The sequence below is a fragment of the Mytilus californianus genome, unplaced genomic scaffold (genome assembly GCF_021869535.1).
Source record: "Mytilus californianus isolate M0D057914Y unplaced genomic scaffold, xbMytCali1.0.p SCAF_10, whole genome shotgun sequence".
Taxonomy (NCBI): Eukaryota; Metazoa; Mollusca; class Bivalvia; order Mytilida; family Mytilidae; genus Mytilus; species Mytilus californianus.
The window spans coordinates 77,310,320-77,555,140 of NW_026262582.1; the positions used below are offsets into that span (position 1 = coordinate 77,310,320).

At 32.5% G+C, this 244,821-nt stretch overlaps 3 protein-coding genes and 2 long non-coding RNA genes across 6 annotated transcripts; 3 read left to right on the plus strand and 2 right to left on the minus strand.

Annotated features, from left to right (window-relative positions):
• Positions 1-10,072: 10,072 nt before the first annotated feature.
• Positions 10,073-118,321, plus strand: LOC127718602 (tubulin delta chain-like). Its single transcript, XM_052224676.1, has 4 exons — positions 10,073-10,087; positions 115,858-116,002; positions 116,922-117,082; positions 118,227-118,321. Exons 2-4 carry the CDS (start codon positions 115,921-115,923, stop codon positions 118,293-118,295), a joined length of 312 nt encoding a protein of 103 aa, XP_052080636.1. The 5' UTR covers positions 10,073-10,087; positions 115,858-115,920; the 3' UTR covers positions 118,296-118,321.
• Positions 27,537-32,701, minus strand: LOC127718613 (uncharacterized). Its single transcript, XR_007989929.1, has 3 exons — positions 32,616-32,701; positions 31,035-31,162; positions 27,537-27,867 (listed from the first exon to the last, which is right to left on the minus strand). It is a non-coding gene; the product is annotated as an uncharacterized LOC127718613 (long non-coding RNA).
• Positions 118,322-136,051: 17,730 nt separating the features above from the next.
• Positions 136,052-148,483, plus strand: LOC127718621 (uncharacterized). The gene is made up of 3 exons (XR_007989938.1): positions 136,052-136,193; positions 144,636-144,809; positions 148,151-148,483. It is a non-coding gene; the product is annotated as an uncharacterized LOC127718621 (long non-coding RNA).
• Positions 148,484-148,871: 388 nt separating this feature from the next.
• Positions 148,872-158,235, plus strand: LOC127718587 (GTPase IMAP family member 9-like). The gene is made up of 5 exons (XM_052224653.1): positions 148,872-149,121; positions 150,028-150,218; positions 150,600-150,627; positions 153,181-153,243; positions 157,121-158,235. The coding sequence occupies exons 1-5, from the start codon at positions 149,037-149,039 to the stop codon at positions 158,131-158,133; spliced, it is 1,380 nt and encodes a 459-aa protein (XP_052080613.1). The 5' UTR covers positions 148,872-149,036; the 3' UTR covers positions 158,134-158,235.
• A 19,329-nt stretch (positions 158,236-177,564) lies between these two features.
• LOC127718585 (uncharacterized) lies at positions 177,565-200,370 on the minus strand. 2 transcript variants are annotated; one of them, XM_052224651.1, is made up of 8 exons: positions 200,352-200,370; positions 191,950-192,135; positions 190,424-190,845; positions 189,953-190,121; positions 187,932-188,116; positions 186,205-186,232; positions 185,273-185,335; positions 177,565-180,004 (listed from the first exon to the last, which is right to left on the minus strand). In XM_052224651.1, the coding sequence occupies exons 2-8, from the start codon at positions 192,041-192,043 to the stop codon at positions 178,950-178,952; spliced, it is 2,016 nt and encodes a 671-aa protein (XP_052080611.1). In that variant the 5' UTR covers positions 192,044-192,135; positions 200,352-200,370; the 3' UTR covers positions 177,565-178,949. The 2 variants fall into 2 exon arrangements, with proteins under 2 accessions (XP_052080611.1, XP_052080610.1); XM_052224650.1 differs by lacking the exon at positions 200,352-200,370 and adding an exon at positions 199,792-199,941.
• Between the last annotated feature and the right edge of the window lie 44,451 nt (positions 200,371-244,821).

Genomic DNA, 244,821 nt, shown 5'->3' on the forward strand with positions numbered 1-244,821 from the left:
GAAATCATCTTTTTTGTCGTAAAGTTTTGATTTCAACCGACCCTCATTGTCAATGTCTAGATGTAAGTCAAGATATGAGGCAGACTTAACTGTATCTGTTGCATCCTTTATCTAAAGTTCGATGGGATAAATGCGTTAAACATATTCACCAAATTTTCAATTATTTAATGAGATAACATCATCTATATAGCAACAAATAATGTTAAAGGATATTACTAAATTCGTATCTTTCATCCTAAGAAGGTCCAGCATGAAGTCAGCCTCATAATAATAAAGAAACAAGTCGGCAAGAAGAGGAACACAATTGGTTCCCATTGGAATTCCGACAGTCTGTTGAAAAAACACGTCCTCCAAACGTAACAAAAATGTTGGCAATCAAGAAATCCAACATCTTGATAATGTCAGTTTCAGAAAATATTTTTTGTTTGAATCAGAGTGATTATTTATAAAGTAGGATTTATCCCTCCCTAAGTCAAGATACTTGTATCTACGTTGGCCATTCTTTTTTTATGAAACAAAGCAATATCAACCCTTTCAATTTGCCTTTTAGTTTGGAGTGGGGAATACTTGTGTAAAATGTAGAAGCCAAATGTTTAAGTATTATTGCAAGATGAAAGAGTCTTAGATTGTATGTACTGTAAAATACTTTGGAATTTGTAAGTATCCACTTTTCATTCACGCATTTTCTAGAAAAGGCAGTTAAACAATAACTGTGAAGCCCGGTTTTGATTGCTGATAAAATAGATGTTAATAATTTAGAAAGAGGTTTCGTGGAGCACTTGGAAGAACAAGCAATATACCGTTCTTTGTAGGGACACTTATGTAGTTTAGGTATCCAATACAGTGATGGAAGATCAAATTCTTCATCTTTGGTGGAAATTCCAAAGGAACATTGAACAGACCTTTGATTTTCCAGGATTTCCTCTTTGATAAGTGTCTTGGGTATATGTTGAGTTCCCAAGTGAAATGTCAATACCTAATTCATTTATCAAGCTGTTTATGTAGTGAGATTTACACATACAAACGCTGTTGTTTGGGGTTTTATCTGCGGGGGCAACAACATATTTGTCATGGAGGTAGGATAAGTGTTTTGCAACATTTGGGTCTTGAAAGATTGACGTAGCATGGGTATTGATATAGACCCTTTCAGTTTTTTAATTCACATTTGTATCAAATATATGTTGGTGAAACATGTAAGTGTTTTGGTATACATATGTTATTGGAGAAAAGAAAGCTGCAATGACAAATAAAAAATGTGACCTTTTAAAAGTAGGTCACCTTCACCTAACGAATAGCTAATGAAATAACTGTAATTATATTGCACTTTTCTAGACTAAGCCATAATCATTAAATTATACAGCATGCTCTATCTGGTTTAATGAATTTGACCTATACTTATATCACTGATGTCCTAAAGGTTGAACATACGTTAATACGTATGACCCAAAACAATTCCTTCTCCGGGTTAGCTCGTATACCAATTAACAGTTTATTATCACATACATTTCATTTTTTTTTTTCAAAAAGCTTCAAACAATAATGCATCATAAATGTCCAGAAACCTGATAATTGTACCGATTATCTTGTTTCTAGCCATTTATGATGCGATAATGTTATCTACTCAACATGGGTATATATATAGCACACTAGACAAGTACATATAATTTGTACTGTTGTTTTTGCTATCAAGCTTAAATCTCAATCGATTAAACCAGAACAATTTATGTCCCAAAACATTTTGTTGTCATATCTTTTTTATATAAAAAAAATAAAATTACCAACCTCCGAGGATAATTCAAATTAAAAAGTCCCTTGTCAAACATCGCAAATACCAAAGCTGAAACATATTAAACTAACGGCAAATAACTGTCATAATCCTGAAACATTCCCTTGTGTGTAAATTGGTGGATTATGCGTATGCATATTTGACTGTCAACAGATTCAAACTGCATAGAGGTTCTACTCGTTAATATTTAGTCATTTATCTTACCAGATATAAAGTTAAAAACAGAAATTTCCTTGAAGCCGTGCATTAATATTACTGAGCATGCATGGCATTTATTTTGATTGTTGTAAGATTTTAATGATCTAATTTGCAGTTATTCTCAGTGATTATTACTTTTTTCGAAAATGGAATACTAGTAACTAAATAAAGCGCACCAGTTCAGTTTATAATTTAAATGCTATCTACATAATGTTTGCTCTACAGGAACGATTTAAAATATAGACCAAGGATATACATTGTTAGTAAGATTGGATAACTGTCAAAACCAAATATATATTCTTTATAGTTTTAAATTTGTGTTTTACAATTTCATTGATGAACATGATTATCTTATTCAAATGGATCATATTTAGTTTTTGTCAACGTTATAATGATATCTTAGAGTACACATGTTTATTTTACATGTTATATTAGCGCTGCTCTGTTAACCGTTAAACAACCTTTAACAAAAAGAATTATCAACTTCAGTTTAAAACGGTTAAAACTCAACTTGACACGGATTCTATACAGTAAACATTCAGAAAAATGGACAAAGGATATGTAGTGTATAAACGATTTCTTTTAAAATAAAACTACTCTTATTCGCCATGTCACAGTTGGACATAATTATTATTATATTAATGTTGTAATCACTCCAGACCAGTAACATTACAACATATATTCTGTTTAACATATCAAAAAGATAAAGCCCCCCTATCGCGGTTGAAAGTCAATTTGATACACTACACAGCAGAAAAAGTCTGAAATGTCCTATTGCTGTACTAAATTTTACTTGTTTTTGTTCGACTCATATATTTAACTGGTTACACAGCAGTGCCTGTGAAATCAACTTACTAATTCCGATTGCCTACATTTCCACGACTAAGCATCAACATATTATTAATTGGACCCTGTTTACGACATCTATGAGATCGCTATTAGACCATACACGACCCTAACACGACCATTTACGACTTCACAACAACTTCTTCACTTCAATCTGACCATTTATGGAACACATATTCGATGATCCTGACCTATTCGCTATCTCTACACAATGTTTACTCGACTAGTTAGACTAAATCAAATATACTCGATCTCAATTCAAGCTCGACGAGACCAGATCGACCTGATCGTATAGAGGTCTTATGGACAGTAGGTAATTGGTTGGCTATGTACAATTTCAGTATATACACGTCTGATATTTATGTAACATTCAAAGCGGAGGGGACAGTAATTCTTACCCTTATGCGTCTGCACGTTTCCAAATTGGATTCCTTTCTTTTTCTTAATTCGCTTAAACCAACAATTGTAAAACATATTTTTAGATGTTTATTACCACAAAACATAGATCAAGTTGGGGGCAGCTCTGTTACAGTTCCAAGGTTATGGTCCTTTACAAATGGACAAACTACTAAATCTTTTGATTTCGTTATCTAACATAAGTTGACCGTAACTAGATGTTATGAAACTTATACTCAATGATTGTTATCACAAACCTAAGATCAAGTTTGAATCTGGATGTCGTCACTTTTACCATTCTTGAGTTATGTCCCTTTATAACACTATATACAAGCAGGAGTATCAGCTGTGAATCATGGACGGACACATTGTCCATTTATTTTGGTTATCATTCTGTAGACGATAGAAGTCATTCATTTACAATATCTGCATGGCGATAGAGCAGTTGCATTTGTGAACAAGGTGGTTAGAGCCTAAAAAGACAAAACATTGACAAACAACATCAACAAATGATAACTAATGAACATCAGGTTCCTGACTTAGGACAGGTGCAAACAAATGCAGCGGGTTTAGACGTTTTAATAGGTACCAACCTTTATCCTTTCCTGAAACAATAGTGTCACATCACAACATAGAAATACACACCATGAAACCGCCGTTGTACATATTTTAGTATGACATGTTGTTTTCATTTGTTATGAAAACTAAAAGTTTGACTTTAGCTTTGGTATATGTTTGCCTTTTTCTGTGTTTTAAAGAAGATCTCTAATCTTAAGAATAATAATACTAATAATAAATTTATATTTCATATCTTTAAATGATAACACCAAATAAGCTACTCAAGTGCAGTGTGTAGTGCAATATCTGTTTATCCTTTTTTTAGCACCTGATATCAACCAGTAAGTTATGAGAGTTAATCAGATTTGCCTTTTATACAATCACGAAGCAGTCATGTGAACGTATGTATAACCGAGTAGAGATTGAAAAGTGGTCGAATGCATCTGTGTGGTCGAATTGGTCTGTGAGGAAAAATAAAATTGGTCTCAGTGATCACGAAGCAATCGGGCATTGGTCGAATTAATCTGAACAACAAATAAAACAGGATGCGATCGGATCAAGTACTGATCGGTTAAAACTCAGTCCGATCTCTACATAATCTTCTCCCGATCAATTATATCGTTACTCAAATAATTCCCGATCTCTACTCGAGTAATTGCCTTCTCAATCCCTACTCAACCTTTTTTGACATGTCACAAAATGCCGGGTAAAAACGCAGAGAGATGACGAGCAAGTTCGACCACCCCGAACATTCTTGTCAAACGAGACAGTCCAGTCTCAAGATTCGTAATCCAACTTAATCGGGCTCGATTGAGTTGATCTGATCGGCAGTTTGAACCTAGCTTTCACCATACTCGGATGTACTGATTTGTACTTGAACCTTATTCTTGTCACTGAAAAAAGTCTGAACTATTATTCGACACGTCTGAAATCTTCTTAACCCATTTAGTCAAGAATATCGGTGACCAAATTGTGGGTTTGATTATAAAAGCACCAAACTGGGCATATTAGTAGTTCTAGGTGTTTCAACCTACATAAGCTATGGACCAACATTGCAAATTAAATATCGCGGCTATTTCCAAGATACCCGTCATAGAATATCAAAGTCAACATATATCACTCATAAAAGGTCTCATTTAAGGTTACATTCGGCAAGGTAGCAGTGCTGCGGGTTTCAATACTATTAGTTATGAATAAACTCATCATAGATACCAGGATTGAAATTTTGTATTTGCACCAGACGCGCGTTTAGTCTACAAACGACTGATTCCTGACGCTTGAATCAAGAAAAGTTAAAAAGGCCAAATAAATACGAAGTTGAAGTGTATTGACAAAATTCCTAAAATGTTTGCCAAATACAGTTAAGGTCATCTATTCCTGAGGAAGAAAAGCCTTAGTATTTCAAAAACTCAAAGTTTTGTAAATAGTTAATTTAAAATTATGACCATATCAACGAAAGTTAACAACGTGATTATACAGATTGCTTGAAGCAGATGATATTCAAAACATTAGAAATGACCTGTTAGCATTCCACGCATGTTGAGCCAAGACAATTGATCAGCAGCCTGTACATATCATCTGCATTGACCTATAGTCCAGGAAGAGATAAACTATGTCACAACAATTCGACATTCCAAGAATATATTCCAACAATGTTATTTTTTTCCCAGACCTGCATAAAATATGACTTGTGGTCAATCGTTGCTTGCATTTCAAAAATCGGAACCGTGAAACTGGGCAAAAATGTTTCTAGCAGAATAAAGAATGTTTGGGTTTTTTTGTCCTTATATAGAAATGGTACCGCTGAGAACCGTGTGTGATTCGTTAGAAAACAGTAGTTTAATAAGTGATCAGTCAAGGAAACATAATATTTCATGAAAGTATATTGTTTTTAGGGGCTTTCGTTCATCAGAAACTAGACATTTTAATGAAATAACAGTAGGAGCACTTCTCATTCGTATGCAAAGATCCTGATGTAATTTTTACTGAGGAACAGGACCCTTGTGGGAACTATGTATCATAAAAGGGAAATTGAGAGTCCGGATAATCACAACTACTACAGTAGGCAATTGAAAGTCCGCTTAACCACAACTAGTCTGTACAATTGAACTAACCCTGTTGATGTGGGATCTGAAAGAAAATGTGTGTTAAGGGTGTACGAAGATTCCATTCTACTGATTATGAAATGGTCCTTTGTATTTTTCTATCAAAGTATGGTTGTCTGTACCCGTGCACGATATTGTAATACAGCTGAAGTTTTGCAAACTTAATTTGAAAATGGTCATTATAGATCAACCCCATGAATTAAATTACACACTTGTAAAATGAGAAGACGGGACAATCATATTGACGATCAATATCACACAATTTCAGTATGTTAAGTTTTAATGATATTTTGTGTAGAAAAACTGTAGTAATTAACAAGTCTAAGGTTTTGAAATGATACATTTGCTTGTCGTTTAACCAATAATCTTTAACCTATGTTTGGATAAAATGCGTTGTTATAAAAAAGAATAATATGTGATATGATTGCCAATGAGACAACTCTCCACAAGAGACCAAACTGACCCAGAAATTAACAACTAAAGGTTACCGAACGGCCTTAAACAATGAGCAAAGTCCATACCGCAAAGTCCCCGAAATGATGATGTAAAACAATTCAAAAGAGAAAACTAACGGCCTAATTTATGTACAAAAAATGAACGGAAACAAATATGTAAACACATAAGCAAACGACAACCACTGAATTACAGGCTCCGGAGAGGCATATACAAAAAGAATTTGGCAGGGTTAAACATGTTAGCGGGATGCCAATCCTCTCCCGAACCTGTGACAGTGATGTAACAGTACAACATAAGAACGAACTATAAAAATCAATTGAAAAAGGCTTTACTCATCAGATGGATAAAAATACAAATACTACAAATACAAGTGGACATGGCCGGGTACTTGTACATCCCAACAACAATAAGACACTAAGTACAGATCTGAGAGTACTCGCAGTTACTGACAGCTAGTTGAACGCCACTAACAACTAATAAAAAAATCATGCATCTAAGACTAAATTATCATTGAGTACACATTAAACATTCAATGAATTTGGTGTAAAGACGTCATAAACAGTCAGAGAAAAACATGACCTTGTGCAATGCAAAGATATAGGTATCGACAGATTGTAGATCCATAAATATGAACATGTATATAACAATAATTTTGAGTTTGCTTTTAATCTACTGATAACAAAAATCAATATTAATACCAATAAAAACAATATTCAGTGATCTAATTACAGTGTTGAATTGGTAACCTTTTAGGATAAGTTTAATTAAAGGATAGATAATTTTACCAGGATCGTTGTTAAATTTCTGGGCAACATTTTCACTAAAATAGTACACTTTCTTGTTTTGGGCCAGCTGAGGCCTACCTCAAGTTGCGGGATTTTCTCATTGAGTTGAAGACACATTGGTGTGTGTTATCTGCTCTTTTGGTCGGGTAGTTTTCTCTTTTATTTACTCCCAATTTCCTTTCTCAAATGTATGTCTTAAATTTTTATATTAGGCAATTGAAATAGAAGTTTTCTTTGTCAATATATTGTTCATACAAATTTATCTAACTTTGATACACCTTGCTTTTCGTATACCATTGGTAGATTAATGTTGATCTTTCCTTTGTTTCATAAACTCTGATCTGTTCTTCATAATTATACGTTTTTTAACGAGTTTATTTGAAACCAATTCCCATTAACTTATTTGATTCAATATGATAATTACATCAAGCGATATCACGTTCTTATGATTTTAGACCTACTACCATTACAGTGTCTAGGTAAAATGTTTTTTTTTTTTGCAAGCTTCACTTCAAAATATAAGTCTTCTATATATATATACAAGTGAGAGGTTCAGCTAGCTTAAAAACCAGGTTCACTCCAACATTTCCTACATAAGAAAATGCCTGTACCAAGTCAGGAATATGACAGTTGTTTATCCATTCGTTTGATGTGTTTGAGCTTTTGATTTTGCAATTTGATTAGGAACTTTCCGTTTTGAATTTTCCTCAGAAATCAGTATTTTTGTGATTTTACTTTTCTTTCCATAAACTTGTGTTAATATGAGATGAGAAGGCTATGTACGCTTTTAGAGTGAATTCAAATGGACAAAAACACTATGTGTTGGTAACAGATTCAGTGCAAAAAGGAAATGCTAAACATTGTTAAATCTAATCAACTCTGCAACTTCCGGCTATGTATGCTGTTGTTTAGATATCAAGCTCAAATTTCAATCGATTAAACCAGAATAATTTGCTGTCCCTGAATATTGCGTTGTCATCATTTTTTCGTGACCCTTTTCACTTTATGCATATTCATATTTGTCCGTAAACAGATCCAAACAGTTAAAAAAGTTATACTGTTAAATAGTTAATAATTTATCCTAACATATATAGTTTTTCATATTAAATTTCATTGACACATCGTATTATTATTAATGTTTACTAAGCATGTCGTCCATTTTGAATGTTGTAGTTTTAATTATCCCAATACAAAGAATTTATGATCAAACTTGCAAATTTTCTTAGTGAATTATGAATTTTTCGAACATTGAAAACAAAGCGCTCAAGTTTAGTTTATGATTTAAAATGTATCAATATAATATTAAGTATACAGTAACGATTAATACAATAGACCAATAACGCAATGTAAATACGATTTGATAGCTTTAAAGATATGTGTTTTACAATTCATTTGTCGAACTTGTTGACATCAGAATGATCATATTTAGTTTCTTTCAAGGTTGGAATTATATAAAGTATATAGTCACGTTATTATTGTAGCAATGTTCTGTAAAATAGACCTTTAACAAGAAATCATTAACTTCAAATTAAAACGTTTAAAGTCAATTTAATTCGAATTCTGTAAAATAAACATCAGTAAAGTAGGCAGATGATATGCATTGCTTGTATAAGCCATTTTTTTTAAATTTAAAAGCATTTCTGTTCTAAACAACATATCATTGTCGAGCTTGTTGAAAGGGCTGACATGTATCATTTAAATGCAATATTAGAAAAGTATATGAGGGTGTAATAGTATGTTACTTGGTTTAAATCTTAGTTAGTGTTATATTGCATTAGAACATGTTTTATGTTAGGGGGTACTTTTAATGTTTGCATTTTGTGAAATCTTTAATTGATTTTATTTCTATTTTTCTCCTTTAAGGTTGTATTTTTATGACGTTTCAGTCTCGTTGAAATCTCTTTCTTCAATTATTTCCAAAACATGTGATACAAGTGAAATATATCAATGAATTGAAAATATAATATAATCAAACTTATTTCTGTGAAAAAATTGTGCATTTACAATAAAACGTTTTTGAGAAATAACATTTTCAAATCTAATTTCCAATCAAGGCAGTCTTATTAGCCTAAATGTTGAGAAAATTTGGTAGGGGTACACGAATTGATTTTACAATAAGCATCCCCTATCAAACATTTTGTTTTAAATGTCTTAGATGTGTATTTTTTTAAATCATTAATAACAAAGAAGTTGAAATAATATGCTTTTTTTCTTAAAAATAAAAACATGTTAAATGTAAAAAATTGACACCGTAGTAAAAATTAAAATCACAAAAATACTGAATTCCGAGGAAAATTTACAACACAAATTTTACACAAAAAAGCAACAACATTTTATAAGACTTTCTTATAATAAAACCTACCTATAGTTTTTTAAGTTAGATTTATTCAGATTTGTCAATAAACTCATCATAAAAACCAGGATTGAAATTTTTATATTTACGCCAGACGCGCTGTATCTTTATTGAAAGTATGATAAAGTGGAATTTTGGAATTTGAGATTTTTCAAATATTATAATGGCTAAAAATTTAGGACACATGGGAAAATCATTAAAATGGTCGTACCAAAAAGAAGTGCAACATCATATGATTTTTTTATCACCAAATATTTGTTATGGTCATATGGTTTTTGTTTCTGTTTTTAATTTCATTCATTTAATTTCTTATTTCTCAAAAAATGACGAAATGGTGAAGCTGATTGAATGACAATTAAAAATTTTGGAAATGAAAATTATTGTTACTCAAGAATTGTACAGAGAGGAAATCGAGGGGCAATCAGTTAATGTCTAAATTAGTTGGTAAAAGGATCTTCATTTGGTACTTTTAGCTTCAAATGATAGGAGGTGATTGCTAATAAAACAAATGTTATAGATTTGCTATTACAATAAGCTATTTTCGACGTGATTACAGGCACAGATGAGTCAAGGCATTAGGAGACATGATAGCAAAGGAAATGTAGTATCCTTATATATAATTAGTATGTAAAAATAGGCAAAAAAACTAAAACAAAGATGAACTATTGGGTCTGAAATTTAAAGAATAGAGAACAATGAGTAAAATATAAAGTGCAAAAAGATTAGTCTGAAAAATAAAACATCACAAAAATGAAGAATACATCTCTCCTCTCTATTCCCCCTGATGTAAATGGAAATGATATTGTAATTATTAAACAGGAAAAAAAATAGTAATCAAGAATATGCACTATGTATTTTAAGGAAAACATAGGTGTGTATTTAACAAAATATTTTGATAGAAAATTATCTTTCAGTATAAAAATTAAAAGATGTTGTATGATTGCCAATGAAAAACTATACACAAAATATGTGATGAATGTAAGCAACTATATGTCACCTTACTCCCTTCAACAAAAAGGACAGACGTATGACATATGCTGCTGTTGATAGTACAACCCTGGAATATAGATAAGTTTTGATAAACACAATCATAGCAAGAGTAATATCTCCTTTGTCCATAAATTGGGAATTTAAGTGTATTTGTCCTTCGTTAATCAGCCAAATGTGTTTGAGTTTTTTATTTTGCCATTTGGTTAAGGACTTTCCTTTTTTGTGTTTCCTCGGAGTTCAGTATTGAGATTTTACTTTATTCTATACTGACCGGTTGAGAAAAAATCCTTTTTTTGATAGTTCGGCAGATGGGTGAACAAATTGTGGGTTTGACGATACACCAAAATTGTCATTGTAGTAGAACTTGGTGTTTCAAATAAAATTAGCTATGAACCCAACTTTAAATTTTAAAATGGCTGCCTTTTCAAAGATGGCCAGCAAAATGATAAAAATCCACAAATATTTTGTATACAAGACATGGCAGTAGTGCTGGTTGTTTCGAAAAATATTGGATATGAACTAACAATAAAAATTTAAGATGGTCAGTAACGAAATATCAATACCAACAAATATCCTTTCTATTAGTAAAAATTTGGCATGTATGTATATGTACTTACTGGGCGCTTTGAACAAAATAAGCTATGGACACAATTTGAAATTTTAATATAGCGGAATTTTTCATTAAGGCCGCGATAAGATATCAATATCGACATATTAACACAAGTGATCATACACTGAACAAATAAATTGGATCTATGATACAATAAATATACAAAATCAATAAAATAAGGTGTGAATAAATATAGGCAATAGTAGTATACCGCTGAGATATGTTACACAATTTCAGAAAAAAAACCAATAACCTTGAACAAAAAGCCGCCAAATAATAATAGTTACAGGTAAATGAAAATAATTTTCAACTGGTATAGTACATCGTAATTTGTTACTGATTTAACTCATACAATGATGTTAGGATTTTCATGTATTTAACACGGCATGTGCTTGTTTCTTCTGTGTAGTGAATATTTCGGTTTAGCAATTCAACAAGCAAACACTGCAATATGTTGCATGACTACGATACTTAAAAACACTGCACATGCAGTTAGTGCAGGAAGACATAATGTGAGCGAAAGTCTTTTCAACATTTAAAAAAACATAATTTGATAATCGTTTGGCCAAATATTCAGATTCAGTGGATGTATTCCATTGTGGCAAATATGACATTATCTATTTCAAAGTTACTTCTGTTTGATTACTCTATTATTTTTTAACAGTGCACTTAATGGAATTAAAACCATCTCATTATGTATATAGGCCTTCTACTGGATAATAGGACCAGGAAAGGATGAGGTACTTTGGTTTTTGGTTTATGAATGATCCAATTATCAATTTATATCAAGTATATCAAGTAATAAGGCATATACCATATAAAAGTGGATTATATATAAAAATCTCTTTTCTTATCCTTAGAGTTACAACATTTAAAACATACAAAAAACATTGATCCATGTAAATTATATTAATCTTGACCAAATGAGAACGTTTGAAATGAGGTGAGACGTTCAATATCAACACGATAAATAAACAATAATTTCGTTGGTTGACAACATTGTCATGACGTCCTGAAAACGTTCGAATGTTCCAATTTATGGGACCTTTTTTTAAATTGAACATGTGTTATGCAAACAGCGCCAATGTATCATTACCCATTCCCCTATAATTTTGAATTTACTGCAAAGTGCAATTCGAAAGAAGAAATAAATTGTCTGTAGCCTTGTCTCATTTTTGTTAATTTTTACTTATTGCCAACCATTTTGACATTTTCCGCCCCTTTCTGAAAAGAAACCCTTTAAGATATCGTCAAGACTGACTAGAAACGTTGGATTGTAAAATTTGGACTGATTAGCACACATCTGGAAATGGCCGCCGTTTTGGATTTTCCAGATTGCGTTTATAGCTTTACTTGACTACCAAATATATATTTACAATGTACAAATGATCATGCTATTATCATCAAACCAACAATTCTTCTACTTTTCTAAAAGAAATAACGACATAAAGAAATATAAGCATAAAACACGATAAAAGCCAAATAAGCGCGAGATAGAATCTAAAAGACGATCAAATGAAGAAGATGAACATATAGCAGTAACAACCAAGAAACAAACAATCTAAAAAGCAAAACATGAAAATGCAAAGACTTATATATACAGATAAAGACAATAATTTTCGGATTAATTATGCAAGCAATCCAATCGAAATAAGAAAAACTGTCCAACGAATAAAACAAAATAATGTGTAACCATTGACAATCATTAACATACTAACAAACCTGAAAACATTTTGCAAAACTAAAATTGCCGAAATATAAGCACAGCAAATAAACCATCCAAGTTTTGTCAAAAATGTGTGTGTTCTTGATATTCGGAACCCTTCACCTGATTATTCTAGTCATATCTGACAAGATGTATGAATAACGTTCTCGTTCCATAGATAAAAGAAAATGTGGTATGAGACAACTCTCCATCCAAGTCACAATTTGAAAAAGTTAACCATCATAGGTCAACGTACGGTCTTCAAGACGAAGCCTTGGCTCACAACGAACAGTATGTTATAAAGGGCCCCACAAAAGACTAGTGTAAAGCCATTCGAACGGGAAAACCAACTATCTAATCTATATAAAAAAAGAGAAACGAGAAACACTTATGAACCACATCAACAAACGACAACTACTGGAATCAGATTCCTGACTTAAGGCCGATAAAAACAAATGCAGCGAGATTAAACGTTTTAAGAGGTACCTACCTTCACCTTTATCTGAAACAATAGTGTAACATCACAACATAGAAAGACACACTATTAAATATCAATTGAAATAGCTTAACTCAATCAAAAGATATATTAACACAAGTGAACATACACATAACGAATAAATTGGATCTATGATACAATGTAAATACAAAATCAATAGAATAAGGTGTGAATAATTATAGGCAACAGTAGTACTAGTATACCGCTGAGAGATGTTACACATTTTCAGAAGAAAAAAAATAACCCTAAACAAAAAGTCGCCAAACAATACTATACACAGGTAAATGAAATTAATTTATAACAACGTATATCATTGTATATCTTAACTTGAGCATTTGTAAGAAAGTCGACGAGTGGAGCGAACCAAATATATTCATGGAAAGAAACCTGATATGTTTTATTATTCTTTTGATATATTTTGACAATTTACAGACTATAAATAAAGGAGATAGGAACTACGATTCCGCAGCTTATTTTGGTTGGTAAAGAAGGCATATAGGTTTATTCGCTTTAATTCGCCGCTAACCAAGATACGTTCATGTATTCTATTTAAAAAAAAATGGTTTATTATATATTATGGACGTATACCTTTATCCGAACAACTTTGAATTTTTTTTTTTTATTTTGTGTTGTCCGATTTTTTTTTTTAATCATGTCGAATTGACATCTTCGAATTCATCTTATAGACAATTTTAACATAATATTTTTTACAGGGTTGGTATTCATCGCAATATAATTACATTAAACAGGTCAAACTTTGACATATCGAATACACCTCAATGCAGAAAAAAAACATATTTTAGATGTTTATAAAAATATATATAATGCATGGCCTTGGTCTATTTTTCTAAATTTTTACTGTATAGAATCCGTGTCAAAATTGACCATAGACGCTTTCTTATTGTGGACAAGTTTTAATTTAAAGTTTGGCTTTTTTGTTAAAGGTATTTTCTACATTGCAATGTTAAATAATAAACACGTGTTAAAAACATATCTTTAAAGTTATTTTCAATGCATATTCTTGGTCTATTTATTCAAAAGTTAGTATACACAAAACATTATGAAAATAACATTATAATTTGGAACCAGACTGGTGCACTTTCTTAAGAAACTACATTTTTGAAAAATTTGCTTTTCACTATGAAAAATTGCAAACTAAGCCATAAAATTGGTTTAAAATACAATTTAAATGCCACAAAAAACATATCGAACGACAAGCTAAGTAAGCACTAAAAGTAGTACTTTGCGTCAAGGACATACTTCTTATTTTCACTGAATATCTGGTAAAAAAATTACTAAATATTTTATGAATATACATTTTTTGCAATTTAAATTCTACATAAGAAAATGTCTGTACCAAGTCAGGAATAAGACAGTTGTTACCCATGCGTTTTATGTCTTTGAGCTTTTGATTTTGCCATTTGACTAGGGACTTTCCTTTTTGAAATTTCCTCGGAGTTCAGTATTTTTGTGATTTACTTGTTTTGTTGACGGTGAAAATTGAATATACGTCAATTAAGTAAGAGCAAAAAAGGACGAGAACGCAATGTTAGAAGAGTGAAAATTGTTTCGGTTTTATCAATACAAATGTTAGCTTCATACCAAGAACAACAACATACATGCTATGTAGTTACTTAGTTGAACTCATACTTTAATCACGTTAATCGAATAATAACAGTGTATCATATGTCTGCATATTCTTTATATTTGTTTGATTCCATTTTGAAGTATACATGTGTAATAAAATCATTAATACTTGTTTTTGCAGATTATAAATGATCATTGTGGTTTTACATTTGACAGCTCAATTGTCCAGCATTGTCGATTGTATTTTTTAACACTGAAACTATAAAATCTTACAAAATTAATAAGCACGAGTACAACTCGTTTATCAGCCCGTGTCAAGACATAACGTTAACATAATTAGCATACATTTATTTTGAAAAGTTATAAGTTGATTACATTTAAGATTTACCTTAACTTTTATATTGTATCTGATCATTTAATTTTGCATACAGATGGGAGCAGTCCCAACCTGTACACAAGTTAACTTCAATTAGTCCTTTCGACTGCTCTATAGGTTAACTTGGGAACATTTTAGCAGACCTGAAAGTTAACTGTATCCCTAGCAGACCAGACCTCATGTCTGTTTGACCAGACCAGACCTGTGGACAGGTCTGCTTGACCAGACCAGACCTGTGGACAGGTCTGCTTGCCCAGACCATACCTGTAGACTGTTCTGCTTTACGGGACCAGACCAGACTTATGGACAGGTCTGTTTGACCTGACAAGACCTGTGGACAAGTTTTGCATTGAACAGATTTTACTGGTGGCTTAGTTGATATTTATTTTTCCATAAAAAAGACAAAGATCGTATGATTTTCACTGATCGGAAGTCGATACTCATATGACATTCTTCAATCAAAGCAGTCCTGTTTACAAGTTAACTTTGCATCATGTAAACTTTATCTTGGAGGAGCAGACCAGAACAAAGTTAACTTGGGATCAAGTTAACTTTATCTTAGAGGAGCAGACCAGACAAAAGTTAACTTTGGATCATGTTAACTTTATCATGGACCAAACCAAAGTTAACTTTTTGAAGAACAGGTCTGGTTTGACTTTTGATAGCAGACCTGGTCATAAGTTAACTTGTGTGTAGGACTGCTTGTGGCAAAGTTAACTTCGTCCATAGTTAACTTAATACTGGCCATGGACCTGTCCTGAAGTTAACTTTTCGAGCAATCATTAAACAGTTCTAGGACCAAATCTGCTTTAAAAGTTAACACACATTCTGTCCAAGGACCGGTCACAGCAGTCATAAAACCTGTCCTAAGTTAACTTTAACCAGTCATAAAGTCTGCATATTAAATTAACTAGCTGTACAGGTTAGGACTGCACCCATCTGTAGTCCAACAAGTAATTATGCTACCTACATCTTCCAAGGCTTTGTTATACTTTAACACAAAATTCCGACTCAAAATGGCAAGAGAAAATGAAACAATCAACGGTGTCAATTTGATGAAACCAGACAGACTTGATGTGATTATCCTCTAAATCTGCAGTTATGACAAATCCATAGTGCATTTAGCAGTATTGCAATTTAAAAATAAAACTTTACTAGAAATGTTCAACTTTTTGCAGAATAATGCCAAATATTAGGCGTGCTGTAGAAATGACATTTAAACATCAACTTTAGAGTTAGAGGAGGGGATAAGACGTTTGTGCATTGCTAGGCGTTGTTGTCGTAGAAATAAAAAGAGCAGGTTCCAGCCCAGCTCGTGGAGGAGATCTACTCTAACATTGTTAGGTTGATTTTCTAGACACTTTATACATATTTTAACGCCTGGTATTTCTTAAGTATTGGAAATCTGGTTGACAAGGTATAATATGCAGTTGTCACTACACATAAACATACATATATATCTGTAAAAATAGTTAAGTAGAATCCATATGCTGGTTACATTTAAGAAAATTAATAAAGGTTTATACCGGTTTAAATTGATCACTTTTACTTGCGCTTTCATTGCTTTCACAGATCTTCAAGAAACGTGACTTGTATACATAAGACTTAGTGTTATATTAAACAATCGATTGACGTTTACAATAGTATGACGTTAATTACTACAAGCAAGACTACTAAATTAAATGTAATTTTGAATTTGGAGTAAAGTCTTTAAACTGTTACGTAAAACAATAAAATATTATATACCATTTAATCCCGCATAATTATTGAATTTTCATGGTTGGCTTGCTGTCAATGTGCAGTCATTCTAGACTCTAGACCTCCTAAATATAAATGGATATATATTTTTTTAAAATTGCGAAAAAAAATAATAATGTTTGGTGTGATGAATTGCCTTTTACATACTCTAGGACAATTCATTACGACCAAAAAGATTGAACTTCGATAAACCCGTCAAGCAACTTTTTATTAAAGGTCATCTGCACTTTTACAAATACGCTGTTTCGATACCTTTAAATCATATTCCTACTGTCACGTGTACTGTTTAAATTTGACCTTCATCAAGTCATTGTGTAATATGGCAAGACGTACGTTATCTGTGACTGATCGTTGGCAACCAATTGACATGTCAAATGCCGGTAGGAGTACTAGGAGCATAGGTAACCATTTCAACGTTTATCACACGTCATCGTCAGACTTTTACAAAAGCATGTTGACACAGGAACTGTAAATGATAGACCAAGGTCCGGATGACCCTGTTTAACTACCCGTCACGATGACAGACTGCTAATTTGTCATGCTAAATCCAGCTCATTTACTCCTTCCCCGCAGCATATACACCACTGGCATCCAGGTTGTCGTGTTAGTGTTCGCACATTGATCCGTCGATTTCAAAGAGGCAATCTTAGAGCACGTCGTGTTGTAAAGTGACCTGCCATAACAGCCAGGCACCGTATATTCAGGCTTTAATGGGCTAATGACCATCGTCGCTGGAACATGAGAAGCTGGCAAAAAATGCATTTGTCAGATGAGAGTCGGTTTCTGTTACGACCAGTAGACGGCAGAATACGAGTTTGACGGGGAAATAAAACTGCCTATGACCAAAAGAAACATTTGCCCAACGACTACATCCAGTGCTGGTGGTGTTACAGTATGGAGTTTCTTCTCATACAGTTGTAAGCTGGATATGCATATTTTGCAGGGTAACAAACACAGACAGACGTACAGATATTTGGTGCTTTGAAACATTGAAGTCCCTCATTTTGATGATCACCCACTTGCGTCAAGACCCTTGTACACGAACGACAACGCTTGACAATACAGGTCAAGGATTGTAACCGAGTACAAAGAGCAAGAAGCCAGTGACACTATCCGTTGGCCTTCCATATCTCCAGACATGAACCCTATCGGACATTTCTGGGCATTTGCAGAAATATCAATCGCAGAGATCCACCAATGCAAATCTTGGTGATTTAAGAGTGGTAATTGTTGATGAATGGAATATATTTCCTCAACTAAAGTTCCAAAGGCTTGTACAGAGCATTATACGTCGTGTTATGGAACTGTACCGGAATATACAAATTATTGACTCAAATGTTGACATGTAATTTGCCGAACATACCAAAGATTATTTGCAGAGAATCTTAATGATATTGGGTGATAAATTGTTGTACAAAATTAAATTCACAGTGAAAATTAAATTCCGTTTCTGATTTGTGTAATGTGCACTTTTTCTATGAACGCAAAATATAAATGCTTAGAACCTACTTAAGTGACAAGGTATACCTTATCAAAATTGCTATATGAATGTATTCTCTTTTTCGAGGAAATAGTGTTTTTTTTATAAATGAATATTTTTTCGGGGCAATAGAAAAAGGTTGTTCTTAACTTTTGGCGGACTGTATAGGAAGGAATAAATAACGTTCGAACTTTTACGTGACACTTTTTGTTTAACTGTGAAGTGCTATCAGTTTTTGAAACACAAAGATCTTCCTTATACTAAATCTGATCATACGTCGTTTATCGGTACATTTTCTAACAATAGGCAAAGATTCATTTGTGTCAAATGTGGAAGATGTTAAATATCGTTCTAGATTTTTTGACTGTCTTTTACTGTTGATAATTTTCTTTTATTTTTATAACACTTAGTCCATTTGTGCACTTATGTGTAAATTATTTCCAATTTCAAATTTTTATATATCATAATCTCGTGGATTGTACATACACAGGCAGACGTACAGATATTTCATAATCTCGTGGATTGTACATACACAGACAGACGTACAGATATTTGGTGCTTTGAAACATTGAAGCCCTTCATTTTGATGATCATCCACTTGCGTCAAGAACCTTGTACACGAACGACAACGCTTGACAATACAGGACAAGCATTGTAACCGATTACAAAGAGCAAGAAGCCAGTGACACTATCTGTTGGCCTTCCATATCTCCAGACATGAACCCTATCATGACATGATCACCCACTTGCGTCTTAGGAAGAAAGATAAGAAGCTAGCAATATCCTTTAACTTTACGTTCCGCTATATAGATGATGTTCTCTCACTAAATAATACAAAATTTGGTGACTATGTTGAACGAATCTATCCCATCGAACTAGAGATAAAGGATACTACAGATACGGTTAAGTCTGCCTCATATCTTGACTTATATCTAGAAATTGACAAAGAGGGTCGGTTGAAAACAAAACTCTACGACAAAAGAGATGATTTCAGCTTCTCAATTGTGAACTTTCCATTTCTGTGCAGCAACATTCCAGCAGCGCCTGCATACGAAGTACTGTATATATCTCCCAATTGATACGATATTCCCGGGCTTGTGTTTCCTATCATGATTTCCTTGATAGAGGATTGCTGCTCACAAGGAAGCTATTAAACCAAGAGTTCCAAATGGTGAAGTTGAAATCATCCCTTCGTAAATTTTACGGACGCCATCACGAATTACCGTTTCATAGATGATATCGGTTATGTTCCTTATGTCGTAACTACAATACCCTTCCCTTTTCACATATTTGACCTACCGAATTAGACTATTTACCGGATTTGTAATAACATAAGCCTCTGGACGGGTGCCACATGTGGAGCAAGATCTGCTTACCCTTCCGGAGTACCTGAGATCACCCCCAGTTTTTGGTGGGGTTCGTGTTGCTTAGTCTTTAGTTTTCTATGTTGTGTCTTCTGTACTATTATGTGTCTGTATGTCTTTTTATTTTTAGCCATGGCGTTGTCAGTTTGTTTTCGATCTATGAGTTTGACTGTCCCTCTGGTATCTTTTGTCCCTATTTTGTATGTTGTGACAAACGGGATATTTTTTTCTAAATTGTTTGATGATTTTTCGGTTGTTTCGGATCGTCGTGATTCTGTTAAGATTGGTCATTTTATCAGTGCATTTTGAAATCCGTAATCTTTCACTTGTTCCGGTTATTGCTGCTTTTTGAAATACACTTGTAACTCTTTCAAATTTTAATTGTGTAATATTTCTGTACTTGGAATTGTATTTATTCTTTAAGTTTGATTAAAAGGTATATTTCATTACACATGTTTTGGATGGTTTTGGTAAAAATCTAAATACATATGTGTATCGGTGTCTTTAGAGACGATACCTGTGACAATTGTATTGTCTTCCGTTATAAGTACTAAAATATCCAAAAACCGCACTTTCTTGACATTTCTGTTAATTGTAAAACTAATATGTACATTTATAGAATTAAAAACATATATCGTTTCCAGTTTTGACGCATGTAAATGGCAAATTAATTTTATATATATAGAATATATATATATACATAACAAACAGTAATAATTATTTGAACATTAACTTAGATCATGCTGTCGACCTGCAGTATACACAAGATTGTCTTTCTCATTTTATCAGGTAAGATTATATATATATATATATGCCATTTACATGTGAAACGGTAGTATCTACTTTTCGGGATCATTTTTTGTAGTAAACCCTACAAAGGCCAATATATACGAACGCTGTCATCTACTGAACATATGTTTTCCGAGCTAAGGGACGAATCAGATATAGAAAAATACAGAAAAAATTACAGATTAACATTATTTTTTTTATGTTTTCCTCTTTTCACTGCATGATAGAATGCCACAAAACACTCTGTTTTTTAAAGATAGCAGAATATAAAGCCTGACCTCATTCATAATTGCAGCTATTTCTAAATATGTCTTTTTCTTGTTTTGCCATGGGGTCGTCAGTTTATTTTCGGTTTATGAGTTTAAATATTCTTCTGGTATCTTTCCCCCCTCTTTTATGACAGTACCTAAGTAACTAGTGGGTATTTGTTCATAATTCCTATGACAGGAGAAATGCTACCGTTCCAACAAAAACATCATCCGAAGGGTAACTGATTTTCAGCATGCTTTTCTCTGTGAAATCATTTCAAAGATCAATTTCAAATAAAAAAAAAACAATTGCCAGTATATTCAGCTATACATGACTCCGTCATGACCAAATGTGTAACACTTCAAGGCGCTTGTTTCATAACAAAAAAAAAAACGGCAAAACAAATGACGAACAACAAGTAATGACAGCCACTGAATTACAGACTCCTGACTTGCAGGTAAATTCAGAATGCGACTTCTTCATTTGTTAGCAAATATGTTTTTAAACACTTAATCCTTTACATAACCTCATACAGTGGTATTCCTTCATGCACTATTTGTTGTTCATATAGGAATCGAGTATCATGAAAAAATCACAGTCATGTTATACTGCGCAATCCCCAATCAGGGAACGTAAACAGTTTTTTGTGGTTTGTCATAGTTTTGTGATTTTCATTATTGCAAGTAAGAGAATTAGGGCATGCAATAATTTAAAGACATATTTCCATTTTTGGAGGTTTGGCTAGTTATAAAACCAGGTTTAATCCACTATTTTCTACATAGAGACTGAACCAAATCAGTTGTTATCCATTTCTTTAATGTGTAAGAGCTTTTAACTTTGCCATTTGATCATGTTGATTAAGGACTTTCCTTTTTGGATTTAGCTCGGAGTTCAATATTTTTGTTATTTTACTTTTTGTTGCATACAGCACGGAATATTCATTCTGGTTAGTGTTGTCACTGACACATTCCTTACATCTCTATACATTTTATTCAATGAATTTGTACATGTGTGATATAACCAAAGCAGAGGAAACCAACGTAAATAAAAAAAGTACAAGAAACATTTAAATTTATCGATTTATTGTTTTTTTCCCCATAAGTGTTAAGTAACTTTCATGATGCAATGTGAAACCTATTTTTTTAATTCTTGATTTAAGACAATCGAATAATCCCGTAACTGTATTAACTTAGCATAGCCACGTGCAGGTTATAAATAAAGGCAACAGTAGTATACCGCTGTTCGAAATTCATAAATCGATCGAGAAAAAAACAATTCCGGGTTACAAACTAAAACTGAGGGAAACACATCAAATATAAGAGGAGAACTACGACACAACAGAAACACAACATTAAAATGTAACACACACAGACACGAACTATAATATGACAATGGTAATTTTCCTGACTTAGTACAGGACATTTTAAGAAAAAAATGGTGGGTTGAACATATAAACATTCTCATATTTCTTTCAAATTGTGGTAATGTAGATACTTTACTGTCTATCCTTTGGGGTAAGTTTTTCGACAGACTTTATGAAACAGTCGATTTGTTATTACACATTGGTAAATTTACGTTTACAAATTACACAACCAAAGATAACCGAAAGTTCATTCTAATGTATCAAACGAAGACTTATGTTTAAGATCCCACTTAAAATATCTCAATAATATCCAGAAATAAAATAATTAATTTGATAAATAAGGAATATTGACAACAAGAAATTTTATACTTAAACATGTATTACAACAAAAACTCAATTCAGAACTAATTTAATCCTAAATAAAAATCCAGCAGAAATAGCAGAATAACATTTGAAACAACTTTCTATGTAGTTCAAACCGCTATACCGAAGTTTCTGCAAATATAAGAAGTAAGATTGCCAATAGGACAACTATTCATTATGATTGGCGTAAATGTAAGAAAGTATGGATCTGATTGTAAAGTTCATTTAAAGATGAATGTCCAGTGCTAGTTGTGTATACACCATCCGTTTTTACCAAAATGACCTTCAGCTTGGCAAAAATTAAACAGTGTATTAACCATATTGACTTTAACAGTAAATTAATCCTTGCTCGTCCGTTTGTCCTTATCAGCCATTAGTGGTTCCGTCTTTCCGATCGTCATTGAGTCCGAAACATACAATGCTTTGATTGTAGCTGGCAGTTTTCTCTTTTGATTGACGTACAATTGCCGACGATAACAACAATAGGACAAAGAGCCTGATGATTTTAGGGTCAATGGTTCAAATGTAAAAGTCGCTCTTATTACAATATATTTTTATATTATAAAACAAAGGTTTCCGAATTATAAGTAAAGGTTCCCTTACTACTAAACATATTTTCAAATGTGTGAGCTTTCTAAAGCTATGTAAAGCTTCGCTCTATCCTGATGTAAGATGATATGTGTACATGTTGATTTTGTATTGGAAATGTGGTACTTTTAGATATTAATTGATATACAAAGGATATCAATTTGTGTACTAGTATATATACATTTGTATTAAGATAAACTTTATTGAAATTTTAAACTGGCTATGCAGTGTTTTAGTTGTAAATGTGTTGTTCTGGAGTGTTGTTTTCTAGTTCTTTCTGCTGGTCATTTCCTCGCAATATATATGTGATAAATAATTATTTTAAGATGGCGTGTATAGCTACTGAAACTAATAGCTCCGCACCGTGATGTGAAGCAATTAACGTGTTTTCCTTCATTCACTGGAAATGAAACATAAAGATGGAAGACATAGAAGATATTGAAGTCAGTAAGTCAAAATGCAAGGTCACTGCTACTGAAAATGTGATATTTCGGAAAGGTTTAATTCCCTTGCAAATTGTACTTAAAAAAGGCAGTAATAGTATTTAATATGGAAATGACAAAAATATAAAAAAAAAATCAATTTATGGTACCATTCATAGTTAACATCTACTATTATTTCATCAATGTAAATAGGTTTTAACGTCTCCCTATGATTTGTTTTAAATAATCGATCTCAAATGGATATCTATATTACTTAAAACAAAAGTTGGGTAATGCATTATAATGTAACTGCTATATTCTACATAGGAAAACGCCTGTATCAAGTCAGGAATATGACAGTTGTTATCAATTCCTTTGATGTGTTTGAGCTTTTGATTTTTCCTGTTTAATTAGGATTGATATATAGATATTAACTATAAAGGTCGGTTGAAAATAATTAGACAAAAGAGATGATTTCAGCTTCCCAATTGTGACCTTTTCATTTTTAAACAAAGAGTTCAAAATGGTGAAGTTGATATCATCACTTCGAAAATTTTACGTACGCCATCACGAGTTGGTTGACCGTTATAAAATATTCGTTAACAGATGATATCGAATATGTTCCTTATGTCGTAACTACAATCCCGTTCCATTTTCACGAATGTGATCTACCGAATTAGACTATTCTTCGGCTTTTTTATAATATAAGCAACACGATGGGTGCCATATGTGAAGCAGGATCTGTTTACTCTTCAAGAGCACCTGAAATCACCCCCAGTTTTTGGTGGGGTTCGTGTTGTTGTTGTACCCTTAATTGTGACATTTTTACCTATTATGTCTGTTTGTTTTGTTCACGTATCGTTGTACCTAATTATAATTAAATTTGATGCAACTGTCGTACAAGTGAGAGGTTTGGCGCTATAAAACATGTTTAATCCACCATTTTCTACACAAGAAAATGCCTGTACCATGTCAGGAATATGACAGTTGTTATCCATTCGTGTTTGAGTTTTAGATTTTGCCATTTGATTAGGTACTTTCTGTTTTGAATTTTCCTCGGAGTTCAGTATTCTTGTTGTTTTACTTTTTAGACGTGTTTCTGCTGTTTATCAAAAAAATAATTTGAATTTTATTTACAATTAGGTGTTCCGTCGGTGAATATTGAACTAGGCCCTTATAGTGTTGAAAACGGTCAGGACATCACTTTGATTTGAAATATATCATCCCACCCACCTCACTACAACGTCTACTGGTCATGGAAACTTAATGGTGTAACACAGACCTCACACTTTGGAAGAAACATTACTTGTTCTCCAGTTTTAATCGCCTTATTAGATGTGACATTTGACGAATCTGGACAATACAGATGTCATGCTCAAAATGCTATTACAACTGGTGAAAGCAACCCTGTGAATGTAACAGTTTATGGAGGTTCGTATGACTTAAATAATGACTGTATCATGTATATCTGTCAACTTAATAAACATAAGAGTTTTCATAAATTTACAAGTTTACGAATCGTATTGATATGACTGCATAATAAATATAATTATTCTCTGCCACTGACACATCTAGTTTCCAATAAATAGCCACACTTACTGTGTTATGACTCTAAAAAAAACCACGACGAAGAACACTACAAATCAAATAACGTATGATATATAGTTAAATAGACTATGCCAATATCAGTGTAAACGTGAAAACAGTCCATAAAGAACAATCTGATTATTTTCTGCACTCTGGGGATGGACGATTATGTATAAAGTTGAGAATAGAAACGAAAAATGTGTCAAAGAGACAACAACAAGACAAATGGGTAGACACCAGTCCAATGCCACCAATGGGTCTTCAATGCAGCGTACAATACCTGCACCCAGAGACATATATAAGGATGTCTGACGATTTAGTAAAGTATTTATATATAGTTTGGCGGAAAATCTCAGAAAATATGATGGGTTTAGCTGACAGAAGATGACAAAACCACTACTGTTTTAAACTCTCGGGAATTTTAGTTGGTTTTTCGTTTATATTGTTTTATATTTGCAATTTTGACGCCACTTGATATGTTACTTTGTAGGAAGTGTTTTGGTCACTGTAGGTGACCGTACGATAAACAACAGTTGTTAACTTATATGTCATTTGGTTTCTGGTGGACATATTAAAAAGAAGATGTGGTATGAATGCCAATGATACAACTCTCCACAAGAGACCAAATGACACTGAAATTAACAACTTTAGGTCACCGTACGGTCTCCAACAATGAGCAAAGCCCATACCGCATAGTCAGCTATAACAGGCCCCGAAATCACAAATGTAAATCAATTCAAACGAGAATACTAACGGCCTAATTTATGTAAAAATCTTATATGTAATCATACCACGTCTTATTATTTATATACTTATGGTAGATTTGTTGTTATATCAGCATATTGATGTCAACATTACATTATACTCTTACAAATGTATCATACCTGTGGGACAAACTATCATATCCTGGCATTCTAATTTTTGTATACAATTTGTATCGAATTTTAATGAAACTAACCACTTCGCTTATGTAGAAATAAAAACAACATGTGGTTCATATTTTACAGACATAGTTTTTTTTCTTCAAACAATTGGTATGACAACATCATCAGTGATATTCAAAAGAAAATAGATTGGTAAATTAACAATCTTGTTTTTGTTGTTGTAACAAATATCAACATCATCAGTGATACACAGGCAAATTTTGTTCACGTAAATTTCACGTGAAAATCACGTGAGATTCACCTCAAACGAGCTTATACATGAAACTCACGTGAAATTTTTCACGTGAAACTCACGTTAAATTTACGTGAATTTCACGTGAATCGAGCTTTCAAGTGATATTCACGTGAAATTTTTCACATGAAAATAACGTGAATCGAGCTTTCACGTGAAATTCACGTTAAATTTTTCACGTGAAATTAATGTGAATCGAGTTTTCACATTATTTTTTTTAAATGAAATTAAGGTGAATTTTCACAGTATTTGAGCATATTTTAGATAAGTAAATGCTAATCTAGTACACATTCTATTTTGATATATAAATATTCTTCTTGGTCTTGAGGATGTATTCATACTTCCATTCTATTTTACTTTCTCTTTGTATCTTAAATTTCTTGGTCCTAAACAATACAAATAATATTTATTCATCCACTCCAACTCACAATATCTTCAATGCAGCAGATAAGATGCAATAAAACCAAGAAGGCAAGCAAATATCCAGGGCACCATAGTTCACTCCTAGAACATTTTTTGTTGTATTCAAGTCTCAATATTTTTTTTAATTTGATGTATGGAAGGTGATTCATTTATAGAAGATGTATGCACTGATGTATATTTCATTTTTAATATGTATGTATAAGTCTTTTTGTGTTCATCAGTTTTGAGACATTCCAATCACATTATGGAAAAGTCTTACTTGCAAAAGATGCAAATTCTTCTTATGAGAGTTTTGAATAAAAAGGTAGTTCACCCTGCCACATACTCATGTACTCTGGTCAATTAAACAGATCATGACATATTGTTCAGACACTTGTCTATTGTTGAGGACTGTATGTTAGCACCTTAATGCCTTTCAGGTGTTTTTGTTGTTGTGTTACTGTCTGATTGATTTATACCTCATATCTCATTGTAATAATAAACTGAAATAGAAAGTTCTGTGAAATATATTTGATATACCATATTGAAAGTCTTGCTGTTATTTACAACCATTTCCTTCTTATTTCATATATGGTTTTCAGTTTTTCGTTTTAACACTGATCTTAAGGCTAAGTCAAAAAGAAAATAAATGTTGACAAACAACAGGCATATACCATTAACAGATCTCAAAGTTTGGCTGCACAATAAGCTAAAAATTCTTGTTATTTAAAATATTTACATAAAATTCATTTTAAAACAAGCATTTTCCATTTTTAGACAGTAACTGTCATGTTGACACAATAATTTGAATTTGAATTGTATTATATTCTGAAAGTACTTGTGGTTGAAAAAAAATATACACAATATTTAATTCCAGGTGTTTAGATTTCTAGAATGCACCACTCCAATATCATGACTACATGTTAGTAATGTTTAAGTGTTCTCTCCTGCATGTAATTGCTACATGTATTTGTACACAAGGCTTCCTTCATACATTTGCACTTATCCTTCTAAGATGTTGCTTTAATGATAAAATCCTGTAGTTGCATAATCAGCCATAAACTCTTGGAATACATTTGCTATTATAAAAAAAAAAAAAACCAGCATATATTATTTTGTAAAATATACATCAAATTAAATATTGCCTTACCATTCAAGCAAAAATGATAACATCAATTTAATATCCAAACTTACCGGGTACATATATATATATACTTTTATAAATTGTGACTTGGATGGAGAGTTGTCTCATTGGCACTCATACCACATCTTCTCATATCTATGTGTATAATCATACATGTATATTGTGTGTCAGATTAACTGGAGTGGAATATTAATAGTTGTTGTTTGTTGCTGCACTTCTTTTTGATTACCTCTGCTATGGAGGTTGTGGAGGTTTATAATGGTTGAAATTTGCCATGAAACTTGGAATTTGTAAACATTACAGATGAAAATCAAAATGCTCTGATCATTCTGATGATATAAACCTATTTAATATTAATTTCATAAAATTCTGGCAAGAATTGTACACAAGAGCCCTAACAATGCAATTTTCCAAATAATTAATGTTTCCAAGGGGCATAACTCTTTTAAAAATGATTGATTGGCACTGATTTTAAAACTTGTCAGACATTGTTGATATAACCTATCAAAATAAGTTTCCTAAAAATTTGACAAGAATTGTACAAGACATGCAAGTGAGAGCGCTTATAAGGCCAAAGGGATAGACAGACTCCAGGTATTTTTATGTCCCCACTGTTTTATGGTGCTTGTCCTAAAGATATAAGAATAATTATAAGTTTATGATAAGTATCAAATAAACTTAACATTACCAATGATTCATGAAAATATACTGTCAAGCAAATATTAAGGTCAAGTTCAGATAAACTAAGCCAGACAGACATGTGCACCTTACAACATGTACCATTATTGCATACACCAAACTAGAGGCTCCAAGGAGCCTGTGTCTTTCACCTGATATTTGTATTTACAATTGATGCATGAAATAATGCAATCGTTATACTTTTACTTTAGTTTCAGAGATATAAGTCAAAAACTGCATTTTCCCTCTATGTTCTATTTTTAGCCATATCTGCCATGTTTTTAAAAACTAGATACCCTAGGCAGCAACCCAACAACAGACAGATAGATCATAATCTGATGAACATATTTTACCCCATGTCAAATTGTCTCTAAATGCTTTACTTTCAGAGATATAGGCCAAAAACTGCATTTTACCCCTATGTTCCATTTTAAGCCATGTCAGCCATTTTGGTGGGAGGTGGGGTCATCAGACACACTTTTTACACCAGATACCCTAATGATGATTGTGGCAAAGTTTCGTTAAATTTGGCCAAGTAGTTTCAGAGGAAAAGATTTTTGTAAAGTTAACGGACGACGACGGACGGTGACGACAACGCCAAGTGATGAGAAAAGCTCACTTGGCCCATTGGGCAAGGTGAGCTAAAAAAGCTGATCTTTTAATTGATCATACATGTAGCATGTATAGTATACACCAAACAGACTAAATTATTAAATCTTAATATTGACCAATGAGCCATCAAAATCAGATCATGAATGGTCAGATGAACTCTGTCCAGACAGACATGTACAACTTACAATCATTCCATACATCATATATACTTGACATATTGCCTACAAGAAATAAAAGTTAACATTGACCAATGAATCATGGAAATGAGGTCATTGTTCATTCTAAACACCAAATACAGTTGATCTACTCAAGTTCTGCTTACTATATCTGAGAAAAAGACCGACATGTGTTAATCATGTAACTTTTACCTTGACAGCTCCATGAAGTAAGGTCAGGTGAACCCTGTCTCACAGACATGTACATGTACATATAAACATTGCAAGGAACCAATATTCCAAATACAGATATCCTAATTTACTCATAATATAAAAAAAAGAAATTCACAAAGCAAAATAAATTGCTTCGCTGAGCGCAGCTGGATATGACCGCAGATGTCCATCCTGAAAAGTTGGGGCCAAAATGGACACAATATTGACGCTTGATACAGGTTTGAATTTGGATTGTAATTAAATATTTGACACATCATAGGTTTTGCCACAGAATAACTGTAGTCAAAGAACTTAAAAATTGGTTATATGATTTGAATATATATTCAATGTTTTGCTTTTGTGCAATACACTATGCTGTTGCAAATTGTCCCCCCCCCCCCAAAAAATATTTTTTTCACCTCCCCCTTTCCCTTATTCCAAAAAAAAAATCTTCCCCTCAAGATATAGTCATTATCTCATTTCAAATTTCTAATAAAGTTTGAAACCATAATTACCCATTTAAATACATCATGAATGTCTTAAAATATAAAATGACATACATAGTCATGGCAAAAATTAATATTAATTAATAGTAACTTCTAACAAAAAAATTGACAGCTAATCACCTCAAGACAATCATCGTTTCTTAATAAATAATTTACAAGCAGTGTAAGGGAGGTAATCAAACATTGTTGTTTTTAAATGGGGATTGGATTACCTCCCTTTGACTGCTTTAAAATTGTCTTAATTGTCCTTTAACTAGAAAAAACCTTGTTTTCCCCCTTTTTTGCCCCTAATTCCTAAATGGTTTGAGCCATAACCCCCAAACTCAATCCTAACCATCCCTTTGTCGTATGGAAAATTATGGTATAATTTCAGAGAGTTTCATACACTTAAACACAAGTTATTGACTGGAAACTACAAAAATGCTTATTTGGGCCCCTTATTCCTAAACAGTTGGGACCATAACCCCCAAAATCAATCCCAACCTTCTTTTAGTAGTTATAAACCTTGTGTTGAAATTTTATTGGTTTCTATTTACTTATACTAAAGTTATTATCCGGAAACCATCTGTCTTCGGACGACGACAACAACATGATACATTGTACCAATATACGACCAAAAAATTTTTAATGTTTGCGGTCGTATGAAAACCTTTACTTTTTTCAAGCGGTCGCTGTACCATTAAAATGTGATCTAACATGGCCACACAACATATGATGGACAGAAACATTGTAACAAAAGTCATCTGTATACAATTTATGAAACATCCAAGTCTACTACCCTATGAAATATACATTGTAAAGCTTAATAATACAAATAGTAAAACCCAGCAGCCACTACCATATGCATGGACTTCCCTTTTTTGAAATTGCCTTGGAATTCAGTATTTTCGTTATTGTTATACCATTTGGACTATTAATACTGTAACAAAGATACATACCAGTTAAATGTACATGTACTGTAGCTATAGGATCTCCTCTACGTCTTATCCCATCATTAATCATGTTAATTTCATTGAAACATATGATGTGTATTACTTCCATTCCACTGACATTTGAGGAGCTAGTTCTGAAAATTTAAATTCCTGTGATTATCATGTAAAACACCTGAACCTGATGCACTGCTTTCCGATAAAAAAAAATTGGCAATACAGTTCTCTCTTGGTCATGTTGGTGAATATTTCAAAAAAAATATTTAACAAGAGAGAAAATAAGTGTCAGATTTTTTTAAAATTTATATTACCAATACTGGTAATTAGAACGTCACTAGTTTTCTGATTTGAATTGACATTTATTGTTGCTCATTTTTACAGGATCTTTTACATCTGACACTACAGTATGGTTTTGTTTATTGTTGAAGATACAGTGACCTAAAATTTCTTACATCCCCTTCATTTCGACTGGCAGAAAGTTTTCTCATTGGCATTCCTACCCATCTCCTTATTTTTAAAATACTAAATATTTTCAATCTGTGACAATAAAATTTTATTGATTTAATATAAAGGTATTCTGATCAACACTATGAGGCAATGTTCAAAACACTCTGTCATTGTCAGCGATCAAATTTATTTTAACTCCAATGGCATGTGTTTGTGCAAGACTCAAAACTAAGTACTGTGCATGTACATGCATGATGTACCACAATTTGAATTCATACTTATACAATGTACTTAATAAATCAGTGAGACATAAAATTCGTAAGGGTTCCGTGGAACCCAGTGTCTCGCCTACTTTTGCTGTTAATCGCAGGCTCAACGAAAATGAGATGAGGAAAAAATGTAATAAAAATATTCCTCTGGATACATTTTTTTTATTGTAAGAAGCTTCTGTCCAAGTTTGGTAAAAATCCAGGATAGTTTATGAATCTAATAAGTGTTTTAAAAAATTTAACTGCAGACTGTATGTAATGTGAACTGGAAGAAAAACTAAGTCCATTTATAAGTAAAATATGAATAAACAAGTACAAAATTTTAATAAAAATTTCCTTCTAGATACTAGCTTTTGATCATAAACAAACTTCTGTCCATGTTTGGTACAAATCCAGGATAGTTTAAGAAAGTTATTTGAATTTTAAAAACTTTAACCACAGAGTCAATGTAATGTTTCCTGGCAGAAAAACTAAGTCCATTTATAAGTAAAATACGGAAAAACAGAATTTTTTTTTTTCAAAATTTACTTCTGGATATTATCTTATGATCATAAACAAGCTTCTGTCCAAGTTTGGTAGAAATCCAGGATAGTTTGAGGAAGTTATTAAAATTTCGAAAACTTTAACCACAGAGTGAATATTTGTGGACGCCGCCACCGCCGACCGAATGTAGGATCTCTATGTCTCGCTTTTTCGACAAAAATGTAGGTCAAAAAGATATCATGCTGCATCATAATTTATACAATGCAAGTCATAATCATGTACATGATATTTTAACTTTATAATAGTAAAGGATAGATAGTCTGACCAGTAATAAAGCCACAAAACACTGTGTGACAACAGTGAAATATAAGTCCCCCATAGATGCACATACCATTGTTGTAGGTCTTTTGTATATACAATGTATACGTTTAAGGTTACTTAGAATTGGCTGTCGACATACATGTACACATGCCAGTACTGTCAAGCGGTAATGTGGATATTTCTTTTTGCGTACCAGTTCATTTTGGGGTCCTATTCACGGTCCGCGTTATAACTATGTCGATTTCTTTGAATAATTAGAGACAATGATTTAGATTTTTACAACTAAAGTTTCAAGTTTTGGTTGTAAATTTCAGGATAAAAACAATATATGTACATTGTCGGAAAATATAAAATTTATTTGTACTCACTACGAAACAGGAAATAAGCTCGGCGAGCCTCGCTTTTCGTCCTGTTTCTAAAGCTTATACAAATTTATTATATTTTTTCCGACAATGTACAATGTACATATATTGTATATATATTTATGTTTATAACAGCTGAGCAATAATAATTCATGGAACAAGAACTTAAGCGATGACAAGATAGCAAACCAAACATTTTGTTAGTAAGGTGAAATATATTTTTTCTGTCTTGAAAGATATTTTTTTTCTTTTTATTCTCGACCGACCCACTCGAATTTTTCATGTGTAAAATGTGCAAACCAACAAATTAAAAAACGGACCTTACCATGCTAACTCCTGAATGGTTAAGGCCATAACCCTCCAAAATCAATCCCAACCTTCTTTTTTTTTTTTTGGTATGAACCTTGAGGTTCAATTTCATAGAGATCCATAGAAATGTATGGGATTTGCTCATAATTGAAGGCCGTACCGTGACCTGTAGTTATTTACTTCTATATCATTTGATCTCGGATGGAGAGTTGTCTAATTGGCAATTATACCACATCTTCTTATTTTTATATTATATTCAAATTAATGTATGGAAACCAGAAAATCCTTGTTTTTGGGCCCTAAATTCATTATTGTATATGCAACTTGTCATGGTAAAACTATACAACAATCATGATTCATGACAATTACCAAATCAATATCTCCAAGTATAACAACCAATATTTTCCCACAAAAGGAGGGGGGGGGGTGGTGGGGTGGGTGGCAGAGCCCCCTGGATTCGCCTATGATATATGTGTGGTTCCACTCACCGTTACCCTAACTACCCTACTTTTTAGTCTTAATAATAGCACTGTTAAGTCAGAATGTTACTTCCATAGACTCAATGTAAAAAAAACAAAACATAAAATTAAAATAAATCCCTACCTAGTTACTACTGAAATTATAAAATTAATATTTAGTTTAAAATTTTTCCCATTGATTGACAAACCCTGACAACTCATTAACTCAAAAGGAAAAATTGAGAAATCTTTATCATTATAAAAAGGTTTATAAAATATTTTGAAGTGTACCAACACATAAATTGCAATCCAGTTGATACACATGCAATCCCTGAGAGGAGATATTTTCTTTTTTCTTCCTTTTTTTTAGATGAGGGAGTAGTTAGCATTTACCGCTTTTGTAATACTCATTAGATCAAACATTTTTCATATTTCTGAAAGCAAAGCAGTTTTAAAAATATACTGCACTTCCAATATATATACTTTGATAAACATTCAATTTTACATTTATTGACAACATTTGGCCCAATAAAATTCTTTTCAGCACACTTACTTATTTTTATTCATATGTCCTATTGTTAAACTTATGTGTGGTTCAAGCTCAAAATTGTACTTAACTTATAAGTTTGAGGAAAAGCTTAATACACAGCAAAAAAGGGAGATAACTCAGGTTTTGAAGTAACTGATATTCATTTTCATTTTTTTTCTTTGCAATTATGGAAAGTAAAGGATCTTAATTACAGTAACAGGAATCTATTTCATAAGCTGGAGTTACCTCCCATATTTTATAAGAGGACAAAAATAAAGAAAACTTTCAATGTGTGAAAGAAATTAAGTTTACTGATAAATAATAATAGAAATTTTACTGATAAATCAATATTAGCCCATCAATATAATCTAGGTATCTAGGAATTTGAAATCAAAGATACAAATTCTACCCTTATTGCTCTACTAGAGATAAATATAAACAGTGATAGAAAATACAACTCAAAACTAACACTGATCTTTTTGTAGTTGCATCTAATCCACTATCAAGGGAGATAATTCATGCGAAATAAAAAGATAAATATTAATCATTTGATGGTTATATGTCCCCCTTTTATGTAAATTATATTAAAGTGCTAGTAAAAATGTTCTCCTGAGTATGTTTTTAAAATGTTTATTGTGAAATTTTGTTAGAATTTGTTAAATTTTGTAAAACTGTTCACGTGAAATTCACATGAAAAATTTACGTGATATTCACGTGAACAAAAATTCACGTGAAATTCATGTGAAACTCACATGAATTTTACGTGACTTTCACGTGAAATGAGACTCACGTGAAATTCACGTGAACAAAATTTGCCTGTGTATTCAAAAGAAAATAGATTGGTAACTTAACAATCTTGTTTTTGTTGTTGTAACAAATATCAACATCCTCAGTGATATTAAAAGAAAATAGATTGGTAACTTAACAATCTTGTTTTGTTGTTGTAACAAATATAAACATCATCAGTGATATTCAAAAAGAAGATAGATTGGTAACTTAACAAAATTTTTTTTGTTTTTGGATCAACATAAACATTTTACGTATACAGTCAATCATGTTATTCTGAACTTTATAACAATCTATTAAATATAAAATAAGGAAATTAAGTACAATTGTCAATGAATCAATTATCCAAATAGCGTATTTAGAAGCATTATAATGTCTCCGTAAGGTCTTCAATGTACAAATATAGTCAGATATAAAAAGGTGAAACAATTCAAATATGAAACCAAACAAAGATCTTACAAAATCCAAGAAGCAATTTAATGTAACTGTAAATATAAGTTATCCCTGTCTTAAAGTTGATCCTTTTGAAATACTGTCTTTCGTGTTTGCTTTTGTATCTTGTCTACAGTGGATTCATTCATTTTCGTGGGTAGCAATTTTGGTTGATTAAGAAAAAATTACATGTTCGTTTATATGTCATTTCGTGGTTTTGACGAAGACTGCATACAAACCTTAGGAAAACTTGGTATTCGACGAATATTTTATTTCGTGGTTGACCTGTTCCCACGAAATTTGCGAAAATTCGTATCCAACGAATAATCAGGAATCCTTAGTATATCCAATTTCGTTTTTCTTTGTTGACATATTTGTTTGATTTTATAGTGATTAAGGTTTTAACACAATGTTGACTGTACTACATCTTTTTTTGAAATGCATTTTACAGATGTTCCAAATGTTACAATTCCAAATTTGAACTATAGCATAGGAAGTGGTAGTTATTTGGTACTTGAATGCATTATCGTTTCTACTCCAAACCATACCGATGTATACTGGCAAAAAATGTCTAATGGAACAGTAAAAAATGTAACATCGCCTAGATCTGGTGTCTATGGCGCAACGGTAACGTCTGCGTCATTGACCATCAATCAAGTATTTACAGATGATGCAGGACAATACACATGCTTTGCTGTTAACATTGTTGGAACTGGGAAAAGCCAACCAACCACTCTCACAGTATTAGGAGGTATGCTTATATTTTTTTCTTCATATTGACAGAAATGGACGACACCAACGTTACTTTAACAAACTTGGTGATTTCAACTTTCCAAATTTAAATTGTCTATTTCTTTGCAGCGGTTTGTCGTCTGTTCCATCGCATGACGTTGATATTTCTCAACTTAGATCTTTCGATCACAGAATACTAGTCCATACTATTCACTGATTGTGAAATGTTAAACGAGTATTGATTCCCATTACCGGTGATGCTTGGACAGCAGTGTCGCTTTCCCTGCTGACACGTTCAGTCTCGATCCTTTTAGTTCATGATATTCAATAAAAAAAAAAAATACCTTGATTTATATATTTTTATGGGTATATGCATCTTTATTATTATTTATTTATTAATGAAATGCACATTTATACCCCTAGGGTTTGAAGGCAGTAATTTACTACTGTTGGTTGCCTCTAATTTTCTTCATACTTAACGTTCAGCTAAAACAATGCTATCATTGTCACTATTGAGTTAATCAGTTATTTAATGTTGATATAACTTAAGTATGTATCAGGCACAGTATATTGGAAGAAATGAAATTGTACTTTAAGATCTTTTTTTGTCATGATCAATAATTATTTGACCTGTCCAAATTAGTTGTCATGTGAACCCATATTTATATTTTAAATTATGTATTCCATAAATACTCTTTACTATAATGTGGTCGAAATAAGTATAAATAAAATGGGAAAAATCGTTCCCATAAATAAAAAGGCAGCTGTCCAATGATGTTATCTTGCTGTTTCGTATTGATATGCCTACAAATTGTTTAGATTGTCTTATGGTATAGAAAATAAGCCATTGACCGAATGTTTTTGTTCTTTTCTAGCTATAATTTAATAACTATCAAATATGCATTAATTTCTAATACCCAAGGGTCTGTTGTTTAACTTGTCGTTTGTTTAATGCAAATATTAGTGCTAATCAGTGATTAAAGAATTGAACACAATATTAGTTAACACATCGTTTGAAATTTTGAACAATTTTTAATTATTGCAATGGCTAATCACTGTAAACAAAATTAATCATGTAGCAAATATTTAGTCAATTGAATTACCAATGATACCTTATTCGAAGCACATGTAAACATCAAGTGTAGCAGACAATGGCAGAAAAGCAACAATCACAAATATTGCCAATACTAAGAAAACCAAACGTTTCCATAGCACAAAAAAATATCGTGCATGATGAGGTGGAAAATTGTTTAGCAAATCCTGGTGGAGAAACAGCAACACTGTTTCAAACGAACGGAAAGCTAAATTTTGGTTGCAGATTTCAGAGAATAATAAATACTCGTGGTGAAACACGTCAAACTGTTAAAGAAATAAGAAACACATGGCGCCAATCAACATCAAAAGCAAAAGCAAAGTTTACAGAAGACACAGTTGAAATGAAAAAAAAAACCAAAAAAACTGTGAGGTCAAGCACCAACTGTACCAAATGCACACCAGAAACAGGTTATAAAACAACGGCAGACATTATCTGTTAACAAAGCTCTGTTCATTACCGGTTAATAAGTTAAATAAAATTTTAGAGGATTGCAACACAATTTCATATAGCATTCCTAAGTATGAAATCGTTCAAATTATAATGGCATATTGTTATTCTAAACTGTTTCCCAAAATTGATCGCCCTGAAGATCATAAAAAACAGTTTATTAAAATACAGTATGTTAATAAAGGTTTTGATTTTGTATTTTTAATATTGCCGGTATTTTTAACGACCATTCTGTTAAAGAACAAATTCCGGGATATTTTGATAGTACTGAGCTCCCTCTTATTTGTTATATTTACAAGAAATCTACCCGGAAATTTGTGTTTAATTATAGCCAATTGTGTAAAGATGTTAATATCAGTGAAAATACACCTACTTCATGTAATTGCAGTAATTCCGAATACATTTATGGACCCATTTCCCATGTTATAACAGGAGATCTTAACATCGTTCAAGACCGAGAGTTAAAATCATTCCTCAGTAAAGGACCTAAATATCGTCCCCCGTCAATTATTAATTGGAATGAGTGTCGTAATATCATCCACGACTCACTCCATACTTACTGTTTGAAATGGATAAAACAGGAAAAAGCTGACAAAAAATCTTTGGACTCTTTTTTTTAATTCAGTAATGAACATAGTTGATATACGTATTCAACATTTTAAAGAACATTTTACTCTTAACAATAACCACAATAAACCTATTTCTCGTATCAAACATAAACTAAAAGAACTAGCCAAGGAATTTGTTTTTGTTCCGGCCGATAAAGCTGCTAATAATATTATTATTGTTTGACGTAAACTTTACATTGAGGTTCTGCAAAAAGAAATCACCAATTCACCAACATTCCAACTGACTCCATTTTCAGAAACGACATCTGTAACAAACATAAACTTTTAGCTACCGCTTTACAAGCAGAACCAAATACAATGAAAGTCCCAACTATGTATTGGCTTCCGAAGCTACACAAAACACCTTACAAATATAGATTTATTTCGTCTTCAAGCCATTGTTCCACTACTAAATTGTCTATTCTTCTTACCAGTACACTTGGTACAATCAAAAACCTGATACTAAATTGTTCAAATAAGGCCTTTGAAAATAGTGGAATTAATTACTTTTGAAGTGTCAAGAACTCGTTGGAAGTACTTGATAAATTACATGCATATATTGGTGATTTTGAATCTGTTCAACGTTTTGATTTTTCTACCCTATATACCACATTGCCTCACATTCTCATTAAGAAAAAATTCACACACCTAATTAAATGGGCATTTAAAAAGTCAGAATGTGAATATATATGTTCAAACTCTTTTAGGTCATTTTTTAGTAGCAATAAACAAAAAAACTATGTCAATTGGACATGCTTTGATACTATATATGCCCTTGAATTTTTACTAGATAACATTTTTGTTCGCTTTGGAGATTCCGTATATCGTCAGGTTATCGGAATTCCAATGGGGACTAACTGTGCACCACTTATTGCGGACCTTTTTTTGTATTGCTATGAGTTACAATTTATGACAAAAATCAGCAAAGACCCATCGAAACAACATCTGATACACAAATTTAATAATACTTTTAGATATTTGGATGATATTTTGGCTCTCAATAATGACGACTTCAGTATGTATACTAAAGAAATTTATCCTGTTGAACTTACTTTAAATAAAGCTAATACTAACAATGACCACTGCCCTTTCCTCGATCTTGATATCTATATCATTAATGGAAAGCTTAATACTAAAATATATGATAAAAGAGATGATTTTTCATTTCCTATCGTTAATTATCCATTTTTAGATGGTGACGTTCCCTTGTCACCATCTTACGGTGTTTATATATCTCAACTTGTACGATTCGCTCGTGTATGTAACAATGTTTTAGATTTTAACGAGAGAAATTTATGTATTACTGAAAAATTATTACACCAGGGTTTTCGATATCACAAACTAGTCAAAACATTTACTAAATTTTATAATCGGTATAAGGACATCATTCGTAAATATAGCTCAACATGCAGACTTCTTATACGTTCAGGTATTTCACATCCAATTTTTTATGGAAATATTCTTTATAAAGCACAAAAATGTCAGTATTCACCTCTGAAGCTAACAAAACCTTTAAATAGACTTATTAAGAAGGGATATAGTTACGATACTGTTGTCAGGTCATTAAAGATTGCATATTTTGGCGTTAATATTGATTCACTTATAGGGTCTTTCCATCGGCACTAAAAACATTTATTTAAAAACCAGTTGTTGGCATGACACGGATTATGTTCTTCTCATATATGTTATGATGGTATGATACTAAACCCCTAACGGGAAGGATTGTGCCTGATATTCATATGATGAAGACATAATCTTTCAATCAGTTTAATTGAAGTCTGGAGCTGGCATGTCAGTTAACTGCTAGTAGTCTGTTGTTATTTGTGTATTATTGTCATTTTGTTTATTTTCTTTGGTTACATCTTCTGACATCAGACTCGGACTTCTCTTGAACTGAATTTTAACGTGCGTATTGTTATGCGTTTACTTTTCTACATTGGCTAGAGGTATAGGGGGAGGGTTGAGATCTCATAAACATGTTTAACCCCGCCGCATTTTTGCGCCTGTCCCAAGTCAGGAGCCTCTAGCCTTTGTTAGTCTTTTATTATTTTTAATTTTAGTTTCTTGTGTACAAATTTGGAGTTTAGTATGGCGTTCATTATCACAGAACCAGTATATATTTTTGTTTAGGGGCCAGCTGAAGGACGCCTCCGGGTGCGGGAATTTCTCGCTGCATTGAAGACCTGTTGGTGACCTTCTGCTGTTGTCTGTTCTATGGTCGGGTTGTTGTCTCTTTGACACATTCCCCATTTCCATTCTCAATTTTATTCACTTGTTTCAAGACAGCACATGTTTAAATGTAAAGATTGTGGTCTAGAGTCTGATGATGACAAGACTTCATGGTTCCAGGTAATTGAAAATCAGTGTATTAATGTATCTTGTGATCGGTCACTAAAACATTCCTTAAACTAATCCCCCTGCTCGAAACTGCAAAATTACAAACTACGAGAAAAATTTGAAAAGTGTTCTTTTTTATCCTGATTTTAGCAACAAACACGATTTGTTTTATTACGCTTTCTTTTTAAGACATGTTTTTTTTTTAATTTTCTATTACAATTATTATATTTAATTAAATATTTTGTTTTCTGTTACCCAGTGTTCGAAAGGTTAAAATCGGTTAATCTGCAAGCACCAGATAGTTTCTATAGTTTTTCTTTAAACTCTCCAGGAGTACACTGCAGGAGATTTATAAATGGTATTAAGAATTGGGTATCATCATACCAATTAAAGAAAAATGTTGATTGAAATTGCTTAATGATGAAAATGTATTTACTTCCTATGTAAAGCAAGTAGTAATTATGGTGTTAAACCAAATTCGTAAATATCAATCGGAACATAAAACATTTAGGCATGAATTTCTACAATTACATGATAAACATATTTTTTTTTTTTGGGTGATTGCTTTAGTAGTATGTATTCATTTTTTTGTTGGGGGCGGAGATCAAATACAATTTCTTGTGTGTAAGGTGTACCTTTTCTGTTTCAGAAACTGCATACGACGAAGAAAAGAATGAGAGAAGACCCTGAATAAGCTGCAAGAATTCCATTACCATTTTCACCAATAATAGTCTTTTCGTATCACTGTTGCAGGAAATTTCACCGTTGATCAAACGCCTTCGATGTGTTCAACCACCAACTCTTGACTGCAACACAAGTGTTTTCGACTATTTCCGCAACTCATGTTGCTCATTCCAAAAATCGTAGAGTTACAAAAAAATTGTGAAATCACAAAAATACTGAACTCTAAGGAAAATTCAAAAATGAAAGTCTCTAACCAAATGGTAAAATGAAAAGCTCAAACACATCAACCGAATGGATAAGACTGCCATATTCCTGACTTGGTACATGCATTTTCTTACTTTTATGACAGTAGCATTAAATTCCCTTATATTGACAAAAATGTGTAATTAAAACTAACAGACAGGTAAAAATGTCAAACATAGGGGTGCAGCAATCAACATTGTGGTATAATCTTAATCATTATGACAAAAAAATATATGTAATAAAGAAGCACAAAAAGGCATATAGACAAAGCACATTAGCAACAATTAAAGTCAAGAATACATTAATTGACCATAGCACAATACCACAATGACGGGCTGTATAAGTACATAGTCACGTCATATGTATCAAAGAAACACAAAAGGGCATATAGACAAAGCACACTAGCAAAAATGAAAGAGGGATTTACAAAAAAGAGAAACAAAATCACGCAAAAAGAAGTATATTTTATGCAGTACGATGTTTTGAAAGAGCAGTATGAGTTAACACAGAAGAAAAGAAAAGCACTAGAAGTTAATTGGAACACGAAGAAACAAGTTTAAAACAGAGTTAGAGATATCAATTATGCAAAAGTCAAATTTCATTATTAGAGTTTGTGTTATTATCAGCTTGTATAAATCCCGTCATTTGTTGTTTTTATTGGAGATATTTGTAAAATTTCTTGTATTTGAAAAAAAATATATATTTTTCTATATCATGTATATAAAGTTTCTATTTTATTGTTGTCCTAGGTGTTTCACAGATTTATCATTATAACACTTCAAAGAATTGAGTCCCACACTACTTGTTTCTCCAGCCTATTATTATGAACTGTATTCATAAATGCTTTGAGTTACACCTAGTTAATCCTAACTTTAAAAAATACCGAGTTTATTGGGATTGCTAACTTGAATTACCCTTGTCTACCCTAGTTTCAGACATTATTACAATCACAGGTACCTTTATCGAGACTGGATACTGAGCAAATTTGTACAAAAGTCTGGCAGTATATATATGATCTCGTTGTACGATTTAATTGATACGCATTGCTCCTCGGCTGATTCTTCAATGCACAGCAAGGGCAAGGTCGTCATTGTGTCTAAACTAAATCTACAAACTTTAAAAGATCGAACTGTCTCATTTGTCCAAGTGTGAACAACATACATGTGGTAATGACTTTGTAAGATATCAATTAACAGTACTTTGCATTATCACTGAACTAGTATATATATTTGTTTAGGGGCCAGCTGAAGGACGCCTCCGGGTGCGGGAATTTCTCGCTGCATTGAAGACCTGTTGGTGGCCTTCTGCTGTTGTCTGTTCTGTGGTCGGGTTGTTGTCTCTTTGACACATTCCCCATTTCCATTCTCAATTTTATTTGGTTAATATATTTAAGAAACACCACGGTTTACAGAATGACAACACGATTTGCACAATGACGTGTTGATTAGGTTGGGTAATTGGATGTCCACTTTTCAACTTTACTCCTCGGTGTATACGCAGTCATTGGCTTTGTCATTATGCATCACCTACTCTCCAAGATGTCTCTATTAATAACCTACTGCCATTTATACAAAAACTGGTTTTCATCACATTCCCACGAAGCTTCATTCATTATCCCTTTCAAAACTTTATTCATTATCCCTTTCAAAACTTCATTCTTTGTACAACTTTGGTTTCAAACCTCCTTCAAACCAATACAAACTCAAAGCTATCATATTGTATATATTGCAAGCCACAGACTTTTCAAACCTGTTCGCATAAGAACAGAGAAAAACACCACCTTTCTATAACTTTCATTTAAAAAAGTTTTCGATGCCATCCACTTGGGCAATATCCTTCATAGTAAATCAGTTCACTCCAAAATTCCTACCTATTTTACAGATCCCTATTCAAATAAAATCCAGGTGGCCACCTAAACATGTTCCATTACACTTTTTTTTGCGAAATGTGTTGTCCAACGACCCAAATATCATGAGCCGACATCCATCCGCTGTAAAAACAACTTCAAAATAGTGATGGATTCAATCAAGCATTATGTCAGGCTTTAAACGCAAGAAATCTATTTTCAACTATGACCTAACTTAAAATTTCTATAAATTGTGCAATACATGAATTTATATTTTGATTAAATATTTCATATAGCATAGTTAACAGTATAAATGTGGTCTACGTACTTGAATAATTTAGAATTGGACATTTTATTAATTATGGTCCAATATCAAAATTGTAAATACATTTGGAATCAGCATGTTAAAGTATTTAAACCCCAAGTATTCAATGTTTGAAGATATCAAACACTGTTTAATTCTGGACCCTTTGGACCTCAATGTGACCAATTTGAAAACAGGACCCAGAAATCAAATATATCTAAATACACACTTGAATTCACAATATCAAAGAATCCAACATTTTGAATTTTATTCAAAATCAAACAAAGTTTCATTCTGGGCCCAAATTTAAACAAATAATTCAATTTTTGATCAAATCACTGAAAGTTGAACCCTAGATTAAAACTGACGAGGAAAGGTAACACTCGGCCACCGAAAGATCTTGTCTTGGGGAGGGATAAATCCTACTTTGTACATGTAAAGAATCACTCTGATTCAAACAAAAAATTCACTTAAACTGACATTATCAAGATGCTTGATTTCTTGATTGACAACATGTTTGTTACGTTTGGAGGACGTGTTTTTCAACAGATTGCGAAATTTCAATGGGAACCAATTGTGCCCTTCTTCTTGCCGACTTCTTTCTTTATTATTATGAGGCTGACTTCATAAAGGAACTTCTTAGGAAGAAAGATAAGAAGTAATCAATATCCTTTAATTTTACGTTCCGCTGTATAGATGATGTTCTCTCACTAAAGAATACAAAATTTGGTGACTATGTTGAAGAATCTATCACATCGAACTAGAGATAAAGGATACTACAGATACAGTTAAGTCTGCCTCATATCTTGACTTACAACTAGAAATTGACAATGAGGGTCGGTTGAAAACAAAACTTTACGACAAAAGAGATGATTTCAGCTTCCCAATTGTGAACTTTCCATTTCTATGTAGCAACATACCAGCAGCGCCTGCATACGGAGTATATATCTCCCAATTCATATGATATTCCCGGGCTTGTATTTCCTATCATGATGTCCTTGATAGAGGATTGCTGCTCACAAGGAAGCTATTAAACCAAGAGTTCCAAATGGTGAAGTTGAAATCATCTCTTCGTAAATCTTACGGACGCCATCACGAGTTGGTTGACCTTTATGGAATAACCGTTTCACAGATGATATCGGATAATGTCCTTATGAACTACCGAATTAGACTATTTACCGGATTTGTAATAACATAAGCAACACGACGGGTGCCACATGTGGAGCAGGATCTGCTTACCCTTCCGGAGCACCTGAGATCACCCGCAATTTTTGGTGGGGTTCGTGTTGCTTAGACTTTAGTTTTCTATGTTGTGTCATCTGTACTATTATTTGTCTGTCTGTTTGTCTTTTTATTTTGGCCATGGCGTTGTCAGTTTGTTTTCGATCTATGAGTTTGAATGTCCCTATGGTATCTCTGGGCCCTCTTTTTTGTTAAGAGCATAGGTGGTCGAGTGGTCTAGCGCGTCGGTTACAGTGCAATGCGATTTGGTGCCACGATATCTCAGTAGCATGAGTTCAAATCCCGACGAGGGAAGAACAAAAACGCAAATTTACATATCTTACATTGTTTGGCTGATGGTCAGACGAATTACATATATATACCCGGTAGACTTGTATATATACAGTGCAGGCGATTTGTTATCACGATATCTCAGTAGCACGAGTTTGAATCCCGGCGACGGAAGAACAAAAAATTTGCGAAAGCAAATTTTACAGATCTAACATTGTTTGGCTGATGTTTAGACGAGTTGTATCTACAGAATGTAGACAGCCATGTATCACCATCACTGCTGGTGATCCGACGGATAAATCTCTTGTAGAGTTGTCACTGGTTCAGACGTACTTATAAATATAATTATTTCTGTGACTGTTTCTTGCATTTATTTGAAGGATCCTTTACAATATATAATTCAGCTGATCTGTAACAATACCATCTTTATGCCTTATATATCATGTACTGTATTACGGCGCTAGATTAAAACTGACGAGGAAAGGTAACACCCGGCCACCGAAAGCTTTATTATTGTGAAGCCTAGGTGGTCGTGTGGTCTAGCGCGTCGGAAACAGTGCAGGCGATTTGGTGTCACGATATCTCAGTAGCATGAGTTCGAATGCCGGCGAGGGAAGAACAAAAAATTTGCGAAAGCAAATTTCACAGATCTAACATTGTTGGGCTGATGTTTAGACGAGTTGTATATATATATTTCTTTTGCATGCACACGTATAAAAATTGCGGTTTTTATCCAACGCAATCATAGGTTTGAACGTTGTTTTCAATTTAGACTTGTTTATTTTTTTTTTCGTTTGGGCTTGTATTATATTTGCCTTCGGGTTTATATGATCCGTTCATCCTATTTCGACTCTTCAAAATTCAAGAGTCAATCCCAAATTGAGGTAAATTATATGGCCTTCCAAATACCGTTTCGATTCCTAACATCACTGAAGAGACATTAATTGTCGAAATCCGGATATGGTGTACAAATTTTTGCACCTCATGTTTGCGATATACCATCATTTCCGCAAGTTTATTGTTTTCTGTTTGGTATTAAATTAATATAATTAAGATCCATTGTGTTACATCTGTGATCCGTTTATTTGGCAATTGCCATGGCAGTCAGCAGGGTTTAAGAACATCCGTTGTTCGACCTGCTACATGTAGTCAAATGCGTTTTGTTAAAATATACTTTTTCACTTTTTTGGTCTTTTGGAAAATGTTGTTTGTGCTGTATTTAGACCCCTCTACAAAGAAATTTGTTTTGCATGCACACGTATAAAAATTGCGGTTTTTATCCAACGCAATCATAGGTTTGAACGTTGTTTTCAATTTAGACTTGTTTATATTTGCCTTCGGGTTTATATGATCCGTTCATCCTATTTCGACTCTTCAAAATTCAAGAGTCAATCCCAAATTGAGGTAAATTATATGGCCTTCCAAATACCGTTTCGATTCCTAACATCACTGAAGAGACATTAATTGTCGAAATCCGGATATGGTGTACAAATTTTTGCACCTCATGTTTGCGATATACCATCTTTTCCGCAAGTTTATTGTTTTCTGTTTGGTATTAAATTAATATAATTAAGATCCATTGTGTTACATCTGTGATCCGTTTATTTGGCAATCGCCATGGCAGTCAGCAGGGTTTAAGAACATCCGTTGTTCGACCTGCTAGTCAAATGCGTTTTGTTAATATATACTCTTTCACTTTTTTGGTCTTTTGGAAAATGTTGTTTGTGCTGTATTTAGACCCCTCTACAAAGACATTTGTTTTGCATGCACACGTATAAAAATTGCGGTTTTTATCCAACGTAATCATATGTTTGAACGTTGTTTTCAATTTAGACTTGTTTATATTTTTTTCGTTTGGGCTTGTATTATATTTGCCTTCGGGTTTATATGATCCGTTCATCCTATTTCGACTCTTCAAAATTCAAGAGTCAATCCCAAATTGAGGTAAATTATATGGCCTTCCAAATACCGTTTCGATTCCTAACATCACTGAAGAGACATTAATTGTCGAAATCCGGATATGGTGTACAAATGTTTGCACCTCATGTTTGCGATATACGATCTTTTCCGCAAGTTTATTGTTTTCTGTTTGGTATTAAATTAATATAAATAAGATCCATTGTATTACATCTGTGATCCGTTTATTTGGCAATCGCCATGGCAGTCAGCAGGGTTTAAGAACATCCGTTGTTCGACCTGCTAGTCAAATGCGTTTTGTTAAAATATACTTTTTCACTTTTTTGGTCTTTTGGAAAATGTTGTTTGTGCTGTATTTAGACCCCTCTACAAAGACATTTGTTTTGCATGCACACGCATAAAAATTGCGGTTTTTATCCAACGCAATCATAGGTTTGAACGTTGTTTTCAATTTAGACTTGTTTATATTTTTTCGTTTGGGCTTGTATTATATTTGCCTTCGGGTTTATATGATCCGTTCATCCTATTTCGACTCTTTCAAAATTCAAGAGTCAATCCCAAATTGAGGTAAGTTATATGGCCTTCCAAATACCGTTTCGATTCCTAACATTACTGAAGAGACATTAATTGTCGAAATCCGGATATGGTGTACAAATTTTTGCACCTCATGTTTGGGATATACCATCTTTTCCGCAAGTTTATTGTTTTCTGTTTGGTATTAAATTAATATAATTAGGATCCATTGTGTTACATCTGTGATCCGTTTATTTGGCAATCGTCATGGCAGTCAGCAGGGTTTAAGAACATCCGTTGTTCGACCTGCTAGTCAAATGCGTTTTGTTAAATTATACTTTTTCACTTTTTTGGTCTTTTGGAAAATGTTGTTTGTGCTGTATTTAGACCCCTCTACAAAGAAATTTGTTTTGCATGCACACGTATAAAAATTGCGGTTTTTATCCAACGCAATCATAGGTTTGAACGTTGTTTTCAATTTAGACTTGTATATATATATATATATATATATAGGACAAACAACATTTTCCAAGAGATCACATGAGTGAAAAGGTATATTTTAACAAAACGCATTTGACTAGCCGGTCGAACACCTGGTGTTCTTAAACCCTGCTGACTGCCATTGGCGATTGCCAAATAAACGGATTGCAAGATGTAACAAAATAGATCTTATTATTAAATTATTACCAAACAGAAAGCAATAAACTTGCGGAAAAGATGGTATACCACAAACATGAGGTGCAAAAATTTGAACACCATATCTGGATTTCGACAATAAATGTCTCTTCAGTGATGTTAGGAATCGAAACGGTAATTGGAAGGCCATATAATTTACCACAATTTAGGATAGACTCTTGAATTTTGAAGAGTCGAAATAGGATGATATATATATATATATATATATATATGTACAAGTTTAAATTGAAAAAAAAAACCGGATGTTTTTAAACCCTGCTGACTGCCAAATAAACGGATCACCAGATGTAACAAAATGGATCTTAACTATTAATTTAATACCAAACATAAAACAATAAACTTGCAGAAAAGATGGTATACCGCAAACAAAAGGTGCAAATATTTCTACACTATATCCGGATTTCGACAATTAATGTCTCTTCAGTGATGTTAGGAATTGAAACAGTATTTGGAAGGCCATATAATTTGCCTCAATTTAGGATAGACTCTTGAATTTTGAAGAGTCGAAATAGGATGATATATATATATATGTACAAGTTTAAATTGAAAAAAACGTTCAAACCTATGATTGCGTTGGATAAAAACCGCAATTGTATACGTGTGCATGCAAAACAATATTCTTGGTAGAGGTTTCTAAATACAGCACACACAACATTTCCCAAAAGACAAAAACGTGAAGAAGTATATTTTAACAAAACGCATTTGACTTAGATATATATTTGTACTATAAATGTTTCCAGATGCAGATCCAGGATTTTGGAAAAAAAGGAAAAAAAGGGGCGGGCCCTCAACGTAAAGAACGTTTGGAATGGGACATGTACAAAATATTTGAAATTTCGTATTAACGTCAGAAGCGTGTTTCGACTACAAAAGACTCATCAGTGACGCTCGAATCAAAAATGTTAACGGCAAAATAAAGTACGAAGTGACAGAGCACCGAAGACCAGAATTTCCTAAAAGTTTGCTAAATACAGCTAACGTAATCTATTCCTGAGGTAGCAAAGCCTTTGCATTTCAAAAATGTAAAGTTTTGAAAACAGTTAATTTATATTTTAACCATGTCAATGATAATGCATGTCAACACAGAAGTGCTGACTACTGGGCTAAAGATAAAGATAAAGTTATATTTTTTATTACTATGTTACAAGATTTTCCATCATAAACGTTGTCGTTGCGTTACTATAGTCATAGGTAACACAAGAGAATCATGTGGGAGGCATAAAAGGTAAATATAAAAAAGATTGTACGTTGACACACATTTTCAATATTATGGGATGTTACTGTCACAACGGATGTTCATGAATATTCTGGCAGAAACAACATTTTAAAAAAGATGATAGATGGAATGTGCTATGATAGAAAATAAATATTTTAGCATTATATATGAGTTTGACTGTCCCTCTGGTATCTTTCACACCTCTTTTACTATCATGGTCACGTTAATGCTATGGAAGTTCCTTTCCTGTATACAACACTTGGTTCGTCTTTAACACTGACCTGAATTCTAATATGGGGACAGTCCACACATCCTATGATTTTAAGATAAAATCCTGTTTTATTTGTTCTTTGTTTTCCTTTCGAAAATGTTCGGCCAATTAATAAAATCATCTGTTTAAGCCACCATTGCATTGGTAACATTTTTTAGTACTCTCGACACAGTCGACTTATCGAATTCCAAAGTGTCGCCAATCAACTGCAAGTGAGACCCACTAGCATAAAATTGAAAACCTATCATCACTTGTTGTTCGACACATATACCTGTTTTCTTCGGAGTCTCCCTTCGAAAGACTTCTCTTAGCATGTCAAATATGAAATGAATGCTTTATCTTCCAAATTCTAAATCGTTAGTTTAACTGTTCAGCACCGAAGAGTACCCCTTTGGAAAACTTCTCTTAGCATGTTACATATATACAATTACTCGATGTTAAGTCAATGTTTAGGATCTAAATACAGGTTTAAGGATGTTTGCTTGTCATGTTTTTGATTTTTTTGTCAGATTTTCGGAATCTTCTGGATTTATCCATTTGAATGCCTTAAAATATTTTGTCCATTGACCCCTATTTATTTTTTTATAAATCTTGTACATATATAATTATAGGCCATCTTTAAAAGTCTTATAAAACTTTGTAATTTTTTAAATAGTTTTTGAGAACTGAAACTTGTCAATGATAAAGCAATGAAAAATCAAAAGAGAATATTTTCCGCCAAAATTTCAATGGCGTATATCTCGAAAACAAGCACATTGACCTATATATTTTCATACATTTTTTGTTCCGTTATTAATCCCCTATCAATATATACTTGTGTTATGAAAAGCTTGTTATTTTGAAACTGAGTAGCGAGCTTCCTTAAGGGCTGCATTACTTTAATCATATTTATGAAGTAATCAAATATAACGACATGATGAACAACAATTAATTGAATGATTAACATGTAATATTGTGTTGATGATTCTCAATTATTGTAGTACGTTTAACGACAAGTTAAACAACAGACCCAATAGATATTGCATATTGTACATGTGCATAGTGTAGAATTGTGAAATGCTTGATTGGTTGATTGATTAGTATTTAACGTAACTTTCAGCACTATTTTACTATATCATTAATACAGACTCGATCCAACAACCTCAATTATATATTATGGCGACTACTTAGATCATGTTGCAAGCGAGACTCCTCAATGTTTCGAAATAGTTAACATAATCGTTGTGAAATCATTAAAAAAGAACAGAAAAGTACTCGTACTTCGACTTGCACTGCAATTTTTGTTGATACTTTTTGGACTTTTATTCCTAAACAAGAGACTGGAAAAAAAACTTCAATATATCAGACTTGTAATTGTGTACGCCGGACGCGCCTTCCGTCTACACAAGTTGCATTAGTTACACAGGAAAAACCTGACATGCGAAGACGTGAATTTTCAAATATAATAGGTATTTTAATTTGCAATAATTATATCGAAATATTTGATATTTATTTTAAATACAGCACACACAACATTTCCCAAAAGACAAAAACGTGAAGAAGTATATTTTAACAAAACGCATTTGACTTAGATATATATTTGTACTATAAATGTTTCCAGATGCAGATCCAGGATTTTGGAAAAAAAGGAAAAAAAGGGGCGGGCCCTCAACGTAAAGAACGTTTGGAATGGGACATGTACAAAATATTTGAAATTTCGTATTAACGTCAGAAGCGCGTTTCGACTACAAAAGACTCATCAGTGACGCTCGAATCAAAAATGTTAACGGCAAAATAAAGTACGAAGTGACAGAGCACCGAAGACCAGAATTTCCTAAAAGTTTGCTAAATACAGCTAACGTAATCTATTCCTGAGGTAGCAAAGCCTTTGCATTTCAAAAATGTAAAGTTTTGAAAACAGTTAATTTATATTTTAACCATGTCAATGATAATGCATGTCAACACAGAAGTGCTGACTACTGGGCTAAAGATAAAGGTAAAGTTATATTTTTTATTACTATGTTACAAGATTTTCCATCATAAACGTTGTCGTTGCGTTACTATAGTCATAGGTAACACAAGAGAATCATGTGGGAGGCATAAAAGGTAAATATAAAAAAGATTGTACGTTGACACACATTTTCAATATTATGGGATGTTACTGTCACAACGGATGTTCATGAATATTCTGGCAGAAACAACATTTTAAAAAAGATGATAGATGGAATGTGCTATGATAGAAAATAAATATTTTAGCATTATATATGAGTTTGACTGTCCCTCTGGTATCTTTCACACCTCTTTTACTATCATGGTCACGTTAATGCTATGGAAGTTCCTTTCCTGTATACAACACTTGGTTCGTCTTTAACACTGACCTGAATTCTAATATGGGGACAGTCCACACATCCTATGATTTTAAGATAAAATCCTGTTTTATTTGTTCTTTGTTTTCCTTTCGAAAATGTTCGGCCAATTAATAAAATCATCTGTTTAAGCCACCATTGCATTGGTAACATTTTTTAGTACTCTCGACACAGTCGACTTATCGAATTCCAAAGTGTCGCCAATCAACTGCAAGTGAGACCCACTAGCATAAAATTGAAAACCTATCATCACTTGTTGTTCGACACATATACCTGTTTTCTTCGGAGTCTCCCTTCGAAAGACTTCTCTTAGCATGTCAAATATGAAATGAATGCTTTATCTTCCAAATTCTAAATCGTTAGTTTAACTGTTCAGCACCGAAGAGTACCCCTTTGGAAAACTTCTCTTAGCATGTTACATATATACAATTACTCGATGTTAAGTCAATGTTTAGGATCTAAATACAGGTTTAAGGATGTTTGCTTGTCATGTTTTTGATTTTTTTGTCAGATTTTCGGAATCTTCTGGATTTATCCATTTGAATGCCTTAAAATATTTTGTCCATTGACCCCTATTTATTTTTTTATAAATCTTGTACATATATAATTATAGGCCATCTTTAAAAGTCTTATAAAACTTTGTAATTTTTTAAATAGTTTTTGAGAACTGAAACTTGTCAATGATAAAGCAATGAAAAATCAAAAGAGAATATTTTCCGCCAAAATTTCAATGGCGTATATCTCGAAAACAAGCACATTGACCTATATATTTTCATACATTTTTTGTTCCGTTATTAATCCCCTATCAATATATACTTGTGTTATGAAAAGCTTGTTATTTTGAAACTGAGTAGCGAGCTTCCTTAAGGGCTGCATTACTTTAATCATATTTATGAAGTAATCAAATATAACGACATGATGAACAACAATTAATTGAATGATTAACATGTAATATTGTGTTGATGATTCTCAATTATTGTAGTACGTTTAACGACAAGTTAAACAACAGACCCAATAGATATTGCATATTGTACATGTGCATAGTGTAGAATTGTGAAATGCTTGATTGGTTGATTGATTAGTATTTAACGTAACTTTCAGCACTATTTTACTATATCATTAATACAGACTCGATCCAACAACCTCAATTATATATTATGGCGACTACTTAGATCATGTTGCAAGCGAGACTCCTCAATGTTTCGAAATAGTTAACATAATCGTTGTGAAATCATTAAAAAAGAACAGAAAAGTACTCGTACTTCGACTTGCACTGCAATTTTTGTTGATACTTTTTGGACTTTTATTCCTAAACAAGAGACTGGAAAAAAAACTTCAATATATCAGACTTGTAATTGTGTACGCCGGACGCGCCTTCCGTCTACACAAGTTGCATTAGTTACACAGGAAAAACCTGACATGCGAAGACGTGAATTTTCAAATATAATAGGTATTTTAATTTGCAATAATTATATCGAAATATTTGATATTTATTTTAAATACAGCACACACAACATTTCCCAAAAGACAAAAACGTGAAGAAGTATATTTTAACAAAACGCATTTGACTTAGATATATATTTGTACTATAAATGTTTCCAGATGCAGATCCAGGATTTTGGAAAAAAAGGAAAAAAAGGGGCGGGCCCTCAACGTAAAGAACGTTTGGAATGGGACATGTACAAAATATTTGAAATTTCGTATTAACGTCAGAAGCGCGTTTCGACTACAAAAGACTCATCAGTGACGCTCGAATCAAAAATGTTAACGGCAAAATAAAGTACGAAGTGACAGAGCACCGAAGACCAGAATTTCCTAAAAGTTTGCTAAATACAGCTAACGTAATCTATTCCTGAGGTAGCAAAGCCTTTGCATTTCAAAAATGTAAAGTTTTGAAAACAGTTAATTTATATTTTAACCATGTCAATGATAATGCATGTCAACACAGAAGTGCTGACTACTGGGCTAAAGATAAAGGTAAAGTTATATTTTTTATTACTATGTTACAAGATTTTCCATCATAAACGTTGTCGTTGCGTTACTATAGTCATAGGTAACACAAGAGAATCATGTGGGAGGCATAAAAGGTAAATATAAAAAAGATTGTACGTTGACACACATTTTCAATATTATGGGATGTTACTGTCACAACGGATGTTCATGAATATTCTGGCAGAAACAACATTTTAAAAAAGATGATAGATGGAATGTGCTATGATAGAAAATAAATATTTTAGCATTATATATGAGTTTGACTGTCCCTCTGGTATCTTTCACACCTCTTTTACTATCATGGTCACGTTAATGCTATGGAAGTTCCTTTCCTGTATACAACACTTGGTTCGTCTTTAACACTGACCTGAATTCTAATATGGGGACAGTCCACACATCCTATGATTTTAAGATAAAATCCTGTTTTATTTGTTCTTTGTTTTCCTTTCGAAAATGTTCGGCCAATTAATAAAATCATCTGTTTAAGCCACCATTGCATTGGTAACATTTTTTAGTACTCTCGACACAGTCGACTTATCGAATTCCAAAGTGTCGCCAATCAACTGCAAGTGAGACCCACTAGCATAAAATTGAAAACCTATCATCACTTGTTGTTCGACACATATACCTGTTTTCTTCGGAGTCTCCCTTCGAAAGACTTCTCTTAGCATGTCAAATATGAAATGAATGCTTTATCTTCCAAATTCTAAATCGTTAGTTTAACTGTTCAGCACCGAAGAGTACCCCTTTGGAAAACTTCTCTTAGCATGTTACATATATACAATTACTCGATGTTAAGTCAATGTTTAGGATCTAAATACAGGTTTAAGGATGTTTGCTTGTCATGTTTTTGATTTTTTTGTCAGATTTTCGGAATCTTCTGGATTTATCCATTTGAATGCCTTAAAATATTTTGTCCATTGACCCCTATTTATTTTTTTATAAATCTTGTACATATATAATTATCATGATTATAGGCCATCTTTAAAAGTCTTATAAAACTTTGTAATTTTTTAAATAGTTTTTTGAGAACTGAAACTTGTCAATGATAAAGCAATGAAAAATCAAAAGAGAATATTTTCCGCCAAAATTTCAATGGCGTATATCTCGAAAACAAGCACATTGACCTATATATTTTCATACATTTTTTGTTCCGTTATTAATCCCCTATCAATATATACTTGTGTTATGAAAAGCTTGTTATTTTGAAACTGAGTAGCGAGCTTCCTTAAGGGCTGCATTACTTTAATCATATTTATGAAGTAATCAAATATAACGACATGATGAACAACAATTAATTGAATGATTAACATGTAATATTGTGTTGATGATTCTCAATTATTGTAGTACGTTTAACGACAAGTTAAACAACAGACCCAATAGATATTGCATATTGTACATGTGCATAGTGTAGAATTGTGAAATGCTTGATTGGTTGATTGATTAGTATTTAACGTAACTTTCAGCACTATTTTACTATATCATTAATACAGACTCGATCCAACAACCTCAATTATATATTATGGCGACTACTTAGATCATGTTGCAAGCGAGACTCCTCAATGTTTCGAAATAGTTAACATAATCGTTGTGAAATCATTAAAAAAGAACAGAAAAGTACTCGTACTTCGACTTGCACTGCAATTTTTGTTGATACTTTTTGGACTTTTATTCCTAAACAAGAGACTGGAAAAAAAACTTCAATATATCAGACTTGTAATTGTGTACGCCGGACGCGCCTTCCGTCTACACAAGTTGCATTAGTTACACAGGAAAAACCTGACATGCGAAGACGTGAATTTTCAAATATAATAGGTATTTTAATTTGCAATAATTATATCGAAATATTTGATATTTATTTTAAATACAGCACACACAACATTTCCCAAAAGACAAAAACGTGAAGAAGTATATTTTAACAAAACGCATTTGACTTAGATATATATTTGTACTATAAATGTTTCCAGATGCAGATCCAGGATTTTGGAAAAAAAGGAAAAAAAGGGGCGGGCCCTCAACGTAAAGAACGTTTGGAATGGGACATGTACAAAATATTTGAAATTTCGTATTAACGTCAGAAGCGCGTTTCGACTACAAAAGACTCATCAGTGACGCTCGAATCAAAAATGTTAACGGCAAAATAAAGTACGAAGTGACAGAGCACCGAAGACCAGAATTTCCTAAAAGTTTGCTAAATACAGCTAACGTAATCTATTCCTGAGGTAGCAAAGCCTTTGCATTTCAAAAATGTAAAGTTTTGAAAACAGTTAATTTATATTTTAACCATGTCAATGATAATGCATGTCAACACAGAAGTGCTGACTACTGGGCTAAAGATAAAGGTAAAGTTATATTTTTTATTACTATGTTACAAGATTTTCCATCATAAACGTTGTCGTTGCGTTACTATAGTCATAGGTAACACAAGAGAATCATGTGGGAGGCATAAAAGGTAAATATAAAAAAGATTGTACGTTGACACACATTTTCAATATTATGGGATGTTACTGTCACAACGGATGTTCATGAATATTCTGGCAGAAACAACATTTTAAAAAAGATGATAGATGGAATGTGCTATGATAGAAAATAAATATTTTAGCATTATATATGAGTTTGACTGTCCCTCTGGTATCTTTCACACCTCTTTTACTATCATGGTCACGTTAATGCTATGGAAGTTCCTTTCCTGTATACAACACTTGGTTCGTCTTTAACACTGACCTGAATTCTAATATGGGGACAGTCCACACATCCTATGATTTTAAGATAAAATCCTGTTTTATTTGTTCTTTGTTTTCCTTTCGAAAATGTTCGGCCAATTAATAAAATCATCTGTTTAAGCCACCATTGCATTGGTAACATTTTTTAGTACTCTCGACACAGTCGACTTATCGAATTCCAAAGTGTCGCCAATCAACTGCAAGTGAGACCCACTAGCATAAAATTGAAAACCTATCATCACTTGTTGTTCGACACATATACCTGTTTTCTTCGGAGTCTCCCTTCGAAAGACTTCTCTTAGCATGTCAAATATGAAATGAATGCTTTATCTTCCAAATTCTAAATCGTTAGTTTAACTGTTCAGCACCGAAGAGTACCCCTTTGGAAAACTTCTCTTAGCATGTTACATATATACAATTACTCGATGTTAAGTCAATGTTTAGGATCTAAATACAGGTTTAAGGATGTTTGCTTGTCATGTTTCTGATTTTTTTGTCAGATTTTCGGAATCTTCTGGATTTATCCATTTGAATGCCTTAAAATATTTTGTCCATTGACCCCTATTTATTTTTTTATAAATCTTGTACATATATAATTATAGGCCATCTTTAAAAGTCTTATAAAACTTTGTAATTTTTTAAATAGTTTTTGAGAACTGAAACTTGTCAATGATAAAGCAATGAAAAATCAAAAGAGAATATTTTCCGCCAAAATTTCAATGGCGTATATCTCGAAAACAAGCACATTGACCTATATATTTTCATACATTTTTTGTTCCGTTATTAATCCCCTATCAATATATACTTGTGTTATGAAAAGCTTGTTATTTTGAAACTGAGTAGCGAGCTTCCTTAAGGGCTGCATTACTTTAATCATATTTATGAAGTAATCAAATATAACGACATGATGAACAACAATTAATTGAATGATTAACATGTAATATTGTGTTGATGATTCTCAATTATTGTAGTACGTTTAACGACAAGTTAAACAACAGACCCAATAGATATTGCATATTGTACATGTGCATAGTGTAGAATTGTGAAATGCTTGATTGGTTGATTGATTAGTATTTAACGTAACTTTCAGCACTATTTTACTATATCATTAATACAGACTCGATCCAACAACCTCAATTATATATTATGGCGACTACTTAGATCATGTTGCAAGCGAGACTCCTCAATGTTTCGAAATAGTTAACATAATCGTTGTGAAATCATTAAAAAAGAACAGAAAAGTACTCGTACTTCGACTTGCACTGCAATTTTTGTTGATACTTTTTGGACTTTTATTCCTAAACAAGAGACTGGAAAAAAAACTTCAATATATCAGGCTTGTAATTGTGTACGCCGGACGCGCCTTCCGTCTACACAAGTTGCATTAGTTACACAGGAAAAACCTGACATGCGAAGACGTGAATTTTCAAATATAATAGGTATTTTAATTTGCAATAATTATATCGAAATATTTGATATTTATTTTTGAGGGTTCATTTTAGTTGATAGACTTAAAAATTTAAAAGCTCATATTTGTAGGGGATATTTTGGTCAACTCCAGTATAAGTAGATACACAGAAGTATACGGTTCGAAGGTAACACTTAGATGCAGAGTTACATATGAGACGAAGTTTGGGTCGATAGAATTATACTGGTTTAAATACAAAAATGGACACGCCTCAACTCTATATAATGAAGAGGATCCTAATAGGACGTCATATGATTATTCGCTTGCGATTCTAAGAAGATATGGATTCAACTTCGACCACCATTTTCTAACAATATCATCGCCTTCATTCAAAGATAGTGGGCAGTACAGGTGTGTAGCTAGGAATCAATTCACAGTCGATTATGGTCTAAAAATGTCTCTGGAAGTTATCGGAGGTTAGTACTTAAAAACTACCAGTAATTTACTGTGACATTATAATCAAAATATATAGTGTACACGTCAAAAATGACAGTGCTACATTTATCCACGAAAAATTATTCTCAGACAAACATGGTATACTCATAAGATCTTGCATAAAAAGAAAGAAGGCTTTCTTGAAAACATACACACATAAACATACCATGTGACGTCAATCTAAAAGTGAATTTTAAGAACCAAATATCGATATTAAGTAAGAAAATGTGATTTCACCTTATTCAATCATACCTGCTCCAACAACATAATTTGCTTTGCATGTCAAAATATAATGTGTTGAGCTGGCAGAAAAAAATAAAACAAACACTGCTGATTTAAACTTTCAGAAACCGTTATGGTAGACGTTTTGTTATACTAGTAGTAGCTTTTTTATGTCAACATTATTGTATACTCTTACCTTGCACATAGGAAAAAATAACACTTCTTATCTTTACATTTATTTACACAATTCGTATAGTTTTTATGAAACTAATTACTGTGTTTGTAAAACCCAATTCAATAAAAAGACAGGTGAGTTTAACTTTCCCAATAAAATGTAAAAAGTCATTCTTGTTATACTGATATTCTGATAATCATTGCAATTTATTAGACATACACAACGTTATGTGGTATCATTGTCAATTAAATAAATATCCAACAGTGTTCCAATAACGTAGATTAAGGTCAAATTACAGTAAATGAGCTATGTCACAGATTTTCTTGAAATTTTGCAAACACCTTTGGCTCGTTGAACTATACCTTAAAATCGAAAAAAAATATGCCGTTATCACTTTTTTTCCTCGAATATTCATAATTGAATTCTTTCAAAATAGGTACCTATTTGTGAAGAAAGCCCATACAATCGGCGAAAAACGGTCTTAAATTTGTCTTTAAATCATCATCAAATTTTTACTCTATAAATTTTTCATAAAAAACTATATGATGTTGATTTTAATGTAAATTTATGAACTTTTTTCGTCGATTGCATGTGCTGACTTTACAAATGTTCACCTATTCTGATAGAATTCACTCAAAAATATTTTGAGAAAATAAAAAAGATAAATGTATTATTTTTTCGGTTTTTAGATATAATTTAACGAGCCCAACATATATGCAATTTTTTACCAAAATCAGTGACATAGCTCATTTACTGTTTATTGACCTTGAAGCAATATTATGTCGCCGGAAGGCCTTTTAAAAAAGCCCATACTGTATGGTCAGCTATAAAAAGCTCAAACATAACAAAATTTATATATATCATACGGAAAAACAACACCCTAACTGATGACTAAACAATAAACGAAAACAAACATCAAAGAGAGCAAAGAACGATACCAGTGAAATGTATTAGAATATGAAATATGAGATGAAATCCAATATAAGCTATTCAAGAATAAACGTAACAGTTAAAGCTATTGACATAATATATTTTTATGTAGAATATCGATCAGTTGATGTAAAAGTTAAGTATCCATTTTTGCAGGTTTATAAATAAAAAAGTTATCGAAACAATACATATAGATTATAACATGGCTTTTCATATCAGACCTAGGTCATGATATCAGCCGGAAAGCCAACATGCACAAGGGATGATTTTGATACTTTTCTAAACTTTGCAAAAACGCATTAGTTGTAATTTTTGTTTTGCTTTTTTTTCTGATTCCTAATATTTTTTTATTGAACTTTCTTATGTTTTACACATAAAAACGTACCTTTGATGTGTAATTTCCGGAATTTGCCGAATGACGTTGGAATGTTATGAGCTAACCGTACAGAAAAGCATGCGATAATAACAGGCAGCAGTTGATAAAAAAAAGAAGCTAATGATATAAACCGGCAGCAATTGATAACAAAAGTCAAATCACACGGCTAAAGCAATTATTCAAATCTAATGAATAAATATATGTACCAATTGGTTTAATCATAGAGTACAATAATAACATTATATTCTATAAGTATATGATAAATTGCTTTTATCAAACAGCTTTAGTGTGATTTTATACACTGTTTGATTGATATTATATTATAAGTTTATTATATCAGTATGTATAATAAAGGACCGAGTACACATGTCAAATTTCAAATTATGTATTTGTAATCAGAAATAATTTTTAAAAACGGTATTTCTCAATCGGCGATTTCTTCTTCAGTTAGTTTCTGTACTCTTCGTCCTTTTTTTTTTTTTATTATTATGCAACCATTATATCATTTTCCTCGAAAAGGCTGGCAAATTACAAAGTGCATTTAACTCGTGAAGTTTTGAGATATTCTTCGCCTTTATTTTATTTGTTCATTTGATTAGAGATAGTACAAACCCGAGTACAGTTCAGCTGATTATTTAAATGACTTTGAGCGCAAATTTTAATCGTTTGTTTTAAACAATATGGAAAAAATACTATCATGTGATTGTTTAATGCATTTACAGGTGTTCCAAATGTTACAATTCCAAAATTAGAATATAGCAGAGGGAGTGATTTTGACATAATACTGGAATGCATTATCGTTTCAACTCCTAACCACACCGATGTATACTGGCAAAAATTATCTAATGGTACAGTAAAAACATAACATTGTCTAATTCTGGTGTTTATGGTTCAACGGTCACTCTCCCCTCATTGACCTTCGTTCGGCTATCAGCAGATGATGCATGACAGTACGCATGCTTTGCTGTTAATATTGTTGGGACTGGAAAAAAGCCAACCAACCACTCTCACAATATTAGGAGGTAAAATGTTATTACAATGTCACTAACGAAGCAAGTTCAACCAATCATTTAATGTTGATTTAACTATACCATGTTTAGATACAGTACAGTGGCATACTTGAGATGTTCAATATCAACTCCTCCGACTATAGCACTGAAACAAACATTTCACTAACCTTAAAAATCAGAATAAAACAAGATGACCAAATGAAGTAATTTCTGTTTGGATGAAAACATATCATGTTGTATTACTTGCGACGATTATTCAATTATCTTAAATTGTCTTCAAATTTCTGTGTCATTAGGTCAATTGGTCTCCTGTTGCGAGTTGTCTCATTGGCAATCATACTACATCTTATTTTTTTTATAATCAATATTTTTTTAATGTTTTAGATATAGTTTTTGGTTGCTAAAAAATTATCAACACTAATTTGCGCCTGGTATAGATTTATGCTGTCAGTCCAGTTAAGCACTAAAAAATCTATTGTATACAAAACAATTGAATTTAATTAATTTACTCACGGTGATATATAACCAATTCGTTATCAAGAAACAATCAACTGTCATTGTTAAAAGAGATGTGAACGATATCAAAGGGACATGCAAACTAATAAGTTGGAAAAAACTGACAAAATAAACGACCTAGAGGCTCCAATGAGCATTTGTCGCTGACCTGATATTTTTGGACCCATTATACTTTTACTTTAGTTTCAGAGATATAAGCCAAACACTGTTTTTTTTTACCCCTATGTTCTTTTTTAAGCCGTAGTGGCCATGTTGATTGGTTGGCGGGTTCGTCGGATTCATTTTTTTAAAACTAGTAACCCAATGATGATTGTGGCCAAGTTTGGATAAATTATGCCCAGTAGTTTCAGAAAAGAAGATTTGTGTAAAAGTTAACGGCAGACGGTTAACGGCCGACATACGACGACGGATGCCAAGTGATGAAAAAAGCTCACTAAGCCCATTGGGCCAGGTGAGCTTAAAAAAAAACAAAAAAAAAAACAACAGTATACAAAACATAAATAGGGACGAAAGATACCAGAGGGACAGTCAAACTCATAGATCGAAAACAAACTGACAACGCCAAGGCCAAAAAATAAAAAGACAAACAGACAAATAATAGTATAGATGACACAACATAGAAAACCAAAGACTAAGCAACACGAACCCCACCAAAAACATATACAGATAAAAATCACCAGCACACTTCCCCAAAACATGTGGGTGTGGGATGAACTCAGGGCTCCAGAAGAATTTATAATACTACTTTTTAATATTCTATAAGTATATGATAAATTGCTTTTATCAAACAGTTTTAGTGTGATTTTATACACTGTTTGATTGATATTATATTATAAGTTTATTATATCAGTATGTATAATAAAGGACCGAGTACACATGTCAAATTTCAAATTATGTATTTGTAATCAGAAATAATTTTTAAAAACGGTATTTCTCAATCGGCGATTTCTTCTTCAGTTAGTTTCTGTACTCTTCGTCCTTTTTTTTTTTTATTATTATGCAACCATTATATCATTTTCCTCGAAAAGGCTGGCAAATTACAAAGTGCATTTAACTCGTGAAGTTTTGAGAGATTCTTCGCCTTTATTTTATTTGTTCATTTGATTAGAGATAGTACAAACCCGAGTACAGTTCAGCTGATTATTTAAATGACTTTGAGCGCAAATTTTAATCGTTTGTTTTAAACAATATGGAAAAAATACTATCATGTGATTGTTTAATGCATTTACAGGTGTTCCAAATGTTACAATTCCAAAATTAGAATATAGCAGAGGGAGTGATTTTGACATAATACTGGAATGCATTATCGTTTCAACTCCTAACCACACCGATGTATACTGGCAAAAATTATCTAATGGTACAGTAAAAAACATAACATTGTCTAATTCTGGTGTTTATGGTTCAACGGTCACTCTCCCCTCATTGACCTTCGTTCGGCTATCAGCAGATGATGCATGACAGTACGCATGCTTTGCTGTTAATATTGTTGGGACTGGAAAAAAGCCAACCAACCACTCTCACAATATTAGGAGGTAAAATGTTATTACAATGCCACTAACGAAGCAAGTTCAACCAATCATTTAATGTTGATTTAACTATACCATGTTTAGATACAGTACAGTGGCATACTTGAGATGTTCAATATCAACTCCTCCGACTATAGCACTGAAACAAACATTTCACTAACCTTAAAAATCAGAATAAAACAAGATGACCAAATGAAGTAATTTCTGTTTGGATGAAAACATATCATGTTGTATTACTTGCGACGATTATTCAATTATCTTAAATTGTCTTCAAATTTCTGTGTCATTAGGTCAATTGGTCTCCTGTTGCGAGTTGTCTCATTGGCAATCATACTACATCTTATTTTTTTTATAATCAATATTTTTTTAATGTTTTAGATATAGTTTTTGGTTGCTAAAAAATTATCAACACTAATTTGCGCCTGGTATAAATTTATGCTGTCAGTCCAGTTAAGCACTAAAAAATCTATTGTATACAAAACAATTGAATTTAATTAATTTACTCACGGTGATATATAACCAATTCGTTATCAAGAAACAATCAACTGTCATTGTTAAAAGAGATGTGAACGATATCAAAGGGACATTCAAACTAATAAGTTGGAAAAAAAACTGACAAAATAAACGACCTAGAGGCTCCAATGAGCATTTGTCGCTGACCTGATATTTTTGGACCCATTATACTTTTACTTTAGTTTCAGAGATATAAGCCAAACACTGTTTTTTTTTACCCCTATGTTCTTTTTTAAGCCGTAGTGGTCATGTTGATTGGTTGGCGGGTTCGTCGGGTTCATTTTTTTTAAAACTAGTAACCCAATGATGATTGTGGCCAAGTTTGGATAAATTATGCCCAGTAGTTTCAGACAAGAAGATTTGTGTAAAAGTTAACATCAGACGGTTAACGGCCGACATACGACGACGGATGCCAAGTGATGAAAAAAGCTCACTAAGCCCGTTGGGCCCGGTGAGTTTAAAAAAAACAACAAAAAAAACAACAGTATACAAAACATAAATAGGGACGAAAGATACCAGAGGGACAGTCAAACTCATATATCGAAAACAAACTGACAACGCCATGGCCAAAAATAAAAAGACAAACAGACAAATAATAGTATAGATGACACAACATAGAAAACCAAAGACTAAGCAACACGAACCCCACCAAACACATATACAGATAAAAATCACCAGCACACTTCCCCAAAACATGTGGGTGTGGGATGAACTCAGGGCTCCAGAAGAATTTATAATACTACTCCACCTATGGCATCCGTCGTGTTGCTCGTGTAAGTACCAACCCAGTGATAAGTCTAACTCGGTATGTCACATTCGAGACAGAGAGGAGAGGACGTTTGGAACATATCCGTTGTCATCTATGAATCAGATATTCTATAATGGTCAACCAACCCTATCAAGAAAATCATATCATTTCTTTCATGTCTTTTGTCGTAAAGTTTTGTTCTCAATCAACTCCAATCGTTAATTTCTAGATGCTAATCAAGATATGTGGTAGAATTTACTGTATATGTTGTTATTATAAAAAAGGATGTGGTATGATACACAAGAGACCAAATGATACAGAATTTACCAACTATAGTTCACCGTACAGCCTTCAACAATGAGCAAAGCCCATACCGCATGTGTGTCCTCTTTACATTTTCGATGGAATATATGCGTTTGACAGAGTCACAAACTGACTATTCAGTGAGAGGACATCATCTATTTAGTGGAAATTGGAGTTTTAAGATAATGGCAGATTCGTTTTATTCGTCTTAAGACGCTCTTGTATGAATTCATGTAAATAAAGGAACAAGTCCTTCAACATATTAACGAACTAAATTTGCAACTAGAATCTTTGCCAGTTAATAGAAATTTTAAACTAAATTATTCTTTTTCGATTAATTTATACATTTAATCAATAACAATGTTGGTTAAGCTGCCGAGAAGTTTTCCAATTTGTATAAGTGAATTTTTTTTAAATTTCAATTTTCATTAATCTGTTTTTGATTTGTTTTTGTCTATATTTTTAATTTCCTTTTTTACGGTTGACATTATATTAATAAATAGTCATTACTACACCAATGATTGTAATGAAGTTACAAATCAATCAATGAATAAGACAAGTTGAAAGATTATTTTTATTTTAATATGGCAGTTACAATGCACATTAAAATGTCGAAGTTTCGCCTCCTTAATTTCAAGCAATATCATGAAGCTTGCATATATTTTTTTTCCTTTAAATGTTTACACATTCTTAAGAATGTTGATTCTTCAATCTTATACACTGACGTCATACACTGTTTTCAAAGGAAGGAGTGCTTAAACGCTTTGTTTCTGAATATGGTGGTAATATGGACAACTGTATGAGTTGTTATGATTGGCTGTTTGAGAAGAAGTATACACGATTATTCGAAACTAATGATGGCAAAAACTTCTTTAACACTAATTACAGGGCTTGACTTAGTTTTAAAAGATAAGCATTTGCATCAGAAACCAAACTTTGTGTTTTCGACCATTTTGATAACTTTTACTGTAACTTTAGGGTAAATTTGCTGCTTATCAAAACACGCTTTAAATATCTAGAAATACGTTTGATAAGTGTATGTTAATCTCTCTGCTAAAAGCTTGAATTATTTGAATACATGATTTAATTATAAAGAAGCCAGAGTATGCAATATGCACCTAGTCGTCCTTGGCTTTGATCTTGACTTAACGGTTATTGCACCGTACGAATAGTTAACGACAAGGCAAAACAGATAGAACATATGTTGAGCTTTCGAATGACATATAATTTAGCCGTGTGTCAAATGGTGTATTAAAATTTCTATTTAATGGTTAAAGTCACTCCACTTAAGAAAAAGGACTGAAATCGTAAAAACATTTTACATGCACCATCACGAATTGGTTGACACATATAGTGTGTCTATATTTCAATTTCCTCCCGACTGCAACACTGTGACTGAATGTTGATTTGCATAACGGGTGATGTGTGCAAGAGCAGGATACGCTTATTATGTAGACACACCAGGCCTTGTGGTGATAAAACTATAGAGAACGATTATCGAACTCAGACTCAGATATCAACCAATCAAAAAGGCGAATTATTTAGTGTTTCGAGAAAACAAATTGTACTTCTAGTACTGAGTAACGTTTAATGAGTTTATGTGATTCCCAAGGCTTTGCTTCTTTTGTAACCTTTACTTGAATCTTCTTAATCGATTTATGAGATTTTAACACCGTTCTCCTTCGGTTGCTTCTATTTTCATGACTTTGATGTGAACACTGGTGTTGTAGAGAACAACTGCAATGTTCAGAATAAACTGGAGTTTGAAAAAATATTTCGGTAAAACAGCCATCGACAAAAACAAAACAGGAATACGTCTTTACGAGATAAGACCTTTTACAGAATGAGAGTATATGTGTATTTAGTTCATCCCGAACATAGAAATATATCGGGGTTAGAAAACAAATGATAACGGTTTTTTTTTGCAAATCAGTTTACATATTTTTTCAATCGCAAAAATAATTCACTGTATTATGTATTTAACATTAACAAGTTTGATTTAAATGGTTTAAAACTGTTCATGGGCATTACGAAACATGATAAAACATGCAAACTAGATTTTAAATATTTGCTGTGTATGGATGGATGCACCATATCCTTTGTATTCTATTCCAACTATTTGATCAATTTTGAAGCTGTTTATTTTTAAAATAAAACAAACGTTTACTGTTAACTTTGAAGGTTTGATCATTTAATGTCGGTCCCTTTAAAACCCTTATTTGTTTGTGGAAGAGAAATGTCTTGATATCAGCTTTTCTGCCTGGAACAAACTAACATATGCATTGATAATTTATGAGATCTCGCTCTGAAAAAGCATGAAATAATTGCTACAGTGTGTAGAATAAGTTATTCATTCGATACCCGTTCGAACAAGCATCAAATAAAACCAACTCACACCTCTAATGTATGTCCAATTTTGATTTGTGTTTTAATCGGTCAAAACAGGGTTTAACATTCCTTTTATTCTGTTTATTATATAACATTTTGTGTGAAAAAATCAATCTTTTTTGGTTAAACCCTTATATTTTTCTCAATAATGATTAAAACATCATTTGACTCCAATTTTAATTTGATTTCAAGCATTATATATGAAATAATCGAAACAGTGTACATAACATGTATAATGTGCGAATCCTGATATACCATTTTAACAGTTTCTGTTATGAATTTATAAAGTAGAATGGGAAATAAACACACAAGGAATTCATATTTTTTTAATTAACTATGAAGTTATTCATTATGTGTTCTGTTTTCATTAATTTATGATATAAGTATGAGATGCGCAGCCATCCAGGTGTAAAACTGCTGTTGTATAACTTAAAACCTGTGTTGTTATTCAGCGTGTGGACATTGAATGAAATTCCCCTATGCTGTGTTCGTTATATTATTTAAGTTTATCGTCGAATAATGATAAAAGAGTTGCATTTTCACTATGGAGGCGATTCATTACTATTGTACATACGATGCATTTTCACAGAAGGCATTTCAATAATGTTCATCACATAAAGACTTAATTCAGCCGACTCTCTGAACAAAAATTGTGAAGTCTGAAGGATTGATTATATATGCATACTTTTTGAGTGAAAGTCTGCGGTAATATATCAATTAATTCCATAAAAATAACATACATTCCTAACATAGCCAATTCTATTTTCTCTAATAATTTGTCCAAATCCAGATCTATATGTATGATAAAATTTATCCTTTCCTATGTGACGACATCATTTGAAACATATGTCTATGACAGTTAAGCCAATCCAAATCCCCGGAAAAGCAAAGTTTTAATTTTCGGTCTCAATTTAAATAATAATAAAACGTCATTATAGCTAGCATCTTAATGCTTGTGGTTTATAAAATAGGTTGGCTTGCTTGCTTTGTTTGTTTTTATAAATGTTTGCTCAAGCATTGTAATTAAGATAGAGTAAATATTTATACAAACAAAGCAAACAAGCCAACAAAACCTTTAAACTACAAGCATAATGAAAATAGATCTAATAGAGGCATCTCATATAACAAATAGCATTTATAATTCATTTCACTATTCAGTAAGTGGTAACGTTGGCATGTCTCTCAAACAATTGCCTTATATTTTATGCATGACTGGATAACTAATATTTATCATGCCATGTTGTATACATCTTATACAGTAAAGAACGTTTGAGCAATAATCGAGTCATCTTAATTAGGTCTTTCCACTTTTCTGTGGAAAGACCTATTCTTTTTCTTCTGATAAATATTTCCTTTTATTTTCTTCCGCCAAACTTTGTTCTTCCGATAAATTTTTGTTTCGCAAGATGTTGCTTAGACATTTGGTATATGATATCGATAGTTTATGTGCATTAGAAATTTACCCGGCTTTACCGAATACTTTACTTTGTAGAAGTTATATCCATGAACACTGTTTTCCTTGTTAGTTCATCTCCTCTGTAACCGTAAAAGAAAGCGACAAATTTATTTTACCAAATTGCTCGTTATATTCTCAGGATGTTTTGTCAAATTTTGACCAAAGCGATACGAAGCTCCATATGAGAGTTATTTCCCCTTCTGTATTTGACATTATGAATACATAAATGTAAAGCATGAATGGTCACTGATAGAGACCTAAGGTATATTGATTTGAGGTCCTTGGTTCATTTAGATGAAATTGATGCTAAGGTCAACGGTCAAGGTCATATTCTAAATTTTGACTTTTCCTTGTTATTTGATATCTTTTTCACTTTCAAAGATATAGAAAAAAGAACTAGTGCAAAATATTTGCCTAATTGTGACTAAGATATGATACAATTGGACTGAAACAATCCAATGTCATCTTATAGGAGTTATTGTCCATTAAATGTGTCAATTTACGGTTAATTGAGTATTACGCAAACTTGGTACAAGGGTCTTTTGCAAACTGTTGGTTGACCTTGAAAAGTATCAACCGAAAGTGACCTTGAGTAAACCGGAAGTAGCCAATTTTGCACTTATTTCATTAGAAAGTTACTAGAAATTATATATTTTTAAAATGTGCATGCATAAACCTAGCATTTGAGACCGGCAATGACCTTCACTAAACCGGAAGTACCTAATAACTCCCTTATTACAGGCAAATATATACATAAACCATATATTTTTTAAATCAGTGTAAATAAAGCTATCATGTGAGAACATTGATGTGGAGAGACCTTCAATTGTTCTTTGGACAATTTATTTTTAATTTATGTTTGAATTTCGTATGAATCGTTGTTACAAATAAGCAAATACGTAATTGTAAGAATAAAGAGGATATAATGAATACAGTTTATTGTTAACTGTTTAAATGGTTTAATCGCCGGATGTTATTCGCTGCATCGCGAAGCAATCTTGGTAGGTAGACCGTCCTACTAATTTAACCAAAGACTAATTGACGTGCTTTTTACAGTTACGTATTCAATGTTTATGTAAACAAAGTTGACTGCTCCTGACAATATTTTGTGTCATTAATGTTGAATGAACACCATATGACTATTTTGAAAAGCCTTCCAATTGATATTTTATAGTGTGTCTTTCTATGTTGTGATGTTATACTATTGTTTCAGAAAAGGGAGAAGGTTTGGAACTATTAAAACGTTTAATCCCGCTGCAAATGTTTGCACCTGTCCTAAGTCAGGAATCTGACGTACAGTGGTTGTCGTCTGTTTATGTAGTTCATACGTGTTTCTCGTTTTTTTCGTTTTTATATAGATTAGACCGTTGGTTTTCCCGTTTGAATGGTTTTACACTAGTAATTTTTGGGGCCCTTTATAGCTTGATATTCGGTGTGAGCCTAGGCTCCGTTTTGAAGGCCGAACCCTAACCCATAATAGTTAACTTTTATAAATTGTTACTTGGATGGAGAGTTGTCTCATTGGCACTCATACCACATCTTCCTATATCTAAGTATGTGAATTCTTGTAAACATCGCCAAACAAACACTCAAACTCACTTGATTGAACTATTGATAAAGAATATAGTTTCTTGGCTCTTAAACTAAATGCAACTGTATATTTTAAGATTTGTAGTTGTTTAGAATACATAATGCGAATGAAAAACCCTTTGTTTTATTTTATTTAGATATAGGAAGATATGGTATGAGTGCGAATGAGACAACTCTCCATCCAAGTAACAATGTATAAAAGTAAACCATTAAAAGTCAAGTTACGGCCTTCAACACGGAGCCTTGGCTCACACCGAACAGCAAGCTATAAAGGGCCCCAAAAAATACAAGTGTAAAACCATTCAAATGGAAAAACCATCGGTCTAATCTTTATAAAAACGAGAAACGAGAAACCACTGATCATCAGATTCCTGACTTAGAACATGTGCAAACAATTGCAGCGGGATTAAACGTTTTAATGGTACCAAACCTTCTCCCTTTTCTGAAACAATAGTATAACATCACAACATAGAAAGACACACAATAAAATATCAATTGGAAGGCTTAACTCAATCAAAAAACGTTATTTTATTTGCAGACATTTATCAGAAAAACTTACCTCTGACTTTTTGCACTGTACGATTTATTCTCTGTGTAGTTTGTTTTTTTTTTTGTACAGTCCGTGATACTTACGTGTACTGCTCCTTCTGCAAAAGTACATCAATATGGTAGAATATGTATGAAACGGGTTGACAAATCTTCAGAGATTATAAAGCTTAAACAATATGTTATATTCATGGATGTTCTTCATCAGTACATTTTAGGATCCATGAAACGCTAGTAGCAAACTAAAAATATTTGAATACACATGATATGAACGTGTATCACCTAAAAGAGATGTGATTCATTCCACTTTGACCTTCGTGTTAACTTGGTCTGACTTGATTTGGAAAAAAATATATTGTAACCAGGCGCTCCTTTGGAATGGTTTGCTCTTGCTCCAGAAAGTTGTGTTTCACGTCAAACAAATACAAAGTACCGGTTGTTTAGAAACAGCTTATTTTGTTCTCAGTGTATTACTATCGAATGGTACAGAACTTTGACGAAAACACGCAAAAAAGTACAAAAAATAATTGACGAACGATATACAACACTCAACGTTCGGAATCAACCATGTGTTGGTTATACCCATGTATATTCAAGTACGCATCTACGACTAGCTTGCATTCCAAATTCTAAATATCAAAAATATTAATGTAATTAAAAGTTTTTTTTTCAGTTATTGCATGTCCAATTTTCGTAAAAAACAACAATGAAAATTCATTGCACCGATAAAAATTCTGCTTTAGAAATTAGCACACTATTAGCGACAATACATTGCATTTATAGTCAAAATGAATCGCATTTATAGTTGGAATGAATCGGATCAGTAATCAATATTACGGAATCACCTGGTTGTATAACAGTTATTTGGACTTTAATAAACCTATAATTATACATTAAAAAGTTATATTCTAATGATATTGTGTTACAACACACTTTCAAATACATTATTATGTATTTTTCAAAATGTAAACAAACGCAGTGTTTCCCATCATCCGTTATTCTACGAAAGACATACTCGCATGCGACAGTGAAAATAAACTAATTTAAATTCCAACTTTATGTATACTGTGAAAAGCGAAAACGTGAAACGATGGAAGAGTTTTACAATAGAACAGTTTACTCGGTTTGCAATTAATGTTTTAAACACAGGGGTGTTATTTTGAAATATGTACATCTATTGATTAAATTTCTAACATATCTAAAACTCATATTTATAGGAGACATATTGGTCAACTCCAGCATTGCTAACTACACAGAAGTATATGGTTCACAGGTAACTCTTCGGTGCAGCGTTATATACAAAACAAAGTTTGGAGTTCTATGGATATCTTGGTATAAATACAATCACAGTGGTATTTCCGTGTCAGTGAATCCTGCAATGTATGGCAATGACAATGTTACTTTAAACAGTTATAATGTAGCAGTTCCTGAAAAAAATGGTTTCGTAATTAACCACTATTCTCTGACAATAACATCACTTTCTTTCAAGGAAAATGGCTGGTACCTCTGTATAGCTAGAGATCAGTTATCAATTGGATCAAGTCCATCAATTTATCTGAAAATAATCGGAGGTAAGTAATTAAAAACTATCAGTAAAGTATTCTGGAATAGTAATGATATATTTTGTACATGTACAGAGTAACAGTATAACACACATAAAAAGAGACGAAAATTGCTAAGGGATATTCAAAATAAAATGCCGAAAACAAAATGACAAAGGCATTTCAAAAAACGAGAATCGACAATCAACAGTACATAGATAACAAAAACGAAGACTAAGCAAGACGTAATTATAGAATGACCTCATGTGTTCTAGATCTTGAATTCTCCACATTTGACATACGTTGTGTTGCTTATGAAAGTATACAGCTCAATGCAAAGTCTAATTATGTACGTTACAACTATTAATACTAGAACAGGACTGAGGTTACATAAATTAATTGAAACATATCTGTCGTCATTTGTAAAAGAGATATTCCATACCGGACTAACAACTCGTGTAGCGACTGTCAAATGTTCGAAGGGATGATATCGATTTCAAATTTAGTTTAATAACTTCCTTGTCAGCACAACCGTGTATCAAGAAAATCATGATCATATTACTTCATAATTATCCCAAAAACGAACTTAGTGTAACTCCTCTTGGTTTAAAGTATGTATATATCCTTGGAACTTAAAATGGTTTGCGCGTTCCCAAAACTGATAAATTGATAAAAGCATGGGAGACATATCACATATCATATTCTGCACACAATCTTTCATAATTATCAAAATCTCTCTTTTTATCATATTATAAAAATACACATGTTGGAGTCAACGTGAAAGTACATTTCAAGAACCAAATATCGAAATAATTGTAAGCAAATGAAATTCTATCATAGTCAAACTTATCTGCATTCGGTAAAATAACTGACCTTGTATGCTTTATTCATCTAATCATATATAAGTCATGTGCAATTGTGTTACTGCTTTATAGATATTCCTTATGTTTACCTTGAACCAGGACCATACAATGCTACATATGGTAGTAATATTACACTTAAATGTAACATTACATCTGTTCCGACACATTTCAATGTATATTGGGAAAGCGTATCTAATGGTGTTACTACAACTTGGCATCAAGGAGAAAAACACTCAGAGTCTGTAGGTTTACTATATCTTGATAATGCATCATCCGATGATACAGGGCAGTACATCTGTTTTGCAGAAAATATAGTCGGTATTGGTAAGAGTAAACCTGTAAATGTGACCATATATGGGGGTAAGTTTGCTTTTATGTTTGCGACCAGAATAATATCACTAACATAGCTGTAAAAATCTAAAACGAAAAATGAAAACAATCTCGTTTTTTGTTGTTTGTTTTTGATATTTCAAAATGAAAATTTTAAGGCCATTTATTCATTTATTGGGAGATAATATGATAATCCTAGTTCTAAAATAATTGATATATGCCATAAAGTGGTATAAAGTTAGAAGTGTCTAATGAAAATGAAATGTTTCCCATTTCAATTGCAGGTGTGCCGATTGTTTTTGTACAAAATACAAGTTATTTAACAGGGTATGGTGAAAACTTAACAATCTCATGGAATATAACTTCAAATCTTTCTGTTACAAATGTTTACTGGGACAGGGAATTTAATGGTACGAAAATAGTAATAAATAATTGGACAGTTGGAATACAAGGCGTTTCTATAGAAGATCCATCGCTGACTATAGTAAAAAGAACTACATCAGATACAGGAATTTACAGATGTATAGCCACAAATGATGTCGGAACAGGTTATAGTGAAACCACAAGTTTAGAGGTCGTTGGTGGTAAGATTCTACAGTTGTATGATGTTTTTATATCTGTTTTTCTATACACTTTCAACAATAAGTCATTAAGTGTTCTTTTTAAAAAGCCGCCTATTGAAGTGATTCAAACATTAAAAATGTGCTACCGAAATTAAGTGAATAATCTGTGTTATCTTTCAGAGCTGCCATCTATCAGTGTAACAACGGCTTTGCCATCAGTAAAGTATGGTGACAAAATACACATTTCATGTGTTGTAAGCGCCAAACCACTTCCGACCGAATATTCTGTGAGAAAGAATCCAATGGTATCACCAAAGTAATTAATAACGGAACCATTGGAACTGAAGGCATTACGGTTGCAAATCCATCACTTATATTGATCCTAGCCACAGATTCGGATACAGGACTTGAATTTGGAATGGGTTATAGTCCATCAATTGAACTTAATGTCATTGGAGGTAATTTGTCTTGAAACGAGTATTTAGTAGATTTCTGCATACAACTTCGAAGTTCATATACTAATATCTTAAATTTATTACATTGCACATGAAAGCCGCAATATGCTTAGCTGGTTATTAATTGATTATGTAAAAATAGAGCAATATATCAGAGAGCATGTCTAAATCTAATTTCAACTACGAAGTAATTTTTCTTTTTTTTGGTACAGTGTTTATTTGCAGTGTAATTGGAATACATGATGAAAAAAGTAAAATCACAAAAATACTGAACTCCGAGGAAAATTCAAAAAGGAAAGTCCCAAATCAAATGGCAAAATCAAAAAAACAAAAACATCAAACGAATGGATAACAACTGTAATATTCCTGACTTGTTACAGGCATTTTCTTATGTAGAAAGTGGTGGATAATAACAAATAGAAAAAAGTAAAATCACAAAAATACTGAACTCCGAGGAAAATTCAAAAAGGAAAGTCCCCAATCAAATGGCAAAATAAAAAAAAACCAAACACATCAAACGCATGGATAACAACTGTCATATTCCTGACTTGGTACAGGCATTTTTTTTATGTAGAAAATGATGTATTTAGGTCAAATTTAGCTTTACCTTATATATTAGATATATTAAAATTAACAACATGGCAATACATTATATGTTCGCAGGTCTTCCTGAAGTTGATGTTCCATCTATAACGCACCTAACAGGAATTGGCTATACAATTACTCTCACTTGTTCTATTCGATATGCCTTTCCAGCAGTTTCAAGGGTATACTGGGAAAGATATATACTTGGATCATTAACAAGACTTTCATCTGTTTCAATTGGTATCCTGGGAGTCACCGTTGACAATCCATCCCTTATTATTCCATCGGCAATGGAATCGATGACTGGTGAATATACATGCTTGGCTGTAAATTCTGTCGGGACTGGTAGAAGCTTTCGTGCTAAATTGACAGGTAGGACTTGATCGAACTGTGCGCCTCTCCTTGTCGATCTCTTCTTATTTTCATATGAATCGGAGTTCCTTCAGACACTTGTCAAAAACAAGAAGATCAAAGAAACCAGGTTATTTAATTTCACTTTCAGATATATTAATGATGTTCTTTCCATTAACAATCCGAAATTTTCTGATTGGGTTCCATTAATATATCCACCAGAACTAGAAATTAAAGAAACAACAGACACGGCTTCCTCCGCCTCATTTTTAGACTTATACCTCGAATTTGACATACACAGTCATCTCAGTACCAGAATCTATGACGAACGAGACGTTTTTAATTTTGAAATTATCAATTTCCCCCACCTTAATAGCAATATACCAACTTCACCTGCATATGAGATATACATTTCCCAACTTATTCGGTATTCAAGAGCTTGCAGCTCCTACTCAAACTTTGTAAAACGTCACCAGAGTCTGAGTAGAAAGTTGATGAACCAGTGGTATGTCAAGGAACGTCTCGTCCTTTTTCTAAAAAAGTTCATCGGAAGGTATCAAGAACTTGTTGATAAATATTCCGTATCAACTTCACAAATAATACACGATGGTCTTATAGTATAGATTTTGCGTACTGACGTTGTTTATCATCTTAATAACGTGTTATAGTATTCTTTTATTTGTCTTTATTAATATTACTTTTACTGTTAAGTCTGTTTTTTTAGATATCCATTTGACGTGACTCTGTGCTTATGTATCCTGTCATACTTTGAACGACAAAATTATTTTATTTATTAATATTACTTTTACTGTTAAGTTTGTTTTTTTGTAATATACATTTGACGTGACTCTGTACTTATGTATCCCGTCATACTTTGAACCACACAATTATTTTATTTATTAATATTACTTTTACTGTTAAGTCTGTTTTCTGCGTATCCATTTTACGTGACTCTGTATTTATGTATCCCGTCATACTTTGAACGACAAAATTATTTTATGTCTACCTGTGCGAATTTCAAACGCGCATTTTACGCCACTACTTAAAACCTTCCATCCTTTATGGGTGGATTTTACATAGATAAATACAATCGTATAATATAAGCAAAATGAGGATGTTAAATTTGATGTATGTCTTTTTGTGCTTCTTCGTTACATTTGTTTGTTTTTATAGTGATTAAGATGATAACACAATGTTGACTGCTGTACCCCTATTTTTGACATTTTTACCTATTGTGTCTGTTTGTTTTGATCAAGCATCGTTGTCAATATAATGGAATTTGATGCGACTGTCATACAAGTGAGAGGTTTAGCTAGCTATAAAGCCGGGTTCAATCCACCATTTTCTATATAAGAAAATGCCGTTGGCAAGTCGGGAATGTGACAGTTGTTGTCCATTCGTTTGATGTGCTTGAACTTTTGATTTTGCCGTTTGATTTGGGACTTTCCTTTTTGAGTTTTCCTCGGAGTTCAGTATTTTTGTGATTTTACTTTTGATTACTGTAACCTTGCTTTTAAGTGTCAATGTGCTATGTGCATGTGGTCTATGTCACCACACACTTACGTTTGGTTTAGGTTGAACAAGTCGTATTAGAACGACTACTTAAGTAAAGTTTAACTGGTTGTAAATACATTTTGTTGTTTTGGAAATTCATTATAATACAATATGTGTGATACAATATTCATTATTTCCCTACAATAGTTCAACTTTTATTAATAAACAATCCTATTTCAAGTGTTAAGGAAATATGTTTTTAAAGTATCACAGACATTTTACAGTGCAATTTACATAATTTATACCATGTTTAGTTAAGTCAGGTGTTACACCAGATATCAACTCTGATGATCAGGATGATGACGAAGACCATAGTATGTATTGATTTACTTCTCATTTTTTAAATGTGTATATATTTTATTTGAAGAACGATCATCATTTATAAGGTGGAATGTTGAAGACCTCTTCCTTCATTTTTTAGTTCACACAAATCGTATTCTATGCACAAATGATAACTACAAATGTATTGGTCAAACTAATTCATTGTAATTAGCGGACGGCAACAAACTCATTTTCTTTTAGGAGTACATTGTTGTTCCATTGTGTCATCTTATTTTACATGTGATGAAGACAATATTGTTTTCTTGAGACAGTCGGGTAAAATAACAGGTAAACAATCCCGTAACAAAAGTCCCCTTTTGTTTGATTCGTTTCCTTTTTAGTGCAATGTCAAATTAAATATAGATTCTACCACTGCATCGAGTGTGATACGATATTTATCCACTCGAGACAGTTAAATATTTAAAAGTTAACTGTCGAGAGTGGATAAATCTCGTATTACACGAGATTTGGTGTTGGAATCTGTTCCTCTAATGATTTTCAAACAATACGCAGGCAAACTTATTCCTTCTTTTCGAATGATGTACAAAAAGATGTGTTCCTTCTACAAATGTATGTGACGTATAGATTTTATTGTTAATACTTATATATGTGATTGGATATATGTTATAAAGCGCTTAGGGTAATTTTAATATTATATAATGCGCTGTTATAAATACTGTATAATAATAATAATAGTATGACGTCATCAGGCATAGTCGCCTTTTTTCATGCCGTCACAATAGGAAATTCAGATGAAAGCAAGAAAGTTCGACGTCATAATCGGATTTTTACCAATGAAGAACTGAGATCGAACGAACCACACGTTGATTAAAATTTTAATTCAATGGGTGCAGAAAGGGATGAATTGATGAAGAATTAGAGACATATACATTACTTGCTTTAAGGTGTTTTCTATATCAATTTAAACAAATGCTTGCATTTTATATATATTGGAGTTATCAGACAAGTTACAATTTCTTATTTATTACTCTTACAGCTGACACTTTGGTTAATGGATTAATAGGCGCGGTGAGTGCATTAGCTGGAATTGGATCACTAGGTGTCGGTTATTGGGCGTACAAGCACTCACGGAAAACTGGTAAGTGTATGAACAATTTGAATTGACACATAGCAAGAGTTGTTTTTTTTTTAAATTAGCATCAATATAGAAAAAATAAGGCATGACTTTTAAAACTAGCATACATTTGCTTGAAAAAAGCAATATTCGTATCATTTTAAGGCGAATTATATTGTTGTCCCCGCAGATAAAACCCAACACATAATCGTAATCGAATGATAATAGTCTATGCAAAATGTTTGATAGAGGACAACTATACGGACTTAGTCTCTTACATTTAAAAAAAAAATTATTTCAAATGAAAAAAGTTTTAATTTCACTAGAACAACACCATCAGCTTATCATTCTGACGTACATGTGTTCTGCCTCAGAGAGTTATGAATAGTCAATCAATTTAGTCTTGAATTAAGGAGTGGTAAACATTAACAATGTGTTCGCATGTGGTAGCTCTTTATCACACAAAAATATTGAAAATCGCTTGATTGTAATGAATTTTAAAACACAGTGTTCTTTGTTTTGCAGATAAAGGCAATAGTCTGAAGCGAAGAAATACGAAAAATCTATGTGGAAGTTGTCAAGCCACAAGGTATGTTCAATATGTTGCTTGTAGTCCAAATAAAATATGCATATCCTGATCTCATCGTTTAAAACAAATATATTTCCCTAAATTATTGATTACTTCGAAAACTTTTTTTCTGATGTTTGACAGTTAAATTTTTATACAAGATAATGAAATAGTTTGTAAACTATAGATACGGTATTTGTCTAAACGATATATACTCTTTATAAATGATCTGGTGTGTGATAATGACCTTAAAGCAAGTAATGTATATGTCTCTAAGTCTCCGATAATCAAATATAACAGTACACACGAAAATTAGTGAAAGTAAAGTATGTTGATGTCTGTAATTAAAGAGGAGTAGGAGGTTTGGGGTTTTCGAAGTTTTTTTTTTTTTAATGGCAAAAAGAAGAAAGAAAATCAATAGACAAGCACTTGTAAAAATTCACTCTTTTTTAACACCAATTGAAATACTTTATACTAGATAGGGTGAAGTCTTGTCAAGAGTTAAAGTTAGGACATTTTGTTTGTAGTCAATTCGATATTTGTATATACCTGTCAGTATAGGGTTCTTTTGCATAGGTAAATAAGTACTTACGGATAAATCTAATAGAGACTGGAGACATTTCAATTGATTCCAAGCGAATTGTTTAAATAAAGGAAAACTAGTAACTACCGTTGATTAAAAGTCACAAATCGATTGGGAGAAAACGAGTATGGGTTACAAACTAATATCGAGGGAAACACATCAATTAAAAGAGGAAAACAACGGAACAACAGAAACACTGAAATGCAACAAAAACAAACGCTAATGCAACATACATAGAAACGAATTTTTTGATAACAACTGCCATTTTCCTGACTTGGTACAGTACATTCAGACAAGAAAAAAACGGAATTTACCCTCAGTGTATCATTATCAAAATTAATTGAATTACTGAACGTGTCCTAATACTTAGTCTTTTAACATCTAAATGACCATTTTATTCAAAATTGTTTTACTAATGTTCCAAATGTTCATTTCATTAGTTTTACTGTAACGGCATTACACACTTTATTTGAAGCAAAAAACGAACTTCGCCACGTCATATGTAACAAAGAAACATAAAAAGGCATATTAACAAAGTAAATTAACACAAATAAAAGACAATAATAAAATTGACATGTATCTCTGTTTCAGTTTCAAGAAAAACCCAGTGAAAGCCGCAACAAATCCAGCAAGAAAGAGTATGGAGTTAATTTATATGTTTGATTTAATTGAAGAGAATACCATTTGAAATAGTCTTGAACGAAAGGAATCAAATGTCTACATAGAAATTGAATTAATGATTTAAATAATTTTGAAGTGAAATATTATTTGCTTATGGAGAATATATCCAAGATCTTGTATTTCCTATCATGAAATTTCATCGTTCTCCTCTCTCCCTCATTTTAACAATAAGAAATTAAAATACTCGATCCATTTTTTTTAGCACACACATCGTCAAGTTGTATGACTGACACACGTGAAAGGCAGTTTCTTTGTATTACCCTTTAATGCAATCAGTGTTGTGTATGAGTGTGATAGCACAATCACATCTAATAATTCTGTCATTTTTATTTCGTCCACGTTGTATTTTCAACTGTATAAATAAAAGTTTCGACCAGTATTTAAGTATTTGCTTTACCTTTATATTTAGCCTGCAAACATTTTAAGAGGAGATATATCACTCCTAAGGAATGCACACGTATTGTCCATTCAAAACTATAATAATGTACATAATTAACTAATTGCAGAAATTGAGCCAGATGAGATATTTTTCACTTACAAGAGAAGTGATTTAAGGAGCTTGTATTATAAATGTGTGAGCGGTGTTTGCATAACTTCTTACAATCATTATAATTGATCTCGCATTTGAATTAAACATGGACATAACATTATACAAATGTTATAACATAGAACGTTTGCTAATAGCAATTGTCCGGATTGTTCATCATCAGGAACGCTCAAACTCAAACTGTGAAAGCAAAAACACTTTTAGATTTGAATATCAGAGAAGTTGTTATACAGCAACTATCAAGAATCATCATTGTCTGGCGAACTTTGAGAATATATTTAGTAATAGTTTCTTCCTCGGTCATAGATAATTGAGGAATGAAATGAAAGATTAGTTTATAATATTTACCAATCACAATAAGGAATGTACATAATAAAATATGATAAGCTATGAAATACTGACCCATAATGTTTTTCTTATAGTAATATTTTCAGTCACATACAAAATATGATTGGTGTCACAATAAAAAAATTCATCATTGAAGTGCTTTAGTTTTTCAGCTACCTACATTCAGTCACTACCATCACCATATGCACTTCGTTTTCGTTTGTTTTAAAAGCAAAATGCATATCTAAGTTCAAAAAATGTTATTTTAACTTTTGTTTACTAAACAGATTATTTCGAAGTAGTTTATGGATGTGTAAACTAGACAGATTTACTCAAACATTTCAAAACGTCTACGAGACTTTATCAGACGTGAACTGATTTATACAAGTACAAATTACTTTGTATTTGTTTGAGGCTCGCCGATGCAATATAAGGGTTTACACATATCATTGCAATTATCTAGGTAATGTAATTTGTAACTGCTGTAAACTGTATACAATTGCGTTTGGAAATTTTTTTCAGGTTCCGACAAGGTTTCAAGTTCTAGTTGTTAGCAGAATTTATGCAACTACAGGATCCAATAAATTGAATACTTACTAACACTGAATGATGTTTGCTTTTGAATACTTTATGTATGGAGATTTTAGAACAATACATGTCAACATGCTCGTTTGTGTTATACATCGATCCATATTTTACCGGGCTTTATCTAATATTTGAAGACGCCCCAAACAGCATGTCCTAATATGGATATCATTGTATATAAATGCATGTGGAGTGTTGGACAATTTGCTTTTATATGATTAATCCATAGCACATCTTTAATTAATGTTAATATTACTATTCAAACTTTGTTGATTATAATATGATTTTTTTATTTGAATATACATGTATTCAATTATTGTTGGGTGTATTTAATATATCGTATATACATAACAACTTTTATATGGAGTTGTTTTCTTTCAGAACGATAGGTCATTATTTCGAAAATTAACCCGGACGATACCAAGTTTCAACAAAATATGCTTCAAGGCATAAAATAATGCATGACCTGTGAAAGGTAATTATTTTTCATCTTTTTAAATTTATATCCTTTTTACCCAAACCATAGATATGAGAGCCATCGCTATGTATCTATGTTCAAACGATCTTGAAAATTACATAACATCCGTTTTTTCTAAAGAATAACAGCCACTTTCTTTATAATGGACATGATGGAGTACCCCAGTTAGCACAATACATTTTACCATACTTATACCTTATCCTTTATTAAAACAAGAAATAGGTAACAACGTAAAAAACAAAAATGTCCTTAAAAACTTGCATGGTCCTTTAGATATTGATTACACTAAACAATCCGTTAAAATTTTGTAAAATTATCGAGACAAAATCATGTATGGCAAATGTCAAAATGGTTGCAAATAGGTCCATCTGATAGTACGATGAAATTGCCTTGATGTGTACTCAAATGTAATATAAATGACACCTTGTGGTGTAAGAAATTTGTAGCTATATATTAAGATATGTCTTCATAAGACAATAACATGACATAATAGTATGAACAAGTTGCGCTATGTTATATCGAGATGATTGTATAGTATACAAATGTATCGTTATACGATAGTAACATGACATAATAGTATAGTGAGGTGACAAAGTTACATCAGTAAAGTAGATGAGATAAAGATTACATTTTGCAAAGCAGTATGATTTTTCTTAAGCGCACAAACAATCTGACATGCCTTACGTAAAACAATAATCGGTTAATTTTACTTAAAAACTTTAAAATGAAAAAAGGGTCTGGAATTAATTGAATTTTATTTGTCTGTAATCAGCAACTGTTTACAGTATTTTTCTTAATTTGTTTATGCTCATAACTGTTTATTCTCTATTTGCCAAAGTATCGCTCAATATAAAAAAGATGTAGTACGATTGCCAATGAGACAACTCTCCACAAGAGACCAAAATGACACAGAAATTAACAACTATAGGTCACCGTATGGCCTTCAACAATGAACAAAGCCTATACCGCATAGTCAGCTATAAAATACCCCGAAATGACAATGTAAACAATCCAAACGAGAAAACTAACTAACGGCCTAATTCATGTACAGAAATGAACGAAAAACAAATATGTAACACATAAACAAACGACAACCACTGACTCCTGACTTGTGACAGGCACATACATACAAAATGTGTCGGGGTTAAACATGTAAGCGGGATCCCAACCTTCCCCCTAACCTGAGACAGTTGTGTAACAGTTCAACATAAGAACCAACTATAAAAATCAGTTGAAAAAGGCTTAACTCATCAGATGGATAAAAATAAAAATACTACAAATACAAGTGGACGTGTCCGGGTACTTGTACATCCCAACAACAAAAAGACACTAAGTACTGATCTGAGAGTACTCGCAGTTACTTACAGCTAGTTCAAAGCCACTAACAACTATTAAAAAAAACTATGCATTTAAGACTACATTATCAATCAGTACACATCCAATATCCAATTTATTAAGTGTAAAGACGTCATAAACAGTCAGAGAAAAACATGACCTTGTGCAACGCCAAGATACAGGTATCGAAAGATTGTAGATCCATCAATGTGTATATGTAGATAACAATATATTTAGTTTGCTTTTAATTTACTGATAACAAAATCAATATTGATACCAATAAACACAATATTCAATGATCTAATTACAGTGTTAAATTGGTAACCTTTTAGAATAAGTTTATTTTTAAAAGGATCGATAAGTTTATCAGGATTGTTTCTAAATTTCCGGGCACGGTAAACAACATTTTCGTAAAAATGAGGATGTGCTATCCCGTTTGAAATAAGTTTTCTACAGGTATAACCAAACTTCAAAACCAAATCTTTATATCTATGGAAGAATTTAGTAAAGGTTTTAAGTACTTTATGGTTACCGTAACGAAATCCCTAGCTTAATAATTTACCAATAATACATAAATTACGTTCGTTAAAATCAAAAACGTCACAACAGACATGGACATAGCGAACCAGTTGTGAAATATAAACACCGTAAGATGGTGCCAAAAGAACATCACCATCCAAAAGGGAAAATTAACAATAGGGAACGAAAAAACGTCCCTTTTGTATTAAATTTTAGTGTGGAGTTTCCAGTTTAAAACCGAAATATCTAAATCTAGAAAGCACAGTTATTTTCGTTTAAATTTGATTATTTAAAGTAAGTTCCTTTGTGTAAATTTTGGCAGTATATTGAGAACATTCTTGATTATTTAACGAAAAAAATATCATCAAGATAACGGTAAGTGTTGTTGAATTTACCAATTGAATGTAATTCTTACGGGTCTTTACTGAGTTTGGTCATAAACTGTGATTCATAACAGTACAAAAACAAGTCTGCTATTAAAGGGGTACAATTAGTCCCAATAGGAATACCTACAACCTGTCGATAAATTGTGTTGCCGAAACGTATATAGATATTAGCCAGGAGAAACTTAACAGCATCAATCAATCATCCACAATAAATTAATCATCATGCCTCTGTGGCCTATAGGTACCATGCCTTGTCGCATTTGTCATCTATTCTAATGAATATTCAGTTTGGCTTAATTTGGGAGAAAAACGAAAATAAAGGTGTCCGGATATTGTTTCCGTCATCGGACGAACTTTTAAGTCATAGACAAGACTTCCGTTAAGGACTGTTATAAAATTACACACGATTTTCATAAGTACTCGGGGACAGGACAATTATTTTCGCGTTTATCTGCATGTATTCTATGATCATACTACTATAAAATATAGAGACTCTCTATATAATATATCATTGACCGCCGTGAAGGATAAAGTTGGAATTGATAGTAAATAGCAAATACACTTTATTTGTCATAAACAATTATTTATGTTCATAGTATACAGAAAACAGAAAATTAACAGAAATAAAAAAAATAAAAAAAATAATGGACTTTGAAAAAAAGGGAGCGGGCTAGAAAATATTGTCCTGTCGCATTACCTTTGACTTTTGATACCTTCTCCAGTCATAAAATCTTTTACACTAAAATTCATCCTACTCCAGTTTACATACTTTCAACCACGCTCTAAATGCCCGCGGGTGTGTTCTAGTATATTTTATATGTGTAATTCAGTTTCGGATGCTTATACGGAATTGCACAAATGATGTCCGGAAACGCCTTTTTGTTAACTCTCTCTCTGGTAATAAATGTCGTTGATGTAAGACGTGTTTTTTATGGGCTCGTTTCCAAACTACAAAAACTAAAGTTAAAAGACGAGGCCCATATCGTCACAATAGCAATATAACTATCTTATACATGATGTTGTTGAAATATTCACCTCACTCATGTCCATTATGTTGATCCTTATTATGGATAACTAGTTCCAATTGGATGTTAAGCAGCCAATAAACAATCATTACTATATAATGAAAAAAACTATATAAAACAATATTTAATATTTTTCAGGGGCATTTTTTGGGATACATACACATATTTTAATTTTATTCAACATATGTCATTTACCTAACTAACATAATCCATCTTGTTAAACTGCATCTGATATGCTTCCTTAATATATACACATGTACATGATGTATGAATTTAAACTAAAAATTCACGCAGAAAAAGCTTATTGACGAAAATAATCAAATTAACAAAACCACAGCCAAACAAGAAAGTTTGGTATGGTACAGGCACCAATACATCAAATTATATGCACAAGAGCATGTTTCTCCTCCTTTTTCTATGAATTTACCCAGTTTTAACATGAACATAATTTCCAAATCGCACAATTTAAAAAAAAAATATACCACCCGCTTCATTTGTAGAGCACCTGCCTAAAAAAAAAACTCATTTTCAAGAAAAAAATACAATAAAAAAAATTTCGATCGCTCGCCCCATATTTTTTGGAGCTTTTGTCCGAAAAAACTACAAATCAAATTGGTGTGGCCCAATAAGTATACAATAGAATATACATAAGAGGGTCAAAATATTAACGTTGAACGTTGAAATCAAGGTAGCCTTATGCTAGAATAACTTACCGATGTGCATGACATTTCTTCTCTTCAATAATGAATTTCTAAAGATATAATTATTTAAAAAAAACAAACTGATCTTCTCGATGACACGTTTAAATGTACAAAACATTGATACACTTCAGGAAATCTTATAGCTCAACATTTAAAGTAGGTGTATCAATGTAAACGATATGTGAAATATCTATATTAATTCCTTTACGTAGATTAATATAGATTTTAATTCGATCTGCATCGAATATGAATATGATTATGATACGATATCTCTAAAGACAATTAATCTTATAAAATATTTCACTCTTAGTCTAGAGAAGAGAGATATATCATTTTCACTAGATTCGTTTTGCGAATCTGCTTCTCGAATGATTTAAGACAATGCATCTATAAGATCAAATTTGGAGACCAAAATGTTTTAGCCGGTTTGTTTCCGAGCCGACGATCGTCTGAAGTATTATATTCGAAAAGCGGTATACTACTGTTGCCTTTATATATAATAATAGAAAGTTAGCGTATGTAATGTACTTTATAACTTCATATAGTAACTGCTTTGATAAGCATAGCCATTCTGGTACAGGATTGTGTAAACATTTACAAAATCAATTGTTTTAAAAAATAAAGTTAACGGTCCTTCCCCTCAAAAATATGATTGATTGATTGATTGATTGGTTGATTGATTGGTCGGTTGGTTTGTTGGTTGGTTGCTACAGGTGTAGGGTCTCTTGGAACCAGCGAAAAAGAAGCAAATGAGATCTTGGTCTCCGTATTAAAAAAAATTGATTGATTGATTGGTGATTGGTTGGTTGATTTATTAAAGGTTTGCATGGCACTTTCGTTATGCGAGACATCGGACTTAACGTTAATATTCTGAACGAACATGTGTACGTACTTGTTCATCCCGCACAGTCAAACTGACGACCTAGGTTTCCTGATGGATAAAAATCCTTACATCTTCATTCTATAATTTTTCTCTTTTGTCTACGGGAACTCTGACTTCATGTTTTATTCTTTATTTGTTGTGTGTGCATTTTGTTTGAGCTTAAATGGGCAAACTGAGAAACATTTTGTCTTGGAAGTTTCACTTTCTTTATTTGGATATGAAATGTTTTATTCTAAATTAAGGTCCGCGCGCGCGGTGTTGTTGTGGAGTCACGTGACGCTCAAATATATATGTCTGGAATATTAATTTCTTTTCAGAGGAAACCGTTAACAGAGCACATGTGTATTGATCGGACACACACGATCACTATTGGTTTTATTATTTACAGGTCGTTGATGTCAGATCGTGCATGTTTTTTACGTACACATGTTTACCGGAGCACATATTTGTATTTTAATGCATGTTTAGAAATTTGATTGTAGGATTTCAATAATATTTACGAATTTGGGACCAATTTCTACGTCATTGATTTTAATTTGGCAGTGTCTGCGCGTCCCCTCATGCGGAGACGCGCAGTCAAATTGGCAATCGTAGGCTACGCGTCAGTGCATCCGGTTTTACAATGTCATAATGACCCGTGTTAAAAGAGAGTCATATCTCTTGCACGTAAAAGACACCCTAGGCTTGTAGATTTCGAAAAAGAGCAAGCTAATGCCGCTACAAGGCAGCACTCGCACCCGCAAAGTGCATGGAAAGGGATTAATATAAGTTGCAAAAACTTGTTTCCCAATCCACTATAAATAGATATGTTTAAACTAACAATGTCATAAGATCGAGAATGAAACGTGAAATATACACGGGAGTTATCGGTAATTTTGGGATTTTGTAAATTCAGTGACGAGAATGGCAAATAATATTTATAACTTGTATTTATTGGATAATAATACATCATAAACATTGCAAATTACATAGAAGTTGTCAACCATTATTTACAATCACAAACACTGTTCGCGTTCTTGACAGAATCACTAGTAGATTGACAAACTTAGTTTCATAAAAAAATGTTCAACAAAGAAAAAAACTACACAAAGTCAGCTGACCGAAATCGTCAGTCGACCTCAAATTTAAATGATTTCTATTAGATAACGGGTTATTTTCCAATGTTTGCGTTTTTGTCCATTTTCTAGATGTAGATACATTAGGACATTATATTGGTCAACATCTCTATACCGAGCGTTAGCAAGGACTCATTTTGAATTAGATATTTCCCAGTTGAAAGGATTTATCTCCCTTGGAAGTTATTATCAAGAAAGTATCTCGAATAACATGTTAACATTCTTTGTACATGTCATTGGGTTTTAATTCCTTTGATTAACTTCTCTCTCACTTGAAGATGTCAACACATGTTATCTTTGTTGTAATGTCCATTGAATGTAGTACCTTTGTAAAACAGCCAAATGCTATGACCCATGTTTTACAGTTGTGTCGCGAAAATTTAATACAATTGAGAAGTCCAACTTTCACCCATGACACATAACTAGTCTATAAACTTACACATTACGTTTGAGACATACACCTACTAGTAGTGGGATATTTAAATGAAATTAGAAGATCTTAGAACTATCAAATGAACAAAATTTGTTATTCCAAGGCATGTTGCAACATTCGACGAAAAACGAGGGTCTGGATGTCTTCATTTGTGCATTCTTAAATATTTCATGCTATTTTTTTAGTTTTGGGTCTATTATTCAGTTCTCTATACTTTGCACTGTAGCACCCAATTCTTCTCTATACTCTATATTTTATTTTGTAGCAACCCGTTATTTTTTGTTCTTTATATTTGAGCTCCCCATTTTTTTCTCTGCGTTATATTTTTGCGCCCCAGTAGTCTCTCCTAGTATTAATTATTTAATATTCGCGAAACCCCATCATAGTTAGACTTTCATTAACGATGATTTCATGAAAAATACGAAAACATTTTATTTTACTTTAAAATTCACACTATATTTAAAATGCAATCATATTCTTATATACTTCACAGCATACATTTCGCGAAAAGGGCGTTAAAAACAGATAAAACCCTCAAATATCAGCAACAGGAATACATGTTAGAGTATCAATAGAGTAAAGAAAAACACGCAGCCGAACGGCCTTCGGCAATGAGAAAAACAAACAATACTATATAGTATGTTATAAAAGGCCCAACATGAAAAATATGAAAGAATTTTTTTGAGGAAACGTAATGCCTAATTTTAACCAAAACATATTCAAGTTTTGCAATAAACTGCATCTCATAAAATTTCAATAAAAGTAATTAGTCAACGTATAACATCAAGATATTTTAACTGAAAGTGGCTGAGGAGTGGGCTATCATGCATCTCAATACCGTAGAACTGAGTTATGTCCCTTGATAATTTTGCTTATCAAATGACACTGAATAATGTATAAGTTTTGTACATCCTGTAGGATTTTAATTTGTGGAATAGCATTGATTCTTACTTATAAATGCTGTCATATCTGAAAAGCAATGGTATTGTCAATTGGAAGATGTATAATTTGTTAAACAGGTAACTAGTACAACTGTTTTGTGTGGCAATTATAACAACATTAAAGATTATAAATTTACAATTTGCAAAGAGACAGCAACCAACGACACAAGAAACAAGAAAGCATGACTGGGACATTTTACATATCAAACCTACTAGAAGTAGGTTACTTATTGTAATTAAAAGTATAGACAGCTATAAAGTTTTCGATAGAATATTTAAACGCCCTTCAAATATATCTCTTCGGTTGCATGCAATGTACATGATATATTTATTAATATTATTTTTTTTCCTTTAACCATGCTTCGGAGAAGACATTTTCGAAAGAGAAGAACTAATGAAAAAGCACAAAAGTTTACCTTCTAGCTCATCTAGCTGATAAGAATCATATCAGACATTTAAACGAAATTTTTTACGAATGATACTTGGAGGATCCTTAAATTAGGTTATTAACAGTTTCGTGAAAATTACGGAAATATTTTTTTTTACATTAGAATTTAATTTGAATTACGCGAAAAGAAAAATAAAAACAGATAAAAACCCTCAAATATTAGCAACATGACGACATATTAGAGTATCAATAGAGTATCGAAACACACACGGAACCGTACGGCTTTCAACAACGAGAAAAAACACATACCGTATAGTATTTTATAAAAGGAACCAACATGAAATATATGAAAGACTTTAATTGAAGAAACGTAATGCTACTTTTATCAAACAAAAACATATTCAAGTTTTGCAATAAACTGCGTCTCATAACATTTCAATAAAAGTAATTAGTCAACAGTAAAACACCAATATATTTTTAACTGAAAGTGACTGAGGAGTGGGCTGTTATGCATTCCAATTCAATGGAACTGAATTATATCCCTTGATAATAATGCTTATCAAATGGCATGCACTGAATAATGTGTTAGTTTTGGTAATTCTGTAGGATTTTAGTTTGTGAAATAGCATTGATGCTTATTTATATAGGCTGTCATTTTTGAAAAACAATGTTATTGTCAACTGGAAGATGCATAATTTGTTAAACAGGTTACTACTACAACGGTTTTGTGTGACAATTATAACAAACTTATGGATTTTGAATTTACTAGAGTTAAATTGACAGCAACCAACAACAACACAATTAACCAGAGAGCTTGTTACGGATGTTTTATAAGTCAAACCTACTAGATGTGGGTTACTTATTGTCAATAAAGTTTACCTTCTAGCTCATCTAGACGAAAAGCATCATGTCAGGCATTGTCGTTACTTAAAACCATTAAATATCTTCTGAGAAACAATTTAGACATGTCATACCACATCTTCCTATATCTATGTAAACGAAACTGTGTACTATTGATACTTAAACAGAAATGAAGGATCCTTCACTATTTTTTGTGGACAAACCAAAGTAAGAAATCACTACCACAACGGAACATAAATAAACCCATACAAATACTAGTAGTACATTCATGCGTATTCCCAGATAACATCTCCCATATCAAAATCACATCATGCAGAAATGCACATAATGTGTTCATCTCCTAACTTTCAAAAATCAAAGATGTGGAACACATTTTATCATTATCATTTTGTAATCAATGAAATTAGTGTCTCGTGACAGTCTTGGACATTCAAACTAAATATCAAATAAACAACACTGATAAGGGACCGGTCATTATTTGTCTCCAGGGTGGGGGGGGGGGGCAAAATGTCAATTTGAAATGATAAAAAATGATTGACCCCCCTTTTCAAAATGGTTTAATTTTTAAAAAATTTAACCCCCGCCCCCTCTTTCAACTACATAAAAACTTTTGACCCCCTCCTCTCTTTTCTGATTATAATTGAAAGGTTTCAAATGATTCAATTATAATATGTTGCTAATATTCCTAGTAAGGTATTTTAATACACATACACAGAGAATGCACTGAGGACGACATCCGATAGAAGAATACACTGATGTAAGGGACCGTTCAATATTTACCAGATGGATGGGCCGGTGCATTCTTAATAATATTTCATTAAAAAAGTTAATGCCCATCCTTTTAAATTCTGCAAAAAAGTCCTTGCCCATCTAAAACAACTATAAAAAGAGTCCTTGCCCCTCTAAAACTTAAAGACAATCAAAAATGATTTAGGTTCTTTTTCTATTTCAATATTTGCATGTTTATGTCTGGAAATCAAAGAATAGACTTTGGTGTATAAATACAAAATTCAAGATGTGCTAGGTAATTCCACATAAATATATATTTATGTGTGTATCAGAAACATACATTTTATTAATTTTAAAACCAGTATGAATATACATGTATAGATTTGATTATATATGTGCAGCCTCAGATATATACAATATCACAATTAAATCTCAAGACATAAGTCATAGATTACTATATCAGCCAGCCTTTCATAGAGGCTTAAGAAGTGCTAGCAATATTCATGCAAGTCATAAAACATATGTAGAAATATTAACCATACTATTAAATGTACTTAGTTTATATTTTTCTGAAATCTGAGGTCATCTTAAATTTGAAACAGTTTAATGTATCTCTTCTTACGTCTTTGTTCTATTAAATAATTGAGGGTCACCACTTTTTTCCCCTTTTGTGACCAAAGGACACAAAGATTTATTCAAACTATTGTTAACAATCAAAAAAATATTAACTAACTATCCAATTTGTATACAATTTTCAAAATATCATATTAATTTAAAATAAAGGGAATAACTTAAATTAAGGGACAATAACTCTTAAGACTGGTAAACATATTACCATATGCTGAATTACCAATTATTGTCTTAATACTAGAACATTCTTATATTTCAAATATACAATGTCCTTTTATCTATTCTACTTCTCAAGAAAGAAATTATGGTCTTTTTAAAGCAATTTAGGCAGACATGTTTTTGACTTTGATGCAGCTTTTTTTACCTATTAATTAAATCCTAAAGGCAGATTTATTGGGGGGGACAGGGGGCCAGGGCCCCCTTTTTGTGGAAAAAATTTAGTTGCTTATATAGGAAATCACTGAAGCATGACTGGAGCGGGTCCCCTCTTAGGCAGTCAGTGGGCCCCCTCATATGAACATTTCTGGATCCGCCACTGAATCCCTAAATTTGTCAGCAATACATGTACACCAAACTACTATACAACCTGGCATTCTGTAAGATCAATATATAAATGAGATGGCTGTAGAGTTTTATGAAAATCAAAGTTGATTTGGAAACGTTACACCAATTTTTAAAGATGACTATCTGAATTTAGCCTAAACTGAAAATTGTAGCTTCTTTTACCTATTAACTAAATCCATAAAAATGACAACAATAAACCAAAGTACCAAACAACCTGGTATTCTGTAAGATCAATATGTTAATGAGATAGTTGTAGAGCTATATAAAAATTTGAAACTTTATACCATTTTTTAAAGATGACTATCTGCATTTAGTCTAAATTGAACATTTAAGCTTTTTTTAACCTTTTTTTTAAATCCATAAAAATTACAGCAATACACCAAAACTACCAAACAACCTGGCATTCTGTAAGATCAACATACAAATGAGATAGCTGTAGAGTTATATGAAAATCTAAGTTGATTTGAAAAAGTTATAAAAAAATTTAAAGGTGACTATCTGAAATTAGCCTAAACTGAAAATTGTAGCTTTTTTAACTTATTAACTAAATCCATAAAAATGACAGCAATAAACCAAAGTACCAAACAACCTGGCATTCTGTAAGATCAATATATTAATGAGATAGCTGTAGAGTTATATGAAATCCAAGTTGATTTGAAAATGTTATAAGTTTTTTTAAATATGACTATTTGGTACTAACCTAAACTGAAAATTTAAGCTTTTTTTTTTTAAATTTTATACCATTTTTCAAAGATGACTATCTGAATTTAGTCTAAATTGAACATTTAAGCTTTTTTTAACCTATTTATTAAATCCATAAAAATGACAACAATACACTAAACTCCCAAACAACCTGACATTCTGTAAGATCAATATATGAATGAGATAGGTGTAGAGTTTTATGAAAATCCAAGTTGAATTGAAAAAGTTATAAAAAAATTTAAAGGTGACTATCTGAATTTAGCCTAAGCTGAAAATTTTAGATTTTTTTCTTACTTATTAATAAAATCCATAAATTTGACAGCAATACACCAAACCATCAAACAACCTGGTATTCTATAAGGTCAAAATACAATTGATATGAAAATCCAAGTGGTTTTGAAAATTTATATAAACTTTTAAAAGTGACTATCTGAAATTAGTCCGAATAGAAAATTCTAGCTTTTGTATTCTTTAAATAAATCCTTAAAATTGACAGAAATTAACCAAGCTACCAGTTTGTTGAGACCATGTCTTTTATGTTTTGTGTGCCTGCAAAAGAAATTTCCTACACACCGATAAAACTGATAGCAAAATTTTTCCTATGAAATAAGTTCTGGCCCATCCACTATACATGTAAAAAAAATCATTCATATATTTGTTTATGGTGGAAATCTATATGAGGTATATTTAAGATATGGAATAAAAATAAAAATAAAATGCTTTGAAAATGTCTTTTTAGAATATTTTTTTGTACACATAAAACAACAGTTTGTAAAATATATGAGTTCATCTTGAAAAATAAAAATGATGTCACCTTCAAAAAGCAGAGTCTACTTTTGCTGTGGTGAATCCAGGATTATGAAACTAATTTTATAGTCTCTATTCCTAGTTTCTTAGTTCTATAACATCATGGCTAAGAAAAACATAAGAAAAGTGACTTATTTTGCACATTTTTGGTAATATTCATTAGTCACTTGACAATAAAATTAGTCAAAGAGTAAAGTGACTAGCTCTAGGTAGATCACTGATAGTGACAGTTTGATATTTGTGAAAGAGTCAAGCTAGGAGACAAGTTAGCTCTGACTATATATATGTATAGTCTATGGTCATGGTACATTGTATATGGCAATCAATGAATCTATGGCCAATAAAATCATGACCCCCCCCCCCTCTATCAGATTCAATTTTTTCATGACACCCCCCCCCCCTACTTTTTTGCTTATAGTGTTCGGTTCTGGCTGTCATGGTTCAACACAATTAAATATAGAACCCTATAGGAAAAACAGACAACTCTTTCTGTCAGAAAACACTTTCAAACATCCAAACATACTATTCACACTGATCTGTGTCCACACTTGTTATTATTTGAAAGATAAACAAAAATCGTAATTAAAACTAGAACATAAGCTTACATTTTTTTACAATTAAGAAAAGGCAAACCGAATTACTTAGTGCAGTTGCAAATAACATGCCCATATTTATAGAAAGAACGAATCTCAGCCTAATTGTAAATTCGGAAAAACTGAGCATGTGTGTATCTGAATATCAGTCAGTCAAATAAAACGGATTTATTGTAAAGCATTATAAACAATAAGAGAAAAGCACAACCCTTTTCTATGCCAACATATATAAGGTAAATAGTGTAGACAAGATGAAAGGCCATAAGCTTTTAAATATTTGCATAGCAATACATATTAGTTATGTTTTAATAATTTAACAAAAACAACAATCAAAGATCTTACTACGGTGTTGAATTGATCCTTATTTTATAAAAGGCACAGACATAAAAAAAAAGGAAACAATTTAATTGAGAAAAACTAAGGGAACGACCATTTAACTTCAAAAAGGTTGGGGGGGGGGGGGAGGTATTTTTCCCCTAAAAAATATTCTGACACCAAATTTGATGGGAAAAAAAATATATTGTGGTCAAGCAGATGACAAAAACAAAAATATTCTGAATCCAGATTTTCCCCATACTCTAATGTGGTTAAGTTTTGACGAAAAAATTGATTTGATAGACAAAAAAAATCTGACTCGAACAAAACATAACAATACCCTCCCACCGTTTGAAGTTTGATGGTTACTCCCTAACGGTCTAACTTATAACAAAACAATTATACGTTTTGCAATAAACAGCGTCTCACAAAATTACAATTAAACGTAGTTACTCAACGTATCACATCAAGATCTTTTTAAGTGAGAGTGGCTAGGGAGTGGGCTGTCATGCAGCTTAAGTCAGTAGAACTGAGTTATGTCCCGTGATAATAATGCTTGCGAAAAGACACTGAATAATGTACTAGTTTTGTACATCCTGTATGATTTTAATTTGTAAAATAGCATTGATTCTTATTTATATAGGCTGTCATATTTGAAAAACAACTTTATTGTCAACTGGAAGATGTATAATTAGTTAAACCGGTAACTACTACAACTGTTTTGTGTGACGATTATATAACAAGCTTATAGATTTTGAATTTTAAGAATTAGAAAGAGACAACAACTAGCAACAATCCAAGAGGCCAGAGAGCTTGTTATGAACATTTTACAACTCAAACCTACTAGAAGTGTGTTTTATTTAGTCATTAAAGGTAAATAAACATTCTTCAAAAGTCGAATATTTAAACGCACTCCAAATATATCTCTTCAGTTGCATGCAATATACATGGTATATTTAATAATTGAAAAGATAAACAAAAATCGGAGTTAAAACTAGAACATAGGCAGACATTTGTTCCCGTTCTTAAGAGAAAACAAACCATAGTTGCAAATTAACATATCCATATTTATATTACCCTTTCGGAGCACCTGAGATCACCCCCAGTTTTTGGTGTGGTTCGTGTTGCTTAGTCTTTAGTTTTCTATGTTGTGTCGTGTGCACTATTATTTGTCTGTTTGTCTTTCGTAGTATTCAAATTTCTACTGTTTTTTCATCAAGTTTATCATAAAACTTAATTCATACAAAAAAAAAAGACACCTGGTGAAGTGGATGCTGATTATAGTTTGGGATACACAGCGTTATCATCATAATAACAATCAAATAAATATGATTGATCAACTTGACAAGAGTTTGTATAGTTTGTTCTTATGTTGTGCTGTTATACCATGGTAAAGGGGTTGATCGCTAACATACATGTTTAATGTTTAACTCTGGTACATTGTCCAAGTCATGAGCCTGTATTAAGTGGTTGTCGTATGTTCATGTCTGTCATGATATTTTATTTCGTAAATTGTTTTGTTATAAATTAAGCCGTTAGTTTTCTCAGTTACGTTGTTTCATTTTTCAAGGCGGGATCTATTATAACCACCTATACCAGTGTATATAAAGTCTAGGTACTTGTTAAATGTCTTATAGTCAAATTAAGGTACTTGTTGAATTGTTTATTGTTACATAAAAAATGGTGGATACGAGAGTGACTGACCCATTCGAATGTACTATAGTGGTGGCATTATCGCCGGTTTTGTCCTCAGAGGGCTGTCGTACGATGATCTATACTGAATTGCTTCATTTGAAATCTGGATACTTGTCTTATTGGCAATGATATCACATCTCCCATTTTCGCTCGACAAGGTTACGATCCTCTAACTAAGTTTTTTGCTAGCGAAGATGCATGTATCTTATTTTTCGTCTTATTTTAGAACTAAAACACGGAAACAAATTTACCGGTGTCAATCTGACTTATTTTTATTGCATGTAAAATTTTACTTCCGGTTCAAATTGCTGGTTTGTGTTCATTTATCATGTTTATAGTTTGTTATGCTGGACAACGGCAATGTTATGAACAATGAATATTTTAGCTGACGATGTCAGCGGTATTTCTTCATGTCGGTCAATGCGGAAACCAAATAGGAAAGGCTTTCTGGAAGAAAACATCACAAGACAAAGCTGTTAATGATGGGTACACAAAAATAGTTCTAGTCATTTCGGCACCTGGTTAAATCGGGACCTGATTTATTTGTCTCCCAAAATAGTTATTTCGGCACCCATTAAAAAAATGTTATTTTTCCAGAAAACCAAGGATTTTTATAGTAAGAGTCAAGCAAGTCAAGTCAAGTATTAAAAGAAAAGGATTGACTAGGTTGGGAACAAAGTCCACAAACCCTTTGGCTTTACATGGTGTTTAGTTGGGTCTCACTAATTAGCGTCAACAAGCGTCAAGAAGCGACAACAAGCGTCAACAAGCGACAAGAAGCGACAACAAGAATTATTTTAGCGACAAGAAGCGACAAGAAGACTATTTAGCGACAAGAAAACATTTTTTTTTTTATTAGATATAAAGAAATTTGTATTTTATGTTTTTTTTTAAATATACGAGCAGATATGTCTAATTAAAATGTTTTATTATATAGATAGACGAAGAAATGAAACATTTGTGAGGAAGAAAGAGATTGTGAAGTTTATATTAGTATATTGGTAGATGAAGAAATTAAACATTTGTGAAGAAGAAAGAGATTAAGCTTCTTTTTTTTATTTTCAAATATGAAGAATATGTATAAGATAATGTATGTATCTGTTTTCATCAAAGTCAAAGTATGAATAAACGAATGGAGATATATATGGAGCGGGCATAATGGAATATAATATTTTGATTCATTTGCTTAATACTATGCTCTAAGTGTACTCTTGTTATGTCAATTCGATGCTTTATTTGTAGAACTCTCAGCCACGCTTTGCCATCTTTATTATTTAAGCGTGTTTCCAGACCCCACGACGAGGACGTGGTTCTACCTTGGGGTCCATATAATTTTTTTTTTTTTTTTTTTTTTAATTATTTTTTGTCAATATATAGTAATATGTACATTCCTATCTAACATAATATTTATACATTTTGTACATGGTGGTCCCATTTTGATAAGCCGTAGATTTTTACCACTAAGGTTCACTGTATTTTTGCCCTTTTTGAAGTTGTAGTTTTAGCATTTTTAATACGTTTCCGTTGGCAAGGTTTACGTGCACATGCACTTGTTTTGGGGATTGTCAGCCCACCATCTGTTGAAGTGGTTGACTCTGGGATTGCGTCTAACTTTCTCCCATGAGTCAAGAATTTTTGCAATGCAAAAGCCTTTTCTTTCTCCGATTTAATCTGCCATAGAGCTTTTGTGCATTGAAAATGGCTTACTGAGGAGCTTAGCTCAAAGTCTCCATGTCCATTAAGTGCGCCATTGACAAGACTTTCTTGCAACTTTATTTCTTTGTGAATTTTATTAATTAACTCTGAAAGTTTCTCAGGCTTCCAATCTTGATTTAGTTTCAAGATGTGATTGATTGATTCACAATTATTGTTTTTCCATTGCAATGGAATTCTCGACTCTGTTTTTCGAGCATTGTACACGTAATCCCTTATAGTAGGAATAACTTTTTGCGTAAGATATGGACCAACGAGGTCTTCATATTTTCTTTCAATATCAGTAACCTTAGTGGAAAAATCTACCGTCGTATCTGCTTCTATCAGACCGTTATCCCCAAATAAGTCTGATAAAATTTGTTTTGCGTTCTTGTCATCTTCAGGAACTTCTCCACTGTCATAGGACTGTTCACAGATTTTTGTGAGGAAGGGTGCAATTTCGCAGTGTGCTTCTTTCAAGATTCTAGTTGGTAGTTCATCTGGACCGTTTGCTTTTGTTGGGTCTAGGAGTTTAAGCTGTTTCTCAACCCTCTCCGATCTGATATGTAACTTCCTGATGTTTGGAGTTGTACTGGTTCCCATATTTGGTAAATAGTGAACACCTGTTGAAAACTCAAGATTGTCATTAATTTCCTTTCATCTTCAATCAATATGCATAAACATGATAAATATCGTTTAATGAGGCAATAAACAAATAAAAAGATGAAAACATTCACATTTCAATTTTCTTTTCCTCTTGTTTGATTTCAGTTCTTTGTATTTCACAATTTGTGTCAATATTTTCAGGACAATGATGCACAAATAATTCATTTTGCGAGCTTAATATATATTGCACGAAAAGAGTTTTAAAAACAAATTATAAGATAAATAATATGTTCTAAAACACAAGGAAAAGTAATCTCATAATACAATAATTAAACGTAATACTGGCTGTTATACATAATAGATGATAAAATATTATGTAAATAATGTTTCATTTTTTTTTATCAATTTTAACTTTCTTGTCGCTAAAATTATTTTCTTTTGCATATTCTTTTAATATTTATTGCAATAATTAATTCTAATTAAAAAAAATATGTTTTCTTGTCGCTAAATAGTTTCTTGTCGCTTCTTGTCGCTAAAATAATTCCTGTTGTCGCTTCTTGTCGCTTGTTGACGCTTCTTGTCGCTAAAATTCTTGTTGTCGCTAATTAGTGAGACCGGTTTAGTTTATACACATAGTTGCCAAGTGACATGATATTCGCGTGTAATACACGCTTTTTCAACGGTTGAACCCAAGGATTTTGTCACATGGCGTGTACACGCTTTTCACACTCTTTTTCATTGTTTTGATTTTTTGGTCGTTATTGATATCGCGATTTTAAGTTTTTTTCGGGTAACACTAATGTCCTGACAATGTCCTGACAAAGTCCTGACCGATATGAAAATGCTAAATACTTTTTTGTTATTGAAAGGATTGACTTGAAATTTGGAACCAAGCAAGATGACAACATTTCTGAAATAAATACAAGAAAAAAAATTAAAAAAAATATTTTTAAGAGTTAGAAAACTTGACCTGACCAATTTTGACTGTTGTTGACTAATGTCCTGACCGACATGAAAATGCTAAATACTGATTTCTCATTGTCAGAGGTTGGCAAGTATGTTTATACATGAATAGAGGGATATACATTTGTATTTGTTAAGACTGGAGTTAAAGCAGGAAAATGGCAAATTGACATTTTCTGGTTATATTGGCTCTAATATGTATAGCATTTTATGTATCAATTATTGCACTTCACTAAAAACTGGGATGCCAAGTTTTGTGCTAAAGTGACAGAACATGCAATCTACTGTGAATGCTGTGTACCTATCTGACCACCTGATTAGCAACAATAGGGACAGTTGACCTTTACACTTTATGTTAGATCTAACAATAGAAATCTGTTCATTGAGGCATATAACTCAGTTGAATTTACCTGATCATCACAGCTTTCAATTATGATGAACAATATATTATATATGCAGTCACTTTAGCAGTAAACTGAACATGTGCATATTAAATTAAATACATGTACATTTGTACATCAATTAGTTCATCAAATGTTGCAGGTCACTGCCATCACCAGGAGAAAATGCTGATTTGCCATATTCTGCTTTAAATCCAGTCTAAACAAATAGATCACTCTATCATGTCTATAAACACCATATGGTCCGAGACCACAATTATCGTCCTTTGATTTTCGTTGTCCCCAAATATAGTCCCTAGTGTTGGCAGTGTGTTACTTACTTGCCAATATTTTTTATACCCCTTCCAAATTTATTTCTCCATGTTTTATGCCTCAAATAGCAAATAGGGGGGGGGGGGGGGGGGGGGGTGAAATTACACTGTCAAAAAACTTCGGTCATGAATTTTAAAGTAAAGTACGTAGTGATTTGGTCTAGCTGAAAAAGGTTAAAAAATTAGCACTTCGGAAGCTGTCAAAAGATTTCAAGACCCCCTTAACATAAAATTGTCCGTATTTTGAGTTAAAGCTGATGAAGTTTTCTATAATTTTGATATGATTTGTCCTAAAAGTAGTACAACACACGGTAAAAATTTTATGAGAAAGCGCAGGTGGGATTTTTTTAATTTTCATTTATTGTCTAGAAGAAATGCACTACGAAATAATTGTGGTCTCTGACCTAAGATAGAGGATTTGTTCCCAACCTGTTGACTGTGTGTAACTTTCATGTATGCTACATGTAGGTGTATAGCTTTTTATCAATAATGTCTTGGTAAACATGATAACACAGTATATACTTTTTGTACTTTTTTGGCTTGTACTGCATATACATGTATAGCACACGATTACATGTAAAACACTATTACTTTTGTCTATCATGAAATGAAATAAAAATAGACTGTATACATGGTATAATTGATTACATCCACTTCAATTGAACTTTGATCGACAGTTGTCTCATTGGCATTGAATCATACATGTACCACATCTTACTCTAATTCATGTACAAATGTATGTCTTGACTTTAAATTTGGTCTAAAAACTAATTTTGCACATGTTTTATGTATAGGCTCTTGGTTTCATGTGAGCAATTTTATTGACTTGCTATGTCAGATGTATGGGCTCTTGGTTTCATGTGAGAAATTTTATCGACTTGCTATGTCAGATGTATGGGCTCTTGGTTTCATGTGAGAAATTTTATCGACTTGCTATGTCAGATGTATGGGCTCTTGGTTTCATGTGAGAAATTTTATCGACTGCTATGTCAGATGTATAGGCTCTTGGTTTCATGTGAGAAATTGTATCCACTTGCTATGATGTATGGGTTTTGATAATTGTGTACGTACTAGTTGCCAAAATCTTCATTTGATATTGGGTGGATAGTTGTCTCATTTGATATTGGATGAATAGTTGTCTCATTTGATATTGGGTGGATAGTTGTCTCATTTGATATTGGATGGATAGTTGTCTCATTTGCGATCATACCCCATGTCTCCTTATTTTGCTGCATGTACTCATACTAAGACATTAATTTAATCACACATATTAATATGAAAAACTGGACTAATAAACATGACCGAACTAATAATTAAACATGACCTAACTAATAAACATGACCGGACTAATAAACATGACCTAACTAATAAACATGACCGGACTAATAAACATGACCGGACTAATAAACATGACCGGACTAATAAACATGACCTAACTAATAAACATGACCGGACTAATAATTAAACATGACCTAACTAATAAACATGACCGGACTAATAAACATGACCTAACTAATAAACATGACCGAACTAATAAACATGACCTAACTAATAAACATGACCGGACTAATAATTAAACATGACCTAACTAATAAACATGACCGAACTAATAAACATGACCGAACTAATAATTAAACATGACCGGACTAATAAACATGACCGAACTAATAAACATGACCGAACTAATAAACATGACCGGACTAATAAACATGACCGGATTTATAAACATGACCCGACTAATAACATGTAAACATGACCGGACTAATAAACATGACCGGACTAATAAACATGACTGGACTAATAAACATGACTGGACTAATACACTTTTAAAGACTGATGTACATGTACTAACTAAAAGGCAAAGTTATAGCAGGTTTGCAGAATATTAAATGAATCTGGCATGTAAAGGAATTTGATAAATGATGTTCAATAAAATTATTTATTTTTACATTAAAAACTATATAGACATCCAGTTCAACTGGTATCACATCTACCAAGTCACTATCAAAGTTCCCTTCACACAAAGAGTAGCTCTCAATTTTTGATAAAAGAGATTGAATAATAATCATTGTTAATGATGCAATGAAATATTGTTGTTAAATTAATTTTTCCATTAATGGTAATCAGAGGAACGTTTTGGTCATAGTCCTATTTAGTTGTACCTATACACTAGTATTTCTATTTCTTTTTGAAGGCATGACATTGATAAGTCCATGCACTACAAGAGTCTAAAAGTCTGAAAAGACCAGTTTTTGTCTTAATTTGCATGAACTTTTACTCTACATTCTCCAAAAGTATGACTTGTGTCTTAATTTTTCTTGACAAATTCTCATTTATATTAAATTTGTATGAAATTTACTCGACATATTCTCGACATTCTGAATATGGTCTTAAAATTTCTTGACAAATTCTTGACATTTGAATACTGTCTTGAAATTTCTCGACATATTCTCGACATTCTTATTTTTTCTCAGTATGGCTTGACATATTCTGAACATTTTGAATCGTGTCTTAAATTTACTTGACAGTTCTGAGTTTTACAAATCATGACCAATATTCATGATATAACTTTAATCTTTATTTCTCTTTATATGATATACATGTACTATTGTTTCAAGTTACACTTCTTTACAACAAAAAATAAAAGTTGGGCATGTAAAATAATTGAAAATTTGGGTATATAAATATTTTTACAAATGCAAATATGGCTATGAAATCTAAAGTATAAATTAATTCAAATGTGGGTGTGTTGAAATAAAACAATTTCAATGTGGGTTTTTAAATAATTACAAATTTTGATTCCTAAATCTTATAAATTAAATGATTCAAACCAATCATACTGTAGACATATTTCATTCTACATTCATAATATTCAATGTTGATATGGTAAATAATTATTATACCAAAATGTGGTTTATATAAATAGCAAATTATGATGATATACAAATCATTCATTTAACAGAAGAAAAATTTATGTAATGTCATCTGTTGGAATATATTAAGTATTACACATGGACAGGATGTTCCCCATAAAACTAAGGTATTCCACACCCCAGAGTACACGCAACTGTCAAATAGAAGTTATTGCTTTACCTGTAATCAGCCATACAACTTATCAGTTGACCGACCATGCCACTACAATTTAAAAAGTTTGTTGACAGATGAAAATGAAAATCATCGTTTTGATGAAAAAAAATTGAATTGAAATGGATTTTCTTCATCAAAATTATGAAGTTAATTATTTCAACATAAAAACAAATTGAATAAATCCCAAAGATTAAAAGAAAATTATTATCTACTCCAGGAATAATAAAACAAATGTATTTATAATGGGTCCCATCAATGATTTCTATAGAAATCATCGGTCTTATGAAATGGTTCTCAAACAGACATGCATAATATACATCTAAACATTTTTTTTTTTTCAGGAAGGAGTTATCACAAATATTTATTTTTGTTAAAAAATTATAAAATTCAACACTCAAATTTGAATAAAAAATGTTTTTGGGTTGTTCTAAAAAATGAATAAGGTTTTTGAATCAAGATGGGAACAAATTCTTTGACCTAAACGAAAGCCACCCCCCCCCCCCCCCCCCCCCTCTTTTTTTTAGCCACACACACCCAAAAGATGAATTGTGGGGTCCAAAAGAGATACAAGACACCTATTTTAGTAAATCAAATTTGACTGGCAGTTTTGCGAATTGCAAAAATCTAAATGCTGTTTGTCAATACCTTCGACTTATATTCCAAGTGAAAACAATTACTTAAATGTTTAATAAAAATAAATCAAAATTAAACTACATAGGGGATTATTCAGGGTATTCCAACTTAGTTGCACCAAAAGGGTATCTTACTATACCAAATTAATCCTTGATTCTTCAAAGTTTAGTTTGGCCATAATAAAAAGGAGTATACAACAGCAATAGAATGTCATAAAAGAGGGACGAAAGATACCAGAGGGACAGTCAAACTCATAGATCGAAAACAAACTGACAACGTCATGGCCAAAAATAAAAAGACAAACAGATAAATAATAGTACAGATGACACAACATAGAAAACTAAAGACTAAGCAACACGAACCCCACCAAAAACTGGGGGTGATCTCAGGTGCTCCGGAAGGGTAAGCAGATCCTGCTCCACATGTGGCACCCGTCGTGTTGCTTATGTTATTACAAATCCGGTAAATAGTCTAATTCGGTATGTCACATTCGTGAAAAGGGAAGGGTATTGTAGTAACGACATAAGGAACATATCCGAAATCATCTGTGAAACGGTTATTCCATAACGGTCAACCAACTCGTGATGGCGTCCGTAAAATTTACGAAGGGATGACTTCAACTTCACCATTTGGAACTCTTGGTTTAATAGCCTCCTTGTGAGCAGCAATCCTCTATCAAGGAAATCATGATAGGAAACACAAGCCCGGGAATATCGTATCAATTGGGAGATATATACTCCGTATGCAGGCGCTGCTGGAATGTTGCTACATAGAAATGGAAAGTTCACAATTGGGAAGCTGAAATCATCTTTTTTGTCGTAAAGTTTTGTTTTCAACCGACCCTCATTGTCAATTTCTAGATGTAAGTCAAGATATGAAGCAGACCTAACTGTATCTATAGTATCCTTTATCTCTAGTTCGACAGGATAGATTCGTTCAACATAGTCACCAAATTTTGTATTATTTAGTGAGAGAACATCATCTATATAGCGGAACATAGAGTTAAAGGATATTGCTAACTTCTTATCTCTCTTCCTAAGAAGCTCCTGTATGAAGTCAGCCTCATAATAATAAAGAAACAAGTCGGCAAGAAGAGGGGCACAATTGCTTCCCATTGGAATTCCGACAGTCTGTTGAAAAACACGTCCTACAAACGTAACAAATATGTTGTCAATCAAGAAATCAAGCATCTTGATAATGTCAGTTTCAGAGAATTTTTTGTTTGAATCAGAGTGATTCTTTACAAAGTAGGATTTATCCCTCCCCAAGACAAGATACTTGTATCTACGTTCGCCATTCTTTTTAATGAAACAAAGTAATACCAACTCTTTCAATTTGTCTTTTAGTTTTGAATGGGGAATACTTGTGTAAAGTGTAGAACAGTCAAATGTTTTAATACTATTGCAAGATGAGAGAGTCTTAGATTGTATGTACTCTAAAAGATCTTTGGAATTTTTTAGTATCCACATCTGATTCACGCCACCTCTAGAATAGGCAGTTTCACAATAACTTTAGAGCCCGGCTTTGATTGCTGATAAAATAGATGTTAATAATTTAGAAAGAGGTTTCGTGGAGCACTTGGAAGACCCAGCAATATACCGTTGTTTGTAAGGACACTTATGTAGTTTAGGTATCCAATACAGTGATGGAAGATCCAGTTCTTCGTCTTTGGTTGAAATTCCAAAGGAACATAGAACAGACCTATGATTATCTAGGATTTCCTCTTTGGTAAGTGTCGAGTCTCAGGGTATATGTTGAGTTTCCAAGTGAATTGTCAATACCTAATTCATTTATCAAGCAGTTTATGTAATGATATTTACACACAAAAACGATGTTGTTTGGGGCAACAACATATTTGTCATGGAGGTAAGACAAGTGTTTTGCAACATTTGGGTCTTTAAAAATTGATGTAGCGTGGGTATTGTGCAGAATAAGTCTGTTCACATTTCAGGCGAATTTTATACTGTTGAGATAGTGTCAAGACATATTTAAGACTGTCAAGAATGTGTCGAGACATATTCAGACATTATTTAGAATGTCAAGAATATGTCGAGACATATTCAGACATTATTAAGAATGTCAAGAATATGTCAAGACAGATCGAGACAAATTTAAGACAGTCAAGAATTGGTCGAGACTAATCCAGACTCTTATCAGATGATACAGGAAGTGTCGAGAAATTTTAAGACAATGTTCATACTGTCAAGACACTTGTCAAGAAAAATCAAGAACCTTATTAGACAAAATCATACTATGTCAAGAATTTTTAAAAATTATTCAGACAAATTTAGAATGTCGAGTAAAAATTCATGCAAATTCAGACAAAAACTGGTCTTTTCAGACTTTTTGACTTTTGTACTGATGATAAGTGTATGGTTGGTCAACTGCTGTTGGCACTCAATTGCTTAGACTGTTTTTTTGGGCTTTCTTTGTGATAGGAATTTTCTTCCTAGCATTCACCAGTTTGGAGAATAATGGAACAAAATGTGTAATATAAAGTTACATATGGCAATAATAAGACAATATCATTCATATATCATGTATATATGGCTTTATAAATTCCAATATTAAATCTGATCAACAATAGAGACAGCAATATAACCTCAAGAGCTCTGCTGGAATATTTATATTTACAAGATTTATGTAAGTGTTCTATGGGTTTATGATTACATATGTAAAAAATAATAAAAACTATTTTATGGGACTTTATACCTTACAATAACACTCATTTTCTTCCTAAATTGTTCTTATATCAGAAGCATGTATTGATTTTCATTTCAATTCACCCTTAAACATGTTAAAAGACTACATTTGATTCAATTCAAAATATTCAAATTTCATGGCAAAAGCAATGTACAAAAAAAAATTACTGGCAAAAATGCCTTTTTCAATAACATAGATGAAATGGGAGATAAATCTGTCATTCTGAAACTTCTGGGTTCTGTGTTTCGATAGATTATCATCTAAGATAGCACCATGGACTCTCCATGGTAGAAAATATAGCACCAGAGTACGACAGTGCTTTAAAGCTTATAATGGGGAGAACGCTTTACTATACATGTTCTGTACAGGTATGATCCTCCTTCATATATATGAGCGCTCCAACTTTTAATATGCGTTAACAGTTACAATGTAACAAATATTTACAGAGTGGGAAAGGATGCTAAAACTAAATAGTGTTATATACAGATAAAAAAAAATGCTTCTTTTAGTAGTATAATAATTACCTGTCTTTTTTTCAATTTCAGACACACTTTGATACACCCTGATGGAAAGCAAAGATCTGTACATGTAGATAGTGAGCCAAAAGTTGTACAAAAGGTGTGTAAAGGTCTGAAAATAAGGTAAATCAGAACTAAAAATTCAGAATTGCTTGCATTTATTATTGTGATTGTTGAACAAAAAACACAAATACTGTCAAATGGAAGATTTATCATTATTGCAATTTTTAGATAGAGTTTTTATTTTTAGAACACCTGGTTCTTATCACAATTTTTATGCCCCCGCCGTAGCGGTGGGGGCATTAAGTTTTACCCTTGTCTGTCTGTACGTACGTACGTACATACATCCGAAAATTGGTTTCCGTTCTCTAACTTGAGTTTGCCTCAACCGAATGTTATATAACTTATACACAATGCTTATTAGCACAAAACACAGATCAAGTTTGAATTTTGGTGGCGTCACTTAAACTGTTCTAGAGTTATGCCCCTTTATAAAATTTATGGAAAAATAGCAAAATTTTTAGTTTCTGTTCTCTAACTTAAGTTTGCCTCAACTAAATGTTATGAAACTTATACACAATGCTTATTACTACAAAACACAGATCAAGTTTGAATTTTGATGTCGTCACTCTAACTGTTCTAGAGTTATGCTCCTTTATAAATGGAGAAATTGCAAATTTTTTAGTTTCCATTCTCTTACTTAAGTTTGCCTCAACCAAATATTATGAAACTTATACACAATGCTTATTACCACAAAACACATTAAAGTTTGAATTTTGGTGGCGTCACTTTAACCGTTCTAGAGTTATGCCCCTTTATAAATGGAAAAATTGCAAAATTTTTAGTTTCCGTTCTCTAACTTAAGTTTGCCTCAACCAAATGTTATGAAACTTTTACACAATGCTTATTACCACAAAACACAGATCAAGTTTGAATTTTGGTGGTGTCACTTTAACCGTTATAGAGTTATGCGCCTTTATAAATGGAAAAATTGCAAAATTTTTATTTTCTTCTAAATATCAAGTAATTTTTATAAAATTAGAGTTATCTTCCTTTGTCCATGATTATAGTTGAATCAACTACAATCAATGCTTTATACAATGCAATGATTAATTTTGACTTCCACTGATAAAACACAGATCAAGTTGAATTTGGGTAGTGTCACTTTAACCATTATTGAGTTATGCCCCTTTTTAAATCGAAAGATTGCAAAATTTTTAGTTTCCATTCTGTAACTTAAGTTTGTCCCAACCAAACATTATGAAACCTATACACAGATCAAGTTCAAATTTGGGTAGAGTCACTTTTACCGTTCTTCAGTTATGTCCCTTTATAACTATATGATATGCAAGCGGAGGCATCATCTGTGTCCACATGTGGACACTATCCACATTTATTTCAATAATAAAAACATGGCAAAAGAGCAAGTCACTATAAATATAAGATGTGGTACAATTGCAAATGAGACAACTCTCCACCAGAGACTAAATGATACCTTCATTTGCAAAACCAATAACTGCCTTGAGAAGTGTTAACATGACAATGTAAATAATTCAAACAAGAACACTAACAGCCTGATGTATTTAGAAAAGAATACAAAATGATATAAAGCAAAAACAATACTAAATTATACTGGAGGTACATGTACCCTCATGCATTGAATTTGGGCCCCCCTCCCCATTTTTAAAAAAAATAGTCAGTACTCTGTATAATACCCATTCATCAAAATGCATGCCCACCATCCGTTCAATCCTTTTAAATTTTTCTAGGGAAGACATAGCGACATTGCCACTCATGAGGTTTCTGACTTCGTCAAGGCTCATAAATATTTATTTTTTTACAGAGATGGAAACATTGTATCTGGAAAGAGAGGAAGAGGAACAAATTGGGCATTAGGTTTGTTATAATGACAAAACAAGAGTTATCTCCCTTTTTTCAATCACTTTTACAAGATGTTGTGTAAATCACTGTGACACAGGGTGATTGACTGTGAATGAATAAGGGTCAGGGATTAAATTTTGAATATTTATAAGGCTTTGATAACATAGAGACAAAGGATACCAAAGGGATATTCAAACTCAGCAGTAAAAAACAAAGCAACAAACCAATGACAATATACAAAACACAAAGAAAAAACCAAAAACACAGCAAAGACATATTATGACTGAACAACACGAACATCATCAAAAACTTGGGATCTCAGGTGTCATTGAAGAGTAAGCAGAACCTGCTCCACATATGGCACCTATTGTGGGGCTCATGTACGTACAAACGCTGCAATAAGTTGTATTTGATTAGTTACATGAAGAAAAAGAGGACTTGTGGTTACAACAATTGGAACATACATTTATCTGACCTCATCTGTGAAATAGATATGATAAAATGTATATATGTAAATTCAGAAATATCTGCTTACATTTATGTTTCTGATAGTTGAATAATAACTCATAAAAGCTGCTGTCCCAGAGTGATTTCAACCACACTTGTTCAGATTCAACTACAGGACAAGTATGCATCTGCTATTTGAATATTTATCTGACAATTCAGGTATAAACATGGACTTTGTGATTTTTGCGTATACATGTACATGTATTATTTGGGGATGATCATTAACATATTTCTACCTTGGAAGATTCACACATGTTTTATTTAATATTTTAAAGGTTACCATGGACTGAAGAAGAGTGGAGAGGACCACATACTAGAGGATACTGCCAACCAAATCAGGAAAGAAATTGAAAGGTATCAATACTAGAATTAATCTGATGTTTTGTTAGTTTTTAGGAAAATGTGATTCAATTAGAACTGTTATTAATTCTGATCCCATTATTTTCATTTATTACAATTAATGTATTTTTTATTTGCAGTTACTTTTTATGCCCCTAAGGGCATACTGTTTGTTTTTTTTTTTTTTGGTCTGTGCGTCTGATTGTTAGTCCGTCTGTCCTGCTTTAGGTAAAAGTTTTTGGTTATAGTTTTGGTCAAAGTAGTTTTATATGAAGTTTAAGTCTAATCAACTTGAAACTTAGTACACATGTTCATGGTCCACTGAACATAGAAAATTATAGTGCGAGTGGGCATCTGTGTACTATGGACACATTCTTATTTATTTTGCATTGATGAAAGGAGATGTGGGGTTAATTTGAATTTGACAGCATCCACACAGTACAACTGAATACATAAGTAATTGACCTTCATACAGGTTTAAAGCCCAATGAACAAGTACTGCACTGTAAAACAATGTTTAAGTTTAAAATTCAAAGACCTTTAGAGGTCAACAATATCTAAATACAGTAAGTAAACATGTGCATATGAAGTATGTCAAAATTACCCTGGATCTCAAGAGATGGATTTTTACAGATGTGACATGTACAGTGGTTGTATTATGATGCACAGTTTAACTGGTGGTACAGGGTCAGGTCAGTATTTGTATGTATGTAGGTACTATAGCACATGTGAATGAAAAGAACATTTTTTGTTATCTCCTCTTGTCCTTTCTATGTAATTTTATCCCATTTTCAAGTTTCACCAATGCTGAGATTGATTTTTGGCTGAAACTGGCTTGTAAAATCATGATCTGCATAATATCATTTATTCAATATTATATATCCTCATGTAAAATAATTAGACAAAGGGAGACAACTCAAACCAATCACAGGGCCTCATGATATTCCTTTTGTTGTCTTTGTGATTTGTGGAAATATCAAGCACAACTTTGTAAAGATCTGTATATTCTTAGAAAAGGGATTATCCAATTATTATTACTGTACACTTTAATTTGGGATAATTATCAATCAGAACCATACACATATTTGTATAATTTTAGGATTAGGGTCTTGTCTTTGTGAGACCATAAGGGAGGAATATCTCAAGCACAATCTGATTTCCTGTACTGTGAGGATCATTCCTAAACATAACTTTGCATAGACTTGTATATTAATAGGATTAAGATCTTGTCTGTGTGAGACCATGATGGAGGAATATTTCATGCACAATCTGATTTCCTATACTGTGAGGATCATTCCCAAATAGAACTTTACATAGACTTGTATATTTTTAGGATTAGGATCTCGTCTTTGTGAGGCCATGAAGGAGGAATATCCCATGAACCACCTGATTTCCTGTACTGTGGGGATCACTTCCAAGTAGAACCTTACATATATTTGTATATTTTTTGGATAAGGATCTTGTCTGTGTGAGACAATGATATCTCATGCACAATCTCATTTCCTGTACTGTGAGGATCATTCCCAAATAGAACCTTACATAACCTTGTATATTTTTTAGGATTAAGATTTCGTCTGTGTGAGTCCATGAGGGAGGAATATCCCATTAACCACCTGATTTCCTGTACTGTGAGGATCTGTCCCAAATAGAACTTTACATGGATTTATATATTTTAAGGATTAGGATCTCGTCTTTGTGAGGCCATGAGAAGGAATATCCCATGCACAATCTGATTTCCTGTACTGTGAGGATCATTCCTAAACATAACCTTACATATATTTGTAGGGTTAGGGTCTCGTCTGTGTGAGGCCATGAGGGAGGAATATTCCATGAACCACCTGATTTCCTGTACTGTGGCGCCATGTTTGACAGGAGAAAGTCCTTTACAGAACTATAATGCTTTGCTAACACTGTCATACCTTCAAAGGTAAAATTACAAGTAATGTTTGGGACATTTAATGATTAGCTTAAAACCTTCTAACATAACATCATTTTAATATGATCTTCAAGGAAAATCAGAAACAAGAAAATGAAACCTGGGAATAGATTTGGTTTTAGAAATTTAAAAATTTGAATGCACAAAAAAATTGAACAGTTTTTTTGTTTGTTTTTTTTTATTGGAAGTTTCTTCTTTTTGATATATAATTTTTTTTCAACTTTTCCTAAATATTTTTCAAATTTATAGCCAAACTATAGATACTTTGTAATTTAAATGATCTTTTACACATGCAGTTTTTATTTCAGAGATATAATTATAAAGATGATTATATTTCAGGAATACAGACTGTGTTGTTCTGACCTATAATGATGATTCTGTTTTAGGAACACTGACTGTGTTGTTCTGACCTATAACGATGATGTTCTTGGAAAACTACAGAGAAAGATGAAGAGTGTTTCCTTTGATGCCATGAACACCTCTATAGCCTCTGCTTTAGGTGGAGTATTCCTGCCCACAGATACCATGACATCAAAAAGGTTAAATTATCTCCCCTTATATAAAACAAAAATGTATCTTTTGATGCCATGAACACCTCTATAGCCTCTGCTCAAGGTGGAGTGTTCCTGCCAAGAATACCATGACATCTAAAAGGTTAAATTATCTCCCCTTATATAAAGTGACCATGTATCTTTTGATACCATGAACACCTCTATAGCCTCTGCTCAAGGTGGAGTATTCCTGCCAACAGATACCATGACATCAAAAAGGTTAAATTATCTCCCCTTATATAAAACAAAAATGTATCTTTTGATGCCATGAACACCTCTATAGCCTCTGCTCAAGGTGGAGTGTTCCTGCCAACAGATACCATGACATCAAAAAGGTTAAATTATCTCCCCTTATATAAAACAAAAATGTATCTTTTGATGCCATGAACACCTCTATAGCCTCTGCTCAAGGTGGAGTATTCCTGCCAACAGATACCATGACATCAAAAAGGTTAAATTATCTCCCCTTATATAAACAAAAATGTATCTTTTGATGCCATGAACACCTCTATAGCCTCTGCTCAAGGTGGGGTGTTCCTGCCAACAGATGCCATGACATCAAAAAGGTTAAATTATCTCCCCTTATATAAAACAAAAATGTATCTTTGATGCCATGAACACCTCTATAGCCTCTGCTCTAGGTGGAGTGTTCCTGCCAACAGATACCATGATACCAAAAAGGTTAGATTATCTCCCCTTATATAAAGTGACCATGTTTCTTTTGATGCTTTGAACATTTCTATAGCCTCTGCTCTAGGTGGAGTAATCCTGCCAACAGATATCATGTCACCAAAAAGATTAGGTTATCTCCCCTTACAATTATACATTCAGATTTTTTGAATATTATTCTTTTACAAATGTATAATAAAAAAGGTATACTTTCACTAAGTATACAACTACCTAATGTTAATTTGGTGAAGTACCAAAAGATTGGATTTGTTGTCTAATTAGAAAAGAATTTGTATAATATTGACATGAAAAACAGTATAAAAAATCATGCTTTACACAAATTCTTAAAAATAGTCCCCTCATGTATGCTAAGGGGCATACATAGTTTCTCCTCCGAATCTATACAACATAGTCATATGCTTACATTTTCAGGTTTGATGCAATCATTTGTTTTAAAAAAATGTGTAGGAAATAATAATCCTTTAAAAACAAGCTATATACTGTCAGGTCTTTCACAAAAATTGAATGGATTGCTTTCCCTTATGTACATAAGGATGTAGATAGTCTAAAAACTGTACAACATGTTTACTTGCTTACAATGAATAAAAAAGGCTTGGTTGTCTCCCCTTGCACTAAAAATGAAAAAAAAATGTTGTACCTCCTCATAAAAGATTTGATTCCTTTTACAAAAAGTTTTTAAAAAGTTTTGATTCACCCCTGTTATTTGACCCATAATATGGTGTTTAAAAGTTTTTTTTCTCAAATCTACAATAAAATTATAACATCTTTCCTAAAAAATGTTGATTAACTATGGGACACAAGTTTAAATTCAGATATGAAGGGTCACCTCTTACACCATGTCTCCTAAAACATAAAAAGAGGTAAACACAGTCTCTAGAAACCTATGAAAATAATCACTGCTTCAACTAATTTTTTTAAAATTAACTCCCCTTACATGACAAATTGGGTAAACAGCAAGTTTCCATTTAAAACTTTCAACCCTTTAAAATGTTACATGACAATAATGTATAAACAGTCATGGGTTTCATCAAGGAGTTTTAAATGATCTCCCCTCACACCCAAAAAGTTTTAACTGATCTCCCCTTACACCAAAAAAGTTTTAAATTGTCTCCCATTACTTTTAGAATTGTGTACCAACTCTGACATGAAACCATAAAAAATGGTCACATCTTACAAACAAAATGCATATATTGTCCCACTATGTTAAAAAAAGCTTTAATACATGTATAGTTACTTCTGTTAAAATGAGTAAAATTGGTCACTTCTACAACAATTTGAATGGCCTATTATATAATGACATAAAAGCAGATTATTTTTTGGCTTTTTTAGCTCACCTGGGGCCAAATGAGCTTTGCTCATCACTTGGCGTCCATCGTCTGTCATCGTCGTTAACTTTTTACATTTTGAACTTCTTCTAGAGAACTACTGAATGGAATGAAACCAAACATGGCATGAATGTTCCTTATGAGTCGCTGACCAAGTGTTGTTACTTTGTAGCCGATACATCATCCCAGATGGCGGCCGCCAGTGTGGGACTTAGTTTAACAAAGGACCCTATAGGAAATACATACAAATATCTTCTTTTAGAGAACCACTGAATGGAATGAAATCAAACATAGCAAGAATGTTCCTTTTGAGGTGCTGACCAAGTGTTGTTACTTTGTAGCCGATCCATCATCCAAGATGGCCGCCAGCAGAGGACTTAGTTTAACATAGGACCCTAAGGGAAAAATATACAAATGTCTTCTTTTAGAGAACCACTGAATAGAATGAAACCAAACAAAGCATGAATGTTCCTTATGAGGTGCTGACCAAGTGTTGTTACTTTGTAGCCGATCCATCATCCAAGATCACTGCCAGCGGAGGACTTAGTGAGGAACATATATTTTCCTTATAAATCATCAGTTTGGTAGTATAGGTAATGTAGTGATAGCACGAGGTGACAGTACAGAGACATTTTATCCTCAGATGACACAGGGGCTGGAGAAAAAGTTCCGTAAATCTTTCAACACTGTCAGCTGGAATCCATTCTCTATAGATATCTGGACTGGTATGTGAAAAAGAATATAGATATAAGAAGATGTGGTATGCGTGCCAATGAGACAACACTTCATCTAGGTCACAATGTGTAGAAAATAAACAAATTTTTATTTTTATTTTAATCTCACGGCTTGTCAAGCAGTTTAAAAGTTTAAAAGTTTTACCCATGAGAGAATAAAAAAAGTATTGTATCTAATGGGAAACATCAAAATAAAAGCCCACAAAATTATTTAGTCCCAAAAAATACATATCATGTAAAAAACACAATTTTAACAGTATGATTGATAACTGTCTTACAAACTTGTTAAACATTATTTACTTTCACCTGTTCAATTAAAATATAGTAATTAATTGAACTATTTTAGTCTTTTGATATCATAAAGTCATCTATGTCAAAACAGCTACCGGGTACTTCAATTCTTGTGTTGGCTAATAATGGAAAACATACACCATTTATCCATTAAACATTTTTGACAAAACAGTTACTGTGGATTCATTTATTTTCGTGGGTACCATTTTTTGTGGATTAAGGAAAACTTGGATGTCCGTGGATATTTAATTTTGTGATTATGCCGAGCTCTGTGTACTATCCTATAGAAAATATGTCATTCTTTGAACATTTAATTTTGTGGTTCCCCTGTACCCACAAAATCAATGAAAATTGGTATCCAACTAATAATAATGAATCTACAGTACACTGAAATTTAAGGTGTCTTTTGAAAGAAAACACAAAAAGAATAAATTGCAATTCAAGAATAAACAACAAATGTTCTTGTCTTTTTATAGGAAACCATAAAACTATATGTTAATTAGGTATAAAACAAAAATTAATCAACTGTTCAGGAGAATATTTTTAAGAATGAGAGAAGTACATACATTAAGTGTCAGTAGAAATTTTATCTAGTATATTCAATAATTTATTGTTTCAGCCAAGACCAACAGTATTGGACCAAAAGACACAGCTTCGATAACAGTAGCATCAAATTCAGAGTCAATAGTAGAATACCTCAAGACAGTCTATGAAAGGTCAAGGGTCAAATTTGCTGCCAAAGCTTATCTCCATTGGTACCACAAATATGGAGTAACCAATGTAAGTAGGACAGTGTTTAAATATTTATACACTGCAGCTGTGCTATTTGCGCTGTCATATTGCACTGTCTGTTTAATCATTTGTGATAGACAGTCACTGACCTTATATCACCTTGTTTATGACCTTGACACTGCATTTCTCTAGAGTTTTTATTTATGACGTCATTAAAAGTACAGGTTATCGGAATTTTTACCTCGTATGCTCCAAATTAAAAAATGATGGTTTTTTCCCTTAACATTTCATTTGGAACAGTTGTAGGAGTTGCAGTATATAAAGAATAACCATAAATTATCTTGAGATCATTTCAAGACAATGTATGGTTATATTTTATATACTAGTATATACATGATATATAGGTTTCAAAATGAGTAATTTTGTCTTGGTAAACATATCATAGATATAAGAAGATGTGGTGTGAGTGCCAATGAGACAACTCTCCATCCAAGTCACAATTTGTAAAAGTAAACCATTATAGGTCAAAGTACAGTCTTTAGTATGGAGTATGGAGCTTTGCTCTCACCGTACACCAAGGTATAAAGGGCCCCCAAAATGACTAGTGTAAAACCATTCAAACGGGAAAACCAACGGTCTAATCTATTTAAAAAACAAGAAACGATAAACACATATGAACCACATCAACAAACGACAACTACTAAACATCAGATTCCTGACTTAGGACAGTTGCAAACAAATGCAGCGGGTTTAAACGTTGTAATAGGTACTAACCTTTGAACTTATCATGCATGTATGGTAGAAATAGGATTACAAACTAGATAATTACTGGTACAAAACATACTCTTTCCTTGAGGCTTGTATTTAAGCAAATATCAATTACTCATACTGAACCTTATGACAAAAAGTGACAATAGTAGATTCACACATGTCTAATGTCTAAATAATTAATCAAATGTAACAGATATTCAGCTAATCATTGTCTGTCAGGGATAAAAAAATAATATTAAAATAGCCGTTTTTCAAATCCTGGTATGAAATCATTTGAAGCAGCAAAAAAGAACACACTTAAATGCATTTTTTGAAATTTAAATAAAAGTGTTTTGAAAATTTAGTATTCAAAGGTAAAATATAATATAACAGAACAGCGTAAATTTACGATTTTTACAATTTGAGTTTTATCTTTTTTCAGGAGGATTTTGAAGAAGCATTTAATGTTGTAGAAGACATTATACAGAATTATAAAAGTGCATTTTCATAAAATATGAATAAAATTTAAGAATTTGATATTCTTGAACTACAAAGCTCATCAGTATTAAAAACACATATGTTCTAAGAATTAGATATAGATGTATTGATTCACTTTTCCCAAGGGGCCTCGGTGGCCATGTGGTCTAAGTAGTCGAACTACTGCATCACTAGCCTGTCAAGACCGAGGTTGTGAGTTCGAATCCTGCACGTGGCAGGTGCACTCGACTCCAATTTTAATTGAGTGTCAGTTTTCCTACCGAAGGGCAGTGGTTCTCTCCAGCACTACAAAAGTCAAAAAGACTGAAAAGACCAGTTTTTGTCTGAATTTGCATGAATTTTTACTCGACATTCTTAATTTATCTGAATAATTTTTAAAAATTCTTGACATAGTATGAATTTGTCTAATAAGGTTCTAGATTTTTCTTGACAAGTCTCTTGACAGTATGAACATTGTCTTAAAATTTCTCGACACTTCCTGTATCATCTGATAAGAGTCTGGATTAGTCTCGACCAATTCTTGACTGTCTTAAATTTGTCTCGATCTGTCTTGACATATTCTTGACATTCTTAATAATGTCTGAATATGTCTCTACATATTCTTGACATTCTCAATAATGTCTGAATATGTCTTGACACATTCTTGACAGTCTTAAATATGTTTTGACACTATCTCAACAGTATAAATTTTGCCTGAAATGTGAACAAATAATTCTGCACTGTTTATGACATTTTATTGCTGTTGTATACTCCTTTTTATTATGGCTAAACTAAACTTTGAAGAATCAAGGATTAATTTGGTATAGTAAGATACCCTTTTGGTGCAACTAAGTTGGAATACCCTGAATAATCCCCCATGTAGTTTAATTTTGATTTATTTTTATTAAACATTTAAGTAATTGTTTTCACTTGGAATATAAGTCGAAGGTATTGACAAACAGCATTTAGATTTTTGCCGTTTGCAAAACTGCCAGTCAAATTTGCTTTACTAAAATAGGTGTCTTGTATCTCTTTTGGACCCCACAATTCATCTTTTGGGTTTGTGTGGCTAAAAAAAGAAGGGGGGGGGGGGCTTTCGTTTAGGTCAAAGAATTTGTTCCCATCTTGATTCAAAAACCTTATTCATTTTTTAGAACAACCCAAAAACATTTTATTCAAATTTGAGTGTTGAATTTTATAATTTTTTATCAAAAATAAATATTTGTGATAACTCCTTCCTGAAAAGAAAAAAAATGTTTAGATCTATATTATGCTTGTCTGTTTGAGAACCATTTCATAAGACCGATGATTTCTATAGAAATCATTGATTGGACCCATTATAAATACATTTTTTTTATTATTCCTGGAGTAGATAATAATTTTCTTTTAATCTTTGGGAATTATTCAATTTGTTTTTATGTTAAAATAATTAACTTCATAATTTTGATGAAGAAAATCCATTTCAATTCAATTTTTTTTCATCAAAATGATGATTTTCATTTTCATCTATCAACAAACTTTTTAAATTGTAGTGGCATGGTCGGTCAACTGATAAGTTGTATGGGTAATTACAGGTAAAGCAATAACTTCTATTTGACAGTTGCGTGTACTCTGAGGTGTGGAATACCTTAATTTTATGCGGAACATCCTGTCCATGTGTAATACTTAATATATTCCAACAGATGACATTACACAAATTTTTCTTCTGTTAAATGAATGATATGTATATCATCATAATTTGCTATTTATATAAACCACATTTTGGTATAATAATTATTTACCATATCAACATTGAATATTATGAATGTAGAATGAAATATGTCTACAGTATGATTGGTTTGAATCATTTAATTTATAAGATTTAGGAATCAAAATTTGTAATTATTTAAAAACCCACATTGAAATTGTTTTATATCAACACACCCACATTTAAATTATTTTATACTTTAGATTTCATAGCCATATTTGCATTTGTAAAAATATTTATATACCCAAATTTTCAATTATTTTACATGCCCAACTCTTTTTTTTGTTGTAAAGAAGTGTAACTTGAAACAAGTCAACAGTATATCATATAAAGAGAAATAAAAATTAAAGTTATATCTTGAATATTGGTAATGATTTGTAAAACTCAGAACTGTCAAGTAAATTTAAGACACGATTCAAAATGTTCAGAATATGTCAAGCCATACTGAGAAAAAATAAGAATGTCGAGAATATGTCGAGAAATTTCAAGACAGTATTCAAATGTCAAGAATTTGTCAAGAAATTTTAAGACCATATTCAGAATGTCGAGAATATGTCGAGTAAATTTCATACAAATTTAATATAAATGAGAATTTGTCAAGAAAAATTAAGACACAAGTCATACTTTTGGAGAATGTCGAGTAAAAGTTCATGCAAATTAAGACAAAAACTGGTCTTTTCAGACTTTTAGACTTTTGTAGTGCAGGCACTCCACCTTCCTCCACCAATAAAAACTGACCCCCAAGAAATAGCACAATAGTGCTGTAAGTGGTGTTAAACACATATCAATCAATCAATCATTTGTCTGCATGTATTGTTTTTATACCAATACGCTAGGAGTGGGGTTTATATTGCATTCATTTTTTCTGTCCTCTCATTCAGCAAATATTTCTGTCACATTTACTCAGATTCTACTGAACAGAATGATTTCATAATTGCTTGTCAGTGATAAGGTGTAACAGGCTTACACTTTTGAGATCTGTTAGATACTTACTTCATGATCAATGATACTTTGAATTTTTCAATTGGTGAATGAACTTCAAACTTTTAATCACACATTTACTGAGTATTACCAAACTAAATTGCTTCATATTTCAGAAGCAGCTTGACAGTGTGAGTTGTAAAGTATAAGCATTTTTGGGATCTGTAATAACTATGATTTATTTATATATCAGTTGTTATTGGCTTTACACTAGCTTTCAGGAACTGCAAGTACTCTTAGTGTAAACAATTTAAGTACTCTTAGTTCGGTACTTTGTGTCTTTTGTCATTATATTAGTTTGTGTGGGTTTTTTTGTGTGCCTTTTGCCGATTTGATGAGACAAGACATTCCCAACTGTGTTTTAGCTCACCTGGCCCACAGGGCCAAGTGAGCTTTTCTCATCACTTGGCGTCTGTCGTTGTCCGTCGTCGTTTGTTAACTTTTACAAAAAAAATGTTCCTCTGAAACTAGAGGGCCAAATTTAACCAAACTAGGCCACAATCGTCATTGGGGTATCTAGTTTGAAAAAAATGTGTCCGATGACCCGTCCTGCCAACCAAGATGGCCAACATGCCTAAAAATAGAGCATAGGGGTATAATGCAAGTTTTGTCTATTATTTTGAAAACCATTATAATTAGAGAAAATCTGACTGGGGCAGAAATATTCAGAATGTTGAGCTCTACCAATTGTCCATCAACGTCAAAACTGTCAGACGACTTTTTATAGGAGTTATTGCCCTTAAATGTCAAATTTTACCATTTTTTTCATTTTTGCCTATTATCTTACAAACTATCATAGATAGAGAGAAACTTTTAAATGCAAAAATGATCAGCAAGATAAGTTCTACTAATAAGTCGACATGATCCAAATCATCAGTAAACTCCTTATTTGAGTTATTGCCTTTGGTGACGATTTTTACCAATTTTATGCGTGTTTTGCCTTATATCTTAAAAATTATAATAGATAGATAGAAACTTAAATAAGCAAAAATGATCATCAAGACAAGATCTACAATTAGGACAAATTTCTTGTTGGAGTTATTGCCCTTTAATGATGATTTTTACCATTTTTTTTTGCGTTTTGCTTTGTATGATAAAAATTATAATAGATAAGCAGACACTTTAAATCACAAAAATGATCAGCAAGATAAGATCTACTAACAAGTCAAATTTTGCAGATATAGTTAGTGGACTGTCACTCTTTATAGGAGTTATTGCACTTAAATGAGGAAGTTAATTTACCCTCTTTTGTGTTTTATGTTTTGAGAAAAAAACTAAAGATGAAGAGAAACTAAACAGACTAAATGATAAGAAATACAAATACAAAACAGATTTTTGTCATGAATTCTATTCGTGTCTACAATATTGGAAAGTATCCTTTGTTGAATATGCACATATACCAAGGTGAGCGACACAGGCTCTTTAGATTCTCCTGTTATTCCCTTGTCATTGTTTATTGGTGTCTGTGATATTTGTTATTTTCTTTTATTGTTTTGGTATAAATCAAGACATTAGAGATTTCATTTGAATTATTTCCATATTTTGAAATGTCATGGCCTTTTAAAGCTACCTATACCACATGAGTTTGGTCATTGTTAAAGGCCGTAGGGTGACCTATAGTTGCTAAAAAACGCTTCATTTGACTCTGTTGAATAGTTGTACTACATACTTCTTTTATTTTATGTAAAATTGTGGTCATATCAATGTCAAACTTAGAACCGATATTTTTCAAAATTTTCTACTTTTAAAAAAAATTAGTCCAATTAGGTTTTGACAGCTTTCGCAACTCATTGACTATGAAAATGTGATGGTATGAGCAAGGCACTATGGACACACATTCTGGATTTTTATACGACCCCCAAACAATTTTTTGTGTCATATAATGCTATGATGTCGTCTGCGATGTCGCTGTCGCCGTCGCCGTCATCCTAAGACACATTTGGTTTCAGGACAATAATAAATTTGAGAATGGAAATGGGGAATGTGTCAAAGAGACAACAACCCGACCATAGAACAGACAACAGCAGAATAACTTTAGTTTAAGTGAATGGATCTCTATGAAATTGTACCAGAAGGTTCAATACCACAGACAGTATCAAGCTTGAATATTATGTCCAAACTTGCCCCAACTTGCCCCAACTGTTCAGGGTTCGACCTCTGCGGTCGTATCAGGCTGCGCTCAGCGAAGCATTTTATTTTGTTTTTGTCTAGCCTGTGACGAATGTAGAATGATAATATAAAGATGCTAATGTGATGGAGGCAGCAAAGCTGGCATAAATTATTTGTATAAAGATTTATTTTTCAGAAGGTAGGAGACTGGCTGCTTCATACCTTACAAATGTGTATGTCTAAAATAGTTTTGATGTATATGTTTTTTCATGACGTTTATGCGCTAAAATCATTCATGAAGTGTTTGCAGAACTTTCTGTCTGTCATATATTCATTGTCTTTGTCCTCATTTTATGGTTCTGATAACTGCTTAAAAACTATGGTTTTGTCATGTTAATTTATCACTTATGAGGAAATGATCAATGTAACTATATTTAGTATATGGATTTCATGTTCATCAGACAGGAACTAACCAGATTTTGATCTTAAACCATTGACCAGAGATCAAGGTAAACGTTTCTGTAGTCAAGTTTATTACTCAGATACTATAAAAAGTAGGTTTTATCTATCTAAAGTATGGAATGATTGTAAGTTGAAAATGTCTTTCTGGCTGGTTTCATCTACCTTGACCTCATTTCATGGTTCATATATTGGTCTATGTAGTTTGGTTTCCTGGGATACTATAAGCAATGTGTCGGGTATATTTGGAATGATTGTACAGTGAACAGGTACAACTCTTGACGGCTCAGTTGACCTTGATTTTCATGGTTGATTGTGACAGTCAATGTTAAGTTCCCATAGTTTTAAGTGTTTTTTTTTGTCTTTGCAGAATGCGAGACATATGGATTACAATGCGGCGGCGTAAAATATTTGTATTATGCTTTATTTTTTAGAGGATAGAAGACCTGTATGCTTCAAACCTTGTATACGGATGGCTTGTGTTACGAAGTTTCTGTCAATCGTATGTCCATTTTGCTTGAAAAAAGTTTAGTTGTTTTGTCATGTAAATTTCTAACTTAATGATGAGTAAATCTGTTCTTAGATACTTAGGGCAATAAGGTTAAATATGTTTGGTATATGGGTTCCGGTATCATCTGACCTTGACCTCATTTTGACTCGTCGATGACAAAAGTCGCGGAAAGCGAGACCCTGGGATTGATTATCTAGCGACGATGACGACGAAGACGGCGTCAGCAATTGTTAAGTTTTCTGTTTAAACTAGTTTGATAATTTTGGGGCTCTGTCCCCTAGGTCATGGTCCAGTGACTTTGAATAAATTAACAATTTTCAATATTAAGTGTTCTTCTTAAGTTAGTTTGATAAGAACTACTTGTGATAGATCAATGATGTGTTTAAAGAAGATGCATTACTATCCGTACACATCAGTCTGACGACATTTTTGAGGCTCTGCCCCCTAGGTAATGGTCCAGTGACTTTCAATTAATAACCAATTGTCAATGTTGTTATGATATTGTAACTATCATATTTGTTTATCTTGGCCTCATTTGTTTTATGTGGCCTTATAGTTGTTTACAAAATAATTTGATAACTGTGCAGTTTAGAAACCACTGGAACAATCATACTGGTGGAATGATTAGAATTTTCTATTTGACTTACATAACGATTCCAGAATGATCATAATAAAAGATGCGTAATTTAAACGTCTACATAGTTCTAGAAGTTTACGTTCTAAAGTTTTCTAGGAGTTTCCCTTCTACAGTTTTCTAGAGATTTCCTTGACAACTATATATATACAGATACCGAAATTACAGATCAGACATAGACATTAATATTCTCAGAAGTTGTCTGGAGTTATTTTACATTGACATTTCTATTCACGTTAACTACAGCATACTAGATTGTGACCCATTGGACGTAATATTCTGTTTGGAATCCCGAGAAGAATTCCGGATAAAGAAAAGACAAAAGATCGGACATATAGTTTGACAGTTAAGTTGACATTTATAAATCTTGTTAAATTTTATTATTGATTTGTGTCTTTTGTTGGCTTCAATTTAAAGGTGATTTCTGGCCGAAACAATGTTCAGTTTTCTGCTTAAATTAGTTGATAGAATCTACTTCCAATAGACAAGGATATGTTCTATAACGTTGCATTTCTATCAGTTCATATAAGTTTGACGACTATTTCGAGGCACTTCCCCTGTGATCATGTTCCAGCGATTTTCAATTAATAAGCAATTTTCAATGTTTTCTACTTAAGTTAGTTTGATAGGAACTAATTGTGATATATCAATGATATTTTCTATAACGTTGCATTACTATAAGTACATATCAGATTGCCGACTATTTTGAGGCCCTGCCCCGTAGGTTATGGGCCGGTGAACTTGAATTATTTTGCAATTTTCAGCGTTAAGTTTTCTGCTGAAGTTAGTTTAATAGAAACTACTTACAATAGTCAACGATATTTTCTATAAAATTACATAACTGTCAGTACATCTCAGTTTGTTGACCATTTCGAGGCCATGCCAACAAGTTCATGGTCCAGCAACTTTGAATTGATTAGCAATGTTGCTGTCCATCATATTGTCTTTTTCTGAATTTTATGCCGACAGTCGAGACATGTATCTGTGTCAGCAGTTTATTATGGATTATTGGTCAATGCTAAGTTGTCCTGGTTTAGTCTGTTTCTAAGATATTATAAACAATAGGTCAACTATATTTAGAGAAAAAATTGATTGTAAGGTGTACATGTCGCTCTGACTTTGACCTCATTTTCATGGTTCATTGGTCAATATAAAGTCTTCATGGTTTGGGCTGTTTCTTGTATAGTATAAGCAATATGTCATCTACAATTGGTGTACGAAATGATTGTAAGGTGTACTTGTATGTTTGGCTTGTTTTATCTGACCTTGACATCATTTTCATGGATGATTGATAATGTTCAGTTTATATTATCCTTTTAGTAACACTTTATCTTTAGGACTATGAACATACAACCAATTTAGACAAGTAAAACAGGCGACACATTTCAGCGTGTGCACTCTTGTTTGTATATTATAAGTAGTAGGTCAACTATATTTGTTGCATGGAATGAGTGAACGGTGTATATGTCTGTCTGGCAGGACTCATCTGACTTTTACCTAATTTTTATTGTTCATAAGTCAATCTTTATTGTTCATGATTAGATTAGTTTCTTAGTTTCTCAAGTACTATAAAAATATAAGCAAAAGGTTAGTTGTGGTTTGTATATGGAAAGATTATATGGTGTACTTGGTTGTCTGGTAGGGTTTATCGAACTTTATTAGTTGAAGAGGAACTGACAAAGCCATACACCGAAAGACAACTTACAGAGAAAAAAATTCCACAAAACACTACATAGACAAGCAAAGACTGAGCAACAAAATAAAAAAACAACAAACTGGGATGATCTCAGATGCTACATTAACCGTGTAACCTTGGCTTGTAATCTAGCAGGACAAATCAAATAGGTTATCAAAATTGTAAGAACAGGTCTGGAGCAAAAGGTTATCAACATAGTAAGAACAGGTCTGGAGCAAAAGGTTATCAACATAATAAGAACAGGTCTGGAGCAAAAGGTTATCAACATAGTAAGAACAGGTCTGGAGCAAAAGGTTATCAACATAGTAAGAACAGGTCTGGAGCAAAAGGTTATCAACATATGCCACTTAAACTTAATCATAACGTCCACAAACATGAGAGTTGACCTTCTGTTATGTTGTCTTACTGGTATGTACGGGCATACCATTTTTTGTCAATATTTGCATTGAGCATGTTGAGGCAGTCTTTTTTGTTAAGTGTTTAATTATTTGTATGCCCCCGAAAAAAGTCTGGAGGTATATATAAATCGCCATGTTTGCTCGTCGTTCTGTCTGTCTAATTGCAGAACACAACTTGGAACCGGGTCAACATGTTAAAGGTGGGATATTTGAAATAACATCATCGGCGGCAGCTGTGACATCAACATTTAGCATGTCTGTTGTTAAGTGATTTTTTTTAGAAATTATTAACTTTGTTAAACTTTCCTTCTTTTAAATTTGGAGAAATTTTTTTTTATGACCAACAGACAGTAACAATAGCAAAATTTGAAATTTTTTTGTCAATTTTTCCGTAGTTGAAGGTACCGGTAAATTTAGAAATTTTGAATTGATAAACTGTTTTTTTCTCCTCATTTTACTGTTGAATAGACTTTTGTTAATAGTGACAAAATTAACTAGCTATTCAACAGGTTATACATAAGGAAATGACTGTACTAAGTCAGAAATATGACAGTTGTTTTTAATGCGTTTGGTATATTTGAACTATTGATTTTGCTATCTGATAAATGACTTTCCGTTTTGAATTTTTCCTTGGAGTTCGGTATTTTTGTTATTTTACTTTTTATTTATGATACTTCAAACTATGAAAAAAAAGTTGAATCTGTTTTATGTAGTTGAATGTCAATTTTTATTATAAAACACGTGTACATGGACTTAATTTTAAAAGAAAATACTTCATATTATCGAAATCTTCACTAATTTACAGCTATCTTTGAGGAGTTGTTTCAATTCATATTTCCACGCATTCATTTTGGTAAATCGGGAGCGCATCCAGATCTAAGATTACTAGTTTAAAATAGTTCTTACATATGATTGATTAGCCTATGGACAATTACAGAGGGACGTGTAATATAAATGAATATTTATAATTGAATTACGTTTGTTAAGGAAGACAACTATTACAATCACTAATGCTTTTCATTTGACAGATTTAAGATGAAAGGTAGAGGAATTTGCCGAGGTTTGCCGATTGTAAGTCATTTGTGATAGCAAGAATCTTAAGAGTTGTTATGAATTAACGTGAAATCGAATATAATCTGTGTTATTTTGAAGTTAGGAATATGTTGACATAAAGGTACTAGTGATTTATAAAATTTAAATCCGTTCACAAAGTTCTATTTTCAAAATAGGATAAAGAAAAGACAAAAGATCGGACATATAGTTTGACAGTTAAGTTGACATTTATAAATCTTGTTAAATTTTATTATTGATTTGTGTCTTTTGTTGGCTTCAATTTAAAGGTGATTTCTGGCCGAAACAATGTTCAGTTTTCTGCTTAAATTAGTTGATAGAATCTACTTCCAATAGACAAGGATATGTTCTATAACGTTGCATTTCTATCAGTTCATATAAGTTTGACGACTATTTCGAGGCACTTCCCCTGTGATCATGTTCCAGCGATTTTCAATTAATAAGCAATTTTCAATGTTTTCTACTTAAGTTAGTTTGATAGGAACTAATTGTGATATATCAATGATATTTTCTATAACGTTGCATTACTATAAGTACATATCAGATTGCCGACTATTTTGAGGCCCTGCCCCGTAGGTTATGGGCCGGTGAACTTGAATTATTTTGCAATTTTCAGCGTTAAGTTTTCTGCTGAAGTTAGTTTAATAGAAACTACTTACAATAGTCAACGATATTTTCTATAAAATTACATAACTGTCAGTACATCTCAGTTTGTTGACCATTTCGAGGCCATGCCAACAAGTTCATGGTCCAGCAACTTTGAATTGATTAGCAATGTTGCTGTCCATCATATTGTCTTTTTCTGAATTTTATGCCGACAGTCGAGACATGTATCTGTGTCAGCAGTTTATTATGGATTATTGGTCAATGCTAAGTTGTCCTGGTTTAGTCTGTTTCTAAGATATTATAAACAATAGGTCAACTATATTTAGAGAAAAAATTGATTGTAAGGTGTACATGTCGCTCTGACTTTGACCTCATTTTCATGGTTCATTGGTCAATATAAAGTCTTCATGGTTTGGGCTGTTTCTTGTATAGTATAAGCAATATGTCATCTACAATTGGTGTACGAAATGATTGTAAGGTGTACTTGTATGTTTGGCTTGTTTTATCTGACCTTGACATCATTTTCATGGATGATTGATAATGTTCAGTTTATATTATCCTTTTAGTAACACTTTATCTTTAGGACTATGAACATACAACCAATTTAGACAAGTAAAACAGGCGACACATTTCAGCGTGTGCACTCTTGTTTGTATATTATAAGTAGTAGGTCAACTATATTTGTTGCATGGAATGAGTGAACGGTGTATATGTCTGTCTGGCAGGACTCATCTGACTTTTACCTAATTTTTATTGTTCATAAGTCAATCTTTATTGTTCATGATTAGATTAGTTTCTTAGTTTCTCAAGTACTATAAAAATATAAGCAAAAGGTTAGTTGTGGTTTGTATATGGAAAGATTATATGGTGTACTTGGTTGTCTGGTAGGGTTCATCGAACTTTATTAGTTGAAGAGGAACTGACAAAGCCATACACCGAAAGACAACTTACAGAGAAAAAAATTCCACAAAACACTACATAGACAAGCAAAGACTGAGCAACAAAATAAAAAAACAACAAACTGGGATGATCTCAGATGCTACATTAACCGTGTAACCTTGGCTTGTAATCTAGCAGGACAAATCAAATAGGTTATCAAAATTGTAAGAACAGGTCTGGAGCAAAAGGTTATCAACATAGTAAGAACAGGTCTGGAGCAAAAGGTTATCAACATAATAAGAACAGGTCTGGAGCAAAAGGTTATCAACATAGTAAGAACAGGTCTGGAGCAAAAGGTTATCAACATAGTAAGAACAGGTCTGGAGCAAAAGGTTATCAACATATGCCACTTAAACTTAATCATAACGTCCACAAACATGAGAGTTGACCTTCTGTTATGTTGTCTTACTGGTATGTACGGGCATACCATTTTTTTGTCAATATTTGCATTGAGCATGTTGAGGCAGTCTTTTTTGTTAAGTGTTTAATTATTTGTATGCCCCCGAAAAAAGTCTGGAGGTATATATAAATCGCCATGTTTGCTCGTCGTTCTGTCTGTCTAATTGCAGAACACAACTTGGAACCGGGTCAACATGTTAAAGGTGGGATATTTGAAATAACATCATCGGCGGCAGCTGTGACATCAACATTTAGCATGTCTGTTGTTAAGTGATTTTTTTTAGAAATTATTAACTTTGTTAAACTTTCCTTCTTTTAAATTTGGAGAAATTTTTTTTTATGACCAACAGACAGTAACAATAGCAAAATTTGAAATTTTTTTGTCAATTTTTCCGTAGTTGAAGGTACCGGTAAATTTAGAAATTTTGAATTGATAAACTGTTTTTTTCTCCTCATTTTACTGTTGAATAGACTTTTGTTAATAGTGACAAAATTAACTAGCTATTCAACAGGTTATACATAAGGAAATGACTGTACTAAGTCAGAAATATGACAGTTGTTTTTAATGCGTTTGGTATATTTGAACTATTGATTTTGCTATCTGATAAATGACTTTCCGTTTTGAATTTTTCCTTGGAGTTCGGTATTTTTGTTATTTTACTTTTTATTTATGATACTTCAAACTATGAAAAAAAAGTTGAATCTGTTTTATGTAGTTGAATGTCAATTTTTATTATAAAACACGTGTACATGGACTTAATTTTAAAAGAAAATACTTCATATTATCGAAATCTTCACTAATGTACAGCTATCTTTGAGGAGTTGTTTCAATTCATATTTCCACGCATTCATTTTGGTAAATCGGGAGCGCATCCAGATCTAAGATTACTAGTTTAAAATAGTTCTTACATATGATTGATTAGCCTATGGACAATTACAGAGGGACGTGTAATATAAATGAATATTTATAATTGAATTACGTTTGTTAAGGAAGACAACTATTACAATCACTAATGCTTTTCATTTGACAGATTTAAGATGAAAGGTAGAGGAATTTGCCGAGGTTTGCCGATTGTAAGTCATTTGTGATAGCAAGAATCTTAAGAGTTGTTATGAATTAACGTGAAATCGAATATAATCTGTGTTATTTTGAAGTTAGGAATATGTTGACATAAAGGTACTAGTGATTTATAAAATTTAAATCCGTTCACAAAGTTCTATTTTCAAAATGCCTTGAAAAACAGTTATATTTTACTTTGAACAATTTTAGATGTTTCTAACTTTCAGGGCTATTTGCCAGAGTGACTGGTTTAATAGACTGGGCAGCTGCTATAGCAGCGGCTGGAACGGCTGCCAATGCTGTAGCTGCCGGTGCAAGTGTACTTAATGGCCTTTTAGGTGGTTCCAGTTATAGTGTTGCCTGTACGGTGTAAGTAGAAAACTGGACCAAATACCCTTTGATTTACCCCGAATCATACATCAATGGTGTATTATTCAAGCTCCACCGGTGGTAGTGAAACCAGGACAACGGGAACAGTTCGTAAGTAGCAGACTCCCAAGACCGGTTTAAATGTTTCTCTATACTATTAACACAGGGAGATAGATGTAGTATGATTGTCGATGGGGCAACTATCCACCAGAAATAAATCACCGTATGGCCTTCAACAAAGAGTAAAATCCATAGAGTATAGTTAGCTATCGCAGTCTCTGACATGAAAATAATGAAAACAAATTCAAACGAGAAATGGTCTGATTTATGACTAAACAATAAACGAAAAACAAATGTAACAATCAGCAACCAACGACGTCTACTGAATTGCAGGTTTCTAATTTTGGACAGGCACAAAGAACATTACGGGGTTATTATGTTTTCATCATATTCATTATTCAACCCTCCACTAAAAGTGGTGTAACAACAAAACATCAGAAAAAAACTGTTAACATCAATTCTTAACTGTTCATCAAAATCTGGTACCCATTTATTAAGGCTCAGACAAAAATAGATCTTTTTCAAAGACACTATGTTTTACTTCTGTGTATAATGTACAGGTAACTCTCTCCCATGTAGAGTTACCTACTAGAGAGCAAGGACCGATAACTCTGCATGGGAGAGAGTTACCTGTACATTATATGACGTTGAAAAAGTATCGTATAATCATCCGTACATTAGTATGTTACCCATTCTTCTATAACTTGTCCTTATATTACCACAATGCTCTCCCACTCTTTTTCTAACGTATCAATATACGGCTGACTTCGAGATAACGAGGGTCAACTGTATTACCACAACGGTCTCCCAATCTTCTTTCACTTGTCCATATATTAGCACAACGGTCTCCCATTTTTCTTTAACTTATTCGTATATTACCACAACGGTCTCTCTATCTTCTTAAACTTATCCATATAATTCTTTAACGTTTGTCTATATTTGTTTACTTTAAAAAAAATCTACTGTACTTGCACTAAGACGGTACTTTTTGACGGGAAATAGAAAAATGTGCAAAATGTGATGTAAAATACGGAGAATATGTATGTCTTACATTAAACTATAACTCTCAAGGGTAATTTTTACTGTTTCTTTCATTCTGGATACAGAATGTTTCCCCCCATAGACTGTCTTCCTACTCCAACAGTAGACTTAGTGATTCCTTGTCAGTCGCAGTTAAACATAGATTTTGCAAGAGAAACAACACTAATTGTTTCCGAAAAGCTTCTTTTGCATTTATCATGTTTATATTTACAGGAAATGAGCTTTGGTTTTATTGTGTGACCATGGACAAGTACAGTCACAGAGGGCAAAGTTTCCCTATAGGGGTAAATTCCGTTTAAATCTCAGATTGATTTCAATGCAAAACTATTTCTTGAATAATATGTATACCTGTTTTACCTAACGAAATCAGAAGCTTTCATATATCATTCATCAAAGTACTAATATAGCTGCATCTTTTACAACTAAAACAACATGCAGCATTTTTGGACCATTCACATGACATTATTTACAAACACTGTAGATTCGCACAATATGAATACCTACACTAACATCATTACTTTTCAGCCATGTAGTAAAATAATAAGTGCATTCAATATTCAATGATTCAGCTATCAGAAACTATTTACCAACCAGTGGAGCACAGGTCATCAGCTTTATACAGAAATCCCCACCCCCGCTCATTCATCCCTCCCAAATGGCTGTTCCGTAATGCCGTATGTTTATTTACTGAATTTACCTCTAATATGATCTTTACGGGGTCAGTAAATTCCATATTGGGTGAGAGCGAGCCCCAATGTGTAGTTGCAGTTCAGTTTTATTGTTATTCCGTTGTTTTCCTCTTATAGTTGATGTGTTTCCCTCGGTTTTGGTTTGTGACCCGGATTTGTTTTTTTGCTAAATCGATTTATGACTTGAACAGCGATATACTACTGTTGCGTTTATTTACTGACCCCGTTTATATCAGATAAGGTCACTAAAACTTTATGTGACGAATTCATCTTACCGACTTCCTTAATATGGAAAGTTTAGACGTAGTTTGATATCACAATTTTTACAAAACATCAAACCGAACATGAGTAATATACACCGAGAAAGTCAGCGTCTCTCAGACATGTTTATGTCTAAAAGCATGAACTCGTCATAATTAAGTAGATTTACAATGTATGTTAATTTGAGTTTTTTATAAGAGAAAACTTACTCTGCTACTTACCAATTATTTGAAATGAACATCGCCCACTGATTGTGTAGCTAAAATATAACACGTCCACTGACCATATATTCAATATTCACGGTTCCCACGTGTTCGCTTTTAACCAATGTTATTCTTAGAAATTTATAAGAGGTAACATAACGAAGGAAACATGAACGTAAATGTACACACATCGTTATTATCATTCTGCATATACCATAAAGTACCAAGCAAATATATGTATTGTAACCCAAAAACTATGCATTTCCTTTCGATCACATGAAAATTAAGGATATTCATTCTACACTTTTCATGGCCTTGAATTCTAAAAGTATGACAGTTGTAAATATAGAGGTGTCCTTTGGGTGTAATACTGCCAAATTATAGAACGTCACATCCGGTTTCACACGACAGAGGGTCGAACAATAATATTCAACTGAATTTGAGAGTGGTAGGAATTTAATCCTGCATTTCATTTCAGAAAAAAAGTCTGAGTCATAAACATATATCTGGGGCGTCTCAAATACATGTAATCATTATTTTTAATTTGGTGTGTCAATAAAATATTTTGGAAAATTGAGGTTACATGGTTACTAAAGCTTTTAAACTGGAAAAAGGGGGTGACAATTTGATTGGTTAACTTCCATTGAATGGTTTTTATGTTATATGCAATAAAATGTATGTGATATTTTGTCAGTAGTACTGGACAGGATAATACTTTACTAATGCCAAGTATATCCTTATTTAAAACAAATATAAATTCTTCACATTTTTTGGAAAAGTGCGAATTTAACATAGACAAATATCAGAACATCAATGGTAGTTACGCTTCTTTATATGGCAGAGAAAACATCTCAAATCAACATGTTTTTTTTTCAAATAATTTTCTTTTCGATGCATTTCTTTATATTATATTCTTAATTTTTATGATAAAGTTATACATTGACGGCTTTGGTGATTTCCTGTGCACAATGATATACGATCAGTGTCTTTACTTAGTATATGAAATTTAAATCTGAATTAAACACTATGTTTAGTAAAATTGATATTTCATAGTGTGTCTTTCTTTGTTGTGATTTTACACTATTGTTTTAGGTTGGGTGAAGGTTGGCGCATATTAAAACGTTTAAACCCGTTGCATTTGTTTGCACCTGTCCTAAGTCAGGAACCTGATGTTCAGTGGTTGTCGTTTGTTGATGTGGTTCATAACTGTTTCTCGTTTCTCGTTTTTTTAATAGATTAGACCGTTGGTTTTCCCGTTTGAATGGTTTTACACTGGTCATTGTGGGGGCCCTTTATAGCTTGCTGTTAAGTGTGAGCCAATGCTCCGTGTTGAAGGCCGTCCTTTGAGCTATAATGGTTTACTTTTACAAATTGTGACTTGGATGGAGAGTTGTCTCATTGGCACTCATACCACATCTTCTTATATCTATCTATGACTAATATCAAAATCATGTTTAAGGCTGCAGGTGAGGCTCACCATTATAGGCTAACTGTTTCTTCAATACGCTAACCTTTATAAAACGCAGTTGTTTGAAAAGAACTTAAAAAGTGTCAGAGGAAATACGTGACTTTGAAACCAACAGTTATTGATTGATCATGAGATCAAGTGAAACGTTAGCCTTTCAAGACCGTGATAATTATTTGGACTAGTATTGTGAAAATAATTGTAAATTCTTGGATCTGGTTTCATATAATAGTATGAAATTCAAGAGTATATGTACGTCACAAAAATACATCACGGTTTGTGGTGTGGTGTTGTAAAGGGAAGATGTCCGTTGTTATTCTGCGGTTTACATGTTGAAATGTACTATTATATTATTCATTTATGCGTTTCTCTGTGCTGAGTGTTCGTGCGTTTGTTTGTACTGTATTCCTGTCACGTCGTGTTGTCATTTTAGCGATATTTTTAAATATTGCTTTATAAGCGGGAGGTTTTGCTAGCCATAAAATGAGGTTCAACCCACAATTTTTTTCTTAAAATGTCCTGTACCAAGTCAGGAATATGGCAGTTGTTATTAAATAGTCCGTTTCTATGTATGTTGGCGTTTGCTATTGTTGCACTGCAGTGTTTCTGTTGTTTCATTGTTTTCCTCTCAAAGTAGACGTGTTTCCCTCGGTTTTAGTTTGTAACCCGGATTTGTTTTCTCTCAATCGATTTAATTACTTTTGAACAGCGGTATATTACTGTTGCCTTTATTTGAATCCATACTCACTTCGTATTGTATTGTCTTTTTCCGTAAGTTCACTCTGTCTGATCTATTTTTTACCCCCAGACAGTTGATTAAGATGTGTATTTGATTCCTGATTTGCATTGGCCACAAGTCAATTGTTATGTCAAATTTTACTTCATTTCCTCTGATCTGATGTGATGTTACGAAATCGTGAAAACTATATCTCTCTACTCTCTACAGTGAACTAATTTTAGATCTAAACCAGCTGGAGTGAAGACATATCTTATTCTCGAGTATAATCTATATTAAACTACGTAAAAGCATTGATATAAATATATCACATATCATTAACATTGTACCAAATTATTTAAATATTGAGCTATTAAGATTTACTGAAGTGTGTCTATGCTTGTGATAAGATAAGACCTTTGTAGACGTTTTACATTTAAAAGTGTCATCAGGAAGATTAGTTTTTTAACAATATCTTGAGAAATTCAATTCTGAAGAAGAGAAATTTTATGGACATCGGTAAGTTATTCTAGCATAAAACAACCTTAATTTCTACATTCAACGTGCATATTTTGAATCTCTTGTGTATATACTCTAATAATATATTAAACACTATCATGTATGGATAATTTGAAGATTAGCAAACTCAATAAACTTGATTTTTTTTCGAACACTATAGGATGAAATATGATTTATCATTCATTACAAGCTAGCTAATGACCTTTGCAATCCTATGGGAATGAACTGTCCGACCTCTTTTTATGTTCATATGAGTCGGAATTCCCTCAGACATTTGTCGAAAAGCAAGAACTCTTTTTATTGGTTTCCATTAATATATCCTCTAGAACTAAAAATTAAAAAAACAACAGACACGGCTTCCTCTGTCACATTTTTAGACTTATACCTCGAATTTGACATCAGCGGTCATCTCAGTACCAGAATCTATGACAAACGAAACGATTGTAATTTTGTAATTATCAATTTCCCCCACCATAGTAGCAATATACCAACTGCACCTGCATATTGGATATATATTCCCCAACTAAATCTGTATTCAAGAGCTTGCAGCTGCTACTCAGACTTTGTAAAACGTCACCGGTGTCTGAGCAGAAAGTTGATTAACAAAGGTTTTGTCAAAGTACGTCTCATCCTTTTTCTAAGAAAAGTTTATCGGAAGATACCAAGACCTTGTTGATAAATATTCCGTAGCAACTTCACTAATAATGCACGACGGTCTTGAAGTATAGCTGATAGGTACTGACGTTGTTCATCATCTTAATAACGTGTTATATTATTCTTTTATTTGTCTATGTATATTAATACTTTTACTTTTTAGTCTATTTTTTTGGTAATATCCCTTGGACGTGGCTCGGTACTTATACATCCCGTCATTGTGTTATTGTGCTATGGTAAATTTTGGTATTCTTGTCTTTCGTTTTTGCTAATGTGCTTTGTCTATACATGATATATGCCTTTTTGTCTTTCTTTGTTGACTTATTTGTTTGTTTTTATAGTGATTAAGATTATAACACAATGCTGACTGCAGTACCCCTATTTTTGACAATTTACATATTATGTCTGTTTGTTTTGTTCACATATCGTTGTCAATATAACGGAATTTTAGACGACTGGCATACAAGTGACAGGTTTATCTAGCTATAAAACCAGGTTTAATTCACCATTGTCTACACAAGAAAATGCCTGAACCATGTAAGGAATACGACAGTTGTTAGGTATTCGTTTGATGTGTTTGAGCTTTTGATTTTGCCATTTGATTAGGGATTTTCCGTTTTGAATTTTCCTCGGAGTATTTTTGTTATTTTACTTTTTGTCCAGTAAGTTATCCTTTACATATCTAATAATCAAATTATATTTTAAAAGAAGCGTAAGGCATCGAAGGGATAGCCAAAGTCATAAACCGAAAAGAACTGAAATTGACGATATAAAAACGAAAATGACTACACACAAAGAACAGTGTACTTAAACACAACATATAAATCTCAAAAATGATCAACACGAACCGAACAAAAATTGGGATTGACCTCATACGCTTTTTCATGATCACACTTGGCGCTTGTCATGTTGGCCATGCAAGTTGGAACATTTATCTACCTCTTTTGTTGTTTTTGATTTACCTTGCAAAGCGCTCTCTTGCATTAAATATGTATGCACTAGATACTATAAATAACCTCGAATGTTCTTTTATTAAGATAAAACCTTCTCATGGAAACACTAAAATTTCATATAATTAATAAGTATTGCATCATTGCTATCTTTAAATATCTGCATTCTATAATAATGCATTAAATTGCTAAAAAAACAGTTGCCACACAAATTTTTAATGTGCGTCATTATTTCCTGTGCTTGTTTTGGATCTTTTACAATATAACATCTTGAAATTGCATGCCCTTATGGAACTGAATTGTTTGCCGCAAACTTGCAGCAGTCTTGCTGCAAGCTTGCGGCAAACAAGAAGTTTGCAGGAACACAGAAAATAGTGTTTGCAGATGTTTGCCGCTAGCTGCAAACTTCCGGCAAACATTGCAGTTTTTTGCTGCAAGCTTGCGGCAAGTTTGCAGAAAAATCAATGTTTGCCGTAAGATTGCCAGAAAGTTAAGATAATAAAGAATGTTTGACGCAAAATTGCAGAAAACTTTGACCATTCTATACTATGTTTGCCGCTAGATTGCAGAAAACTTTGAACATTCTATATGTTTGCCAGAACATTGCAAGAATTACACAATATTGACTGGGCATGCCTAGTTGGCACTTCCTGGAAGTAAACAATTTGAGATTGTGGCTAGGTCATGTTGATTGTGTTTGGAAAATGCATTTCACATATAAGAGACCAAGGAGGCATTTTGGTTCAATAATATAGGATATATTCAATATGTTATTTTGTAAGTACAAAGAATTCATAGAACTGCATGTTTTAATAAAATAATTAATGTCACATCATACATAATTAAGTAAGCAATTATATATGTGTGTTTGTAAAACTTTAGCTATTATAAGTTAAATTGAATTTTGTAACTGATGTACTGTACCATGTGTATTAAAATTAAGTTCAATTCTGTAATGCAATTATTGCCTAGCTTTATACCCAATACACATTTGAGATTTATCCTTTTTCATTTCTTAATACAGGTATATGATGTCATTTGAGAATGACCCCTGCCCCCTTTTTCAAAACTCAAATGCATGTATGTATTTCCTTAAATCTTTAAGTTTGCAAGAATTCTTTCAATGACTGTTTGTATACAGGCAGGAATTCTTTTTAAAAATGTTGTTGTGTAATTTGAAAGAGATAAATTGAATGTGTCTACACACATGACATTGGTATATGTGTAGTTCCTGCAAGTTTGCCGCAAGTTTGCAGCAAACAATTGCCGCAAGCTTGCAGCAAACAATTGCCGCAAGCTTGCAGCAAACAATTGCCGCAAGCTTGCGGCAAATCTAATTTGCATAATTATGTTTGCAGCAAGCTTGCCGCAACCTTCATTTGCATGGTAAAATGGTTGCGGCAAGTTTGCAGAAAATTTTTGCTACAAGCTTGCGGCAATGTTTGCTGCAAACTTGCGGCAAATGTTTGCCGCAGGGCTTATTTTTCGGTAAGGGTGAACAATAGAAATCTTAAGATGTTTCAACATTTTTTTCAACCATATTTGAACAAGTATCCACCAACAAATATAAAGGCAAAATTAGTATTACTTAGTCAATACAGAAGAAGTGCAAATTTAAACTATCAATTTGTCACTAAGTTAATCCATTATTTGAAAACTGCTACAGTCTGTACAACATATTTTAATCAAGATCAAACTTAATCACGTTTTCTTCCTGCTTCATTGTTTTTTAAATCACTCAAAAGTTTCCGTGTACGTCCAGCAATTTATTTTTTGTACGACAAAGAGCATACATTACACATGAATGTTTAATGTTTTTCTATACAAACGAAACAAGATGAAAAAATGTAGGCCTATATTACACTTAAACATGACAAACAATAATGTGTTTTGCAAACACTGATCATATTTCTTTTTAATCATTAGCAGGTCAATTTAAATGAATGGTTTAGGTCTACTACTCGCTCAAATGATCTGATCGTTCAATATCTCACGGTCAAAATGTTATATGTTTTGTCTATTAATTACATAGAAACCATGTTCAAGGACTCTTTAAACATAATATTTCTATACTTTTTTTGCATTAGTTTGCTAAAATATTTCAGAATATTTAACAGAATTTTCTATTTTGCTAGAATGATGATGCAGTTACAAAATAATTTTAATTTCTGTTAAATGTCATACCATGTGTATGCACGTCACCGTTGTCAATGATTATATTTTCTAGTTGAGTTTGAAAAAGTGCTTTACTTTTAAGTCCCGCGTAGAGAAAACGCCCGACTGGAGTTATTAATCAGTAATGTGTGATCTATGCTGATCTTTCGTCATTTGTACAGAAACGGAGTTAAAAAAACTCGATGCATCTGACCTTGTTCTTTGTTGTGAAAAAATATAACAAAACATTCAGTCACCGAAAAGCAGAAAGGGTTTGGCACACTTCATGTAGACTAAGTTCATTTTAATCTAAAACTTCTTCTAAAGTATTATAATTTGATCAGCCATAGGTATGCTGCAGCGAACATATCTGCCCCTATCCAACATGTAGCAGTCTACATTTGTAACTTTTCGTGTCAGTCTAACCACTTTGCAGAACCAACTGTTTTGATTATTTGTTAATTTGGTTTTGTCCCTAATATTTATGAATTGTTTTGCACTAGACGGAAAACAGACAGCCATCAATCAATGTTATCTTATATTAGTATTAGCAATAGTATTAACACATTTGACTTGTCTACACTTTACACAATTATTGCCCATTCCCAACTAAAAGACAAATTTATCTCAATTGAGTCTTTTGTGAACTATATTTTAAGAAAGTTAATAAATTGACCAACTGTTGTTTGAAATGAATAGACAGTTAATACTCTATCTCAACAATCAATTAAACACAAAACACCGGTTCAATGAATACGTTGACAGATTAATTTAAATGTATTTTCGTTACATTACCATGATTACGGAAGATATATTTTCTTTTGAGATTAAGAGGAGTTCGTGTTTTGAACATTTTTGTATTATTTTCAGTTATAAATATATGTCTTTTAATACAGCAAGGTAGTTAATATTTGTTTCTACTTAATTATCGTATTAGAGATAAAAATAATTAATATTGAATACCTAAACATATTGATTATCCAGTAAACATATCTGTAGTACTATCGGCCAGTATAAAGGCAAGAATCCCAATAAGCATTGTAGTATTTTTTCAATAGACAACAAGTGGGACTATCTACAACAAATACACACAAGCTTATTTATATGTCCTTTCATTTAAATTATAATAAATTTATTTACAATAACTGTATATTTAATTTTGAAAATATTAACGACTGCTTTAACATTATTTAAGATTATGAAATAATCTGTATCATGTGTACGACGATATATATAGTTGTCACTAACCTAGACTTGTTTGTATTATATACTTATTTCAAGTGACTTTATAATGAATTGAATCATTATCCCATACGATATGCAAAAATTGTCGAGTTAGATTGCTGACAAATAAAAAGACATTGTTTATAATAAAAATAATATAACATCTACACACGCTTAAAACACATGTCTTACATCTATCTTTAGATTCGCCTTACGTGACAAGGTAACACTACGACTACTGCTGTTATATTTTGATATGGCGGATGTGATTGAGTGGTCTAGATCGCTGGACATGGGGCTAAAGTGTATCAAATGTGTGATTTCAAATCTCGTTTTAATATTCAGACTTCCAGTATGAGTCAATTTCCGCATACAGATGTAGGATTCACGTAGTTAAGACCGTTTGATGATTATAAGCATTGTGCATAAGTATAACATTTGGATGAGGAAAACTAAAGTAAGAGAATGGAAAAGAAAAATTCAGCAAATGTTATGCTTATAACGAGGCATAACTCTACAACGGTAAAAATGACGCCACCCAATTTCAAACTTGGTCTGTTTTTGTGGTAATAATCTCTGTGTATAAGTTTCATAACATTTGTTTGAGGCAAACTAAAGTTAGAGAACGGAAAATTCTTTTTGGAGACGTACGCGACGGACGGACAAACGGACGGACGGGACGGACGGGACATACAGGACAGACGGACAGCCGATCAGGGCGGGCAAGGGTTAAACTTAATGCCCCTTCGTTACGGCGGGGACATGAAAGACAAAAGTATAGCTAAAGCTGGACAAGAAACTAGAGCTTTGCATTAGGGAGATATATTCGTTTAAATGTCATAATGAATTAACTAAACACGTACTTTTAAATTAACAAAAAGATTATATCGATCATAGCTTTTTCTGTATTAATTGAAAAGATCTCTATCATTCAAATACGCTACATAGATACATGTGTACATATTAAATGCATTGGGACCTGAAATATGTCTGTTTAACCGATTTGCAAGATCAACAATAATTTTAAATATTTCCATTTCCTATTCAATAACTTATAACAATATTAACACCAACATATCACATAGAAGCTATTGAAATTTAAAAAAAATGTTCAGACTCTAACATGGATATGACTAGAAAAACCAGCAAAGCATGATGTAAACAAGACGTATGGCTAGAGTGTCGACAGACAAGAGAGGGACATTCAAACGTGTAAGTGGAAACTAAACTGACAACGCTATGGCTAAAAAGAAATCGACTTAAAGGCAAACAACATTATACAAAATACAACATAGAAAACTACTGACTGAGCAACACGAACCCAAGAAAAAATACAGAGTTAATTTCAGGTGGACATCCTGCTCTACATGTGGCACCCGTCGGGTTACTAGTGTTATAACTTATCCTATAATAAGTTTATTTCTGTCACATTCGGGGGAAAGATAACCGGATTGTAATTACAACAATTGGTTATTCGTTGTCAGCCGTGAAACAGATATTACATAACGGTCAACCAACTCGTTATGACGTCTGTATAATTTTTGAATGGTTGATTTCATCTTCATCACGTGGAATTCTTGGTTTAAATCCGTGTGAGCAGCAACTCCCTATCAAAGAAATCACTAAAGGGACTTCAAGCCGTGGAATATCGTATATACTGGGAGATATATTCTCCATATACAGGCGCTGCTGAAATTTTGCTACCTATAAAAAAAAGTTCACAAGACACAACAACAATACACAACATACAGCATAGAAATTTAAGACTGAGCAACACGAACCCCACCCAAAACTGGAGTTGATCTTATGTGCTCCAGAAAGGTAAGCAACTTCACGGTTATATAGTTACCTGTTGAGCAGCAAACCTCTATCAAGGAAATCATGATAGGAAGTACAATTCCAGGAATATCGTAAAAACTTGTAGATATATACCCATAATGGAGGCGCTGCTGGCACGTTGCTTCATACACAAGTCACAATTTCGAAGCAGAAATCATCTATTTAGTCGTAATGTTTTGTTCTCCACCGACCCTCATTATCGTTTCTGGATGTAAGTCGTGATGTAGGCAGACTTAACTGTGTATATTGTATCTTTCATTTCAAGTTTAGTGAGATATATGCGTACAACACAGTCAGGAAAATTTGAATTATTTGATGAGAGGACATCATCTATATAGCGTAGAGTAAAGTTAAAGGATAATACTAGCTTATTTCTATTAAAAACTTTTGTTTGAAGCCAACCTTATATAAATAAAGGAACAAATCGACAAGAAGAGAAGCACAGTGGGTTCCCATGGAACTACCAATTGTTGTTGAAAACCACGTCCTCCAAACGTTACAAATATGTTGTCAAGAAATCAAGCATCTCCGTCATAATGTCAGTTTCAGAGAATTTTTGTCTAAATGATAGTGATTATTTACAAAGGTCGATATATCATGCCTTAAGACAAAATACTTGTACCTACATTGGTCATTCTTTTTTACGACCAGATATTTTAATTTGTCTTTTAGTTTGGAATACTAGTGTAAAGAGTAGAAAAGTCAAATATTCTAATACTATTGCAAGATAAAAGAGTTTTAGATTGTATGCATTCTAACAGATCTTTTGAAATCTTTAGCATCGCATCTGCATCACGCCGCCTCTAGATTATGTAGTTTCACAATAACCTTGAAGCCCGGCTTTGATTACTTATAAATTTGAAGTTGATTATTCATATAGAGGTTTAGTAGATTATTTGGAAGACCCAGCAATGAAACGTTGTTTGTAAGGACACCTTCGTTATTCATGTATCCAATACAGTGAGGAAAAATCAACTGCATCATCTTTGGTGATCATGAATACTTTTGTAAACGGCTGTGAAATTAAAAACTTTGACACTTCTGGATAACAAAAAAACTGTCCTTATTTTCACAGAAATAATGAAATGTACAATTTATGATTCCTAAGCGATTCTAAAATGTGATAAAACAATTTTCAAGTTTACATACAACATTTTACAAGCAAACTTCAGAAATTTTGTCGAATGTTTTTTTTATAAATGTTTTTTATAAATGTTTTTACAAAGGATTTTCTTATCCCAGGCATAGATTACCTTAGTCGTATTTGGCACAACATTTTGGAATTTTGGGTCATCAATGCTTTTCAACTTTATACTTGTTTGGCTTTCTAACGTTTTTGATCTGAGCGTCACTGATGAGTCTTATGTAAACGAAACGCGCGTCTGGCGTATCAAATTATAAGCCTGATACCTTTGCTAACTATTCTCAATGTATGATAATTTGGAATATCAGAGATTTCCTACCGTCAAATCGGTTTTTGTGAAAAAGGAAAAAGCAGTTTTAGCTACAAACAAGTCCTATACGAGGATTTGGAAGCCCAGCGACAATTTGTATAACAAATATGTGTAATATGATAGTTTTGGGGATTGAAATTATAGCTTTTGTATTATTATATTTGCAGTTCTTGTTTAATATTGTGAAGGACCGGAATAACTCTTCCAAAGATCAAAAAAGGGGTGTATGGTATAATAAACATTACAAAATGGACGTACAAATTCCCGCTAGTCCATTAAAACGAAAAAAAACCCTGGTTTACATGGACAAGACGATCAGAATAAAGTTCCAAGGATATCAGGTACTCAATAGGTTGTGAATAACACGTGTACTCTTATGGTAAAACATGCAAACCTATTTTCATTATGATAATTAATTTGCATTGCAAATATTGAATGCATTTGTGCATGAGAAAGAGTTTATTTTATATGAGTATGTATTGTATCGGAACGACACAAAGAGCTGAAGCTTTAAAGAGCTAGTAAACAAGAAAATGTATAGCAATACTTGTATAATTGTTTAACACATTCTGATCAGTCTTTGCTGTTTAATCGACAGTGCCGCTTGTTAAAGAGAAAAACAGCAAATAACAATTTTAATTGTTGGGTTTGATCTAGCATGTTAACCACGGTCCCAAGTCACTAGGTAAGGAAGCAACTCCGCGACCAATGAGTTAATTTACTAAGTCCAAAAGGTACGGTATCAAAAGCGTGCAAAGCTTTAACATGTTTAACATATATCTGAATACAAAACACTTTTGGATAATCCTGACTTTAAATCAGTCAAGGATACAGCTATACAACTTGTGTTAATATTTGAAGATATATGTTATAATAAAGTAAATCCTTTCCATTTATATTGTGTGATCAATATTTCAATAATCTCTCCATACAATTTACTAAATATTGTTACGAGTATGAATGTTGTTTTACAAATCCTATAATATAAAGTTATTGGAAGGCAAATAATTATTTTCAAGAAAATCATAACCGACCAGACTCACTCAAAGCTAGCACGCTGCCACCTAACCATTAAGACGATCGATTTAAAATAAAAAGTCAGTCCATAAAAAAAATCAAAATTGTTAATGTAGGATTGGTAAAAATATTATTTTTTTTTGTGTGCACTTGTTTGCTTTACTTTGAAAAGATACCAGTCTACTATACCACTAGTTTGTTCTCTTTTTAAACAAAATATTACTAGAACAATGACGATTGTTTGAAATGGAAGACCAGAGGATATGATATATATATATATTTTGTTTTTTCACTTTTTTGGTCTTTTGGAAAATGTTGTTTGTGCTGTATTTAGACCCCTCTAACAAGAAATTTGTTTTGCATGCACACGTATAAAAATTGCGGATTTTATCCAACGCAATCATAGGTTTGAACGTTGTTTTCAATTTAGACTTGTTTATATTTTTTTGTTTGGGCTTGTATTATATTTGCCTTCGGGTTTATATGATCCGTTCATCCTATTTCGACTCTTCAAAATTCAAGAGTCTATCCTAAATTGAGGTAAATTATATGGCCTTCCAAAAACTGTTTCGATTCCGAACATCACTGAGGAGACATCAATTGTCGAAATCCGGATATGGTGTACAAATTTTTGCACCTCATGTTTGCGGTATACCATCTTTTCCGTAAGATTCTTGTCTTCTGTTTGGTTATAAATTAATAATAAGATCTTTTTTGTTACATCTTGTGATCCGTTTATTTGGCAATCGCCAATGGCAGTCAGCAGGGTTAAAGAACATCCGTTGTTCGACGTGTTAGTCAAATGCGTTTTGTTTAAATATACTTTTGTTCTTTTTTGTACTTTTGGAAAATGTTGTTTGTGCTGTATTTAGACCCCTCTACCAAGAAATTAGTTTTGCATGCACACGTATAAAAATAGCGGTTTTTATCCAACGCAATCATAGGTTTGAACGTTGTTTTCAATTTAGACTAGTTTATATTTTTCGTTTTAGCTTGTATTATATTTGCCTTCGGGTTTATATGATCCGTTCATCCTATTTTGACTCTTTCAAAATTCAGGAGTATATCCTAAATTGAGGTAAATTATATAGCCTTCCAAATACTGTTTCGATTCCTAACATCACTGAAGAGACATTAGTTGTCGAAATCCAGATATGGTGTACAAATTTTTGCACCTCATGTTTGCGGAATACCATCTTTTCCGCAAGTTTGTTGTTTTCTGTTTGGTAATAAATTAATAATAAGATCTATTTTGTTACATCTTGTGATCCGTTTATTTGGCAATCGCCAATGCCAGTCAGCAGGGTTTAGGAACATCAGTTGTCCGACCTGCTAATCAAATGCGTTTTGTTAAAATATACTTTTTCACTCATTTGGTCTTTTGGAAAATGTTGTTTGTGCTGTATTTAGACACCTCTGCCAAGCAATTAGTTTTGCATGCACACGTATAAAAATTGCGGTTTTCATTCAACGCAATCATAGGTTTGAACGTTGTTTTCAATTTAGACTTGTTTATATTTTTTTGTTTGGGCTTGTATTATATTTGCCGTCGGGTTTATATGATCCGTTCATCCTATTTTGACTCTTTCAAAATTCAAGAGTCTATCCTAAATTGAGGTAAAGTATATGGCCTTCCAAATACCGTTTCGATTCCTAACATCACTGAAGTGACATTAATTGTTGAAATCCGGATATGGTGTACCAATTTTTGCACCTCATGTTTGCGGTAAACCATCTTTTCCGCAAGTTTATTGTTTTCTGTTTTGTTATAAATTAATAATAAGATCTTTTTTGTTACATCTTGTGATCCGTTTATATGGCAATCGCCAATGCCAGTCAGCAGGTTTTAAGAACATCAGTTGTTTGACCTGCTAGTCAAATGCGTTTTGTTAAAACATACCTTTTCACTCATTTGGTCTTTAGGGAAATGTTGTTTGTGCTGTATTTAGACCCCTCTACCAAGAAATTAGTTTTGCATGCACACGTATACAAATTGCGGTTTTTATCCAACGCAGTCATAGGTTTGAACGTTGTTTTCAATTTAGACTTGTTTATATTTGTTCGTTTGGGCTTGTATTATATTTGCCTTCGGGTTTATATGATCCGTTCATCCTATTTTGACTCTTTCAAAATTCAAGAGTCTATTGTAAATTGAGGAAAATTACATGGCCTTCCAAATACCGTTTCGATTCCTAACATCACTGAAGAGACATTAATTGTTTCAATTCCGGATATGGTGTACAAATTTTTGCACCTCATGTTTGCGGAATACTATCTTTTCCGCAAATTTATTGTTTTCTGTTTGGTTATAAATTAATAATAAGATCTATTTTGTTACATCTTGTGATCCGTTTATTTGGCAATCGCCAATGCCAGTCAGCAGGGTTTTTGAACATCAGTTGTTCGACCTGCTAGTCAAATGCGTTTTGTTAAAATATACTTTTTCACTCATTTGGTCTTTTGGGAATTTTTGTTTGTGCTGTATTTAGACCCCTCTACCAAGAAATTAGTTTTGCATGCACACGTATAAAAATTGCGGTTTTTATCCAACTCAATCATAGGTTTGAACGTTGTTTTCAATTTAGACTTGTATATATATACTATGATTTATTTAGATTTTGTCGATTTCATGTGCTCCACCTCTCCTACATTGATTTAATTCCAGGTCCACCGGGAGATTTGAATAACGAAAAGAAAAGATGGCTGATTATTGGGATATGTCTACATACGATTATTTCTCCTCTGCTGAGAAAATATGTGAATCCTATTATAATTGATTTGTACAAATCATTGGTATTTAGCGACTCCATTGATACACAGGATTATCATACACATTTAAAGAAATACCCGGAAACAAATAAATATTTTCTGAATTATGAATCAATAAACGACAACAGAAAAGTACCTAAGACAAAGATTATCAACGCATGGAAAGGTGACTGCCAGAAATATGATTACAAAGTCACAAGCCATGTGGATTTGTCAAAGTTATTCCTACAGTCTACATAGTTAGATGCTGACAAGGTAAACATTTTAATATATATAGGTACTGTGTTATATTCGATATGACTTAATGAACTAGTCATAAAAAAGTTGTGAGCTAATTGTTTTCAATGCATGTATATTGTAATCAATTTCAGTTACCGTTCCTCCGAGATCGATGCTGTTAAGGTACCCGTTTTCAAGTTAATTTAAAATCGACTCTTTGTGTCCTTTGAAAGAACCTGCATCTAAACACGACCCAAGGAGCATAAACTTAAATCCATAGTATATAGATATTTTAATTTATCAAAGTAATGTGTAATTGAAATTAACAAAAAACTGATTTTGCTTATCGCTTAAATTTTGAAATATTTTAAAAAGTTTTAAGGCAATTTTGTCATTATTTCTTTCTCCTTTAATGTTAAGGCAACGATATATTCCTGTCATCAGTTATGAAACTGATTAACTATTTCTCAATTGTTTAGATACGAGTAGACATACGCAATTCTTGGGCGCATTGTGACTTCAGAAATTGGACCAGAGAAAAATATAGAAATTGTTTCCATATAATGGGCCATTTCGTCAAGGATCTTAGTCTGAGTGACCCTGAAAGGAAAAGAAGTTTAGGAGAACTCAAAACATGGGTAGCAAATGGTATCTAAAAATTATAACATAGTGTTTGCAAAATTAACTTTTTGTCGAGGCCTTCGACATGCGGAAGCGGAAGCGAGAAATAGCGATGCTGCATTCCGTCCTCCGCAGTGTCATTTGTAGTTTTTAATTTAATTTAATTTACGAATAAATGAACCTTGTTAAAAGTTTTATCTTTATTGCAGTAGCTCTGGGTAGATAACACTCCTGTTGAGGGTATAATTAGATCAGTTTGAATGCGTCGGTTAAGAAATTATAACATAAACTTATGTCAAATTTACCATTTATAAGTGAAGAAATCATTTAGAAACTAAGGTTCAAACTCCCCATGCAATGTGTACCTCAGATGAATTGGTTTTTATGTCATATCACTCCTTACGCTTTCTACACTGAAAGCACCAATCGCGGTTCCGTGGCACCCTTAACGATTTATTTTGAATATGAAGTTTGATATCTTGCAAGTTTAAACCAACATTCCATTACATTATAGCTGGACAGGTTCATCGCAATCATCAGTGATGTTCAGAAACAGGGTCAAAACTATATTTTAATTATAATAATAGACACAATTCGCGACATAAAAAATACAAACTATATTTCTGGGATCCAACTCACGCATGACAAATACTTTATAAATGACACAGCGTTGGTCATCAGAAACCTACATAATCTTAAATGTCTCCTACAAAACAGACTACTTTGCTATATTTCAAATCAATGACCACAGCATTGCTGTGATCCATATCACTGACAACACAACGTATACTTCAAAAACATCAATCAATATGTTATCAGCCGTCATGTAACATGTTGTTAAGACATGACACAAATAGTTAGTTATTAGCATATGTTTGAAATATGTCTTATTTAGCCTTACCTGAATATCAATTATTTTTTCCTTCCTTATAGGTCAGAATTATTTTCTGAGTGAAACAAAACGTGGTGTTGAGATAGCGGATGAAATACGTCTACAGACTCTTGTTCTATTAGAATATGTACAGCATGGTTTGACTGAAACAGACATTCAAATTATCAAAGTGAAAGAAGAATTACAATATTTAGAAAACGGTTTACAGGGAAGGATAAGAAACTTAGAAATGGTATTGACTTTTCGTCTATTTATAATTATTTTGGTTGCTATATATAGAATGATGGCCTTTTTGTTTTTGCTACTGACTTTATCAACAACAATATTAAGCGTGTCCGCTATTGCGGACTGATTTTCGAACTGATGAAGTCAGTACAAAAATTTCCATTATTTTGTTTATCGGCTATTTGTCATAACTGTATTTTACATTTTCTGGTTGATAATATGAAGTAAAGTGAAATAGTTAGTAAAACTACTTTATTATTTTTAGCCACATAGACATCTTAATTCCACTTAACGTTCAAGTTTTACGGTTAACTTGATTATCTTTTTATTATAGTTATATTTCAAATACAGTTTCAGGTAAAACGTTTTTATTCAATATTTTTTTCAGAAAACGAAGGAACTAGACGAAAAACTAAGTGAGTATCACAAATTTTTCAGTTATATAATGTACATTGTCATAAAGAATTGAATACTTTTCTTTAGGTCACATTCGCTTTTGTTGAACTGCTTTAAGGAAGTTGTTTTGAAATTAATTATTTTTAGGATAAATGTCAACAGATCTAAATAAATAATAATACAATAAGATGTCCCCATAGTGTCACGAATTGCATACACACGTCAGTGTTAACGAAATGACCTGCTGTTAACATGAAAACTATAACATATGTGTCTATGATTCTAGATAATCTCAACAAAACATCAACATTTCGTACCCTCAGGTAACCAAGAGCTGACATTATTTGGTCACGTCAATTTTGTTCTAACTTATTCCCTTCAGAGCTTTTGTAAACTGATATGAAGTTTTTTTTGTAAATAGTTTTTATAATTAACACTTAACTGAGAGGGTGATAGAGCAGATTGTTACCCCGAGCAAATATTTTCATCTGAGTTGAAGCCAAGATTGAAAATATTTTTAGAGTACCAATCTGCTCTATCACCATCTCAGCTATTTGTTATTTAATTTGATAAACTGAATGTCCTATAAATATTGTCTTTTACTGTTGAATTTTAAATTTTAGGCATTCAAATTTGACATCACGTACATTAAAACGCACATTAAAACATATCAAGTGAAGCAAGGTTGTTTATTTTTTAATTGTTTTGACAGTCTATGAACCACTTCTGAGACAAAACATTAAACTGGATCATTGTCTTTAATTATTGTCCTTAATTTCAATTTATTTTCCTTTAGACTTTATATTTTTGATTTTTCTGCAAAGAGGGTGATATTAAAAACAATTTCTCACGCTCAGTCATGGGATAGAGTATTTAAGTTCTCTCCCTCGTATTAGCCAATCAAAATATGCCCAGTAGTCACTGACGTCGTAAATGCATATTCAAACCTTATTCATGTTATTAGCAAAAACCGTTATTTGGCAGGAAACAACAACATCAAGCCATCGTAATATCCTCCATAACAATAAAATATGTGTTATCAAAACCAGCAGATTCGCGGAAAACCTTTTTTCGATAGGCAACAATAAATCACACATCATTGGCAATATAATGAAATTTGATGCGACTGTCATACAAATGAGAGGTTTAGCTAGCTATAAAACCAGGTTTAATCCACCAATTTCTACATAAGAAAATGCCTGTACCAAGTCAGGAATATGACAGTTGTTATCCATTCGTTTAATGTGTTTGAGCTTTTGAGTTTGCCATTTGATTAGGGACTCTCCGTTTTGAATTTTCCTCGGAGTTCAGTATTTTTGTAATTTTACTTTTTTTAAAATATAGTTCATAACCTTCATGATCATGTAACTTGAAAAATTCTAAATGGACATGACTTGTACATTACGAGAAACGTATACCCAGACGACTTGTTTCCTAATATAAAACTGCATTCGAATGGTAAAAAGTAAAATAATAAATAATACCGAACTATGAGGAACATTAATTATATAGACATACACGAGCAATGTGTAGAGTAAGAAAAATAGCGACGACCGTAAAATAAAAGTGGATTATTTGGCTAAATTGATACAATGCATGTATTGTAAAATTCATGTATTGTATTATTCATAAGTCGAAATTATATTACAGAAAACTTGTATTTTCCTTTACTGTTAAAGCTAGAATGACATTTCAGATATTTTTTGAACTGATGGTTAAACAAGTAAGCGAACAAAACCATGTTATCCTTACATTATAAGAACTATAATTGGTGAACCTAAAGAAAAGATATAAATAAAAAAAAAACAGATATGTCTATGATCGATATAACATTTATTTAACATTTCAAAATCTCACATAGGAGCTCCAATATTAAATTTGTGATGATTGCATATTGTTATAATATATTCTTCGACCATAGTTTCTACATTCAGAATTTCAATGTTGATGCTTTAATTTGGATTTTTTTAACGGCTTCATGACTTTGCTATACTTAATACACGATAGTGAACTTTTCCACTGATGACATATGTAGAGCAGGTGCTGATAATCCTTACCGTGTTTCTGTTGTTCGGTCTTTAGTTTTCTACGTATGGTTTGTAGACAGTTACGCACTGATATACACTAATAAAATCAATTTAAAAGAGGTTTTTTATTCTGAAGACTTTCTTGGTGGTTGGGTTAAATATATATCTGTCACCTTATCTCATTTACCGTATTTCCGTCTTTTTAAATAGAACAGATTTACAAACCTTTCAAAATAAGCATATGTTTTGTTGACTAATTAGTAAGTGTTTAATGGTACAAGAGAAAGTGGCGAAATTTGACCAATATACTAACATCTAGATTCATTTACACATGTAGTATTGGTCCGACAGAAACGGAAAAGAAAATATCAAACAAAAACACAGAGACACAGAAACAGAAAACAAAACAATAAAACTTTATCTTAAAACATCAGAGAAAATCTTATTCAAGACAGTATTAAAGACAGAATAGTTTCTTGATATGGTTTAGTAAACATAATCGTTTTTTTTTGTGTATTGCTACTTGAATAACTGAGTTATTTTTAGGTATTGTGTGCGAAGAAATGAGGAACAAACGAGTTGAAGATCGTCATTCGAAATATTTTGGAGGTATTCATATTTACAGTTTACATGGTTTCTATTGTCAATAATCATGCAATCTCACCCGTTGTGAATACAAAGGCACCATAATCTTAAAAATCAATGTTTTCTTGAATTTGTATGACTTAACAGTCTTTAATATGCCTGAAAAAAAGTCTGGATACATATAGTATACATTGTCGTCTGCGTGTATTCTGTTGTTTCAAATGATCGTTTTAATATGTCAGGACAAATTAGAAATGCCCCATAAGGACAGTGTTTTGAGTATTATTTCTATATGAATTGAAGAATTGAATAAAACTTATCGTTATTTGTGGTTAAAATGATCATACAATGCATATTTTTTTTTTAATGACCCCTTTCTTTTTTGTTCACGCATCGTTGTCAATATAATGGAATTTGATGCGACTGTCGTACAAGAGATAGGTTTAGCGCCATAAAACAAGGTTCAATCCACCATTGTCTACATGAGAAAATGCCTTACCAAGTCAGGAATATGACAGTTATTGTCCATTTGTTTGGTGTGTTGGGCCTTTGATTTTGCCATTTGATTAGGGACTTTCCGTTTTTAATTTTCCTCGAAGTTCAGTATTTTTGTGATTTTACTGTTTTCTTTGTTAATCTTCAACTTCTGACCCTTTCAAGATTATTCTTTTTCATTTTAGAAACTGTTTTGTCTACATACGTCTACTACTTATAATGTAACTATTTTTTTTTACTTTTACTTATAATCTAAACTCTGATTATAACATAATCAATCAAGGTTAACGTTAACATTATGAGTAATTAAGGTCTTTCCTTTTCCAAAAGGGAAAGACCTTACTGTATTTCTTCTGATTATTATTATTATTATTATTATTATTATTATTATTATTATTATTATTATTGTTCCGCCAAACTTTGACAAAATTTCCCTCCGTAACCGTAAGCCATGTCGCTTCCAGGTTCACACTTTGTATCGGCGTCATGAATACCTATCTGGAACTCACCCTGTGAATCGAAAAATTTTGACGGTTCGGAGTAATCCCTCCGAAATCTAAAAACCTTGTTATCATTTAAACACCGTAACCGTAATAGGTAGAAAAAAACCGAAGGGTGAAATTTGTTCAGGACCAGACCCCGGTTCTTCGTTACATTTGGATTGAAAAGATTCAACGACTCATTGGTAGGGTTATGCCCCTTTGAAAATTAACCCCCGTCGGTTGGCCCCCAAAACTCAGAAACCGTAAGTCGTAGACACCTAGGATCTTCACCAATCATCAATTGATGTGACTCTGAAAAAATATCTCAGGGTCAAATTTGTATGTTGACCTTGACCTTTGACCTACCACCTTGTTATGGGATAATCTCAGAAACCATTATACTTACAGAAGTTTTCAATAGTGGGAAATGTTTGGGTCATTAAGTCGCAACTTCGTTACATTTTGACCGAAATTATTTGACCTTTCTATAAGGGGCATAACCCCTAATTTATGTTTCTAAAAAGACAAAATCAGCTTTTACTGTTAACCCAAAGGTCCTAGACCCATGGGATCTTCAACAATGACAATTGGGACCAATGACCTTGACAAAGGTCACAAGGTCAAAGGTCAAGGTCATGTCCCAGATAGCGAATTATGTGTTTTTGACCTTATTTAAAGGATATTTAGTGTGTTTTAAAGCTTTTTAAGGTTGACCTTGACCTTTGACCTTACAACATTTTATTGGATATCTCAAAAACTATTATACTAACAGAAATAGTAAATAGTGAAAAATGTTTAGGTGACTAAGGCACAACTTTTTTACATTATGACCGAAGAGATTTGACATATCATTAAGGGGCATAACCCCCGTTAACGCTTTCTGAAAACAACTAAATAATCTTTAACTCTTGAACTAAAGGTCCTAGACCCATGGGGTCTTTTATAATGATATCGTGGACCAATGACCTTCACAAAGGTCACAAGGTCAAAAGTCAAGGTCATATCCTAAATAGCGAAATTTGTTGTTTTTTTTGTCATATTTTAACGGTTTTATGTGTGTTTGAGAGCTTTTCAATGCATTTTACGTCTATTGGGACATGTATTTTACATTACGAAAAGGAAAGACCTCTCAATTGTTCAAGAACAATTGACATTTTAATTCCTATTCTTATTTATATCTGCTTTACCATAACATTCAAATTAAGATTATTTAAAATATTTCATGATGTGTTTTTATCATTTTTAAAAAGTTTCAAAATAATGAGGTACTACCTTTTCAAATGGAAAGTGAACATCGTTGCTTCTTATGAAAAATAGATGAGTAAAATACAACTTTGAGTTACAAAAAAAGCATCGTAACTGTTACGGTGATTATATACAAAAAAATGGTTTGATATACAATATTGTTATTCCCAAATAAAAAAGAAATAAAACAGGAAAGACTTTTAGATTAGCTCTTTCAACAAAAATTTATTACACCTACATAAGACACTGGTACGCAAAGTGCTAAGAATAAAATGATTAATGCAAACACAATATTGTATTTTCAAATTAAATGGCTTTGTAGATATATGTTAAAATTTCAATATAAGATATTCGATGCTCTACATTTATATAACGCGGTCTACATTTCTATGGTAGAGCAATATCCTACATCAATTGAACATTTAGAATGGAAATGAGGAACATGTTAAAGAGACAACAACCAGACAAAAGAGGAGATAGCAACCGAAGGCAACCAATGGGTCATCTGCAGCGAGAACATCACGCACTCAGAGGCGGTCCTGAGCTGGCACACAAAAAAAATGTGTACCAGCCCAGTTAAAATGGACATCACACTAAACTCCAAAACATATAAGGGAACTTAAATATACAAGACTAAAAAATGCCATAGGCTCCTGACTTTGGACAGGCGCAAAACAGCTGCGGGGTTAAACTGTTTTGTGAGATCTCAACCCTCCCCTATACCTCTAGCCAATGTACAACAAAGAAACACACAGCAATACGCACAGTAAAACACAGTTAAAAATATAAGAGAACATGGCGAAGAACATAACCCGTATCATGTCAACAACTGGTTGTAAAATAAATGTGTTCATTAGTGACATTTTAGTTTACCTCTACATTTAAAGTTGGGCTATATTGCAATTAGCTAGTCCGGAGAAAACCACCGTCCTTCGAAAGGAAAACTGACATTCCTAGTCAATTAAGATTGGAGTAGAGTCAACCCGCACGAGCGGGGTTCTAATTCACAACTTCAGTGTTGACTGGCTAGTGATTACAGTAGTAGCTACTTATAACACTCGGTCACCGAGGCCCCCTCGAGGGTACAAGAAGATATCTAAGTATTGATAAGCCTACTTTGCATATTTGTTGCTTTAGTGTCCAAATTATTACATTATCTTAAAATTAGATGATAGCCTTCTCTTTATGACATTTATGATGACATCATGAATAAAATATCTAACAGCAAGGCCAACATCGGATACGTTTCAGTATATAAATCTCTTTTTAAACAAAAACTATGCTTGGAACTTGTTTTCTTTTTTGCAATTCGGTAAAACGAATTATTTATTGTACAACCAAATGTCACAAAGCAAATACTGGAGGATATTTCAAATGTTACTAAATACTAATCATGATTGGTGTTTTTTGTAAAATATAAAATGTTACAATAACTGAAGTCCTTTGTACATGTTGTAATAAAAGTCAAAATAATGTATCTGTAAAAACTAGTGTTATATCAGTTATTTATGTGGACTTCGTCCTCTTTCACAGTTAAAACTGACTAATATAATACCGGATTCATTCTCAAAAAAAAAAAAATCAGTCCTCGAAAATGATGTTTAACTATTTTTAAATGATTATTTACACATATAATGCAATATGCTAAAAAAAATAAAATACATTTTATCTTTTTGTAGGATCGACAGTCAGGGAAGAAGATAATGAAATACGAATAGTACTTATTGGACGTACAGGACACGGGAAAAGTGCAACAGGAAATAGTCTTTTGGGTTGCAATCATTTTCTATCAAAACCTTGTGGTTCTTCAGTAACGGAAAGTTGTAATATCGGAGAATCTGTACGGGAAGGGAAAAACATAGTTATAGTTGATACACCCGGGTTATTCGATACGAAAACGACGAATGAAACTGTTACGAAGGAGATAGCAAGATGTATTGCAATGACATCACCTGGACTTCACGCAATGGTCCTTGTTGAAAGTGTTAGTCGATTTACGCCGGAAGAAAAAGCTACAGTCAAACATTATGTCGATAACTTTGGTGAAGGTGTTCTTCGCTATATGATTGTACTTTTTACTAGAAAGGAAGACCTTTCGATAGCAAATCAATCGATTGATCAATACGTTCAAACTGTTCCGGAGTATCTTAAAACTATACTTGGTAAGTGCGGTAATAGATACCTTGCGTTTAACAATCACGCGGTTGGACAATCTCAATCAGATCAAGTTGATTCCTTTTTTAAAATGGTAGAGTCGATGGGCGAGAAAAATGGCGGATCTTGTTATACAAACGAAATGTACAAAGAAGCAGAACGTGCACTACAAAGGAGGATGCGTAAAGATAAGGAAGAAAAGGAAAAGCAATTGGAAGAAGAAAAAGAAGCATATAGAAAAAAAGTAGATGATAAATACGAGAAAAAAATAGAAAAAGAAAAAGAAACCGTTCGTGAATTGGAAAAAGCCTTGAAATCGAAAAATATAGAATCGGACATAGTCAAAATAAATCTACAAAAACAACTTGAAGAAGCAAACCAAAAAATGAAATCGGTGTTTGAGAATAAAGAAAAAGAAATACGGGAGCAAATAAAGAAAACTGAAGACAAATTCAAACCAATTATAACCGAAAATGCGTTGAGAAGGAATCAAAGAAATCATATTGAAAACGAAGATTCATTTTGTCAGATATTATGAGAGGATAAGTTTCTTTTGACGGATTGTTTGGTTTGTAAATAGATGAGTTTAAAACAGAATAAAAGTGTAATTCAAAATTAAAAAGAATAATGCGAAATTGTTTTACCTGCTTTGTTATCTTTTTATTTCGTTTCGACCAGCAAACAGCGATGTTGAAACATTGAAACATATTAATATAACGGATGATGCTATATAATTAGTTGTTCTTTATCCTTTCATAAAGCCGATTAGGTTCTAAAGTATGGAGCCGGTGGATCTAAACGTTTTTTCTCTATTCGTCTCGCCTGAGTGTCAAACCCAGTGTTGACTTCTATGGTTTGGAAAGTATATTTATCAAAAGAATGTTTTTTAGCATAGATGTCTGTGAGGGGACAGTTTTTGTTGAACATTTTACATGATCGATGGGTATTTAGTCGATTATTAAATCATTGCCAATAAGGATATGGAAGAGTCAGACTGAGAAATGTTCCAATAGCTAGGATTTCAAACGACTATACTATTGACTATATGGTTGGATGGACTTTTTTTGTACTAAAATTGGGCGCTTTCTTTATTACGTAAAACAATTTACGCCCTTTTTGAATTGGGATGGCGTCTTGTAACTTGATCAGCGAAAATCAATTCAAATTATAGTTCCAAAGGTTTCATCTCATAAAGAATAATCTCATAAGAAATGCGGGTTTATTTATTTATACTTAAAAAAACCAAACGAAATGAAACAAAAAACAAAAAAACAAAACAAATAAAAGGATTAGTATTGTAGGTACTAATTTACAATCTTCAAACAATAGAAAAATTGCGTTAACAATATGTCTGGCGAAGAGTCCCAAGTACACAAACTTGTAAAATGAATTTAAGATCTTTTAAAATGTACAAATTAATAAATACTGAAATTCGTAAAGGACACACATATTCATAACCGCTGATTGGCCAATGAACATGAAAAGGACTTGAAGAGTTAGTTTTTCTAAGCCTTAAATGTCTTGTTTAAATCACAATGCTGTATATAGGCAAAAGGTATCTGGGTAGTAACAACAATTCTCCCAAAGCACGTATAACCAGTGTCATCACTGAAAGAAGAAATATAGGAATAAGAGAAAACCGCTAAAAACATCAGCATTTATGTATAAAGATTATATAAAGTATTTTTTAAAACTGTTAAATTCTACTCTGTTAGATATAAAATAAATCAGATTTCAGTATAAATAAAACAAACCAGCAATGTTGCATGCATCGTTCTAACAATTTAATCGACATAAGAAACACAAACATAGACTATTCATTGTCAGCCAATACATGGTTTTATTGAGTCCCATGGTTGCATGAATCCTACTAACAACTACTTGTTATCTTTTTGGATCCTGAAAAAGAAAATGTAGAATACAGAAATGTAATTGTTTAAAGTATCCAGCAGAAGCTAAATACATTATTCCATATAATATTCCACAGTTATATGTAAAAACATTAGTAAGTGGCATGACTACCAATTAGTTTATACATTTATTCAATCATTTCAAGACGTCACGATTCTTTCTGTAAATCCTCAAAACATTTTTGATCAGGTTATAATTTTCCGTCCATTTTGAATAAAAGTAAAATGGCATTTGATGGTTTTGGCTACTTCAAGAGGACCACTTAGTCCATATCACCCCTGGTATTTTCAAATACTTATACACCCTTGATATTCATTTTTTAGGAAAGTTTTAGCGTTCATGATAAGGGGATGTCTAAAAATCATTTCGAACAAATGCAATGTATTATTTCTACTTTTCAAAGACATGCGTGAAAGTTAATTACGATTATGGGAAGTGATAAACACTGCCTTCACAATTCCATTACATCGTTCTTTTTGCTACTTTGTTTTATGCCAAACGTCTGTCTCAATTTTTGCAAATAATAACGATATCATAATTTTGATTGATTATAAGCGTGTTTTCTTGACAGTGATATATTATTTTAGATTTTTGAATTTAAACGATACATGTGTCTGCTCTGATCAATTCAATAACTGATATAGCGAACATAATGAAGATGGATGAAATTAAAATAAATGAATATATAAATTCGATTCGATATTTCTTGTCACATCACCGCATAGTAATGTTTGCCTCAGAAAGTACTAGAAACGGTCATAAAACTGTTCTTAGTACTCGAAATATATGTGCTCAAACTATAAATATTATTTTCCTCTATCAGAACAAAACTATGCATAAGTGTCCATACCATTTCCATTTCTTGCAGTGTTCTTGTAACTGAAACAAAGAAATAATTCACTAAATTCTGTTGAAGACAAATAATATTGGTACAGTCTTTGTACGGATTATTAGTTGTTCTTATTTACCTGTACACATTAACATCAGACTTAATTTTCTGAAAAAAATCTACTTGTCAGTTTTGTTTTGACTGCAAGCATAATAACTGAACTGTATCAATGTGTATTGAATTCTAAAGAAACAAATATCTGAATATTAACTTACACTCATAACAGGACTTCACATTTTCCGTTTTCAGGCTTTTCACATGAAGTTAAAAATACAATTACTGTTTAAGACTCAATTTCATTTACTATAATCTTTTTCTTATTTTTTTTTAAAGATTTAAAATTCCCTACCTTCTTAAAACCCTCTGTTTATAGACATGAACACTAACTGATTTTGCTGTTTGAATTGTAAAGTGCAATATTTGATCAAGACAGACGGGACATTTTATCCATGTTCTCCTTTAATGTATTGTGACTTGATTATTTTGTTACTATGCACCTTCTATTCGTAACATATTGTTGATGATAACATCAGTGTAATTTAAACAATATCAAGTTGAAATATTATCATTTGAAGTCACGAATCATTTGTCAGGATAAGACGCGTTTTTACTAGTTAATATTTTTCTCAAACGCTTTATACATGTTATATATTTAATACATAACACATAATCATGATAAAGCTCGTATCGAAAAAAAAAATCAGAAATACACGCTGTTCTATTTTACAAGCAGGAACGAAACATTTTGTTTTTTCATTTAAAATTAAGATTAAGCCATTTTTTTTTTATTTTAATGCTTAAAATGTTTATAGAGAAACTAATGAAACCATTATTTTGAATCTTTAAATGGCGTGCTAATAACAGTAAGTCATACGTATTTTCACAAACAAAATGCACAATTTGACATGGTTTGTTAATATCTTGTACAAAGAAAAATGTCATACTTAAGAAACCTACCTTGCGTAGAAATAGCAGTAATGGAAACATATTTTTTTTTATAAATGACGTGTAAGGCATGGGATATTTGATTTGAATTTACGAAGAAACAAGAACTTGTACATACCTTGTGCCATTTATCCTTCTACTGTCATTTGACGTAGTTTGGTATTTTTTCCACTTTTGCTCCTCTGTTAAGCAAAGTACAATTTGAATATAAGTGTTCCGTCATATTCGCTTTCCGTAAATTCTTTTGTTATACATTAGGCCGTTTGTATTAATAATCGATTGTTTCATAATTTCCACGTCGGCGCTTACACCGACTATACTGTATGGGTTTTTCTCATTGTTGGAAACCGTATGGTTGCTTATAATTGCTAACATCCACTTTATCTCAACCTTGATGGAAAGTTGTCTCATTGGTCATCATACCACATCTCCTTATTTGTATTAACTGTCAAACGGTTTTCAATAAAAAAAACAAAAAACAATTGTGGTAGAGAATTAACTTTGCTTTTTTTTTTTATATATATATTGTTTTACAGTGCATGTACCGATTTTGTGTCAAGGATGGATGTTCCATCCTTTGTTTTCCTATTACCAATTGTATTTCTCACCACTTCTATAGTTAAGAATAATCATGTTTGAATTTTAGTAATTTAGCATTTAACGGTACTGACAGCACCTCGTTTTATCCAGTTATCTATGTTATAGTAAACATTTAATTCACTGATAAACCGATTTTAATCTGAAACGGTAATTTGCATTAAAACAGCACTTAAAAGACTAAAGGGAGGGTTGGGATTCCGCTAACATGTTAAACTCGCCACATTCTAAATGTTTGTGCCTGTCGCAAGTCAGGAGTCTGTTATGTAGTGGTTTTCGATTGTTGCTGTGTTAAATATGTGTTTTCGTTCATTATTTAGTATATGAATTAGGCCGTTTGAAATTTTTATCATTTGTCATTTCGGAGCCTTTTATAACTGACTATCCGGTATGGGTTTTGCTGAAGGCCGTTCGGTGACCTATATGTGTCAATGTCTGTGCTATTATCTTGTGTAGAATTGTCTCATTGGCATTCATACCAAATATGAACATTTAAATGTCATTTGCAGTATTTTAGTCAATATTCAGATTCATCCATTCTGGTAAATTAAGAATTGTTTAGACAAGTCGCTTGTGGTCAATTAGGAGCTGTTTAGTCTTTGTTCGAAAATTGTTTTACTTGTACACATCAACAGCATGCACACTTGTCTGCAAAGCTATCGAACAGTACTACATTGACTATAAGAAAATTGTAAGACCGCCTAGGATCAGTCTGAAAATTGGCTGAATAAAAAAACATGCCTGCATATTTGTTTAATTAGACTTTTCAGATGAGGTTCAGATCAAACTTAGTGTAAGTCTCTGTAAAGCTACGATAATTGGAAAATGAAAACTGTCAGCTGTGACTAACATTATCAATGATATATTTATATACACCCTCTGCCTCATAAGTGCAATTTGATTGTTATTAAATATAGCATTTATTTTTCAGGAAATGCAAAGTCCTTATCGAACACTGTATTTCTAAACAACAGCATGTATTTTGGGATGAGATCTCGTACAGAGCACGAACATTTAAGATGGGGTGACGTGGAGCTCAAGACAACTTCGTCAGGTGAATGATATTTGGAATACTCAAAGAGGGCCACTAAAACAAGGACGGGAGTTAACAGTGATTCAAGAGCATTCCCCCCAAAGATGTCTGAGGATAAAGGTAAATGTTTTAACCATAGACCGTTTTTAAATACAAAACGTATTTCTTGTCTTATAAACATAAGGAGATGTGGTATGATTGCCAATGAGACAACTATATATCCACCAAAGTTCAAATAAAAGAGGATGTAAGCAATAATAGGCAACCGTGCGGTCTTCAACAATGAGAAAACCCCATATCGTATAATCAGCTCAAATAAAGTGGATGTAAAAAACACATTCGCGGAGACAAAAAGAGACAAAACAAAACAGCACATAAACTTAATACTTAAATGTGCCTAATTATGGATTATAATTATTATTTTCAATTTCGGGAAATCAAAGATGTCTAATCCAGATGTACTTGTTGTATGCCCAAAAGCGACCTGTAAATATGAAAGGAGATGAGGCAAAGTTTTATGAGGGGATAAACAACAAGGCATCCGGCGGTGAATGGTTCAAAAATAAAGGCAACAGTAGTATACCGCTGTTCGAAACTCATTAATCGATAAAGATAAAAACAAATCCGGGTTACAAACTAAAACTGAGGGAAACGCATCAAATATAAGAGGAGAACAACGACACAACAAAAACACAACATTAAAATGTAACACACACAGAAACGAACTATAATATAACAATGGCCATTTTCCTGACTTAGTACAGGACATTTTAAGAAAAAAATTGTGAATTGAACCTGGTTTTGTGGCATGCCAAACCTCCCGCTTTAATGGCAACATCAAACACAACACCAAAACGACAACATCACATGACAGGACCGCAATACAAATAAATGGGAGAACATATAGGACAAAGAAACACACGAATAATAGCTTACAAAAGGTACTAGGCTTAAAATTCAATACGTCAGACGTGCGTCTCGTCCACACAAGACCATCCAGTGACGCTCAGATGAAAAAAGCTTGAAAGCCAAAACAAGTACAAAGCCGAAGAGCACCGAGGACCAAAACTTCCAAAAAGTTGCGCCTAACACGGCCAGGGTTTTCTGCCTGGGACAAGAACGTCCTTATTATTTAGAATAATTTATAATTTTGCAAACAGTAAAATTTATAAAATGACTATGTAATAGATATACGTGATATGGCAATGGGTAAAAACACAATTGCTAAAATAGTTAAGACGATGGCAGAGGAAGGCGGAATAGAAGGACGAAAAGTGAACCACAGTGCAAGAAAGACTGGCATAACTACTTGAAAACACTGTATCAGATCGATAAACATTATAACTTTGATTGATAATTAATTTTGGATTGTATGGCGATTATTTTTAATCTGATAACATTTTCCGATATAAGTATTGATTTTATGGTGGATTTATCCTGAATTGATGATGTGATGAAGTACAGTATACGTTGAAGAAGTGGTACTCCAAATAATGGAGGTATAATTATGAGAAGAAAAGTATAGTATACAGACTCGTTTCTTTCCCCTTTCTCGATTAACCCTTGAATGGTTTTTGAACTTGTTTTGTTCATCCTGGAAAACCAACAAGTTAAAAGCAAATGCTTGATATGAAATAGGCCGTCAATGCGTGAATGATATGCAACATTATTGTTTTGCAGATGTTTGAACTGAAAATTGTGTCTTATTAACTTTTATCAATCGCGATGTCAACATATCAAACTTGTGACTTGTGTGTTATTTGAATATTGTCATATTGTGTATTTTAGGTTGAAACATCAATTACAATAAAAGTTTACAGCCTTTGACGCAAGGCAAGATGTCTGTTAATGCCGATCACATAAGGTTAACAAAGAAGAAAAGAAGTACAGCCAAAAGGAGATTTCATAGAATATATGGTCGTTTATTAGAAGGAATACAGGATGAGTAAGGGACAACTGTGGTTAAAAAAATACTTCAAGATTTGGAAACAACATATACAGAACTAGAAGCAAGACATGAGGTATATTTAGAAACATTTGATCCTGAAGGTGAAGACGACAAACCAAAGATAAATGAAATTAATCATGATCTAACTGGTATGTACCGAGAACTTTGTAAATCAAGACCAGTGTGTGAGAATCTAAAACAAAAGATAAAACGTGAACAAGACAGTTAACTAAGTGAACAAAACACGATGAAGTATGCTAAGAAAAGTAAAGATACTGAAACGTTTATGGTGAAAAAATTAGAGGCTTCTATTTTTGCTGGCAGCATTCGTGATTATCCAAGTTTCAAAGTTGATTATGAAAGACACATGCTATCTTCATACGATAAAGATCCATATGATCTGAAGCAATGTTTAAGTGGTGAAGCCCTAACTGTCGTGAAAGGTGTTGATAATGATATCAAGGAAATGTTTCGGCGTTTGGATATGAAATATGGCAGAGCAGCGAAATTGATCGATCAAATATTGAATGAATTGAAAAGACTAAAGAAAGTTCAAGAAGGTGACAACATAAAGTTTATTTCGGTGGTAAAAACTGTCGAGAGATGTTGGCTTGATTTAAAACGTATGAACCTCGAAGCAGAGATGAATACAGCAACTATGGTGAGTCAGATTGAAAAGCTACTACCGCCTATACAAATCGTGAATGGGCGTTACGAAAACAGAAGACAGAATCGAAAAGTATTTCCCTGAGTTTTGAAGAGTTCTAAAAATTTTTGCTAGAGTACATGGAGTCTGATTTGCGTGATTATGGAACCGCAAAGGGAAAGATAAATACTTTTGATGCAAACGAATCGGAAAATGACGAGAATAATAATGCTGAAGCTGTAGATCCTTTACACGTACAATAACAAGAGAACCAGCATGTGATGAAACAGGTTGTGGAAGGTCTTGCACAGGTAGCGCAAGCCATGTCGAACAAACCGACAGATCGATATAATACAGACAAATATACCGGTACAAATTGAAATACAGAAGGAAAGTTTAAGTGTTGGTATCACAAATCAGATAATCATGAAATAGGTGATTGTTCTATATTTGCGAGATTAGATAGTCAGACGAATGTTGAGTAAGTGAGAAAAAATGGTGGATGTTTCAGTTGTCTAAAGATAGGACATTTGTCAAGGCATTGCCACAGCCGTAAACCTTGTGACATACAAAATGAGCTTGATCAAACATGTAGAAAAATGCATCGCAAAAATTTGCACACTGGACACATGGATGGCATATCATTTCATAAATCTACACAGGTGATAAACGATGACAAGAGCAAGAATGGATTACTATTAATGATCAGTTCAGTTAAGTGTAAGGACAGGTCATTGACAACACTTTGGGACCCTGGAGCAAATATGTCACTGATTACACACAAAACTGCTAAACGATTAGGATTATCTGGACAATATATAACATTATCTGTGACAAAGGGTGGAAATGTAACCGAACATGTACAAAGTAAAGAGTATGTACTACCTTTGACTGACCTTGGAGGTAAAATATGGACAATAAAAACATATGGCATGGAGGAAGTTACAGCCGAGGTTGCGAATGTTAATATGAGTAGAGTCGAACAACTGTTCAAAGGTATCAACAAGAATGACATTCAAAGGCCAACTGGCCAAGTAGACATATTGATCGGCAAAGATTATTGTATTTTAATGCCCAAAAAGGAAGAACAAATTGGAAATCTACAGTTGATGAGAAATCAGTTTTGGTACTGCATTCGTGGCAGCCATCCACTACTAGAAGTGCCAAAATTGTCAAATCATGGCATAGTCCGTATTTACTGGGCATCACGACAAATAATTCCGTTAATTGATATTCATGTATTGGACAGAGACAGTATTAAGGTCAACTTAGATTCACTTTTTGATATAGAAGGGCCTGGGAAACAAACCACATTGACATGTGGCTCATGTAAGTGTGGCAAATGTGCTATAGGACAATCACAACACAGTATAAGAGAGGAGAGGGAATTAAATATAATTTAATCAGGAATGACACGTGATGAAGAATCGAAGCAATGGATAGTAAATTGCCCTTGGATAAAAAATCCAAACAACCTTCCTTATACATGAATGCAGCGGTATCAAGACTTGGATCTACTGAAAAACGACTACTTCGAAATTCATTAGAGTATGCAAGTGCCTACGATGAACAGATTATGGATATGGTGAAACGTGGCATAGCAAGAAAATTGACGAAAGAGGAAATGGAGATACATAGTGGTCCGGTACATTACATACCACACCACGAGGTGTTAAAACCCGAATCAAAGTCGACACCATTAAAAATTGTGTTTAACTCTTCGTCATCTTATATGGGACACACTCTTAATGACTCTTGGGCAAAAGGGTTCAATGTGATCAATGATTTGTTAGCTATCTTAATTCGATTCAGACAAGAATCCATAGCTTTGGCTGGTGACATTTCAAAAATGTACAATGCGATAAGACTTTCACCGTTAGATCAGCACAAACACCGATTTGTGTGAAGAAATTTAGAAACACACAGAGACCCAGACCATTATGCATTGTTAACAGTTACTGTTGGCGACAGACCAAGTGGAGCGATTTCGACGCTTGCATTACACCAAACAGCAAAAATGTATCAACACATCTACCCAGATGCATCGAAAATGGTGATAAGAAACAGTTATGTAGATGATAGTTTACAGTCAGTTGAAAGTGTAGATAGTGCTCGTTTGATAACCCAGCAGACCGAAACAATGCTGGCATGTGGAGGTTTCCTCATTAAACATTGGATTATATCTGGAAATGAAAAATGCGGTAGTACATTACAATCCCAAGACAGTGGTGAATATGTGGAGGTTGATTTAGATGAATTTGCACATGAAAAAAATCTTGGAATGAGGTGGGATTCAAAACAAGACTTGTTTGATTTCAAGGTGAGGATAAATTTTTCTCCTAAGTACAAGAATGTTTGGAAAGGAGAAAATATAACGAAATCACAGATTGAAAGTAGCGTACCTACATCATTAACTCCTCGTATGATACTCAGCCAAGTTGCTAGTGTGTATGATCCGTTAGGACTTGCTACATCGTATACTTTAGCAGCTAAGGTTCTCATGCGAAAGCTATGCATAGAAAACAATACGAATGACAAAACTCGAGTCAATTCTCGATGGGATTATGCCATGTCAGCAGAATCACGATTAGAATGGGTGGATTTTTTCAAAGAGCTATTTGACATAGAACAGTTGAAATTTCATAGATGCTTAAAACCCGATAATGCTGTTGGGGATCTCATCCTAGTTATATTTTCGGATGGAAGTAAATTAGCTTATGGAACATGTGCATATGTCAGAGGGAGAACAGCACGCGGAGGATTTGAATCACGATTAGTGATAGCAAAGAACCGTATAGCACCAACCAAACAGATGTCTGTTCCAAGACTTGAACTATGTGGAGCTGTATAGACAGCTAGAATTAGACAAAAGTTAGTCGAGGAGATGGATTACAAATTAAGTCGTGTTATACAAATAGTAGATTCGATGATTGTTAGGGCACAAATTCAACAAGAAGTTATGGATTCGGTACATTTGTTGCTACAAGGGTAGCAGAAATTTAAAATAAGACTGAACCGTCCTATTGGTGGTGGTTGCCAAGTGAATTTAATGCAGCGGACCTCGCGACAAGGATTATATCTCCTAACAATTTGGTTAAGAACTCAATATGGAGAAATGAACCTGTATTTTTGAATGATCCAATAGACCAGTGGCCTTTAAGGGAAGATTATAAATTAGGTAATGACGAGTTACCCGACACGATAGGTATTATAATGTCATCTGACATCAAGAAGATAACTGATTCAATGGTTTGGATTTCAAAGATGTTAAACTGGAAAACATTTCCTCATATTCAAAACTTTAACGAGTAACATGCATAATGATGCGTATCGTCACTACGAAATCATTCAAATGTGCTTCAATGGGTATAACTGCCGAAAGTCTAAATGCAGCAGAACTTGAATGGATTAGATATTTACAGAGAGACATTTCGGATGATTGGACAAAGACGTTTCGAAGACTATCTCCAGAAAAGAATGAGGCGTGTATAGTTGTTGTTGGTAAAAGATTAGTTGATTGGCTGAAAGCTACTTGGAACAGAACTAATTTAATGCTGTTACCTAATAAAGGGCATTCTGTGTGGCTATATTTGAAATCAGTACATGATCAGTATCACGCAGGAGTAGATGTAACATTCGCTAAAGTAAGAAGCAAATTCTGGATACCAAAGGTGCGCAAATCCATTTCTATGATTAGAAAAAAAGTGCGTTATATGTCGAAGGCAAGATAACAAATGTATTGGACAACAAATGGGACCATTACCATTGGAACGACTTCAACCGTGACCAGCGTTTTCGTACTGTTCAGTTGACCTCTTTGGACCTTTTGCAATCAAGGATACCATTAAGGGGCGCACGCATGGAAAAGCATATGGCGTATTGTTCAATTTCATGAGCAGTAGAGCTGTGTATGTGGATCTTGCCGATGGATACGATACTAGTAGTTTTATTATAGTTCTACGACGATTTACATCTGTAAGAGGATATCCTAAGAAAATGAGGTCAGATCTTGGATCACAACTAGTATCAGCTAGTAAGGAACTTAAGGAAGTGATAAGAAATTGGAATTGGGATACGATCAAAATGTTTGGGAACGGTAATGGCATGGAATGGGAATTCACGAAAGCCGCTGACGCTCCTTGGGAAAATGGATGCAGTGCAGCATTGATTAAATCTGTCAAGAAAAGTTTGGAGTCTTGCCATTGGACAGTCAATCATTACATTTTCTGAACTACAAACTGTGCTATTTGAAGTAGCCAACATTTTGAATGAGCGACCTATAGGAACTTCAACGTCTGATCCAAACGAGGGAACTTACTTGTGTCCGAATGATCTTATTCTTGGAAGAGCATCTCCGAATGTTCCCGTAGGACATTGGGATGAATCAGACAATTTAAAAAAACGTTGGAAATTCGTACAAGTAGTTAATACATTTTGGAGAAAATGGCACAGAGATTATTTTCCATCGCTAATTATTGGGCAAAAATGGCATGTCAGTCAGCGGAACCTTCAAGTTTTGGACCTTGTTCTTGTACAGGACAATAATTCATTTCGTGGTAATTGGAAATTAGGACAAATAGTTGAAGCAAAGTCAAGCAGAGATGGTGTGACGAGGGATGTAACCGTTCGATACAAGAACATTGGACCTGGAACTAAATACACCGGAACTCAGGACTTATTGATCCGAAGATCTGCACACAGACTTGTAGTGTTGCTTCCAGTTGAAGAACAAATTAGTAACAAATGAGATGTAATTACACAGAAACTTTATGGCGGGGAATGTATCAGATCGATCAACATTATATCTTTGATTGCTAATTAATTTTGGATTGTATGGAAATTATTTTAATCTGATAAAATTTTCCGATATTAGTATTGATTTTATGATGGATTTATCCTGAATTGATGATGTGATGCAGTACAGTATACGTTAAAGAAGTGGTACTCCAAATAATGGAGGTATAATTATGAGAAGAAAAGTATAGTATACAGACTCGTTTCTTTCCCCTTTCTCGATTAACCCTTGAATGGTTTTTGAACTTGCTTTGTAAATTCTGGAAAACCAACAAGTTAATAGCAAATGATTGATATGAAATAGGCCGTCAATGCGTAAGTGATATGCAACATTATTGTTTCGCAGATGTTTGAACTGATTATTGTGTCTTATTAACTTTTATCAATCGCGATGTCAACATATCAAACTTGTGACTTGTGTGTTATTTGAATATTGTCATATTGTGTATTTTAGGTTGAAACATCAATTACAATAAAAGTTTACAGCCTTTGACGAATTATCTTCATACATAATGGAGTCCAGGATACATTTTTGCAGCAGCACTCAGGTCATAAAAGTTTGGCATCAATCAATAACTATTCTAAAGCATCAATTAATCAACAGAGCGAAATGTCTTCTGTCCTTACAAATTTCAACAAGACCAATACAATTGCTGAAGATAGTACAATAACTTGTTTTGATGATATTCCAAATGATAATGAAGATCAGCTCTTATTTCGCGCATCTCAGGAAATCGTTGAAACTGCTTTAAATGAAATTGCTAACTATGAAATAGTACAAATAAATCACAATACAAATGCTACATCCATTATTCCAGAAGTTCCGTTTAAAACAATTCCTAGCACTACTGCTGATGTTGACACTTTTCCTAATATAGATATTGCTCAAGGTTATAGACAGCAGTGTTCTCTTCCATCTATTTTGAATAATGCAAATATCAAAGGTGACGTAATTATAAATTACATGCATCCAAATGAGGGACAGAAGGAAAGTAAGAAACTAAATACTTGCAAGAGAAAATGGGTGATTTATGACACAGATTCAGACTAGAATTTTCATTACAAAATTACCATAAGACCCATTTTCTCGTTCAAGTATTTTGTTGAACACTACTTGTACATGTATTTGCTTTAACTTTGTTGTTTTATGATCCTTAATGTGATATTGTTTTGTTATCAAATTAAAAAAACGTTATATTACAATATTTATTCATTAATATTAGCATCAGAGTTTCATTTGTGGAAATTCCAAGTCTAAGGTTTTAGTTATTATAAAGGATGAGGTTGCACAAACTCCTGAAGTAATCAGTGTATCAGTATATATATATTTCCTCTGGAAAAAAACACATTTTAGCTTCAAGCACTTAACTGAAGAAATTTTATTAAATAAAGTATGTATACCAGTATTTATTTTAATAAGTGCAACATAATTAGTACCATGTCGAAAATGTGTATTTCATATACAGATATATATAGGAATCCCTCTGTCTCCATAATCTTTGAATAGATGATATTTGGTAACATTGTTGTCCACATTTATGTAGAAGGATTAGGATGGGGTTAAAAGAATAGAGAATAAAAGGCAAAATTGGCTAAAAAAATACACAATAGAAAAAAAAGAGCACAAAACGAAGAATAGAGACTAATAGGGTGCTAGAACATAAAAAATAAAGAACAGGCAAAATTTATAAAGAATAGAGAAAATGGCCTAAAAAATAAAAGAATTCAGAAATGAAGGACCCGCATACACACCCTAATTCATACAAATGAGATTGCAGTATAATATGAAAATAAAGTTCACAGTGAAACTTGGTTAAACTTGACAACAAATATTGGGAAAAAGGTTGTATTCTACAGCTGACAGTATCGTTTGTGAATGTATTTAAATACATGAAAATACATCAGGGTTTAAAATATATTATTTGGCAGTTTTATAGTTCTATTGAGCATGTTATATTTCATTAGACATTACGATGTGGATGTATCGTTCAGTATGAACCATCCCGAGTTTTGTTATGACTTTAATGTAATGAGTAGGATAAGCAAATAAGGAAGTTTATGAAAAAAAAATCAAATCAGCTGAAAACTACATATTCTCATATATTTTTGGTCGATCAACGGGTTTAAACAAAAAGAATAAATCACGTACTTTTAATAAATCATACATCTGATTCAATTTACATATATGATAAACAGAAAAATACATGGCAAAATCCGTATCGCATGCTGTATCACCACTCGACCGGGACCTTCGGCCCTCGGGACTGATATTGGTTTTTCGTGGTGATACAGCATGCAATACGGATTTTGTCATGTATTATTCTATATATATATTTTAAAATGTAGTCTTCTATAACTTCCGTATTTCTTCTGGGGTTTTATTTCTTATTTAGTGAATGAGTAAAAAAAACATATGAAGACAGATTCACGTTGAAGAAAAAGGTTCAACCATATTGAATATTTCAAATATATCACTGTAAAATATAATGAATGAGCACAAATGAAGATATCACAAGCGTGCAATCAATTTAAATTATTTTGTCGTTCACCTAAATTTATCTCGACTCAGTGGTTGTCCCAAACGGTACCACCTGCATATCCCCCCTTTTCTCTGTTTTTTTTTCTGCAAGGTCATATCGCTTTTTCCCCCGTTTATTTACGTATTGATGTCCCTTGTGTGTTTTTTTCATGTTATTGAAAAATTATTTTGTCGTTCGATTTCCATTTGCAAATAACGCTTTCTTTTTTCTTTCAGACCAAAGCATTGTAGGTGTATATATCTTTGTTTCTGGTTGATTAACGTCCAGTGGCAAATATTTCATGCATGTTCAGGCCGATCTCTGTTTCTTCGCTGAATGTATAATGAATGCATTCAACCAATTTAACCTCTGAGATCTAAACTAAAGTGAAGTGTCTGAAACTGTTTGGAAAGTACATTGGAAAGAAACATAAGTAATTCGTATTTTGATGTTATATATAATAAAAATATGTTTATTTATCCACCCTTTTTCAATCAATTCAATGCAGGAAAGGTTAAAGTGCAAGTGGTTATTTTCCCTGATATCACAAGTCAAAAATGAAAACCCAAAAAAATCAATGAAAGGAGTTTTAACATCCCAAAAATTAAGAAGAAAATAAATAAAATTAGCTGGATGTGCATTGATTGATATTTTAGTCTTAGGTACATGTTTTTTTCTTTCTTACTGTGAGTACTGTAAGATATATGCGTTGTGTTTTTTGTTTTGTGTTGTGATGTGATGGATGTATAGGTACTCTGCGTTTTGGTTAGATGTTTTTCTGCTTTGTATCGATCTGATGAGTTTAGCCCTTTTCAACTGATATGTATAGTTTTTTTTATGATGTTCTGTTACACCACTCTCCTAGGTTAGGGGGTAGGTTTGTGCCTTTAACATGTTTAACCTTGTCACATTCCATATGTGCCCGTCTATGTCAGGATCTTGTGATTGATTGGATGTCGTTTTTTGTTGTTTCTAATATTTGTTTTTCGTTTATTGTTTTTCACATCGGACTAGTTTGCCCATTTGGAGTTTTTGTGTAAATGACTTTTCTGAATTTATTCAAACATATCTAAGACTCTGGTAGCGATTGATATTTAAGAGCATGGTACATTCTATATTTTTCAATTATAAAAATAAGCATAATGAGGACACTCAGTAATCTCGTCATGCATTTTCGTTATTTTGTGTTGTTAGGTTTCTTTTTCACTGTCGTATACTTGTGTGACAATTATTTGTGTACACACTTTTATATTCAAACATCCAAAGAAATCATACAAAAACTTGAAACATGACATTTTAGAAATTCCATGAAATTAGATTTTGATATATAAACATCCATGTTCTATTGACAAATTTTTTCTTGATACTTGTATTCCCATATTAATAACAAGAATAATTTCAACAATGTTCGTCGATCATAACAATGTAAGCGTAATATAATGTCCGATATAAAATGTTAATGGTTAGCCATTATTCATATTGCGGTACACCGACCATTGTATTATTAATCGTCTATAAAGGTCTATTTGTGACAATCTCTTTTTTAGTTGTGGGGATATATAGATACCCTGCCACGTCCGGTCTGTGTTTTGTTAGATGTTTTTTTTTTTTTTTCTCTTTTTTTTTTTTGTGTAGCGATCTAATGACTTATGCCCTTTTCAACTAAATTTTATAGTTTGTTCTTTTTGTTAGATGTTTTTTTTTTTTTTTTTCTCTTTTTTTTTTTGTGTAGCGATCTAATGACTTATGCCCTTTTCAACTAAATTTTATAGTTTGTTCTTATTTGGTACTGTTTCACCACAGTCACTGGTAAGGGGGAATGTTTGGCGCCTGAAAACTAGTTTAACCCCGCCACATTCTGTATGTGCCTGTTCCAAGTCAGGAGCCTGTAATTCAGTGGTTGTCGTTTGTTGCTGTATATCATAATTGATTTTAATCATTGTTTTGTACATGAATCAGGCCGTTTTCCTTCCTGTTTGAATTGTTGGGCATTTGTCATTTCGGGGCCTTTTATAGCTGACTATACGGTATGGGTTTTACTCATTACTGAAAGCCGAACGGTGATCTATAGTTGTTAAATTCTTGGTCATTTGGTATCCTGTGGGGAGTTTGTAATTACTAGAAACATTATTCTGACTTAAGAAGTGATTATATTTAGATTAACGTCCAGTGGCAAATATTTGTTAGCATATATACAGTAAAATATGATGCGATTTAATTTCAACTATCAGAGTTGCTCGTTAGGTTATGAATATTCAAATTTATTCATTTTGCTGAAGGACATTCTTGATTTGAGCGAAAATGTTTTGAATTACTTCTCTATTAAAAAGTAACGGAAGAACGATGAATCACAACGACAACTTTTTTTACGATAAAAACAAATATTCCGACTGATGCATTTGTTCTTCAACTGTTTTCTCACTTATCATGCTTATAGAACGCACACACTTTTGTAACATAGTTGGAACACATACAAGATCAGTGATGTTTCATCATGTCTGTTTAGTGTTTTAATGATTGTTCAAAGCAGTTTTAAATGAATAATCATAATAATGATTTCGTAAATAAAATCTTAGAGACCTGATCAGACATAGTTTCAATTCATAACATTCATATGAACATTATAACTATATATATACCGTGTTCATTTTACTTTTTTTTTATCATTCCACAGGATCCCTCCTTTTCATTTATTAGTCAAACAAATGAACACTTTCATAACGATAAAAATATTAACTAATTCCCCTTCAAATAAACTTCACAGGCATAGTGAGACGTAATAATTTAAACAACTGTGATGTTATAACTGTAGGTTGGTCGGAGAAACTTATCAATCGGAATGATATTATACAGAAGTGTGTCTGCTTAATCTGATTAGATTATTATGTAGATTGTGAAGAATGCGTACGTTCAGAAGATAATTATTCGTTAACAAATACGCTGCTTTTTTGTATGTGTCTAATTTCTAAATTCTAACGTTACATTATGACCATAAATTTGACAACTGCATATTTTTAGGACATCATTTGATCATAGGTAGGGCTCAGTTTGAAAAAAAAAAACATAATGCTATTAAAATCTGGAATTTATCGATAAATCAAAGCTATATTTTAGGATTCTTACATGTACCAGGAAAATTTCTGTATTCGACAACTTTATTTGTTTATTAGACTCACTTGATCGAAAGGTGTTTTGATCCTCCTCAAAATATGTGGATTCGTCTTAGAGTTCAAGCTTAATATATATTTTAAATTCAAATGAGTATACATGAATGACATATCTTAAATATTTATTTTTGGAATATGTATTGTTGGGTTGCTGTATTGTTTACGTTTAATTTGTGTCCTGTTTTACTCATATTTAATGTAGAATATAGACACACCTATGGATTTGTTTTAAATCTATAGGGAATGTAATTTTTACAAGTTTTATTCATTCATATTCATTATACTTATGTTTGATTGGTATTTTTGTTGTCTGACTTGTGTGACTGTTTAACTTATTTTTTGACATTTATCTTTTTTTATTGGAGTTTTAATTTCAACATTATCGAATAATTAACTATTATGGGTTTACTTAATTCCCGTCTCTGTAGACGTTTATTTATATTGGTTTATGAAAATAATGTTTAAAAGAGTTAAAGCCAATAGAAATTTAATATATTATCGAACATCCTGTATATTTCATTCAAATACGTGTCATCTATTGTTTTTCTTTCTATCATTTAACATTCGAAAGAAATATAAGTAAACCTAACAAACAATGTTTATACCGATTTAGTGGCGTATGGTACGTTTCCCACAGACGCATTACTAAGTAATTACACAGAAAAACTATATTCGGCACAATATGTACGAAACCTTGGGGTTAAAAAAAAAAGTACCGATATTTAATAGAAAATTCATAATAGAAAAGGTATGACACGGACGACAATAATATCCCTTACTTCTTAAAATAAAAAATCTGGAACCAATATGATATACTGGATTTTCCTTTCATTGTATGTTGGTACGGTTTTGTAAAATATTCATAAATAAAAAAAGGGAAAATAATGAGACAAAAATCCACTTTAACCAAATGACGTAGAAGTTAGCAACTATAGTATTTAATGCCTTTAACGATGAGTCTTTTTAACAAAATGTTATGTTTTACCCATAAAAAAAGAGAAAAGGCAATGCCATTTATGATTTAACTTGCAATCGTTTTTGTCGTTATTTTGTTGTTATCAGAGTGTTTTTTAATCCAAACTTCTGTATGTAATTGAAACAGACCCTTCTTTAAAACGTCAATTTCTTACAATATATTCTTTTGTGTTGTTTCAATTGTAGAAGTTGACTTTTGTGTTTAAACTAATCAAATTAAAAGGAGATTTGCTTTTGCGCTGCATATATCTTGATAGCGGTAATGTAGATAAGTAATTGTGCACTTCAATGCCGTATCTACCAATTTAATAAATTGTTGAATCTAATTGTAATCCAATCTACAGTATCTAAATAAACAAATTAAACCATACCGTAAAGAATATAAACAAATAACCGATCTAAAAGTAAAAAATAAGATATAATCAAGGTTCTACACGCGACGAATAAAGAAAATATCTGCACTTACAAAATTGATGACAAAATATGCTTTTAGCTGTTAGATTCATTTGTCATTTGTTATTATTTTAATAAAAAATCAAATGGTATGTATTATAAAAACATTTTATTTATTATTTTGTCTATGTTTTGATATTTTTTTTTTTTTTTGCTTCAACATGACAACCGACATAAGGTTAGAATAACATCAAACCAAGTTTAATTTTAAAGTATATTCATTTCTAAACATCTTTAACTAGATGATTCAAGATTTATAAAAGGAGATTAAAGTACACAGTTTTAAATCATATGCAAAGCAATATAGACATATAAAAGTACACATCATTAACATAAGATTAAAATCGAATTATCAAAGAACTTTAACCGCTAATGACCCATTAAGTCGACATGAATTACTTCCCATTGTCAAATAATCATAAAAAATCATTGATCGGCGTGGCAGGAGGATTTATCGCCGTGTCGGAGAAAATCTGACAGTTGTTCCTTATACCCTGGTATAAACTCCACACAGAAAAAAAAATTTGGTTTCCAAGAGACCTCTCAAAATTAGTCAAGAGGCCCAAAAAACGGCCAAAAAATTAATTAAAATTCAAAAATTCTTCTTATATTATGTATTTCTATAATTTAATGAATTACGAAATCCCATAGTATAGAACTGAAATCATTCGAATAACTAATATTATTACATTTCCTAATAATGTGTTAAATTAGGATATTTCATAAAATTATGCAATTTCCTATTTGCCTCGACTGTGAATGCTAAATCGATTCACAAGTTTTTTTAAGACTGGGGACACATTGATGGAAATATTGTTGACGAAACTATTTATTCTTGAAGATCGTCAATTAGTATCCTATTATATTAATCCTTTGTTTCGTATTGTTTCCGTTTGTTTCGTTTCGTTTGGTTGTTTTAAGTTGCAATAAATATATCCACATTTCATTTTTTTTCCCCAGATGAAACCTTTGGGATTATAAATTAAACCCAGTTCCTCCGACTAGATAACATGACCCGGTCCCAATTCGGAATTGGCGTAAATAGTTTAACCCTAGTTAGGATAGTGCCCCACTTCTACCAGGAAAAAGATCCCTCCATCAATATAGTTAGGAGTACGGTCATCTGAAATTGCTAAAGGTAAATTTCTGATCCTTCCAAATCCTCTATATATGCTTTTATGTCCCATCCCTCTTTTTCTTATTCATTTTCATTTCATATTTATAATATATCATCTAATGTGACCATGGCTATTGTCTCAATGAAGCAATTTTGAGCTTAATGTCGTAAAACGTAAACAATTAATAGATATAAATATATAATTTATATATAAATATACATCGTTTTATTCATATGCATCTGTATAAACGTTAAGACATTGCCGTATATTGGTCGAAACGAAACAAAGCAGGAACAACAAATCCGTATTTTTATTTTTAATCTGGAAGTTAACTTTGATTTTGTTTTAAATCAATCTATTTACAAACCAAACAATTTGGCAAATAAAATTAATCCTTCCAAAATATCAGACAAAAATCCGCCTCTTTCGTTTTCTACATTATTTCTTTGATTTGTTCTTAACGCATTTTCGGTCATTTTTGGTTTGAATTCATCTTCAGTTTTCTTTATTTGCTCCAGTAATTCTTTGTCTTTTTTCTCCAACTCCTGATTCAGTTTTTTATTTGCTTCGTCAAGTTGTTTCTGTAGATTTACTTTGTCTTTCTCAGATTTTACTCTATTGGAATTTAGGAGGTCTTCTAATTTACTTTTCGCCTTAAATTCTTTTTCAAGTTTTTTCTTGTATTTATCTTGAACTTCATTTCTTGCCGCTTCTTTTTCTTTTTCCATTTTCATTTCCAATGCTTCCCTTTCAATACGCATCCTCCCTTGTAGTGCCAATTCTGCTTCCTTGTATAACTCGTTTGTATAACAAGCTCCACCATTTTTAATGCGCATCGACTCTACCATTTCAAAAAAGCCATCAACTTGCTCTAATTTTGACTGTCCTACCGCGTCATTGTTAAACGCAATGAATCTGTTTTCACACTTACCAAGTATAGTTTTGAGATCATTCTGAGACGTTTCAACGTATTGGTCAATTGATCGGTTGTATTTGGAAAGTTCATCCTTTCTAGTGAAAATTACAATCATATGGCGAAAAACATTTTCACCAAAAAGGTTAACAAAATGTTTGACCGTTTCTTGTTCATCATTTGTAAATCGACCGAGACTAACAACAAGGACCATAACGTGAGGTCCCGGTGACGTCATTCCGATACATTTAATTATCTCTTTAGTAACGGTTTCATTCGTCGTTGCCGTATCGAATAAACCCGGTGTATCAACTATCACTACTTTTTTCCCTTTCCATTTATATTCTCCGCGTTTACACTTTTTCGTTACTGAAGAACTAGACATTTGGGATAGAAAATGGTCGCTACCTAAAAGACTATTTCCTGTTGCACTTTTCCCGTGTCCTGTTCGTCCAATTAGTACTATTCGAATTTCATTATCTTCTGCGCTGACTGGCGAGTCTACAAAAAGATGAAATATTATCTTTTTAGCATACTGCATTACATTTTCATATAGCATTTTTACAAAATATATATCTTATTTCAGGAAAGTCTTTTTAAGAGGGGGCAGAGGAGTCTGGAACAAATATGACCTGTGGAAGAGGACAAAATCCGTATAAATAACTGTTGTACGGAGTTTTATTTATACCGTCATTTTTTATATAAACAAGTAAAGCATATAAAGGTCATAAATGGTTTCTTTCCCGTTCAGAATTGTTTAAATAAAAAAAATACAATACATTTCACTTTAAAATGAATAAGAAGCAAAGTGGGCGTGTTATTAATATTCGTGTATCCTTGATACGCAAATCTGCCTAGTTGATACTGTCTGTTTTTCAAAACAACTCAATTTGTTTTCTACAAATTAGTATGTTGATAAGCACAAGACTCATATCATGACATACACAAACAGAATAAATTAAATCTCTAGCCTCATATTAGTATCATTATATTTTTGTGAGCAGATACATAAATATTTTGCAAATCGGACGAATTATAAAATGGCAGCCTCCGTCAAGAGGAACAGGGTAATGCTCAAGTGAACTGTTGCGAAAAAAATGTCAAAGATTTTTAGTTCAGTAGTATATTGATTTTTGTTACTGTTTTCTTACTTTTATATAGACTTGCGTTTACTAACCAATACAGCTATGTTAACCCATGTGTAGACAGAGTTTTCAGTTGGTGACCATTTTTGTTAGAATACAGTATTTATGTATCTGCTATAGCTTTCGCCATTAATGCACAAATAGGTAAAACATTCATAAAGGGCAATAACTACTAATAATAGTGAACAACATGTTTGTGAATGTTGATAAAGTTCGCCAATCTAGTTTTTACTGATCAGTTCTGCTGTTTATAATTTCCCTATTTACTATAGTTTTCAAGACAATACACATAAACAAAACAAGGGTAAATAAATATCTTCGTCTGTAAAAGGCCCTTACTCTTGTAAGTAGTTGACTGTCGATTGCAGACATCGTATTTGAAGATATTCTAGATCATTTTCTATGTCCAATTGTCGTATATTATTTATGACAGTTTTCAAGATCATAAGCACCAATCAAAATAAAATGGTAACAATCATCAATGAAGGAAAATAACTCTCCTTATACAATCTTTATTTGAGGGCTATCGGTAGATCTTGACATCAAGAATGATCCTACCTCTGACCGATAATGTTTTTTTTTTTTGTACCTGACAAAATATGCAGTTTTCTGTCTATGCTAAGATTTTAGCTATGTCAGCCATGTCGGTTGTCAGGCCGGGTCATCGGAGATATTAACTAAATACCACAATGATAACTTTGATAAATATTTTCAAACCAACTCTTCAACGTAGGCGCAGTAATGATCAAAGTCATTATACATATACATAACTCTGCATAATGTCTAAATGACCTTTTGTCATTTATACATTCGTTATACAAGAGTCGTATTCGCACGAAGCTTTGTTTACTTCCTCTTTCAAAACATCAAAGAAATATCAATTTTTATGATTTCAAGTCTAAACCTCCTGATTACAGCTGTGCGAGTTGCTCATTCAAATACAATCCATCTTACCATGTTATTAGTAGTGACCTCAAATTGGTCAGTGACACTTCGCGCCGAAATGTGTTATCCAAAGGACTGACATATCGTTAACCGCAATCCATCATTTGGAAGAACAGCTTCAAAATACTTATGAATTCAGACGCTGATTAAGTCAGGCAGTGAGCTAAATGACAAAAAGAGGAAGTAAATACTCTTGCCGTTTGGTTTAAGACTGCGAGTTCATTGATACAAATCAGAAGTAAAAAGAATAAATAAGTATCTGGAAACACATGTTAATCGGTAGTTAAAGATATGATTGTTGCTGAGCACTTGCCTCATCTGCATGCAAAATATGTTGTTGCCCCTGCAGATAAAGCCTTAAACAACACTGTTTTTGAGTGAATAAATCTGTTGTAGTGACAATTTTAATTTCAATGAAAGTAATCAATGTATAACTGGCAAATTATTTAGGAAGGGATTTCGTTACCACAAATTACCTCAAACCTTTGCTTAATTCTCCTTAGATACAAATATTTGGTTTGGAAGTTCTGCTGTACCTGTAGACAACTTATTTCAAACGGGATGCACATGCTATTTTTTATGGAGACGTGTTTACCGAGTCCGGAAGTTTAGTTACGATCTGGGATGACTTATCTATCCTTTAAATGAACTTATTCTAAAAGGTTACTAATTCAACACTGTATTTAGAGCTTTTAATGTTGTTTTATTGATAAAGACTTTTAATGGTATTTTATCGATAAAGATATTGATTCTGTTATATACCTATGCACATTCCTGGCTATATATTCTGTCGATCCTATATCTTGAGATTGCACAAGATCACGTCTTTCTTTGACTGTTTATGACGTCTGTACACTAAATCCATCGGATATGGCATGTAAATTGATTGATAATTTAGCCTTAGATGCATGAGTTTTAAAGTGCAAGAGAATAATTTTGATCTACAACTAGTTAGATGCTGTTTTACTGCAATTATGCATCTTATCAGAATGTTTGCAGATCATTTTGTACCTAAATCAACAAGAATGAACATGGTGTCATGCTAAACACATCCACCACTTGGGAGTTCAAAGTATTGGGAAACAAAAATTACTGGTCAACATTTTTTTTAAATCACATATTATCGTTGTCAAGACTACATTATGAAGTCATGCTGCTCAGTAGTTTATAATCGAAATGTGACAAAAATATCTATTTTCACTCTACATGTTCAATTAAAAAGCAAATACAAGCATTGACAAACAGGAAGTAGGTGTCCCACATATATACCAAAGGCACATTCGTTAAAACTCATCATTGTTGACCTGTTTATCAAATATCCGGTAAATCTGTTAAGTAGAACTTGATAAATGTGTGATTAAAATAGAAAGATCCAAAAAAAGGCTCACACGATACAAAGTATCAATGTCAGACTGTTCTTCTCAGTGGTCCCTGGGAGAAATCTAAAGACACTCTTTGTTGGAAAAACGGACGGCCGAATTGACTAACGAACGATCGGACAACGTTATTTCTGTATAGCCCCACTGTAACAGTAGGGATAAATTTAAATACCAATTATATGAATTCATATTGATGTAAGATATTGTTCTAGCCCTTGTAAGTCTAAGAGGTTATATACAAGTAGAGCACAAGATATCTGACAGTTAGACATTACCATATATCACTGCAGAGTAATTTGATTCTGAAATTACCAATATTTATTTGAATTTGTATGAATTGTATTCTACAATTCTGAGAAGTATGAATAATGTCGGACTTTGTATAAACATATTCCTATTATTCTGAATTATCCGTTAGTCAAATTAAACATTATAAATTTGTCTTAACAGATTCTTAACAGATTCTTAACATTCATAATTTGTCTAAATACGTTTTAAAAGAGGGACAAAAGATACCAAAGGAACATTCAAAGTCATACAGTCAAAAATAAACTGACAGAGCCATGTCATAATAGAAAAAGACCTGAAGACAAACATCACCATACAAATCATAAAATTGAAAATTTAAGACTGAGCAACACGAACCCCACCAAATAACGGGTGTCATCTCAGGTGCTCTGGATGGGTTGGTATATCCTGCTCCACATTGGCACCAGTCGTGTGCATACCCTACGGAAAGTCTAAATCGGTAGGGCCTTTTTTGCTTTCCTACATCTCAAAGTCACAGTGAGGCCGTCAACTTGGAGTAAAAACTCACCGCACTACAAGTATAAGACGGCCCCTAGCGGAATTCTTCGCAAACTAACGATCATATCATAATTACTGTGAGTTGAAGAACAAAGCCATGGAGTATTATCAATCAAATAAATTTGTCAAAGAAATAAAACAATGGTTAAATTTACCTTAGGATGAAAAATCAAAGCAAACAAAAGTTTACTTTAATAAAAAACTAGAAATAGTAAGTAAAAATCATAAAAAGTATGAGTTACAAACGGTAACAACAAAAGATATATATAATATACTCATACAATCTAACATAGAAACCCCAATAGGTTTTGCAAAGTGGAAAAATATGTTGCAAGTTGATGATATTTATTTGAAGATAAAACACAAGTTACTGTTCGTATTTAAATACTTAAAAGATAATAAATTGAAAATATTGAGGTGGAAACTGTTACATTGGATATTACCCTGTAAAAAAATATTAGAAACTTGGAAAATAGTTGATACTTCTTTATGTAATATATGCAATGTTAATGAGAATTATGAACATTTCTTTATCACCTGCAAATATTTAAAAAAAAATTGGGAAGGTATTAGATTAATTCTTAATAAACTTAAAATTGAATATCATATCATAAGCTTAGAAAACCTAATACTTGGATATAAAATAACTGATGAAAAGTATTATGAAATTAATTTTTTTTATAACAATAGTATTATTTAGTATAAATAAAGCATACTATTTGTCAAATAGAAAAGAAAAAGAAGTAAATGTGTTCTCTATTTTTAAATATGAATTTCTGTCAAGAGTAAACCACTGCAAAGCAATGAAACAAGAAGTAAGCTTTATGCAACAGCAAATTGCAAGTATTTTAGATAAAACTTGTATAACTGCTTAATACAACTACATGTTCGTGACACTAACGAGCAATAGTTAAAATCTATTATATAGTTATATACTCACAAATTGTATAATTAAATCCCAACAACATGGTTTTGTTATGTATTACTTATATAGGACGATTTATAAATCAATTAAAATATACAGAAAAGCACTGCTATATTTCCGGAAAATTTTAAATTGTAATTTATATTTATGTACTTAGTTCATAGTATTAGTATGAATAGGTAACCCTAGACCTATTATTTATAGTATTTAGGGCTTCTAAAGAGAAAGCTGTATCCTTAGAAGATTTATAAACAGCTTTAATGAAATAAAGTATAATATGTTTAAAAAAAAAAAAAAAAAAAAGAAATAAAACAATCATTGTCCTAAGACTGTTCCATATTTGTAAATTGGTCTTGACATCTAATACACTTGCAAATCCCTGGCAGAATAAATCATACATTTTACCCCAGAATGTGTTCAAAAATTGCATAATATACGAATCTAGATTTAAGACTGTTTAAAAAGTATCTAGACAATATCAGTCTGAATTACTACTTTGTAGTGTATATATGCCAACTGATGAGTTTGCATGACCATTAGAGACTAGGTAAACCAAAACTATGCATACCTGGAATATGTTTCGGATTATGATCTTCAACTGTTTTTTCCCTGAATTCTTTCTTTAGGTTTTCTGAAAAATTTACGTGATATTCATATATATCTCCATTCTCGTGAATTTAACGTGAACATTTTCATGTGAGTTTTACGTATAAGCTCGTTTGAGGTGAATTTTCACATGAATTTCACGTGAGATTCATGTGAAAGTCACTTGAGCAAAATTTGCCTGTGTACCCAATTTGTATGCCTCAAAATGCATACCCTAACGTTTTTATAGTTACATTGGTACATTTTGTAGTGAATCGTGACAAAATTGCAGGGGTCTCCTAATTTACAAAATTAAAGTCGCAATACATAAAACAAAAAAAATAGTTTTTCATGAAGCTAGTCTGTCTTCAATCCTAATTGAAATAACATTCTCTTTGATGTTTTAATATGAAATTCTTTCGATGTGCTTTATTGTTTTCTCTGTTTTGTCTTTTTGTTATGTTTTTTGGTCTATTGATATTTTATATGGAACCGCAAATACATGTATAATGCAACTAGCTGTCCAGATACACTTCTCACATATCACCGGCACCGGTGGAATAAATAACAACAACAAAATAAGTCTCAAAATAATGTCATCATTGTTCACCTTTATTAAAATAGTAATGGTTTGTTGAGATTATTCAAGCTACTTATTTTATTGCCTTCATTTTAAACAGCCAAAACGTATTGCAGGTCATTCAGTTAACTCTAACATACATATGTAATAAGTTGTTCCTAACAGCCCCAGTGGATACCTAGTATTGTGATTTTTTTCTCTTGTTGTATTGTTTAGGTCAATATGTTGGAAATTTGCTGTCTTTTCACATTAATTCTAAAAGCAATTGATCTTAAGAAATATCTTTAATCTTTTTAAGATGTACATTGTAATCCTGAAAAATGTGAAATACTCACTAATTATTTCACCTTGTTCATTAGTTTTCTAAAAAAAAAAGTAGGAGTAATGAGTTCTTACGAGCAGATATAATTCAAAACTTACTATAGTAAAGAATGCATCGAGTCAATCCTTGGTCCAAAGTTAAGTGTACTTACGAAGATTCCTGTGCGGGCTGGAAAACGTTTCGAAAAAGGTCAAAAGATAAAGCAACCAATGATAAATCTTAGTCAAATTACAATATCATAGGACAAGGAAAATCCAATATGTTGACACGATACACATGTCCTGTAGGGATGGACAATCCTGCCATTTTACTTTATGTGTAGATCTTTGATATTCTATATTTTGTTTATTATTTACAATTACTTGTATCTATATATTTTGAAATAGTTGCCAAATATGTAAAAATGCTATACAATAGGTTTTCAAGTGCATGGGGATTTTTGTCACTTTTGGCCAAATTATATATAAACACAAGGAGATGTGGTATAATTTCCCATCAGATCAATATCCACCACTTACGTAAGAACCTTAATTTAAGAAATTAAGGGTCATTGTACATTGTTGTACATTCTTAACAATGATCAATTCCGTACAGTATGATTAGCTATAAAATGCACAAGTAGACAAAATGGGAAATAATGTATACGAGAAAACTAACAGGAAATGTATGTTACCACAACAAATGAAAAAAAATATGACAGACACCAACCAACAACACACACTGAATAATAGGCTCCTGAATTAGGACAACCTCATAATGAATGTAGGTGTTATAACCATGTATGTGAACTCCCCCTTTTTTGTCAAAGTTGTTTAACAAGACAACATAAGAACAAATTGTAAAAACAATAAAATGAATTACAATGTAACATTAATATCGAACAGTAAAAATGATCAAATCTACTCAATTTAATCGTAAACAAAAGTTAGTTGGCTATTGTTTCTTTTGATATAAAGGTTTTCTTCCAAAAATGATATACAGCGCTCATACATGCTTTCGTCATAACAGAAAAACTATGTATAATCCTCTAGAAAGGATTTAAAGGAACTTTCCTACAATTTATATCTTATATTTTAACTTAGAACTAATAGATTTTATAGGACTTGACTAGGATTTTACGTTTTCCGTTAAAAACTGGCCGCTTGAGTTCACATACTCAGTTACAATTTTCATTAAAATGTTCAAGTGCAAGGCTGTAAATCGTCAAACATTATTCATCATGAAGAAAACATAAAAACGACTTGTAAATTATCATTATACACTAATGTGAAGAAAAAAATATATATATATCAATATCAGCAATCATAACCATAATGAAATGATAGTTTTACCTATGTTCACCAGAATGATGAACATAGGTGAGACTATATGCCTTAGCTACCATTATGGGAGCATACACAGTTAATTTGCAGATATTAGCGAATATAACTTAACAGAGAGATATCTATTGAGCAACAAAACATTAACCCGACCAAACCAAAGGATTGAACTTTGGTGATCTTTATTTGCAATTCTTTTGTGGCTCTTATACTAACATATTTTGCCTTTTAAATCCGTACTTATTACTTGGTAATACGTCCTCCATTTACATGATTTATTATTGATTGTAACTCATAAAAAAACATTTATACCAAAAAATGAAGAGAAAAAAAAACATATGCATCATGTAGGTAAAATTCTGAAGCGTTTTGAAGTTTTATAATTATATTATGGTTACATATTTTATTATGTGTTACGTACACTTTCTAAATTTCTAATTCGTTGCTGAAAACCACTTTCTAAGTCTTTTAATTCTTTCTGCACAATATGAAACTGATTATCTGTTTCAGCCAAACGATTCTGTACATATTCACTGAGAACATGTGTGTGTTGACGTATTTCATCTACTATCTCTAAACCAAGTGTTTTTTTCATGAATTTCAGACCTGTACAAAAAAAAATATATATATTTATCATATAATTAGTAATAAATACAGACATTTTGTATAACTTATAAAAGTTCCTTTCCACCAGTCTCCCTTTCGGAATATCTCGAGACTGTTTTCTCCTCATGTGTTATCCGCTAGAAATTTCAGAAGATGACAATGTCGGACATGTTAACCCTCTTGCCACCGGAGGGACACATGTGCCAATATATATATAATTTATGCAAGCATTTGTTCAATCCACATCTCTTTCTAATAAAACAACGAAGAATATAGAGTAAAATCTTTTTCTTCCTGAATAGGTCTCCAATGTAACGTCATCAGGGATCGAATGACGTCAAAGTTGGACATGCGAAGTCCAGTTGCTGTATTTTGTGGCAAGATATGAATGTTACCACATGTAATTAGCGACAAAAAGAGGTTTCATCCTCAGTCTGCGCACAGTGAAAATGGAGGGAAAATAGAATAAGCTACTTCAGCCATGCCATTCAATTTGTTAATATCGGACTTCGTTTTTCTGATTGTGTTTGTATGATTTAAAACACAGACTGATCATCTCAGAATGAGAAACACTGGGTTTTCCCCTCTTTATTTCTCTGTCTGTGGACAGCACTAAATGAAGCTTAGAAGAAGCACATATGAAAGTTAAAATGACGTAATGAGAACTAATAATGTTTAATACATTTAGTTTTACTTGTTAACATTGGCATTTTATTGGTGGACCATACATACTGGAATATTCTTTTAGGATAATCCGTATCACACAATGTATCACCCTCGACCAATATAAGCCCTCGGACATTTGACCATCTGGCTGGTATTGGTTATAACTAAATTAGTTTGTGCTGTGACGAAAGACGGCATGACATATATTGTGTTGTAACTTTTTGTGATTAAGTCATTGAAATATATGTTGTGTTTTCAGCGGTATGGATCACAGCAGTGTCTTATGTGTTGTATGTGATATGTTGTGCTGTTCAGGATTGATATTGTGTATTATCACAACGAGGATAATTATGACGTTGTGATTGGTTTAACGCTGTCACGTGGTGACCCCCTTTGGATCCGTAGGGGGTTAGTAAATTTCATATGGATTCATGACGTCACGTCTATTGTTCATGGTGACGTTATCTATTGATGTTGTTATATTTCATTATTTATTTTTCTACTTAAAAAGACCCCCGTGTGATAAATTCGTGGCCTTCGGCCTCACCCCTTATGGATTTTACTAACCCTCTATTGATCCGTATGGTGTCAGTAGTGAACCAGATAACTTATAATATGCAATGGAGATTACGACAACATGTTTTGTGTCATCTGTAAATTTGGTCGCTCTAATATATATTTTGTGTCAATTCGCTCAAAACAAAACATTGAAAGCCAGGAATGTGTAAATACGTTCTATCATCATGTTATATATTACAAGAAAGACATAAACAGAATAACCATTTCATCTTAGGTCATCTTTGTCTGATGAAATTTAATTGATGAATAGGGAATTAAGTTATGTTATTTATGTTATGAGTACCGTAACAATAACTACTGAGCTAATGGTGTCATCGGGGACTAACAGTCCACGCGCAGCGGTATCGACTCACAGAGTCTTTCCAATTTACATGAAAGTCAATGAAAGTATGAATAATGCCTGAAATACTTTTGTCCTTAAGCAGACTCTTAATGTTAACTGCAAAAACTCTAAGTTCGTTTTATCAAAAAAAAAAAAAAATGACACCATCGCACGGAATGTAATATCGCTTTTTCTCGCTTCCGACATAAACGCTATAGGCCTTGATCAAACATGAATGTAGCATGTAATACATTTTTATCATTAGGTACCATTTGTTGACCACGTTTTTAGTTCTCCCAAGATCCTGTTCCTTTCACTGTCACTCAGATCAAGTTCCTTTACAAGTTGTCCCATTAATACGAATGAATTTGTATATTTTACTCTGGTCCATTCTCCGAATTTACAATGTGCCCAGGGGTTACGTATGTTTTCTCGTATCTAAACAATTAGAAAAAGAGCAATAGTTTATCAATTCAATACATGCTGTTTAAAAAATTAAAGGCGAAGGTATTATATAGGGCTACATTAACATTAAAATCAAATACATTTCAAAATTATATCAATTAGTAAAACTATATATACATATTTTCATAAGTCAATAACATATTGCTTTTTTATAAATACAAATATTTTATTCTATGGGCTATATGGTTATGCTCCTTGAATCGTTATCAGATACATGAAGTATAAAAAGTACTCATGCAATTGCCAATCTATTAAACTATCTTGGACATGTATACCTTTTCAGCTACGGCCTTTACACCTGGGGGAAAGGAACTGATCCCAATGATCATACCAAGCAGTGCAGATGAGTCACATGACTCATCAATTCCAGAGTAATTAGCCATATTAGGCAGTAGGAACAACTTTGACAAATCAACATGGCTTGTTACATTGTAATCATATTTCCAGTAGTTCCTTTTCTCATTCCTGTTGTTGTTGATTGATTCATAATTAAGATAATATGTATTTGTTGCTGGGTATTTTTTAAGATATTTATTATTTCCCTGTTTATCGATAGAGTCGCTGGATTTCAGTGAATTATACAAGTTGCTAACAATAGGATCAATATATCTTCTCAGCAAAGGAGATATAATTGAATGAAGACAGATCCCTACAATCAGCCATCGTTTTTTCTCCTCGTCTAAATCCCACAGTTGACCTACAATAAAATCAATGTCAGACAGGTTGGTTACACAAAATCGACGAAATTGTATTCAATAAATTATTTCGCCTTATATTTTTAACAATCGCCCTTGTCCATGTAACTTGTATTTTTTAAGAAAGGATGTGAAGTTTTTATTTTCAAGGGAGAGTCAAACTAACAAAGCTGTATGTGCCGCTTCTCTGCTAAGCACATGTCCTTTATGGTAATAAGAGCTAGACTGGTCTGCTTAGAGTCAGAAAATGTGTCATGATAATTTGCTTTTTCTTCCATCGGACGTTTACCTTAAGAACAATACGATAAAACTTCATCTTAGCTTGATGATCTTGAACTCAGCAGAGTTCATTCTCCAATCATATTCAATATGGTTTGACATGCTCTTGTCCTTATATGCATGTCATATTGCGACTCAGTGATAAACCCAAATCTATTATCATCCTCCTTTAACATTCCAGTGTTAAAGTTAGTTTACATTTGTTTAATCTGTCCCTCTTAAAAGCTAAGAAACAACAGAAAGACAAAGGATTGAAATTGTCCTTTATTAAAATAACAAAATATGAACGAATAACACAAAAAACAAGTACTAGAAACAACATTTTGTAAAGTATAAGGTGAGATTATTCAAACATTGAACTCAAAAAAGTCAATTCAAATCAGTTATAAGTTAAACCATGCACACTTCTACTACCATGTTTTTCGGACTAATAAAACCAACTCGATGCTTTCGTGATTGTGTTCCTCCCTTGTGTGTTGGGGTAGTGGTTTAGTTCTCAAGCTAGGTAAAACCAAAAAATTAAAATGAGTATTTGCTGCTTCTTTTCTTGCGGTACTGTCGAGTAAAAGCAGACTGATCAGATTTTGTATAGCAAGGCAACTTGTCTATCTATAGATTGTTTACTTGTTAACTAACAATTTAAATATCCAGCTGTGTAAGTGGTTCTGATAAATAGCATATTTTTATCAGATTAACTTGTTCTCGTGCTAGAATGCATGCAAATATTTGCAATCCTAATCACTCATCATAAGACTTCTTATGAAGATATAGGTATTGCAGTTTTCTAATCATGAGAGTACATATGTAATTCAAAATAAGTTGTGTACCTGTAATTCTTTGTACTTTATTCTGATCATCTTGTTTCTGTAAATCAGGTGGTATTGGCCTTTTGAATGGATTAAGTGATGTTTGCTCGGCCATTCTCTTATGTTTTTTATCTAGCCTACACCTTTGTTTTGTTACAACAAATCTTTGATCGAGCTATTCTTTTTCTTTACAACATTAAACAAGAACTGCAAAAACAATAATAGAAAATGTATTCAGAAAATTATCATATTACAAATATTTGGTAAACATATATGTTTTGTTTGTTTTTTTCGCGGTGCACGCCATCTTTAGCTGTCAAGACAACCATATTGTACTGGTAGTGGAAACCATAGTACCCGGTGAGAACCTTCTATCATAAAATGAGGCCGTGTCCTATTTTTATAATATGGAGCAACTTTTAAAATACAGGTCTATTCATGTTTTTCAATCTCTATTTTTTTGCTATTATGTTAGTTTAGCAAAATTGTTGAGTGTCCCTTGGTATCTTCTTCCTTTTTTTGCAAATATTTTTTTTTTAATATAGTTTACCATATAATGTACTGTTTGTACGTTTCATGTATTTGGCAAAACCTTTCGGAATTTGTGGTTCTGAATGCTTCATTTTTCCTTTTATATTTTTTTATACAAGCGTCACCGATGAGTCTTTCGCAAACCAAACATGCGTCTGGCGTACAAAATGTTAAATCTGGCATCTATAATGAGTTTGTTTTTTACCTGTGGAATAGAGAGACTGAGAAACAGACTGAATTAAAACTTAACACTGATCAGTAAAACATAAAACTGAGGTCAATGCCAGATCAACCATTTCAGACAGACATGTTTATGTTTCAATCAATCTATAAATCTTTTCTTGGTGGTCACATGGTACTGTGGTAAGTCATTATAACGTTTTAAATTAAAATGTAATTAATTTCTACAGACTATTTAGTTTATCGGTCTCGTACATTGGCGGGATCATTTTCATAACACTATAAGCTACACTTGTAACATTTTACACTGGTAATTCAACAGCCATTTATTTATCTTTATATTCTTATGACTTGTACAACTATGTTTTGAAATCAGAGGCCGTTGATAATAGCACCTATTGGGCATCATACGGCTTCATCAATGGGCAAAACCCAAACCGTAAAATCAGTTATAAAGGGTCTTAGCTTGACAAAATAAGGAACTATTAAAACCGGAAAACCAACGTCTTGTTATATTATAAAACAAAACGAAATACTAACATGGTAATAGAAGATTTGCAAGCTCTTGACTTGCACTAGTGTATGAATTTTAAGATCTACACAGTCTATGTTCATACTTTACAGTACTTGTTATTTACCTGTACACATCAACATCATACTGAATTGTTTGAAAAGTGCTGAATTTGACGCAGTGAATAAATCTGAAAATTGACTCAAAATTGACTGAAAGTTGTAAAATGACTAACTTACTTATTGTCTCGACTTTTTAGATAATGTTCAGATCGAAATGTCCGTTTAGGACTAAAATTCATTCACTAGGCCAGTCAGCTGCCTGCAAATCTTATGTTTGGCGTGTTTGTTTTTCGTTTTCTATAAATTTGTATAGTTTTTGCTTCAAACGGCATTGGCCACATTCAAGGTCCATCATGTTCTTTTTTTTGTTGGATGTGTATCTGATCCATATACATCTTTGTATAACAAATGTATTTTGATCTTAGGAAGTGGCCAATTTTTTGGAGATTTAAATTGCCCCCACAATTGTTTTAAAATACGCAAAAAATCCTGTGAAATTTGAAGCTGTCAAGATGGCAAAAATGAATAGCAGACATGACAGGGTATAAGTTATCTGTTAATAAGTGCATCTTAAAGGTCTTAATCATATGTCTATATATGATATTACATAGTTCAACTTTCCGCGCCAAATAATGAATGCCTAGCCCTACGACTTACTAATGTGTGTTTTGTGTATTGTGGTTTATAGTGTTTACGTTTCTTTTTTCTGGATATATTAAAACGGTTTTATGGTTGGCTTTATGCTTTAATTGTTATAGTCTATTGCCTAGTTTTTATAATGCTTTATTTGTTATAAATGATTGTCTTGTTTTTCTCAATGCTTTAATTGTTATAGTAGATTGCCTAGTTTTTATAATGCTTTATTTCTTATAGTCGATTGTTCTGTTTTCATAATGGTTTAGTTGCTATAGTCGATTGTCCTGTTTTCTCAAAGCTTTAATTGTTATAAAATTGAGAATGGAAATGGGGAATGTGTCAAAGAGACAACAACCCGATCAAAGATCAGAAAACAGCCGAAGGCCACCGATGCTTTAATTGCTATAGTCGATTGTCCTGTTCATACCATGCTTTATTTGTTATGGACGATTGTTCTGTTTAATAATGCATTAACTGTTATAGTCGATTGTCCTGTTTATATCTGTTGGTTATAACATATTATAAGTTTATTTAATGATTTGCTGGTTAGGGTCTTTATATAATTTCATTCACTTCTATGTGATATGTTCCTCTTAATAGTGCTATAAACTATACAAAGAGGATTGACCAATTAAAATTTCAAATATTAAAGATTATTGGTGATCTTGTAAATCGTTTAAACAAACTATAATACCGTGCATGTATATAAATACTTATTGTATTTGAATGATAGAGATCTTTTGAAATTAGAACAAAGCTTTGATCGATATGATCTTTTTATAAATTTAAAAGGTACGTGTTAAGTTAAATCATTATGACATTTAAACAAATATATCTACCTCATGCAAAGCTCTGACTCTTTACTCGGCTTTGGTTATACTTTTAGTTCTTTTTATTTTATCAGCTTTTTCCTTTTTTGATAACTTGTGGATTTTTAGATATTTTAGTCTCGAACCTTACAGAAGAGAATTTAATGTCGGAAGTGCATCTGGTGCCGTAAAATTGGCAACGTTAGTTTTCTTGCATCTATTTTCTAAAGAAAAGAAGTAGGCTATGAACGCATCTGTCGTTATAAAAATGATTTTGTAGTTTTGATTGGAATAAAAGAATTTATTTCCAAAATTAAGTATACAGTTATTTAAATAAATTTATTAAAATGTAAATAAACGGAAATATAGATAAGGTTGTGTGTATTGATTTACGACAGTCGAACAGTTTAACCTACTAATAATCATAATACAATACCGGACCCTCGATATGAACCGTTAGTACTACAGATATATTTACTGGATTATCAAAATAAATCATTACAAATATACCTACTAGATCATCAACATTATTATTCGTAGTTAAGCATGAAAAAAGAACTTTCTAAACATGCTAAACGTTCCACTTAGATAATTGTTTTAAGCATGAAAGACATACGTATAGGATTTTTACCATTAATTATCGCCGTTTACATGAGTGAAAACTTATTTATTTACATATTAACATGTTAAATAATATTAATTCCTTTTATCCCTGATATACAATAATTACATGACACAAATAATAACTGCGTGCTGTATTTAAAAAAGTAAACGTAACCGAAAAAAATTCAAGAATGTTAAAAACAAGAATTACTTTAATCTCTAAAGAAAATATTTCTTCTTAAATGTAAAGAAAAAAAAACATTTAAATCGATGTCACCGGAATTATTGGACCGGTGTGCTTTTTGTTGAATTTGTTGAGATAGAATATTAACTGTCTAACCATTTTAAACAACAGTAGGTCGCTATGTTACATACCTTAAAATAGAATTTACAACAGACTTTATTGAGAAAATACGACATTCAACTTTTGACATTCCGCGGTCAGTTGATAGGACGACTTTGATACCTTTAAAACAGATGACATATTACATATTTTAATTTCCAAAGTGACGCCTTTGATTGGAGCTTTATGTCTAAACAGCCTGACGTTTAAAATTGAAATATTAACACATGAGTCGAAACAAATCAAGCAGACGGATACTTAATATTTAGATCACTTCGAATGTGTTGTTTGACGACACTTTTCCATTTAATTAGAGTTTGGGGTTCTGAATATTTTTTCGAGAGGTAGTTTGTAAGACATATACGAATGTTTGTGTAATATTTCTCTTCTTTACGTTTGTTTTTTTAAAGTTATTGTTTTTTTATACGTAAGATAATATTGATTGCTTCTCTGTTTTACGTCGAGTGTCAAAATATTTCATTAATATTAGGGACAAAACAAATTATCAATTAAAAGCCTATTACAAATTATTTTGTAAAAGGTCTTTCCACATTAAATTTCTAAATAATTGATAAGAAGCTACCTGCAGTTTACTGATAGTTACTATTGGTGTCAAATCATAGGTTCCTTCATACTGATTCAAAAAATATATGGTTTCCATATACTTTTGTCTGAAATAAAGGAGACAATTCGATACCTCCGGATACCTCCGGTTTAAAAATGGCACGTCCGGTCTCATATGATAGCTATAGTCACATCGAATCCAAAAATATATGGTTTCTATATAATTTTACTTGAAATAAGGGAAATAAATTGCAACTTCCGGTTTAAAAAAAATTCACTTCTGTTACCATCTGGTTACTTCACACTGATTATTACAAAATGGTTCTAGGTAATTTTAAATGAAATCAGTGCAGGAAATGGCTACTTCCGATTTAAACAAGGTTAATTCCCACTAACCTTTTTAAGGTCATATATCTACCAAACTTATGCAGAAGACTCGATAGCTATATCATGTTTAAATATGAATTTATTGCAAAGGTCAACATCTAGAACGTCAAATTTACCTTTGACCTTGAACTTTATTTCAAGGTCATAAGGTAGGACCTCAAATCAAAAGACCCTAGGTCCCTTCTATATATGGTTATATCACCATACTGCTAATTTTAAATATAAGAGAGGAGAAAACTCCTATTAAATGTCAACGTATCCTTTCAACCAAAATGTATGTGCGTCGACATGTCGCAACTAATTAATTTTGTAAAAATCTTGTCGATATTTAATACGGTTTCTCAAGAAAAGCCATAATAAGCCAAAATAAAAATTTAGAACATGACCGTGGCCTTTGACCTTGACCTCTTTTTTATTTTGGTGGACCAAGGACCTCAAATCAAAAGACCCTAGGTTCCTAGCACTTATGGTTTATCAGTTTCTATTACATTTCACTTATATCAAATAAAGAAGGGGAAATAACTCTCAAATGGAGTTTTCGGATCGCTTCGGTCAAACATTATTTCGACAACCTGAGGATATAACGAGTAATCTGGAAAAATAAATTTGTTGGTTTCTTTTACGGTTGCGAAGGAGTAGTGATCACAATAAAAACAGTGTTTGGGGAGATAACTCCTACAAAAAAAAGTGTCCGGTTAAACGGTGTCAGTTTAAAAAGCGTATTAACTGTTCGATGTCATATACCAAATATCTCAGCGACATCTTGCGTAATAAATTCTTCTCGCAAGAAATAAAAGTGGCGGAAGAAAAAAAAATGATAATAATCAGAACAAAATCAACATGTTTTTCCATGGAAAAGTTGAACGATCTAATTAAGCAAAACAAACTGGTTCTGCAAAGTGGGTAAACGTAGACTGCTGCATAAAAACTGTATGTTGCAAAGGGACATATATTTTCCATGCAGCAGACATATTGCTAGTCAATCAAATATTAATGCTTTCAAAGAAGTTTTTAAAAAAATAAATCAACCAGGTCCACATGAAGTGTGTCAAACCCTTTCTGGCTTTGAGTGACTGACTGTTATGTTATATATTTTTACAACAAATAACAAAGTCAAATGCACTGAAATCAAAGCTTTATTTAATTCAGTTTCTGGTCAAATGAAGAAAGATCATTTACTATTTATAAATCATGTCGCCTGTTTTGTCTACACATGACTCATCAGTATAACTGTAAAAGACAAAATCAAGGACAACAGTGACATGCATAAACACATGATATGATCTCTGACCGTAAATACAAATTATTTTGTAACTGGAACATCATTCTAGCAAAATAGAAATTTTTGTTTAATATGATTAAATTTTGAGCAAATTAATGCAAAATAAACTTTGAAAATATTATGTTAAACGTTGGACATAGTTTCCGTGTGAATAATAGACAAAACATATAATTTTGACTGTGAGATCTTCAACGATGATCATTCGAGCGAGTAGTTGACCTATACCAATTATTCAAACTGACCTGCTAATGATTGAAACGAAATATGATCAATGTTTGCCAAACAAATCATTGTTTGTCAAGTGTAAATGAAAAATGGCCTACATTTTTTCGGCATGTTTCGTTCGTATAAAAATAGTAAAACATTCATGTGTCCTTTGTCGTATAAAAAAAAAGAAAAAGAAACATTTATGGACGTACACGGAAACTATTCAGTTAGTGAGTTAGTGTCTAAAAAGACAATTAGGCAGGAAGAAAACGTCATTAAGCTTGATATTGATTTAAATGTATTGTACAGTTTTCAAATAATAGATAGCTAGGTGACAAGTTGACAGTTTAGATTGTGCACTCCTACTGTATTATAATTTGTAGTTTTACTGATTTTGAATTTATATTCTTTGGTGGGTGCTTGTTCGAATATGGCAAATAATGTTTAAAATATACGTGAATTTCAATTTTTCGTGCTATTTTATGTTACATTTTCGACGATCTAAACGAGCACAGCAAATAATTCCACATGGTCAAACATAGTATGACAACTGCTTTTAAAGTAATTGTATGCCTTATTATAGAATGCAATTATTTATAGATATCAATGATGCAATAAAAAGTAAAATACAAAAAATACCGAACTCTAAAGAAAATGCAGAAAGAAACGGAATGTCCATTAAAATGTCAAAATCAAAAGCTCAGACACATCAAACGAATGGAACTGTCATATTATTGACTTTGTGCTGGCATTTCCTTACCATAATAATCAATAATATGAAATGTTATTGCTTGCATATGACGGTTTCTAACATGTCTAACTTAATAGAATCCCAGTTAAATAAAGTATCTAACGCTTACATAATAATGCCAGAGAGAGAAAGAGAGAGAGAGAGAGAGCATTGCAAGGTAAACGAAAATAAACGGACAGAAAAAAAACCAAGACGGAACGAGTGAACTACAGCATAAGTCAAAAACATACAGCTGCACAAATATACCTACAGTTAATATTTTATATTGAAACCAAAGCAACATCATATGGAGTATATATTTTCCAGTTGATACGATATTCCAGAGATTGTATTTCCTATCTTGCATTTCTGTATGCAGAGCTGCTGCTTATAAGAAAGCTATTTTACCAAGCGTGCAAAGTTGATCATTATGGAATATATGTTTCTCAGATGACGACGGATATATTCGAATTTCCGTAACCAAAATCCCCTTATTTTTTCCTCGAATTTGATCTACCGAATTAGACTTATAAACAGTTCCTTGCATGACAAACATAACAAGTACCACGTGTGATCAGAAATCTGCTTACCTTTCCAAAGCGTATGAGGTCAATCCCAGTTTTGGTTGGGTTCGTGTTGGTCATTTTTTTAACTTTATATGTTGTGTTTAAGTAAATTGTTTTTTTCGTGTTTATGTCAAGTCATTTTCAGTTCATTTTCGATTCATGACTTTGACTATCCCTTTGGTATCTTCAGCTTCTTATGAAATATAATTAGATTATCAAATACGTCAACGATAACATACTGGACGATGGTCATGAACTAGCTTGTAATGAATGCTAAATCATATTTCATCCTATAGTGTTTACAAATAAAAATCAAGTTAATTTAATTATCAAAGTTTGAAATAATCCATACATGATGGTGTTTAATATATTGGTATAGAATATACATAAGAGAGTCAAAATATTAACGTTGAACGTCGAAATTAAGGTAGTTTTATGCTAGAAGAACTTACCGATGTGCATACAATTTATTCTCTTCAGGAATGAATTTCTCAGGATATTGTTTAAAGAAAAAACTGATCTTCTCGATGACACGTTTAAATTTACAATATTATCTTATCACAAGAATGGATACACTTCAGTAAATCTTAATAGCTCAACATTTAAAGTAGTTGTTACAATGTAAACGATACGTTATATATCTATATTAATGCTTTTACGTAGATTAATATAGATTATAATTCTGCATCGAATATGAGTATGATACAATATCTCTAAAGACGGTTTAATTTATAAAATATTTCACTCTAGAGAAGAGAGATATATCATTTTCACTAGATTCGTTTGGAGAATCTGCTTCTCGAATAATTAAAGACAATACATCTATACTATTAAATTTGGAGACCAAAATGTTTTAGCCGGTTTGTGTCCGAGCCGACGATCGTCTGAAGTATTATATAATAATAAATAGTTAGCGTATGTAATGTACTTTATAACTTCATATAGTAATTGCATTAATTAGCGTAGCTTAATTAATTAAATCCCAAATAAAGTTTCGTAGCTGGTTCCTTACCGTCTACGTTTTTGTAAGCAGGTGGAAATGATTTTGTAAGTAATTTGTCTTGAATTTATGACAACTCGGCCCATGGCCAACTCGCCCCACTCAAACACTCTCACTAATTATTACAACTTGCATCACTTTATCAAACTCGCACTACTCAAAAAAAAAAAAAAAAAAAGAAATATAACAAACTCATTCACATGTGTTTAATCATCAAATTATTTTCTTCTTTTCTAAGTAAATTCCTCCTTTCTCGGAGCACTCGTGTCACACAGAGACAGAACACGCACCACTCAAAAAAAAATACTACAAACTTGCACCACTGAATAAATGTTTTAAATCATCAGAGAGTTCTAGATTGTCTTCTCTTAGTTATTTCCTCCGTTCTTGGAATACCCGCATCACAAAGAGACAGAACTTGACTTGCACCTTTCGAAAAAAAAATACTACAAACTAGCACCACTGAGAAATGTTTTAATCATCAGTGTTTTAGGTTATCTTTTTCTTCTCTGAGTTATTTCCTCCGTTCTATGAGCAAACATGTAACACCGAGATAGAAGCTACTAATTGGGCATTCAAACTCCTATGGAAGGAGAACTGACAAACTAATCAAAACTATCAACATAATGCATAAGTGCATAAAAATAGTTTGAGAAACACGAACCGAAGCTGTGTATCACCATAAACATTTCAAGTAGTCTTTAACCTGGTTTTATAGCTGGCTACACCTCTCACTTATATGAAAGTCGCATGAAACTCCATTATATTGACAACGATGTGTGAACAAAACAAATAAACAGAATAGGTAAAAATGTCAAAACTAGGGGTACAGCAGTCAACATTGTGTAATAATCTTAATCACTATATAAACAAACAAATATGTCAACAAAGAAACACAAAAAGGCATATTAACAAAGCACATAAGCAAATATGAAAGACAAGAATACAATAATTTACCATAGCACAATAACACAATGACGGGATGTATAAATACCGAGCCACATCAAATGGATATCACCAAAAATAGACTAAACAGTAAAAGTGATATTCACAAAGACAAATAAAAGAATGATATAACACGTTATTAAGATGATAAACATTGTCAGTACCCAAAATCTATACTTCAAGATCATCGTGTATTATTTGTGAAGTTGATACGGAATATTTATCAACAAGGTCTTGGTACCTTCCGATGAACCTTTTTAGCAAAAGGACGAGACGTTCTTTGACATACCCCTGGTTCATCAACGTTCTGCTCAGACACTGGTAACGTTCAAAAAGTCAGAGTAGCAGCTGTAAGCTCTTGAATACCGAATAAATTCGGAAATGTATATCCCATATGCTGCATAATACCTTTTAGTATAACAAATATTAAATAAGAATTATTAATTGTTTTTTTAGTATTTGCCCGATGGCAAATATTTTTTGCATGCTTAGAACGAGAATAAATAAATAAATTATGTTAGATAATTCGACCGGGTTAACGGGTCAACAATTGAAACGCCACTATTCAAACGGACGCCTCAAAAAAGCAGAGACTGGCCTATTTTCAATACCATAGTCAACTCTTCGTGTTGAATGTCAAGTATAAATGTTAGAAAGTAACGATCGATGTACAAATGTTAACACCAATTTGATCAGTATGCTGGAGTTTCTTATTGACAACATATTTGTTGAATTTGGAGGTAGACTTTTTCAACGAATTGTCAGCATTCCTATGGGAACGAACTGTGCGCCTCTCCTTGCCGACCTCTTTTTATTTTCATATGAGTCGGAGTTCCTTCAGACACTTGTCAAAAACAAGAAGATCAAAGAAGCCAGGTCATTTAATTTCACATTCAGATATATTGATGATGTTCTTTCCATTAACAATCCAAACTTTTCTGATTGGGTTCCATTAATATATCCCCCAGAACTATACATTAAAGAAACAACAGTCCCGTTTTCCTCCGCCTCATTTCTAGACTTATACCTCGAATTTGACATACACGGTCATCTCAGTACCAGAATCTATGACAAACGAGACGATTTTAATTTTGAAATTATCAATTCCCCCCACCTTAGAAGCAATATACCAACTTCACCTGCATATGTAATTTACATTTCCCAACTTATTCGGTATTCAATAGCTTGCAGCTGCTATTCAGACTTTGTAAAACGTCACCAGTGTCTGGGCAGAATTTTGATGAACCAGGGGTATGTCAAAGAACGTCTTGTCCTTTTTCTAAAAAAAAGTTCATCGGAAGGTACCAAGACCTTGTTGATAAATATTCCGTATCCACTTCACAAATAATACACGATGGTCTTGAATATAGATTCTTGGTACTGACGTTGTTTATCATCTTCATAACGTGTTATAGTATTCTTTTTTTTTTTCTTTTTGAATATTACTTTTACTGTTTAGTCCTTTGTTGGTGATATCCTTTTGACGTGGCTCGGTACTTATACATCCCGTCATTGTGTTATTGAGCTATGATACATTTTTTTGCCTTTTTGTGCTTCTTTGTTACATATTTGTTTGAAGTTTTTTAAAGGATAAGATTATAACACAATGTTGACTGTTGTACCCCTATTTTGACATTTTTACCTATTATGTCTGTTTGTTTTGTTCACACATCGTTGTCAGTAAAATGGAATTTTATGCTACTGTCATACAAGTGACAGGTTTAGCTAGCTATAAAACCAGGTTTAATCCACCATTTTCTATTTAAGAAAATGCCTGTACCAAGTCAGGAATATGACAGTTGTCATCCATTCGTTTGATGTGTTTTAACTTTTGATTTTGCCATTTGATTAGGGACTTTCCGTTTTGAATTTTCCCCGGTATTTTTGTGATTTTACTTTTTATCATTAAACATAATCAACGAGTTTAGGAGATCTGAGGGAATAGCCGTCCATTATTTATACTTTTGTGGATATCGAGTTTTGAGTCTTCATGCATAGAACATAAAATGTGCATGTAATACAATATTGAAGTAATAAATTTAATTAAAGCGTCTTGTTTATAGATCTAATATCTCAATGTTTCGAGAGAGAGAAAAATGCAAGTACAGTTAAGCTAGCCACTGTGAAATATGTTTAATCTCAGTATGGTGGACGAGGTCAGATTATTAAAAGTCAGTGTAAAGGCAACTGTATATACATGTATCCTCACAAATAACTTACTTAATAAAATGCAACTAAAATGACAACAAGAGTGCACATGTTGAAATATCTAGCCTGCTTTACTTGATTAAATTTAATTTCATACCATACACCCAATTAAGTAGGCATATTGCATATACTCAGATACTTTGAGCCAAAGGTCCAGAGAAATAGACCTGATTGCCAATATTGATCCTTGAATAAATCAATGAACCATGAAAATGAAAATGAGATCAAGGTCTGATGAACCTTATCAGAGAAAAATGTACACCTTACAATCATTCCTTACAACAAATATAGTTGACCAATGGCTTACAATATTTGATAAGTGGACAAAACCATGAAAACATGCCAGACAGACATGTCTACCTAACAATTATTCCATGATATATACCAAATAAAGTGGTCCTATGGCTTATAGTTTCATATATATAGCCCAAACAGGAAAACTTGAAACATTGTCCAATGAAAAAAAAATGTCAAGATCAGATGAAACAGTTGAAACGACATATACACTTTACAATCATTTCATACACCAAATACAGCTAATCATTTGCTTAGACTATCTAAGAAAGAGACCAAACCACAAAAACTCAGCATTAACAAATGAACCATGAAAATCAGATCAAGTTCAAATGAAACCTGTCAGTCGACAATGTACACCTTTCAGTCATTCCACACACAAAATATAGTTGACCTAATATCTTATAGTATCTGAGATACGGACGTGACCACGAAAACTAAAGATTGAACACTGTTTAACTCCAAAAAAAAAAACAAAAAAACAAAGACACTCAGACAGCTTTGCAATCTCATAAGATGTATCAACAGGTAAATCACTCCTTCTTCTCAACCATAATTTCAACATATTTAAGTGCCAATCTGCCTAAGAATCAGGCAGTGGTGAAAACATGACAAACAAAAACCAGCTTAACTTTACATTAATTTAAGTTCAGAATGTATAATGGTGCATGAATATAACAATTGTTTCCTTTCCCTGTTCTGATATTTCAAGATATAATTTGGTTGAAATGCACTAAAAATTAATAATTAAGGGGAGATAACTCCGTAATTTGCTATCATTCTAACCAAAAATTATCTAGATATTTCTCAAATTACCATACACGCAGAAACGAAACCCTACCATTTTTAGCTCAGGATGAAGGAACCTTCAAAATAGGGTGGTTAGGTCGATGGGTTTTTTTCGGCCATGTTTTGAAATTTTTCTAAATTGCCAGATTCTTACAATGACTTAAACACTAAAACTATTTTTTTTAACATGTTTATTTACTTGTTTTGTATTCTCATATTTTTATTTCTTTAACTATTTTTATTTATGTATTTATTATAATTTTTTTAAATATATGTATATATTTTTTTATGTTATCGCATCTAATACTTTGTATGCATGTTTTTAACTTCTCTGTAACCTTTGTACTTGCATGGTTTTATGAGAATAAACTATCTATCTATCAGTGATCCACGAAATGAGGTTGAGGTCAGATGAACTATGTCTGACGGATAGGTAGACCTTGCAAGCATCCAATATACCAAATATAGTTACCCTTTAACTCATAGTAAGGAAGTATTTCACAGCGACATTACAACTAAAAAAGCATTCTGAGAGTATTGCATTACAAGTCATAGTCTGCTGCCAGTTAAAAATTCATTGTACTAGAACAACTAACTTGATCTATAACTTGCCATGGTATTAAACTATATAATAAATATCAAATCAAAATCACTTTAAGCACGACAAACAAAAAGAGAACTGATTTTTTGCGTGAATTTTTTATGTCCGAGGACCATAACTCTGCACAAAATAAAACTATATACCAAATATCAAATCAATATCTTCAATTAAGCTCAAAGGAAAAAAAGTGTGGAAAACTGACTTTCCGTACTGAAGGATTGATGGACAGACAGACGGACGGAGTGCAAATCTAAAGTTCGTCGATAGGGGACTAAATATATTCAATCAGTTGCTTAACCATGAAAGTGGCAATAGACATATAACAGACAGCATACTTCGTTATATAAGGCATTTGCATACAAGGTATGAAGCATTCACGTCTTCTACCTTCTGAAATATAAGGCTTAATGCAAATAGTTAATCGTCGCTGCAGCTGGATATAATCCCTTTGTCTTGCATTCTGCGACTTTCGAAGCATGTGCGACAAAAAGATCAAGGTTTATTGAATATTGATTAGTATACTTATGATCTACGAGACTAATCATTTTACTTCAAGTGGGCCCTGAATGGAAAAATTGGAATTTCTCTTTTTTCAAGTCCCACCTTGAAGGAAAATGAATTCAATACCCCCTTCCAAAAGCTGTCAATATTTAAACACCTCCGGGCTTCCCACAAAATTTTCAATACTTTGATACTGCCTATTTCTGTATTGACGCCTATACAGATTCAAGGTTATATTGGCATATTGTCCACAAAACTCGAAGGGTTGAGAGACAATACATATGATCATGAATCTATAAAAGGACCGTTACAGAAACAGCCAGTTCATAAGACTTTTATTATATGATACACATTCTTCGATTAAATAAACAAGAAATTTAATGATCAGGTTCATCATAACCATTTGTCAAATATAGCTATATTTACATCACAAATTTTATTCTGCGTATACAGACAAACCTGTGCACCTGGAAAAGTTAAGGAATGGCAGGAACTAGATAACTACATTTTGAATGCATTTTATAATTCAGAAAATTGTACTCTTTTATGGATTTTGAGATTCCTTTTTTTAGCTCACCTGGCACAATGGGCCAGGTGAGCTTTTCTCATCACTTGGCGTCCGTCGTCCGTCGTCCGTTTACTTTTACAAAAATCTTTTTCTCTGAAACTACTGGGCCAAATTTAACCAAACTTGGCCACACTCATTATTAGGGTATCTAGTTTAAAAAATGTGTCTGATGACCCGGCCCGCCAACCAAGATGGCCACCATGGCTAAAAAATTGAACGTAGGGGTAAAATGCAGGTTTTGGCTTATATATCTGAAACTAACGCATTTAGAGCTAATCTGACGAGATAAAAATGTTTATTAGGTTAAGATCTATCTGCCCTAAAATTTTCAGACAAATCAGACAACTCGTAGTTGGTGTTGCTGCCCCTGAATTGGCAATTTTAAGGAAATTTTGCAGTTTTTGGTTATTATCTTGAATAATATTATAGATAGCGATAAACTGTAAACAGCAATAATGTTCAGCAAAGTACGATCGAAAATAAGTCAAAATGACCAAAATTGTCAATTGACCTCTGAAGGAGTTATTGCCCTTTATAGTCAATTTTTAACATTTTTTGGTAAATTTTTGTAAACTTTTTCAAAAATCTTCTCCTCTGAAACTGCTGAGACAAATTTAACCAAACTTGGCCACAATCATCATTAGGGTATTTAGTTTCAAAAATGTGTCCGATGACCCCGCCTACCAACCAACATGGCCGACATGGCTGAAAATAGAACATATGGGTAAAATGCAAGTTTTGTCTTTTATTTTTTGAACCGTTATAAATAGAGAACATCTGAAAGGAAGCAAAAATGTTCAGAATAATGAGCTCTACCAATTGTCCATATACGTCAAAACTGTTAGACAAATTCTTATAGGAATTATTGCCCATAATTGACAAATTTTGCCATTTTTTTTTTTCATTTTTGCCTATTATCATGAAAACTATGATATTTAGAGAGAAACATTTTTTTCCGTTATGACTTATATGATTAAAATTAAAATGGATAAATAAACACTTTAAGTCACAAAAATTATCAGCAAGGCAAGATGTATTAAAAAGTCAAATTTTGCCGATAAAGTTAGTAGACTGTCTTTCTTCATATGAGTGATTACCCTTACATGGGGAATTTCGTTTACCCTCTCTTGTGTTTTGAGCAAAAACTAAAGAAGATAGAGAGAAACTAAACAGATTAACAGATCAGTAATACAAGATCAACAAAATAGAGATTTTTGTCATGAAGTCTATTCTCGTCTACAATGTTGGTGAGTGTCCTTTGTTTGATATGCACATAGACCAAGGTGAGCGACACAGAGCCTCTAGTTTTTCGTTCACACAGAAGTTGCCAAAATAAACTAAGTTTGGAAAAATGTTTGAGATGGTCCCCTATGTATTAAAATAAGTGATATGTTTAAAATGACATGGACAGCATACGACTCATCTTGTCAAGTTAGACATGAGAGAAAACAACTTTTGTCTTAAAAGAAGTTGTAAGGAAGACAACTCAATACTATTATAAGTATAATTAGGATACGTCAAAAATTTCTAATATCAATTTTGATAACCATATCTCAAGTCCATATTTGTTTTTTCATTGTTTTACCTTAGTACCAATTCATGTTTTGGAAAGACCTTATTGTATTATAATTTCTTAATTGTATGGATGAGTTATATTTTGAAATGGTTAATCTCGCTGTTGCATTCACATAAAATGTTTCTTTTTGTAAAGGCCTGACCATTAAGTATACCCAAACAGAAAAATAAATGAACAAATTGCTTTCAAATCGTATTCAAATCTCTTTCAAATCGTAATTCTGCAATTTGTTAGTACCATTTGCTTGCAATTCATTAAAGAAATCATAAACAAATCAGAATTCGCCAAATTCCCAAAACTGATTTCTTTGTGATTTCTTTCAAATGTATGATTTGTAAGCAAATTTGTTTCTGTTTTTGTGTGATTTCTTTATGATTTGTTTACTTAGAATATCGTATGAAATGATTTCAAAAAGATTTGTTAACTTTATTCGCTAAAATTGTGTGATTTCGTTATGATTTGTTTACTTGGAATATCATAGGAAATGATTTGAAAATGATTTGTTAACTTTGTTAGCTATCATGGTGTGATTCATTGATGATTTGCTACAATGAAAACAATGTTATTGCATTCAGATTTTCTGGGTTTGTCTTTATCTCTGACTTCCGGTTGAGGTCAAATTCAAATTTCAAATATTGTTCTACATTAACTGAACAAAGAAGGTTGCAAGATGAAGAGTAAGATAAACTATCAATGATGACAGTGGTAAGTATCTTAGTCATTAATTTATTGTTTCAGGAATTCAATTGTAAGTCAACTATTCAAACATGTCAAAGGTGTTAAACTTTTATATTCGGAAACTGTGCATTTCAATATCTCGTTATGTGTACTGTCTGGATAAATTTTCAAAAAAAAATGTTTAAAAGACATGTAAACAAAACGAGACGAGCAATTAAATAGTAGCTTCCCGAGTCAACAGACAATATGCACTGGCAAGTTTTATGTTTAAATTTTTCATGATGTTGACTCGTCAGGTATAGAGCTGTAGCAGATTTCGACCCAGACTAAGACCCATCGCCTACTAGTATTCGACACCCTTCTAGTAAACGTGGTTGCCCATGTTGTTAAATCTCGTTAGATTCAAATTCTGGAGAAGTGAGGGAAACTTTTCACAGAGGGAACAATTGCTCCCTCATGACAACCCGAAATAATAATCCCTTAACAATCAGAGGAGTAGCTAAGGTAAAATACAGACAAGTGCACTTCAAAGTTTGGGGGTCTCAGGGGCAGAACAGATTTTTGATCCAGATGTAAATGATTTAATCTGTGAATCGATGATGATGTCAATTAATTGACGATTTGCTTGTGATTTGCTTAATGTAGGAATATGATTTACTTCTGATTTGTTAAAGATTTGATAACGATTTGTTTATAATTTCTTCATAATTTGAAAACAATTTGTTTGTGATTTGCTTGAGGTAGCAATATGATTTACTTCTGATTTGTTAAAGATTTGATAACGATTTGTTTATAATTTCTTCATAATTTGAAAACAATTTGTTTGCGATTTGCTTGAGGTAGGAATATGATTTCATTCTGATTTGTTAAAGATTTGTTAACAATTTCTTTATAATTTCTTTACAATTTGAAACAAATTTGTTTGTGATTTGCTTAAAGTAGGAAAGAAATATCCTCTGATTTGTTAATGATTTCAATACAATTTCTTGACAATTTCTTTATGATTTGCTTATGAATTGGAAGCAATTTGTTTCTGATTTGTTGTTGTGATTTGTTAGCTCATTTGCATGTGAAATTTTATCACTTTCAAATCATTAAGAAATCATATGATTTGGTTATCATTTGTTACCATGATTTGTTCCTCACTTTTTTTTGTTTGGGTAACCACGATTAGGCTCAAGCAAAAAGACTATCAGGTGCTGACAATTTATTCTCAAACCAATCTAACAAATGGTAAAAAGCTGAAAATACAAAATAAAATACAATTTTACAATGTGTTCAATTAATGTTATAATGTATGAATGTCAATTGTAGACAATAGCAAGGTCCATAGAACGCGAAATAAGGCTGCCGTTATAAAAGGTGAAGTTTCCAGTATGTCACGGATAAAGAGTTCAATTATGTGAAGAACGATTTGAAGGCATCAAAAACAAAGTTATAAATGTTACTCACTCTGTGGTTAGCCACGAATTGTGTCCTAGATGACGTTTGTACTTCTCCAGTTCTGGAATGACCTTGCAATATTCAGTTCGAGATACGTGTAAGAAAGGGAAAGGTAACGATGATACGATGTTTAAAGTTCTTACAAGCTCTTATAAGGTTAAAGATGAATAATCCTCCTAAACTGGAACACATAAACAGATTAAGAATATAATAAAACGAACTACATAAATTGAGGAAAGGCGTAACATAATACTTTTTAAATTCACTATTACATGTTTTGTTGTGTTATTCTTTGACACTATCTGTAAAATATAACAGTGGAAAAACGGAACAACTCTTCCTGTTTAAGAATAATTTTTATCATCATTATCATTATAAAGGTTTCTGTCTGTGGTTTTATCTACAATAATATTTGTTGAAATTTATTTTATCTTCAGAAAATATCCCTTTTTGATATTTATAAATCAGAATTTGCAATATGTTACTTATATTTGTGCTGCAGGAAGTGATTTTGATGATTTTTTAATCTTTTAATTCAATTAAAACATTTCCTCTTCACATCGAAGATTAGCTAAGTCAAAGGCGTATTCAGGCTGGGGTAAAGACTGTGTATGCCTTCCTTTGATTTGAAAATATATCATTTTATAGCATAAATCGTCAATTTTTGTTTTTTACTCTCTCCGGATGACAAATTAACCTTCATTTCTAACTGAAATGTAACATTCATGATGACGCGAGCTTCCACAATAAAGTGCCCGGGTTAATAAAATCAAAACTTGATAGAAATAGTGTTTTCATGATTCTAGCAAAACAATGAAATTATAAGTATTGGATACTTCTTTTAGTAATTTTATTGGGGTGAAAAAACTTCCGCGCTTCATACAAAATGTTCTTCTGTCAACGCTTTTACACCCTAATAAATTTACAGAAAGACGCATTCAATTATTAAGTAATACTTGTCATTTACCTTAATTGTCTAAATTTTGCATACGATTTTGGCTCGTTGAACTTGAACTGAAAATCGTAAAAATAGTGCATGTATCTCTTTTATTTTCTGAAATATTACTGATCATCAGTGAATTCTTTCAAAATATGTGAATATTTGTTTAGAAAAAATAAGATAAAATCGGTGAAAAAACTTTTTTAATTTGTTTTAAAATCACCAAAAATATAAATTTCATAGTTCAACGAGCCAAAGTTGTGTGCAAAATTTTACCAAAATCTGTGACTTACTCTATTTATTGTAACTTGACCTCAAAAGGATTATTTAAATGTATGAATGTAACTCAATTAAGGATGAACGCATATTGAGAGCCCGTTACACGATAAGGGTTAACGCATGATGGGAGCTCGTAACACGATTCGGAAGGCACGCTTGAATTGATGAGCACAACCTGTACGGAAAATACACATAAATGATGAACGATGAGCGCACGTACGATGAATTGACGATGAATAAAGGGAAAAAGCATGCAGAACGGAATTGCACGATGAGTGTACAAAAAAAAAATGTCAGTTTGAATTTTATAAGGTCAGTATCATAAGGTTTCACCCGTTAATTTCCAATATACTGACACCTTTTGCATGCATGATGTGTTTCCGAAATTTTCATTCAATTAATTGTTTATTGATAACGGATGGTACTGGTTTATTATTAAAAACTGCTAATCATACTTTCTATAAATATGAACATGTGAGTTCGCAACTGCACTATAAGTCTTTTTCTTGGGATTGGAAAACAAGTGTACGCTTATTGTGTTGTAATTTTTATTTCAAATCATCTTTGCAGTTACTAATAATAGTGCATGCCACTGAAGATATATATTTCGAGGGCGTTTAAAAATCGCACCTATACTTATTACAATTAGCAACCCACTTCTAGTAGGTTAGAATTGTAATATGTACAGTCAGGCACAGTGATACATAGCAGTAATACCTGTATAACAAATCATACATTTTCCACTTAACAATAAAATAAAATTTTGAAATATGACAGCCTATACAAGTAAAAACTATGCTTTTTCACAAATAAATACCCAATTTTGTATGGGGAAAAATCTCATAATTCATATATAAAAAAAATCATCAATTTTCTGAAAATTGGTGAAAGCGCCATTGAATGATAGTCCGAAGTGTTGATGACGGACGGATGGACGGTCAGACGGACGGACGGGCAGATAGACGAACGGACGGACTACGGTATAGCATAATACGTTCTTTCTTTAAAGACGAGCGTATATATAAACCCATCCCGTAGAGTTGACTATAAAAGGTCCCTAAATGGAGAGTTTAATGTGTAAATCAAAAATAAACTGACAACAGCATGGCGAAAAACGAAAAACGACAATATAGAACACAAAATACTGAGAAACACACGAACCCCCTTCACAAACTGGTGGTGATCTCATGTGATAAGGAGGGGTAAGCAAATTATGACCACATGCGACACCCGTCGTGTTGGCCCAGTAAGTAGAAATTCGACGATTTTACATTCGAGGAAAGGAGGACGGGATTGAAGTTACTTCAAATGAAACATAAACGTCGTCATCTGACGAGAACATAAAACTAACAAGTAAAACGACAGGTCCTTTATAAAATATAAAACGATAGAACAAGCTGGGAAAAGACGTGCAATGTGTATTGCTACTTGAAATAAGTGTGCGCTGGATATGGACAAATATTTGGTCTTACAACATCCCCATTCCCCCTCTCCTACGGACCACATGTTAAATATGTTAAACCCTGTTGCATTCTGTATAATCTGTATGCCTCTTCCAATTGATCACTAATTGTCGTTAGTGGCAATCTGTCATGATGTTTTTTGTTTTTAACAGGCCGTTTGAAAGTTTTACATTTTGTCATGTCGGGACCTTGTAAATGTATTGGTTTGATCATTGTTCTAGGCCGCTAGGTGACCCATTATTTGTCAAACATTGTTTAGTTATAGTCAATACTGTTTGAATGATTGTTGCGTGTTTAATGGTAATATTTCATGCATATGCAGGACGAAAACATATCAACAATTAGGTGTGTTCTGAAAGTTGCATGTAGATAAACCAATATGAAGGCGGGAAATTTAGACTAACACTGGTAGATGATAATATGTTTAATTTGGGTAGACATAACAATACTTATTGAATGGCTGGGTCAATTTTCTCTACATTTATTTCAATTCAGGGCAATTTTTCAAACGCCTTCCGTCTATTTGAATATTGAACATTTTGTTCGTACCTTAATGTGGCTTACAATAGATGTATGTGAAGTTGGCGGCCGGTTCGTTATTCTTCAATAATCAACCGGCTGCTAGCTTGAAAAGTAATACAAATTTTGAAATTCGATCAAATAAAGAGACTCAGTATAGTTTAAAAAATTAAAAAAGACGTAGAAAATCGTTTTCTGGCCCCTTTAAATTATTGTAAATTAAATCATCGTTATCCTCGAATATAAACAATTATGTGAATCGCAATGATGGGGCAGCCCGATATTCCGACACCCAATTAGTCCGACATCGCATTGGTCCTTTACTCCAATAGTTCGACACCGCATTGGTCCGACACCCCAGTATACCGACGCCCCATTGGTCAGACATCGGAATATTAACACAAAAACTTATTTATTTTTATTTTAGAAAGTCTAATAATAGGTTTGTTCAATATTAAGAGGATAACCTTGGGAATGGGTGATGCAAGTTATCAAGATATGTTGGTGCATTAGTGCTAAAATAGTAGCAGAATGGTACCACCAGCCTAACTAAAAGCACAAAATACTTTGTAAGGTGTTTTAGAATAAATTAAATATCGTTGGATACAATATCTCTATGGTTGGTTAAAGGGGACGCGGTAAGAAAAAAAGGAAGGAACCAATGAAGCTTTTGAATGTGTGAATATGACTTCAGTGAATAAGTAGAGCATGGTTTTTTTTCTGGTATACTAATATCTCAAGCAATACAAAGTATTAACATTGATCTAAATCAAAACTTCTAATTCAATTGATTTTTTTGAAATGTTACCTAAACAATAACAGTTAAATGCAGAACACAATCTAGGTTGTCTATATTGGCGCCAATATTTTTCAAAAGGGTGAAATTAGAGCAAAATAATTAACGTAATGTGTTCTGCCGTTGTTCGCTCTTTTTCAAACAGTGGGAAAATTGTTTGAATGATTATCTCACTTCCAAGTAATACTCTTCAGTTTTTTACACGTTCGTTAGCATACATATTATTAATTGTGTCCAAACTATACTAAGGTACAAGGTATTCAGTGAATAAAAAACATATTTCACATTGAACGAGTTACTATGGCAACAAACCATGACAATATTTGCTTATTTTGTAGATTTCTGGATTTTCATCAAACTTTAAGTATATTCTAGATTGGAAAAGTATGTGCGCAACCAAGAAACAACTTTATATTTGGTGAGATTATGTCAATAGTTATAATAAAGCTTCTCTTAAATTATTTGTTGTTTCTTGGCTCCGCACGATGTTTCCACAATGGAAATAACGATGGAAAACTGCATAAATTCTGTATTTTTCATCGTTTTTGTGAAAACGGTACATATTATGACTTGATTGTGACGTCATCAGATAAAACTCTTTATGTTTTTCATTTATATTTCTTGACCAAACATGACGTGCCATTTCAAGATAGTTGTCATTTTTTTTTTTGTGAAACATTTTTTTTTCCTGGGCCAAAACCGGGCCTTAATGCCGTACTCCTTTAAACGTTCCACACAGTCAAACAGCCGCCCACTTTGGAAGAGGTTATACTGTCGCTTGAAAAAGACAAAGAGAAGACATTGTTTCTATTCCCCAGTCACCCTTTGGGTACAAACGAACTATTAAGAAAATCAAAGGATAACAAACACAGGTTAATAATTATTTTGAAATTAAGACACCAGCTGAAGCTAAATTTGAGAAGAACATTTTTTTGACACACAATTCTGCGAAAAAACGTCAGGCCCGGACAGCCTTAGTTGCAAAACATACAGAAACATGTTGAACCCCGCCACATTCTTTATGTGCCTGTCCCCAGTCAGGAGCCTGTAGTTCAGTAGTTTTCGTTGGTGCATGTCTGTCATGTTTGTTTCGTAAACTGTTTTGTTATAAATTAGGCAGTTAGTTTTCTCAGTTGAATTGTTTCATATTTTTCGTGTCGGGCCTATACGGTATGGGTTTTTCTCATTGTTGAAGGCCGTTCGGTTGCCTATAATTGCTAACATCCACTTTCATTTGGGTGGATAGTTGTCTCATTGGCAATCATAACACATCTCCTTATCTTTATATTAATCATTTTACAGAATACCCCGGATTGACTTACTTGCCATATCAATAATGATTGTACACAATGTAAGAGTTGAAGGCTATATGCATTATTCATACAAACTCACAAGCCACACATTTCTTATGATGATAGTAAGTAAGTAAAGTAAGTAAAAAGTGTAGTACAGTGTCACAATCTAATATTATACATAATATATTATACATCAGATACAAGTAGCATACAAATATATAATTTAGATTTCTGCCTAAAAAGACATATGAAACACTTTTACCTCATGCCCATTAAATGCATTCACAATTTAAACATTATTTTCTAAACATTATTTAAAAGTTTCAAACAATTTCTTTTCAGATCAACCTTTGACCACTAAAAAGAAGGGACAAAAGATCTCTTCACCTGAGAGTGACTGGGGTATAGACATATATTAACTTTCGGTCTTCCGACCGGCAGTGAACCCCTTGACAAAGTAGAAAGTCCGTTTTGGCTTTGCGGGATATATAAATTCGCAGCCACGTCCAGTCGTAATCGGGGTATAAAATATGCAACCTAGTGTAGAGAGAGTGACGCATTCTTTGCAATTAAGAACCCTTGCAACAACTGTTTGATGAGTCTGTAGGTGACCTGTTACCAGACTAAATATCTATCCGTCTCGAATATACTCTCATCTTCCATTGGCAGTCCATACATCCCACCCTTCATCCCGGTCTATTCCTTATTATAGGATCTACCTGTTATTAATTGTTAATTTGTTCTCGGCCTGAATATGCCTTAAATATTTGCCACTGGACATAAACCAAACAGCAATAAATCAATCAAATTCCCTATTTAGAGAAATTTTTTTAAGAAATAGATAGGTTAGCCATTGTTTTAGTAAAGCAAAATATTGCAAGGTTGTCGATTTCCTATACTTATAAACTCAATTTATTTCGTATATATACCAGATTGGAAATGCAGTCTTTTCTATTTCTTTATACTCAAAGATTAGAAATGCAGTCTTTTCTATTTCTTTATACTCAAAGATTAGAATGCAGTCTTTTCTATGTCTTTATACTCAGAAGAGAGAATAGACACTAGTTCAAATACCATGTCTACCGATTCTATTAAGTATAAATTTTAAGCACGACCTGTGTCGGACTTTTAGGGTGTCGGACTAATGGGGTGTTGAACTATTTGGGAGTCGGGCCAATGGTGTGAAGGAATGGCAGGAGACCTCTCTCGGGTTACGAGTGCCGGAAGTGAACAAAATAGATTCTTTGGCAAAAAACATTTCTTTGAACTATCATTCGACAAGACTATAAATTTCGATGTACTTAGTTCTAAATTTTATATTACACAACTGGCACTTTAACGAGTAAAGTACTCGTAACGCAGTCATTCAATTTCACAGCAAAACGTGTGATGGCCAGATCGAGGATTATCATATTTGTCAAGTTACCAAATGTTAAGGAGTACTGATATAATGAATTGTTCCTTCTAAATTTCCGCATTTAATGAACAACTGACATCGTTTGATATTATGATGAAAATCTAAAGAACAAAATGACGATGATAAAAACGCACTTTTTCACTCGGATTCAGCAAAGTCAATCGGAAAACGTGAAAAAATGCAAAATGCATCTATAAATTAATGTTTTGAAACTTCTTTAACTGAAATTGTTCTAAAAAGTTTAAACATAAAAACGTACGAAATTCATCATAGCAGAAGACCGTTTTGACATGAATCTACGTATACATACAATCAGTTTAATTGAAGTCTGGAGCTGGCATGTCAGTTAACTGCTAGTAGTCTGTTGTTATTTATGTATTATTGTCATTTTGTTTATTTTCTTTGGTTACACCTTCTGACATATGACTCGGACTTCTTTTGAACTGAATTTTAATGTGCGTATTGTTATAAGTTTACTTTTCTACATTGGCTAGAGGTATAGGGGGAGGGTTGAGATCTCATAAACATGTTTAACCCCGCCGCATTTTTGCGCCTGTCCCAAGTCAGGAGCCTCTAGCCTTTGTCAGTCTTGTATTATTTTTAATTTGTGTTTCTTGTGTACAATTTGGAGTTTAGTATGGCGTTCATTATCACTGAACTAGTATATATATTTGTTTAGGGGCCAGCTGAAGGACGCCTCCGGGTGCGGGAATTTCTCGCTGCATTGAAGACCTGTTGGTGACTTTCTGCTGTTGTCTGTTCTATGGTCGGGTTGTTGTCTCTTTGACACATTCCCAATTTCCATTCTCAATTTTATCATAAATATGACAGACTTGCCATAGCCTAAAGGCAAAAAACAATTACCTTAATAAATATTAAATGTATATGTAAGAGAATGATAATCCCTTTCTTCATGATTAAGTACGAGCGTTAGCGAGTACTTATCATAAAATAAGGTATTATCATTCTCTTACAAACTTAGAATATTGTAAAGTGCTCAAGGCTCAAATAATCTCTTGATTGGTTGACTATTCAAGAATAAGCTTCATTGTCAGTGCAATGTTTCTAATTGATGCATGACTTCCTTTTTCGGCATTTCATTTATGGATTAGTTTTAGTGATGTAAGGACTTTCTTATAATTTGGGTAATATTAAAAAAATGCGTTATAGAAATTAGGTGACACAACAGTACAAAGAAAGGTTAGGAATTGTATATGTTTCCTGATTGTGAGTATGAATGTAAATCATGTAATATTTTAGTGAGGAATTATCCTTTATCCTTTTTTTATTTACAGTTTAAATCAATAAATAACTACTTTCATTCACAGCCAATATTTTGGTACGGCTTTTTTAATCAAATACTATTTCATTATGTCAGGGGAATGTCAAAATAAAATGCCTTTAAAAGTTTAAATATATTCAAAACTTAAATTAAATTCCTGTGTTTTGTTGTTTTATTTTATCGGAATATTGGAAATAACTATAATGATTCTTCACAACCGCTGGTCCTAGTAATCAGAGTTTTGGAAATCTAAAGATTTATTTTTTTTTATTTTAAAACTGTTTTTCTTTTCTTTTAATGCATTGCTTTAATATTGTTTAATTTTCTAGTAATTTGAAGTTATTAATATTTCATAATAACATTAAAGGTACCAATTTTACTGCACCAGTAAATTTCAACTTATTTTGATTTTTGTTTGTTTGTTTCACAATTGAACTTCTAGTCAGTTTCAATCACTGGTGATAAATCCTTTCAATCTGATAAATGTGCTTCGGGACATTTGTAACTCATTTATAGAAACTCTTTTGTTTTGAACTGTAAATAGGACTAAACAATAGGATAATCCCTTACTAAGAACATGAATTACATTCATTCTTCACAATTAAGTGACATCAAATCCTACAATTTCATTGGTCGAGAGCACTTTGCTATATTCTAAGTCTAGGTTAGTCTATGGAAAGGTATATACTATAAAATTTAGAGCGAGGGGCTTGCCCCAAGCTCTCAATTTCATAGTATATACCTTTCCATAGACTATCCAATTTAGCATATATTTACAACTCGAGTAATCTTTTAATTGGTCTATTGATAGTTTATGTTGGCTGACTACTTGTATCACAGGTGTTTGTAAAACGGAGCTCATTAACGAAGTTTTGTAAATCTACTCACTAGTGTCATTGTAAAATATGTTATTTCAAAAGGCCCTTGACTCCAGAATGAAAAGATGGTAGCTGCTGGTGTAAGTATGTATATTGATATAAAGCTGTGTTTTACTATACATGTTCTTCTTACATGGTAAGATGACAAAATAAATTGACCAAAAGCAGGCAATAATTAAATTGCAGTGAAAGCTTTACATGTTTTGAAAACATTTTTTAATTTCACAGTAAAACTAAAGCTATAATAAATTTGAAACATATAGATAGTTTGTCCCCATAGATATAGTCTAGCAGATAGGCATTAAAAAGCAACTACCAATTATTATAGATCAGAGATTATAGGTTTTGTGTTTTTTTTTTTTTTTTTATTATTTCAAAGTAAAAACTAAAAGATATATCAGAATATGTTTATATATACATATAGGTGGCACATTATCTTCAGACATAATCACAGTTTTTCAATTCATGACATCATCCTGAACATGCATGAAATATTTGCCACTGGAAATTAAGCAACCAATAATCAATAAATCAATCAATTCATGACGAAATAGATCACCTTCCTTAAAAAAATTAAAAAAATTATCACCAAGTTGCTTTAATTTCCCTTCACAATGTTTCATAGTACACACTTTTTTGTGTACAAAGTAATTGCATGGATGATACATTATCATAATTTTAAGACAACGTTGTACTCTAATCAAGGTATAAAGAACCATATGTATTACCCTTTATTTAAATGAAAGAAATTTGCAATTGTCAAAAACATTTTTTAGATCCAAAGATTTTAATAGCAGGATATTTAAAAATCAACGTGAAAACTAATTACAAACTATTTAATTTAATTTGGAACACAGCTTTTTATTTCAAAATAGCCAGTGGCAATTTTTGTTTTAAATATCTTGATAACGATACAATGAAATCTTACCCTTGTGTTCATTCATTGCAGTTACTTAGTACACAGGAAAAGTATGTACTATGAAAATTAGAAGGCAAATATAAGCAATTTGATTGGACGAGAAGTTGTAAGTATGTGCTAATTGAAAATAGTGACAACTAAATGTAATCGGTAATAAATCATTATACATTTTGAGTGAGTTGATTCGAAGTGTCACGCTTTTATACTTTTAACATTTAAAAGGAAAAGTTTGTGCATATTTCATATAAATAGGGAGTACTTCAACTATTTTCGTAGAGACGTGATATTCTCTGATTTTTGTGTTATTTTCACATTACTTAATTGGTGTGAGAAAAATATCTCTCCTCGCTAGTGAAATATCTGTTCTAGGCAAATGATTGGTCGAAATTTAATTATGACGTCAAATTGTCTTGGTGTCTTCTGAATTTTCCATTGTGACGTCATGAAAAAGGCGACCATGGCTGATGACTTCACATATAAAGAACACAACTTTCTGCAAATCTTTGAAAAGGAGGGATAAAAATCATTTCAACAGATTTCACCATCATAACTTGTGTATTGAGATTTCTCCACTATCAACAGTTAAATTCTAATTATTTAAAAAGCTCGACAAGCCTCGCTCTTTAGATATCAAAATTAACTGTCTCGAGTGGAGACATATCATAACACACTTGTTGTAGTGTTGGAATCTAAATCTCTATACCTGCATATAACATGTATAATGTCATGCAAACAGCTTAAATCGGAAATAACCGAAAAATAACGAAAATGTTTAGACTAGCCTTGAGATAATTGGCATTAATGACAACTTTATAATCATATTGAAATGTAACTCATTTTATTTAGCCCGATTCATAAAAAAAAAATGTTTACATATTGAGCATAACAGTATTGTACATGTTTGAAGTGTATGTTGCATTATCTTGAGGTTTTAATTTCAATCAAATATGGAAACACTGGAGCAAACGCAGCCATAAAAATACATTGTAAGAAAACAATTAAACTGATAAAACCGTTTTACAGGACAAGGCAGAACAAAATGCTACAGGACAAAATGTAACATCAGGGAGAATAAATATCATACAGGACAAAATGTATCCTAATATATATATATATAGTGGCGGATTGATGGGATGCTTATAGCGGACGTAGTCTACCCCCTTTTTTGATTGGAAAATATACATATTTTTGTAATTGTCTAATTTCATTTTTAGCCTAGCTCTTCTCGGCGGTATCTACTGTGTTTGCCAACTTCGATCCCTTTTCCGAAAATCCGGGATAATGTATATCTCAATTCATAACAATTGTGATTTTAAGGAGAAGCGATGGTCGAGTGCCAAGACGCCAAGTTTATCCCCCGTCACATGCTGATGCGTCCTTTAAGGTCAGAAAAGTTTTCTTAATTTATTTGTAACTCTATTTCATAGGGATTTTTTTGTATATTCTTTTATCTATTTCGTTTTATAGCCCAATAGTTTTACATCATTCTGCAGTTTTTTTTTTTTTTCTACCCTCAGAATGATTCGAATCCCTGCATCTGAGACATCAAAGAGCACCGCCTGCAATGTGCCCAGCGCCCTAGACCACCAGACTTTATAAAAATATCACTTTTTTTAGTCCAATAATGCTTTAATCTTTCCTCGTTTGGTTTATTTAGGGTTGTAACACATATGTATAATGGCAAGTAGATGGTATATCTTGCCGATCAGCTGTTTTTTTTTTTTTTTTGTCTGTGATAATTTTATTAACCATGCCGTCACATCAAATTTTATTTTTATATCTATAAATGCTTCGTTAATATTTATATTTCAAGGACCTATGTGTAAATGGTAGATCTCTAAAAATGATGTTGTTTTATTCCAACTTGGCCAGCCTTGGGGCGATCACATTTGTTGAAGAACTTAAGATTTCCATGTAGATGTCTTTTGATATGCTATGTTGTTGGGTAGCTGTGTAATAGACGAATATGCAGCATACCCTTTTATCCAATGTATGATGCATTGCAAACATACAAGAAAGGGATCAACTCCAGTGGTTTTGATGATGATATTAAAATAATTAAAAAAAACATACAAGTTTGTGTTAACTTCTCTATTGAGGAACCAGTCATGGTAGTTATTTCGTCATCTTTCTAATTTTATTCTTTATTGTTCATTTTATAGAATTAGGAGATGTGGTATGATTCCTAATGCAACACCTATGTAACAGAGTCCACATGACGTGGATTTGAGCAAGTCTAGATCACCGTACGGCCTTCAATAATGAGCAAAACCCATACCGTATACCATAAAAGTAAGCAATAAAAGGCGCGATATGATAAAATGATAAATGATTCAAACGAAAAAATTTAAGACAATATAATAAAAGAAAAATAGACATACCAGACAGAAACCAACGACGACCACTGAATTACATGCTCCTGACTTGTAACAGACACATACATAATGTGGCGAATACACATAAATACTGTGGCAGATTAAAACATATGTGTGACCGCTCAACCCTCCGTCGATCTGGGACAAGGACGTTACAGCATAACATAAGAACACTATGTAAATCTCATTAGGAAATGGCTTGACTCATCAGATTGAGCACAAAAACTGACTGTATAAAGACAAAGGACAGAAAGTGTTGACCCCGCAGTTACTGAAAGCTATTTCAAAGACAATAACAACAAAAACATTAATCATGTTCTTTCAGAATAAATAATGTTTATTGTAATTTACGAAATAATGTTTTACATCAGGCCATATTTTTTGCGTGTTTCTTCCCTATGAAATTTTACACTACTTTGTTGATTGTAATCTGAACGCCGTTTATCTCACCTGCTTCATTAACGTTACATGCAGTGGGTATGCTTGTTTGTTATTATTGTCTTTACACAAATGCAAAGTATTTTAGATCTAGTAACTTAGTCTCGTATATACAATGATTTAGGATGTTACATCTAGTTATCCCAGATGCTTGTTAAAACCCAACAACAAATTGGCAGTATTTGGCCACAGCCTTTAATATTATTCAAATTTCTACATATTTTATATAATTAATCTCAATATAAATGTATGTATGTGCCGCAGATCGCTGGCAATTTAACTGTCACTTGTATATCTGAAAATATGAGGTTACCGGCATATCGCTGATTATCGCAACCGTACTATCAAATATATATATATATATATATATATATATATATATATATATATATATATATAAATGACTACCACAGATTGTGGTAACTGAATATAAGATTAGAACAATTTGGATTATGATCACCGTGGGAACACAGGTGAGGGATCAAAACCCTTACATTGTTCATCTGTAGTGAATGATACTATTTATAAAACGAAATGTTTTTTGATGCAGCGAATTCTGCAATCCGAGTACATTTGTAAGTCATTCTTTGACGACAGTTCTTTTTACATCAAGCGGAATTCTTCATCTGTCCATTTCGCAAAATACACGTAGGCTTCCAGAAATGTCAACTCATGCATCACCTGAAAAGATAACATAAACCAAAGCAGTTTCTAATTCTAAATATATTTACAAGAATTGCATGTTCAATATCAGTAACAAATATGTTTACTGAAATACTCAAGTGTTTCTTCTGAGAGATGTCCTTCATTGTTATTGTATTTTAACTACTCCAAGTATCTGTTTCTATTTCGATATAAAACAGTGTCCACATTTGCAAACCAAACACAACAAAACGTTTAATTTAAATCTCATGTGCACATACGGACATTCTGCACAATTAACCCCTGCACAAGTCATTTCAAGAATTGGCCGATCAAATAACACAAATCTGTGTCCACACTTGTTTATATTTACAAAATAATCAATTTACTGGGAGGGATGGCGGGTTTTTGGTTTACATTGGAGTTCAATTGTTTCCTGCCTTCCTCCTTGGGTCCAAATTGAAAAAGGCTCGTTACATCAGATTTAAAGGTTCAGTAACCACCAATGAGATTATGGAATAAATGTATACGTTAACTCACTAATAACCAAACAAAACATATAGGGTCAGCGCACCGTGATAACTGAATTTAAGTACAAAACTTAAATTCTATTATCCCAGATGCTTGTTAAAACTTAACAACAAATTGGCAGTATTTGGCCACAGCCTTTGATATTATTCAAATTTAAACATACTGTACATAAGTAATCTCAATATAAATGTATGTATGTGCCGCAGATCGCTGGCAATTTAACTGTCACTTGTATATCTGAAAATATGAGGTCACCGGCATATCGCTGATTATGGTAACCGTACTATCATATATATATATAAATGACTACCACAGATTGTGGTAACTGAATATAAGATTAGAACAATTTGGATCACCGTGGGAACACGGGTGAGGGATCAAAACCCTTACATTGTTCATCTGTAGTGAATGATACTATTTATAAAACGAAATGTTTTTTGATGCAGCGAATTCTGCCAGATTGCCATTGTCAACCGCCATAAAATGGGGGGTTCGCTGCCAAGCTGTGTGCCAAATACATTAACCAATAATCAAAACATTTCAAACTTAAATTATAAAGTGACGTCCATAACTGAAAAATAAAAAATCATGTTATGTAACTTAAACTATACAAGCTAGATAATTTATCATACAGTCATATATTTTTATATCAAGCTGCTCTTTCAATAGTTGAAAAAATTCCAAGAGAACATAAGAGTGTGTAAAGTTTGTAAAATTTTAGAAGACGAGGAACACTTTTTCCTTCATTGCCAAATCAGCAGTGATATTAGAAATCCATTTATTAACACAATTAAAGCCCATTATTCTAACTTTAACCAGCTCTAATCAAACTGTAAACTATTTTAGATCCAAATAAAGATCACTGATAAAGATATTTGTCAAGTCTTGTGGCTGTATAATAAAAGTAATCCATGGAGTTGCGAAAATAAGGTCCACATTGGACAATTATCTATATACTTAATATATAGTGATAATGTATATTATCAATATTAACTTGAATTGCTTAGAACTTTAGTTCATGCATTGTATGCTTCCTGTGTACATGGATATTATGTTTGCATTTTTTACTTTTTGCAATTAGTTATGTATTAAGAAAAAATATTGTTTCCGACAAATGACATATGTACCCCATCGATTTTAATATCTTTTCACTTCTGGAAATGTCTCACAGTCTCCAACCAAATCTTGACAGGTTAACATTTATAAACAACTCAATGCTGCGTTTAGTTTGATAATAGTTCTTATTTGTGGAGGAAAACTATCAAACTGTTTACTGAACTGCGACTTTATTATGACAGAAAGTCTTGAAACATTTACCATCATTTTTGAAAAAATAGCTCTTCAACCTTTTATGCAAATTAGCATTGGCCGACAATGCACGATAAACAGCAGAAATATTCCCAAATAAGGCATGCCAATAATATCCCGCATGTTAATTAACCAAAGCTCTAAATCCACTTTCCCGCATGAACTTGCTGGATCAAATGCTTTACGTAACCTGAATTGCTCATCATACAACTTTGTGTTAATATTTCGCTTTGCATCTAAATGAACAGTCGTCGTGTATTTTAGTAGATTCTGGGTCTATTTGGATGAGCTGTACAATAGACATGTACACTTATTTAACAGATGTCCATTACTGAATGAAGGAAACGAAATTTATTTTGTGTTTTGTTTAACTAATTTAAAACTAGCTTACGTGTAGCCGGCTTTGAATAATTGTTCTAAAAAAATATACCAAAATTAATAATTGACATTATACAACTTTTTCTTATATAATTCCAGAGACATTAAAAGCTATATCAATATGCATGCTAACATTAGTTATTTGATAAGACTGAATAAGTTTAAATAACCTAATGAACGGTCTCGACTGGTTCCGGAGTTATTTGATAAGACTGAATAAGGTTACATTGCCTAATGAACGATCTCGACTGGTTCCGTTGTTAAAATAGGATAATCTGTACTTGTAGTGGACTATACCTCTGCAGTTGTATTTAACATTCGGTTGAAGAAGGCTTATGTGGAAAATGGCAATACTATGTACCCCCGAATTGTAACAGATGTAGTTGCCGTTTAACTGTGGTACAGGTACAAATATAGCTGGTAGCCTTTCGTTGACTTTCTTGCAGAAGCTGCTACTGACAGCAATTGGTGTAGTTTGCTTTTTCTTACTGACTGTCTCAGCTAAACAGACATAATTGCTAAAAATTAAACTTAGAATTTTGTAACAATATAAATATGAATTTGTATATATATTATTATTTAATATTTCAAATTAGAAACCCAGTACCAATTATAAATAAGTTGAAATAAAATCAAACTTCCATTTAATGTTATTTCCTTCTGTAAATAGCAAACGACAATTGCGACAAGCTATAGGAGCTTCATATAAAATTGGTTTAAAATGCTGTTATGCAAATAAAATCCTGGAACACAAACTTCAATCTATTTTTCTACTGGCTGTATACCTTTCTGTAATATGCTAATCACCCGGATGTCTATGCAGCTAGGTCAGAAAAGTTCAGGGGGGGATTCTAAAGGAAATGATTGATATGCAGCAACGATTAATACTTTGAAAGTAAGTTGCTAGGCAAATTTAAACGGACTTTATCGTGATGTAAACATTGAATGTTCATCGATCAGAAAGGCCGCAAATACATGTACAAAAATCAAGACGACCTTTCTTGAAATTGTATAAAAAAAAATTAAAAAGATGCCTACCTTATCAAAATATTTAGCTTTAATTTTTTGTTTTTGTTTTTGACCTGGACAGACAAGCTATTCACGAAAAAAAACAATGTCTCTATCAAATGCTCACGTGAGAAGAGCAGACTGGTGTACTCAAAAACTAAGATGTAAAAAATAAGTACATTTCGGCAAATTGTAACGGGATTATGACTTTGTGGAACACTTCGAAAATGGGGGACCTGAAAGATCTTTAGATTTTAAATGTGCAGGATCTATATACGGTGCAAGATTTGATAATAGTTAATAATCACAAACAACTCATCCGTAAATATGAATTATATTAAACAAAAAAATCTCTATGACTATATGATGTATGTCATCTTCGCAGTTAAATGTTGCAGCCACAGGCTTGTTGCTTATTTATTTTTTTTCTTTTAAATGCACGTTTAAGTGTCCTATTAAAAATCTATATCAACCCAGTAGTAGGTTTTCTATCCTGTGTTGATCAGCCGGTAGTGAATCTTGAAAACTGACCACAAAAAAAATCAATTCATTGCAATAGTTACGCAATAGTTACAACACAAACAGCAAAATTTAAACATATGCAGAATTATATTATAATAAATACTAGGTAGATAAATTAATCATTATTTAGGCTGTGACCGGTTGTTTGATCAAAACAATGTTATGAATACAAACTCTGTTCTTTATTTTTAGTCAATGACACCCATATTTGAATGATCACTAATGAATGCATAAAAGATGGTTCAACATATCTTAGGAAAACATAATTTTTTTCATCAAAAGCAAAATATTTTAGGGGTGCCATGAATATGATATTAAAAATCTGTAAAATTCGATGCCGTATTGAGTCCTTACTAGCGAATATAATATAGAAAACTGCTAAAAGATGCTAAACCAGAATCCTCACACACAGGTTTAATCTGAGGAATTCCAGAACTACGTTACATCTAAAAAGAACAATAATCGTGATGTTTAATTTCCACTGAAACCTTTTTCAAATGATGAAGTCGTACAAGGTACTGGACCATGGAAATCTTACTGCTATTTTACTTCTATTCTGTAAAATGGTGCATCCTATCTCGTTCTGATAATGCAAAAATTTTTAAAGAACCATTGAATCTGGTTATATATCTGTTACTTTTGAGTTCCACAAGGTTTTACACTTGGACCTTTATTATTCTTGGTCTATTTAGATTTTACACTAAATAGTTCCTGGAATAAGTTGTCAAAGATTTTACCGAAACAACATAACTTCTGAACTATTTAACCTTTCAGATTGAAAATACCGGTAGATCAAACCCCATATTCATGAGTTCCGTTCACCATCAACCTGACAAGGAACATACGCATCAATAACATCGTAGCTAAAGCAAATAAATCATTAGGCTTCCTGAGAAGAAATATCAATATACTCCCGAAAGAAAGGAAAATAAGGCATACAAAGTTATTGAAAGACCAAATTTAGTATATGCCAAAAGTGCTTGGAATCCATACCAGGAAAATCACATAAAAAAAATTAGAAATAGCGCAAAAACTATCATTGAGTTTCATTCAACAATAAATACAGTAGACATTATATCAGTCACTACCATACTTTAGGAATTAAAATTACCGTCATTAGAAACAAGAAAAAAACTCAAAAAGCTCTGCGTGTTTCATAAGGCACTATAATTATAACATCATAAAATAGCCATAAATATGCCAGATAATATAGAACCAAGGTAAATTCAGAAATATTTTAACATCAACCAACACTCACAAATACAACACAGATTCTTTTCTCGTATCACCAAAGGCTGGAACAAAAAAACTTAAATAAATAAAGATGATGCAGAGGCATTTAAGAATAGCCTCACAACTTATTTTATAGAGTTGTCACGCAAAAATATAATAATTTTAATTTGCAAAGGTAAATCACCATATTGAATGTCTGATTTAGTACCTGCGTGGTGGATACTAAGACTCTGCATTTCAACGATCAAGTAATAAACAAAAATCAAATGTTGTCAAATTGAACAGTTAAGTCGGATAAACTTTCGGTCGACTAACCGCTTAAAACGCCAATAAATTTCACACAGGTACAATTTGAAGGAAATTGGGGGTCGGAAATTCTTTTTTTTTCGCTTCTTTTTTCCACGTGGTCGCCATGTGCTTTTTATTTCAGTCAGCACACGTTCAAAAATAAATATTAAATATTTATCAAAACTCCCTGACAATATTAAAGATTATCAATTTCTTTTGGTTTATATTGGAGTTCAATTGTCTCCTGTCTTCCTCCGTGGATCCAAATTGAAAAAAAAAAAATAAGAAAAGTGTTGACCCCGAAGTTACTGAAAGCTATTTCAAAGACAATAACAACAAAAACATAAATCATGTTCTTTCAGAATAAATAATGTTTATTGTAATTTACGAAATAATGTTTCTTCCCTATGAAATTTTAAACTACTTTGTTGATTGTAATCTGAACGCCGTTTATCTCATCTGCTTTATTAACGTTACATGCAGTGGATGTGCTTGTTTGTTTTTAAAGAAAAGAAAAAGAAGGAGCAAAAAATGATTGTCTTTACACAAATGCAAAGTATTTTAGATCTAGTAACTTAGTCTCGTATATACAATGATTTAGGATGTTACACCTAGTTACTGTAACGTTATATATTTTTTGATAAAAACCATTCTAACAGAATGATGTATGTTTTTGTACAAACAGAACAAAGATATTACCATTTTTGTCAATTGAATAAATGCGTGACTGTTAAGTTAGTTTGCTTTAAACTAATACAAATATTTAACATTTAGAAATGAAATAAAGACGTATTCTTCGTTGTCATTTAAAGATAAAAGATTGTTTATGACATATACAAAAAACTTTTAAGAATAAACGAATAAATGAATTTAACGACGCGTATATTATAGTGTTTTAGCTCACCTGCTTCAAAGGATCAGTGTCAGCTCTTTTCATCTCTTGTCACTTGCCAGTGTGTTTTGGAAATTATTTATATATAGAAATAGAGAGATTGGTTTGATGGACTTAAATCAGCAAGAGACGATCAGCAAATGAATAACATGGTCCTTTTACTACTTATAGGAGTTTTTGTCTTTAACTGACGATTTTTTTATATATGTTTTTGACAATAACCTTGAAGCCTATAAAAGAAAGGGAGGTCTTTTATTCAAGATATGTAATCAGTAAGACTAGATCTAGATCTAGATATAATTTAATTTGATAGAAATAATCAGTAGACTCTAAGACTCTTAAAAGAAATATTATAGTACTGTAAAAACGATTTTCATTTAATGCGTTTATTTTTATTGTTGGGGGGGGGGGGGGGGGGTTGTAGAAACTACAAATGCATAGTAGATAGATAAAAACTGTAAAAATTGTACGTGACGAGCAAGGCAAGATGTACATATGAGTCAAAAGGCTTAAACTATCAGTCGACATCTTATATTATAGAAGTATTGCCCCTTCAATGAAATTTTACCATTTTTTGCGTTTTGTGCTATACTCTTGAAAACTGTTGTAGAACTAGATAAACATTAACAGTAAAACATGATCCGATACATAATATCGCAATTCTATATACTATAGAGATGAAATAAAAACGTCTCCTTCGTAGTCATTTAAAAAGGGAAATGTTTATGACATGCACAAAAAACTTCCGTGTTTTACATCCGACAAGAATTAAATGAATGAAGGAATATAAAGATGCGTATTACAGTGTGTTAGTTCACCTGGTCCAAAGGATCAGTGTCAGCTCATTTCATTTCTTGGCACTTGACAGTATGTTTTCTTAATTGTTTTGAAAACTATAATAAATAGCTATTGAAAGATTTGTTTGAAGGAAATAAATCAGCAAGAAAAGATCTGCAAATGAATAACATGGTCGGAATGGTGGGTTGGCCACTGTTAAGGGGCTCGCGGGTTTAACTGAAGATATTGCGCAGTGATATCGCAAGTCGTAATTGGGAATAACAACTAATTTCGATTATTTTGAATAATCTATTTTATTTGAATATATATAACCAATGAGTGTTGTAATTGAAAGTTGTAATTTAAAAACAAATATTAAATTTATTTTTGCAATTTTCGTTATTGCAAATGCAATTCCGTTTCGAGAAAAATGGCATGCTCTTGCCCGTGAGTAGACATACAAAAAAACATAATTCATAATAATCGAATACGTGGGTTTCTTTTCATAAATACTGAAAAAGTAACCTTTTTTGTTGCCAAGATTTCACACTTTTAGTGACTCATTTCTCTTAAAAGATCGGTGACAATCCCCCTCCCCCCCTTTTTTGTGTTGCTTTTTCTGAACGTCACGTTTAATTCTCTTAGAATATAAAGTATAATGACAATTTGTAATTCTGTTCTTTTAAGTTTTTATGATAAAGGTACTGCAGGTGCAATTTTCCCTATTAGTCTTTTTAAAAATTGTATGAATTATGAGGAAAAGTCCAATTTTTTTAGCAGTCAGTAATTTGCTTAGTTGGTCGGTGACCCCTATTTTTAATGAATTTTTCTAAATCCCTATAGAGTCGGTCCGGGTAATTCCGTACTTTTTTGGTTGAAAATGAATGTCATTTGGTTCCCTGTTTGATACTACAGTGTTCTAGAAGAAAACTGGTATCTAGATAATTCGCAGATAGTATAAATGTATGAATTTTTCTTGCCAATCAACATAAAATACCGAGAATGAGCAGAAAAGTCATTGAATCGAAAATAACATTTTATTTACCTCTTTCTTCCCTATGTCGAATTGATGTTGTTGTAGGGTTGGTTTTTTTTTCTTCTGTTTGTTGTATTTTGCATTTAGTTTGATTATCATGATTATGTAACAAAAATCATTGACATAAGCAAAGATAAGTCAACTTTGATCGTTTCTTAATCAATAAATGAAAAATAACATATTTAAAAGCTGATGTGTACGACACTAGACTCCTTACATTTGTATGTAAAATATCATGTAGGGTAATACCGTACACCCACTCCCAGTCCTTTTTATTGGAAATATTTTCACTTATACTACATGGAAAGGTGTCTGTCAATTGCAAACTATTTCTGGCATTCAGTTTCCTTCAGTTTTCTTAATTTCGAAAAAGTATAAAGATCTTACATTAAATTAACCAAACATAGAATTTACACAAATCTGGTGACTTTTTGGACAACATCATATTTCCAAATCGCTTTAAAACAAAACTTCGACCAATGGCAAATTTGTAAATATTCATTGGTAGAAGATCGTAAAACATTAACATACAATGTTATAAGTATCGTATTATCGGTAAATAATATGAAAACACACTCTTTTTCTCAATTTCATTATAAAAACAAGCGAAATTTAATATGTACGGTAATTGCCCGCCTGTACGAAAGATCGACTCTATTAGGAGGTTTCAGTCAACAAATTATAAGGAAAAACTGTTATTTCAATGTTATACCCTCAAGCTTCCTTAAATAATTTTATGTGTTTTTTTTTTTTAGGGGGGAGGGAAGGGGGGTAGTGTGGAAACTACAAATGTATAGTGGATAGATAGAAACTTCAAAAATCGAACGTGATCAGCAAGACAATATCTTCAAATAAATCAAAAAGGCTGAAATTTTCATTATTATAGATAAATTTACCCATTTTTGTGTTTGGGGCTATTATCTTAAAAACTGGTGTAGAACGAGATAAACATTAAGAGCACAATATGATTCGATAGACATTATCTGAAAATATTTCAAAATAGCCGTAATAACCAGTCGACTCCTTACATAGAAGTTATCAACCCTTATTTACAATCACAAACACTGTTTGTGACGAAATCTACAGTAGATTGACAGAAGAAGTTACAATAGTTATAAAGAAAGTATCTTGAATATCATGTTAGCATCCTTTGTACATGACATTTGATTTTCATTCCTGAAATTAAATTCTCTCTCACTTAAAGATGCCAAAAAACAAGCATGGTATCTTTGTTGTACTGTCTATTGAATGCAATACAATTGTAAAACAGCGAATTGCTATGACCTTTGTATTACAGTTGTGTCACAAATATTTAATATAATTGAGAAGGCCAACCTTAACTCACGACACAAAAATAGACTAGAAACTTATACATTACTTTTGATACATACACCTACTAGTAGTGGGATATTTAGTTGAAATTAGAACTAAAGAACAAAATCTGTTATTCCAATGTTGCAACATTCGACGAGAAACAAGGGTCTAGATGTCTTCATTTGTGTATCCTTAAATATTTCATGGTATATTTTTCTTTTGTTAGTGTTTGGTCCATTATTCTCTATACTTTGTATTGTAGCACCCCATTCTTCTCTATTCTCTATATTTTTGCACCCCAGTATTATCTATTCTTTATTTTCTATTCGCGAAACTCCATTGAGACCATCATAAACGATGATTTCATGAAAAATACGGAAACCTTTTTTTACTTTAAAATTCAAACTAAATTAGAAATGCAATCATATTTAAATATTTCAGAGCATACATTACGCGAAAAAGAAAATAAAAACCCATAAAAAAACCTGAACTATCAGCAACAGTTACAGTATCAATACATTTTGAGTTTTATGACTCGTGCATCAATGACCATTATTGCGAATTGTTATAGTATTTGTGTATCTAAAGAATAATCACTGTTTAATTGTAATATGATAATACATGAACGAACAAATGGGACGGACTATCGTAAAATACCCATGGGACTGATTATCATAAAATACCTATGGAATTGATTATCGTACAAAACCCAAGGAACTGATCGTTTTGACTTGTGTGACAATAACACACTGTTGCTGGATTTTCCAATTCAATTCTATAATGTCTTTTCATTTGTAAAATTTTACAATTGCAACCAAAAACACAAGCATTAGAGCATGCATGGACGGCTGGATATACATCTATCATGAATTGGATGATAGAAATAAAAGACGTCTTGACTATTTGATAGATGTATTAGAAAAGCCATAGTAACAGGGTCACGGTGACGTTACATAAAGCGCGGTACATAGTAAACGTCATGTGTGGGGTATTTATGACATACTGGGGACCGCACAAACGTGAAATTAGCAAAAAAGTACTAAATTACTTTGAAATGAATTATCAAGAAAATAAAATAACTGAAAACTTTTAGCGTCTCTCAAATGAATTAATGTCCATGAAAAACTAAAATTTCTAAAAAATCTCGCTATTTACACATTCAAAGTCTTTGTTTTATTCACTTAGTTCATTTTTTTTTATCTTCTCCATGGCAACCATCTTAGCTTTGCGACATGTTTTAATTGCACAGTCTGTATTGTCCTGATCACTATTTAAACTAACTTCAAGTGGGTACAGTTTTGTGATCGGACGTGATGTTAGTCCATTTTTGGTCCGTATGACGGCAGATCTTGCTAGTGCGTCTCTACCTACGTTGAGTTTTTCGACAACGGCTAGAGTCCATTTGACCCTCGGGGAATCTTCATATATCTGTACGACGTCTCCAATGCTGATCAGCTGTTTATTGTTCCCTGTATTGCGATGATATTCTCGTAGAGATGTCAAGTATTCGTGTTTCCATTTACACCAAAAACTTTGAATAATCTGTGATTTCATTTTGAACAGTTAATAGATTTATGTGTCATATCATCTACTAGTGATTGTTCCAATTCCTGATTCACAGGGTAAGGTAATGATGTAATTCTACGTCCGTAAAGCAAGTGTGACGGGGTGTGCGGTTCTTCTAACGGGTATGATGATACGTTTGTTAAAGGTCTGTCGTTGAGTATAGTTTTAACTTCCGTACATTGGTTCTAAGTAGTTCAACGTTAATCAGAGAACGCCCTAACACCTTTTTGATACAGTTCTTATTTAGTCCTATAAGCCTCTCCCAAAAGCCACCATACCACGGTGCTCTTTTTGGTTTAAACTTCCATGTACTGCCGAAGTTGTTTGGTTTTTCTAAAACTGATGTAGAACATGTTAATTCCTCAATCTGCTTGGCGGATGCGATGTATGTTGTAGCGTTGTCAGAAATCATAGTTTTTGGCAATGATTTTCTACTGGCGAATCTTCGGAACGCTAGTAAGAATGTCTCTTCAGATAAATTCATCACTACTTCCAAATGTACAGCACGGGTGTTTGCGCAAGTCAATAGACATATATATACTTTACTGGTGTGTCCATCTGTGGTTTTAACATTCAAGGCAACAGTAAAATCTACTCCGGTTACTGTTAACGGTGGTGCTTCACAAAGTCGGTCCTTTGGTAAAAGTGGCGGATCTGGACCGAATACGGTCGACTTGCAACTTTCTTGCAAATCACGCATTTATGTATAATGCTCTTGATAACTTGTTGTATCGATGGTATCCAATAGGTTTGGCGGAGTAATGTTACGGTACTCGATAATCCTGAATGTAAATGAATCGTATGTCCATCATTATAAGTTGCGTCAATTTGTCCTTTGAGGGTAGCAATATCGGAAATTTTGTATATTCTTCAAGCGGTGCATTATGAATGCGTCCGTCGCAGAGAAATAATTTGTCATTACCTATGTACAATTTGAGCTGTTTGAAAAGGTTGTGTTTTTCCATCTTCCCGTTAGTAAGTCTTGAATGATTTCTGAATAGTGCTTTTTCTGAGTGTATTGTACCCACGTTATAGATGCGTTTTGTATTTCGATCGTGTTTAACGTACCTGTTTGTATCACTCGTGTTCTACAGTTTGTAATAAATCTTCTCACATAAGCGCTAATTCGTAGAAGTTTCTTGCATGAGTTGAATGTATTCACATCGATGATATTTCCGTACCCTCGTATTGTAAAGGTACTCTTTGTAGCTTTTGTAGTATCAGCGATGTCTTCTTGTTGTGCAATAGTGGATAAAATTTGTGCTTCATCTCTGTTCCATTCTGGCCAATTATCTTCTACTGTGAGCCAAGCTGGGCCATGCATCCAACGTTTGTTGTTTTGAAATTTATCTACTGTTTTCCCTCTTGACAGTAAATCAGCAGGATTTGATTCACTTGGGCAGTATCTCCAATTATACTCTTCTGTAAGTTCTCAAATTTCTCAACACGGTTTGAACTGAATTGTTTTAAAGTTTTATTTGAACTTAACCAGGTCAAAACTATCTGGCTATCACTCCATACAACTGCACGGGTTATCTGCATGTTGTCCCTGATGTGTGGTAATAGTCTGCTTCCAATAACGACAGCTATCAATTCCAATCTAAGTATTGTCAGTTGATTTAGAGGTGCTACTCTGTTCTTTGCCATTATGAGGGAACTTTTTCCGTTTGCGACAATGTACGCGCATGCGCCGTAGGCTTTCATACTGGAGTCAGTGAATACATGAATAACGTTGTCCTTGTTTGAGTCCGAACTTTGATCAAAGTAATGACGGGGTACAACTGTCTTCGTGGCTTCTTTGATATCCTTTCTGATATTCATCCATTCTGTAATCGTTGAGTCAGGTAGTAATTCGTCCCAGTTGACGTTTTTCTCCCAAATGTTTTGCATTAACATTTTTACTGTGGACGGTTAAAGGGCTATGTATTCCTAGCGGGTCATAAATCCTTGATGATTGTCTTAGTACTTCGCGTTTTGTTATATAAATTAGTTCTGATGTATCTAAATTAGGCGTAACGAATCCTAATGTGTCACTGGCTGTATCTCATCGTATTCCTAAGATTTTAATTAGTTGATCTTTGTCCATAACGTTTTCGGATCTTGCTAATAATTGCAATAGTTGACTGTTCGAGGCCCATGAGCGCAAGTTAAATCCTCCATCTGCAAACAAACTACGAATGGGTTTGAAGTATTTCAACAGCTCTTCTTCTGATTCAAAGCTTGATACAATATTATCTGCATACAAATCGTTGGTAAGTTTTTCCGTGAAATCAAATGGATGGTTATTCAAGTGCTTTGATAATACGGCGTTCAATATAAATGGCGAGCACCAAATAATACGAACTTGAAGCTGTATGTTGTTAATTCGCTGTTAGGGTCTGTTGGTTTACTCAACCATAAAAACCCTAGTTAATTTCGGCGGTACATTCAGTAAACAGTCATTCAAGCTAGCACTATCTGATGTCTGTTTGCAACTACAATCAAATACGATCCCGATTGGCGTCGTGACTGAATCCTTCTTCACTGGGTGATGTGGTATGTAATGCAGTTTAGTATTTGGTTTGATTTCGTCATTATCAACTCTCTCAATGAAACCTCGCGTTTCCTGCTCATCAATTATTTATCCATATTTTAAAAGTAATTTTGTTTCCTTATGTAAACGTCTAATTACACTCTCAGTCCTTTTTAAAGCAAGAGCCTTGTTTGTTGGTAGCGGCAGATGTTCTGTTTTCCACGGGAGTTTGGCGAAATACATGTTGTTATCGTAAGTAATTGCTGTTTCTTCGTACATTTTCTGAAATTCGTCGTTTTCAGTATTTTCGATCTTATCTCCAACTCCAAGCGATTCAATCTCCCAGAATTTCTCTAGGTTTAATTCCTCTGTCTTGTGTGCTACGATTACATTAAGTATAGAGTTTCTACTTATGGTACATGTACTTGCCATTGAGGGTCCTGATAGGAGGTATCCAAGCTTGGATTCAACGGCGGTTGGTCCTTGATCTCGTATTATGTCATCTCCAACAATATTCCAATAGTAATCTGCTCCGATTATTATTTCTATTTCAAACATGTCATCGTCCGATACAGGATGCGCTAATTTTAGTCCTCGGAAGTGTCTCATGTTAGCAACGGATTACACGTGAATTTGTAGTGGCATTGCAATTTCAGGAATAATAAGTACATTTTCGCATTCATCTGTTTGGATATAAACTGTTGCCGATTTCATGTGTCTTACTTGTTTATTTTGTTCTCCGAACCCGGAAAGGTGCACTACTTCGTTTCCACTTGTAGCTCAATCCAACTTCTCTGTAAGTGTCTCCGTTATAAAGGACCTCTGCGCACCTTCATCTAACAGAATATTGGCTTCTGTACTTTGTTTTCCCGAACTAACAGTAGCGACGGCGGTCTTTAACAATACATTTATAGACTAGTTCTTTGTGTTAGGGAAGAGTGTAATACCGTATTTCGGGTTTCTTTTGCTGGCGGTCTGTTCGATTCCTCAGATTTCTCATCTTTACTACATATGCTAGTGTGATGACATTTGTTACAATTTTGGCAGTTACTTTCTGATTTACAGTCAGCTAATTTGTGGTGACCGAGGCAGTTGAAACACAGTCTTTTGCTCTTGCATATATTCATCTGCGCGTTAGCAGTTGTGACTTCAGTGCAGTTGACGGGTGTGTGTCCGATTTCGTGACAAAATGCGCATTGCTTTGTGTTTATCTTAATTTCCGAGTATGACCTTTCGTTCTTCTTGAAAGCTGATTTTGTGCGTGATTTTGCGTTGGTCAAGAATGTAGCGGTAGATAGTGGGCTTTCTACTTTTTGAGGTAATTTTCCGGCTTCCATGATAACTAACTCGTCTAAAATTGCTTTGCATAACTTATGTATGGTCCAGTCTGTTGACCTATGTTCTCTAGCTAAGTTTTGGCGTATTTCTGCGGGCAACTTGTTCAGGATAACTGGTACAAGTAGTGAACAATAAGTGTCATCAGTCTGTCCTAGTGACTCTAGACCTCGTACGTAAGTTTCAGTTTTGTCATAATAATTGCGGAGGCTTACTAAAGTATAAATCGGCAGCGAAATATCAAGTAGAGCTTGCATGTATGTTTGTATTATAGTATGTATCTGTCCATACCTCTCTTGTAACAACGAGATAACTTTGCCGTAGTTAGTGTTTGTCATAGAAAAACCTGATATGGTCTGCAACGCTTCGCCCTTTAGGAGTGACTTCAAGTAGTTAAACGTTCGTACGTCGCTGAGTGTAGGATTTGTGTGAATAGGTGTCTCATATGAATCACAAAAGGATTGCCAATCTAAAATATTCCCTTCAAACGTAGGTAGGTTCAACTTTGGTAGTTTGTGGTACTGATTATATTTGCGCTAGAAGACGAATGTAAACTTGGAATGTGCATAGACGGGTTCGTAGTAGGAACAATCTCTGATATAGCGGAATTACTAGTGTAAAATTATGCTGCATTTGATTGTACATGAGATATCGACGTGAAACAATTGGCGTGCAGATTCAATTGAGAGGAGTCGCTTGCGGGTACACTATTGAATGTAGGTGAAATCATGGTATGCATGGGTGTATCAGAGGGAGTAACATTACTAGCTTGAATAACGGTAGTGTTGACGGGAAATTATGACTTGTTGATTGTGAGGGTTAAATGAATTTTCTAATTTCAAATTGACGGATTTTTTTAATCTAAATCAAACATATACTTATGTGTTTGCTGAATTTCATCCACCACGTCTTCATCCGAGCTAACTTCCTTAATTTTTATCATTTAGATCTTTTAGAATTTCCTTTTTCTGTAACACGGAATCTAAAATATCTGTGACTTCCTCAATTTCTATATCGGAACTATCTCTCATGTCTCCAAAATTCTTCCAAAGTCTTGTAATTGCTCCTTTGTGTCCGGAACGAATGGCTTTCAGCTTTGTATTCATTTTCCCGTTTGCTTACGGCACCATAATATCATGAATTGGATGATAGAAATAAAAGTCGTCTTGACTATTTGATAGATGTATTAGAAAAGCCATAGTAACATGGCAAGGTGACGTGACGTTACATAAAGCGCGGTACATAGTAAACGTCATGTGTGCGGTATTTACGACAACATCTTTGATATAAATATAGTACCCTGAATATAAAACAATTTTCATAAATTCAAGTGATTGTATTTAAGTATGACTTAAAGGGGAAATGGGGTTAACGGTATATATTTGGAGTGCAATCCAACGCCACAAATCACCTTCGAATTACACAGGCAATATAGCATGCAAACTTGATTGGGTATATATATTAGATATATGAGGGTGTGGATGCAGTTTACAGAATAGAGAATAATGGGCATAATGTGCAGAATAAAGGGCAAAAAGAATAAGAAATAGAGAAAAAAGGTCAAAACTGTAAAGAATGGCGATTAATGGTGTGCTAAATAAAGGCAACAGTAGTATACCGCTATTCGAAATTCATAAATCGATTGAGAAAAAAACAAATCCGGGTTACAATTTAAAACTGAGGGAAACACATCAAATATAAGAGGAGAACAACGACACAACAGAAACTCAACACTAAAATGCTACACACACAGAAACGAATTGTAATATAACAATGGCCATTTTCCTGACTTGGTACAGGGCATTTTAAGAAAAAAATGTGGGTTGGATCTGGTTTTGTTGCTAGCCAAGCCTCCCGCTTTTATGGCAATGTTAAATATAACATTAAAATGACAAGATTACATGACAGGACTACAATACAAATAAATGGGAGAACATACAGGACAGAGACACACACACACATAATAGCTATCAAAAGGTACCAGGCTTATTATTTAATACGCCAGACGCGCGTTTCGTCTACATAAGACCCATCAGTGACGCTCAGATAAAAAAAGTTCGAAAGCCAAAACAAGTACAAAGTTGCAGAGCATTGAGGACCAAAAGTTCCAAAAAGTTGTGCCAAATACGACTAAGGTTATATGTCTGGGATAAGAAAATCTTAGTATTTAGAATAATTCATACTTTTGCAAACAGTAAATTTACAAAAATGACTATATAATAGATATACATGTTGACACCGATGTGGTGACTAGCTACAGAATAAAAACGAATACGTAAAACAACCTAAAACAACGTAAATTATCGAATAACGGGGAACTGTATGAAGACTAGAGAAAAATGGTGAAAAGGTTTAAAGAATAGAGAAAAATGTGGAAAATGTATAAAGAATAGAAAAAAATTCAAGAATACATAATTTAAGGACCCCCATCCGGACCCTCATATATATATAGTCTATTATGACTAAAACGAGAAAGTAGGGCAAACGTTATTCGGAGTACAATGCAACCCAGAAACACAAATCATATATTGGCATCTAAAGTTTGTCAGTATATATAATAAGGATGTGTATAACTATATAGCATTTTATATTTAGTTATGTTTTAATGTATTAATAACAAAATAAATGTTATTACTCATTTCAAAGATCTCACTACATTGTTACATTCATAACCGTTTATTAGCAGTGGAATAGCTTGACTCTTGTTATTACCGAGGCAGGGGGTCTGCTCCCCAGAAGCTATCGAGGTTTTACAATTTCAACATGAATTATCTAAAATTTTATTTTATTTTATTATAGTTTATGATAATATGACATGTACTATGTTATACTCGAGTATAGAATAGGGAAACGAAAAGGTGAATACACAAAAAAGACGGAGTGATTGAATATGATATCTTGATATGCTAGGAAATAACCGCATCATAAAGTACGCCACGGCTCTTTCTTTGGTTGTGTTTCGCCCTGATATTCTTCGGCGAAGAACTTACGAAAACATTTATATTATAGCTGTACAATGTTAAGTTCTAGAGTCTTCATAATAAATGACAACAGTATTTGTTTGAAAAAATAATAATATGAATTACTAGTAATGACTCTTTTACATAATTAACAAACAAAATCCTTTCTAGTGAAAAACTATATATAAATTTGAAATATCGGAAACAAAACTGGATAACAACAGTATGACAACATACAAATTTCTGTTAAGTAGATAGATAGATGTGGCTGCATGAGTGGTACGAATGTGTCTTTTTTAAAGAACTATAGTATATATTGTTCAACAAATTTGAATTTGAACTTTACGTTACAAAATTTCTGTGCAATGATGTTCAATGATGTGTATGTCAGTTTGATTGCTTTCAAAGTCAATGAAACAAGTTTTTTTCAAAGGATCAATAAGTTTTTGGAAAGGTTTTTAGAAATTTGTGATAGTAAAATCACTAGGCATGACTTATTTATTTAAAGGATTTAGTTGACATAAATCCGGTGTCCCAAATACAAAAAGAGGTGAGTGAATATGAACAAAAAGTTTGGTATAAACGTCATTATCACAGCAAACAAACAAAAGCAAAAAAAAAAAAGATTACAACATCGAAGAACGAGTAAATGTTTTCTTTGATGTCGACTACTGGACACGTGTATGGCTCGAAAGGACCCTTTAATGATGGTCTGGGCAGAGGAATCGTCATTACTTTTTTTTTTGTATTTTAAATGCCGTATTCTCTATACTTTTTTTATTTTACCCATTTGTCTCTATAATTTATTTTGTTTGCCCATTTTTCTCTTTAATTTATTTTGATTCCCATTTTTCTCTATAATTTATTTTGATTCTCATTTTTCGCTATAATTTATTTTGATTCCCATTTTTCTCTATAATTTATTTTCATATCCATTTTTCTCTATAATTTATTTTGATTCCCATTTTTCTCTATTCTTGGTCTATATTGCCCATTAATCTGTTTGTTCTTTACATTTTAGAAGCCCGTTATTCCCTATTCTTTATTTTTAGGCCTATATTTCTAAATTCTGTATTATTTGGCCAAGTTTTCCCTATTATTTTTAGTTTCATTTTTCTGTGCTTTTGACACAATATACTTCATTCTGTAAACCCATTCTAAACCCTCTAAAAATGCATTTGTTATTAAGAATGAAAACTATGTATATCTCCAGTTTAATAGAATAACATATTTATTCTATATAATGAAAAACTAAATGTGTGTATCTGAATACATTATCAGTTAGTCACATAAAACGGATTTAGTGTAAAGACGTTATAAACAATCTGGGAAAAGCACGACCTTTTGCAATGCCAACATATAAGTAAATAGTGTCAACAAGATGAAGGAACATAAGTTTTCATAATTACATAGCAATACATATTAGTTATCTTTTAATAATTTAACAAAAACAACATTCAAAGATCTTACTACGGCGTTTCATTGATCCTTACGAATAAGTGTATTCAAAGAATAAGTGTATTCAAAGGATAAGTGTATTCAAAGGATAAGTGTATTCAAAGGATAAGTGTATTCAAAGAATAAGTGTATTCAAAAGATCAGTGTATTCAAAGGATACATGCATTCAAAGGATAAGTGTATTCAAAGAATAAGTGTATTCAAAGGATAAGTGTATTCAAAGAATAAGTGTATTCAAAGGATAAGTGTATCCAAAGGATAAGTGTATTCAAAGGATAAGTGTATTCAAAGAATAAGTGTATTCAAAGGATAAGTGTATTCAAAGGATAAGTGTATTCAAAGGATAAGTGTATTCAAAGAATAAGTGTATTCAAAGGATAAGTAAGTTTACATAAATCGTATCTATGTCTACTGGCTCTATAAACAACATCCCCGTAAATATAAAAATGTGATATGTCGCTTGTACTATCACATTTACTGTTCTAGTCTTAGATACATGATTTTCTTTTTATTAGTTGTTATTGGGTTTGAGCTAGCTGTCATTATAGCTGAATATGCGGTATGGGTTTTGGTCATTGTTGGAGGCCTTACAATGACCTATAGTTGTTAACTCACATGTCATTTGGTCTCTGGTAGAGAGTTTTATCATTGGCAATCATACATGTGTACCACATCTTCTTATTTTTTTATTCACAGCTACAGCTAAACTTTAAAACAAAATGTGTATATTTATGAAGAAGTTAGTATAACATAATATGTGATAACGAAACCCATGACATCATGTTCAACCAGACTGTGTTAAATTTACTTTTTATTTGCAAATATCAATAATATAAAAATAAGGAGATCTGGTATGATTGCCAATGACACAACTATCAACCCAAGTTCAAACGAAGGGGATGTAAGCATGTAAAGGCAACCGTACGGCCTTCAACAATGAGAAAAACCCATACCGAATAGTATGTTAAACAAAAGGCCCCAACATTAAAAATATGAAACAATATTAATTCAATTGAGAAAACTAAGGGAACGACCATTTAACTTCAAAAAGGGGAGGTATGTTTTTTTCCTAAAAAAATATTCTGATCCCCAATTTGATGAAAAAAAAAAAATATTGTGGTCAAGCAGATGACAAAAAAAAATATTCTGAATCCAGATTTTCCCCAAACTTTATATGGTTAAGTTTTGAAGAAAAAAATAATTTGATAGACAGCATCGATAAACTAAAAAAAATCTGACTCAGACAGAAAAACGTACCCTCCCCCCTTTTGAAGTTAAATGGTTGCTACCTAAAGGCCTAATTTATAACAAAACAATTTTTCAAGTTTTGCCATAAACTCCGTCTCATAACATTACAATAAAAAGTATTAGTCAGCGTATAACATCAAGATCTCTTTAAGTGAGAGTGGCTAGGGATTGGGCTGTCATGCAGCTAAGTCAATAGACCTGAGTTATATCCCTTAATATTTATGCTTACGAAATGACACTGAATAATGTGTTAGTTTTGTACGTCCTGTAGGATTTTAATTTGTGAAATAGCATTGATTTTTACTTATATAGGCCGTCATATTTGAAAAACAATGTTATTGTCAACTGGAAGATGTACGATTTGTTAAACAGGTAACTACTACAACTGTTTTGTGTGACAATTACAACAAACTTATGGATTTTTAATTCAATTGTTTCAAATTGACGGCAACCAACAACAACACAGGTAACCAGAAAGCATGCTATGGACATTTTACAACTCAAACCTACTAGAAGTGGGTTACTTATTGTCAATAAAATTGAAGGTAGATAAGATTTCTTCGAAATAATATTTAAACGTCCTCCAAATATATCTCTTCATTTGCATGCAATATACATGATATATTTATTAATTGAAAGATAAACAAAAATCGTAATTTAAACTAGAACATAAGCTTACATTTTTTCCGATCTTAAGAAAAAACAAACCGAAAGACTTAGTGCAGTTGCAAATTAACATATCCATGTTTATAGAAAGTATGATTATCAGTCTAATTGGATCAGGGACTTTCTATACTTAGTATAGAGCCTGTAGTTTAATGGTTGTTGTTGGATCATGTTTGTCATATTTATTTTTCGTGAATTGTTTTGTTATAAATTAGGCCCTTAGTCATATTAGTTTCCCCTTAGACTACTATAACACAAAATCAAAATTCATCTCCCATGGTTTTTGAAATTACCTGTCTTCACAGGTAAAATATTTGTATATTAGATACAATTAACGGACATGTTTCACCAATTTTAAAATTTCAATTGTCAGTAAAACATTATGTAAGATTACAGATTAATCTATAAAACATTCAGATTCAATCACATTTTCAAGAGTCGCATATATATAACGGAAAACTAATAATGATTAGAAAATAATATTTTTTTTAAAATGAATAGTAATAACTGCAATTGATAGAAGAAAAATATTTTGATTTGTTTTATTTCATTTTAAAAGAGAATAATCATGATAATACCCGATACTGATTATGTGAAAGCGGGA

Bases quoted from the DNA above. Each gene is read 5' to 3' on its own strand.
- LOC127718585 (XM_052224651.1), bottom strand. From the start codon at position 192,043: ATGGCCGAGCAAACATCACTTAATCCATTCAAAAGGCCAATACCACCT. The intron at 190,122-190,423 runs GTATACATGTCC...CTAATTGTTTAG, and splicing joins TAAAGGCCGTAGCTGAAAAG to ATACGAGAAAACATACGTAA. The intron at 188,117-189,952 runs GTACCTAATGAT...TTTTTTGTACAG, and splicing joins AAAAACGTGGTCAACAAATG to GTCTGAAATTCATGAAAAAA.
- LOC127718602 (XM_052224676.1), top strand. From the start codon at position 115,921: ATGACACAGGGGCTGGAGAAAAAGTTCCGTAAATCTTTCAACACTGTC. The intron at 116,003-116,921 runs GTATGTGAAAAA...TTATTGTTTCAG, and splicing joins CTCTATAGATATCTGGACTG to CCAAGACCAACAGTATTGGA. The intron at 117,083-118,226 runs GTAAGTAGGACA...ATCTTTTTTCAG, and splicing joins ACAAATATGGAGTAACCAAT to GAGGATTTTGAAGAAGCATT.
- LOC127718587 (XM_052224653.1), top strand. From the start codon at position 149,037: ATGGGCCATTTCGTCAAGGATCTTAGTCTGAGTGACCCTGAAAGGAAA. The intron at 149,122-150,027 runs GTATCTAAAAAT...CCTTCCTTATAG, and splicing joins CAAAACATGGGTAGCAAATG to GTCAGAATTATTTTCTGAGT. The intron at 153,244-157,120 runs GTATTCATATTT...ATCTTTTTGTAG, and splicing joins TCATTCGAAATATTTTGGAG to GATCGACAGTCAGGGAAGAA.